Here is a 213,864-nt window from a genome sequence, read left to right on the forward strand (position 1 = left end):
GAGTCAAAGCCTTGGCCTAAAAACACAAATCCTCTGAAAACAACAGCACAGGAGATAACTATTATGACTGAGGTAAGATATTTGTAGTTATATCCCGCTTATTTTCGTAGAGTAAGAGCTTTTGGGAGTATCTGGGTATGTTATCAGATGGGACCTTTCAGTAAGTGTAAGAAAAACATTAGTATTCTGTTTGATAGGAAACTGTTTACCTCAAGATCAGCAGAGAAGGTTAAACTGTGTATACTATGATCATGGGGAAGTTATAAGTATTGCGGTATATTACTATACATGACCTTTAAGGTCATGTAAGAAAGATATGAGCGTTATAGCATGAAATTATATTTTGTGGGTGACCATCTTGACTTGTGGTGTAGTCAGTTTCCGGCTGTTGTTCTGATTAGGCCACTGTGTGTTTGCATGTGTGAAGCAGAATGGAACACTTTTTAACACCAAGAAGGGGCAAAATAAAATCCAGTAAGTTAACTTTAAATATGTTAAACATTTCTATTTAGACAAATATGCATTATACAAACCAACAAATCATCAGTAGCATATACAATATTATTTAAGTCCTGTATTCAGTCCACACACAATTACAGTTCAATCCTAGAGACCATGACCCCTGACAGGACTGATATAACACACAGGTTTGTGCTGAAGACACACAAGGAGAAAACATGTTTTTAAAAGGTTTAATAAGAACTGACGAGCTGATTAGCCTGATGAGCTGATTAGTCAGGGGGTTCCGCAGAGGAGCGAGCCCAGCAGGTCACGGGGAACAGGGACCACCAGGGTGGAGGTGTGGTCTGTGACCGCAGACGTGAGAGACTGCAGGTAGCGCAGCTCCAGGGCAACCGGAGAGGACGACATCAATAACCCCGCCTCCATCAGGAAGCGAGACGCCTCCACCTCTCCTTCAGCCAAGATCAGCTGACACACACACACACAGTGACCCCCACACACACACAGTGACCCACACACACACAGTGACCCACACACACACACAGGGTTTAGTGAGCTATCAATGAGCTACAATTATTAATACTACGCCCATGCTTATACCACGCACCCGCACCGTGCAACCACGTTGCATGACCTGCTAGTATATAAAGTACGGCTGTACACGTCACGTCTTCATGTAGCAGATGCTTCATCCTAAGCAAAGTACAGGTAGGGGATTTGAACCGGCGACCCGTTGATCTGTGGGGGACGCCTCTAACCCTGAGCTAAAGCCCTCCCCAACATGGCTAGAGAGGGAGACGTGGGTGGATGAGCCAGACACCTGAAGGAAATCTCTTAGGGCGGTTGTGTGGTGGGCACAGTGCTCCGCTCAGACGCCACGACACAAACATGCAAGCTACAAGGCTGATAGGACCGAAGCTGACATCACGTGACGGAATGCACAGTCTCGACAAGGACGGTGTGTGTGTGTACCTTAGCACGTGCCTCCCTCACAGCCTCCGCCTCGGCTGCCATGCTCCTCTGCAGACCAGGGGGGAGGGTCACGTCTCTCAGCTCCACCCTCTCCACCTGCACCCCCCACCTCTCAGACGCGGCGGAGAGCAGCTCCTGGATCAGGAACGCTCGTTTACACAAGAGACACAAGCCTACGGCTCCGCTGGGAAATAATGCTGAGAGGTCACCAACTCGTGGACGACACTCCTAAACACACACACACATACACACATACACTGAAATACACTTACTTCTATTTTATGTGAGAGCTTCCCTCGCTGTGTGACTGCGTCTGTCAGTGTGTGTGTGCCCAGAGTAACCCTGAGTGTGGCCTGTGCCAGGGTGTGTGTGGCCAAGTTGGCATCTGCCACCTGTGTCACCCACAGAGCAGGCTCAACCACATGGTAAAACATCACAGCGTCCACTTTTAACGGCACCCAATCAGCGGTCAGCACCTGGAGAGGGGCGGGACATGGTCACGGACAGACCTATCAGAGATGGGATGTGAGTGTGGGAGAGGGACAGAGGCCTCAGTGTGTCAGCATAATACAAACCTCTTGTGGTGGGATGTTGAACGAAACAGTTCTCAGGTCTACTTTCTGGATGGTGTCCAACCAGGGAATGATCCAGAAGAGTCCTGCACAGGAGAGAGATCCGTGTCATTTGCCGTTAGACTCCTTAATGTGCAGGCGCTGTGCTCTGAACACCCAGGATTTGTTAAGGAAAAATGGGAAACGGCACCTGGTCCTTTGGCCTGTCCCTTAATGACACGTCCCAAACGGAACACGACAGCTCTTTCATACTCCTGGACCACCTGGAGAAGAGAGAATCCTAACTTCAAACACACAAACAGATATAGGTATGCCCACGCTAATATACTGTAGGCTACAGCGTTTATTGTTCTGACCTGACCTTCACACAGCTCCAAATGGACACGGGGAAGGTAGCGAGGATGAGGAGGAGCGAGAGCAAAGTCAGGATTGTCCTGCAAATGTGCAAACCGCCATCGCGAAGCCTTTCGGCTATTGAGAGTGGACAAGCATACGTTAGCATTATATTGTACGCCCAAATTATGAATATCAAACAGTTAACCGTGCACTTACCTGGCTCCGAATCAAGGTGGCGGGATCTTGTTCCATCCTGCACATCAACTCCTACCCTGTTTCTGTCTGGCATCACTCGCCTCTTGAATTAGTTCGTATTCACCACTTATTGCGGATAATTCAACCGGTGGCCTGTTTAGCCTACTGACTAAACTAGTGTGCCCGTTTTCCATGACAAAGCGCGTGACTCATGGCCCATGAGTCATGGGAACCAATTACTCTGGCCTACTCACTTTACGTATCCAATACAATGGGCTTTAGCGAAGAATTCGTCAAGTCTCTTTTCATGCTGTGATATCGCCTAATTCGCCTTACGCCGGGTACGGTTTGTTGCAAAGTCGATTATTTGTTTGCAAGAATAACTGAAGAGTAAATGCAGAAAAAATGCAATAGATAGTTTAGTGACACTTGTAACACAACACTCGTTACTCACTCGTGGGTGACGTCCTTCAAGCGTCACGGGTATCATTGTAAAATGCATGTTCACACTGCGGGGGCGCACACACAGACACACACACACAGTTTCCTGTGTCAGAACTGTGGCCGGAGTCGGTGGCACTTTTGTTTAGCATGTAGTGTTAAGTGTTGTCTTAGTCTCATTCGCTCGTGCTCTGAGTTGTCTACGTATATTCTCAGAGTAATGATTAAAGCGGAAAAAAATCTAATTTAGTAGGCCTACTGATCATCTAGGGTTGACGAAGACGGCTGTATTTGACAGAACAATTAATGATGAGAACTTGAAAGCAACCGCGGCATCAGGACAGAGATCACAGCAAAAAAGGAGGAGAGGGGCTGAGAAGGAAACGGAAGCTATAGGCTATTCGTGGGAAACTGAGAACAACTGTGTTACAGCAGTTGGGTCTACTGGCTGAAGGCATAAGTGTGATAGCCCTGTTGGGTTGATACCATGGCAGCATCCTTGCTGGCGTACCACGGGGCAATTAGCAAGCTGGAAGGTGAGAATCTGCTGAGTAGAAAGGGCAAGGAAGGAGCCTACCTCATCAGAGACAGTGAGACCATACAGGGAGCCATGTGTCTCTGTGTGTAGTAAGTATTGACCTCCGCCTTCCCCAGTCTGTATATCCGTATTTATATATCTTGTCTGAGGTTAAAAAAGAGATACATAAGTCTTTTTAATAAAATAAAAAAACATTAATATTGTGTTTGTTTCAGCACTAGTCATGCATCTTTCCTTGTTATTGAATTATATCATATTCGTATGTTATGTACTTAGTTTTAGTTTTGTACACCCAGATGCCTCCAAACGTATCAATCATTTAAAAATAGCAGAATACCCTGAAACAACCTGGAACTTCACAGAAGATTTTTTATGTCAAAGATATCTAATGTTGTATCATGCAAAAATTGCAGTATGAGTATGTCGCTGTCTAAAGACATAAAGAACCACTGTGACACTGTATTATGTCTCTCTCCCTTTTCCATGTTGTTTATTTGCCTTGTTTGTTATTTCAGCAAACAGAAGGTGGTGTATACCTACAGACTACTTCAGACACACAATGGTTACTTCACTCTTCAGGTACACACACACACGCATGCACACACACACACGCACACACACACACACACACACACACACACACACACCCATGCAGTTGATGCATGAAGTGATTTGCTGGCATGCACTGTCATACCAAGCCAACTACCACACTGACCAAGTTCCCCTCCCTGAAGGCTGCAGCTGGAGTGGAGGAGAAGTTCTTTAAGACCATGAAAGATTTAATCAGTCATTACAAAAGGAGGGACCAGGGCCTGGCTGTTCATCTTCGTCACTCAGTCAAGAGGAAGACTCTGCTTCATCTTCCGGCTCCCGAAGTACCAGACGAAGACAATGATTATGAGAGTACGTAAACGACACACTGGGGCAAACACGTTTCGAGGTTGTTCGTTATTTGCGTGAAGTTAAAAGGTACACTCGAATCTGAATCAGAAAGGGTTTTACAGTTGTTCACGATTGCTAAAACACCTAAACCCCATTCTCTGAATCAAATGTTCAGTGAACTAAACCAATGTGTCAAATCAGACACTCTTTTAGCAAAACATTCTCATTCACTCAACACATTTTGCACTGTGATGCACTTGCGCTGCAAAATGGTCAACACAGTTGTCATCTGTAAAACACAATGACTCAAAATTGTTCATACTTGTTTCTAATGCTGGTTTGGGACAATATCAGCTTTCAACATGATGTCAAGAATAGTTCAACATCAACCAGAATTTTTTACTTTAAATGTTTACCTTCCACCATACAACCCTTTTCTCAACCCAATTGAAAAGTTGTTCTCTGTGTGGCGGTGAAAGTTCTATGACCGAAACTCATATACCAGGGTAAAAGTCCTACAGGCAATGGAATTGGCCTGTGGTGACATAGGTGTGGAGTGTTTTCAAGGCTGGATCCAGCACACCAGAGGGTTTTTACCCCATTTTACTTTGTTCTTTGTTGACAGTACTAAGTTGTGATGGTTACTGTAATATTTTCAAACCAAATCAAATGCACAGTATTTGTATAGCCCTTTTTACAAGCAATGTCACAGAGGGCTTCACATACGCCGATAGAACTGCCCCTCAGCCAACCTAAACCCTCAAGGAAGACAGGGAAAAACTCCCAGAAAAACTCACTAGAGGAGAAAAAATTGAAGAAACCTTGGGAGGAGCAATTCAGTGAGGGATCCCCTTCACCAGAGACGGTTGGCAAAAGAGAGGTGCAGTACACAGGCTAAACATAGTCATACATCAGGAAAGTGTTAATGGGTGTTGAAACACCAAAATCCAGTGTTTCAAAATCCAAAATTCATTTTCTGTACTGCTACATAAATGCATTTACTGTGTATACATAAACAAAGTTGTCTTTACATGGAACTACATGGCCTGGATGTTGTGTTCTCCATGTATTTGTGTTGTGTCTAATGATTGCTCCATAGTGTTTATATTGATTTGCTGTGTTCATAATCTGACAGCATTGTTTGATTTTTAGCACAGGTTACATGGTTTAGTGTTTGATTTTGCCAGAAGAGTCAGAGGATTTGGAAATTGAGTTTGAATATTTTGTTTTGTGTTTACAGTTTTGAGAAAACTGTAAACACTTGACTGTGTCAAGAAATTTGTTTTAGCAATCGTGAAAAACTGTAATCGCCATAAACGTTTGCACAGACATGGAATTTACTTTGGTAGGAAGGTGCATACATTCAACATATAGAAATATGGTTTTAAATAAGTGGTGTAAGTTCAAACAAGTCTAACTAAAGGTTCAAGTCTAACTAACTAATCCTAAGGGGAAAGGTATGTAAAATAAAATATAAAGTATAAAATAGCTATAATATACAATCTAAAAATACAGAAATACAAATATGGAACAGTGCAAATATGGCAAGGTGTCATTGTGCAGATAAAGTGTTAAAGTCTGTGTGAGCCCTTGGCCTTGTCACGTGTGCACCAACACACACACACACACACACATCAAATGAATCAATCACAAACAAGTCACTCAAAGGTCATACAAAACCAATCTGGGATTTCTAAGAAACAACAGTGTACAACCTGTAAATATAGCCCAGTCTTGTGTGTCTTGAACCTGCCACAGTGTCGTTGAAAATTGCTCAACACTTCTTATTTGGTTCTTGTTCTCACTGTCCTTTCCTTTATTGTGAAGATATCCCTTCAGAAGACTATGTCGATGTCCTGCCTTCCTGACCAGCCCACCTGGAAGATCTGTTTGAAGAAACCCAACTTCTGGTTTGGTGTCCTTAATGGAGCTACTGACCATACCCAACTGACCAAATGCCAAGAGAGTATGAGTATCACAGTGTTTGTGCTGAAACCGTATTGTCTTTGTGACTTTGACAGTTTTGTTTGTTTCTTGCTTATATTCAGAGGATTGCAGATAGTTTCATTTAAATGTTTATAGACCTGTAAAAATACATTTTCAAAATGTAACCTAGGGAGGTTACAAATGTAGCCCCCCCCCCCCCCGTTTATGTTCAAAACACTTTGTCACCATGTTTTCACACCTTTACATTCATGCAGGCCAGTTTGCTTTTAGTTCGCTCTTCAAATATGATTACTGTAAGTAGCCTATGGCTCAAGTTGGTTCATTTTCATTATCTACAGTGTAGGAGTCTCTTAGTAATGTGGATTAGGGAGCTGCCTACACCTTATAAAAAACAGAGCTGTGTGTATCTTGCCATAGTTAATACCACATTTTCCATGATGTACAGGGTGTAATGACGGAGGAAGTGAGCCTGTAGTTGCTTTCAGTCAAATCACAGATGTTCTTGCAAATTGCAATTTGTCCCCTTTAGTTCAAACGGTAAACTGATTCAAGTGTTAATTTTTAAATGATCAACCTTGTTGTTTGGAAACATAATTATGTTATTTTTCTGTGGTTTAATGCATATTGCCTAACAGCGCCCTCTGCTGACGGATTTAGTAGGCATGTTGATTGCCCAACACATATTTTTACTTGTCCTCTTAAAAAAAAACTTAACACACAAATCCAACAACTGCACACACAAAATGCAAAATGCCTCGCTCCTCTGGCAAAATGAAGCACTGCATTCAAAATATCACAAACACGTCTCAAAAGCAAACATTTGTCTTATGTTGCAAACACTTTTGCCATTATATTACATTTTTGGATATCATATACACAGTTATTCAAAACCTAAAGATCTTCTTTCATGAGCTCCTTTGTACATTTCTGTACAAGATTGAAAGTAAATGGCAGAGATTATGAAAAATTCATAGACAAGATTGAAACCAAACTTATTTTTTTATTGTAAGCATTTGTGGTTGTGAATACAGATTTACACAGTATGAAAGAAAGAGTGTAGTAGGACAGAAACCAAACCTGATTTTGAAAAAGATGATTACAGAATGCTGTCTGTGTGTGTGTGCCATGAACTGTAGCATACAGTAGTATATACTATTTTCTACAATATTGTCAGAATGTCTTGTTACAGTCACTGTACTGTTGCACAGTATGATACAGTAATCCACCAGACTGTGACCAATCATGCAGTGCACTGCAGTCAATGGATGCATGGGTGCTAAAATATATGTTTGTGTTGTATACCGTGTGTTGTGCTGAAATAGCTATTATGTAGATTGCACATTACAGTAGATTGTTACATACCTGTTATCATTTCTACAGTAAAGGTTCAAATTATACCCACCACTGTAAATCGACTCAAATTAGGCTATTTATAGGCCTATTCTAAAGCCATAATTGGTTGGCGTTGAGTAAAGCAATGAGTGTTTGCACATGTGAGTAGTTAGTGTTCGGCACTGATGAATTAGTGTGGCATTTTGATTGGTAGTGTTTGAAAAAGGAAATCAAGATGCTTCCTGTTAAAATTTTGTGTGTTACGTGGAGAATTGTGTGTTGTGCTTTGCAAAAAGTGTTTTATGAAATTGAAAACTGAGTCAAAGGCCCAAAATGTGCGTATGGTTTTGCAGATTTGAGGTGTGGCTCTGGTGTTTGAGTGTCAGGTTTCAGAAATTGGGTGAAAAGTAAGGAATTTGTGTGTAAGCATTTGAAAAAAACTGTAAGAGTTTGGTAAAAACGGCTCTGTACAATGCTTTGAACATGTGATAGTCTGTTATACAAGTAATGTTTCGAGTTTTGTATCTAGAGTTTTGAAAAAGGACATCAAGGTTCAGAAGTTTTTGTTAAATTGATTGTAAAAAACTAATGATTGTACAAACAACTACATGGTGAAAGTATGGGTATCTTGTGTGTGGATGATCTAAGTGAATGTTCCTATGGTATTTCATGATAAATTTGTATTCAAACTAATGATTCTGCATGCCCACGGTGTCTTTAAAGATATGAACAAACAATCCTATGCTTTGAACATGTGACAGTCTGTGTTACAAGTAATGACTGTTTCGAGTTTTGTAGAGTTTTGAAAAAGGACATCATGGTTCTGAAAATTGTGTCAAAGTGTTTGTAAAAAACTGTAATAAAGCAAGGTATCCTGACAGGAAGACTATAAGATGTGATGCTATTGATTAAATGAATTAGCCTGATGCCATTGAAAACTGGCATTTATATCAAGTTCTGACCAGTATGAATCTGAATGGAACAGTAACCTAAGACCTCTACATTCTCACTCACAGATATGCAGGCTGAATCTATCACTCTGCCTGGATTTCAGCGCTTCTTCACATTCTCCCCCCAGTCACCAACGTGCAAACTCTCTTCCTCCTTCTTGTCCTCCTCTCACTCTTACCCCTCTCCTTCTCTGGTTGTCGATCTCTTCAAAGTTCTCCATTGTTCACCAAACAAAACAGAGGCTCAAGGCACTTTTATGCTGCAGTCTTGATTGCAAATGGCTCAACCGACCTGAATGTTTAGAGATTTGAATATTTCTGTGTTGTAGGTTAAGCTTTGAGATTTTACTTGAGAAGTGTGTGCAACAACTGAACATTGTGTGTCGTGTTTTGGTGATGTGTAATTCAAATTGAAAACACATAGTTCTCAAGGAGAAGTACATTTTTATGTAATCTCAAAACTAATTTCATATTTATCCGTCATTGTCTTTTGATGAACGAAAATATGTTCTATCATAGTAGCCCAACATTTATCAGAAATTACTACTCTGCTTTGCTCTTTGCAATTGTTCTTTCTCCTCCTTGTACCCCAATACAGTACTATACTGGCATTGCATAGTTTGTCACCAAAGGGCACTCTACAACATCCCTGTTGGCAACACGAGTGGGGCAGAATGTTAGGGAAATCTGTTTGTTTAGTTACACGGTTCTGGATTTTTTATTTCATTAATTTTCTATATTGGCCGATATATCGGAGTACTATACCCTGCATCTCACTACCCACAACTCACTCTTGTTCTTTGTTGATATGAACCTGCAACCAGTCTAAATCTATTGAGCATTCAGTACTGTTACTGTAACAAATGGAAAGTACAATGTTCAGGGCTATACCATTTGTTCATTGTACAGTATAGAGCCTACAATGCACTGTACTACAGTATACAATACTATAGACTAAAAGGGACAAAAATCTAAGGAGTAAACATGTGATCAATGTGCTTCTTCTTGTCTTTGGGCTGGGTCAGGGTCATTGACATCACAAAGAATATTTTCCCACCTTCAACAACCTGCTTGCTCTCTGAACTGGCTTATATTGGTTGTGTCACATCATTTGAAACAAGTGAAATCAATTTTGAGTGGTTATGTTTAGTCAATGACATGTTTTTTCTATTTGTATTTGATTGTTGCCATTTGTGTTTACCAGTATGGATGACATGTGCATTAGAGTGCAGAATGTTTGCTCAGCCAATGGGTTTTAGTGTTTTAGCAATTCAGAAAAACTGTAACAGGCGTCGACATCTGCCCCGAATGGGCTCCAAAATGTGGCTCCGCCTCTTCTTGTCCTGAGTCAGGCTGCTGGACCCTCCGCTCGTTGGGATGGGAGGTTGGGAGGGTGGGAACATTTCTATTTGGCCTTCTAACTCCCTTCTGGTGTTCAGCTCTCAGTGAGCCAGCAGAGAGGACGGAGACTGGCATATTCAAAGACACATTGACCTCGGTTTTCACAGAGCTTTTTAAGCTCACACAGGACTTACCTCTTGAAGAGCAGGATGGCAACGATGATGATGAGCACCACGACCATCACTGGTCCCAAGACCCACAGCATCTCTGGCTGCTCCACACCGTGAGCCACCCCAGGGGCCACCTGGATAGTGTCCGATAGGGGTTGGCTGAGAATGTCCTCTAAAGGTGCACCATAGAGAGCATACTGACTGGTTGCATCACAGTGTGGTATGGGAGCTGCACAGACAGGGACCGCAAGGTCCTATGTAGTGTGTGGTCAGATCTGCTGAGTTCATCGTCAGGAAGCTCCCAGCCCTACAAGACACCTATCACACACACTTGCTCAGGATAGCTGGCAGGATTCTAAGAGACTGTTACCACCCATCCTTCAGTCTCTACCCCGTTGCCTTCTGGCAGGCGCTAACGAAGCATTCGGTCTCGCACAAGCAGACTGGACACTATTTTCTATCCAAGGGCCATCAGGCTTCTGAATGGACATTGATATGGACATTGATACATTTCTCACTAGCCACTTACATTGATACATTGGTCACTAGTTACTTTCAAATAATAATGTTTCATTATCTACAGTGTAGGAGTTGTCTCTTAGTAATGTGGATTGGTGAGCTGCCTACACCTAATAAAAAAAACAGAGCCGTGTAAAAATGATTATGAGGCAGTGAGACTGTAGCGAGTTGCTTTCAGTCAAATCACAGATGTTCTTGATTTGGTTTGATCAGATGTTAGTTCAAACGGTAAACTGATTCAAGCGTGAATTTTTAAATAATCAACCCTGTTGTTTGGAAACATAATTATGACGTGACATTTAACTTAAAAAATGTTGAAAAGTATTTTTCAGGGGACAAGCACACAAGCGTACGTTTTTGGTTTGTGTTTTCTGTGGTTTACTGTAATGCATATCGCCTAAGAGCGCCCTCTGCTGACGTTTTAGTAGGCATGTTGTCGGATTACCCAACAAATGCGATTTAGAGGGGTGAATTAGCTTTATTTGATATGTCAACATGGAAAATATTTTTGTTTTCTTGTAACATATGTAAAAAACCTATAATAAAACACGAAACACATGCACTTCAAACACACACACAGTCAAACGAGTCTACAAAATATGTTTCGTTGCAGAAAGAAGTATTGGAATTCCTTTCTTAAGAAGATAGAGCGGTCCGCTTTACGAAAATCTAAGCGGGAGGAAGTAGAACGAGTTGTTGTGTCTGTGTCTGTACCCAACGGGCTCTGAAAATAATAGCAAGTATGTCCCAGGACAGTGAAATATGTATCTCAGAACATGAAAATTTAGCAGCATATAAGGCTTCATTCTGTATGTTAAGTGCTGTAAGGTCAATTCGTTGTTAGTTAGCAACATGCTTGGTTTCAATTGAGGTTAGATTGCTAAAAGTTGGCTAGCCCCGTGCTAGCAACCCACACAAGCAGCCAGCTGTCCTTTAGCTGGATGCTTATTAACAATTAAATTATGTAGTGCTAGGCTTGGGGCCAGATAAGACCAGCTATCTAGCCATAAAGACGGCATATTATTGTCTAACTCAAAGTACATGGGGTAACTTCTGTGTCCTGTCCTTGCAGAATGGATTTGACAACATGTCTGAAGTCACTCCTTCTAGCTATCCAACAGTACGGGGACAATAGATCTGCTCAAAATACATCCCAACTTCAAAAACAAGTGGAGGTAAGTCTAACTGATTGAAGAGAGTTTTGGGACCAGATTTATATCAGTCAAGTAATTGTGTGTGTGTGTGTGTGTGTGTGTGTAGGTGGTCTTAGGGCAGAGATGCGATCGTCTGCTGTCATCGGGTCAGGTGTTGCCCAGTGAGTGTGTGAGTGGGCTGGTGGAGCTGGCTGGGGACCCAAACACCAACCCTGCTCTTACAGGAAGCATCATCTCTTTGCTGGCTCAGTTTGGTAGGCTCACCTGTCTCTCTCTTCCCCCCCCCCCCCTCTCTCTCTCTCTCTCTGGGTCAAAACAACTGGAGGGCAGGGCCATGTCTGTCTACATAGAACCCCCCTGTACGTCACTTTGGGAAAAAAAGCCTCTGCTAAATGAGCACAATAGAATTTATATTACAGGAAGTGTTGGAGATATTTACTTGTGTGTATGTGTGTATGTGTGTGTGTATGTGTGTGTGTGTGTGTGTATGTATAACTGTCCCAGCATGTGATGAAGAGAGCAGGGAGGTGCTCCACAGCAGCTATAACCTGACCAGCACTCTGGCCTCTATTATCCACTACAACAGCGCCACCCCTCAGGATCCACTGGTACTGCAGGTAGGTACACCAGGCAGACCTACATGGATGTATTACTAGTGTGTCCAGTGTATGGGGCTGGTGAAATCTTGGGTTGTATAACGTGTGTGTGTGTGTTTGTCTCAGTGTCTGCAGCTGCTTCAGAAGCTGACGTATAACGCACGGATATTCCACTGTAGCAACTACATTCATGAGCTTATAGCATTCCTCATGACCAACATGTAAGATTCTGTCCTTTCTCTCTCTGTACGGATGCTAACCTTCACCGTTAAGATGCAGCTTGTCACGTTCTCCTTTGCCTCTCCCTCTCAGCCAGTCTCATAATGATGACATCACCATGCCGTGCCTGGGTCTGATGGCTAACCTGTGTCACAACAACCAGTCTGTTCAGAGTCACATCAAAGCTCTTGTGAGTCTATGCTGTTTGTCTTTAAAGTTCGGTATGAATCCATAAAACAGCCTACTCTTATGTTCTTAAATGATGTGTGTGTGTGTGTTCGTGTTTGTTTGCATGTCCGTATGTGTGATTGTGTCCATGTCTGTGTGTGTGTGCCCCTATGTGTGTGTGTGTGTGTGTGTGTGTCCTTGCAGAGCAATGTGAAGCCCTTCTACCGTACGTTGATCAACTTCCTGGCCCACAACAGTCTGACGGTGGTGGTGTTTGCCCTCTCTCTCCTGGCCAGCCTCACCCTGGGGGAGAGGGTGGGAGACAAGGTGAGGCTAGCCGGTGGGAGACAAGGTGAGGCTAGCCTGGGGGAGACAAGGTGAGGCTAGCCTGGGGGAGACAAGGTGAGGCTAGCCTGGGGGACAAGGTGAGGCTAGCCGGGGGGAGACAAGGTGAGGCTAGCCTGGGGGACAAGATGAGGCGAGCCTGGGACAGAGTGTGGGAGACAAGGTGAGAATAGCCCGGGGGAGATCCCAACGATGCTGACCCAGACCAAGACAAAGAGCTTTTTAACCTGGTGTCCTGGCTGCCTGGTGGAGCTGTTAGATCAGCTTTGACTGGAGGTATCTGTTGCTCTGTGTGTCTCTCAGCTGTTTGATGCCAAGAACATCCACCAGACCTTCCAGCTCATCTTCAACATCATCGTCAACGGTGATGGAACTCTGACCCGGAAGTATTCCGTTGACCTTCTGATTGACCTGATCCGGAACCCCAAGATATCTGACTACCTCACCAGGTATTCACTCAGATGAAAGACTTTATTGCTGCGTCTTTACATTGTTGTTTTTCACACTGAAAGTGTTTTATGCTTGTTGTTTTAATCTCTTTCTGTTTATCTCACACACACTCTCTCTCTCTGTTTATCTCTCTCTCTCTCTCTCTCTCTCTCTCTCTCTCTCTCTCTGTTTATTTGAATCTCTCCTGCACATGTCCTCTTCTGGGTGTGTGTCTGGAGGTATGAGCACTTCTCCGCCTGTGTGTCCCAGGTGCTGGGCCTGCTGCATGGGAGGGACCCAGACTCTGCTGCCAAGGTGAGGGGACTGTCCTCCCTTAGAACTGCTCCTCTTCACATCAGCCTTCCACCCCCATCACAAGCCTGTCTCTCTCTCTCTCTCTCTCTCTCTCTCTCTCTCTCTCTCTCTCTCTCTCTCTCTCTCTCTCTCTCTCTCTCTCTCTCTCTCTCTCTCTCTCTCTCTCTCTCTCTCTCTCTCTCTCTCTCTCTCTCTCTCTGTGTCTTTGTCTCTCTCTGTCTCTCTCTGTCTCTCTCTGTCTTTCTCTGTCTCTCTCTGTCTCTATCTGTTTCTCTCTCTCTCTCTCTCTCTCTCTCTCTCTCTCTCTCTCTCTGTGTAGGTGTTGGAGTTACTCCTGGCTCTCTGCAGTGTGTCAGGGCTTCGCTCCCTGCTGTGTGACGTGGTTTTCCGCCCGGCTGGGCCGCGGCTCCGGGCAGCAGGCCGTAAGCAGGGGGCAGGACTGGACCTGGGGAAGAAGGCGGAACCAGGTTTGGCCCTCGTCCAATGGCTGACATCGTCAGTGGAGGGGGCGGGGCCATGCTGTCTGCAGGCCCTACAGCTGCTCACTGAGCTGCTGGAGGTACGGGGGCCTCACTGGGACACACTGCGACTCACTGAAACTCAAACTGGGAAATCTTTAACGCGGTGCTCTTAAAGTTCCTCATGGAAGTATTCACTGTTCCGGAAATGTCTGGGTGTTTCTAGTATGATGGTATCTGTGGTGTTTCTCCCTGCCTCTGCAGGAGGCGCTGGGGGCGGAGAGTGTGCTGGGCTTTGTGGCCATGCTGGTGCCTGTGGTGTTGGGGCTCCTGAAGACACCAGGCACGCTGACAGGAGACGCTCAGCTCAGAGCCTACTGCCTACGGAGCACACACACCACGGGGCTGCTGCAGGATATCCTTGTGGGTGTGTTTCTGTGTGTGGGTGTTGTTGAGCTCAACCCCCCCCCCCCCCCCTCTGTGTGATGAGAACTCCTCTAGGTGTGTGTGCGTGTGTTAATCCTTAACCCCTTCACTCCTGTGTGATGAGAACTCCTCTAGGTGTGTGTGCGTGTGTTAATCCTTAACCCCTTCACTCCTGTGTGGTGAGGACTCCTCCAGGTGTGTGTTGGCCAGCCAGCTGAGCCCTCAGCTCTGCCTGTCTCATGTAGAACACCTCCTGTCCTGTTGCCATAGCAACGGGCCCCTCACCAGCCCCGACTGTGACCTCAGGTGAGTGACCTCATCACACAGGTTACACACACACACACACATACACACACACATGGCAGACACAGTCTTACTGTGTGTGTGTGTGTGTGTGTTCCAGTCAGGTGTGTGCAGAGGCAGTCCTGAAGACCGTAGAGATGATGAGTAAGTTAAGACAACAGGTGAAGGGCATGGAGACCAACTTCTACATGATCCTCCAGGTATACACTCACACACACACACACTTCCTTACTGTCTTGGTTGAAGGACAATTGTCTGCTGATAGGTATGTTTCCATGACAGTATAAACCTCTCCCCCACGCTCTCTCTGTCTCCCTCACGCTCTCTCTCTCTCCTCTCTCTGTTCATAGGACCCAAGGATGGTCACTCCCCTCTCCCTGGCCATGACGTCCAATCAGAGAGAGCGCGTGCAGACGGGGCTCAGTTTGCTGATAGAAGCCACTCCCCTTCCAGACTTCCCTACTCTAGTGTGAGTCTCTGACCACAGTCACACGTCCAGCTGTCCATTCAGTCATGCATCAATCCATCCAACCAGCTATTCATCCATCCATCCATCCATTCCTCCTTCATCCATTCATTCATTCCTCCATCCAGCACAGTGGAGCGTGTGTTTGTGTCATTATTGATCGTCTCAGATTGGGCGAGAGCATCGCTGCCAACAACGCCTACCGCCAGAGGGAGGCTGAGCTGTCCGTCAAGCGTGTTGCCGTGTCAGACATCCCGCCCCCCCTCAGCAACACCCTATCAGGACCCTGCCCATCCAGTCCCTCTAATCAGGGCATCCACAACTTGATAGAGAAGCTCCAGAACAGCATGGAGGTGTGTGTGTGTGTGTGTGTGTGAGAGAGAGCTTGTTTGTGAGAAAGAGTGTGTGACATCATGTGTGAGCCTAATCTGCATCCCTGTGGTGTGTGTGTGTGTGCGCGCGCTACAGTTACAGGAACAGGTGAAAGACGTGCGCGTGTCAGAGATCATGGATGTTTACGAGCAGAAGCTGTCTGCTCTGGCGGTGTGTACCAACATCACATCTCTCCAGGAGAACACACACACACAAGCAACCCTACGTGTTTTAGTAAGGAACCCTCTCGTCCTGTGTGCCTGCGTGTGTGTCACTTACCGTGTGTGTGTGTGCCTGTGTGTGTGTCAGTCTAAGGAGAGCCGTCTGCAGGACCTGCTCCAGGCCAAGGCTCTGGCTCTCTCCCAGGCTGACCGGCTCATCTCACAGTACCGCTGTCAACGGGCCCAGGCCGAGGCCGAGGTAACACACACACACACACACTGTCATAGGTACACACACGCTCATACACGCATACTGGAACAGTGCACACGCAGACACAACCCTCCTCGAACACACTCTCACCCCTACACACACCCCTACACAGACACACCACACAGACTGTTATCTCTGTCTACCGTTTGTGTGTGTGTGCAGGCGCGGAAGCTGGCGTCCCTGCTGAAGGAGGCGGAGCGCGGGCGGGAGGCGCTGCAGGGCGAGGTGGCGTCCAGGACCCTGGAGGCCGGCAGCGCCGAGGCCGACATGAGGGAGATCCTGCAGCACAACGCCCGCCTGCAGGCTGACTCCCAGGAACACGAGGCCCTCAAGGGCTCCTACAACCAGCTGCTCTGCAGGTCTCACACACACACACACACACACACACACACACACACACGAGAGACACACACTCACAGTGAGATCGAGAGACACGGTAAGTGGGAGAGACACACAGTCGATAAGACACTCCCATACACACAGGGAGAAACGCACACACTTACTGAGACCTACACACCCACAGTAAGAAACGCCCACACTGGCACGTGTGACCGGGTTGTGGTGTGTGTGTTTGGTGTGTGTGTGCAGGCTGAAGGAGAGCGAGCGTGTGTTGAAGGAGCTGCAGGGGGCGCACGTCGCCCTCACCAAGCAGAGCGACGCTCTGAGGAGGACCCACGATGCCCTGCGGCTGCAGCACGACAAGTAACACACACACTTCAGGGCCCTCTCTCCTCTATGTTCTAGATGTTTCCCTGCTCCAACACACCTGGTTCAAACGAATGGGTTCCTATGAAGCGGGCCTCATTCGAAGAGGGAAACACCTAGAACTTTAATGCATGAACACATAACACACCCTCGTAACCAAACGTGTCTCTCACACAGGCTCGCCTCTGAGCTGCACGAGCGGGAGGAGCTTATCAGCAGCCTCCAATCAGATCTTCAGAAGAGAGACAGTGACATCACAGGTCGGTCTTCCACTGTGAACAGCAGCCTTCTACAAGTGACTCTGAAATGCCTCTGTCTCTCTCCTAACTCTGCCCACGCCTTCTACTTGATTGGTGGGGGATGTTTTCTGTTTGTTACTGGGATCAACTGCAGCATGGAGTCCGAGACTCATTTCCCACTGGGGATCACAAGGTTTATCTATCTTAACCGCCACCAACTAAAAGGACTTTCTCTCAGGTCTGCAGGCCGAGTTAAGAGAGCAGGAGGAGAGGGGGAGCGCGAGAGAGAAGGAGAAGAAGGAGCTGGAGGACACTGTGGACGCTCTGAGGAAGGATCTCCACAAAATGGAGATGGCCAGAAAGGAGGCCAGCATCCGGGTGAGAGAACCCACGCACCCGCCTGAACCTCCAGAGAAAATCTCATTCAACCCGCTAGGCCCACACTAAGCCTGGGTGTTTCCTTCCTGCTCTCCCCCTCTCCCGGCAGGCCTCTTCTCTGGAGGTCCAGAAGGGCCAGGTGGAGGCCAAGCTCCAGAAGAGGGAGGACGAACTGAACAAGAACGCCGCCATGATCGCCATGATCCACAGTCTGAGCGGAGGCAAGCTGACCAAGGATGTGAACCTGTCGCTGTGACCCGACGCGTGACTCCACGCCCACGGACACGCTTTGAGCCTCCGTCAGAGACACGAGAAAATGATTCTCAAGAATGGAAACCATTCGTTTTTTTAAATAATGTATCTAATGAGCCTGTTTGGGTGTTGTTTGTCGCAGTCCCGTGTATTGAGCTTTTTGTCAGTCGTGCTTTTGCTTGTCTTCAAAACTTTGATCCTTTTAACTCTCTGTTTTCGTCCCTTATTCTGTTGTCAAATAAATGATTTATCAGCTCTGGTCATCCATCACAATTGCGTGTGCGTGTGCTTATTGTGTGAGTGAGATGTAAGGACAAACACTTGAGCCGTGTAGGCGTCAGGACGGGTTCTAAGCATGTGCTGTGCTCGACTACATTTACTCCACAACCACCGAGGATCGGATGTCTATTTCTTGTCGGGGCGAAAGCCCACCTGTTCCTGCCACTTAGGCAGCGAGACCTAGAGGCTTTTAGCTGCAGACCGCAGAAGCGGCTGAGAAAGCATTCGGTGGCCGACAAACATGAATGTCTGTTCTCTGGGATCGGGAGCTGTGTTTCTGTTCTCGCTCCTTCTAACAGGTAAGTACTAAGGACCCTCGTCAGTAGACGAGGTCAGCTTCACTGATTGACCTGTCAATGATGTCCGAGTTCAAGTGTTTGTTTATCGCCTTTGCCACTCCTCACATTGTCGACGTTGATTTAGGAAAATCTGGATTGGATTTCAAGATGTAATACTTCCATGGTCGGCGTTAAGATCTCAGAGTTCATAGGCCTATTTAATATTCATTTATTCGACTGTATAATGAATGATTTGAGCCTGTGAAACCCCATGGCTGAATGCAGACACAAACTGTTGTGTGTGTGTCAGAGTGCTGGGGCAGGAATGAGGAGGAGCGCCTGATCCACCACCTGTTTAAAGAACAAGCCTACAACAAGGAGCTGCGGCCGGTGGAGAAACAGGGCGACGCGGTGGACGTCTACCTCGCTCTCACACTCTCCAACCTCATCTCTCTGGTGTGTGTGTGTGGAGCGTAGAGCCAAGCTTATTTTAATAGCGTGCTCGTGCCTTGCTATGGATATGTAACTGTTGTTTTATGTCTGGTGTGTGTTCAACGGGGAGTCCACCCCCTTTTTCTGTGTGTTTGCAAGTCTGTGTGTGTGAGTGTGTGTGTGAGGGCTAATAATACCCCAGTCTGATCCTCAGGCATGTAGAGGACAACAGAAGGGTTCAGACCAGTAGTGAGGTCTGGTAAGACAGCACATAGATAGTACCGGAACACAAACAGCTTTTCTCATCTTCAGTCCTGTAGTTTGGATTTAGTTTCTCATGACCTTCTCTTCTCATTATGATCCGTCCAGTTAACAAATCTTTCTCTTTTTCTGTCTCTTCTCTGTTTCTATGTCTGCTTCTCTCTACCTTTTTTCTCTCTGCTTATCTCTATCTGTCTTTCTCTCTTTTTTACTTTTCTCTTTCACTCTTTCTGTCTTCCCCTCTCTCTGTATCCATCCATGCTTTTGCTTCCCTCCCTCCCTCCACAGAAAGAGGTGGATGAAACGCTGCTCACCAACGTGTGGATGGAACACGTGAGTGAACCGCTGTGTTCCGTCCATGATATCATATCATGTAAACGGTATCATTTCACAGGATGTCATCGTCTTCTGTGATTCCTACGGAGAGGTTATCCCAGGTGTGTGCAGTTGTGTGTACTGAGCCTGGGCGTGCATGTGTGTGTGTGTGTGTGTGTGTGCAGACCTGGGCGGACAGCAGGCTAGCCTGGAACACGTCAGCGTTCGACGACATCGACGTTCTGCGTCTCCCACCCAGCATGGTGTGGCTGCCTGAGATCGTCCTGGAGAACAAGTGAGGCCTTCCCTCTCCACTGTGTCTGAGTGTCTGTGGAGGTATGTGTGGAGGTGTGGAGGTATGTACAGGTGTGTGTGGAGGTATGTATAGGTGTGTGTGGAGATATGTATACGTGTGTGGTATGTTGGGTGTACAGTGTGTTAAAGAGACTCATGAAGTCACAATATCTGTGTGATTGTGTAGGTGTGTGTGTGTGTGTATGTAACACATGCTCTCCCCCCTCAGTAATGACGCCCAGTTCCAAGTGGCCTACTACTGTAACGTGCTTGTGTATCCAGACGGGAGTGTGTACTGGCTCCCTCCCGCCATCTTCCGCTCCTCCTGCTCCATCAACGTCAACTACTTCCCCTTTGACTGGCAGAACTGCACTCTGAAATTCACGTAAGGCCGGGATTAAACCAGACTAGACTAGGTCTACACGAAGCTAGATTACATGAGACTAAATGACCTAAAACTAGGACTACATGAGGCTAGATCACATGAGACGAAATGATTCACACAGTGTGTCAGTGGCAGCATGACGTTTGCACTGCAAGTCCCATGAATAAACACCAACCCTGTGGTTGTGCTGCAAACTCCATTTCCCATGTTGCTGTGCAGGTCTTTGACCTACAATGCCAAGGAGATCACTATGCACCTGAGGGTGGATAGCGATGAAGAGAATCCTAATAAATCCTACAAGGTGGAGTGGATCATTATCGACCCTGCCGGATTCACAGGTACACACACACACACACACACCCCTCTCTCTCTCTCTCTCTCTCTCTCTCTCTCTCTCTCTCTCTCTCTCTCTCTCTCTCTCTCTCTCTCTCTCTCTCTCTCTCTCTCTCTCTCTCTCTCTCTCTCTCTCTCTCTCTCTCTCTCTCTCTCTCTCTCTCTCTCTCTCTCACTATCTGTCTGTCTTTGCGTAGAGAACGGAGAGTGGGAGATCATCCACAAGCCGGCCAGGAGGAACATCTACAAGAACATTCCCATGGAGAGCAACAAGCACCAGGACATCACCTTCTACCTCATCATCAAGCGCAAACCTCTGTTCTACATCGTCAACATCATCATCCCCTGCGTGCTCATCTCCTTCATGGCCTCGCTGGTCTACTACCTCCCAGCCGACAGTGAGGCCCTTCAGCTGCTGTCTGCTCTCTCAGAGGACCACAACACACTCACAACGCTAACGTCCTCTGTGTGTCTGTGTGTGTCTGTGTGTGTGTGTGTCTGTGTGTGTAGGCGGTGAGAAGATGACTCTGTCCATCTCAGTGCTGTTGGCCCAGTCTGTGTTCCTGCTGCTGATCTCACAGAGGCTTCCGGAGACTTCTATGGCTATACCGCTCATTGTCAAGTAGGACACACACTGATATATACGCACACGCACATTCACTCACGCATACACACACACACTCCTTGTTCTCCAGGGCTTTGTGTGGTTGTCTCATGGTGGTGTGGTTGTGTTGTGGTCAGGTACCTGATGTTCATCATGGTTCTGGTCACCATCGTGGTGTTGAACTGTGTGGTCGTCCTCAACCTGCACTTCAGGACCCCCAGCACTCACGTCATGACCTCCTGGACCAAAGAGGTACACACACACACACACACACATAGACAGACAGACAGACGCAGGCACATACACGCACAGACATAACCACATGCACACACACAGATGCACACACACACACATACACACTCAGACACACCCACACACAGTGCTGTTCTCCTGCTTCAGTGTGAGTGACGGCTGTGTCTGCTGTTCTCCTGCTTCAGTGTGAGTGACGGCTGTGTCTGCTGTTCTCCTGCTTCAGTGTGTGTGACGGCTGTGTCTGCTGTTCTCCTGCTTCAGTGTGTGTGACGGCTGTGTCTGCTGTTCTCCTGCTTCAGTGTGAGTGACGGCTGTGTCTGCTGTTCTCCTGCTTCAGTGTGAGTGACGGCTGTGTCCGCTGTTGCAGTTCTTCCTGGAGAGGTTGCCCCGCATCCTCCGCATGTCGCGGCCGGCGGATGCAGAGCCCACCTGGGAGGGGGCGTTACCACGGCGATCCAGCTCTGTGGGCTACATCGCCAAGGCGGAGGAGTACTACAGCGTGAAGTCTCGCAGCGAGCTGATGTTTGAGAAACAGTCAGAGAGACATGGGCTGACCGCACGGACCACACCTGCTGCAGGTGTACCATACACACACACACAAACACATACACACACACATACATTTCTACACATTCTAACCAACACATTCTTACCTCTGTTGAGTGTGTTAACATGCGTGTGCGTGTGCGTGCGTGTTTGTGTGTGCGTGTGTGCAGTGGAGAAGCCGCAGACGGATGGCGAGGTGACGGAGCAGCTGTACTCTGAGATGAAGCCAGCTGTGGACGGAGCCAACTACATCGTTAAACACATGCATGACAAGAATGACTACAACGAGGTGAGGGAGGGAGGGACGAGTGGAGAGAGGGGCGGGAGAGGAAGGAATGGAGAGAGATGGATCGAGAGAAGAAGAAGTTCACCCTCCTTTACTGTTTCCTTGGCTGACTCCTTCTTGCCCCCCCTCTCCCCTCCTCCCCCCTTCCCTCTACCCTCCTCCAGGAGAAGGATAACTGGAGCGGGATCGCCCGCACCGTCGACCGTCTGTGTCTGTTCCTGGTCACACCGGTGATGACGGCAGGCACCATCGTCATCTTCCTCATGGGCATCTACAACCACCCCCCTCCCCTGCCCTTCGAAGGAGACCCCTATGACTACAAGGAGACCAACCCTCGCTACTGACATACCCGGCGCTCACACACTCACGCTGTATACACACACACACACATTCTGTATACACACACACATGCTGTATACACCTGCACACACTGTACATACATTTACCTTACACATACAGACATTCACCAGTAATCTCTTTCTTGTTTGTGTGATTTAATCATGTTTATTTCATTTAAGATAGTATGGACATTTTGTGTTCTTTTGTGTGCCAAAGGTGGCAGTGTTTTGGACCTTACATCACTGGCTTATACTCAGTCAAATGTGAATTTGCATTAAATATCTACACCCAACACATCCCTTTTCAAGTACTTTCAAGTGAGTGTTGTTTACATTTACATTTAGTCATAGAGCACACGCTCTTATCCAAAGCGCCTCACAGTAAGTACAGGGACATTCTCCCTGAGACAAGTAACCTGAAGTACCTTGCCCAAGGACACAATGTCATTTGGCACGGCCAGGAATCGAACCAACAACCTTCTGATTAATAGCCCGACTCCCTAACCGCTCAGCCATCTGACCCCCCATGTTTAAGCATTGTCAGTCTAGTACAAGGAGATAAAGAATCGATCCAGACTGTAACCTGTAGGTGGCAGTGTTGTTCTGCCTGACCCTCAGTGGTGACCCTTGACCCAGACCAGTCTCAGAGCTGCTGATAATGACCTCTCCCAGAGGTGGGTTCTCATGGTGTCTGAAAGATCTGCTGATTTCACAAGTCTTAAAAGTCTGCTGTTTCACTTCTCCAAGGCCGGTTTCCAAGTAGGTTTCTCTTATGGGTGTTTTTATAATGGCTGGAATGTTGCATCTGTAACAGATCCAAACTGTTTGTGTTTGTAAACATGACAGGCTGTCCAAGGTATCAAACCCTGAATGCTGACCAGAGGAACAGTCTGTGGAGAGGACCCAGCAACACAGATATCCAGCCTAACTGGGTTTCCTGTCTGGACCGTGGAAGGATGAAGCTTGACAGCTGATTGGTCTGTTTTAATGAGGACAGCTGTTTGTGTTTGTTCTGTTTTGGTGATGAGGAAACGGCCGCATAGTGACCCAGGTGGAGCTGAATGTCACCTGACTCACTGCTTCAATATGGCCAGTTCAGATGATCTAATGAAAGCACAGTCAATGTGGCCAGTTCAGATGAGATAACCACACACAGACCCTCTAAATACTAAACATTTGCATTCAAATAAAACAAAAGATAAAATATGCACATCTAGTTTTTCTGTGTCTGTCATAATTGTTCAATCAATTATTGATTCCTATACAAACTGCATTCATGTCATGTGTTTCAGTCTTCATTACCTGTGTTATCGACACCTCCACTTCTTCTTCCTAATTAGAGAAATGATAAACTATTAGACTTTCAGGCAGGGTTGAGAGGTTATGTGCCCCCCCTGCTGCCCATTTCTGAACACCACCAGCCTTACCTTAGATATACCAGAATGCACACAATGACGACGAGCGTCAGTACAACCACCAGACAAATCCACCAAGCCGGATCTTCTTTTGTACCTAGTAGTTCACAGAAAAACACTAAAATGAGCCACAATCCTACCACACTCCTGGTAATCAAAAGCTGTTTTCCAGGGGTTAGTCAGGAAAATATGGTCAAATCAAATAAGTGTTTGTGAGCCAGGTTTACTCGAGTTTATAAGTGTTTGTGTCACCTTCAGGTAAAATCTGCAGGTCTGTGACAGACACGTATCTGTTTCCTGCAGACCTGAGGTCACAGGTGTAAGTCCCCTGGTGAGACAGTGTTAGCTTGTGGAGCTGAAGCCTGGCAGGCTCAGGGGTACTCTCAACCTGGTTCTTCCACGCCCCCTGGACCTGCGGCTCAGCTGTCTCACTGCTGAGGGTGAGGATGAGCTCTGAGTGGTTGAACCTCCACTCGAGGTCAAAGGTCAGGGGGTCAGAGTGAGACTTAGGGAGGCTGCAGGAGATTGACACACTGCTGCTAGGAGAACCTTCAACTGGAGCTGCAGTAAGACATGAACAATCTGTCAGGACAGTCTGCTTGAAGCAGAGAATGGACCGAGGAGATGGGAGGACTAAATGATTCAGAGATGAACTGACAGTACCTTGCTTCCTCAGAGTGGCTGTTCTCGTCTGAGTGTTGGATGACACAGAGCAGACATAGTCAACATCAGAGTTATTTCCCATGATCCTTAGAGAGCTGCTGATGTAGTAGAGTCCTCGGGCGTCTGTCTCAGAACTTAGGGGGGGTTGGCTGACCAGGGGGGGGCTGGTGGACCAGGTGAGTTTAGGGAGGGGGTAGATGGCTCTGGAACTGCAGGTCAACACGTCATCTGACAGCTTTATGTCTACAGAACGTACTGAAGCTGGAGAAGGAAGGTTGAATAGCACACATACAGGCTTAGAAAGGAGCAGAAGGTAGCAAAAAGACAGCGCCACTAAGTGACATTCTAGGTCAATTTGTGATTAGCTGTTGTACCTTCTACGGTCAGTTTAATGAAGTGCTCCTGTTTTCCACTGATGACGCTGGTGTAGCACTTGTAGCGTCCCTGGTCCTGAACCTTTACCTCTGTCAGTCGGAGGGATGCGTTGCCATGGGACAACTGATCATCAAACAGGGACGTCCTGTTTTGAAACCACGGGTCTTGGAGGGCGAGCTGGTTGCTATTACTGTAGTATGTGTGAGCAGTTTGAGTTGGATCTCCACCTGGGCTGAACATCCAGTGGAGAACCAAGTCCTCGCCTGCTTGGAAGGAGCAGGGAAGAACACAGGTCTCGGAGAACTCACACACCACAGGGACGTCTGAAACACATTTACAGGAAATACACTTGTTTCCAGTCCTTCAACATACTGTGTGTGTGTCTGGTATTTATGCATTTACAACATGCGCTTTTCTCATTGTCAAGCTACTTAGGATCTGGAATGTCGTTTTTCAGGTTGTCAGGCTTTTTCCAGGTTTGAAAGTAATACTAAAGACTAAAAACATCAAAATTGTTTCCTTTAATATTCATTATTACATGACTTTGCCTCGGTTAGCACAGGAAAATATGGACCTTGTACTTTCTAAACTGATGAGATAGTAACCAGAAAGTAACCTTTAGAAGTCCAAGTTAACTCTAGAAATTCCAATCTCGTTTTGTTTCACTTTGACAAATAATTCTTTACATAATTCTTTATATTTTTACATTCTTTACAAGTTTCCATTTCCGTACATCAAATTATTGACAATTAAAAATATATATTTAAAATAAAACTAATTTCTGCTAAATTGAAGTTTCAGTCAGCTTTAGAGTACTTTGTGATAGTAGGCTATTTGATGATGCTTAACAGATCTGAAAAAAATATTGACAGTTGAAAGACTAACCTGCTCCCTTGACCGTCTGGCTTCTCATCACCATGGACACCATACTGTAGGTCATGACCACCATGATCGATGCCATATTCCAGGCCATTGCAGTCTTCACTTACAATGTCTCTCCTTGTTACACACTCTCACAAAGCTGTACCCATACACTGCAATCTGAAAAAAACAGGTAAGTTGGTAACAAGTATGTTCGGCATGTCAATTGAAAGCAAATGACTCAAGATATGCTCTGAAGTTGTCAAATAGAAACCATTCAAATGATTTTCCAGTGGTTCCTGGTGTTAAAGGTCCTTCTGATTAATTTGTCTCCAATCCGTTTCCTAGTGGCGGCAAGAGATTTAACAGGAAGAACCCAAGTTGTACAGGTAACCTATTACATGGTCTCACTACTTATGTTGTTAATACCTTTATTACAATCAGTTTCAGCAATCCTTTTTAGTTTCCATTGGTGTCAGAGCGTGAGGGAATGAGGACCCAAACACAGGGAGAGGCAGGCTGGATACCAAAAACCAAAACATTTATTTTACAAATCTGGGAACAAGCAGGTACTCACTTGAAACATGACAACAAAGTGACAAGGATTGTCATAGCGAGCAGGAATATTCAGGGCAGTGTAATCACACATGCACAACAGCTGGGCGATTGGAACGAGACAGGGGTGAGGTGGTGCAGGGAGCCAGGAGAGAGAGACAAGACCAGGACTGGACACACCCAGGAAGACAGACAGGGAACACCAGGGCAGGTTAACTCAGGCTGGGGCCAGGACAACAGGATTTTAGTTTCAGGATTAAGTGCTGCGTATGCTACTTAGAGGACCACAAGTAAAATCAAATCAGTGTATCAGTGTACACAGTCGTTATTCTTCACCCACATAAACCACAGAGCTACTCTGTTATATGCAAGTTGGAATAAATCGTTTGGAAAATCATTGAATATATTATAAATTAAATATTTTGAGTAGTGTACAGATTGGGTTTCTATATACAGAAACCAATATTTGGCATTAAAATAAAATATATATACACAAAACATAAAAATACAGAAACGTCCTTAATCTAAAACAACATCAAGAGGACTACTCAATTTTCAGAATGATTTAATAAAAAAAAAAGTTAAAAACTAACAACAAAAACCAGCAGTGTAAACATTATTCTTCACATACATGAACTACTGTGTGTGTATTGTTAGTAGCATAATGAGACCCATAGTTCAGCTAGAAGTGTCTCTGTGGAGTGAATTTCCTTCATTTCCCAAAGTCATGTGTTGCTCCATGTGATGGCTATCCTGTCTCATGAGAGGGTGTGCTGATGTCACAGGACTTGATTAGCATGTGTCAGTCCTGCCATGATATCATGTCCATCCACCAACCCTTCCATTAGACATGGGCAACAGTCCTCCTTCAGTAGTCTGAATGTTTAGGGACCAGAAGAGTCTGACTTCCCCTGTGGTGTGAGGGGTTGAGCTGTCAACAGCTGCCTGGTTGGACCCGGGTGCAAGTGGACATCGGTCTCCTTTAACGGACAACAGCGAGTTCCTGTTCTCCCTTCCCATCCGGTCCATCTACCTGGCTGTCCTGTGATGCTGGTCCATCTACCTGGCTGTCCTGTGATGCTGGTCCATCTACCTGGCTGTCCTGTGATGCTGGTCCATCTACCTGGCTGTCCTGTGATGCTGTGCCGATCACACGCCCCCTGCCCTGTGGCTAACACTGCTTAAACGGACATTTGACAACTCTGACCCCAGTTGAACATTGGATTGCTGTATTTCAACACCGATTGGCATTTTACCCGTCGACCATCTGTGTCTGTTCCTGGTCACTCCGGTGATGATGGCAGGCACCATCGCCATCTTCCTCATGGGCATCTACAACCGCCCCCCTCCCCTGCCCCTTCGAAGGAGACCCTGAGAGCTTGTGTTGGGACCGGGCACTCTTGAGCGGTGGGACCACCAGACGGTTGTCAGAAGAAGACCGTAGGTGGCGGGTGGGGGTGTAGAGGCTGGAGCAGAGACTTGAAGTCGTCGGGTGCATTCCCGTTCACTGCTCGGAAGGTCAGCACCAGAGTCTTGAATCTGATAAGGGCCATGATGGGAAGCCAGTGGAGGGAGATGAGGAGCGGGGTAACATGGGAGCGTCTGGGTAGATTGAAGACCAGACGGGCTGCCGTGTTCTGAATCCTCTGGAGAAGGCGGGTTGCGCATGTTGCAAGTCCTGCAAGCAGCGAGTTGCATTTGTCCAACTTTGAGAGGACAAGTGCTTGGACTAGCAGCTGGGTGGAATGCTCAGACAGGTATCTCCTGATCTTCCGGATGTTGTAGAGGGTGAATCTACACAACCGGGAGACCGCAGCAATGTGGGCTGTGAGGGAGAGCTCGTCATCCATGGTCACCCCGAGGTTCCTGGCAGAGGATGAAGGGGTCACCGTCGCTAATGCTAGTGCTCACACACTCACACGCTCAATACACATTCACATGCTGTATACACATGCACACACTGTACATACATTTACCTTACACATACACACAGACACACATTCACCTGTAATCTCTTTCTTTCTCCTTTGTGTGATTTAATCATGTTTATTTCATTTAAGATAGCTTTGGCCTTTTGTGTTCTATTGTGTCCCAAAGGCGGCAGTGTTTTGGACCTTACATTACTGGCTTAAACTCAAATGTGTCTAATGTGAACTGGTATTAACTATCTACACCCTACACACCCCTTTTCAAGTACCTCCAAGAGAGTCATGTTTAAGCATCGTCAGTCTGGTCAAGGATATAAAGAATCGATCCAGGCTGTGACCTGTAGGTGGCAGTGTTGTCCTGTCTGACCCTCAGTGGTGACCCTTGACCCAGACCAGTCTCAGAGCTGCTGATAACGACCTCTCCCAGAGGTGGGTTCTCATGGTGTCTGAAAGATCTGCTGATTTCACAAGTCTTAAAAGTCTGCTGTTTCACTTCTCCAAGGCCGGTTTCCAAGTAGGTTTCTCCTCTGGTTGTTTTTATAATGGCTGGCACGTTGCATCTGGAACAGATCCAAACTGTTTGTGTTTGTAAACATGACAAGCTGTCCAGGGTATCCAACCCTAAATGCTGACCAGAGGAACAGTCTGTGGAGAGGACCCAGCAACACAGATATCCAGCCTAACTGGGTTTCCTGTCTGGACCGGCGTCGTGGAGGGATGAAGCTTGACAGCTGATTGGTCTGTTTTAATGAGGACAGCTGTGTGTCTTGTGTTTGTTCTGTTTTGGTGATGAGGAAACGGCCGCATAGTGACCCAGGTGGAGCTGAACGTCACCAGGCTCACTGCTTCAATGTGGCCAGTTCAGATGAGATAACCACACACACACTCTCTGACATTATAAATACTAAACGTTGGCATTCAAATAAAACTAATGATCAAATATAATTCAAAATATCTAGTTTTTCAAAATATGATGTATATTTGGTCTCCATATGCAACTGGAGTAATCTTTTTAGTATCGTTTTTATAATATCTCGTACTTACTTTGTAAATTGATATATACTTTTGTCCACTTTGCTGCTGCAATGCCTAAATTTCCACATTGTGGGACGAATGAAGGTATATCTTATCTTATTCTATTCTAAGGACTACATTTTCTTACAAAAATAATATAAAAATCTGCTTTCAGTTGGAAGTCTCTTGTGTTAGTTGGTGAATTTCCTTCATTACACTAATTCATGTGTTGTTCCATGTGATAGCTGTCCTGTGTCATGTGTGTGCTGTTCACATCCGTTCACCGGCATCTCAGCCCTTCCATTAGACATGTTTTCCTCCAGTGGTTTGAGTGTTAAGGAATCAGAGGAGTCTCCTGGTTGTAAACAGGCCTGTTCCTCTGGCTTCAGCGTTGGTTGTAGACTCTCTCCGTTCTCGTCAGGTGTGTCTACAAGGAGGATTAAATTTGTTTAGACACAGTTAGCAGCAAAAACACAATGTCTGACAAAGTTATAATTGATACATTATTGATTACTATGTAAACTGCATTCATTTTTTATGTTTTCAGTCTTTATTACCTGTTTTATTGAAACATGCCACTCCTTTTCCTAAGTAGAGAAATTATAAACTATAAGACTTTTAGGCAGGGGTTAGAGGTTAGGTGTCAGTGGATGAAGTGAAAGATAAAACGCCCCCCTGCTTCCTCTATCTGAACATTACAGTCTTACCTTTGATTTTCAGATATCCCACAATGCCTACGAGAGCAATGGCCAGCAATGCTATCACCAGGACCGCAATCCACCAATGGGGTTCCCCAGCCGGATCTTCTTTTGTACATAGTAGTACACAGAAAAACACTCAAATAAGCCCCAATCCTACCACATTTGCCAGGGAGTAAGTCAGGAAAATATGGTAAAATCAAGTAAGTGTTTGTGAGCCAGGTTTACTCAAGTTGGGAGAGTTTGTAAGTGTTTCTTTCACCTTCAGGTAAAATCTGCAGGTCTGTGACAGACACGTATCTGTTTCCTGCAGACCTGAGGTCACAGGTGTAAGTCCCCTGGTGAGACAGTGTTATCTTGTGGAGCTGAAGCCTGCCAGGCTCAGGGGTACTCTCAACCTGGTCCTTCCACGCCCCCTGGACCTGCGGCTCAGCTGTCTCACTGCTGAGGGTGAGGATGAGCTCTGAGTGGTTGAACCTCCACTCGAGGTCAAAGGTCAGGGGGTCAGAGTGAGACTTAGGGAGGCTGCAGAAGATTGACACACTGCTGCTAGGAGAACCTTCAACTGGAGCTGCAGTAAGACATGAACAATCTGTCAGGACAGTCTGCTTGAAGCAGAGAATGGACCGAGGAGATGGGAGGACTAAATGATTCAGAGATGAACTGACAGTACCTTGCTTCCTCAGAGTGGCTGTTCTCGTCTGAGTGTTGGATGACACAGAGCAGACATAGTCAACATCAGAGTTATTTCCCATGATCCTTAGAGAGCTGTTGATGTAGTAGAGTCCTCGGGCGTCTGTCTCAGAATTTAGGGGGGGTTGGCTGACCAGGGGGGGGCTGGTGGACCAGGTGAGTTTAGGGAGGGGGTAGATGGCTCTGGAACTGCAGGTCAACACGTCATCTGACAGCTTTATGTCTACAGAACGTACTGAAGCTGGAGAAGGAAGGTTGAATAGCACACATACAGGCTTAGAAAGGAGCAGAAGGTAGCAAAAAGACAGCGCCACTAAGTGACATTCTAGGTCAATTTGTGATTAGCTGTTGTACCTTCTACGGTCAGTTTAATGAAGTGCTCCTGTTTTCCACTGATGACGCTGGTGTAGCACTTGTAGCGTCCCTGGTCCTGAACCTTTACCTCTGTCAGTCGGAGGGATGCGTTGCCATGGGACAACTGATCATCAAACAGGGACGTCCTTTTTTTAAACCACAGGTCTTGGAGGGCGAGCTGGTTGCTATTACTGTAGTATGTGTGAGCAGTTTGATTTGGATTTCCACCTGGGCTGAACATCCAGTGGAGAACCAATTCCTCGCCTGCTTGGAAGGAGCAGGGAAGAACACAGGTCTCGGAGAACTCACACACCACAGGGACGTCTGAAACACATTTACAGGAAATACACTTGTTTCCAGTCCTTCAACATACTGTGTGTGTGTCTGGTATTTATGCATTTACAACATGCGCTTTTCTCATTGTCAAGCTACTTAGGATCTGGAATGTCGTTTTTCAGGTTGTCAGGCTTTTTCCAGGTTTGAAAGTAATACTAAAGACTAAAAACATCAAAATTGTTTCCTTTAATATTCATTAATACATGACTTTGCCTCGGTTAGCACAGGAAAATATGGACCTTGTACTTTCTAAACTGATGAGATAGTAACCAGAAAGTAACCTTTAGAAGTCCAAGTTAACTCTAGAAATTCCAATCTCGTTTTGTTTCACTTTGACAAATAATTCTTTACATAATTCTTTATATTTTTACATTCTTTACAAGTTTCCATTTCCGTACATCAAATTATTGATAATTAAAAATATATATTTAAAATAAAACTAATTTCTGCTAAATTGAAGTTTCAGTCAGCTTTAGAGTACTTTGTGATAGTAGGCTATTTGATGATGCTTAACAGATCTGAAAAAAATATTGACAGTTGAAAGACTAACCTGCTCCCTTGACCGTCTGGCTTCTCATCACCATGGACACCATACTGTAGGTCACGACCACCATGATCGATGCCATATTCCAGGCCATTGCAGTCTTCACTTACAATGTCTCTCCTTGTTACACACTCACAAAGTTGCACCCATACACTGCAATCTGAACAAACCAGGAAAGTTGGTTAACAAGTATGTTCGGCATGTCGATTGACAGCAAATGACGTGTGCATATGCTCTGAAGTTGTCAAATAGAAACCATTCAAATGATTTTCCAGTGGTTCCTGGTGTTAAAGGTCCTTCTGATTAATTTGTAATCCGTTTCCTAGTTACGGCAAGAGATTTAACTGGAAGAACCCAAGTTTTACAAGTAACCTATGACATGGTCTCACTACTTATGTTGTTAAACATTACCTTTATTACAATTAGTTTCAATTTCCATTGGTGTCAGAGCGTGAGGGAAGGAGGACCCAAACACAGGGAGAGGCAGGCTGGATACCTATTACACCTACTCGGAGATCCGGGCCTTGACGCTCCCTCTCTCCTGAATATCAGGGATACGTATAGACGCGCACCTGTGTACCCGTTTGTCCTCGGCTGTAGCCAATGATGTTTATGTATATAAGGAGTGAGTTTGTGTTTGTCATTTGTCGGTTATTGTCACGTTTTATGTTCAGAGAGCATGTTAGTCTTCTCTTGAGAGCTCTGCTGGATGTGAGCGTTAATTTTAGTTGGTTTGTATGACGAATAGGCTACCTGAGTTAAGTGCTGCAGCACTGTTCCATTAAACTACAACCTCCCGCATCATACACCTCCTGTTTTTTTCGTTCGACTCAACTACACGGTGACAATACCAAAAACCAAAACATTTATCAGGGTAGGGCTCGGCTATAGCCTGGACAACATTATTTTAGTTTCAGGATTAAATGCTGCGTATGGTACTTAGAGGACCACAAGTAAATGTAAACATAAATATATGGGAAAGTTACTTTCATTCCAGCTCCTCACTCAAGCTTGCAATGCACAGGGTTTAGCTATCTGTCGTCGAGACACACAAGTCGGGTCAGAACAGCTGATGTATCTGTTGTCATGGTCTGATACGGCATGTGGCGGTCAGACATTACTCAAGGACAAACTATAACTCACCTCTGGTCATTTCCCAAACTCTCCTTAAACGTAAAAAATGTAATCCACCACAGAAACTCCTGCTGTCGTCGGAGCAAAAACTCACAACACTAGAGCTCAAGGTCTATTTTTATTGGTGTATCATGTGGCTGTCATGAGGCAAGATTAGGCACGGAGGGCTTCCCATGATTTCTCAAACACATACCAGACGTGTTATCCAACAATAACACAACTTTCTAAGGATTTCCAATCAAATGCGATAATTGTTTACAATAATAAAGTAAGACAAAAGTTCTGCTCTTCATGGGTCTGCCCCATCGTGTAGTTCATATTTGCCCAGACAGGTCAGAGTTAGCTGTGTCTGTTGGTTTCATCTGCTGTCAAGGCACTGTCCTCGCCTGGTTCAGCGTTGACTGGGTCTCCTGTTAAATCAGAGGGGGAGAATACAAGGTCATTGTCATGATACGAGAAGAATGCCAACTAGTTCAATATGCTATTTTCTCACACCCTCCACTTTCACACACTCTCCCCTTGCTCCCTCCAGTGTTCGTTGTGAGTACTTGACGTCATTAAATCACATCTTAAGACCCACTTATGCTCCAAACCTAGCATGTGATACTGCGTAAGCACAGCAATGTCATCCTATCATGTATATAAATGCATGTCCTACGTCCGTGTGATAAATGTTCATTATTTGAGTGTTTGGTTTTGCCTGGTTGGCTGCTAACCAGTTGTTTTGTGCTTGAGGAATACATGTCTTGACTTGGTGGTGGTGAGGTGAGCCTGTGTTTACCTCTGACAGGATGCATCTCAGAGGCCTCCTCCACCATCTTGCTGGGTTTAGGCTGGCCACCTGGCCAGGGGGGCAGAGCTGTCAGTCCATGAAGTGAAAGATAAAACGCCCCCCTGCTGCCCCTCTCTGAACACCACCAGCCTTACCTCTGATTTTCAGATATCCCAGAATGCCCACGAGAGCAAGGGCCAGCAATGCGATCACCAGACCCACGATCCACCAATTGGATTCCTTAGCCAGATACTTCTCTCCTGCACATAGTAGTACATAGTAGTACACAGTAGTACACAGTAGTACACAGAAAAACCTTCAAACAAGCCACAATCCCACCGCACTCTTGATAAAACAAGAGCTTGCCAGATTTCGCATGAATCACCTTTCTCCTCATAAAGATCCTTATAAGTCATTCACACCGTATCTCATACCATGACTCACATCCTGTCGCAAAGTACGTTTTTTTCTTTGTTCAAACACAAACTTCCTGGTGAGTAACAGCATTCCGTTCTCCCACGGTGCTTTGCTTGAATGTGTGCATCCTCACCTGAGTCAGAAGTCATGGTCACACGCGTGACGACGGTGTGCGTGGTTCTGAGAGACGCGTAAACACACGTGTAAACGCCACTGTGCTCCAGGCGGTCTGGCTTCACCAGCCACAGAGAGCCGTCGCCGGACGCCACTCTGGCCGGGTCCAACACCACACGTTCCTTCCACAGTGTCGAAACTGAGCTTTGCTGCGCTTGGCTGTCGTATGTGAGGATGATGGCCGGCTTGTTGTGATCGGTGAAGCTCCAGGAGAGGGAGGGGTTACGGAGGTGAGGAGGGGCGTGGCAGGGGATGGTGAGATTCCTTCTCTCCGTCCAGTTGATTGCTGATCTCAGGAAGAGACAGGGGAGTGATGAGATAAACAGAATGAACTGATTGAAACAATGCGCCGTGTGTTTGACTGTGTTTGAGTGCGTAAGTCGCTTTGGATAAAAGCGTCTGCTAAATGAATACATGTAAATGTAGATGTGCGTGCGTGCATGTGTGTTTGTGTTTATGTGTGTGTGCACGTGTGTGTGTGCATGTATGTGTTTGTCTGTGTGGACCGTACCTCTCTCTGTGAGCGAGGCCGTCCACACTTGTGTCCCATAGGAGGAGTTGACTCGACAGATGTACGTGAGCTGTGATTGGTCCTTCAGCTTCCTGAGGCGGCTCTCCACGTTGTACTGCCCCTGCTCGTCAGCCAGCATACGTGTGTTTGGTCGCAGGCCCCCAGCGGTGGGGGGGTCCGTTGCCCAGGCGATTTGAGGGGCAGGGTAGACATCACGAGTGGCACACTTCAAGTCCTCGTAGCCATCGAGTCTGGACAGCTCCAACGACAGGGACAGGGACCGGACAGGTGCTACACACACACACACACACACACACATAGAGCCATAAGACTAAAGATAACCTTGCTCCCCCTGCTGACAGGGTGCCAGCTTGCATGGTCCCAGTCCAACAGACTGCAGGTTCAGTGTCCTGCCAGCATGGAGCTGTGGGAGCCCCGTGTTTAGGAGTCCCTGGCAGACGATGGGAGTACAGGACTCACCCTCCACCCTGACGATGACCTGGGCCTCGTGCAGTCCTGCTGTGGAGTTCACCTGACACCTGTACCTGCCCCTGTCTCTGGGGCCGCATCGCGTCAGACGCAGCGAGGCGTTGCCATGGGAGACCAGGTTTGGGAAGAGGGAGGCGCGTCCGTTGTACTGTTCGTGCTCGGACTGGTCTTCCTCGACGTCCTTGTCGCCCTTGTCGTCCTCGTCGTCCTCGCCGTCCCTTAGCCGAAGGGTGTAGATGACCACTTCCTGTCGCAGCCATCGGATGACCTGGTCGCTGGAGGGCTGGAAGCTGCAAGGCAGGACGCAGTCCTCGGAAAACACGCAGGTGACGTGGACGTCTGAAACCCATCAGGCACACGCCCGTCACTGGCCAGGCACTCCCACCCCCGAAGGACGCCCCCTTTTCTGGTTGGTGTGTTTGGATGTATGAGACAGAGAGAAAGAAAGAGAGAGGGAGGGAGGGAGGGAGGGAGGGAGAGAGAGAGAGAGAGAGAGAGAGAGAGAGAGAGAGAGAGAGAGATAGAGAGAGAGATAGAGAGAAAAGAGAAAAGAGAAAAGAGAAAAGAGAAAAGAGAAAAGAGAAAAGAGAAAAGAGAAAAGAGAAAAGAGAAAAGAGAATAAAAAAGAGAGAAAAAGAGAGAGACAGTGGGAGGAGGTGGGCTGAGTCTGTGCACGTTGGTGTCAGCATGTGCTTGGATCCACACTCGCCTAAACAGGGTGTGTCCACAGCTGTGTCACAGATGTACGGGCCACACATGGTTTGAGTGGTTTGGAGAGCAACAGTGATTCTGTGGTGAGTGTCTTGTGTGGACAGAGACCACGTTTGGATAGAGATGTTTGTTTACGCTGTCGTGACCAGGAGTCAAATAAGAAGTATATCACCTGCTGCTCACACGCCTTCCATAGCTCCCTCCCTCCCTACCTATCTTCTTCTCTCTCCTTCTATCACTCTCTCGCTCACTCTCTCACTCTCTCCCGACCTCACTCTCTGCCTTCTTCCCTCCCCCAGCTGTGACTCAGCCTGTCTCAACCTGGTTTATTTACCTGCCACAATCCATCATTCAGCTTATCTGTCATCTCCATGCCGAACGCTTTCTGTCTTTTAAATTCGATCCTAACGATTGCGACAGCTCCAGGTAGCACAGGCACCTTGCTCCAGCTCCAGACAGAGTTCCCAACGACCCAACCAATGGGTGAGAGTCTCACCTGGGGTTTTGTCCTGTTTTGAGATCCTGAACCAGAGCAGGAGAAAGGCCCATGTCCGCAGAGCTGCCATGTCTCTCTCTCTTTCCACATGAAGAACCCAGCAGAGACGCAGTGAACTCCTGGCGTAAACACTACCTCATCCTCCTGTGTCCAGGACGAGTCTTAGCTGGCAGGACACACGTGTTCTCAACGAGACATCTTCCTTGGGTCCTGGCTCTGCTTTGCGGAGACACACACGCACACACAAGCTAATAAGAAACACATTCGAAATCACGTGCAACGGTGGGCTAGGGGTGGGGGTGGGGAGGGGTGATTCATGTGACTGCACTTCTTGAGAAATCAGTGTTTTAAAGTGTTGAGGATGTGGTTCTCTCGTGTGAAAGACACACTTCGCCTGGGCGCCTGGACCCTCTTTACTCACTCTTCGTCATTTCTCACCTTTTTTAAATCTCTTCTTTGGCTACATTTCATGTTTCTTTATTCTTTATCGGAATCAGAATCTCACGCTTTACATCTTTTCTATCTCTCTATCTCCCCCTGGCTCTTTTCAACAACACCAGAGCTGTTGTGGGTCGAGGTGCCTGACGCGTGACGCAGAGGAAGAGATGCCTACATCTGTTCTTCATTCAGCTGTGAATATCCTAATCCAATCTTGTAGCAGCAAACATTCCCCTAGAGTCCGACATCAGAGAGGACTCACACAGCGGTACTCACACAGCACACAGAGAAGGAAATTCCACGAGCCAAAGTTCAGATATCATAGTAAAAATCAGTCAATGATTAGCAAACTATTAATCCCTTCAATCCCAGTTCTGTGTTCTGTTTGAGGCTAGATCACAGCAGTGAACCTGGAAATGGAAACGATGATAATTCGATTTAGTTGCCGATCTCTTTGAATACGGAGTACAAAAAACAGACTTACGAAAGGTATCCCGGTCTTTCCACGACCAGCGGGGAGAAAGAATGAAAGGAGGAGTGAACGAGAGAGACGAGCCTCTTCTCCTTTCTTGGGAGAGTGAGGAGTTCGACTGGACCGACAGGTTATTTAGAGAATGAAATGCATACACACTCAGCACAAGTGCACACACAAACACTCACACCTAGACACACACACACTTACACACACACACACTTACACCCATGTCTCTATGCCCTGAAGCAGAATCCTGGAGGTAATTACAGTCCACCCTCACACTCTCCAAGTGGCTCATTTCTAGGAAGGACATAGCCAGACATGCTCTCATCTCCCAATCACACAGTCCCACAGAAACATATCTGTGCGCGTCATTCCCAACACAGAAACTGATATGGTGCACCAAGGAATACACCGAGCTTCACACACAAGCACACACCAAATATTTGACATTTCCATTTGCTTTGAACTGCTTTGAAATGGCATCTCGTTGCCAAAGCGACATCACTTTACAACCGTTTGTTTATGGGCTTTGAATAATGTGAGTGTAACCTTAACCTTAGCGTGTGCGTGCATGTGTGTGTGTGTTTGTCTGCTCAGATGGAGCTTGTGTTGTTCTCTGGAGATGTTAGTTGAGAGGAAAAGTATACAGTTTGGATTGTATTAGGGAACAGTTTGTTCTAAATCACAGCAGGGCAGATTACATTCTGCTTCCACTGAGTGGTTGTATTCTCTGACATACACAAAAAGCAATCTTTCCCTAACCTACACAAACAGAGTGGACGTACACACACCGTCACACACACACACAAACAAACAAACACACACAACACAGACACGCACACACACAACATACAGTAAGTAAAATGGGGACTTATATGCACTAAGTGTTTGTACACCCACCCACACACACAAAACACACACACGTCAATCTTTCCGTAACCTACACAAAGAGAATAGATACACATACACACACCATCACACACAGATGCCAAGATAGGTACAATGGGGACCTGTATTTGTGTTCATTCTCCTGCTCGAAAAATCCAGATTATTGACACGTGTGTGTGTGTGTGTGTGTGTTTGAATGTGTGTGTCCAACCCTCTGTTTGTAGGTTAGGGAAAGATTGCTGTGGCTGTAGATAAGAGGATTTCACAGGAATTAGTGTCATTCTTCTATCACTGGAGGAATAGATTTATATCGATTTTAATCAGTGAGAGGCAAGATCCAGTGAAGCAGAGACAGATCGAGGGAGAGGCAGCCGCAGAGACGGACATGGAAGCACAGAGATGCAGGGACAGAGAGAGGGACCCTATCCATGGAGAAATGGACAAGGCAACACACTGATGCTTGATGACGTGAACTGACACCAGGAGGACTCTTGGCTCAGCAACAATAGATCTGGCACATCTGGGCTGACACTCTTAAGAGAAGTACAGCTGCCTGCTCCACACACACACACACACACATACTAAAGCCTGATTCCGGAGCATTTTGGCAAGGGAAGATCAACTGCAAACAGACTCCTGTATGCTTGATCCGTCAACGACCGCTTCCTGACTCTTGACCACGGAGCCTTCTGGAATGTGGTCCTGCTTCTGTCCCACCGAGAGGCGGTCATCCTGGACTCTCGACCGTCGACCCTGACTGGAACATGAATGTGGTTCTGTTGAGCGTGCGGTCCATATGCTTGGTCTGGGCGTTGTCTTGGCCCGTCGCCACGGTGACCGGGACCCATACCACCGGACGCAAGAAACACAAAGATGTTTACCTGGGAGAAAACAGCAAAAACAAATATGGAGGGTAAGACACACACATGCATATACATATACACAAACACACACACACCAACACACTGCAGGGCACATGCATGCACACACATACATATGCACAGGTACACACACACACACACGCCACTAAAACACTGACGTGCCACAACCTGATACCTAGTGCTGTGTAAGCGCCTGACGCCACTCGTTTGTGGGGCTCGGCTCTGCTCACCCAGACATTATGGCCTGTCTGTCGTCACGGCAATGTCTCTGTGCAGGTCTGCGGAAGTATGGATGGTTCTGTGCATGGTGTGTAATTGCTGGATGAGTGGGGCAGAGACTGATTTGTAGTGTTCACATGTGGCTTTGTGTGGGAGGAAATACCCCCTGCATGGACTTGACTTTAGCCTCCCTGCTTGTGTGTGCGGAGGGCATGTGCGTTATCAGTGATCTGGGTCTAGGACAACTAAACGGGAAAAGGGGCCAAGCCGTCTCTGTGAAACGTACTCCAGATAGCACACCTGCGCAGGTGTGTGTGTGTGTGTGTTCAATCAGTAATTACCTGTCACACACCCACCCATACTTCAGAGCAAAGCAGGGTTCATCGCTGGAAAAAAAGTTCTTTTTTCTTTCCCGTCAAACGATTGCCCCTCCTATGCCTCACCTTAAACCTGGCTAGACTAGCCAGGTGTTGTGAGGTTAGTGAGATGAAACTGTTGTTATGCACCTCTTCCTGACCTTACTCTGATATCCCCTCTGCTTCCACAGGCAGGCTATATCAGTCCTTCTTATCCCTCACACGCTCTTAGGACCGGCCCTGGAACTTTCCAACACGTTATTCAATGTGTGTGTGTGTCTGTGCGCGTGTGTGTTTTGAAGCAATGCCAAGGAGTGGTTAATGTTTCTGGGTTTGGCAGGATAAGAGGTGTAGAAACGAGAAGGGCAGATTTACAGACCACAAACTGTGTTTCTCGAATCAAACCTTACAGTTAAATCCTTATAAAACCAAGCAGTCACTCACTCCTCCCTGCCAGGGTGGCTGTGTGAAGGCCAGGGCAAGGAGAGAGGAGAACGTGACCGAGCTAGCGTAGGAGACAGGAGAGAGCAGAGAGACAGGAGAGAGCCCTCCAGTAACTCATTTGAGTCTTTTTTGCCCCAATAAACAAAGTTCATTGACGTGCCTGTGTGTGTCTGTGCGTGTATGACTGTGTGTGGGTCTGTGTGTGTGTTACTGTGTGTCTGTCCGTATTTGACTGTGTGTGAGTGTGTCTATGTGTGACTGTGTGTGTGTCTGTGTGTCTGTGTGTGTGTGTTCTCTCCTCTCAGGAGGATTGACTACAAACTGAAGAAGCAGGACAGCACCAAGTCTCTCCTCATAAAGACAGAGCAGCTTCTGAGAATCGAGGAACACGACTTTGCCATCAGACCTGGCTTCGGAAGTAAGACACATCATTTCTTTCTCTGTGTCTGTCTCCCTCTGTCCCTCTCTCTCCCTCTCTCTTTCGGCCTCTTTCTCTCGCAATCTCTGCCTCTCGCTATGCTTGATCCAAAGGTATCTAATCCAATCACTCACGCATCACTAACACCTGAAAGTCACAGGCTGTGCCGTGCTGCTGAGGAGCGCTGATGATGCACGTCGATCTGGATTCCAGCTTCGCTGGGCACTGGGTCACCGCGGCAACCACGCTCAGCCCTCCCAAACCATCACTGACCCAGATTATGTGTGTGGGAGAGTGAGAGAGAGAGAGAGGCAGAGAAGGGGGTTTCAGGGACAGTAATCTGGATTATTTTTATATTCAGGTCTGCTAGAGCAGATGGAAGAGTGGGACACACAACAGTTCAGGCCAGGATGGAGAACTGACCTTTGCACGTTTAGGACGGACACCACATCAAACACACACACACGCACACACACACATACACAAACACAAATGCACACACACGCATACACACACGTGCACACACACAACATGTGGTTCGCATCATATGGCCTTCATGGTGCGGGCTGTCTCCACCATACTGTCTGAGACACAAAAACAGCATTGTCTTCCCCACAGACACTGTGTGGCATTTCAGAGGGCTGTAATTTTATACATGAGATGACTGACAATGATCTATGTTTCTCCTGGTTAAGATAAGCCTGGCTCTGTGTGTGTGTGAGGGTATTTGTGTGTGTGTGTGCGCAGCCTACTCATGTCTGACGTCACACGCGCTAGGTTTAGGACATCTCAATCATACTCGTTCTATTTCTATGACCTATGATCTATTCATCGGCCATTATATCACTGTCCCAGTTTAATTCCAGTGTCCTGAATGTAGTCGTATATGCTGACTCAAGCTAGTTTGAGAAGACAGGCACTTGGTTTCCTACAGAGGCAGAGCTGAGAAGAATTACAGATTCAAATATATATATATATATATATATTTTTTTTTACAGATAAAAAGTGTTATTTTACCTCAAACAAACTAGTCACTGGCAACCGGTAAATTGTTGAAATCTGTAATTGACGTGTGACAAAGAGAATCTGGATGTCTGAGAGCTTTGTGGGTCTGGCTGTGGGATTAACTTCATTAAATTAAGTGTTTATAGAGCTGCATAGCTGCAAACATACACAGAGAATGAACAGGCTTTACACTCACTACAAGACCCGAGAAAGAAAACACACACACTTGCACACAATGACACACACACTTGCACACAATGACACACACACTTGCACACAATGACACACACACTTGCACACAATGACACACACACTTGCACACAATGACACACACAAGTTCAACTTCAAGTCTTTCATTGTCAGATGCACAGAACAACACAGGGTCAGACTGGGCACTGAAATTCTTAGGACAAGACAACGCAAAGCAACCTGGCATAACATAACATTTAAGTACACAGAACATAGATTACGTCTATAATAAGCTCAAATATGGTAAACCTCCTAATATACAAATAATATACAATATTCAATGCAGTATACTAAACCTCTAATACACATAGTAACCTTTACTAAACTCATAAACATATACTAACCTAACCTAAGTGAAGTACAATAGTTCATTATTGCTGATAGTGCAACCAGTAGCTGAAAGTGACAGTGTGTAAAATGACTAGTGAGACGTGCATCAATGTTCATTCAGAAGCCTGATGGCCCTTGGAAAGAAACTGTAGTCCAGTCTGCGTGTGCGAGACCAAATGCTGCTGTATTGCCTGCCAGAAGGCAACGAGCTAAAAAGACTGAAGGATGCACACCCACACATGCACACTGACACACACACACACACACACAGGCACACAACTCAGCTTCCATACAGCAGCCTCAAGTGAACCTCAACATCCCTTAAGTCTAAACAACAGCCAGAGCAACTTCTACAGGACGGCAGCTATCCAGCGACAACCAGGCAGATTTCTATCAATCTCTCTGGTCGTGCGGTATCTGTGTCACTGAGGGAGCGTGTGTGTGCAGTGTTAGCTGTCCACAGACAGCCAACCGACACAAACAGGTGGCACGGATGAAGAAGGGACAAATCAGATCTGCTGAGGGGCTGGGGGGGGGGGGGGTAGGGTGCAGTTGAATTTGTGATTACATTTTTTAGCCACCATGTCATCTTGATAAAAACGCGCGTCTGCCTGCAGTCGGTCTAGTGTGTCCCCAGGATCCCTGTGATCCCACGTGACGAGGTGACACACGGGAGGCACTGGGTGGTCACAGGGGGATGTGGCTCAGGGATGCCAGCCGGCGTTAGCTTGTTTGAAGATCTGTGGGCTGGGTTGGTTTAGACAGGTGGTCTGTGGTTTGGACGAGGAGATGGACGTGGGAGTCGTCTACGAGCACGAGAGGAGGAGGGGGGGAGGAAACCTTGAGTCTTCAGCTGCTTTGGCTCAAGTTCTGTACAAAGTGTGCAAACATCGCCATGCTAATACCGACGTACCACTGCTTTGCTAATGCATGAAAACCTCTTCTGCTTTAACACTGGGTTCTCCTCCTTCGGGGGTATCAGATGCAGCTATCCCCGTGGGCATCGACGTGCAGGTGGAGAGCATTGACAGCATCTCAGAGGTCAACATGGTACGAGGTCACTTCCTCTTACATCACTTCCTCTGACATCCCTTCCTCTGACATCACTTCCTCCTGTCTCCATCCCCCCGCAGCTCACTGTCTGTGATGTCTGTGCAGGACTTCACGATGACCCTGTACCTGCGTCACTACTGGAAAGATGAACGTCTGGCTTTTCCTTCCCAAACTAACCTGAGCCGAACGTTCGATGCTCGTCTGGTGAAGAAGATCTGGGTTCCTGACGTATTCTTCGTCCATTCCAAACGTTCCTTCATCCACGACACCACCATGGAAAACATTATGCTTCGGGTCTATCCCGATGGAAACATCCTGTACAGTGTCAGGTAACAGTGTGTGCCTGAGTGAGAGAGGAAGAGAGAGAGAGAGAGAGAGAGAGAGAGAGAGAGAGAGAGAGAGAGAGAGAGAGAGAGAGACTGAGTGAGTGAGTGAGAAAGAGATGGTGAAAAAGAGAGAGAAAAGTGACACATTTCAGATTTCCGAGAGACAGAAAGCCAGAAAGCTGACACTATCATAACACATAGCACAGTTGTATAAAGCTTCATTTCTGCAGCATGACTTTTGATGAATTCCATAATAGAGTCTTATTGGTGTTTTTTTGTTAAGGATAACTGTGACTGCTCTCTGTGCTATGGACTTCAGCAGCTTTCCTCTGGACACACAAAACTGCTCTTTAGAACTGGAGAGCTGTGAGTTTCAGACACACCACACCTCCCCACACACACACCACCTGATAATATTGATATTATACACGGATGCACTACCCACACAAGTGCATGAACAAACACACTCAAATGTGTTTACTCGACTTTCATGATAATATACAAAAACCTTTTATTTCTCCTTCCTATCTTCTCCCTGGGTCGTGTCCTCTCTCTCTCTCTTTCTCTCTCTCTCTCTCTCTCTCTCTTTCTCTCTCTCCACCCCCTCGGGCCTAGATGCCTACAATGAGAATGACCTCATGCTCTACTGGAAGAACGGCAATGACTCTCTGCGGACAGATGAGATCGTTCTCTCTCAGTTCTTCATCGAGGAGTTCAACCCCTCCAATGGCCTGGCCTTCTACAGCAGCACAGGTGTGTTTGTGAGCGTGCGCTTGTGTGTGGGTGTGTGTCTGCGTGTGCGTGCGTGGGTGTGTGTATGTGTGTCTTGCTTTGCCCAACCCCTCTCCTCCTCTCACCCTGCTCTCCTCACCCCTTCCCCTCCCAGGCTGGTACAACAGGCTGTACATCAACTTCATCCTGAGGAGGCACATCTTCTTCTTCATGCTGCAGACCTACTTCCCCACCATGCTGATGGTTGTCCTCTCCTGGGTCTCCTTCTGGATCGACAGGAGAGCTGTACCCGCCAGAGTATCACTGGGTACTGTACACCCCCCCCCACACACACACACACCATGCACACCACACACGTGCACACATGTACACGTACACGCCACACACACGCACCGTCACCACACACAAAGCACAAGTTTCCACTGAATAAGTCTGTCAGGTTTTACAATCCAATAAAAGACTTGAACTTGAACAACACATTGGAGTACTTCCTGTTTATGAAGACACACCAAACAGTCCCTTCTTCTCTGCTGCAGGAATAACCACAGTTCTGACCATGTCCACTATTATCACCGGGGTCTCCTCATCCATGCCCCAGGTCAGCTGTGTGTGTGTGTGTGTGTACATGCATATTTAGGATTTCATTTACATTATATTTTATGTGTAAGTTATGTGTTCTATTTATTATGCGTGTGTGGTGTGGATGTATTTGTGTGTGGTGTGTGTGTGTGTGTTCGTGGAGCGGATGTGTGTGTGTTTGTGACTGGTGTGTGCGTATGGTGTGTGTTTTATTAACTCCTCACTCATGTGCGTCCCACAGGTGTCATATGTGAAGGCGGTGGATATCTACCTGTGGACCAGCTTCCTGTTTGTCTTCCTGTCTGTGATTGAGTATGCTGCTGTCAACTACTGCACCACTGTGGAGGAGATGAGGAAACTGAAGAAGGGAAAGGTCAGGGGTCAAATCAAATCCAACTTTATTTATGAAGCCATTTTTACAAGCAATGTCACAGGGGATTTCAAATATACCCATAGAACTGCACCTAAACCAACCTAAACCCTTAAGGAAGACAAGTAAAAACTCCCAGGAAAACTCAAAGAGAAAAAATGTAAGAAACCTTGGGAGGAGCAATTCAGTGAGGGATCCCCTCTTAAAAGACGGTTTGTGGAGGTGCAGACCACAGGCTAAACATAGCCATGCATCAAGAGTAGAGATTAAAAATAAACATTTGCAATTGGATGTTGAAACACAGATATCCAGAGGTCCTAACCATTGCTCTGAGTTGGTGCATGTCAGTATAGACAGTGGTAGCCACAGGGGGTAAGAGGTCAGTGGTCAGGGCACATGTTTAACGAGAGATTTCATCAGAACAAAACAGTCCTTTCAGAATAATGGATTTAGATAGTCCATCAATATTCCTGACGTTTGATAGTTGAACACTGGAATGTTCTCTGAACAACAGCTCACTCCTCTGGTCAAATAAAGTCATTGCATCGAAACACTGACGAAACAAACTGACGAAACACGCACTATAAATCCAATAATCTGGATAATACTCTCAGATTGTTTCATGTCAGTTGTTTTAAGATGTTATTGTTTGCTTAGACCATGAGCGGTCAAATTGTAACAATGGTATTATCTGTGTCTGTCTCTCTGGTTTGCCCTTCAGATCCCAACAACCTACAACGCCAGCCAGGCCATGGCCTTCGATGGCTGCTTTCATGACAACGACATTGAGCTGACCCCGTTCCCAAGCCTGGGCCCGGCCTTGACCCCTAACCCCCTCGAAACCTCCACTCAGGATTCGGGGGATGCTCCGGCCACGGAAGGGACGCGTCTACGAAGACAGCGTTCTATTCGTGAAAACTTGGATTTGCTGCTTCGTCACAGCTACATGATTGACTCATACTCCCGTGTGGCTTTCCCTCTCTCCTACCTACTTTTCAACATCATTTACTGGAGCTTGTACTCCTGAGGGCGCTGTGAGCGAGTCTGTCGTCATGAAGGAGAGAGAGTGTCCACATCTTCTGGGGGAAACTATTGTAACTGACTTGTGATTCAACAGAACTGGTATTTTTACTCCTGAGGGACTGCCTTTTGTTAAATTGTTCAACTGCCTATTTAGAAAAATATTTAAGTTTCAACTAAGAGAGACAGTCTTCTATTTTGAGGATCAACTGGACACTAATGTAGCAATGCCTACTGTTGTGAGTGCTTGGTTTATACTAACAACATGATCCCCAATTGAGTATTAATATCTGTAGAATTTGAAGGCCCTGGTAAAGTTTCCCAGGTGGTTCAAATGCATTTGTCAAAAACAAATGGCTATTTAATAGTGAAGAAATTACACAAAACCATGTTTAATGTGTGTATATCACTGTGTGTAGGCCTACTTAACAACATTTATTTTGTTTGTATTTCAGTGAATAGATATTAGAATTTTTATACATTTTAGAAATATAAATTTATTATGTAGCCTAATGTTACCTAGGCTATTGCCTATTGCAACAATATGTCAAGGATATTTTTCAGTATTCGTTTGTTTTACTAATTTTGAAAATAAACATGAAGGTCTAATATTTAGCCACGGTTTAAATCAACCAATTTCGCTGTTATTCAGTTGCAATGGTGCCCATGGTTACTCCAAAGTTTTGTTTACATACATGTGGAAGCATTGCACGACAGCCCCGCTGAGGAAGCAACACACACGCACGTCGTAGCTGCTAGCTAGCTAGTCAACAAGCATCAGAGGAAAGTTGCCAGGTAAGTTTTTCTTGTTGCTGCAAGCTAATATGCGATTTCACTGTAAAAATAATATTAGACGTTAGTAGCTACAGTAATACATATTGCAAAGTGTCTCACAAGTGGTTGGGTGGTGACGTTATCTAAGTTACTATCACCAACTGGCCAACGTTTATTTTCTTTGACATTTTTAGCTAGTGCTAGGTAGACGACTAGCCCGCTAGTAGCATTGTGGCTAACGTACAGTACTGTTGCACAGTGCAACTTACACTAAATGTTTATTCCTTTATTTAACGAGTAGCTAACGTCAATAATTACTTGAAAATAACTTGCCATTCGTCTTAAACATTTTGCTACTGTATCCGCCATTTCCTCTTGCCAAATATTCTTTGATTCCCCCCAATCCCCAAACTAGTTGACTTGTTGAATTGCCATTATGTATTTCCTGTGCTCTGATCAAATTTTCTGAAAAGTGATGAGAAACGTGTACATTGTATGCTATCGTGCGGTGCGCGCCCACATAAATAGCTATCTATTCTGTATCTGTAAAATAGATCAGTAATAGTAAAGGTGACGCTACAGTACTGGGCTGTGCTGTAGTTACTACTGTATATTATTAGTCGGAATGTGTACTTTACAATTTCGATGTTTAACAGGTGGTCACTTGTCTCATACTCCGCTTACAATGACACTGACAGTTGACAGCTCATTGAGTAATCTGAGCTGTCTATCTTAATAAGGTCTTTTAAGATAGGAATTAGGAAGACTTTATTTTGACCATGTTCTGATATTACTCTTCTTCCACCTTCCACTTTGCCAGTTTCCCTGGTGAGGAGTCCCTGACAGCAGCCGATACGCCGACGTCACATGACGTCAGACCAGGAGCTAGTAAGTCCAGTAGAGCCAGAGGTGCAGCTATCTCAGGGAGCCCTGGAAACGGGACGCTACCACCTGGTACAGTACATTTATTGCCATACCTTGCTTTTACTGTTCCATAATTGTCGCAGTGCTTTGTTTGCAGCTGACGCATGACATATTTCAAGGTAGCCTACTGAAGTATCTCTAGATCCTCCAAAGGATCTTACAGCTGTTACAATTTATGTGTATTACCAGACATATGCTGTCCTAAAGGAATTCCATTGAGTGTGTTTTTTTTTTTTTCTTCGCAAGAAGACATTGGTAATCTGAGATGCAGCTGTCCTGTTTATTACCACGTCTCCAGACACACACACACGCACACACATTCTCCTCTGAACAATTAACTATTTCCTCTGTTGGCCAGTGGGTGTTGTAGCCATCGAGTCACAGTGAAAGAATGTTACAGTGGACTGAGGCAGAGAGGGGAAGTGAACGGGAAAAAAAACGAAACATAGGAAGGTTTGAACAAGAATGACAGTGGTGTTTGTTTGGCCCTGTGCTACAGAGAAGACTACTCCTAGCTAAAAACTACACACGAGGGTAAACTAAAGGGTACATTCCTCAAATACGCACACACCACCTACAAGTGCACACACACACACCCACACCCACGCACACCCAAGTGGTCCAGATATTTCCTTTGAGTGGCAGGGCCATGTGGACTGTTTCACATGTGCTATTCTGAGCACGGTCGGGTAGGGGGGGAACTCAGAGAGATGAGAGAGGGGATAGTGTGGTGGAGTCGGGGGTATTTTCTCTTTCTCTGCGAGGCGTGCGAGTGAGAGCAGCAGGTTGCGTTCGTCCCGTAGGTTCGACTGCTGCGGGGGTTTGCTGTTTTAGTGCCTTTCTGGCCCGAAGATGGGGTGCTGTTTTAGCAAGGAGCTAAGCCATGGCAGGCTGAGCGAGAGGACCAGTCTACTACAGACCTCCATCCCTGATGGCCTGGCTGTGAGACACCAGGACAGACGGCACGCCGCCTCAGCGGTTCAGCGCGTCTGTGCGATGGCCGAGGAAACTCGCCTTGCCGCTCGGTCGGCTCAACCGAAGCCTCCAGAAGAGGGGGGAGAGAAGGCGTCGACGGGTCGGGAAGACGTGCCGACAGGCCCCGCGGTGAAGACCGGCAGCGACGGCAGCACGCGAAGCAAAGGGGGTCTCAAACCGGAGCACACGCACGAGGAGGGGTCTATTATTACCGCCTCCGGCACAGACACGCTTCAAGGCACACGCGGGAGCGCATGCGTGCCGTACACACTCGCTGCCAAGGCCCTGGACAGCTGTGAGACTGCTCCCTACATGGACAAGCCATGCGAGAGCCCGGTGAAACAAAGGATAGCAGCAAATGCCACGCTGAGGGCTACCTGGTTCAGCCAGCCAGCCACAGTCTATGACCAGGGGGGCCCAGGGGGCTGGAGGTCAGCCGCAGGGAGGACACCCGCTAACGGCTGCCTAGGTGATAGCAGCGCTGTTGCGGTGTCCGGTGGCCTGGTCCTGCCAGTTCAACTGTGTGAGGGAGGTCAGCGGGATTCCCTCAGAGCCCAGCTGGAGGAGGAGGAGGAGGAAGAGTGCGTCATCATGGCAGCGCTAGGCAAGGGTTTCAGAGCCAGGGCCCAGAGCTTCTACAGCCTCTGTTCCATAGACGCAGATGACCTTGACCCTGACCCGTCAGGCACAGCTGAAGCCGAAACAGGTGTGCTGCCCCCCACGACCCTGCCCACAGCCTCTGACCAACTACAGGAAGAGGAATCCACAGCCTTTGACCAATCAAATGAAGTGGAATCTGTATTCACTCTCAAATCACATTCAACGGAATCCACAACCTTTGATCAACCACACGCCACGGAATCTACGACCACTGTCCAGTCCCTCACGACGGAACACACGGCCTCTGTTGGAGCGGACACACCAGAACCTAAAACCTCGGCGGAGCCTCCCCAGATAACCTCCTCAGACCCCCTCCCGGACCTCCTCCCTCCTTCCAGCAGCTGGAGGAGCTGTGAGGACCCTAGACCCTCTTCTCCGGGCAGCCCCGCTACCCCTGAGGACGCGTCCCGGCTTTCCCCGGCCGTGGATGAGTCCACCCCTGATATACTCGGGGCGTCTCACCAGGAAGCACATGCAGGGGAGGAGGCTGCTCCCGTGGAGGAGGACGTGGTGATGGACCTGGAAGGCGTCGTCTTCACGCCCTCTGAGACAGGAGTGGAAACCAGACAGGAGGTCGAAGACTCTGAAAAGGACGAGAGCGTTCGTGCGGGAGCTTCCAGCTGTGCTGCGTTAGACTGCCTTCCCTTTCAATCTGCCGCTACAGAGGAGCAGCTAACCCCAGACATTCCCCCCTCCTGCATGGAAGCTCAAATCCTCGGCCCTAGCCCCAGCCCAAGCCCCAGCCCCAGCCCCGTTCCTAACAACCCTAGCCCAAACCCCAGTCCCAGGACAGTGGATCAAGCCTTGGGTGGAGAGGGTTTGGAGGGGATGGGGGACCAGGGAGGCTGTCAGGTTGTCCATGGGAGCGTACGCATTGAAGGAGGTAGTGGAGAAACTGAAGAGGAGCACGCGGCTCTCGTCAACACAGGGCCGACAGTCACAGGTGGATCCTCAATCCACACCATATCTGTATGGTCACCAACAGAGTTCCCTTACTGCTCGTTCACGACAGATATGGCGCCAGTTAAGGCGGAACAGCTGCCACCTGACCATGACACAGCAATATCAGACCAATCAGATATGAGCTTGACTCAATGTGAAACGACCGTCGATATTAGAACTGAACCGGATGAACAACAAACACAGGTCGACCAGCGAGTAGATCGCTGGGATCTCAAACCAGATGTTCGGGTTATGGAGCCTGTTGACAAGGACGGGACCTCTTTGAGCGAGCCCGTCCAGGAAGAGGTTGCTAGTCTGGAGGAGGTTTTGCATCAGTCTGATGATGCAGAAGAAGAACCAGAAGCGAATCTGCTACAGAAGCTTGAAGAGAGGTCCGACACTGAGACAGGTTCCCTCGGTGGAGACGGTGTGAGGAGCATACCTTTCTCACCAGAGAGCGTCCATCTTCTCCACGCCAGTGAAGATGTAGAGCGTGGCTCTCCAGACCCTGGTACCGGGGACGTACTTACGGTCAACGAAGGAGCACCATATGAAAACAATGTTGAGATTGTCGACGCACAAAGCACAGGTTCAAACCCTGACGAGAATATGGAGCGAGATCACACCGTAGTTGAAGAAACTTCCCTTGTTATGAGCTTGGGCTCCCTCTCGGAAGGTTCTGAGGTTAGCGATAGATCTCTCTTTTACAACAGCGTGTGCGAAACCCAAGGATCTCTCGAGGCTGCCACCACATTGAGTGACCACGGCGATTGCATCTATGCTGAGGGTAACCTGGGCAGTGGAGACATGGGTTACCATGGGGACAGTGCATCGGTGGGGTCGTGTCCGATATCGGAGGTGCTGGAGGTGGATCCTGATCAGGTCGATGTCTTTGCCTCCACACCTTCCTATCAGATCCACTTCCTGGATCAAAGACCGCTTCCTGTTGCCAATGAAACAGCTGTTGGGGTTGGAGGTCAAGGCGACCATGGGGAGGGGGGAATGAGAGAGATGGTGTTGGAGCTACTGGGTGAGGAAGGACAGTCTTCTCTCTCTGGCCTTTACCCCAACCCCTGGCCAAGGCTGGATGAGGGCTGTGGAGCATGGGCCCAGACTCTGTCTGAGACCACGCCCAGCCAGGGTGAGAGCGAGGTGGGTAGTCATGCAGAGCAGCTGCCTGCCTGTGCTCCAGAGCTCCAGAGCTCCATGGCTCTGCTGGGAGTGTACCCCTACAACACCCTGCTACCCCAGGGGTCGTGTTTGTGGGGCTGGAGCCCAGAGTACGCACAGCCTGTGAGTAAGTGTGTGTGTGTGTGTGAGAAGTAGAGAGAGAGAGAGAGACTAGTAGTTGTTCAATAGTGGTCTGCTGGAGACGAGAGTAACTGAGTGTCCCAAACCTTTGTGGGACGTGAGTGTTGGACAGCTGTACCATGTGATGAAGGGAGACACTCTGGAGTAACTGTTTTAGAGCATGTGTCAGGACCTCTGACATTGGCACATTAGCAAACAGTTAGCCTAGCTAGCACCAACATATCAATACTGATGTATAAAAACAGTACTATGCTGCTGCTTAAAGTCAGGACTTTTGAGTCTGACGCCAGTGTGGTTTTGTGTTTGCCTTTGAATGTGTGTATGTGCACGCGCGTGTGTGTGTGTGCATGACCGTGTGTGTGGACGTTTCACTGCAGGATTCCACCACGGTCTCAGCACTCAATCCCAATGCACAGGTATGGGCCAATCACACGGCTAGCCTGGACGTCTGTAGCCCCGCCTTCACGGAGGCTGTCCACTCATGGCTGGATGTCCCAAGTGACCTCGCCAGCCAAGAGGGTACGTGTTGGTGGTTTGGGTTCTCCTTTTATGTTATATATAGATATAAAATCTCCCATACACCTAACTTGTTGCCTCAGGTGCCATGAAATCAGAACTTCCATGTTGTGATGATGTGGTCTCAACTTTGATATGTGATCCATCTAGTTTCTGACCAGGCTTTTCCACAGTAGTAATTTCTGCTCTGTGATTGGTCCACAGGGTATGAGCCAGAGTACGACCTAGAAAACGTAGGCATGGCTTGGACGGAACCCAGCATTCTAGAGTGTCCCGACATCTCCCAGGACCCGCCTCCCACAGGTGCCACGCTGCTACAAAGCTGTTTTTATAACTGACAAAACTTCAGCAACGAAAGTCTTATTTGTGTTGTCACTTCCCCTTCCAGTAGGGCTGAGGGAGCAGCTGAGCGCCACCCTGACTTCCTGTCTGTCCAGGTACACCTAGACTATTCTAAACCCTGCGCCGTTGTGCCAACCAGCAGGCTCCTTTCTGATTGGCTGCTGTGTCCGTAGGGAGAACCTAGCCAGCGACCTGTACCTGGTCTCTCAGATGGATGGCGACCAGTATGTTCCCATAGCAACCCTGGCCAATTTGGAACACATCAAGAAGCTCAGCACAGACGTGGAACTGATCTCAGACATCCTCAAGTGTGAGTGGTGTGTGTGTGTGTGTGTGTGTGTGTGTGTGTGTGTGTGTGTGAGGTTGTGCGCTGTATGGGATGATCCAGGCATGTTTGATGGTTTGATCTTGATAGCTCCTGTCTTCTGACCTTCGTGCAGCTCTGCCATTGGTCCAGGTAGCGGAGTGCGGCCAGAAGGTCAGGCCCAATCAGAGTCGTTGTATTGTCATCCTCCGAGAGGTTCCCGAAGACACGCCCCTAGAGGCAAGAACACACTATCTGCTTCCTGTCTCATTTCCTTCCTGTCTCATTTCTTTCTCGTTTCTCACTTCCTGTACGGCTTCCTACATTTCAAATTCCTGTGTTGTGGTCCTCTGCCCAGAGTGATGAGGTTTCTAAAGGCTGTGTGTGTGTGTGTGTAGGAGGTGCAGGCTCTGTTCCAGGGGGACAACGTTCCCAGGTTCCAGAGCTGTGAGACATCCACCAACGACAACTGGTTCATCACCTTCCCAACAGAAGCTGATGCCCAAAAGGTGACCCAGACAGAAAGACAGACAGACAGGGCTGATGGAGTCATGCAGCCAGTCAGGTTTATCTATAACCGTGTGTGTGTGTGTGTGTGTGTGTGTGTGTGTGTGTGTGTGTGTGTGTGTGTGTGTGTGTGTGTGTTCAGGCTTACCAGTACCTGCGAGAGGAGGTGAAGGTGTTTAAAGGGAAGCCTATAAGGGTGAGTGCATCCTCACTCACAGAACACTCTCTGGAACCTGGACCCATTCTCTCTGTGCAAAGAGAACTGTTTGAATTGACACATTCCAGAGAGATATTTAGAGGTCCAAGAGCACATTGTGGGCTTACACCCCATATAAAGTGCCACCCTAAGGATTGCTTATTGGATTGAGTGACTTGAGTGTTTTCTGATTGGTTCTCTCCAGGCAAGGATCAAGGCCAAGTCCATGGCCGTCACGTCCTTTGCTCCCAAAAATGGCTTCAGGCCGAGCCCCCTGGACCCGGTCACCAATCAGCAAGCCTACGGCCCTTACTATGCGCCGCCCACCTTCCAGCAGCCTCTCCCACAGCTTTACGACCTGACCAATGAGGCATGGGGTGCCATGACCACATACCCGGACCCTGCGATGGTGAGAGCATGAAGCAGAGAGTCTTGAAACAGAAACCCCACCAGTTTCCTCCAAGTATGAGTCGACCGATTGCTGTTGTTATTTTGCAGGTGGCCCATTTCCCAGGGTTCCTCAATGGCTATCCATCGAGTCAGCCAGGCTTCAAACCGTCCAACAGACACAGGTACTGACCCACTCTCTCCGGGTCACACGCATGCGCTGGTTGCAGCGCCGTTCAGTTATGCTGACGTCTATGGTCTGTTTGTTATGCTGAAGTCGAGGGTCACGGCGAAGGTCCGGAGACGGAGGTCGCAGCCCCCTGGCCGACTCCTCCTTCCACTCGGAGCGCGGACCAATGGGACGAGGCTCGGGCCCGCCCAGGCAAGGACGCCCTCGCTTCCCAGGCAGCGGCCGACGGGACAGCAGGGAGTGCAGGGAGGAGCCCAGCAGAGGAGACTCCTCCCCCAGCGCAGACCGAGGGAGGTAAGCACCTTCAGCCTGGCCGTCTTTCACCCTCACACCCAGCCAGATACGGTCACCTCGGCCCAGTCCAGGCCTGTCTGTGTGTGTATGTTCCCTGGCCACGGGCCAGCTCATTAAAGGTCTCTCTCTTCCGAAGGCGAGGGGCCTACGGCGGCAGGAGGAGGAGAGAAGATAAGACAGCTGTAAGTATCGACTGTATTTGAGTCGGCGCCACACGATTCATGTATGCGTAATGGGAATGGTCAAAGCGCTAACGTGTGTGCCCGTGCGGATGTGTATGCGGCGTTTGCGCGCGTGTTTGTGTGTGTGTAGAGAGCTCCAACCCAGTCAGAGTCGCGTTCCTCGACCCCCGGTCTAGAGCTGGGGCCCACCAGCTTCCCCCCCCTCCCTCCTGCCACAGCTGTCAGCACGGTGGCCTTCACGCCTAGCGCCAACGACAAGGTAGAGAGAACCACACACACACACACATACACACTGAAGCAGGCACCTTGTATGTGACTGCAAACACTGTGACCACACACAGTGTGTTAGGAGGTTGCCGTGTGTGGGTGTGTTCCAAGGTACTGCCTCTAACGGCAGCTGTGTGTGCGTGTGTGTGTTGCAGGGTGTGTCCACCAGCAGACCGGGGTCTGAGACCAGCTGGGGGTCTCAGAACGGCACAGCTCCGCCCCTGGAGACCCCCCTCCCACCGGACCCACCCAACATGTGAGTCTGGTAGCATTTAGGTGCTGAGGCCACACATCTTACACACTGTCCATCCATCCAGCCATCCATCCATCCATATATCCAACTACCCAACCTGGCCATCCAGCCATCCATCCATCTATCCTGCATCCACCCTTCCACACATCCATCCATCCAGTCCTCCTGTGTCTTTTTGCTGTGTCTGACATGGCGAGTTACTGTAGAGGTCGTCACGGCTGGTCTAACTCTCCTGGCTAGTGTTGGACTTTCCTGTGGTCAGCCATGTTTGTTACTGTCTGCCAGGAAGCAGAAGGAGACTGTGGAGAATGCAGTCATGACCACAGCTCCTCCGACCGTGAAGGAAGCTCCTCTGGAGAATGGACCAGCCACGGTGAGAAGTCAATGTTTCATAACCTTCAAACTTCCAGGACAGAACATGGTCATATAGAATGGGGAAATCTCAATAGTCTGCATTTTTTTACACTTGGGATTATACTACAGAGTTAATAGTATGCTATACTGTTGAAAGTATACTAAATTGTTGATGAACCTCCTAGTGTGCTAGACAGATGAAGCATGCTACTCATCAACTATGTGTTCTGATTGGCCAGGAATCCAAGAAGCTAAGCTACGCTGAGATCTGCCAGAGGGCACAAGCCAATAAGAAGCTCCCATCTACTGACCACACCTCCTCAGGGGCGGAGCCTGTCCCAGCATATCCAGCCCAGCACTCTGATCCTGCCCAGTTGCCACGGTGACCACTAAGCGGGAGGAGGGATAAAAAAAAGTTTCTCGGCACCTTTCAACCGCTTGTTGGTTTGGGTCAGGGTAGGGTTTACTGTCAGGACACTGGGCTAGGTTAGTTTAAGGGTTAAAGGTCATGTTACGGGTTGAAGCAGTGAGGTTGGTATCTGGGTTTGTTGATGGGGTGTCCAGGTTTGTCCTGTGGGTCTCGACTGTTTTGTTGAAATGAAAGTTATACACGTGCAAGCTTTTGATTGCTAAAAATTGACACCACTAGTTAGTAAAAGGTTTGGGTGAGGTTATAGGTCATGCTCAAGATATGAAGAGATTGACCTCTATTTTTATTTATAAGGAATTCTTTTTCCCCGGTCTGTTGACTGTGGGGAGTCTGAGTTCTGCGGTTTAGAGGCCAGGGACTTATAACCACCAAAAATGAAGAAGCCAAACAAATCTGAGCCCTGGAGAGGAAGTTGGAAAAATCCTGTAAAGTTGAATTGATTTAGTTATTTAATGTCCAGGTTTAGTTTGAAGGGTTTCTGGAGTCGGCTCCTGGTTTCTGTTGACTGCTGTGCTGGGTCTGGTGTTTCTCCTGTACAGAGTGTTCTGTGCTGACTGGATTTGAGACTACCCTGTGTGTATTCCATTATACCCGGCCTCGTTCAGGTCTGGGCCCAGGTCGAGCTGGCCTAATGCTGCTTGTCTGGCCTCACCAACTGTTATTTTTTGAACAGGAACCAAAGGTTTAAATGAACGCATGGGTCACATATTGCAAAATTGTGCCGCACACACCACCACGCTGTTTGTCACAGTCATTGCGGAGTCTGTACAGCGGAATGCTAGCTCTAAACGCTGGAACACAGCTTGGCCAATGCTTTAGCATCCTATTCTTGTGGAACAGTTAAGACCAGTGCGGATGGCAATGCTCAGATTTTAACTGTAGATAGGATCAGATGTGGAGGCAGGTCAGAGCCCTGGACTGGAATAGTTCCTCTCATCCCTGGAATCTGTTGAACTTTATCGAGACTCCCAAGTGCCAAAAATGACCACAATCACTGTATAATATGAACCCTTTTTTCTTTTCCTGCATGATTTTAGGACTTTAATTTATTCCGTAATTTTTTTATGTTAGACAGAGTGACTCTCGTTTGTGTTGTTGATTTGGGGAGGAGCTACACTCTGATTGGGTGAGAGTGTGAGGTCACAACCTGCATTCTGTAGGGCAAAAGTCCTGCTGGCTTGTTTACTTCCTGGTTCTGACTTTGAATGTTGCCAACTGGTGATGCTATTGGACAGGTACTACTGACTTCCACACCTGGTGCAGTTTGACTGTAGATCTGTCGATCTGTTCAGCAAGCAGGAGAGAAGCCCATGGAGGTGTGTTTACTGGGTTAAGGGGTTGAGTTTGAGTATGGGGGGGGGGGGGGGGGGCGGGGAGTTCTCTAGGGAAAGGTGTATGTAGGCCTGAAACATTGTTTGATTGATATAGTTTAAGAGCTTGAATTTGATTTATATTTTGAGGGTGGGGTGGGTGGGTGGGTGGTTTATCGAAGGGAGAGTCCGTTTTTTTCCGTTCACTTTATCTGAGTTATACATTCATTTTGTAAACGTGGGTAGTTACCGAATAAGAATGAAAGGCACAGTTTCGCTGAATGTTGTTTTCTGTACAGTTGTAAATAATTTTGAAGAAAAAATAATAAAGTGCCTTGTAAATGAACACTTGTGTTGTATCTTTTCTTGTGTGTAGGGATGATACGTGTCGGCTGAAATATAATTCCTTTCTAGTCGGTGGTGTCACTCTCTCGCCAACAGGGGGCAGTTGAAGCACATGCAATCACACTTAAATCACGGAGACCTATTTGACGTCAGTCTAGCGTTAACAGCTCTGAACTTTGAAATGAATTAATCAATAAGGGAGATTGCAATTGGGTCCCCTTCTCCCTATTTAGTTGTATTCATTTTCCTTCGAAGCTTTGCGAGGGCCCACTCTCCATCGGGGATCATGGGTAGTCGGTCCCACTTCACCCCGACTTCAACACCCCTGCTTGCATCAATGGAATGTTACAATCCTGAGATTTATGCTGAAAATTAGTCACGTAATCACATTTACCTCCACATCTGCCATAAGATGGACACTTTTCATCCATTCATCTTACTGTTCAGTTGGCAAGTTGGAAATTTGATTGCACTTCCGTACTTGCCAGAAAACTGTCCACAGTAAGTAGGCTAAGTTTGTTTTATCTCTGGCTCCTTCTTGGCTCAAAGCGTAAATGGTAATTAAGATTAGTACAATTTCATTAGTATGAGAGAGAGACTGGATAGGGGGGGGGGGGGGGGGGGGGTAGGAGGCGGGGGGACAGGGTGGCGGGGCTGAAGGTGTGGCCCAGCCACCCTTTCCTTCATTCTTCCTTCACGGCGCCCCCATCAGGTCCAGAGCGGTACGGCACCTTTCTAAGCCACCTCCATGCATCACGTGACACCAGCAGCAGCAAGAGCTGCAAACAGCGCTGGGGCTGCGCGAGGCTCATCATCACCACCACCACCGCACAAACAGCCTTGAGACCCACCGAACGAGCTACTCTGATTTAAACAATTCGTACGGAGAGCAGCTACTCGGGGCCATGGCGGGCCCCCGATAATCGGAGAAACCTATTTATTCTCTTTGTTTGCCTCGACGCATCGTACGCGCCGCTCGCCTCCGCCGAGGAGGGGCCGCCGAGAAGCTCTCTTGCGCGGAGGAGGACGGTAGGCTGAGGCAGCAGCAGCATTGAACCGGGGGGTGTTTTCTACCGTAGAATCGAATGGCGGACCGCGAGGCGTCGCCGATACCGTTGGAGGTGCGAGCACGGTTGGCTGAGCTGGAGCTCGAGCTGTCAGAGGGTAAGAATAAACTGTGCGCTCCCTTTATTCCGTTATCTCATCATCCACATCGGAGGTAACGGAATCTACATGGTGATTGCTCATTCCCGCGCCTCCCCCTCTCCCCTGACCCCCCTCCCCCCGCTCCTCCCATCCAGATGTTTGTCAGCCAGGGACCGGCCTGGACAGCCTAACATAGCCGGGAGAGGATGAGCGGAGAGCGCCACTCTCCAGAGCGGGAACTCACTGCGGGATTCACCCGCTTCTCTTTGTCCTCGCAGTGGTGTCACACAAACACACGGCCAGCCCAGCCCGGTTCACAGTTCGGATCGGGAAACGCATTATTTGACCTTGAGATGTAGAGACACAAAGTGCGTTTTATCTTTGCGTCTACGTAGCCTACCTGTGCGTTACGCTCAAGTTGACGGGTTTAATAATAGCATTGCGATGCAACACTGCGTGACAGGAGAGGGATTGTGTTGGCTTTTAATGTGTCCGTGTTCACAGTGCCGCAAGAGCAGGCTGGAGCTCGGTATTTTGTCCTGGAGAGCCGCTGAGGATGCTTAGATTTTTTTTCTCTCCTTATCGCGATTTAACGGATCATCACAACACATGAAATCCCAACAATCTACTCTTTGGCGCGGGGCAACGCGGCGTTTTTATTCAATTAATCTCAGCTCAGTCGAATGGTTGCGTTGTTATATAATGAAAACATATTTTATTCATATCATTGTGTAGCTTACTTGTCAGCTTAGGTTATACAGCGGCGTCGCGACCGTCTGTGTTAGCGGTTTGGCACAAATGACCACAAATGACCATGATGGTATAGGCCTACAGCGCTGTGTTGATGTGACGTTTTCGTTCTTTTGCACCATACTGCAGTCAGTGATATATTCCTGGTGGTGGACAATAAAGGCCTGTTGAAACTTCCAACCCACCTGTACTTTCCTACGCAGTCCATGTACTCCCGAGCGGAACTTGACAGAGATTGATGATTAAGGCCTAGGGAGCAGGAATGAGGGGCATCATTGGCATGTCTTAACAGCAGGTGTGTGTGTGTGTGTGTGTGTGTGAGAGACAGGGCCGTGAAGATCCTGGGGGGTTGGCGAGAGGTGGTAACAGGGGCCTGCTGGGGGTCTGATCGTGTGTGTCTGAGGCTGATTGTGTGTGTGTGTGAGTGAGCCTGTATGAGGCTGAATGTGTGTGTCTGTGTGTATCCATGTGTATCCATGTGGCTGTGCCCCCGTGTGGGCATGTCCGTGTGTGTGTGTGTGTATCCATGTGTGTGCAGTGCACCCTCTGGCCCTTCTCTGGACACACGTGTGTGTGTAGACTCCCAGACCACACGGCTCGTTTGCGCGTGAGTGTGACAGCCCCAAGGTCGCCAAGTGTGACGCACTTTGTGGTGCCAGTGGATCAGGGAGTTTGAGTCATTGTGTGTGTGTGTGTGTGTGTGTGTGTGTGTGAGAGAGAGAGACAGAGAGAGAGAGAAGCTGCCGGGGATGGATTTGGTTTCCATGGTGGCCTTGTGGGTGGAACTGATATGTTTATGATCACGTGATTTTGTTATGGGATTCGGAAGAGCTACGCTGGTGAAAGTGATAGATCCATTAAGAGAGAGAAAGATGAATCATATCAAGGATGAAAAACAGAGAGATGGAGTTTCTCATTGGCTGACTGATGTGTCTTGGCCAGTTGTCAGTGGTTCACAATGACCCACTGTGAAATGCAGGTCTGCACTCGCTTGGGTTATAATTCCTACTGAGTGTGTGTGTGTGTGTGTCCTTTTGTCTATGTGTATGTGTGTGGGTCTGTATGTGTGTGGCTTACATGCATGTCGCTCGATTGGGAAGGAGTTCACACAGGAAACACACCCAGTTGGCTAAGTGAGAGAGAAATTGCTCAGAAACCCAGCGAGATACTCAACTAAATATGTGTGCGACGAGACAGATTATTGATTGGACTTGATTGGGAGTTTGTTATCCCCGAAGCCTCTGGCCTTAATGTGTGTATATAGAGGGACCTGGTCAGCACCTCAGCTGGGAGTCTGGCGTCAAACACAACGGAAACAAAAGATACGAAAAGAAAAGTGAAATAAACAGATGACAGCTATTAATACACACTGGTACTTTACACATTCCCCCCCTATCTCTCTTTCTCTCTCACACACACACAAGCGCACACACAGGCAGGTATCATTAGCCCACTTCTCACATCTGACGCTAGAAATCCAAGATGGCCGTCTAGGCCTTCTCCTGGAGAATGGTTGCTAGGCAACTCCCTCCCTGCTCTGCTGTGCCGAGAGTGGAAGATGGCGTCTCCCTATGGACCGTGAATGTGTGTGTGAGCAGAACTAGGAATGCTGTCATGCTGTGGCTGATCTGCAGAAAGGCCTCACTGGGATAAAATACACTCATGCACCCAGCCCCCGCCACACACACTATAGCGCACACACTATAGCGCACACACTATAGCGCACACACACACTCATGCAGAGTGAATATTCTAGCCCAGTACAGATGAGCAGATTGGACCCAGATGTTCTGGCCTCCCTACATGGTCAGATTGGGAAATATACTCTCTCTCTCTCTCTCTCTCTCTCTCTCTCTCTCTCTCTCTCTCTCTCTCGCTCTCGCTCTCTCTCTCTCTCTCTCTCTCTCTCTCTCTCTCGCTCTCTCTCTCTCTCTCTCTCTCTCTCTCTCTCTCTCTCTCTCTCTCTCTCTCTCTCTCTCTCTCTCTCTCTCTCTCTCTCTCTCTCTCTCTCTCTCTCTCTCTCTCTCTCTCTCTCTCTCTCTCTCTCTCTCTCATCTTCCTCTCTCTCCCTCTTTCTCTCTCTCCTTTTCACTCTCTCACTCCCCCTTTATCCTCAACACACACAGGCTCACTGACCCACAGAACTGGGTGGGTGAGTTCTTATATCACAACAGGAGAGCTAAAACTTCCACTAAAAACCACCTCTCCTTTAAGACCTTCCCCCTATATCCTGTCTCTCCCTCTCTCTCCATCTATCCGTCTCTTCCACTATCTCGGTCTCTCTTCCTCTCAATCTCCCAGGAAAATCTCACATCTTACACTCCTACAATGGGCCTCTCTAGACCTCCCGGGGTGTATGTGTGTGTGACTGTTGGAGTAGAACAGTTGACCCACCCTTCTCCTGGAACAATGTGCCAACTTGTTGGATGTTCTGTGTGTTCCTGCAGGAGCACCACAGTGGTTAGCTGAACATGTAAAGCAGCGTCACAGCTGTACAGTTATCAGCCCGGCTTCCAGCCCACCAGCCTAGCTACCACCAGAGACTGTTTACATAACACGTTTGAAATGTTTCTGGTTGGCGTGGGTCTTGTCCGTAGGGGATCGATACAGACCAATTCAATTCCATGGTGTTTGATTCAATTTGTTGTGGACCAGTGAAGTTGTTAGCCTGTATTAGGCCCCATTAAACTCCAGCTGGGTGTTGATTGACATGTAGAGGTTGACCTATCAGAGACGGCACATCCCTTCCTCCCCCTTTTTCTGAGAGGGAAACCTTAATTAGCTCCCCCACCGCTCGCAGGACCCTGACCCTTTCACTTCACTCCACACATCCCTCTCTCTTTTCTCTCGCTCCGTCTCGCCCTTTCTCTCTCTGTCGCTCTCTTTCCTCTCTCATTTTCTCACTCTGTCTCTCCTCTGTGTATCTCTCTCCTCTCTCTATCCCTGTCTCTGTCTCTCTCTCTGTTGGTCAGTCTCTCTGTATCTCTATCTCTGTCTGTCTCTCTATCCCTCTGTCGGTCACTCTCTCTATTTCTACCACTCACTCAATCACTCTCTCTCATTCTCGCAGGTGACATCACTCAGAAGGGTTATGAGAAGAAGAGGTCTAAGCTGATCAGGGCCTACATTCCGCATCCTGGAGGTAAATTTGCAGGCTCTGCCCAGGTCCAACCTCTCTGTGCTCATGTTGTAACCCGGCCTGGAGGCTCGGTTCAGGCTTGCTCCTCTGTCTGTCTGCAGCTATCTGCTTCTGTAGTGGAATGTTCTTACAGGACATTCAAATACCCATTCATTCACTCCATTCTCACACTCATTCATTCATTCATTCATAAACACCAGTTTCAAAACAATGTCGCTTGATTTGAATATGGATGTCCATAAGTCGGCGGGAAGACGCAATCCTCACAACGTTTGAAGCATCGCAGTCGCTTGCTAATTATCTCTGTCTGTTTTTCTGTTTGTCTGTCTGTCTTTTTGTCTGTCTCCATGTCTGCATGCATGTTTCCTTGCCTGTTTGTCTACCTGTCTGTGTCCCTGTCTACCGGTCTGTCTACCTGTCTGTCTGTGTCCCTGTCTGTCTGTCTGTCTGCCGGTCTGTCTGTCTGTCTGTCTAGGTATGGAGGGGCCCATGTGTCACCGGCCCCCCCTCGGCCCACCATCTGCCGCTCGCTTCCACCGGCGGCGCACCTCCGGCACGCGCGACGAGCGCTACCGATCAGGTACGACACCGTCCACCCCGCCCTCACTTCCTGTCTGACCCCTGACCCCCCCCCCCCTGCTCTACACACACCCTGTAGAGCATCTGTCCACATACCAGCAGTACCTGAGCGCACTCCTGAACTGTTACCTTTCCTCCACTCCTCCCCCTCTCTCTTTCCTTCTCTCCTCATCTCTCTCTCTCTCTCTCTCATCATCTCCCTTTCCCCCTTCACCCCTCCCCCCCCATCCTACATGTATCTCCCCAGACGTCCACAGTGAGGCGGTCCAGGCTGTGTTGGCCAGGCATGTGGAGAGGAAGGTGGCGGTGCCCATGCCCTCCAAACGACGCTCGCTCGTCGTGCAGACCTCCATGGACGCCTATACCCCCCCTGGTGAGACACACACACGCACACACACACACACACACACTCACACACACGCTGAACGTTACTGACCCTCCCTAGGCCTGTCCCCCCTGTGCTCAGACTCGTCGTCGGGCTCGGAGGAGGAGGCGGGGCCAGGAGAGGAACACTGGATGAGCCGCCCCACCCCGCTAGGCCCCACCCACCTGGGCTCCACCTCCTCGTCGTCCTCGTCCACTCAGAGCGGAGGGAGTGGCAACGCGGGGCGCCTGGCGGACTCGCTGGCCCACACACACCTCTCCCACTCCCACCTGGCACACGCACACTTGGCCCACGCACACCTGAGCCAGGGCCACCATATGCAGGGCCACCACGGTACGCACACACACACACACCACGGTACGCTGCTACTCAGGGGAATGTCCCTGTACTTACTGTAAGTCGCTCTGGATAAGAGTGTCTGCCAAAAAAATGACTAAATGTACTCCTTCACTGAGGTGAGTGTATATGTGAAAAGCATGTCTTTTGAGTTTACAGAAATGTGTGTGTGTGTGTTTCTTTGTTGGGTGTGTGTGTGTGTGTCCAGGTATAGGCCACCTGTCCCTAAAGAGGAAGGCTGCTCTGGGCGTGTCAGAGAACGGAGGCTCTCTCAGACGCTCCTGTGAGTTTGGCTCCGACATGCTGTGGCCCCCACCTCTGGAGTCTGATGGTCAGTTCCCACTCACACTTTCCCACTTTCCCACTTTCACTGACTCACACACTCACACAGGAACCTTGTCTCTTACTCTCTCCCCCTCTCTCCCCCTCTCTCTCTCTCTCTCTCTCTCTCTCTCTCTCTCTCTCTCTCTCTCTCTCTCTCTCTCTCTCTCCCCTCTCTCTCTCTCTCTCTCCCCTCTCTCTCTCTCTCTCCCCCTCTCTCTCTCTCTCTCTCTCTCTCTCTCTCTCTCTCTCTCTCTCTCTCTCTCAGAGAATCACTCTACCCCTCCTGATGTGACTGGCTACTCGTCTGACTCCTCCCACCACACAGAGCGTCCAATGAGCAACATGGGCACCATCGCCAGGAACACTCAGAAGTACGGCAACGCGGAGCGCATGGAGACAGGAGACGGTGAGGTCAAGGGTCAGCACAGGGTCATCTGGGCCGGTGTGACGTGTGTGCCTTCCTCTCAAATATGCTTCTAATCCTGTGTGCGTGTCTTTCCCGTGTGTGTGTGTGTGTGTGTGCAGGAGTTCCAGTCAGCAGCCGTGTGTCTGCTAAGATCCAGCAGCTGGTGACCACGCTGAAGCAGCCTCGCAGACCTCCTCTCAGAGAGTTCTTCGTCGACGACTTTGAGGAACTGCTGGAAGGTCTGGAGACCCACCTGTCTCTGTCCTGCTGTCTGCTCTCTCTGTCTCTCTGTCTCTCTGTCTCTCTCTCTCTCTCTCTCTCTCTCTCTCTCTCTCTCTCTCTCTCTCTCTCTCTCTCTCTCTCTCTCTCTCTCTCTCTCTCTCTCTCTCACTCTCTCTCTTTCTCTCTCTCTCTCTCTCTCTCTCTCTCTCTCTCTCTCTCTCTCTCTCTCTCTCTCTCTCTCTCTCTCTCTCTCTCTCTCTCTCTCTCTCTCTCTCTCTCTCTCTCTCTCTCTCTCTCTCTCTCTCTCTCTCTCTCTCTTCCAATGCTGTTTAGCCATCATGATAACATTTCTGTGTTTTTGTCTCTAGTCCAGCAGCCGGACCCCAAGCAGCCCCGTCCGGAGGGGGCTGAGATGCTGGCGGTGCGTGGGGAGCCCCTGGGGGTGGTCACCAACTGGCCCCCCTCCCTGGAGGCGGCCCTGCAGCGCTGGGGCACCATCTCCCCCAAGGCCCCCTGTCTGACCAGCCTGGACACGGCCGGGAAACCCCTCTACGTGCTCACATACGGTCAGCACGCGTTCACACACACACACACACACGTGTACACATTCACACACACACTACTCACACACACACACACAGGCAGTCATGAGGTTTGTGTTTTCCACAGGTAAGCTGTGGTCTCGGAGCATCAAGCTAGCCTTCAACATCCTCCATAAGCTGGGTAGCAAGCAGGAGCCCATGGTCCGCCCGGGGGACAGGGTACGCACACCTCCTCCTCCCTCTCCTCCTCCTCTACCTCTACTGTCGTCTCCCCCCCTCCCCTCCTCCCCCTGGGTCTGTGCTAGGACAGGGTGTCCTCTGTCTCCTGCTAGTTCTGCTGCTGGGTGTGTAACCCTGCAGTGTGCCTCCCCTCCTGCAGGTGGCGCTGGTGTTCCCCAACAACGACCCGGTGGCCTTCATGGTGGCCTTCTACGGCTGCCTGCTAGCTGAGGTGGTGCCTGTCCCCATCGAGGTCCCTCTCACACGCAAGGTGTGTGTGAGTGCATGTGTGTGTGTGCTTGGTTTCAAGGTTATTTATAATGACCAGTTACGTGCAGTTTTGAACTCTGATTTGATTGGCTGTGGCACCTCCTGATCTCTGCCTATAGGATGCTGGCAGCCAGCAGATCGGCTTCTTATTGGGCAGCTGTGGCGTTACCGTGGCGCTGACCAGTGATGCTTGTCACAAGGGTCTCCCCAAGAGCGCCACTGGAGAGATACCACAGTTCAGAGGTGTGTGTGTGTGTGTTACAGTTCAGAGGTGTGTGTCTGTGTGTGCTACAGTTCAGAGAGGTGTGAGTGTGTTTGTGCTACAGTTCAGAGAGGTGTGTGTGTGTGTTTGTGCTACAGTTCAGAGAGGTGTGAGTGTGTTTGTGCTACAGTTCAGAGGTGTGGGTTCATAATTTGCTCCTTCCCCTCTCCCCCCCTCCCCCCACCTGTCCCTCTCCGATGTCAGGCTGGCCCAAGCTGCTGTGGTTTGTCACAGAGTCCAAGCACCTGTCCAAGCCTCCCAGAGACTGGTTCCCCCATATCAAGGATGCAAACAATGACACAGCGTACATAGAGGTAACACACACACACACACACATGATGCGAACACGCACACTGAGATACTCACGGATGATGTTATTTAACAATGACAAGTGAACCATTGACACCCTCCCTCTCTCTCCCTCTGCCTCTCCCTCTCTTTTTTCTGTCTCTGTCCCCTTCTCTCTCTCTCTTTCGGCCTCTCGCATTTCTTTGTCTCCCTCTCGTTCTCTCTCTTTCTGCCTCTTCCTCTCTCTTTCCCTCTCTCCCCCCTCCCTCTCTCTCGCGCCCCCCTCTCTCAGTATAAGACGTGTAAGGATGGTAGTGTTCTGGGTGTGACTGTTATGAGGATTGCTCTGCTCACGCATTGCCAATCGCTCACCCAATCCTGCTGCTACACCGAAGGTAGGCTCCACGCACACATAGTGTACACACACACACACACACACTCTCACATGACCACATATACACACACACTCTCTCATACATACATCCATGCACACACACCCCTGCTCACCCACACCAACACAAACACACACACACTTTTACACCACCAATAACCAGTCCCCCTGCCTGTCTGCAGCGGAGACCATAGTGAATGTCCTGGACTTCAAGAAGGATGTGGGCCTATGGCATGGCATCCTCACCGTAAGTCCCGCCCCTCAGAGGTCAGTCTGAGCTGTCCGTCTGTGTGTGTGGGGGTGAAAAGTGAACGCTGGTGTACTGTGCCCCCTCCCTGCAGAGTGTGATGAACATGATGCATGTGATCAGCGTGCCCTACTCCCTGATGAAGGTCAACCCCCTGTCCTGGATCCAGAAGGTCTGCCAGTTCAAAGGTCAGACACGCCTCCTGTCAATCAATCACCCGCTGGCCAATCATCATGGCAGCCGGTCGCTGTTTGGAAAATGTGTCTGAATTTTTGTTTACTGGACTGTGTGTGTGTGTGTGTGTATGTATGTGTGTGTGTGTGTGTGCCTGGTATGTGTGTGTCCTGCAGCCAAGGTAGCGTGTGTGAAGTCCAGAGATATGCACTGGGCGCTGGTGGCACATAAAGACCAGAAGGACATCAACCTGAGCTCCCTGAGAATGCTGCTGGTCGCTGATGGCTCCAACCCCTGTAAGTCAGCACGCTGTCAGCGGCCATCTTTAATCCCTCCACCCATCAGCTGTCTGTCTGTCTGTCTCTGTATTGATCACTCGCTCATCTCCCTACTTCTCTCCTCCTCGTCTTCTCTCTCCTCCTCCTCCTCTCCTCTCAGGGTCTATCTCGTCCTGTGATGCCTTCCTGAACGTGTTCCAGAGTAAGGGCCTGAGGTCAGAGGTCATCTGTCCCTGCGCCAGCTCCCCGGAGGCCCTGACCGTGGCCATCAGGAGGTACACACACACACACAATCACACTCACATCACCACACACACTCGCTCACTCAAACACGCGCAGTACATCATTATTCTCATCAATGAACTCATATCTGATCTACTGTCTGTCTGCCTGTCTGTCTCTCTGTGTGTGTCTGGGTTGTGTGTGTGTCTGTGTGTGTCTGTGTGTGCTCCCCTCCAGGCCCGTGGAGGACAGCAGCCAGCCCCCTGGTCGAGGGGTCCTGTCCATGCAGGGGCTAAGCTACGGGGTGGTGCGGGTGGACACGGAGGAGCGGCTGTCTGTGCTCACTGTGCAGGACGTGGGGACAGTCATGCCAGGAGGTGGGGGCATGGGGGGGCTTCACTCACTAAAGGGGCTTTTGTTCACGTGTTGATGTTCCTTTAAGGGGGGGGGGGGCTTCCTTTGTTTGGGGTGGGTCTTCATCCAGCCCAGATTCACCAGGGTTTGGGTTTCCTGCCAGGGTCAGGGGTCAGTTACTGTCCTGCATGTCCCTAAAGACTGGAAACGTGTTTGTGGACAGTGTCTGAAGTCTGTGTGTGTGTGTGTTTCCAGCCCTGGTGTGTGTGGTGAAGCCGGAGGGGGTTCCCCTGCTGTGTCGGACAGACGAGATTGGGGAGCTGTGTGTGTGTTCCATCGCCAGTGGAACCTCCTACTACGGACTCACAGGCATGACCAAGAACACCTTTGAGGTGAGGTGATGTGTGTGTGTGTCTCCTCTCACAGTAAACTCATTGTACACAAACATACCTTTTCTTTGAATATGTGTGTTTGTGTGCAACGTGTGTGTGCATTCTGTGTATATATGTTTATGTTTTGTGTGTGTTCTGTGTGTGTGTGTTCTGTGTGTGTGTGTAGGTGTACCCCGTGTGCTCTGGCGGGGGTCTGGTCAGTGAGTATGCGTTCGTGCGTACGGGGCTGTTGGGCTTCGTCGGGCCCGGCGGTCTGGTCTTCATCTCCGGCAAGATGGACGGCCTCATCATGGTGAGCGGGCGGAGACACAACGCCGACGACATCGTCGCCACGGCGCTGGCGGTGGAGCCAATGAAGTTTGTCTACCGGGGCAGGTGAGTGGAAGGGGGAGGGGTCTCACATGTATGGTCCGACTGGCTCAGGTAGAACAGGCTAGAATGTTCTAGAACAGCCTTCCTCAACCCTGGTCCTCTGGACCCCCCCTGTCCTGTATGTTCTAGATGTTTCCCTGCTCTAACACACTCGACTCGCTTACAAGCTCTGCAGAAGCCTGATAACGAGGTCGTCATTAGAATTGGTCGTGTTGGAGCAGGGAAACATCGAGAACATGCACCCCGAGGGCCAGTGTTGAGAGGTCGTAGTTGACAGCAGACGCGTGTTGAGCGCGTGGTGACGGCGGTTGCGGTCTCGCAGGATAGCGGTGTTCTCCGTGAACGTGCTGCGGGACGAGAGGATGGTGGTGGTGGCGGAGCAGCGACCAGACTCCACCGAGGAGGACAGCTTCCAGTGGATGAGCCGTGTGCTGCAGGTAACCACGACCAGCCAGCGCGACCACAGCCTCGACGCAACCCCAACCACGCACACATGCCCGCACTCACACACACACACACACACACACACAGAGATCTCAGCCTCGATAATCACTACTCTGCGTGTGATCAGGCCATAGACAGCATCCACGGGGTGGGCGTGTTCTGCCTGGCCCTAGTGCCCGCCAACACGCTGCCCAAGACCCCGCTGGGGGGCATCCACCTGTCGGAGACCAAGCAGCTGTACCTGGAGGGGGCGCTGCACCCCTGCAACGTCCTCATGTGCCCCCACACCTGCGTCACCAACCTGCCCAAGCCCCGCCAGAAGCAGCCAGGTAGGGATGGCCCGGCGCGTGGATCATACTGTGTGTGTGCACGCATGGTGTGTGTTGATCATACTTTTGTGCGTGTGTGTGTAGAGATCGGGCCGGCCTCTGTGATGGTGGGTAATCTGGTGTCGGGGAAGAGGATCGCTCAGGCCAGCGGCCGTGACGTGGGGCAGACAGACGACAACGACCAGGTAACACACACACACAAGCATGCACGCGCGCACGCACGCACAAACGTAAAGCTCTCAAAGCGTGAGTACCACGGTGATGACGTCATATCTGGTTGCAGTTCCTGTTCCTGTCGGAGGTGTTGCAGTGGAGAGCTCAGACCACCCCAGATCACATCCTCTACACCCTGCTCAGCTCCCGGGTACACACACACACACACAGGCCAATACAGCCATAATCGATACATAGATACGTATAAATGTTTGTACACAAAGACATAGACCCTCTCTCTCTCTGTCTCCCTCCCGCCCTGTCCTCCTCCCTCCTGCAGGGGGCAGTGTCCAGCTCTCTGACGTGTCTGCAGCTGCATAAGAGGGCAGAGAGGGTGGCCGCTCTGCTGCTGGAGAGGGGGGGCCTGCAGGAGGGGGACCATGTGGCTCTGGTCTACCCCCCAGGTAAGGCCTGTCCTCTCTCTTTCTCTCTCTCTCAACACCCTGACACACTCACTCACTCGCAGACAGCTCAGTGTTCAGTGTTCCACACACTCAGTCGTCTCCCCCCTCCCCTGGTGAGCAGGTATCGACCTGATCGCAGCGTTCTACGGGGCCCTCTACGCCGGCTGTGTTCCCATCACGGTCCGACCGCCCCACCCCCAGAACATCTCCACCACCCTGCCCACGGTCAAGATGATCGTCGAGGTGAGAGGTCAACCACGGGCTCCAACCAGGATCCATGTCTGCAGAGAGCTGGCCCAGCTCATCTCTGTCTCTCTCTCTCCCCCTCTCTCTCTCTCTCTCTCTCTCTCTCTCTCTCCCTCTCTCTCTCTCCCTCTCTCCAGGTCAGTCGCTCTGCGTGTGTGATGACCACAGCGGTCATCTGTAAGCTCCTGCGGTCCAAGGAGGCGGTCGCTACGGTCGACATCAGAAACTGGCCTCCCGTCCTGGACACGGGTACAGTGACCTCACCACGACCTCACCGGGACCTCAACTTGACCTCACGTCATGCAATCATTTACCTGTGTGTCTGTCTGTGTGTATGTGTGTGTGTTCCAGATGACCTGCCCAAGAAGAAGCCCCCAGCCTTGTTCAAACCCTGCAACCCAGACGGGCTGGCCTACCTGGACTTCAGTGTGTCCACTACAGGCATGCTGGCTGGAGTTCAGGTACACCCCCCACACACACACACACACACACACACACACCAAGTACACACTGCGTGTGTGTATATGTATATGTGTGTATACTGTGTGCTTTAACCTTAGGGGTGTGTGTGTGTGTACAGATGTCCCATAATGCAGTGGGGGCCTTCTGCCGGTCTGTGAAGCTGCAGTGTGAGCTGTACCCGTCCAGGGAGGTAGCCATCTGTCTGGACCCCTACTGTGGCCTGGGCTTCGTGCTGTGGTGCCTCTGCAGGTAGCTCTTACTCTCTCTCACACACACACACCGCACACACACACACACACCACACCAACCCATTTCATCTGTCTGTTATCTTATCTGTCCAACTTCTGACTCAAATATTCTCGCCCTTTATCTCTGTCTTCATCCCCCCCCCCCTCCCTCTCTCTTCCCTCTCTCCCTCTCCCCCCCCCCCCTCTCCCTCCAGTGTGTACTCGGGGCACCAGTCCATCCTCATCCCACCAGTGGAGCTGGAGTCTAACCCCGCCCTGTGGCTCCTGGCCGTCAGCCAGCTTCGGGTCCGAGACACCTTCTGTTCCTACAGCGTCATGGAGCTGTGCACCAAGGGCCTGGGCCTGCAGACAGAGGCCCTGAAGGTGAGCGCTCACACACACACACACACACACACGCACACTCACATATGCCTCACACACACATACCTCACACCCACACACACACACACAGAGACTACACACTGCTCCACTAACACACCTGCTCAGCTGACACTGCCTGAGGGGGCGTTTTATTGGTTCCCTACGCGCTGTGGTGATTGGTCAGTGATGGACAGACTGAGTTTATTTTAAGTGGTGTTCTTTCTGCAGATCTCCATGGAGACTGGCCCCAGAATCAGTTGGAAAAATACTGACGCACGCACGCGCACACACGCACACACGCATACCACACATGGACTCACTGACATCTTTCAGGATGATGACACATCGGAGTGTTTATGTAATGAAATCAGAAGCAACACTCTCAATGTCCTGGCTTTTCTTCATCCACCGTGTTTTTCCTCCCCCCCCCCCCCCTCTCTGCCCCTCCCCCAGGCCCGGGGGCTGGACCTGTCCCGGGTGCGTGCATGTGTGGTGGTGGCGGAGGAGCGTCCCAGGATGTCTCTGACCCACTCCTTCTCCAAGCTCTTCAAGGACCTGGGGCTCCACCCTCGCTCCGTCAGCACCGCCTTCGGATGCAGGGTCAACCTGGCCATCTGCCTGCAGGTGTGTGTGTGGGTGTGTGTCCCCCGTGTGTGTGTGTGTCTGGATGAGTGTCGTGTGCTTGTACGTGTGTGTATGCATGTGTCTGGATGTATGTGTGCGCTCGTGTGCTCCAGATTCCGTTGGTGTGTGTAAAACAGTAGACTCAGTGGTCACATGCTCTATCTGTGCGTGGTGATTGGCTGCAGGGAACCTCAGGACCCGACCCCACTACTGTGTATGTGGACATGAGAGCCCTGCGACATGATCGGTACGTCTGCCTGTCAATCACATCAACAGCCAATCAGCTGTCCCCCTATGCTTCAGTCGAGATAGGAAATGCTTATATGTATACTGGATACGTGAGTGTAACTGTGTGCCTCTCTCTCCCAGGGTGCGTCTGGTGGAGAGGGGATCTCCTCACAGCTTACCCCTCATGGAGTCAGGAAAGGTGGGTCTTGTCTGGGTGGTCAAATGTAATCTAGGATTAGCCGACTCTGTCTTCCAGAGGTGCTAAACCCTAACTGTTCCTGCATGGTGTGTCCATACACAGACACACAGCAGAGCACAGCTCAGTACAGTACAACAGAGCACAGGTCAGTACAGTACAGCAGAGAACAGCACAGCAGAGCACAGCTCAGTACAGTACAGCAGAGCACAGGTCAGTACAGTACAGCAGAGCACAGGTCAGTACAGCACAGTACAGCTCAGTACAGTACAGCAAAGCACAGGTCAGTACAGCACAGTACAGCTCAGTACAGCACAGCAGAGAACAGGATCCGTGTATTTACAGCACAGAGACATGTTGTAATGAGGAGGCCGTAACCATTGTGACCGTTTCAGATCTTACCTGGAGTCCGCATCATCATCGCCAACCCTGAGACCAAGGGGCCGCTGGGAGACTCCCACCTGGGAGAGGTCAGCGCCCACACACACTCTCACACACCTTCATACACACACACACACATCCATACACACACTCACACACACACAACTAGATAGTTTCATTACTACCAGGAGATATCTCTCTCCTTAATCTCTGTCTGTCCAAACCCCTCCCTTACTCCAACTCCCCTTCTCATTCTGTCCCTCCCACCTCCTTCACCCCACCTCCCTCCCTCCCACCTCCTTCACCCCACCTCCCTCCCTCCCACCTCCTTCCCCCCACCTCCCTCCCTCCCTCCAGATCTGGGTGCACAGTGCTCATAACGGTTCAGGCTACTACAGTGGCTATGGGGAGGAGGTTCTCCAGTCAGATCACTTCTCCTCCCGGCTCAGCTTCGGGGACACCCAGACAGTCTGGGCCCGCACCGGGTACCTGGGCTTCCTGCGACGCACGGAGCTCACCGACGCCAGCGGAGGTATGCACACACACACATATACAAACACACACACACACAGAGAAACACACAGTGTAAACCCCCCCACCACACAGAAATGTACACATTTTCACTCAAACAGAATCTCCAGATACTGTATGCACACATTGACACGCACAAAACATGCAAGTTTATAATTGATACCAGGAGCTAATTCTGCCCCCCCCGCCCCCCAGAGAGGCATGATGCCCTGTACGTGGTGGGGGCTCTGGAGGAGGCCATGGAGCTGAGAGGGATGAGGTACCACCCCATCGACATCGAGACCTCCGTCATCCGCACCCACAAGAGCATCATAGAGTGGTAAGAAACACACACACACACTCTCACACACACTTCTCACACACCCCTAGTTTGCTTATATGTCCAGTTTGTCCATTGAATTAGAACACAACGCTGAACTACCTGGAAGTAGTCGATTCAGCTGCCTGTGTGTGTGTTTGTGTGTGTGTGTTAGCGCTGTGTTCCCCTGGACCAACCTCCTGGTGGTCGTCGTGGAGCTCGAGGGTTCCGAGCAGGAAGCGCTGGATCTGGTTCCCATGGTGACGAAGGCGGTGCTGGAGGAGCATTATCTCATCGTGGGGGTTGTCGTGGTGACGGACATCGGGGTGATCCCCATTAACTCCCGTGGGGAGAAGCAACGCATGCACCTGCGAGACGGCTTCCTCCAGGACCAGCTAGATCCCATCTACGTGGCCTACAACATGTAGCCTGTGTGTGTGTGTGTGTGTGTGTGTGAGAGAGAGTGTGTGTGTGAGAGAGAGTGTGTGTGTGAGAGAGAGTGTGTGTGTGAGAGAGAGTGTGTGTGTGTTGCGTGAGGGAGTGTGTGAGCATGCGTGTGGATGCCTACATGCGTGTATATCGTTGTTGTTGTTCATTTCAAATCGAGATGTACTGTATTTTTGAATCTGCATATGGTGTGGTCCCAGTTATCCGTGTCTTTAGAGTTGTGATGTGGTGGAGGTATGGCTGTTTTTGCACCCCCGAAAATTCCTGAGCAGGGCAAGAGGAGTCACTGTACAAAGCCTTAGGGAACACTGTGTACCAAGGAACGGAACAAGTTACTACACTTTGTTGTTTTCATTAGAGGATGAGGGACAGGGAATATATCCGTCATCAAGCTTTCCTGGTAAAATAGAGTAACTAAGATTAAAAGATTATGTTATGTATAACCTGAATAGAACAGGGGCACCCAGATTATTGTACAAAACTATAAATATTGTATATAAACATAATAATCTATATGAAGAGAAATCTGAATCTTACAGAGGAGTCGCTCTGGCCACCGGTCTCTGTACCCACACCCCTGTGTGTGTGTGTGTGTGTGTGTGTGTGTGCCAGTCTGTGTGTTTGTGTCTGTGTACAGCATGAGTTTGCTTGAGTGAAGGGATGGTTGAACAAGCTGGAACCCTGACGGTAGTCCAGACACAGTCCCAGCATCCACACCCGCTTAGTCAACAAGCGTAAACTTGTCTTCTCTGCCGAGGAGAAGACGCCGGAGAGGAGAAGGGGATTGAGAGATGTTTACGTTGAAGCTCGGACCGGTGTTTCATCTTGGAGGGGGGGGGGGCGTGGGGGTGGAGAAGGAATCATAGGGCCTTGGAAGTTGTTTACATGAAGCTCATATCAGCTATGATCACAAATAGGTTTGATTTTTATTTTTACACCTTTTTTTCTACCTTATCGTTTACTTATTGTTTACCTCTAAGCATCTCTTGAGCTTTAATTGCAGATTTAAACCAAGTTTCGTTTCAGAGATGAGTATTGCCATAACTCTATTTACGGCGTGTGTTGATTTGCTTTTTATATTTGAGCTCGTGGTTCTACAGTGGAGAGTTTGTCCCGGACAGAGTATGTAGAGACAGGGAGACAGCTGGTCGCTCTGCTTTCGTTCCAATGAGAAAAACCTTCTGATATGATCCAGAAACCGTTTCTAGGAGTGACCTGTCTGTGTGCATGTGTGGTCCTGAGACACATTGCATTATGTGTGCGTGCGCATGTGTGTGTGTGTGTGTGCGCGCGCGTGTGTGTGCAAGAGCAGGAGAATGCAAAGCGGTGTGTACGTGTGTGTAAGTGTAAATTGTTTGTAAATAGTGTTGATTTTGTACGGTACAAGTGTGTGTGACTTGTTTTGTACACATGATAAAAAGATGAAATGACACTTTTATAAGAGCCTGCCATTGGCTCACCGTCACACTATACAGTGCAATAAAGTGCTTTGATTGGCTAAAGGGGAGCATGGTGTTTTTTGTATTGGTTGTGACGGTCACTAGCACGTCTGCGTCAGGTTCCCACATCCAGCCAGTGAGGAGAAGGGATAGACATGTCTGGTCATCTCTTCGGTTGCTTTGTGAACCTTTTCATCGAGTTAGTCCAAGGTCAACTCCCCAAAGAATGTGCCCTTCTAGAGGCACAACCAAGGGAGTGAAAGCTAATTACAAAATCGTTACTCTCAAAACACGTCAACGGCAGCAGGGAAGCTGCGTGTTGTGTTTGTTTATAGTTCTCTCCCTCAAACATGGCGTATCTGTCTGCATCTCAAACACAGACACAAAGAATAACTCATTTATTCAAACGCTACAGTAACCTCACACAGTTGGAAGCTTAGACAAACACACACACACACCTACACACATACACACACTCGGGACTGAGGAGGTCTTAGTTGTCGCGGTTTTCAGTCCAAATAAGGCTGAAGTTCTCACCATCCCTTCTTAGCTTCCTCTGTCAAATAGGGGGAGAGAGAGAGGAGGCAGTGAGAGAGGGGGATGGAGAGAGAGAGAGAGGGCGACAGAGGGATGGTATAAGAGAGGGACGGAGAGAGAGGGAGACGGGGAGAGTCGGAGAAAGAGAGAAAAGAAGGGGAAAAAAAGCGTGAAATAATGAGACGTCGGATCAGATCTCATTTGAATCAATCAATCCATTTGAAAGGTCCCACATCTCTCTTCTCTCCCCCCTCTCCACATCCCCATCCCTCGCTTTCATCTTCTGATTCTCTCCATGAGGGGGGAACATTCTTCACATCTACATCTATCTATATCTTCGATAGTTCATCTCCCTTTGATGGCTCTGCCAGGCACCCTGTCTCTAAGACGGTGAGGTCATCCAGTCTGCGCTGGGCTGCCTGTCTGAGGCAGGAGCCGGTGAACCAGACCCGAGACCTGAGAGACGGGACGTGTTTGCTCCTAACCCCAGCTCCTTCTTCCTCCCCCCTGCTCCTCTCCTCCTGCTCTCGTCCAGTCTGACCTCACCTACAATCCCCCCCCCCCTCTTTCTCTCTCTCTCTCTCTCTCTCTCTCTCTGTCTCTCTCTCTCCCTCTTCTCTGTCTCTCTCCCTCTCCCTCTCTCTCTCTCTCTCTCTCTCTCTCTTTCTTTCTCTCTCTCCCCCCCTCTCTCTTTCTCTTTCTCTCTGGCTCTTTGTCTCTCTCCCTCCTTTCTGTCTCTGCGTCTCTATCGCTGTCTCTCGCCCTCCCTCTGGCTCTCCTCTCTTCCATCACTCTCTCTGTCTTCCAGAGCCATGTCACTGTGGCTAAGGAATAAAAGCATCGCATCAACTTTATTTATCTTTTGCATTCGTGGAGGACTGGATGATCTGCGAGGCTGTCGGAACACAGATGGTTTGAGTCGGATCTGGAATGTTCTCTCTCTCTTTCTCTCTCATCCCACTGTTTCCCCCTCATCCTTCCCATCACTCCTCTCTGCTCACTCTCTGATTATGTTCCGCCGTGATACCCCTTCACATCGTGGTGAGCCGCTGCTAATCCCATCCTGCTGGATCGCACACACACACCTGGGCTCACACAGACATCGCACACATACGCACCACGCACACACACACACTCACATGCACGCACACATTATGCTCACGCACACACCACGCAGGTATACACATACTATGTGTACACAATCACTGTACACACACATATACCATAGACACTCACACACATGCACACACACACCTATGATTACACACACGCTCACAGGAAAGCATTGAGGCACTGCTGAGAGCACATAAGCCTATCTATTTTACATGAGCTTTTACATTAACAGTTGGTGTTCCAAAAACTCCATCAAGTCTGCATTGATTACAGGTCGAAGACAAAAGTCTACGGTAATTAAGTCTGGACTGAAAGCTTTCAGACCGTTCTATGATGGTCGTGCCCGCTAGAGGCCACTGTTGTTCTTTAAGATGCACTTGAGATGTTCTGGGAAGTAATTAATTATTTAGCTCCCAGGCCAACTTATAATGATTTCTTTTTGCCTGTGTCTATCTGTCTTTATTAATTTGACTTTCTCTACCTCTCTCTCTTTCTCTCTCGGACACGCATGCACTCTTCTACTCACCTCAACAGACAAAGGCACACAAGTGCGCATAATTTCCATCTTTTCTGGCCTGAGTTTATTAAAATGGACCTCAGTATGGGACACGGGAGCGCGCAGACGGCTGAAGAAAAGGGCTGTCGGGAGCGCGTCTTACCGTAAAGTTATCGGGAGTGCCACTACAGCTGTCAAACCAACCGATGCTTCTCTGCGTCCTGTCAGACGACCTGAAATGAATGCAATGCCCCCTTCCTTCCACATGATAAGGATTTGCTATTTACTGTTTTAGTCAAATAGGTTGGGATCCATCTACCCGCACTCACCTGGCTGGACCTTTCATGAGTTCGAGTGGGTCGGAACTGGAGAGGTCCTCGCGCGCCGGCCATGACGCACTGGATCGGTGTTTTCCTCGCGCTCGGAATCCTGGAACGGGTGAGTGGTTTTCCTCGTGCGCACCGCCATTGACATGTAAAAACAGTAGATGGTGTTTTATAAACATACCGTGAAGGCTATGGTACGTCTAAGTCAAATGGTAAATCGATTCAAATGAACATGGTGCAAAATACCATTTAACAAATTCATGCTCTGCAGTTTATTAAAAACACTGACCTAGAGAGCCAAGTACCTTTCCCCAGGCTTTTCTGGGTTTTGATAATTAGACAACAAGTTTGACCTGAGTCTCTGCCAGTCAATGCACAGTAGAAGATGCAGTTGCGTGCTTGGGCGCCACATGAGGTTGTTTTTTGAAAGGAGCCCTTTTGTTGAGATGGTTGGTAGATTATGCGTGCGAACTTCTTGGCAGATTCTGGATATGAGTGGATCTGATTGTAGCTCTAATGTAGTCCATATCTGATCTATTGAGCAGGCAACCTCACATCTCAAATAGAGTAATATATGTAGTGATACTTTTGACAGACGTCTTAGTTTGCATCTCTGTTTTCTACGGTACTGTTGGGCAGTATTTTTGGAAGCCTCTGCCTCTTTGAATTTCTGAGAAAGTAAATCAGACCCACCCTGTATATATATTAGCATAATGTCACTTTGGCAAGAAATGGGTCAGTTGTGAATCTGTGTGAATGTGTGTGTGAGTGTGTGTGTGTGAATGTGGACCTGAGTGTTTGTGAACGTGTGTGTGTGTTTGTGTGTGAGTGCGTGTGTTTGTGTGAATGTGTGCCTGAGTGTGTGTGTGTGTACCCAAGTGTGTGTGTGTGTACCTGAGTGTGTGTGTGTGAAAGTGTGCCTATGTGTGTGTGTGTGTGTGTGACTTTCAGGTGTTTTGCTGGAGGGCTTCTGTGCTCTCTAGCTCAGGTCCCTGCAATGACAGAAGTAGAACTGGTGATCACGAGAAATCAACCACCTCTGGACACACACGTCTACCCACTCACGAACACACACACACACACGCATGCATACACACGCACACCTATGGATACACACAGATGCATGCAGACATTCTCATGCACACCTATTGACACACACACACTCACACATTTCATTTCTGTGTATTTGTCTCAGCCACATTGTGCATATCTCTGTCTTCCTCTGTATCTGTCCCTCCCTCCCTCCCTCCCTCCCTCCCTCCCTCCCTCCCTCCCTCCCTCCCTCCCTCCCTCCCTCCCTCCCTCCCTCCCTCCCTCCCTCCCTCCCTCCCTCCCTCCCTCCCTCCCTCCCTCCCTCCCTCCCTCCCTCCCTCCCTCCCTCCCTCCCTCCCTCCCTTTCTCTCTCGCTACCTCCCTCCTTCTCTCTGTCCGTCTCTGTCTCTCTGTCTGCTCCATGAGAGCGATGCTCTTTAGAGATATTGGGAACATTCCATCTAATCTAGCCATATGAAGCAGAGGTTGTGTCTGGGGTGGAGAGGAGGAGGAGAGAGGGGGGAAGGGTAGGAGGTGAGAGAAAAGGAGAGAGAAGGGAAGGGAATGGGAGAGGAGGAGAGAGGAGAGAAGGGTAGGAGGAGAGAGAAGGAGAGAGGAGGGAAGGGGATGGGAGAGAGAGAGGGAGAGAGGACGATGGAGAGGAGAGAAGAAGAGAGGAAGAGATTTGGAGAAAGGAGATGAGAGCGGAGGTGAGAGAGAGGAGAAGACGAGAGAGATGGAATACGTCTGAATGTTGTGGGGTTGAGGGTTACGGGAGGTAACTTGATGCCATCTGGGTGTCTGGATTAGCAGCACAGAAATAGCCATGTCTGGTTAATCCAGGACATTTTACTGCAATTTTGTATTCCTCGTCTATTACATTTAGTCATTTAGCAGACGCCCTTACCCAGAGCGACTTACAGTAAGTACAGGGACATTCCCAACGAGGCAAGTAGGGTGAAGTGCCTTGCTCAAGGACACATCATTTTTCAAGGCCGGGAATTGAACCGGGAACTTTCTGATTAACAGCCCGATTCCCTAACCGCTCAGCCATCTGACCCCCCCTATTACAGTTTTTCACATTTACTCAAAAACTAAACTCCATTCTCTGAATCAAATGTTCAGTGAACTAAACCAATTTGTCAAATCAGACACTCTTTTGGCAAAACTGTAAACACATTCTCATTCCCTAAACACATTTTGCACTGTGCTGTAAAATGGTAAACACAGGTGGCAAACAGTAAACACAACTACAACACAGTTGTCATCTGTAAAACACAATGACTCAAAATTGTTCACACTTGTTTCTAATGGTGGTTTGGGACAATGCCATCAAATGTTCATCAACCAGCATTTGTTACTGTAAATGTTTGCCTTCCACCATACAGCCCTTTTCTCAACCCAGTTGAAGATTTTTTTCTCTGCAATGCGGTGAAAGGTCTATGACTAAAACTCATATACCAGGGTAAATGTCCTACAGGCAATGGAATTGGCCTGTGGTGACATAGGTGTGGAGTGTTTTCAAGGCTGGATCCAGCACACCAGAGGGTTTTTACCCTGTTTTTCTTTGCTCTTTGTTGACAGTACTACAGTTTTTTTTTTTTACAGTCGCTAGGATACATTCAAAATGCACTAAAACTACCAAATCACTTCATACATGTCTCAAATCAACTCAACATTAACAAAGGTTGGCAGCCAACACACATGCTTTGTCACCCACAAAACAATTACCTAAAAATCACTTACAACAGGTAGCATTATACAATGTTTTCTTATGTAAAACAGGGACACTTTGAATTCACTGCAATATATGTTACTGGAATCAGACATCATGCAGTATGCTTCAATATGTTGTGTATATATGTACATTTGTTTTCACTAATTCAAGAATACAAGAATTTGTATACACACCATCCACTGATATAGATACAATAGGAATGCTAATCTTCTGCATTTGGCCACAGGTTCTCATCCACATCACATCTTATGTCATCTAGGGAAATACATAGGAAAGAATCTTCTGGCATGCCTGATCCATCCCTGGCAATGTCCAGGCATCCAGCATTCATTGCGTCCAGGAAGGACATTTGATCATGTGGATGGTGGTCATACAGTACATTTTCCACCTCCATGAGGAAAATAATGATTCTATGGGGTTGAGGAATGGAGAGTAGGGTGGGAAGAAAAGTGACACCATTCTGGAATGGGCTGCAAACCACTCGGTACTGCACAGGAGTGGTGAAATGCCACATTGTCACATACAAATGTTGGCTGGTTTCTTCTCTCTGCATCCCTTTCCTCACCTAGCACAACCCTTCCGTAGAAATCATTTTATAGCATTTCATTTTTAGTTTTGGCAGTTGTTGTGTTGAAGTGAGAAAAGAATGAATGTAATTTGAAAGATGTAGTCATTGAATGCATTTTGGGCCAAAGCAATGATAAATGATCCACAGGTTAACATGTACTTTTGTTGTGCTCACTGGGTTTGTTGTGCTCACTGTGTGAATAGTTTTGAAAACGTGACTTAAGTATTGAGAAATGTGTCCTAGCGACTGTAGAAAAGCGTAAGTTGTGATGATTACTGTAATATTATCAAATCAAATGTACAGTATTTGTATAGCCCTTTTACAAGCAATGTCACAGCGGGCTTCATATATGCCCATAGAACTGCTGCTCAGCCAACCTCAACCCGCAAGGAAGGCGGGAAAAAACTCACAGAAAAACCCACTAGAGGAGACAAAAATGGAAGAAACCTTGGGAGGAGCAATTCAGTGAGGGATCCCCTCCTCCAGAGACGGTTGGCAAAAGAGAGGTGCAGAACACAGGCTAAACATAGTCATACATCAGGAAAGTGTTAATGGGTGTTGAAACACCAAAATCCAGTGTTTCAAAATCCGAAATCCATTTTCTTTATTGCTATGTAAATGTATTTACTGTGTATACATAAACAAAGTTGTCTTTACATGTAACTACATGGCCTGGATGTTGTATTCTCCATGTGTTAATGTTGTGCCTAATGATTGCTCCATAGGGTTTTTATATTGATTTGCTGTGTTTATGTTCTGGAGGCGTTGTTTGATTTTGAGCACAAGGATATAAGATAACCTTTTATTTGTCCCGCAGTGGGGAAATTGCAGTTTGCAACAGCAGCAAGGTACAGAACAGCACTCAGAGTACAATTAAATATGAAAATATTAAATATACAAGATACAGGGAGTCATATAAAATAGAAGATAAGAATCTAAGGGTATAAAAAGTACAATCATATATAAAGTAAGTGAGAGTTAAGTGTGAGTTACTGTAAGTTAAGTGTGGTGGCTGCCACTATGAATAAGTAATTTGTGATATACAGCCAAGTTATTGCACGTAAGAAAAAATATTGCACGTAATATTATTGCACGTAATTGCATAAATAAATATTGCACATAGAAAAGGTTATGGACATGGTTCAGTAGCAGTGTCAGCAGAGATTGTTGAACAATCTGACGCCAGCAATCTGGTACATGGTTTCGGGGCGAGTGTTTGATTTTTCCAGTCAGAGGTTTTGGAAATTGAGTTTGAATATTTGGTTTTGTGTTTACAGTTTTGAGAAAATGGTTGACTGTTTCAAGAAATGTGTTTTAGCAATCGTGAAAAACTGTAATGGACAAGTGCTCATGTATCATGTGTTAGTGTCTATTTGTGTGTGTGTGTGTGTGTGTGTGTGTGTGTGTGGGGGGGGGGGGGGGGGATTTTGTTCTGGTGTTTGTTTGTTGGTCAACCAACAGCATCTAAAAATAGAAAATTAGGTTTTCCTTGTCTTTCACTAAGAGTATCTGGGTTTGTTTGGTCTGTGAGATAAAGAGGATGCAATGGGTGATTGGTTCCCAGTGAAGAGGTGACATGTGATTGGTTGTTTGAAAGAAACTGACATCTTATTTAACACATCATTCTAAGAGGAATTGTGTGTGTGTGCGCGTGTTTGTGTGTTTGTGTGTGTGTGTTTGTGTGTGTCCACTTTTATGATAAACACAGACAATTTTGAACTGTTGCCGAGAGGCAGTTACTCCTAATATAAACAGACCTCCCAGACATTCTTGCACACACACATACACAGACACACACACACACACACACACACACACAAGCACTCCTAATAATGCAAGCACAGCAGCACAGAGTTATGTAGTGCAGGACATTATCTGTGGGTGAATAAACCTCAGGAACCCTGGCTTGTTTGTTAGGATGTTGCCACTGGTCACCTTGTGGCATTGTTTACAGATCCCTCACCCATTTGCACACACAGAGAGATCTGTCTTGGATAAGAAAACAACATCCATGTCTTTCTCAGACCTCCCTTCGTTCTGGTCAGATAGTAAAACGGCAGGCCTATCGCCCTGTGTGGCACCAAGCAGAATATCTAATGGCCTTTGGACTGTAGCCTGTTGAGCTGAAGCCCATTGTTACTGAACCCATTAGCTTCCCCCTTCCTACTTCCTGTTTGTCCAGGCCAATGGGAGGCATCCCACGTGCCACTTCTACTCTGAGGTGAAGGGGGCGGAGCTGGAGTGTCAGGACCAGCTGGAGCGACACACCCTCGAGACTGCAGGTACACACACACTCACACACACAAAAACACACATGCAAACTCACATGCATATACAGATACATACACACGCACACACATATACAGCCATGAAACTGTGAGTACTTTCCCATGGTGTGTTTCTTGAGTGTGTATACTGTACGTGTGTATATGTGTCTCCAGGCTGCCAGGGGGAGTGGAGCAGCATACTGTGTTGGGAGTCTGTTCCAGTAGGAGAGGTGGTCACCCTCTTCTGTCCTGCAGCGGTGGTTCATCTGTTTGGACTGAACGGTAAAACCCCCTCCATCTGTTTCTCCCTCCTTCCCCCCTAACCTTCCCATCTCTCTCCCTCCCTCCCCCATGTCTCTTTCTCTCTCCCTCCCTTCCAGCCCTCCCATTCCCACTAGCTCCCTCTCATCCTTCTTTCCTCCTCCTCGTAATATCTCTCCACTCGCTATCCGTCTGTCCTCATTTCGCTGTGCCCGAGCTTATTTCCTCCATGGTCATATCCCCTCCCCCTATCTCTCTCTACTCCCTCCTTCCCTCCGTCCTTGCCCTCTATCCCTCTCAACTCCCTCCTTCTTTCCAACCCTCTCCCTCCCTCCCTCCCTCCCTCCCTCCCTCCCTCCCTCCCTCCCTCCCTCCCTCCCTCCCTCCCTCCCTCCCTCCCTCCCTCCCTCCCTCCCTAAACAGCCCTCTGCTGTGCTCACAGTTGCAGTGTTAATGAGCCAAATTATCTATCAGCAGCTGGGTACATCTGGAGCAGCTACCGTTACAAATGATCTCTCTGAACGAGCATCTGTTCTTACATCGCCCTCTCTCAGACCTGATCCAGCACTAGGAAGGCCTCATCTGGGATAGATCATGTTAGGGTTAGTGAATGGGAGGGTTAGGGTTATTGAATGGGAGGGTTAAGGTTAGTGAATGGGAGGGTTAGGGTTAGTGAATGGGAGGGTTAAGGTTAGTGAATGGGAGGGTTAAGGTTAGTGAATGGGAGGGTTAAGGTTAGTGAATGGGAGGGTTAGGAAATGGAATGTTGGTCTGTGTCCCACACTCGCAGTAGTGAAACTGAAACTGTGTCTCTCCCTCCCTCCCTCCCTCCCTCCCTCCCTCCCTCCCTCCCTCCCTCCCTCCCTCCCTCCCTCCCTCCCTCCCTCCCTCCCTCCCTCCCTCCCTCCCTCCCTCCCTCCCTCCCTCCCTCCCTCCCTCCCTCCCTCCCTCCCTCCCTCCCTCCCTCCTTACCCCCCTCCCTCCCTCCCTCCCTCCTTCAGGAACCCTCAGTAGGAACTGTACGGAGGCCGGCTGGTCGGGCATCTACCCCAGCATGACCACCGTCTGCATGTCCAACGACTCCAAACCTGACAAGGTGTGTGTTTGAGGAGAGAGAGAGAGAGAGAGAGAGAGAGAGAGAGAGAGAGAGAGAGAGAGAGAGAGAGAGAGAGAGAGAGAGAGAGAGAGAGAGAGAGAGAGAGAGAGAGAGAGAGAGAGAGAGAGAGAGAGAGAGAGAGAGAGAGAGAGAGAGAGAGAGAGAGAGAGAGAGAGAGAGAGAGAGAGAGAGAGAGAGAGAGAGAATGTGTGAACTTCCTGTCTCCGTTTGGTGATGCCTGAGATGAAGTCATGAGAGAGAGAGAGAGAGAGAGAGAGAGAGAGAGAGAGAGAGAGAGAGAGAGAAAGATAGGGAGAGGCATTACCTGTGCACCCCCCTCCTTTTTCTTTGTGTGTGTGTGGTTGCATGTGTGTGTGCACAAGTGTGTGGTTGCATTTGCCTACCTGTTTGTGGTTGTGCCTGCCTTTGTGTGTGTGTATGTGTGTGTGTGTGTGTGCCCTCGTGTGCGTGTCTGTGTGTGCCGGAGGGCAGTGTTGGCAGTGTTGTTTTCCCTGACAGCTCCATGACCACTGGAGAGAATGAAATGACCCCCATGTGACCCGGAACACACACACAGACACACACTCTGAGCACTCCAGAGAACCGCCCTTGACGCTCCATGTGAGCCACACTCTAAAAACTAGATTTACTGAAGAACGTCAAGTCAAGGGATTATGCACAGCTGTGTTTGAAAAGGGTCCGGTTTAAAAGACACCAAGCATTTAAATTGATGTCTGTTTCCAAGTGAATCCCAGGTTTCCTTTTATTTGTGACAAACCACAGAAAAATATAAACCAAGACCACTGCCGTGTTTTGTATACAGTATGTACTGTATATATAGATTGTAAACGCTTGATATTTATATAAAGTAGAGAGTAACTCTATTTGAAATCAAAAGAGGCTGGGTTGGGTTTTTGCAGTATAATCCAAAAGGGCACAAGCATCAGCGTCAAATGTATTCCAAAATGTCATAGTTCTACAGGTCATGATGTTAATTTCATTTAACATCCTGAACGAAACAAACTGTTACACTGTGGTGTGAGCACCTGCCTCCCTTACCACCTTCCTCGCCTCAGACTCTGTCACCCTTGGAACATGTCTGTGTGTTTGCGTGTTTGCCTGTGTGCGTGTGCGTGTGTGTGTGTGGTTGGCTTGAACTTAGTGGGCAAGCAAACTGAGAGACGGAGAGAGAGAGAGAGATAGAGAGAGATAGAGAGAGAGAGAGAGAGAGAGAGAGAGAGAGAGAGAGAGAGAGAGAGAGAGAGAGAGAGAGAGAGAGAGAGAGAATGTGTGAACTTCCTGTCTCCGTTTGGTGATGCCTGAGATGAAGTCATTCAGAGAGCTTCCTGGGATCTGCCAGGTTATTGCTCAGATGTCAGACAGCATTCCTGAGCTCTTGGTTTATACTGAACGTTAAACAGCCATATAACAACTGGATTTAAAGAATATCCGGAGAAAAAAATGTCATGTTTGTTCTGACAGGACGGATGCGACTGACTTGTTCCCAAACTATGAATCTGTTTCTCCTCTCCGCTGGGCTCTCTGGGTTTTGATATCACCAGGTGCTTTCTCTCCGTCTTGCTCTCGTTTTCATGTTTATCTCTCTCTTTCCTCCTTGCTCTCTATTTTTCTTGCCATCTCTCTCTCTCATTTCTCACACTCCACTCTCTTCTTGCTATTTTGCTTCACTCACTCTCTTTCCTGTTTATCCCCCTCCCTTCTCTCTCTCTCTCTCTCTCGCTGTCTGTCTGTCTGTCTGTCTGTCTCTCTCTCTCTCTCTCTCTCTCTCCTCCCTCTCTCTCTCTCTCTCTCTCTCTCTCTCTCTCTCTCTCTCTCTCTCTCTCTCTCTCTCTCTCTCTCTCTCTCTCTCTCTCTCTCTCTCTCTCTCTCTCTGTCTCTCTCTCTGTCTGTCTCTCTCTCTCTCTGCTCCCTCCTGTGTGGTTCCCATCAGCCTCCTGCCTTGTAGTTTGAGACTGTCCAGGATCTCCCAGGTGTGTTCCCAGCCTACAGGCCCGGTCTAAAGACAAGGCTGTCCATCTGTCCTACCTCCCTCAGCCCCGGTCTAAAGACAAGGCTGTCCATCTGTCCTACCTCCCTCAGGCCCGGTCTAAAGACAAGGCTGTCCATCTGTCCTACCTCCCTCAGCCCCGGTCTAAAGACAAGGCTGTCCATCTGTCCTACCTCCCTCAGCCCCGGTCTAAAGACAAGGCTGTCCATCTGTCCTACCTCCCTCAGCCCCGGTCTAAAGACAAGGCTGTCCATCTGTCCTACCTCCCTCAGCCCCGGTCTAAAGACAAGGCTGTCCATCTGTCCTACCTCCCTCAGCCCCGGTCTAAAGACAAGGCTGTCCATCTGTCCTACCTCCCTCAGCCCCGGTCTAAAGACAAGGCTGTCCATCTGTCCTACCTCCCTCAGCCCCGGTCTAAAGACAAGGCTGTCCATCTGTCCTACCTCCCTCAGCCCCGGTCTAAAGACAAGGCTGTCCATCTGTCCTACCTCCCTCAGCCCCGGTCTAAAGACAAGGCTGTCCATCTGTCCTACCTCCCTCAGCCCCGGTCTAAAGACAAGGCTGTCCATCTGTCCTACCTCCCTCAGCCCCGGTCTAAAGACAAGGCTGTCCATCTGTCCTACCTCCCTCTGCCCCGGTCTAAAGACAAGGCTGTCCATCTGTCCTACCTCCCTCAGCCCCGGTCTAAAGACAAGGCTGTCCATCTGTCCTACCTCCCTCTGCCCCGGTCTAAAGACAAGGCTGTCCATCTGTCCTACCTCCCTCAGCCCCGGTCTAAAGACAAGGCTGTCCATCTGTCCTACCTCCCTCAGGCCCGGTCTAAAGACAAGGCTGTCCTCCTTACCTCCTTCTCTCCCTGGACTAATGGTGTGGATCTGTACCAAACACGCCCTCATACCAACAATCCAGTCTGCCTACTTCATCACAGAGGACTTGAGAAAGGACACTGAGGTTGTTCCAGGAGCCTCCCCCTTCCTGGTTTGAAGCCCAGGTTGAGAGTTCAGAGGTCGTTGTTGTGACCCCCTAATTGGGGTCGGTGTTATCTTTGGAGATGAAACAGAGCAATGTGAGGTCTGACTTTGTGTGTGTATGTGTGTGTGTGTGTGTGTGTGTGTGTGTGTGTGCAGTCCAGATGGCGTCTCAGGCATGGAGAATGCTGTTTATAGATGGTGAGAGTGTGTGTCAAGGGAGAATGATGAACACCAGATTGAGACATGTATGGCAAAAAAATAGCTTAACTGTCAAAACAGACTGCATTTATAGGTCAGACGTTATTTCTAAACATTCCAATTTATGAAATTTCTGTGGGGAAGGAAAACAAATGGGGTTTTTACTAAGTATCCAGCCCAAACCCAAACTGTATTCTTCACATTCCAAACTTGTTTAGAGACAAGCACTGATCTTTAAAGTGGTGTCTGAGTAATTGTGCAGTCTGCTTTGGCAATCACTTTGGCAATCTCTCTCTGTTTCTGGCCATCGCACCAAACAGACAATAATAGGTTGACTGGATTAGATGAAACGTCAATACAAAGCGTGTGTGTGCGTGTGTGTGTGGGCATGTGTGTGTGCGTGCAGCTGGTGTTCTACATGGTAGTGAAGACTCTGTACACCCTGGGCCACAGTCTCTCCCTCATCGCTCTCATCACCAGCACCACCATCCTCTGTGTCTTCAGGTAACACACACACACACTAAAGCGTCACCATTTCAAAAAACATGCGTTTGTGTTGCTATGTGTGAAGATGTTGTGCCAGTTATTACAGTTGGTGAAATGTCCTTCAGACGGGATACTGGCTCACTGCCTCTCTTATGTTGGTTCTTTCCTGGCCACTGAAGAGGCCTATTGTTCCACATTTATTCACGCATCCCATCATTTTCTGTGTTTATGTCTTGACAATATTTATATACAATCTCATCCTAGGCCTTTGTCTTGGCACACGCATGTATTTATTTGCGTGTGTATGCGTGTTTAGGAGACTCCACTGCACCAGGAACTACATCCACCTCAATCTGTTTGTGTCGTTCATCTTGAGAGCCGTGGCCGTGCTGATCAAAGATGCGATCCTCTTCTCTCCCAGCGAGCACACAGACTGCAGCCTGCAGCCGTCGCTGGTGAGAGCACGTACACACATGCACACATCCGCTCGCACATACGCACAGACGCACATTGGCTCGCACACACACACACACACACACATCGCATATCTGCTCACACACGTCCTCATTTACTCACATACACACACACACACACACACACACTCTCACACAACATCCACCCACACAGTCAGAGAGTAGACCAGTTGTTCTTTGTGTTGTAGTTGGGCTGCAAGATCAGTGTGGTGTTTTTTAACTACTTTGTCATGGCCAACTTCTTCTGGCTCCTGGTGGAGGGTCTGTACCTTCACACCCTGCTCCTGGTCATCTCCCGCAACACCCCCCTCACCGGGTACATGCTCATAGGCTGGGGTAGGTTGTGCACCCAGACATCCACACACGGGCACATCATACAAATAATACCACACCCACTAGTGTGTATTTCCAACTCTGCTGATTACTCTGAGGCATGTCGACACAGCCCCTTTCAAATGCTTTCATGTGGCTGGTCTCAGGTCCCTGTCTAACACACACACATACACACACATTTCAGTCTGTTAGTAATCTGTTATCTGTCGTTTGTGAGTGCCCTGTGAATAGATTGTGTGTTTTGATGCCAGAGTTCTTTCTGTCTCCTTCTCTGTCACATGTTTGACTTCACCCACCAGCGTAGAACAAACGAGCCTGCATCATTTATTATCTTTGTATACCTGTTCTCCATGCTGTTTAGTCCCTACTGTGTGTGTGCAATGTGCATGGGTGTGTGCGTGTGTATGTGTGTGTGTGTGTCTGTGTTTGTGTGTCTGTGCATGTTTCCACTCTTATGTGACTTCTATGTCTAATTTCATCGACAACACCTCATTAAAACTCTCCCCTTGAATCCAGACTCTAAACAGAACCCACATAAACGCCCCCCCCCTCTCTCTCTCTCTGTCTCTCTCTCTCTCTCTCTCTCTCTCTATCTTTCCTTCTCCATCTCTGTTTCTTTATCTATATCTCTCTGTGTGTGTGTGTCTCTCTCTCTCCCACAACCAGGGTTGCCATTAGTTTTTGTGGCAGTGTGGATAATCTGTAGGGTCTATCTGGAGGATACTGGGTGAGTTTGGTCGTCAGCACTGACATCATCAAACCGAGACAGAGCTATACACCTCTGTCAAGCAAGCTTTTCTGAACTCAATCTTTGTGGTTTCGGACAGGTGCTGGGAGAGAAATGAATCCCTCATTCCCAATAGACTCCTTAACTGGCCGATTATGGCTTCTGTCATAGTGAGTATAATCCAAAGGACTCTCTTTACAGTGAGTGGTACCCAAACCAAAATGGCTCCTGTTTTTGGTGGTTGTCATTGGAGCCAAAATGGCAACCAAAGAAGTGCTGTTTGATTTCTGTTTACACTGGTTTCTCCTTGTCCACCAGCTGAACTTCTTCCTGTTCATCAGTGTGATCCGTATCCTCATCCAGAAACTCAACAGCTCAGATGTGGGAGGAAACAACCAACCACAATCACAATACAGGTGTCCCCTCTACAGCCAATCACAATACAGGTGTCCCATCTACAGCCAATCACAATACAGGTGTCCCCTCTACAGCCAATCACAATACAGGTGTCCCCTCTACAGCCAATCACAATACAGGTGTCCCCTCTACAGCCCACCACAATACAGGTGTCCCCTCTACAGCCAATCACAATCAATGCCATATAAACAACGAATCACAATACATGGGCCCAGTCTACCACCAATCCCAACACAGGTGTCCCCTCTACAACTTATCAAAGCTCTACATTATAATATTGGTGTGTGTGTGTGGTGTGTGGTGTGTGTGTGTGTTCCAGGCGCCTGGTGAAGTCGACCCTGTTGTTGATTCCCCTGTTTGGGGTGAACTATGTGGTGTTTGTGTATCTGGTGGAGGTGGACGATGCCAGCATGGAGGATTATAAGATCCTGTTTGACCTGGGACCTGGCTCCTTCCTGGTGGATATGACATCGGACCCTCACTCATTCACACACTCACTCACTCTATCTCTCTGTCTCGCTCACTCACACACACACACACACACACACACTTCTTACAGGGTCTTGTGTGTTTTTTTCAGGGTCTTGTTGTAGCTGTTCTTTACTGCTTCCTCAACACTGAGGTGAGTGAGAAGTGTCATCCATTCTAGAATCTTCCTCCAGTGGTTTCTGGTGAAACTTAGCTGAAAGCACTGCTACCCCCGCGCGTATGTGTGTGTGTGCGTGTGTGTGTGAGGCAGGTCCAGGGGGAGCTGAGGAGGACGTGGAGGAGTGTGTCTCTAAAGCGCTACGTGGGGAGGGAGTACCGGCTACACGCCCCTTCTACCACCCTCAACGGGACCGACGGCCCCGCCCACTTTCCCCGCAACGCCAGAGCCCAGTCCATCCTGCAGACGGAGACCACCATGCTGTGATTGGACGCTCGGTGATCGGGGATGTCACATGGCGTACCCCGGCACCAGGAACTGCTGCGTTCATGAGCAACTTCCTGAGGAGTCTGGAGATATCGCGGGTCGAGCTTCTTCTTCGTTTAATCCGGTGACCCATGTGACTACAGGAAGAGACAGAGTCTTCATGTCTGAGACGGCCGAGAGGGAGTTCCGAGGACGTTTCGGCCTCATTTCAAATGGGCTGTCATGTGGGTTCAACAAGACTGGATTTCTAGCCTTCCATACACCCAGTGTACACATTTACAATTAGTCATTTAGCAGACGCTCTTATCCAGAGCGACTTACAGTAAGTACAGGGACATTCCCCCAAGGCAAGTAGGGTGAAGTGCCTTGCCCAAGGACACCATGTCATTTGGCAACCTTCTGATTATTAGCCCGATTACCTAACCGCTCAGCCACCTGACTCCCAGTGCCTGGACCGCCATGACACATTGTCATGGACCAGGTGCCATGATCACACACGTTTAGATCCCGTGCTGTTGCCATGTTCTGTGTTGTGTTCTGTGGTCCATGCTGTTCGTGTTGGGGTCCAGCTCATCGTCATGGAGGGCCAAAGGCTCAGCTCTTACCAGTAAAGCCCTGTGGGGTCCAACTGGTGTGGTACTGGTGGAGAGGGGTTGACTGGGTTACTGCTATGCTTGTAAATGCTGCTTTTGGTGTGTACTGTGGTGTAGCCTTTAGGGGTTTGGGGTGAAGGTGGGTGGGTTAGGTTGGGGGTTACAGTTGGGTAGAGGTAGGGGTTGGTGGGGGTAGAGGTGAGGGTGCGTGGGTGCGTGGGTGGGGTTGGTGTTTGTTGTATCAGTTGGAGTAAGATTGCCAATAAAACTTTCACAGAAGTGGAACCACTGAGGCATAATCCACCAAACTCACACACACACACACAGACTCAAACACGCACGCACAAGTGGACCTGCGGCAGATAAGATACTCGTGGATCATCGAGACTCGGTGTTGAGGACAAAATGACATCACACACCTACTCTGTCCATCACACACTCTGAGACAAGAGCTGGAGGTATGCCAGTGGAAGAACAGAAATATAGAACAGAGTTTGTTCGGTGTGTGTGTGTATGTTCTTGTTGAACTGCACACCCATAACTTTGAATGCTTTACTCAGGGGTTATAAGATGTTTTAGGGTTAGGGGGTAGTGGGTAGTGGTTAGAGATGCCACCATTTGGAATGGGAGTGAATGGTCAAGCCCCAGTAGGATAGAAAAACAAACCTGTGTGTTTGTTTGTGGTCAGAACTAATCTCTCAAACAATGTAAATAGAACAGCACTAAGCTCATTCGCTAATTCCGTGCTGGAAACAATAAGATTTATGCTCAACAAAAATTGGGTTGGTGTTCTAGGTACACACACACATACACACACACACATACACACACACACACAGCAGAAACACACCTGGTGCTCCTTTTGTTCTGCCTCAGTGACTCAGATGAAGTTATATCCCCCAACTTGCTATCTCAATGTACAACCCCTACACACACACCCGTACACACACACACACACACGCAGATGGACAAACACACACACACACACACAGGTGTGCACTAACTAACTCTTATTTTAGAGTGTACCTTGTGGGACTCTGCCATCTGCTTATCACGCCTCTCCAGCCCTGATTGACCCTCACACACACACACACACACACACTCAACCTTCTCTGCCAAAACATGTTGCTCTGTTCACTTCCTTCCTGTCCTGTAAGTAGAAACTTTTGTCCAACCACAGGCTACAATGTTTGACCTATTTGAAAAGAACGCACACACACACACACACACACACACACACACACACACACGTGCCTCTATGTACCTCATTCACCAGTGTATCTGGCCTAGCCCTCAGAGATAACCAGACCTGTCTCTGCAGCTCTCTGTTCCTGACTTCTTTCACTCCTTCCTTGTCATCAGTTCTCCTCCACTCCTCCTTCACCTTCCACTCCACAATTAACCCCCAACTCAGCCTCCATCTGCTCCTCTCTCCTTCCTCCCTCTCTCCCGCCCTCCCTTCCTCCATCACTCCCTCCCCAACACCCCTCTCTCTCTCTCTCTCTCTCTCTCTCTCACACTACCTCCCTACACCCTCCCTCCCTTTAAAAACCCATCAATTACCCCAATAGTATTCCCTCTCTTTTCCTTCTCGTTTCTCTCTCCCTCCCCCTCTCTCTTTCCTTGTCCCTCTTTTTCGAGTCTCTCACACACCCTCAAGGTGTCATCACATCAGACCATGTGACCCCCTTCTCTTCCTCACACATCTCTCTCTTTATTTCTCTCCCTTCTCTCACCCACTTTTATCCCATGTTCTATCTCTCTCTCCATCTAGTTGGTCTTAGTTTGCTTTTAGAGTGGTGTGAATTATGCATCATCTGCAGCAGGACCCAAACTCACAAGTAGTCGTATGAATAAAACACTGTGTAACCCACAACAGATCCACTGTTCTCTCTCCAACCATCTCACAACGAGTGTGCGTGTGTGTAGGTGTGTGTGATGGTGTGTGTGTGTGTGTGGTTAGGTGGAGGTGAGTACAACCTTCACTTGACATGCAGAAGGGGACATGTCACAGCAGGGTTCAGAGTCTGTGGAAATGACAGTTCCACTGCTGAGCACTACTTCTGCTCAGTGCCCCTCTCTCACTCCCTTTCTCTCTTACACACACACACACACACACATACGCACACAGTTAAACTCCGGCTGTCTGTTTGTGATGTATGTTGTGACAGTTGATGGCTCCATGGGTTTGTTCTGGGTTGATACATCACGGGCCATTTCTTAGTTGATGTAAACAGTATTTTTTTTATTTCTAGCGGTGGTTCTGACGGTAAACACAAATCCAAAGAATCCAGAGCACGAATGTAAATACCAACCCTACACCACCACTCAAATACACTTCTACTTTATTTACCTCTTGCATTCTCGAGTGTATGTGTAAGACCAATAAAGCTTTCTTCTGTAACAACTTTTTAGTTTCTACCTCAGTTTATGTCAGACTGTAGTTCCAACAGCACCCACTAGGAGGAGCTGAGTCAATCCACAACAGCTTGTTCACTATTCCATGAACCAAAACAAGAAAGGACATACTCACTGGAATGTGTCATATCATATGTAACTGTCTTTAATAACATTTTGAAGTTATTACACATGTAATATAACATTACTTAACTATTTTCAAACTTGGCAAAGCTTCAAGATATACTGCACACTATAAAAATAGGTATTCAAAAGTTTTATAAGATGGTACTTAAAGGTGCTGTAAAGCAAATTCCATGATTTGCTTCTCAGAACATTATAAACGTGTGAAATGAGTTGCTGAAAGCATGTGCAAAGCTCGAAAACGTTGTTGCACTGAAATGTGGAGTTAAACCGTTGAACAGTTTCTCACCCGCACAACCCAACCTATCTACGTCACAGCCACCTATCTACGTCAGATCACAGATGGTTTATATAACTCAGCTGGTACGATGCAAAGACAAAGTATTTAAGTGTATACGTAATTAATACGTAAGTGTGGCGTTCTCTTGTGTGTGTGTGTATGGTGGCGCCTAGTGCGTTTGAGCATGCACGCATGTAAGCAGGTTTTAACGATAGAGTAGATTACAGATTTAACAGTGTTAGATTTGAATACAATAGAACACAGTAGCATGTGTTGTTAGGATGTAAAGGATGGCTCGATGTTTCTTCAGAAGAGATCACAAGACGAATGAAGAACCCAGTCCTCTACAGCCACAGCAAAGCACGGCCTGGGGAGACACACACTGGATGAAGAAACAACGCGTGTGTGTGCATGAGTATGAGCGTGTGTGTGTGAGTATGAGAGTGAGTGTGTGTGTGAGTGTCTGAAAGTGCTTGTGGGTGTGTGAGTGTGTGAGTAGGTGTGTGAGACAGTGTGTGTTGGAGCATGCTTGCGTGTGAAAGGGAACCAGAGAACAATAACTTTCACCTTTCTTCTTATCCAAGGCTTCCATCATCTTCTTTACCCAGGGTGCCTTGGGGTCACTGCAGACACGGCCCTTCTTAGTCTTGAACCTGAAAGACACCAGATAAAGCAGCCAGACAAATAACACCCTGTGGAAATTATCTCTGTGTGTATGTCTTGGGGGGGGGGGGGGACTTTGTAATTTTCATACAATAAATATGTTTTACTGTGATGTACTGGTCTACACCACACTTTGTAATGTTCTGCAAACAGTATAAGGGCGGTAGAATGCTTAAGTGTATGGAACTATTAAATGACTGCTGATACTGAGTGGTAGCCTACACAACCACTCTGCTTATATAGCTGTCTCATTCCTTACATTTGTGATATGTATTGTGAATCAGGTGGGGGGTTATGTGTGAGTTTGGGGGGGAGTTCAGGGACTTACATGACAGCTTCCAAGCAGGGAGGGGCAGCCTTTACTCTGTGGTATTCACTGACATTTTTGAGAGTATGATCGTTCACACTCATACAACAAAAGGTTGGCTTGAACTTAGTGGGCAAGCGAACTGAGAGAGAAAGAGAGAGAGAGAGAGAGAGAGAGAGAGAGAGAGAGAGAGAGACACACCAAAAGTGACACATTCAATTACTTAACAATGCACACGCTTCTTTCAAGAGTTGAATAATAAATAGTCAAGTCATTTCACTGTCCTGAGCTTCAGAAGGTGAGAATTCAAACAGGAAGTTAAACAAGAGGTGTGAAGTTAACTTCTCATGCGGGTGTTTAGAATCCAGCACTGCATCTGCATCTTAATGCAAGCATATAATACCGAACTGTTTTTACCCGGGGGGTTTTCCACTATGACAATTTTTTCAATACTTTTAACAAGTTTCCCAAACTCTTAATGCACCAACACACCTACAACACACAATTGGCAAAACATTTAATTTCATGCTCAAATTCACACATTGTAAACTAAACTCAAACAGTAATTTTCACAAAACTCCTAAACACAAAAACACACTAAACACACATCATGTCTACCAAAATGCTAGCACATATTCTGTTTCAACAGAAACATTTAGTTAATAGTGGCACAATGTCATAAATTATTTGTGTTTTGGCTACTCACAATGTTTTTGGGGCTATCTTGTTGTTATTATCATTGACCTGCACTTTGTAAAGCTCTCTCTTGGAAGTCGCTTTGGATAAAAGTGTCTGCTAAATGAATAAATGTAAATAAAAACACCTGCACTATCAGACACTATCAGATGGAATTACAGAAACTGCATTATTTTATATGTCAGGTCTCACAGTATATGGATCATGGATTGTGTTTTGCAATGCAGTTTCTTTTGAAGCCTCTCAACATTTTTGTTTTGTTGGGTTTAGTAAATGCATGCATTTAGTTTCTTTTGCTGCAGAAATTCAAAACAAAAAATGAATGACCCATTTCAGAGTAGCTTTATAGAATGTACTGTTACTGTATTGAAAGAAAAAAAAAGAAACATAATTGTTAGAGGTAAGCTTAGGCTTCATTTGCGACAGGACATTACTGCAATAAATATGCAATATAGCTGCCGTTGACAGTATTTCATCAGTTACCCTAGCTCTGGCCCTCAGGCATTACATATTCTTACTTTCTTCTTGTTGCGCAAAAAAAAAAAAAAAAATCCACACAAGATCAGCCCAAAGCGGTCCTCTTTATACCAAATGGTCATGCGATTGAAAGAAACTCAACACCTGAGTGTTTCCTAGTTGGGAATCAGCTGTGATTTACAGTATTTGCATAACTTCAACCAGCTATTTCTCAGTAGCAATGGAATAAAATACAGGGGATATATTTGTGTTTCAATTCAAAATATGAACAGCTGTTCACTTTGACTTTAGCCAATAAGTTAGGTTTGAACATGATGTAATCTGTTCTGACATACAGTGTGAAAGAATTGGTAAATTGGGCAGTACAATCGATTGTTTTAGTCTTGGTTGAGCTTAAATGTAAAATAAGTTCAAACATTTTCCATTTGTGTTTGCACTATGCATTTTGTGTCAAAACCAATTGTCATAGCGATTGTAAAATACTGTAGTGTCATTTTGAACAGATGATTATACTTTCAAAGAACAAATGATATAAGGTGTATATGTATTGTATCCAAGCAATGGAAAATCGTGTTAACATTAATCAATTGTTTTTAACGCTAATTAGCGTTTAAAAAAATTGCATTTTGATCATCGGTTGTGAGTTTCGTGTCTAGAGTTTAAAAAAAAAGAACATGAAGGTTCTGAAATTAGTGTCGAAGTGATTGTGAAAAACGATAATAACTAAATTAACTCTAAATAAACTTCAGGGTCTTTTCAACTTTGAAGCTTCCTTTAGAATTGGCTCTTTGCCAATCACAATGCATGACCAAACTACTAGGAGATGAGAATGTTTGTCACTTGTTTTAGAAAAACAAAAAACTAACTACAGTGTTGTCAGAGTCTTACATGTAAAACTAAGAAGTATACTAAGAAGAAGTACTCAAAGAGTACTAAGTATTAACTAGAAGGAGACTCACACAGTAAAAAAAAAAGTATATTAACTTGTATACATATTAACTTATGGAGGACTATAAAACTAAGTATTAGCGAACAGTACACTCAGGGAATACTATGACATTTAAAAGTATTAACTAGATGACTTACAGTTGCCAGAGGCTGTGTTGAGGCAAGCACACACAACGATCAAGAGGACCAGAGAGAGACCGTTCAGAGCAGACATATTGACTGACAGACGCGTTGGGCAGACTGGTGGACAGATACACAGACAGCCAGGGCAATGAGGTTTCAAATGTTACATTAGCGATGTACACTCTTTGTGTGTCTGTGTGTGCGTGTGTGTGTGTGAGGGGGGTGTGATTTACACATCCAATACCATTTCCTCTCCCCATTCTATGTTTGCCAACCAACAACATGATGTGGATTGTGGTCAGCATCAATGTTTCCCACTTCAGTGGAACACACAGAGGTTATTACTGTCAGCTCCATCAGAATGGGTTCAAGTTTTTCTGCAGACACAACATCCTTTAGTGTAAACCATCCTCCCGAAAACATTTAGCCTCTTTGCAGTAGAAAGACCATGTACCCTAGTCTATAAACACTATATACCCTTTTGACACATTTCTCCGGTACATTCACATTTCTTTGCAAATGTCTAAGCACAGCTCTTGTTTTGAGACACAATTGTCACAGGGTCATTTAGAAAACACCACCTTTCAATCAGTAAACTCAAATCAGCGCAATTCAAGTACCCTTAACAACCAATTGTCAATACTAAAGTTAGTACTACTCACAATGTGTAAGTACTAATAACCAAAATTACTAGCATTCAGGAGATTGGAATGAATAAAAAGGGCAAACGGGTAAGCTCAGCTGTGCTTCAGAATCATGAAGTCAAACATCAGAGGCAGAGGAATGGTGAGAATGAGAGGGGGTGAACAAGCACAGCTTGTGAGGTTGATGAAAATCTCTGGCCTGACCCTGGCGGGTGAAAGGATGCTGACCCAGAATGAGCTGTTACTGTATTGCAATTCAAGACGTGTGTCAGCGATTGAGAAAAACTGTAATGTTACGTCATCTTTTATACGTAAACTGTACAAACATAGGTTCAAACATAAAAAATTAAGTTCATATCATTGTTTCAATCTTGTCAGTTTTTTTTGTCTATTGAGTAGACGTTTTAAAATCGAATCAACTTGTATTTGTACAACCCTTTTTACATGCAATGTCATGGAGGGCTTCACATATTCCCATATATCTGCACCTAAACTGAAACCAACCTAAACCCTCAAGGATGTTATGTCAATATGTTGCATTCACTATGAATTGTTCATTTTTGCCATGATCTCTTTTTAAATACTTTGTTTAGAATTCACGTGAAATGTAAAGCAAGTCTCAGTGGTGGAAAACAAGCAGGAAACCCTCCGTTGACTCCTACATCACTTCCTGTGACAAGCCACACACAGTGAACCAGGGGTCAACAGTGAATAAGAATCATACCATGACAACGATGAGTGCAAAGGCAAACACATAGCAAGCAAATGCTTCAAAGGAAAACGACCTGTGAAAATCAACACTCGCTTCATACTGTGGTATTTACTGTCTGATGGTGACAGTCATAATGCAGTCACAGTTCTTGTCATCAGAAACATGACAAGCTACTGACGGATAGCTTGATTTAGTTTGTTTAATTCTTACATTAAAATTGCTGTTGGTTGAGACCTCAAGACCTAAATTCCTGTGGTTGTTGTTGATTACTACAGCATGTTTCTATGTGATGTATTATATACATGTGCCATCTTTACAACATGTAAGCATAATTGCTTTAATCTCCACTCACACCACTCGCCCCACACTTCCTAAAACACAAAGCTGAGACCGAACCAAAGAAGAACACTCGTGATAACATGACATTTCTTTTGTTTGGTTTATTCCATTCAAGTCAGTTAACATGCTGTATAAGTTATCAATGTTGCAGACTTACCATTTCATATTAATAAATTATTAGCCACATTATAAATTATTCCATGTTGAATGTTTCTTAAATAACCATGAATTACTGTAAACAGACTCAATAAATTGTCGTCATTAAAGTCTGATGAGAAAATCATAAATACTTTTACATAATAAGACATAGATCCAAAATGTATCAACAGCTCTTGTAAACTATGATTAAATAAGTAGTGTGTATTCTTTTTATCTGTTTCCATAAACTAACTTTTAACTTGTGACTATGATGATGGTAATCAACAAAGACACCCGCAGTTTAAAATAAAATAATTATCAGTATCAACATCAAAATCAATGCTGACGTCCATAAAAAAAGTTACATAATTTTTGGTCTTCTGAACAATGTCAAACAATGTGTGATCCTATTGTTTGTTACTGCGCTGAAGTTGAAGCTTTCATGGTGGAGTCTGTTGAGGATGAGGTAGAGAAGCTGGGAGAAGAAGTTCTAGAAGGGGTAGCAGAGGAAGGATAGAGAAGAGAGAGAAGAGAGGGAGAGGGGGAAGGGGAGGAGGGAGGAGGAGGAGAAGAGGTGCGAGAAGGAGACCTGGTACTCATGCGGGCCCTTCTGAAAAGAGAAGATCGTTTTGCCGTCATTATCCGCTGTCATTAGCTGTCATTATCTTATCTGTTTTCTCTGTGTGGTGTTCATGAGTGGGTTTGTGTGTCACAGACGAAGAAGAAAGACTTACCTGAACTCTACGATCTTCCGGCGTACCCAAGGGGCGTTCAGGTGACTGCACATCAGCCCTTTCTCAGTCCGGAAGCTACATGAGAGGAGAGACAGAAACGTCTTAGAGATGAAACTGACACGTCATGCTGGCATTCACCACCACTGTTACTGAATGTGATTGCTGCATGTTTCAAGTGTTTTTTGTTGTTGTATTTGTATTTGTTGTCGAGGAAACAAGTGAAATAAAAGCTGTGGTTCTTACATGACTGCCTTAACACAGGGAGCGTTCCCTTGCTGGACCCAGTATCCTGTGATGGACTCCGGGAACTCTGTCCTGGACACTGTTTTACAGCAGGAGGAGGGCTTCTCATCTGGGGGGAGAGGAAGAGAGGGGAGGTGAGAGGGAGCGCAAGAGAGAGGGAGATGGAGGGAGAGTGAGTGAGAGGGAGAGAGGGGGAGATGTAGAGAGCGATAGGCGGAAAGAGAGAGAAGGGTACGAGAAATGGTCTCACCTGCTCCTGTGCCGGGGAACGCAGCGAGGACCAGCAGCGCCACCAAGCTCTTCAGCATGTTTCCCGAGGTCAGCATCTTCCAAACTGCAGATTCCGATTTTCACTCAGACCAAACGTATTCAAACAAAGGTTCCTGGAAATAAAGGCTCCGACAAAGGTTCCTTTGAAAGGTTCAAATCGATTAAGGAGCAGGATGGACAGGATCTGGGTCTTCGCTTCTCGTCAGTGCAGTGGTCTACCAGGGCGACACTGGACGTTTATATGAGGGACAAAAGCAGAAGTGGTGCCTCCGGTGTCGTCACCCCTCCTTTTCTTCACCGTCCTCTAGTTTTGACTGAAGGGTTTTCTTCTGAGTCATCCACACTCCTTCACCAAAAGGAAATACTTTCATCAGCTTTCCGGACCTCGATGTTTCCATTCCGGCTCATTAGACTAGAAGAAAATCAATACTTTACAGTAACTTTTACAGCAACTTTTGGAGCAACTTTATGCTAAGTACAGCTTCGATGTCAGACATTGTACTGTGTCAATGACTGTATTCAGAACGTTCGATGAGATCGGTGTAGCGGAAATTAAACCACGCAAGCAAAGCTTCATGGACCAATAGGTTGGGACATCATACAAACCCCCGCACGGTTACAGCAGCTTCACAATCTTAACCTTTGACCACACTCCGCCTCAATGACATCAGCAGATTTCAGCCACCAGCATCAGTGACCAGTTTAATTTAAAAGGCTGATAAACGAATGATAATGATGATTTGAGTTGCGTTAAACTTGTTTACTACTACCATACCAAATGTGCAACCCCTCAAATAACTTGGGTAAAGCAGAACGATACATGTCCTATACAGCCTACTACAAGTAATGGACTATGAATCAATGAATCAATAAATCAACAGATTATTCACAAATAGTTTGCAACATGGTTGTTCAGGTAGGTGAGGCATTCAGTTTGACACCTACTTCTCAGTCTTCAGTCACATTGTGAGTTCCGTTGGTTTGGTGGAGAGATAAAGATATAGTGGCGGGTGGAGAGTCATCCTTGTGTCCGATGTCAAAGGAGAGATAGGTGACAGACAGAGAGCTGATGACTGAGGTGGTTGACAGGTGTGACATGTCTGTGGGTCAAACGGGCGCGAGGTGAAGGGGAGAGAGACATGAAGGTCTGGCGGAGAGGCCGTCCGAGAGCGGAAACGGTCCGAATGAGAATGAGAGTACGTCTGCTTCCTGTCTCGGGTGGTGGTATTTCTGTGGTGGAAGTTTGAAGATCAGAATAGCTCTGTGGCAGTGTCCTAATTTCTTTTCTGCTGGTGTCTTTCAGCGATTGCCTCATTTGGGCACATCCAGAATCCACCCATTATGGAATGGGGGATCACAGCTAATTTGAGCTTGGTGGATACCGGGTTGTTAGTAATGCCCCCAAAAAATGCAATTCAGTCATACAACTGCCATTCAGTAATCTTTTCCACTCGATTCATTTTACAACATTTTATTTTGAAACTCTCTTTGGTTCTTCAGGGGAAAGAGGAAGTAATTGTGGAATTGACTTTCAGTATCCTTCTTTAATCGCCATTCTCAGAACGGCAGATGGTATGGTATGATCCTGATATGGTATTCACATGTACAAGCAGGAAAACAGAGGTCAAAGGAAGCATACAGTGAGCCACCTGGTATGCAGCGTTGACTATAGTCAAGGTATTAATACAGCTCCAGTCTGTCTGCGAGAGGTTTGGTTTCAACATTGATCGGGTCAAAGGTTTTTATCACCTCATATCCTGCCACCACCCCTGCTCTGCTGCTACTTGTCGGTGGGGATGTTTCAGCGGTCTCTTGACACGTCTGGACATGTCCCTGAACCCACACCAGGTCCTCCAGGATGCCAAACTGGGTTCCTGCTATCCTATGAAGACCTGCTGTCCTCTGTTTTTCAGCCAGTGTGTGTGTGTGTGTGTGTGTGAGTGTGTGTGGGGGGAGGGGAGGGTCACATTTGTGCTGTCTGAGACAGAGGCATCCACACCCACCCCCAGATCCTCCTTCGTGTTTTCAGTACAAGTCACCACGAGGAAGGGAAAAACCAAACCGCTCAAAATAAGCTTGAACACATCACCTCCTGAGCAATGACATCGGAGTCACGACGCCCTGCGGAAGGGAGGCGCCAGAGAGCCTCTGTTGCACAGTCCATCAGTGGACCAGGCATGCACACACAGACATTCACACACATACACACATGTGCGCACACACACATTTTCTTTTGATGGACAGATATTTTTGTTTCCTGTATTTCCAGTGGGGATCTTTTTATATCTCTATTGTCACTCACAAATAAGTTGGAGTCACTCGGTAAAATAAATATGTTTTCATTAGTGGTGAAGAGAACTGTCCTTAAACCACTGATCAGTTAACAATAATTAAAGAAAATTATTACTTTGTTACTTTTATATTGTTTGAAAATGCTCTGAATATAATAAACAATATTGGATAATTGGGTATAGATCCTGCTATATTACGTAAGCTCACGAGCACACAACCCTTGGTCATGTCCAGGAGAGAAATATGCCTATGTATTAATTATGTTTCTTGTATCTTTGATAAACTGTCATTATGCTGTTTTCTTATGCCTGCATAGCCATAAGTTAGTTTTTTGTAAGGTGCGACTAGGAAATGCCTGTGACACTAGTGTAGGTCATATTACCAAAGTGTATAATGCTATGCAACTTTGAACAAGGAAAATAGAAGGAACGTCAAGGCCATTTCTCTGAGCCTTATCTAAAGACCTAAGCAAAAGCTATCGAGCATGCAGTGTCTTTTTCTGTGCTTGGGAAGGCTATGCTAATCATCTTGGATCCTCCCATATTGTGATACTATTTCACTCCCTTGATTTCCTGTATTCATGGTCCAGTCTTCTGAGATGCTCAACTTAAGTGTGTCAGACACCTGCACCTTATAGATCTATAATAAATATGTTGATTTGGTCTTGAACTTGTACTTAGCCCTTTAATACGCGTTTTAAAATTACAACATCACTTTTAGCTCTCCAAAAACACATTTGCAAATATAGTTTTTTGTTGAAAGACCACATTTACATAACCAATGGGTCCTACTGTCTTGCCTTCCAATGCAATTGGATAAATGTTGTCTATCAAAAAAAAGAATTTAGCAATTAGAGAGCTAAAAGTGACGTTGTAATTTTACAACCAGGGGTCTTACTGGGTTAGCTGTGGTACAAATTAATTTTTGTACAAAATCCATTTTGCTCACTGATTTACAAAACACCACCCAAATGGATCTTAACAAATATATAATTTATTACAGTAATACAACAAACATAAACCAATAAATAATAGTACATAAGAAAAAAAGACAATGACAGGCAGTCATTTTAAATATGTCAATAAATTAAGATTATAAATTAAATTATTTTTTTTTGCATGATCACTAGCTATACTGCTTAAACAATTGGTATAGCAATGAACATAATGCCCAACTTAAAGATAAACAGATAAATAAAAGTGTTCTGTGCAGGTCACTTGTCCTTTTCTTTGTAAAGACTGAAAGAGATTCCTTTAGTAACGGGCACCCAGTAGTGGAATACACGTTATATTGTCCTGTAAGGGGAGCCAGAGACAATCAGGTAGACAGAGAGAGAGAGAGAGAGAGAGAGAGAGAGAGAGAGAGAGAGAGAGAGAGAGAGAGAGAGAGAGAGAGAGAGAGAGAGAGAGAGAGAGAGAGAGAGAGAGAGAGAGAGAGAGAGAGAGAGAGAGAGAGAGAGAGAGAGAGAGAGAGAGAGAGAGAGAGAGAGAGAGAGAGAGAGAGAGAGAGAGAGAGAGAGAGAGAGAGAGAGAGAGAGAGAGAGAGAGAGAGAGAGAGAGAGAGAGAGAGAGAGACAGAGAGAGAGAGAGAGACAGAGACAGAGACAGAGACAGAGACAGAGACAGAGACAGAGACAGAGACAGATTAGGAAATGTTTACAAAATAAAGGACATTATGCTTTTATTTGTTCTTATGTGTGCATGAGAGCTTGAGGGTTGTGAATCATGTAGACAGAGTTAGGTTTTGACTATTTTAAAGAAGGTATTTAAGACTCACTTTGTCCAGCTTCTTTTCGAGCCAGCTTGCTTTAGGATCGATGCATTTAATGCCGTCTTCTAACTTCAGTCTGAAAAGTCACAGATAGACAGAGAAAGCAAGAGATAAATGTTTTGTGTGTTTGTGTGTGAGCGTGCAGGTGTTTGTGCATGTGTCTGTGTGTTTGTGTGTTCTTACTGAATTGCAGGAATCCGGAATCTCCATCCAAGCTCTTGTTTATAGCAGGCAAGTACCTTTTTCGTTACTTCTTCCTCATCATACCATTGACAAAAGTTAATAGGGAACCCTAAACATTGACCTTGGTCTGAAACACAAAACAACAGAACCAACATTATAAACATGCACCATAGTACATACATATATACATACCATACATAGTAATGAAGATCCAGTTGTATATGTATTTTTTCTTATCAAAAACGAATACATTAATTGTATTAATCCTAAAGGAAATTCAAGTAACCCTTACCCAGAATAATAATAATAATTGAAAAATGAAAACCTGAGGTAAACACCTTCAAATAGACCAACAGCAGCAATGAACATCAAAGAAGCAGCTGACTGCTTTGGAACGCAACCATAGTTTTGTTACATTTAGCAGACACGCTTATCCAGAGCGACTTACAGTACTTACAGGGACTGTATTTCCCTGTTTCCTCAGATTCCCCTGAGGCAAGTAGGGTGAAGTGCCTTGTCCAAGGGCCCAGGACACAACATACCCGGCACGGCCGGGTATCGAACTGGCGACCTTCAGATTACTAGCCCGATTCCCTAACCGCTCAGCCACGTGACTCCCTATTGTTACATATTTTGTCAATGCACACCCAATACACAGAATACAATCCCGATGGCAGCTTATATCTGTGAACTTACAAATAGACAGCCCACACCATACATACATACACACTCACCTGTGAAAGACAGGATCACCATGGACAGAGTAAAAAAACAAAGCATGTGGCGCACAAAGATAGACACATGCATGTTCACCGTTTGATCTACTACTCTGAGCCCAAAACACACTTCCTCTTTCCAAAGATTTGTTGGTTGCTCTTAACTCGACTGACACTTAAAGGTGGCGATGCTCAGTGTTGACTGTTGCAGTCGCTTTAGATGTGCTGATGTGCTGAGGGATGAGGGGCTGTCTCTTATAGGTCCTCAGGGAGAGGAAGTCACATCACACTTGGTCACCAAAACGCCAGTTCACAGCAGTGGAAACATTGTTAATCATCCTTCATCAGAAGAAGAATGAAGAATACTTTGTTAGTCATGCGAGATGGACACATGCACACATATGCTTGTTTGGGATCTTTTGGGAACCCTCTATTGAGAGTATATTCCAGAAGGAAAAGGAACGATGACATACCTGAATAAAAAGACCACAAAAACATTGGTAGTCACATGGTAGTCATGAATGACCCTGTTTGTATGGATTATTTTATTTTATTGGATTGCTAACCAGGGTGGAGGGATCTGATGTGAGACTGGATAACAGTTTCAACCGACTGACTGATTATTTCTGGCTGACCACAAAGATATTTATAGAAGATGGAATTACAATAATAGCTACAACCGGACACTCCTCTACACCCACCTAAAAACACTAAGCAGGAATGAGTCAGACACGGACATACAAGAAGAGACGGCAGTCTCCAAGACAACACATGGGTGTCACACACACACACACACTGTCAGCATTACTGAGCTGTTTTCGACCATTTATGGAAAGATTTTAATGTATATTTATAGACTTCTCCACTCATACACTAGCCTCCACTTGAGTAACAATAACTCAACAGACACTGGTATCTTATATAAAGTAATGTACGGCACTAGGGGGATTTGAACCTGCAACTTCAAATCGAATACATTTTGTATAGCCTGTTTTACAAGCGATGTCACAGAGGGCTTTACATATGTCCATAGAACTGCCCTTCAACCAACCTAAACCCTCATGGTAGACAAGGAAAACTCTCAGTAAAATTAATTGAGAGAAAATGTAAGAAACCTTGGGAGGAAGAATTTGATGAGGGATCCCCTCTTCTGAAGACAGTTGGTGACGGAGAAGTGCAGGTCATAGGCTAAACATAGTCTTGCATCAAGAGGAGGGAATACAAATTTGCAAATGGTTGTTGAAACACAGATATCCAGATATTCCAACTCAGTGCTCTGAGTTTGAACAGTTGAGGCAGTGGTGGGAGTGTGGGATCTGCATAGCATCATAGGATCGGACAGTCAGATAGATGGACAGGAAGGAACTGAATCTGACGTCAAATGATCTATCACTGACTAAAAACCTCCCTACTCAGCCACAGTAAATGTGCTGTATTTACATAATATTCTTAATGTGGTATTTGCATAAATAATCTGCTAAATGAATGCTAAATGAATAGATGTAAAGTAAATGTAATTGCACTTGTTTTATTTTATAATAAAACATATTACTAACAATTATGAGGACTGTAAATTGTTGTTAACCTTGCTCTTTTTTACAGAGTGAATTTGTGTTCATTCTGATGTAATTTCAGCTGTTAGTGGCATATGACAAAAATTGAATTTTAACAATCTCTCTCTCTCTCTCTCTCTCTCTCTCTCTCTCTCTCTCTCTCTCTGACACACAGACAGACACAAAACCAACTTTGACTAATAAATGGAAGCTTCCTTTTTTTGAAGAATGTTTCTGTCCATGCCATGACCAACTGTTCTAAACTGGTAATTTTCCAATCTAGCCTGTACCTTTACAGAACATGGACAGCTCTGTCTTGCTTATGCAACAAAGGATCTTGTTCTTATATAACCTCTAAATGTCTATACGAAAATATGTATGATTATTTACTCAAATATAGTCCCTCTATTCCTTCTTAACATATTTGTTATTTGTTCACCTAATCCTAATAAAACTAGTATGGAAGGTCAAAATACATAAAAGTCTAGTATCGTCATTAAACATATTTTTCATAAAATTTTACATAAAGGGGTCAGGTAACTAACTTCATAAGACAGACTTTGATCAATAACGTTGGTAATATTACTGTCATTATAAAATCATAAATGGGCGAATCTTCAAAGTCCATATCTTCTAAAGTAGCCTACTTCACATGCATTTGGATTTAATGTCGTGAAACATTCCTCGATAGAGGAAAAAACGTATAACCAAGGGAACCGTCCCTAGTTCTCGCGAGAGATTAATCATAGCGCCCCCTGGTGGTCTGACTGCGGAGAAGGAAAAGGGAGGAGATACCTCACAGCTAACGATAGCAGGCTACACAAACAAGAAATATTTCAGTATAATTTCGATCATTCAGTGACGAACGGAATATTTTTTTATGGTGACAGAGGACTTTATTTTTCACTACGCAAAATGTTTTGCTATAAAAGAACCCCACTGAAGGACCTGTAAAAACAAGAGACTAGCTAATACCAAAAGGAGGAAAAGAGGCCTATTTGTGTTCCTGGTGTCCTGGTGCATCTCGCGCAGCCGGTGTAGCAAATATACTCCGCTGCTCTCAGGGGCTCTTATTTACTACTCTGATTAACAGATTTGATTCTGAGTTTTGACTTTGTTCAACCGTTCATTGGCTTTACCAGGCGACCAGTTATCGCAACCCGAAGCTCTCGCACAGTGGACTTAACTTGAAAAGATTTTTGGAGCCAAATCGGCCTGTTTTGTTTTTTTTTTTCTCCAGCGGAGCCGCCATGAATCGCCTCGGACAATAACACAATTTGAGCGTGCTTATCTGTTCCACTGCCTACGTGCTCCAAATGCGTGGGGATTGAATAATGTGAGATGTAAAGCGGACAGATTTGAATCAGCTAAATATTTTATGGACATTTTAGTAAATAAATTAATACCAGGCTAAATAAAAATACGTTTTGACAAGCAATAACGAAGCCAGATTGAATGTAAGTAGCAAGCTACGATCTAGCATAGGTAATTAGAAAGCTAGTGTTGGTAGCTAACTCAGCGGCTGAGGAAAGAGCGCCACCAATGTATTGTTGAATCATAACTCCACGCCAAGACTGCCAGGTGTGATTACATGGGAAATAAGTAACTTGACTTTTGGAAATGTAATTCCATAAATTCTTTTTTTATTTTTCCATATTCTAATGCACTTAAGTAGATTGACAGTTTTTGTTGTCATGCCATGATGCTAATTTGGGCCTACTTCGTTCCGTGGAAGAGGGGGAAACGCTGAAATGGATTGGTAATGAAGACCTTAGCTAGCCACAAGTTTAATTATAATTACGCCGAACACAGACCTAATGTTTGTGCATAGCATGTGCGGTTTGTAGCTGGCTGGCTACTAAGCAAGTGATAAAAGTTTGATCCCATATCATATATATTATTACACAATCTGGATCCACAGAAGCCAGCAACCATCCTTTTGAGTCGTACATCCATGGTCCCTGCAAGGCAGGAACGCTCTCCCCTTCCCTGGACAATACTACGGACACTACGGGAGTAGTAAGAACCTCCATTAAACGACGACTTTGAAATATAGTCGTCCGTTGAACCGGGTTGTGCTTGTGTGTCTCGATTTTCATTTTTATCTCCCGGATTGGACGACTGGCGCGAGGCTGCTGAGATGAACCCGGTGAATGCGACCTCTCTCTACGTGTCCGCGTGTCGTTCGGTGCTGCAGTGCGACCCTCGCGACCCCCGGGCCCTCGCGGAGCTCTACAAGCTGCTCCCGTTCTTTCGCCAGTCTCTGTCTTGCCTCGTGTGTGGTGAGTAAATACGAATCGAGGTGGCTTGTAGATGTGTAGGCATCTGCCAGCTCTCAATGTCTAGCTGGCTGACATTAGCTAGCTTTAGCTGGTTTTACCATGACACACCCCCTTTTGAAGAAGAAATGTTATGTTAGCATTAGCACGCAACCTAATGCATGTATAACGTTGCAAGCCTTTATTCTACACTTGAATAGATATATGAACATTGATTTGTTGTCGATGCTAGTTTTTGGTTCACTGGGATATTCGTTCCGGCTGAGTCTCCACGTAGTGCAAAAAGGAGTGTGCGTGAGATGTACAGAGTCTGTACATGGGTCCCGTTTGTTTTGGGAAAATGCAAAGGTTTGCTTACACTTAAAGATAGACCTCCTTTAGAAATTATTCACGGGCATGAAAGGGTTGCGTTAAATATAGAATTTCTCGACTCCCGAGTCACGCAATATTTACTAAGGTGCATTCACTTGCCTTCATTTTTTATATATTTTTGTAACAGACACTGCAGTTAATTGACCGTATCGCTGCGTGCTTTTATATAACGGCCTTGGACGAGAATCGGTTTCTCGAGTCTGGGTTTTGAGTGTGTTTTACCCTGCATGACAATCATGCTGTGGCTGTGTGTGAAGGGGAGGAGCTAGTGTCTAAGGCTTATTTGTTGTGGTTCATAATGGTCCTCCCCCACCTGCACTCTGCGCCTTCAGCTGCTGGCCCTGCCAACCACAGTTGCCAAGGAATCCCATCAAAGCGCAGTTGTGATCTTGCCTGGCACATTTTTGTTTTCTCTTGATACATTTAACGAACCAAAGGAATGCATGATGTGATGGAGATGGCATGGTTTAGTCAAGTTATTTTGTTGCATTGGTGTGCTCATCCTTTAATATTTTTTTTTTCTTTTTTAACATATAAATATTGAATAAACCAATTCATTATTTATCTGTGTGTCCCTTCAGGTAATCTTCTGCAGGACCCCATAGCTCCCACCAACTCGACGTGTCAGCACTATGTTTGTCTGGGCTGTAAGGGCCGGAGGATGCTGCTTAAGCCCTCTTGTAGCTGGTGCAAGGACTACTCTTGCTTTGAGGAGAACAGACAGCTATCACTGCTGGTCCACTGCTACAAGAAGCTGTGTCTCTACATTGCCCAGTCTCCGCTCGCCTCACACATAGCCAGCGCGGCCAGCGATTCGCCCGACCTCCAGGCCATCCTCAACGAGGGCCTCTCATTGGTGGAGAATGAGCAGGAAGGGGAGGACACTTCGGATTCGGCAAATCAGTCGCCGGCACCTTCCACGTCGGACCTCCGGCGGGACGAAGCTCCTGCCAACGAAAGGAGGCAGGACAAGGGAGCCGTGAACGGTCTGCACGGCTGCAACGGCCTGGCCAGTTCGGACACGCTGTCATCCGTCACCATAGCGACGGGGCTAGGGGTTTTGAAGCATGAGGGATTCGGGGAGGAGTTGCCGGTTTGCGTCGCTGGGGAGGCGGGGCTGTGCGACATCAGCACGTTTGGGGAGGAGCTCAAACACGGAGGAGGGCCGCTGTTGTTGAGTGTGGAGGAGGTTCTAAGGACCCTGGAGCCCGACCCCGAGCCGTCCCTCCAGTCCGACTGCCCTCTGTCCAGGCCCTTGTCCAGCCTCAACGGGCCTTACTACCCCTCCATCCCCGAGGCCTCCCGCCTGACCTCCTCCCTCCCGTCGGAACCCAAGCCTCGCCTCCCCCCTCCTCACCCCCAGCCCTCCCCTGCCGTCCCCGCCTCCCCCCTCGTTGCCACCGCAAGCGCTCTCGCTCCGAGAGTGACAGTGAGAAGGTCCTGCCCCTTCCCATCGCCAGCATCCTGCAGGGCCCTTCCCTGGGCGCCACCAACCCCCCACACCACCCCAACCCCCCCACCGCCAGCGCCGCCGCCAACAAACGAGAGCCCAAGCATCCCTCCGCCATTGCCCCCCCTCACCTGGCCCCTGTGCCCAACGGAGGGCCTCCGAAAGTAGGCAAGACTGTGCTGGTGCCCAGCAAAGGGCTGAAGAACCACGGAGGGCCCAAAAAGGCCTACACCAAGGCCAGGCAGGGGGCCCCCAAACCCCGCGCTCAACCCCGCGACCGCCTCCCCACCCACCCCCACTCTCACCCCCACTCTCACCCCCCCAGCCCCTCCAAGCCCCTCTACAAGAAGCCTGTGGAGAAGAAAGGCTGCAAGTGTGGAAGGGCCACCCAGAACCCCTCTGTGTTGACCTGCAGGGGGCAGCGTTGTCCCTGCTACTCCAACCGCAAGGTAAGAACCCCTCTGGCTGTGTCCCGGTCCTGAACCCCTAAACCCCCCCCCCCCCCCCCTTCTACAAGCAACACTGCAACAAGCAACAGCCCTGCAGGACATTAGCATTACTGCTACTAGGCTGTTCTGTTACAAGATGTACTGCAACAGGACATTAGCATTACTGCTACTAGGCTGTTCTGTTACAAGATGTACTGCAACAGGACATTAGCCCAGTGTTGGTAATATCAGGTTGCTTCATTGCTTGTAACAGTATTGCCAATGTGTTGTTGCTGTATTGCTGGTAACAGTAGCAGTATTGCTGGTAACAGTAGCAGTATTGCTGAAGTGTAGCAGTCCTCGTCCTCTACTCACGTGACCCCCCCCCCTCCCCTCCCAGGCGTGTCTGGACTGCATCTGCCGGGGCTGCCAGAACTCCTACATGGCCAACGGAGAGAAGAAGCTGGAGGCGTTTGCCGTGCCGGAGAAGGCCCTGGAGCAGACGCGTCTCACGCTCGGCATCAACCTCACCAGCATCACCGCCGCCGCCCTGCGGAACCCGGCGACCAGCTCCCCGGGCAACGCCCTCATCAACGTCACCACGGCAACCGGGGCCCCGGTCACGGCGGCCTTCCTGACGGGGGCGGGGCCCGACGACAGGGGCTTCGACGACTCGCTGGACATGAGATTTGACTGTTGAAGTCCCGTCTGCTCGTTGTTGCACCTTCCCCCCCCCCCCCCTCGGACAGTGACTGACCAATGGGGTGGTGCAGAGGGACCTGGAGGGGGGCGGAGCTAGAATAAGGCAGCTACAGCGAAGGGCGGGAGGGAGCGTTCGGATGAGATCCCCCCCCTCGGACGAGAACCCCTCGATCGCCCTGAAACTGAAACATTCTTTCAGTCTTACGTACTGATGCAGTGTGGACAGGAGAGTGGGGGGAGAGGGAGGTCCTAACGTTACTGTATGTTCAGAGATTTCATTTCTGGGGCTGAGCAGGAGTTTTGTTTTCTACTATCAGTGATGTGTACTAGAGCATGATGATTTGCTGAGTCAGGGAGTTGACTGGGCCGTGTCTGTGCTCTCTGCTCCTTGGATGTGCAAGACGGATGGTTTGGGGGGCAAAGCTCGTTGGGCAAGAATGGAGCCCGAGACCTCATTAGTGACTGGCTGTAATTTATGAAAACGTTTTTTTGTTTGTTTTTTTTGTACACAGACTTACCAAAATTCCATTTAAGAGGACATTTTATTATATATTTTTTAAGTTACATTAACAAAATTTGCAGTATTTATTGGATGTCGCCTAACATAGGTAGCATTGGGTGTCAACGGATTGCCAGGATCCTGCCCACTCCAGCTCTTAGCCTATCAAGATCCAGTCTGGACGATTTCTGTCTAAATTATGTTGCTGTCCTGTTACTGCTAGTTTCTGCTGTCTCAAACTGTTTTTGTTTTCCCTTTGGGCATTTAAAAACCTGTAATATAACTGTAACATATTTCCACAAAAAAGAAAATCAAACCTATACTGCTGTTGTTTTGTGTCATGTGACTCTTCTACCTCAGCAACCCTTGTCTTCATCCCTCCCTGCAGTCTGCAGTCTTATCTGGTTCCTGTTTATGCACTTCTTGGTCTATCCACAAGGGGGCAGTAACACTCAGGCCTACAGTCACCTGGTATCAGTCCAGCAGATGTCAACTTGATGTTGATAGTTGGTTCGCTGTTCAAAGTCTGCTGACCAGTGTCACTGTAGGACGGAGCTGAAGTCTGCGTGCTTGTAGTGTCCCACATTCACCAGCAGGGGGGAGGCCGTGGCCCTTCCCCCTGCTTAACGGACTTCCAGAGCGAATGAGCATCCAGGATCATCTGGAGGGGCGTTCACAATGTCTTTATTTCATACAAATTTACAGACTTGGTCCATTTTATATTTACATTCACATTCAATTGTACTTTACTGGATGCTCTTCAAAGGCTCATAAACATCTCCTTCCCCTCGTTTTAAAAACATCCTCATGGTTTTATGGCTACAATGTTTGGTAGGGGTCAATATAAACCTTGAGAAGGAGTGAGGATAGTTTGATGAGAACACCATGCTCACTAACCCCTCCCCCGCCTCCCCTTGACACACACACATACTGTTTGGCTCTACACAAGTTATGAATCAACAATTGGCAGTGTCGTTGCAGAACAAGCTGACTCCCTCGCCCCTAAACTGAGTAACTGTGATACACAAGTCTACACACAGCGTCAATAAACCGACAGTTGACACCAAAAGCAGTGAACCGTGGAAGGTGCCAAGGTAAATCACTTGCAGTGCTCTTCTCATTGGGTTATGTCATCGTTGGCTGTGATGGGCTACAATTGTGAAAGGAAAAACAAGCATTTTTCTGTACAAATTGGAACATCAGAAACCACACAGTACCCGTATTTACAGGTATCCCATGTCCCAGGACAGGATGAGTTCCTGTATAAGGAAAGAAGTCACTCGTGTTTGGATGGAGAGTTCTGGAAGGAAGCAATCCACAACAATCCTCTTAAGAAAAACCCAGATGTTTCAACCGATCCTTTTGTCTTCACCTTTTAGTTCATTTAGTCATTTAGCAGACGCTCTTATCCAGAGCGATAGTAGTTTGATATATAGTTTGAGAGCTTGACAGACATTGATGTTTGTATTTGGCTTGCCATTTAGATGCATCAGTTTGGCTGGAACTATCTCCCTCTCTTGTCCACACACACAGAACAGAGACAGGCACCGACGGCTACATTCCATGTGACAGTCCCATTCACATTACTGCAGTCTCACGCCCCGAGCTCAACCCCCCCAGCCACCCCCCTCAACTGTGGCTCCCGTCTTTGGCCTTCGACCCTCCACCTAGCTGAGCAGGAAGGCCCCGAAGAAGCTGCTTCTCTCGTCCATGTCGACGGCGGAGGCATTGCTCACGGTGACGAAGAGGCGGTCGCCGGCGGCGAGGGGGAAGAGCCCCCCCTGGTGGGCGGAGTGGAGGGAGAACTGGGAGACACGCGACCAGCAGGGGGTACGGCTGGTCTTCATCAGCAGGATGGGAACCGCGTAGGAGGTGACCTGGGGGGGGTGTGGAAGAGGAGGAGGGGGGGGGGGGTAGGATGAGGGTGTAGTGTGATGGGGGGGGGGGAGGAGGGGGGGGGTAAGATGAGGGTGTAGTGTGATGGGGGGGGGAGAGGGGGGGAGGAGAGGAGGGGGGGGGGTAGGATGAGGGTGTAGTGTGATGGGGGCGGGGAGAGGGGGGGGAGGAGAGGAGGAGGGGGGGGTAGGATGAGGGTGTAGTGTGATGGGGGGGGGGAGAAGAGGAGGTGGGGGGGTAGGATGAGGGTGTAGTGTGATGGGGGGGGGGGAGCAGGAGGATGAGGGGTGGGCCAAGTTTGACTTTAGATCATTCTAAACATAGAGTTAGCATAGACGGGAGTGAACAACTGTCTGGAATGGAACAATGTGTGGAACGAAGAGAGGAAGGAGGATAGGATACAACCCCATTGGTGTGTGGATGAGAACACGGGGCAGTCCAGGGCATTCTCACCTTCTTGTACACGTATTGGAGCATGGGCCTCCCTCTGTCCTCCTCCTCCCCCTCCTCCTCCTGGGAATGGCTGTGTCGGAAGTAGGTCTGGGCATAGACATAGTACAGGCCGGGGCGTGGCACCACCAGCTCCCCGTCAACCAATCGGATGTCTCGCAGGAAGGCGAGGCCCTTTTGCCCCTCCCACCACGTAATCTTCTGCCCCTGGATGCGACGGATGGTTGAAACTGCAGCTACGCACACACACACACACACGCCTTGAGCTGGGTTTGATTCACACACAACACACGCAGGTGTCGTAAACCTCCCTAAAACAATAGCTGAATGCATACCACAGAGCAGGCACGCTTAGTCCAACGAAGCAGGATGAAAACTCACCTCCCTCCTCCATCTCCACTGTGGACACGTAGCTTCCTGTGACGTGGGCGGCCACTTTGGGGCGGGGTGAAGCAATGTCTTCCATTACAAGTGAGGGCAACACCCGTGACACCTCATCTGCCAGAGAAAAAACAATTATTGGTGACCAACATGCACTCCATTTAGCACTTTTCAGCACTCTCTGTGTATTCCGGTGGCCAACAGTGTGGGTTTCTCTGTAGAGCAACGTCACCCACCTTTGACCGCTGTGGAGATCTCCGACTGGTATCTCTGGGACAAGGACTGAGGGGAGAGACCAGTAGAAGTTCAGGATTTATTGCCAACACTTAGAAGACAAAATTTTCATTTGAACTAAAGAGCACAGCATTGCAATTTGTGGTTATGTGTGTGTGTATGTGTGTGTGTTTTTTGACCTACTAGCCAGGTGAGTGCATTCCTGTGCTCATTAAACCACATACACCGGATCCCATCTCTGAGAGAGCTATGAAGGAGCCCATTGTGTGTCTGTCTGGACCCAAATCTTAGTAGGAAGTGGCTCCAAAACATTGAGTCAAATTCAGTTCCTCAACTAAGCCTTAGGTTAGACTTCTGGGACAGTGGTTCATAGTCAATTTTACTTTTCTAAGATCTCTTAAAGGCAGAAACAACCCATGTGAGAATGTACCTGTGTGTGTTTTGTGTGTTTGTGCGCGTGTGTCCATTTTTACCTTTTCAATGAGACTGTGCAACTGCTGCGTGACTTGCCAACACGGGTCCCCGCGGCCCTCTTCGGCCGCGCGTAGGTAGGCACCCCGCAGATTGGCGCGTGTGAGGCACGAGACGCTGCCCCTGGCGAACGTCTCCTTCATCTGCACAGCAAACAGAACGTAGCTGCTTTGTCTTTTCTACTTTGTGTATATATTTCTTTATTTTCTGTTTATTATAGATACATTTCATTTCGCAATTCCTTTTTTGTTTGTTTCCTTATTTTGTCTTACAATTAATCAAAATCGGTCATATTTCCTTATCGACCATCTGTTTCACTTCTGTGGTCAGTTTCGGGTTTCTATCTTATCGTTGGGAACGAAAGCAAATGATTGATAGACTCGCAATCATGCCTAGCCAGAGGGGAGTGGAGAGCCAGTTGTTGCTCAAGCTTTATAGTGGGTATTCCGGTTATAGACCATACGCTTGCAAGAAATCAAGACAGATATTGCCTACAGGCAGACCATGCAGCCAAGTTAGTGAAGGTAATATAGTACAACACAATAAAAGTTAGATTTCTTCCTTGTTCGCTCAACGAAGCAATACACGACTAGCAACTATCCTGTATGAGTTCAACTTGCAGATTTATTTCTGCAAACCAAGTTCTACAGTGCATACAATAATACAAGCAATAGCTACGACTTTCTCTTTACGCGCACTGGCACTGCGCAGTATTGAGCACTCTAAAAAACCTATTTGAGTCCTTACCGAATTAAGAACATTGGTGAAGTATAGCACGGTGACGGTGACGGCCACTGTCTGCAGCAGGACAGCAACGAGAAGCAGAATCCCAAGGCACGGAACGCCGCTCGAGCCCGTCATACCGACAGACTGCCGCGCGTCCCGTTCCGCTCCAGATCCAGAACAATAGAGGAGGAGAGTTCTGACTTGTGTCCCCCCCTGGAGCGCAGTCCGCTCACGAGCCAGAACGGAGAGGGAGGAGAAGGCGGGGCCACCTTGGGGAACAAGAACCTTTCTCTCATTTGAAGGAGCTGTGTTTCGTTTTGCCCTGAGACAACACTGATACGCTGTAAATGTCGCTGCAGCTCACAAGGCCTGTCAAAGGTTAGAGTCACGGTTTCTTTGCATGTAAATACGTAAAGGTTTCTTATCCTATTGTTCTCTTCAACCAAATGGCTGTTCTACAGCGGTTTGAAAGGGATACTAGTTCTATAGTCTATTCTGTATCTGAAACATCTGGCCTCAATCTGGGCTCTCTGCGCGCGTGGGCCCTAGGGACCCTCGCGCTTATTAGGTTTCAGTCCAGCATTCTATGCGGAGTGTGTGGGTGTGTGTGTGGGTATGTGTGTGTGAGGGAAGTAGGCCTATTACTAAAATGGTTTTAACTTAACTTCAGTTAGTTGATGGCCTAGGATGTGTGTGTTTGTGTGTGTGTGAGAGAAATCAGGGGACAATGTCTTCTCCAGGTTGATGAAGTCATCATCAGTACCCCTGAACAGCAGGGTTGACACACACACTCACACACACATGACCTGTTCAGTTGTGATGGGAACTGTTCTCCTCCCCCACAAATTGGACTCCCTCACTCCCTTTCCAAATGGTTGTTTTTTTTCATTCCACTTCCTTGTCTTTCTCTATTTCTCCCCCACACAACCCTGCTCAGTCTCCTTGGTTCTGTGTAGGCTGTGTTGACATAACCTCCTCAGAACGCCTGCCCAGTTTTACTACACCACTAGTACCCAATTACACACACGCTTACAGACACGCATCCAAGCACACACACACACATGTACACACATGTAAACACGTACAGATACACACACATAAATACTCATAAACAATTCAACCATCGACAAAGGATGAGCATTAAATCTGGCATGCGTACATCTCTTGAGAGAGGTGAAGGGTGGTGTGTGGGGAGGGGGGGTGAAGGGGACCAATGGACACACTGCAAAGCTAAGAGGCAACCAATGGCCAATCAGGAAACTTGGGATTTTCCAGAGTTCCTTTTTTGGCAGAAACTCTTTGTTTTTGCTGACGCCAGGAAAAGCTCAAACAGAAAGACACATTCTCAGCTTTTTGTGATCCACCAACTAATACACTAATATATATATATATATATATATATATATATATATATATATATATATATATATATATATATATATATATATATATATATATATATATATATATATATATATATATATACACACACACACACATTTATGTGTGTGTGTGTGAGACAAGAAGTGTGTGTGTGTTGAGTGTTATGGTGTTTGCTGACTTAGCAGTTCATTTTGTTCCAAGTCCAAGTCAACTGAACTGTCCCAAACTCCATATAGAGACCTGAGAAATACAACTCCCCAAAAAATGTGGTGAACATTTGTCATAAGTTGTGTGTCTGTGTGTGTGACAGTCTGAGTGAGTCAGTGTCTGGAATATGTCTGTGTTCACACACAACGATATCTGTTGATAAAAGACCAGTGTTTTACTCCCTTACAGAACAAAAACTTCTCTTTTCCTGTCTATCCTCCTATTCTTTCTCTCTCGATCTGTCCCTCCCTCTTTCTGTCTGTCAGGAAGAAGGGAACAATGTGACCTTTAGTCTAAGTTACTGCCACGATAACATTCTCCTCTCACATTCCCCGACCAGCGACTCCAGGCTTCCCTTTCACGATCTCACCGTTTTGTTTTTCGTACAGGTCGTGTTTTCTTTTGAAATAATCGCTCAGGCCCCGAGTGATTAACGAGAAACTCCCGAAGGAGTCACGGTCGCACGGGGTCAGAACGAAACACGCACGAGCGAGTGCGCACAGCCTACCTTTCCTCTACTGTACACGCCCCCCCCCCCCCCCCCCCCCCCGAATAAAATCCCCTGTGTTCCAGCGCTGGGACCGTCACCTGAACAGGCCGTCATAGTGAACCCGGTATATCGAACCCCATGAGGAGTTGAAGGAAGAATGTCCCCTGCTCACTTTTTGAAATGAGCACAGACTTCCTGTTTTCAGCATTGCTCGGGCACGCACATACAAATATGTGAGAGACATGTTCTTGCCCATATTCTTCTCACTGTATCTGTGTCATTAACCTTGACATTCCTTGACAGACAGCGAGCGAGAGAGAGAACTGGTTTTCAACCACTAATAGAAAATACTGCAAAACGGAAAGAGTTCACTCCCTGCCAAACACATGACATAAGAGAAACCTGGATTTGGACAAGAACAACATAATTCATCATGAACCAGATTCATCTGTATTTGGATAACCAAACCTATAAAATGTGTTTACTCACAATGAAATAACATACATCAAAATGCTATCATCAAAGACCACATAAATAAAGTAATGTCACATTAAATAAGATATAAATATATTTCGTATACATACATTTATATGGATATATGAATATGCTCTGTATCACATAATAATTAATCAGCAAGGAGCAGCAGAAATCAAGGTGTCTCCATATTGGACTAGTTTGCTGTTGAAGGAACAGTGTCACCCTCTGTCCAAAAGTGGTATTACACACTACAAAACTTTGAAAGTCCATCTGTTCACATTTAGTCATTTTACATCTTCAACCTAAATTAGGACTCCTTATGTCTTCTGAGGAAGATGTTGAGATCTGAGATTTAAAAATACATTAGCTGAGTAGATCTACCAATGATAGGTCATTCACAAACCCTCACCACAAAACATCGTAATCACCAGTATAGATTATTTATCTCTTATTTTGTAAAAACAATAATAACGAATTAACCATGACCCTGGAACAATGAAAAAATGTAATCACTATTTTCAATGTTCAATTAAAATACCAATATAAGACCCAAGATTCAAACTTTTTGGACCCATTAGACACTTTTCAGCAGATTAACTTCAAGTAATGGGAACTCTCAGTGCTGTGCCATGATCCACACTCTACACATCACTGGTCTAATGCCAAACTAACACCTAGGACATTTACTTACAGTCTATGCCATAGAGTCCAGAAAGATAGAAGTGATCACATTTCATTCTGATGAAGCCCTCCCCTCTCTCCTGGATAGCTTAGCATTAATATGTTTTGCTCTCAGCAATCCTTTTCAGTGATTCTACCCTGGAACAGTTTTGATAGTTTGAGAATCATAACCCTAACTTTTGAATGACAGGGATGTTTATTTCCGTATATAATATATAATTTCCTTCTTTTTTTTTTTTAAGATTACAGTATTGCACAACCCGGTAATTCCACAGCTGCTGTTTCTAACAGCTGACACTGTACTGCCTTGTGCACAAAGCTATGGATAATCCTTAAAATTGTGTGTGGGCACCAGTGTGTAACTGCCTTACTTGACAGTACACCAGGATATGATGAAGCTTCACAATATTCTAGAGACAGTTCAAAGTGCCTGTGCTTGCATTTTTTTCAAATGGAAAATTAAAACGTCCAAAAAACTGTTAGGTAGTCAGAAGAGAAGTTGATTGTCGATTGTGTTGTCGATTGTGTTTGAGTTTCAGCCAGTGTTTCCACTAGCTGACTAAGTATCACCTCTCTGAACCCTTTAAATTCTTACAGTGTGTTGCAGAGGCTTTGGTTTTCAGGCATCCTGAACATTCTAACCTGTCACAGACTTGAACTATAGAATTCTAGTCCAACAGGAAGTGGTTTCATTGGTTCTATCTCTATGGGTCGAGTACCTTGAGGTTCTGGAAGTTCCAGGTTTTACAGGTTTTGGTCCAGCCAGTGTATGTAGTTCTCCAAGCTTCTCTGTCCAACTGTCGACTGCACCGGCCAGAACGCAAAAACCATGCAACCGTGGAAACCATCCTCGTAGTGATCGCTCGTCACGGCGACGCCCGCCTCCTCCAGGCGCCTGGCGTACATCAGCCCGTCATCTCTCAGCACGTCAAACTCACACGTCATCACATATGCTCGCGGCGTCCTACCCAGAATCCCTCGCTCCGACAGCAGCGGCGCCGCCCGGACATCCACCAGCCCCGGAACCTTCTCCACCACCTCCCGCGAGCCCGTCACCTTGACCATCGGCCTGTAGTGCTTCCTGCGTGCGTCTGGGAGCAGGGAGGTCCAGTTGAGCTTGGAGCGGGTGTGTGGAGTGATGCTGGGCTGGTCCAGAGAGCTGTGGTTGTTGGCCAGGAGAAGGGGGGACAGGGAGGGGTCAGCCCCCAGGTACTGGAGCCAGAAGCGGGCCATGAGGTGCCGGTAGAGGATGGGTACGTTGTGGTTCTGCTGATAGGACGGCGTGTGGAAGTCCAGGGACTGGAGCACGGGGTAGATCAACGCCTGAGCCTTAAACTTCACACTCGCACTCTTATCTGAGCCGATCTGTGGAGAGGGGCGTCGGCTCGTGAGGGTGTGTCATACGTGTGTGTGTGTGTGAGCGCGTGTGTGTGTGTGTGTGACCGTGAAGGTGGGCACATTTGTGAGTGCGCGTCAGTCAGTGTGGGTTTGTGTGCTCGTGTGAGTCGGTGTTTCTGTGTGAGCATGTGGCTGTGTGTGAGAGTACGTGTGGAGGTGTGGCCGTACCTCCTGGGCTACGGCGGCGGCCAGGTTCCCCCCAGCACTGTCTCCAGACACGCACAGCCTGCGTGGGTCCAGACTGTAGCGCTGCAGCACGGCCGCCGACAGGACGGCCCGCGACGCCGCCAGAGCATCCTGGTACTGACCCGGGAACACCACCTCTGGAGCCAGCCGGTAACTACGGAAACAACGACCAATTATTTAAATTTAGTCATTTAGGCGCTCTTATCCAGAGAGACTGTACAGTAAGTATAGGGACATTCCCCCCCCGAGGCAAGTAGGGTGAAATCCATTGCCCTAGGACACAAGGTCATTTTGCGCAGCCGGGAATCGAACCAGTAACCTTCTGAATAATAGCCCGATTCCCTAACCGCTTTGCCATGCCACGCGGCGTCCGTGCATTTTCCGACGACATTGTTGATTTCGTACAATCCGATGGGCGGCTGCTCGTACTTACTCCACTGACATGATGACGGCATCCAGATCCTCGGCCATCTTCCTGCACAGTAGATCGTAGGATCGCATGCCTGTACACACACACACACACACAGAACCACACGTACAAACACACACATGCACACAGCACACAGGTTAGCTTTAAGAGACCCCTAAATAACCCAAACCCCCACATTATCGTGTTCTTCCGAGAGACGTTCAACACTCACGTCCGCTCCCCAGAGCCCAGCCTCCGCCGTGGAAGTAAACCACGCCCCTCTTCAGCGTCCCCCCTCCGATTGGCTGGAACACCCGCGCGGCCACGCCCCCGAGGGTGGAGTCGGTGACGTGTACGGTGGGGCTGGAGCGAGGCTCGACGACCTCCACGCTGGAGACCAGCGTGTTCAGCATGTGCACGCTGTGACACACACCGAGGGCCTCAGCCATGTCACACTACAGGGAACACACACAGGGTTCTGGGATTTAGACGTATTAGCAATCTGCGGATTGGACCGAGAGTTTAACAAGCACCTCGACCTAAAACAACCAGTTCACACACAGCGGTACGAGCAAAGTCTCTCTGCGGCATGGAGGTCAGAGGACCATCTTTTTGTAGGGCACGAGCATGTCAATACAGATAGTGCCAGTCAGGCAGTAATGGTATTACACCAGCCACTGAAAGGATTCACAGCTGCCAGTCCATGACCCTTCTCAGGGCAGAGAGAGATCCTAGTCTCTCCCGTAGTTATCAAAAGGGAAGTTTACCCAGTACTTTCTCCTGACCCTTGACATCAGCCTGACAAATAGACACTATCAACTCTTGTCAACAGTAAACACACATGAGAATATGCTATCTAGTATCCAATGGCTAGTTCTATTGATTAAAGAATAACAGAAGTACATAGGAATCCAATTTCTTCCACATCTCCTTGCACACAAACTCTAGGCTGTCGACAATCGAGATTTTGTGTGCCGACGTTTGGACTCAGTTAGAACCGGAGCTCTCTAGGACCAAGAGCCGCCCAACTGCTCTGTGAGCGATCAACAGAAGTAGGGCAGATGCAGGTTACCAAGACGGCTAGTACGCAGGTCTATGGTCTGAGAGCTCCACACTGCGTTGGGGTAAAGATCAGGGAAAGGATGGCTGACTCACACAGCATATGTGTACTTAAAATAAATACTGCGCGTTGAAGCGAGTGTTGGTAACTGGAGGAAGGGCTTGTTGAATGAGTGGACTGGTGTGACAGGTTTTGAGGGGTGATTGACAGGAAAGGGCAGAAAAGCTTCGCAGATACTGTTAGGTGGACCTGTCTGTCTGACACGCGGAGCCGCAGCCCTGTCCAATCTAGAGCTAGTCAGCTCGGCGCTTCTCAGCCTTTAACGAGGTGTCGCGGCGGAGCGTAAGTTTAAATGACAGCGAGGCGAGCGCGACAGTCATCACAGGTGTAAACAGAAAGATAAGGCGTAAAGGTGGCAAATGAGCAGACCTCCACGACAGACGACCACACGCGGTGCGATGTCACTACTGCTCCACTGGTCTAAGCACGATCAATAATGGATCTTCTTATCAGTTACGTCACCAACGCCTGTTATTTTCTTACCACATGTATAAACCCACGAAAGAGCGCATCCAGCAGCATAAGTTTCCAAGGGTCGCCCACCGCTCTTGGTAACGGGAGATAGATATAGTAAGCAGCAGCCACTGACAGCAGCACGGTACTGATCCAACGGAGCCTCATCGCTCTGGACCGCGGGCACAAGTCGCCCAGTGGCAGTTGTTATTCACGGGACAGTTCTCCAGTCCAGTGGTGACCGTGCGGTTTGATCGAAGGGGATGAACCAGAAACATATAAGAGAATCAGGAGTTGTAGTAATGTCAGAATAAAAGTGCCAGAACAGAGTCCAATGTGGGATAAAGGATCCCACGGACCTTTGGGACTTTTGTTTTGAAATGCTAGCATTGCCTTTTGTATTCGGATGCGTGCCGAAGCATCAAGTATTACGCAAGAATTAGCATTGTGGGACTTGTAGTTCTCTTTTTCAACAACGCTGTCACGTTTGCACGTTTTTTGCCCCCCAAAAGAGTTGGCCAATAATCCGATTTTCTTAGAATTCATAATAATCTTGTGTTTAATCTGAACTATTAAACATTTCCGTGAAAACTGCAGTATTTACACAGCTGGTCCCACATACCCCTAATAAAAAATCTTGATCGCCAGTAGGCTAATACAATTTCTTCAGTTGAGAAACAAACACTAACAAGCTTTCCAACACTGCTTGGCAAGCTTCTCGCCCCTCATTTGCACACTAAGATAGGTTGGACCAGGTCGGGCTATTCACCCATAACAGGTTTGGCTGGAACTGGTTGTAGCAGAACCAGATGATCAAAACACAAATCCGGTTGATCCATTTGGGCTAAACAAGTCGCAGTGTCATTCCTTCGATCAAACCCCACCTCCCACCCGTTCTGATGTGATGTACAGAGCAGAGGAATACGAGGCTTCTCTTGAATGCACGGAGCTCTTCCGCTGCGAGTGGGTTAAGCGGTGACCCCCGTAATCAATCTAGCTGTTCTCAGGAACTGAGAGTTTAAACCGCACACCAGCGAGAGATACAAATAAAAATAATCGTTCCTTGTCAACAACAGGTCGTGAAAGATGGAGAGAGAGAGAAAGGTAGGGAGAGAAGAGAGAGAGGTGGGCGCGCACTTCTTGTATTGGAAATAAACATACAACTGACAGGTTTATGGCACCTGCAGGATTTCTTCATAAAAGCCATCAGTAGAGCGAGAGAAAGAGAGGGGTGAGTTTGTGTGCGTGTGTGTGTGTGCGTGTGTGTGTACATGTGTGTGCGTGTCGGTGTGTGTACGTGCGTGTGTGTGTGTGTGTGTGTGAGCGCGCGGCATGTCTGTGCGTGTCTGTAGAGGCGTGGTTGGAGTGAGGAAGTGAATGCGTCTCCCTAGGGTTGGTGAAACGTCACTCGTTCACATTCAGTGTAGTTGCCAACCTGTCACTGGACTGGACACACACGGATTTAACCTTCTACTTCTACTTAAACAGGTACTGTTATTTTTTAAATTTCTCCAAATCACTGCTAGTTTAATTGCATTACAATTATAAATTTATTTTAGTGCGTTTGCCAAAGTGCCAAAGTTTCCGAACAGGTGAAACATCGCTTAACGACAGTCTTTGTGGTCTGAATGTAGTTTTCATTATTGGTTTCTAAATGCATATACTACAACCTTAACTACTGATAGTACGCTGGAGACATCGCAGTCGGCTGCAGAGGTGGCCCACTGCAGTAAATGACTGGCGCCAGCAGTAGGCTACATATACTTCAGCCAGCGCATCTTGATAACCGACCATATAGTTAACCATGAAGTGCTATAGCACGATTGATCTACTTGGTGTGACACTAGGATTTTACGCAATACTGGCCTTTACGGGTGGTTTAAAAAGCTTAACATAAACGTGTTCTTGTTCAGGGAAAATTGACAGGCGGTATGCCACGTGAAGATAGACGAGCAAACACTTAATGTTTGCTTAAAATGAACATTTGAAAACCTTTATGTCCTAGCTCAGGGAAACGTCATGTCGCCGCAGTCTATTGAACCACATATTTCACTCACATTGTTCTTAATACTGGTTTTATAGAAACAGTGAGATAGGTAGTTTAGTGGAAAATACTAATATGTCTATGAAATGACGGTCGTTCACATGGAATTTGGTCGTTAACTCATCGTTGCACAGAGGGTGGTATGTGGCCATTTGTATTGCAAACTGCTATGTTGAAAGACAGACATGTCCCCCAAGTGTTTCATGGAGTGGAATTGGACACTAACTGACTGTTTACCTGTATATTCCAGAACGCCTTTAAGCCACGATTAAACATGCAAGATCTACTTCAGTGTGTATTGATTTGGAATGGTTATATTGCCTTTCAGTGAAGCATTAAATAGGAGTGCCTGATTGACTTTGTAGGTGTGTACAGAGGGAGGGAGAGGGTAGATAGAGGGAGATGGATAAGAGAAAGAGGTATAGATGGAGCGAGGGAGAAAGAGGAATGGAAAGAGAGAATGAGAGGGTAGATAGAGGGAGATGGAGAAGAGAAAGAGGGATGGATGGAGGGAGAGAGAGGAATAGAAATAGAGAGAGAGGGAAGGAAAGAGAGGGAGGGAGAGAGAGAGAAATACACAGATCAAGGGGCAGTGGGTGTGGTGGGAGGGGTTCAACTCTAGAACCCTATTAGCACTGACTGTAATCTCTCTTTGAACACTATCTTTCACACACAAACACACACACGCACACACGCACACACGCACACACATAGATGGTGCCATGAATAAGGGTGTGGTAGCTGCCTTAATCTTGGAATATGTGAGAGCCGGTCACAAGATAGACATAAGGGGACTGTTAAGAGCAACAAGAACTGGCTTGTTTTTCAACCACAGGATCATCCCATCTTAGATAACAAAGATAAATGCTCTACCGATAACGATATGGTATCAAGAGAAGAGACAGGCTATTGGTTGCTGTTTCACAGTATTGGCGGAGATGAGTGCAATTTTGAGAAGCCTTTTTTGAGTGACACAATGGGTGACATGCCTGGCAGAATGAGGAAGTGGATGATACAACGGACGCTTCTCTCTCTGCTGATCTGTGTGTGTGTGTGTGTGATGGCCTGCTGCAGAGACACAGTAGACCAGGATTCCCCGTCCCCCTACTAAAGATGTGTCACCATGATGTCCAGATACATACAGTAACACTTTACACCAGAAATACAAAAATGATTATATCTTATCAATAGATACTTATTCTTAGGGTTTGTGTGTCTTTCCCTGTGTGCAAAAGCTTGTATCTTGTGAATCCTGTTGTGAAAGTTTGTAGTGTGCAGTGAGCTTGGTTGACCTGTAAGGGGCAGTATTGTGTCAGAAACATGCTGTAATCTTACTGCAGCCGCATGCCTGCTTCTCTGGTTTACTGTCCAGAACTTTACCTAACCCAGCTGGGAGTCCTTCCACAAAGAGGACCCGCTACACAGCTGGGTCCCAACATTTACAACTGAGCAATTCAAACCGTTTGTTTTGTTCGGCCTCCGAAATCTATGTACGTGAAAACGCAGTGAAAGGAAATGATTGCTTATGGATTCTATTGCTCCCTAGAATTCCTCAAAGCCACTCCTCTGTTACAGTTGCTCCTCCAGTAGTGCTGATCTTCTCAGTAGGAAAGAGGAGGTTCTCTGAGGAAACCTTTCTGACGGTAGCAGCATCGACCCTTCCACCCCCATGTACCATACCACATTGAAATCTATTGAGTTAGGGTGCAATCCTAATCTTTGTTCCTGTCTCCATGCTATCCTCTGCTCTGAGAGAGCCGGTCAGGAACAAGGGGGAATGAATCGTCCTAGACTGTTGAGATGCGCCCATGGTTGTCAGAGAGCCCCCCAGGCTGAGTCCTTAATCAGGGCCTTTCACTTTAATTAAAGATGTTAAGGAGGAAGTCAGAGTTTTGTGTCACCGACACCGACAGGGTACAGCCATGCCCTCCCAGTTAGTTTCTCCAGTGGCGTGTGGGTGTGAATAAGAATGTTGGGACCGTTCTTTGGAATGTCAACAATGAGTCACATGACCCTACCTGGGATTTAGTGTGTGCTACTGAACACATTTCAAACCAGTGCTCTTGTTCAGTGTTCGGTCATTATCTCAATGAAATGCTCTTTTTAACAGACATTCTCTGTCTGTATGTCTCTTGTGTCTATCCCACAGGAACACGCACATGTGAATGCATGCACACAGATAAGAGCGTCTGCAAAATGACTAAATGTAAAAATACATCGTCAGGTGAATGCAGAAAGACTCTCTCTCTCTCTCTCTCTCTCTCTCTCTCTCTCTCTCTCTCTCTCTCTCTCTCTCTCTCTCTCTCTCTGTCTCTGTGTCTCTCTCTGTCTCTGTGTCTCTCTGTCTGTCTCTCTCTTTCTCTCTTTACACACACACAAACACAGATAGTTCACAGACAAACAGATACTCCGGGAGGTGACCCCACATACCTTCATGTATGTGTGACTGGGACAGACGGCTGTGACAAAGAAAGTCCCACCCCTATTTCCCATTGGTCATCTAGTAGTTATGGACATCCCTCTGGCAAATGAGGCCAGACTTTCTGTGTTCCCCTGCACTTGTAGTGCCTGGCCCTCCTCCTTTCTTTCTCTCTCCTCCCTCCTTTCTCTCTCCCCCCTTCTTACCTCCTCCTCCCTACTCTTTTGCACCTTCATTCTTTCTCACGCTCACAGACTCTCACTGTGTAGCAACACACACACACACGCTCCTTTTCAGGAAAAGGAAGAGAGCAAACCTTCGGAACTTGTGAGAGGACATGATGGCTGTCCCTAAAACAGGGAGGGGACAGGTCAGTGGAAGCTCTCTGTAGTAGCTGAATAAGTATCTTATTGTCCTGCTCACAGCGCATGTGTGTCCAGGTGGGGGTGGGTGTACCTCTCTAGATACGGTGTGTACAGTACACTTGGAACTGTGTGTGTGTGGTCCAGGAGATGGATTGTGCTGGTATTGTTCTGTAATCTCAGACTGGCTGTGCAGCAGTGGGTTTCTGTCAGGGTGAGGGCTGATTGGAGTCATTAACCAATGCTAGTATTAGCAAAGACTAATACTGTGTGTAGAAGTAAGCTTCTTTGACTTACCATCGTGTGTGTGCGTGTCTGTCTGTCTGTCTGTCTGTCTGAGATAGCCCTGCATTTGAGTGTGTATGTGTGTACATGTGTGTCTACAAACTATCCACCTGTGTGTGTGTGTGTCGGTGCATGGACTCACCACTCTGCCACCTGGCTGGTGAGAGATCCAGTTGGTTAGGTTGGTGGGGGGTCAATCATTCTCGTTGTACCCAATTAGGGTGAGTGCTGGTGGGGTTGAGCTGGCACACTGGCCCCCTGAGGGAGCAGACCTCCAGGGAGAACAGCACACAGGGTTTATCCCAGGGCACAGACTGTGGGCATGGCTGAGAAACACAATTCGGGTTGGACCAGGGAGAGGGTTTAGGGGTTTGGAGGTTAAAGTTGTTGTCAGGGCTGGGTTTAATGTTACTGGTCTGCCTCACACTCAAATATGCTAACTGTATTCTGTGGCTGTCTCACAAGGCCTGGCCTTAGTCGAGGACTGTAACTCTAGCCCTCATCTCTTGTATGAGGGTATGAAAGATAAAGAAAAGAAAAGCTGGGATCCTACTTCTGTGAAATGGTTTTCCAGCACGCTTTGTGCAGTCTATTCATCTCAGAAACCTTTTCAGTGTTTCCTTTTTAGACCCTTTCTCTCCCTTTTTGATCTACCCGCCCTGCCTCCTTTCTGTAATCCCTCTCCTCCTCCTGCCTAACCCTTCACCCTCTCTCTGTTCCTCCCTGCCCTACCTCTCCTCCTTCCTTACTCCCTATCCTCCACCCTCCCTCTCCTCTTTCACCCTCTCTCCTCCTCCACCCTCTCCGTCTTGCTTTTTTTTTATTACTGTGTTTGTATATGTGTGTGTGTTTCACCTGGGGCTGACAGTAGTTTCAGGTTTGCGAAACACACATCATTTGCATTACTGAGTTGTATTTCCATACTGAGAGAGGGAGGATGACGGAGCGAGAGGGGACAGCTTGATGGAGTGAGGAAGGAGGAATATTAAAATGAAAAAACAACAGTAAACCACACTGTCTGTGGTTTTCAATACTTGCGAACTCTTCCTCATTCATGTCCAGTTTCCTGGAGTTTTGGAAGTGGTCTCGAGAGATTAAAGTGACTGGAGTTATTGTGAAATGAAGGAGTGGAGAGCAGGCCGAGGTGGGGAAGGGAGAGGCTCTTTCTGCTGTGAAGAAAACTTTCCGGAAAAAGCTGCCAGACCTGCTGTGCATGAAATCACAGAACCCGGGACTGCATTGACATATGTTACAATGGTGACTCGCTTTACCCAAACAGGAGGAGGCCAAAAGGGAAGTTTCTGTGTTTCACAGAATAATAAAAAGAACACACACACATGTACCCATGCTTCTTGAACATGAGACAGCTTTGTCTCACTTTTCTGGTGTGTGTGTGTTTGTGTTTGACCACATGCCTGTACCTGTTTTCACCTAATGTATGTGTACCTTGGTGAGTTTTCAACTCTCACACACACACACACTGTGTGGCCTATAAACATAAACAGTTTATGGCCTATATCTGACTCTGTCCAAAACAGTTTTTTATCCTACCTCACCAGGAGAACTGAGTATGCTGCCTTGGGAGAGGCAAGATCCCTGACACACAACGTCACCTGTGGTGTCCCTCAAGTCTTGGTGCCTGGCCCTCAGTGCTTGTCCCTGTTCATTCTCCACATGCTCTCCCTTGGCCATGTCATCGTCCGGCATGGAATTTCATTTCACTGCTACGCTGATGACACTCAACTGTACCTTAGGACAAACCAAACCTCCTCTGCAGCCTTGCTATCATCCACCCTGACCACCTGCCTGGAGGAGATGAAGGCATGGATGAAGCAAAACGTCCTGCAATTAAACAGCTCCAAGACTGAAGCCATTTTAGTCGGCACCCCACATTGGGTCCGGTCGTCCGTCATCACCAGCATCACTTTGTTTGGCCAGGATATTCCACTCTCACCATCAGCCACCAACCTGGGTGTTTAAATGGACTCTCGTCTGACCTTTGAGGCTCACATCCAACATCTGTATAAAACCTCCTTTTTTCACCTCAAATACATTGCCGAACTCTGTCTCCGCTCACTTTGGTAGATACAGAAAAGCTTCTCCACGCCTTCGTCTCCTCCAGGCTGGAATATTGCAATGCACTCCTCATCGGGATCCCTGGCAAAAGCCTCCAGAAACTGCAATATATCCAGAACAGTGCTGCTAGGATCCTGATGAGGGTGCGCAAGCATGACCACATCACCCCCATCCTCAGGTCACTCCACTGGCTTTCTGTTTCATTCAGGATCAAGTACAAGGTCCCTCCTCACCCATCAGTGTCTCCACAGGAATGCCCCCCCCCCCCCCCAACTCAAAGAACTTCTCACCCCACAAACCTCCACACGGACCCTCTGATCTGCTGAAAAACATTTACTGAAACCGGCAAGGACTAAGCTGCGTACCATGGGGGTTTGGACTTTCTGCTCCGCTGCTCCTAGTCTGTGGAATGCTTTCCCTGATCACCTGAGGACACCACAGACTGTGGATGCTTTTAAACGTGGCCTAAAAACCCACCTTTTTAACAGAGCCTTTGGTTGACTCTTTTTTTCTGTTTTCTTTTCTTCTTGGTCGACATGATTGTTTTGAACCTGTAGCACTTTGAGATTTTAGTTAATATAAAGTGTATTATAAATATTATTATTATTATAAACAAACACATCCGAGCGTGCATTCTCTACTTATTGGCCTGTTTTCACGGTCACATTCTAGCAATCATACACACAAGAATCTGGAATTATGACAGATTTGGCATTTCCTGCAGGTCCCCTCACTGGAATCCTGTTGATGGATTAGTCTGCAATCTGTGTGTAACCAGAGAGATAGATAGAGGGAGGGAATAGAAAGAGAGAGAGAACGATATGGAGGGATTGAGAGATTGTAAAAGGAGAGAGGGATGGGGAGACAGCAGAACACTGCATCTGCAGCATTCAGCTGAGATAAGAGAGCAGGTTTTGGCGACAGCGATGCCTAGCGATTCTCCTGCACCCGTGCTTCATGGCCACCCTGTTGCTTAGCAGTAGATAATGGCAGTATTATCTTAGCAGCAATGAGGCCTGAGGAGGTTTGAGGGCAGAACATGGATGTTCCTGACAGCACAGGGCATGTAGAAGTTTCAATGCACCCCATCAGAACTTCAGACTGATATCAATTGTAGGCTACCGCCTAGCCTAGTCTAGCCTAGTTCAGTTCAGCCTAGCCTAGCCTAGCCTAGCCTAGCCTAGCCTAGCCTAGCCTAGCCTAGCCTAGCCTAGCCTAGCCTAGCCTAGCCTAGCCTAGAGTCTTTGAATGAACATGTTAGCACTGCTCGTACTTTCATTCATGCGTGATTTGGCAAGAAATATCTGTGACGCGTGAGCACCCAGCCCCAAGCCCCCCTGACACTGTGCCTTCACTACCTGTCCTCCAGGTGAGCCCGGGGCTCCTGGCGGACTGTTAGCCATGCTGCGCCCCACTGAGCAAACCACCAGCACGCTGCAACTGGTCGCCACGGATATGAGTGACATCATGGAGAACCTGGACACTCGTGAGCTTCACCTGGAGGACGGGCAGTACGACACCCCAGACACCAATCACACTGGTAGGGGAGTGTGAGAGTGTGTGTGCGTGTGTGTGAAATATGCGATGTGTGTGGTGTTGTTGTACAAATAAAAGGCTTTACTAAAGCTGGATTGAGTGATTGTGTGTGTGAAATGTGTGATGCGGGTGTGTTGAAGGTGTGCAAATACATACTTTTCTGATGCTGGATTCAACGATTGTGCATGTGCAGAGGCGCGTAAGGGCTTCTCCGCGGTGTACGACACCGTGGCCTTCAAGGAGTCTGAGGGCCGCGTGTTCCTGTCCGCTCCCGTCACCGCCAAGATCCTGGAGGTGGAGAGGTTCACCTCAGCCCAGGATCGCTTCGACATCACTGCCCAGAGGAGTGTCAACAAGGTGGACACGCTCGCACGATGACACACACAAACACGCCCGCTCAGAGAAACACACTCATGTGCACTCAGCAAACATGACACATCAAACATGACACTTCACCTACTCAGACATGTCCGTCCCCCCGTCCCCCGTCCCCCCCCCGCCCCCCTGCAGTCCCTGCCGGCGGTGTTTAAGATCGAGCTGCGTCACGGAGAGTTCTCCTGGGTGGTGAAGAGGAAGGAGAAGCACTTCATGGAGCTGCACAGAGAGCTGCTCCGCTACAAGACCTTCATGAAGATCCCTCTGCCTTCACGCAGGTACACACACACACACACACTCTGCCCTGACACAGGTACACACACATTCTGCCCTCACGCAGGAACACACACACACTCTGCCCTCACGCAGGTACACACACACACACACTCTTCCCTCACGCAGGTACACACACACACACTATGTCCTCACGCAGGTACACACGCACACACACACACACTCTGCCCTGACACAGGTACACGCACACACACACACTCTGCCCTGACACAGTTACACGCACACACACACACACTCTGCCCTGACACAGGTACACACACACACACACACACACTCTGCCCTCAGTCAGGTACACACGCACACACCCTCTGTATGGACTGCAGCTGAAGGCGTGGTTGTTTCCTCCCCCCAGCCACACGGTGAGGAGGCACACAGTGAAGAGGACGGAGGCCAGACAGATCCCCACGCTGCCCCGGGGGGGCGGGGACGAGCTGGCCCGCGAGGAGCAGGTGTCCAGCAGGAGGGTATGCCACTCCCCAAATCTGATGACAACGTCAACAGGCCCTGACTTTTGTGAGTGGGTGTCCTAATGTGTGTTTGTGTGTGTCTGTGTGTGTCTGCATGTGTGTGTTTGTGTGTGTAACAGAAACAACTCGAAGACTACTTGAACAAGCTGCTGCAGATGTCCTTGTACAGAAACTATCATGCCACGGTGAGACTCAATAAAGCAAGCTCATAATGACATCTAATGATGGAGGTGGTTACAGATGGAACGGATGGCAAATATTGAAGAATGTTGACTCAAGGAGTAGCATGACGTTTACTCTCTCTTCCCCACTCTCTTTCCCTCCCTCCTTCTCTCTCTTTCTTCCCCTCCCTCTCTCTCTCTCTCTCTCTCTTTTTTTCTCCTCTCTCTCAGATGGAGTTTATAGATGTCAGCCAGCTGTCCTTCATCCATGATCTGGGACCTAAAGGCTTGTAAGGAACTCTTTTATGAAACGTCATTGTATTATTTTGTTATAGAATAGAGATCTGGTTGGAAGGTTTTCCCTCCCTCGTTCCCTCTTTCCCTTGGCCTCTTTGCACTGGCTTCCTGTCCAGTATAGAATACATTTTAAAATGTTATTGTTTGTTTTTAATGCTCTAAATGGGCAGGCCCCTTTGTATATCTCAGACCTCATAAAATGTACTCCCTTCCTCCCTGCCTCCCTCCTCTAACCCTCCACCTCCTTCAGGGAGGGGATGATCCAAAAGAGGTCAGGAGGTCATCGTATCCCTGGTCTCAACTGCTGCGGTCACAGCAAGATGTGCTATCGCTGGTCCAAACGGTCAGTTGATCAGTGTGGGGTGTCCACGCCCTGCCCTGCCTCGGTTTACTACTGTAAAACACCCAGGACACTGAGAGGGCCTCAGCAAAGATAACACTGTCTCTCTAGCTCTCTCTATCTCATACATATGTACCAAGAAGTATCCATTATTCAAGAGGTATGACTAGGTGAATGTGGATGATAATGCAAGTATAGAAACGTGTGTGTGTGTGTGTGCACAGCTGGCTGGTGGTGAAGGACTCCTTCCTGCTCTACATGAAGACAGACTCGGGGGCCATCTCCTTCGTCCTGCTGGTGGACAAGGAGTTCAACATCAAGATGGACTCCAAAGACACGGAGACCAAACATGGAGTACGCATAGACAGCCTCTCAAGGTGTGTGTGTGTGTGTGTGTGGGGGGGAGGGGGAGACCATGGAGGAATCCTGGTGTGTGTGTGTGTGTTTGCATGGTTGTGCAGGTTGGAGGTGCCTACTTAAGGCAAGGTTGTTCTGAGTCTGACATGTCTGGGTCGAGTTAGTCGGTGTCTTTTCATTTTCAAAGTGTGTGTGTGTGTGTGCAGGAACCTGGTCATCAAGTGCAGCAGCTACAGACATGCCCGCTGGTGGGGTCAGGCCATCGAGCAGTTCGTCCAGAAACACGGCGCCGCCTTCCTGACCGATCACCGCTTTGGCTCCTTCGCCCGCCAAAACGACAACGTCCCTGCCAAATGGTAACCGTGGCCACCCCTCCACCGCGGTCGTTCCACCTGGATTGTGTATATATGTTTTGAAATGTATTTTTGGTCAGCCTCGGTCGAATTCAAACCCAGGTTTGGCCCTGTTAAGGACAGGTTTAGCCTTGTAGAGACATGTTTAGCCCTTTAGGGACAGCTGTAACCCTGTTAGGGACAGGGTTAGCCCTGCTCAGGACAGGGTTAGCCCTGCTCAGGACAGGGTTAGCCCTGTTAGGGACAGGGTTAGCCCTGCTCAGAACAGGGTTAGCCCTGTTAAGGACAGGGTTAGCCCTGTTAGGGACAGGGTTAGCCCTGCTCAGGACAGGGTTAGCCCTGTTAAGGACAGGGTTAGCCCTGTTAGGGACAGGGTTAGCCCTGTTAAGGACAGGGTTAGCCCTGTTAGGGACAGGGTTAGCCCTGCTCAGGACAGCTTGGGCCCAGGTGCAGGCTGGGTGCTACAGGCACAAGGCCAGTTTGGCCCAGAGTGTGTCTCGCTGGAGTAACCGGACACAAAGAGAAGGAAAGTGACTCCCCCCTGCTCATCACCTGTTCCCTGCCAGGGCAACACTACACCTGTGGTGTGTGTGTGTGTGGTGGGTTGTGATAGAAAGTGACTAAAAGGATAGAATGGTGCACAATGCAAAAACAAGCTAATGAAGGCATTCTAAATTCCATCTAATTGGCTATTTGAAAGAAGCAGTGAAAGAGGTGTGTGATTGGGGGATTATGTCTGTGCAGTGTCTAATGTGTGTGTGTGTGTGTGTTCCGGGGTAGGTATGTGAATGGGAAGACGTACATGGCAGATTTAGCAGATGCTCTGGAGGAAGCTAAAGAAGAGATTTTCATTACAGACTGGTGGTGAGTATGTGTGTGTGTGTGTGTGTTTATGGAGGGCACCAGGCGGTCACCTCCAAGTTCTCTTGGTCAAAAAGATATGTTACTGTCTGGGACAGAGGTACAGTTACACACACCTCACATGACCGTGTGTGTGTGTGTGTGTGTGTGTGTAGTAAAGCAGGGTATCTGAGTACAGTAGATGTGTGTGTGTGTCTTCAACATGTGCTTGTTTACAGGCTGAGCCCTGAGATCTTTATGAAGAGGCCTGTCGTCGAGGGCAACCGGTGGCGTCTTGACCACATCCTGAAGCGCAAAGCGGTAAACGGCAAAAGCTTCTCCTATTGGTCCATTCATTGTCCATGCTCATTGTCATTTGTGCACCCAAGATGCATATAACTGATATAACAGGCTCCTGTTTGCTGTTGGTCTTATTATTGCCGCAATAGAGTTTGTTTACTAAAGGATAATATCTTGGTTTTCTCTGATAATGAGCATTGGTTGTTCTTGATCTCCGTAGCAACAGGGCGTGCACGTGTTTGTGATGCTGTATAAGGAGGTGGAGCTAGCGATCGGCATCAACAGTGAATACAGCAAGAGAACTCTCATGCATCTGCACCCCAACATCAAGGTAGGGGTGTGTGTGGATGTGTGTGTGTTCATGGCCATGTGTTTGTGTGCGTGTACGTGTGTTTAAAGTGTGTCTCTGCGTATGTCCGTCTCCCAGGTGATGCGTCACCCGGACCACGTCTCCTCGTCCGTCTACCTCTGGGCACACCACGAGAAGATCATCGTCATCGACCAATCAGTGGCGTTCGTGGGCGGGATCGACCTGGCGTACGGTCGCTGGGACGACCGGGAACATCGTCTCACGGACGTAGGGAGTGTGTCCCGCTCCGTCGCTCTGGAGGTCTGACACACACACACGGCACATACACACACAAACTCATTCACACACACACACACACGGCACATACACACACAAACTCATTCACACACACATAGCACACACACACACACACAAACTCACACACACGTGGCACATACACACACAAACTCATTCACACACACACACAAACTCATTCTTACACCCACACACACAGACTAACACAAGGAGTGTCACTTGATCAGACAGGTCTGTGTGATCAACACCAGCAACCTCTACCTCCCTCTCTCTGTTCTCTTCTCCTCCTTCGCTCTCTTCTCTTCTCTCTTATCTCTCTGCTTTCTCCTCTCCAACACTGCATTTCCATTTGAAGACACATTATTTCCATTTTAGAAATACCACTTTAAAGCAGGAACAAGTGAAGTAATAAATATGGCAATATCTTAAAACTGAAGACTCTCATAAATGTTGTTTACGTGTACACAGACAGACAGCGACCCCTCTAACATGGTAGCTCCCAGCAATGGTGCTGGGGCTCAGAGCCAGGCTGCCGTGGTAATGGACTCTGAGGACCAGCCTAAGTTGAAGGGGCAGGGGAGGCTCCGGAAGACCCGGTTCAGTCTGAGGAGACACCTGCAGAAACACGGGTTAGCCCACGCTGACAGCGTTAGCAGTGTGGAGAGCACAGACGAGAGTGAGTACACACACACACCTGTACACACACACCTGTACACACCTAGACACGCACATGGATACACGTTTATGCATCCACACACCAACCTGTACGCACACCTTGACACACACCCCTAGACATACACCCCTACACACACACACACACACACACTTGTAGACATACACACTTATACAAACCCACACCTATGCACACGCACAATGAAGATCAAGGATCAGAAAGGCATAGTTCTAACTGGTCAGGAGTCAAGGAATGGTCTATTCTGCCAGGCACAGTGCTAAAACGATAACATTTCAGTATATATTGTTGTTTATAGTCTTTGTAGTGTGACAGAGTTGAAACACTCTGTTCAGGTTGGTCAAACAGCGTCACCAGTCAGCACAATCTGATACCCAATAGACTGGCAGAGTTGATAATGGCCCCTCCCACCGGGCAGTCTCAGGCCGGTGAGTCAGTCAGCTGATTGGACGATGAGCTCTAGGGGCGGGGCTTTAACAGCCTCACTGCTGAACTCCATCTTCCAGTGTGCTTTGCAGTGGTCTTTTTCCCAGCGGTCTGCACTTTTTAGTGTGGAGACTTCAGATGTCTCGTGAGTGTGTCTGTGAGTGTGTGAGTGTGTGTGACAGTACATCTCTCTCAGAGCTGTGCAGAGAACGGTATTACTGTACATCTGGAGTTTCTCGTCATGAGCTGAATATCCTGTTTCAGCCACTGAGGAGAAACAGAAGTGCACATCCCTCCTTTCCCCCTCAAGCCAGAGCTACAGACGCTGGCCGCCCGTCAGGCTCTAGAAATATCCGTTTCTACAGGGCTATAATATTTGGCCACACAGCAGGTTCTGATTAGATCCAGGAATGTTCAAGAAGCCATGATGTGGTGCCAGCTCCCCAAGCCTCAATCTAACCCTCATCCCTGCCCTTATCCCTCCCTCCTGCCCTCAACCCAGCCCTGTGGGGATAATACCCTCATGTTATGTAGCATATTGCTGTTAAAGCTTCGCCGTTTCATCTGTTTCCTCCCCATCGGTTAGTGTTGGCTCAGTTTTCTGAAGTAGAAGTCACTCAGATGTAATCTTTTCACCGAACTTGTTCTTTCTTAAATTCATTTTTTCCTTCGACCTGTGTTCAACTCTCTGCTGCCCCCTGCCCCCTAATGGATGCTATAGGAAGCACAAGTACTGTAGAGGAAGTGTGATTTTTCATTTTAATAAATGTTTTGTTTGTGTGTGTGTGTGTGTGTGTGTGTCAGAGAGCAACTCTGTGCCTAGTCTAGACACAGGTATGGGAGAGCTGGTTGGAGACACACGTTTCTGGCATGGGAAAGACTACTGCAACTTTGTACACAAGGACTGGGTTCAACTGGACAAACCCTTCGATGGTACGCAAGTTCTCCTCTCTCTCTCTCTCTCTCTCTCTCTCTCTCTCTCTCTCTCTCTCTCTCTCTCTCTCTCTCTCTCTCTCTCTCTCTCTCTCTCTCTCTCTCTCTCTCTCTCTCTCTCTCTCTCTCTCTCTCTCTCTCTCTCTCTCTCTCTCTCTCTCTCTCTCTCTCTCTCTCTCTCTCTCTCTCTCTCTCTCTCTCTCTCTCTCTCTCTCTCTCTCTCTCTCTCTCTCTCTCTCTCTCTCTCTCTCTCTCTCTCTCTCTTTCTCTCTCTCTTTCTCTCTCTCTTTCTCTCTCTCTTTCTCTCTCTCTTTCTCTCTCTCTTTCTCTCTCTCTTTCTCTCTCTCTTTCTCTCTCTCTTTCTCTCTCTCTCTCTCTCTCTCTCTCTCTCTCTCTCTCTCCCCTCCCTCTTCCTTTCTTTGTATCTCTTTCTCTCCCCCTTTGAGTGTGTCCTGATGTTCCCCTCTGCTGTCTCAGACTTTATTGATAGGCATACAACTCCCAGAATGCCTTGGCACGACATCTCCTCAGTGGTTCACGGGAAGGCAGCTCGGGACGTGGCCAGACACTTCATCCAGCGATGGAACTTCACTAAGGTCAGAGGTCACATGAACACCGTCGACAGCTTCATCCATAGCAACACAGTCGAGGGCCTCATCCGCAGACAAACGTGTCTCTGTCACCGTTTAGTGACGTTGCCGTTGTCGATCTCTTTCACACTCTTTCTTCCTTATTCTCTCTCTCTCTCTCTCTCTCTGCCAGATCATGAAGCCTAAGTATCGCTCTCTTTCCTACCCATACCTCCTGCCCAAGTCCTACACCACTGCCCATGAACTCCGATACCAGGTCCCCAACTGTGTCCCTGCAAAAGTACAGGTAACACACACACATCCTCACACACACACACACACCCACACACTCTTGTACACACAGCCTTACACAGACTCCTACACACACATCCTTACCCACACACTCTTCTTCGCCCACACACTGTCCTACACACACACACACACACTTAACTGTGTTTCTACTGTCTCAGATCCTGCGGTCGGCATGTGATTGGTCGGCAGGTATCAAGTACCACGAAGAGTCCATCCACAAGGCCTACGAACACGTCATCCAGAACAGCCAACACTACATCTATATAGAGGTAAATGCACCGGAAGTGACATGAGGCCACATTAGCACAACATGAACATGACATAGCACAACATGAACATGACATAGCATGACATGAACATGACATAGCATGACATGAACACGACATAGCATGACATGAACATGACATAGCATGACATGAACACGACATAGCATGACATGAACATGACATAGCATGACATGAACACGACATAGCACTGCATAAACCCTCTCAGGTGTGAACTGGTGGTGTGTTCTCCCCCAGAACCAGTTCTTCATCAGCTGTGCGGACAACAAACACGTCTTCAACAAGATAGGAGACGCCATTGCTGAACGCATCATCAGGGCCTACAGGTTGACCCCCCCCCCCCCTCACACACACACACACACACACATGCTTCAGTTGTTGGTGCCCGGAGGACGCGCTTGCACATGCACATGCGCACTCACATCAAACCCTGTGTGTTTTCAGCAGAACTTCCATTACAGACTGGAAACGCACTCTCCAGCCTGTGTGGCTGTTGGCTCAGTTGAGATTTCACGGGAATATATAACCATCTGAGGTGTTCACTCTCAGCAGCCGCACCGAGTTCATTTAGAGCTGGTGCCTGATTTGGAGATATGACGTTGTTCTTGACCCCCCATCCCATCATCAGAACTATGTCGCACCATATTTGAGATGATGTTATTGCTGCACTGTGTCTGAAAAAGACCCAGACCATGGCTGAAACGGAACCGATCTTCTGGTCATGTCGTCATCGGCTGTGGGTGAAAGCGTTGGCGGACTGACTGACCTGTGAACGTGTCTCTCAGGGAGGGGAAGAGGTTCCGCGTGTACGTGGTCACGCCCCTGTTGCCTGGCTTCGAGGGCGACATCAACACTGGAGGGGGCAGCGCAATCCAGGCGGTCATGCACTTCAACTACAGGTGTGTGCGTGTGAGAGAGCGTTTGCATATCTGTCCCTCTTGATTTCCCTTCCCGGGTGGACTGAATGGATCATTAACTTTCATTCCGTTGCAGCATAACGACCTTGAAATTCGACCAGGACCCTCTATCTCAGTGTCCTTGGATGTACCGGACCTTAGACAGGCTTGGTCTGGCAAACGGCTTGGACGTTTCTGTCGCTGTCGTTTGTTCAGTAGACAGTAGACACACATGTAGTCCACAGCGACGCCACTGGCGTCAGACTGCCCCCTTGATTTAGACAGGAGGAGACTCGATCTTGGGAGAAAAAAATCGGATTTTCAACGCGCTCTCGGATGTCAGGGACATGCCGGCGCTGACTAAGCGGTCTGTGTCTGGACTGTAGAGAGACGTGAAGGTCCTCCACTGTTCATCCGTCTTTCCAGGTCCACGTTCATCTGTTTCTCTCTCACCTTCCAGGACGATGATCCGGGGAGACTGCTCCATCATATCCCAGCTGAAGAAAGAGAGTAAGTGTGTGCAGGCATGTGTTCACCTCGGCGGTTACGGGCTATGACCTCCTATTTCTCTCTCTCCTTTTATCTCTCTTTATTTCGGTCTCTCTACCCATCGATCGATCTCTCTGTCTCTCGCTCACTTCCTCCCTCTGACATCCTCGTTATATGTTATATCTTACTATCTGTCCGTCCCTATCTCTCTACCCCTCCCTCTCCTGATATCTCTCTAATCGTCCCACCCTCCCCTCTCCCAGTGGATGACCAGTGGATGAACTACATCTCTCTGGCTGGGCTGAGGACCCACGCCGAACTGCAGGGGCGCCTAGTCAGCGAGCTCATCTACGTCCACAGCAAGATGCTCATCGCCGACGACAACACAGTCATCATCGGTAAGGAAGGCCGCAGTCTGCCATCTTCGTTTCCCCTCTGAGGGGTTGACTGTCAAAGCTTCATCCGTAGTGGTCTCGGTACTGCGTGTGAAATGTGGCTGTGCTGCAGGTTCGGCCAACATCAACGACCGGAGTATGCTGGGTAAACGGGACAGCGAGGTGGCGGTGATCGTCGAGGACTCGGAGACGGTTACCGCGGTGATGGATGGGCAGGAGTACCAGGCTGGTCGCTATGCCCTGCAGCTACGGCTCGAGTGTTTCAAGTAGGCTGTGTGTGTGTGTGTGTACATGTGAATGCACAGGTGGATATGGCACACACCTACCCTACAAACAGCATCTCTCTCTCTTGCTTGTGCATCCTCCTTTCTCCCTCTCTCCCTCCCTCCCTCTCTTTCGCCCTCTCTCTCTCTCCCCCTCTAGGTTGATTCTGGGCGCCAACTATGACTCCTCCATTGACGTGTCTGACCCAATCAGTGACCACTTCTACAAGGAGGTGTGGATGACTACCTGCGCTCGCAACGCCACCATCTACCAGAAGGTCTCCCCAAAACACACACTCTCTGTCTCACTCTCAGTCTCACTCTCCCCAACACACACTCTCAGAGTCTAACTCTCACCAACCTTGCAGAGCACAAACACCCCACGGTACTGAATCACGCCTAACACACACCAGAAGATGTCTCAATCTATACACACACACACTCTCTTTCTCTCTCTCGCACACTCTGTCTCTCTCTCTTGCACACACACACACACTCTCATTCACCCACTCTCTGACACATACACACCTTACACACACACACACACACACTCACTCTCACACACCCACACTCGTACCAACCATCCTCAACCTGTTCCACCATCCCTGGCTCTCCCTTCCTCCATCCCCCTCCCCTCCTCCTCTTTTTCTCCCTGTCTCCTCCCTGTCTCCTTCCCTCCTTCCTGTCTCCTTCCCTCCTCCCTGTCTCCTTCCATGTCTGTCTGCAGGTGTTTCGCTGCCTGCCATCCAGTGATGTGAGGAACATTCTGGAGCTGGAGGGCTACCTAGCCAAGCCTGTTCTGGCGAAGGAGGACCCTGCACGCGCCCACGAGGAGCTCAAGAAGATCCGTGGCTTCCTGGTTCAGTTTCCCCTCGACTTCCTGTCTGAGGAGAACCTACTTCCTCCTATTGGCTCCAAGGAAGCCATGGTCCCCATGGAGATGTGGACCTGAGGAGCATGTGTGTATACACACATGTACACACACACACACACGTGTAGACACATGCACAAACATACGTGTATACACACACACATATAAACGCACACAGATATATATACGCACTTACGTATACACACACACACACACACACACACACACATGTATATAGACAACCGCCACTTAAACAGCTGGCATCACTACAGGCGCCACACGTGCTGCGAGTGTCTAAACCAGCATCAGGGAGCCCCAGACTCTTGAGCGTGTGTCTGGGAGAACAGAAGAAAGAAGAGGAAAAAAACTCTGTCCATGTTTACAAAGATGAGGAGGAACGCTGGTAAAGAGAAGTGCTCCAGCTGGACACAGGCCTCCAGGAGAGGGCCTGTGGCCTGGACGGCTTGCTAACACGATGCAACCACCAGGGCTGGTGAACGCAGCTTAGACTCCTCCTGTGGAAGAAGTTGGAAGGCTTTCACAGAGAGAGGACAAGGGTCACTGCGTTTTTAGCCATTTTTCTAACTTGACTGTTCCCTGCCATAAATGTGTTTATAGCTACTGTGGGCATTATAAACTTAACACCAGTGGTTACACCTATATTGGTGACTAACAGACGAAACTACCCAAGAAGTGCCAATGAAAGCCTACTGTTAATGTATTAAACCTTCACTTACATTCCCGATATTCTGTATGTACAGTTTTTTAGCCTTGATCAACCTCTTTTTACATAGTAAAACCTTTATCGGTCAGCTTCCTAGATCAAGGACTACATTACCCACAATCCCTGTGTGCAGACCCCTTCTTAATGGCTCACACCTCCAAAGTGTCTTCCATGTTCTTCTGTGCAAAAATACATGATATGATATGCATGTATAGTAGGCTTTAGCATGTTGACTGTTAGCATGTTAGCTGGAACAGTCCTGGCTGGTGCAATGAAGATTCCATCCCCAGGCATGAAGCTGTCAGAATGTTGTTTCTCAAGCTGTGAGTGTTAAAACTGTCCAGCGGGGCCAAATCACTCAAAGCTGTCTGATAACATGATGTATCTATGGCAACAGCGGGGACCATAACTGTTCTCTGCTCTTCTTTCAATCTCTCTCTCTCCTTTCCTCTCCTTTTCCCTTCTCCCAGTCTCTCTGTTTCTCTCAATGTTGTATTCCTGATCATCATGGCTGACATGAATTGCACTTTTTGCACAAGTTATTTGTGATGTCAGAATGCCCCTCTCTCCCCCTCTCAAAGGACCTACAGAACTGTGTCATGTATTGCATCATGCATCAATAGAATGGACTATTAAACATATCTGATTCACATCAACTGCCGGAGCCTGTTCTCTTATCATCTGCCAGACAGTCGTGTGTGTGTGTGTGACTCTGTGTGACTGTGTGTGTGTGTGTGTGCGTGTGCGGGGGGGAGTGGTGCTCATGTCCCTTGGGGATCGATTTGTTAAAGTATTCCTGTCCTTATAATAACGCCATCTCTCTTCTCACTCTTCCTTTCGCTCTTGCTCTCTCTCCCTCCCTCCCTCTGTCACTCCCTCTCTCCTCTTCTCACTAACTCTCTAACTCACACTCACTCTTCCTGTCCCTCCTCTCCCTCTCTCTGACTCTCGCAGTCTCTGACTCCTACAGAATCTCTCTCACACTCTCTCTCTCTCTTCCATCTCCAAGTGCTCTCCCTCTGGTCTTCTTGGCCCACTTCGACAGATGAATCATTACTTCCTGAATTAATGCACATGCTTGCATAACGCTGACAGTTCAGAGTCCTAGAACAGCCGCAGAGACCCACCAGCATGCACCCTGTAAATAGCTGTCAGACGCGTATGTGAGGTACCGCACAGTGTGGCGTAATGAGTTGACCAACAGGTGAACTGTGACCTCTGACCTTCAGTATCTGAGACACAACGTGTCTGACCTCGCCACAGAATAACACCTACCTGTGTGAAAAGGAATGTTTGTCATGTGACACTTATACTCAACTTTGTGTGTGTGTTCGAGAGAGAGAGAGAGAGAGAGAGAGAGAGAGAGAGAGAGAGAGAGAGAGAGAGAGAGAGAGAGAGAGAGAGGGTGGCAAGATTCAGTATAGGTGTGTGAGGCAGCAGCCAGGTTCTCAATTTAGCCAACTCTGCGCACACACACACACACACACACACATACAATATTTCCTCAAGCCAGGGGGAATCTATGTGTGACCGTCTCTCAGCATCTCCACAACTCTTCTAGAATATGACAAGACTCTCCTCTTATCCTTGTGTAAACTCAACCCTAGGCTGGTGAGTGAGTGTGTGTGTGTATGTGTGTGTGTGTGTGTGTGTGTGTGTGTAAACACAGAAATACACGCATGTTTAAAACCACTTCAGTCTGAATCGTGACTCCTGGATCATGTTCCTGTTATTTAGTTCTTATTTTTCAACGCACCTCTTGTGTATACCTCTTTACTTCTCTCTCTTTCCTTCTCACCCACCCCCCTCCACACACAAACACACACACATACTTCCACTCCGTGAGTCCACTAGGTGGCACCAGTGTAAACGTGTGAGCATGCACTGCCTGTCAGTGTGAATGTACCACACACTGACTTCTCTCTGAAGAAATTCAACTTCAACAGAAAAGGACACTTTCCTACATGACTAGTACATGTATTGCACAAAAACTCTCTCACACGCACAAACATAGAAGTGTGTGATTGGGACATTGTGGGCGTCACTATCTCCACGAGACCCGCCCGCTCTGGCAGACCACTCCCGGGGAGCGCATGAGATTGACACTGTTCCGGGGCGCTGTGCTGTGCTGTGCCCCTGCTGTGCGCGCGTGTGTGTGAGTGCGTCCGCGGGTTTGTGTTTTCTTGCATTGAGAGTGTGTGTGTGTGTTTGTGTGTTTTTTGGTCGTTCGCCCGTGCAGTGGGGCCCGTACCACGGCATACAGCAGCATGTAGCACCTGGATCAGTGCGCGCGACGGTTCCCTTGGTCTCTCGAGCTGCATTTTCTCCGGATTGGACGGAATTGACTGATTGTGTACTGTGGGAGCATCCTTCCGTGTTTCCAATGGAAATTTAACGGGGGCCTGTTTATAAGGGATTGAGGATTCTTCTCTCGGTAGATGGTCGTTGAGGAAGCTTCCATTTTGAGTCCTGTGTTTACCGAGAGTATCATGGCTAGCGACTCCCCGGCCCGGAGTCTGGACGAGATAGACCTGTCTGCACTACGGGTGAGTGTGCGCGTGTGTGTTGCATGAGACCGAGTGTTACGGGGATGAGCACCTGCCCCTTTCCTTGTTAACGGCAGCGGTGCGCAGTGATGTCTTCTCCCTGCATCTAGCTTAACAACCACCGGTGCCCGTGAGCCCGTAACGGCGAGTGGGTTTAAGCGTCATGATGGCATCCACTCATATAAGAAAAACCTCATCTTATACCGACCCGTCGCTGTCTGATTCAGCCATTCGATAGTCAAAGCGATAGGGTGTGTGTGTTTGTGTGGGGGGTGAAGATATGGATAAAACGCTTCGATGCTTTCGTCAGATCTTCTATCCTTCGTTAGTAATAGGCTATAGGTTGGCCTCCCACGCGCCTCAGAACTAAATCTCAGATAGCCTTTTTTCTTAACAATTGGAACGTGATGTAATGAAGCCTAGGGCCTGTGCGTGTGCGCACGCGTGTGTATAGCCTATGTATGTTTGCGTGCGTGCATTTTATTATAGGCCGCCCTGTCTGTATTTGGGGCAGATGTTAAGCTGGCAATCGTGCGGCCTCGCACAGCCCCTGTCAAACACACACGCTCTCTCTCTCTCTCTCTCTCTCTCTCTCTCTCTCTCTCTCTCTCTCTCTCTCTCTATCTATCTATCTATCTATCTATCTATCTATCTCTCTCTGTCTCTCTCTCTCTCTCTCTCTCTCTCTCTCTCTGTCTCTCTCTCCTTCCTCTTTCTCTCTCTCTCACACACACACTCACACACACAACCGTAACACGGTTGAACAGTATCAGTTGAAGCGGATTCCGCCATTTCGTGATGTTTTTTATTCGGGATAGCTCTTTTAAAGAGTGACTGTGGCTGCTTTGTGTGGCATGCGTGCGCTCATCAGTGCATCGGTTTGAAGGTGGAAGGATGTTGCACGAGACATAACTGGTGCAGTACCGAGACCAGCCAAACGAACGTAAGAGCGGCTCGCGGTCTTAGACCGAACACAGTACACGGTTCATCCATTTCAAATCCACTTATCACATAACCATGGTCCCTGGCACGAGAGGAAACCACAGCCATGGTATGAGATGACGGACAGTTCTCAGAACAGTTTTCCGTTCGGCTGGGTGTGTTGACACTGACAGATTCTAGCCTCGCGCTGTCAGGATGAAAGAGAGTTGCGCTCATTAGCGTAGTTATGCAACGTGATCTTACCTGCAGCTAGGAGATCAAGCCCGAACATGATGGGCCATGGGCGGTGAGCCGAGGTGTGTGTGAGATGGAGAGAGAAAGACAAGGTAGAACGAGACATTGGAAGGTAGGACGGAGGTGGAGAATGTAATGTGTTCTCCTAGAGGAACACCGAATGCTACACCGACAAATTATATTCTTTTTCTGGAAGTCTGGCGGCTCTGTATGGTTGACATTGAGTCATTGACTTGGGCTACATACTGTATATAAACACCTCTCAGCCCCCCCTTCTCTCTCTCCCTCTTTCTCTGTCTGTCTCTCTCTCTCTCTTCCCCCCTCCAAACCAGCATGATGTCTGGTTCATGCCCACTCAATCTATTCCTCAGTGTCTGTCTCCCACTTAATCAATCAATCAATCAATCAGTCTCTCTCTCTGTTTCGCTCTCTCTCTCTCTCTCTCTCTCTCTCTCTCTCTCTCTCTCTCTCTCTCTCTCTCTCTCTCTCTGTCTCTCTCTCTCTATGGTGTCTTTATCTGTGCCACTTCTGGAAACGAGGACGCCGAGAAGCATAGTGCTGGGGAAGCATTTCAGTGTTGCGCAGGCTCTCTAACCCTCCATGGAAAGGCATTTCCTCTCCCTGTCTACAGCAGTGCCCCAGAGATACCTGGATACAAACACACACAAGTTAGCATAACACACACACATACAGAACACACACACTAACCGACACACACACACACACACATACACACTAAGCGACATATACACTCACAACGCTGTGTATCTCATACCCCATGCAGGCTGGGTCAGGATCAGACAAAGAATAGATTGTTCACCTTTTCTATCCTGGCTGGCTGATTATCTGATGCATCTCTACCTCCCCACGATAACATTTCAGGAACAGGAAAACATTGAAATGGTTTAGTACAGCCAAATGGGGGTGGTAGTGTGCATGTATGTGTGTTCTGTGTGTGTGTGTGCGTGAGTGTGGGTGGATGTGGTGGATGTGGTGTACTGTAGATGGGTTTCTGGGTCTCTAGAGTAGTATTCCAGGATTAGTTCTGTTTGACCTTGAGTAAAAAGGGACATCAGTTTTTAGCAAATCCCCTTTGGGAGTATGTGACAGATTTCAACTTTCTCAGATATTTCCTGCACACGAACACACACACACACACACATCCACATACTCAAAGTTCTGTGGATATAATTATTTCTTTTATAGATGGTTAGATACTCCTTGATCTGTCTATCTGTGTATGTGACTGCTCTGACAGTGAAATTCAATTCCACAGGTTGTTGCAAGTGTTTGTTCTCCACTTGTTCACTTCCCTCCCTCCCTCCCTCCCTCCCTCCCTCCCTCCCTCCCTCCCTCCCTCCCTCCCTCCCTCCCTCCCTCCCTCCCTCCCTCCCTCCCTCCCTCCCTCCCTCCCTCCCTCCCTCCCTCCCTCCCTCCCTCCCTCCCTCCCTCCCTCCCTCCCTCCCTCCCTCCCTCCCTCCCTCCCTCCCTCTCTATTTTCTCTCCAGGACCCGGCAGGTATATTTGAGCTGGTGGAGCTAGTTGGAAATGGAACCTACGGGCAGGTCTACAAGGTAAGACACTGAACCAGTCAGATAAGAGAATACTAAGTGGCCACACCCATAAGCCCCCTAACTGGCCAATCAAAGACAGGCTTGCAGTGTGCCCTCACCATGACCCTGCAGAGTTGGGTTAGGGACTACCTCTCTCTCTCTCTCCCTCTCTCTCTCCCTGGTGGTGGAGAATGAAATGTGTTCTCCTTAAGGAACACAGGATGCTACACCAACACATTCTATTCTTTTTCTGGAAGTCTGGTAGCTCTGGTTGACATTGAGTCATTGACTTAGGCTACATACTGTATATAAACACCTCTCAGTCCCTCCTTCTCTCTCTCTCTCTCTCTCTCTCTCTCTCTCTCTCTCTCTCTCTCTCTCTCTCTCTCTCTCTCTCTCTCTCTCTCTCTCTCTCTCTCTCTCTCTCTCTCTCTCTCTCTCTCTCTCTCTCTCTCTCTCTCTCTCTCTCTCTCTCTCTCTCTCTCTCTCTCTCTCTCTCTCTCTCTCTCTCTCTCTCTCTCTCTCTCTCTCTCTCTCTCTCTCTCTCTCTCTCTCTCTCTCTCTCTCTCTCTCTCTCTCTGTGTGTGTCTGTCTGTCTGTCTGTTTCTCCCTCTCTGTTTCCCTCTCTACCTTCCTCCCTCTCTTACACGTGAGGGCTTGTCTGCAAAGTTGTTGTCATCTTGCAGTCTTGGAATGCACAAGGTGTGTCTCTGTGTCTTCACATAGATCTCCTGCCTCAGGGTGTCTAAGAAGGATATTCTTCCTCTTTCACCCTGAACACTCTCAAGCTTTAGGCAGCTAGTTCAGACCATGGCAACAGCGGGGGTAAACCAAGAGCCTGTCTGTCAGTCTGTGATGCGGAACTTTGTTTGCCTGAGAAGTGGGTTTGATCAGCATGAACAGCGTTCTATCTGCTCCCAAAGACAAATTACACAGTAGTGTGCTCGGCATAATCGCCCAGGCCTAACCTCGCTCACTTCCTGTGTGTATGTGTGTGTTTATGTGTGTTTGCGTGTGTGTGCATGCGTGTGCTTGCGTTTATGTGTGTTGCCCAGCCTCACTCGGGTTGTGTAACCTTTCTGTGGGTGGCTCAGCTCTTTGGGACTGTCTGCTACAGTACACAACTGGGCTAAGCACTCCCCCCCATCTCTCTCTCTCTCTCTCTCTCTGCCTCGCCCTCTCTCTCTCTCTCTCTCTCTCTCTCTCTCTCTCTCTCTCTCTCTCTCTCTCTCTCTCTCTCTCTCTCTCTCTTTGCCTCGCCCTCTCTCTCTCTTCTCTCTCTCTTCCTCTCTCTGTCTCCCTCTGTCATCCTCTCCATTCTTTGGTCAGAACCAGCGTGGTGATAATTACACTATACAGGGCTCTGGCTGCTCTCTCTTTTGTTCAAGTGGTAGCTTTGGGTCGAGGAGGATGCATGTCTGAGCATGCCTGGCAGAGAGAGAAAGAGAGAAAGAGAGAGGGGGGGGTAGGGGGGGAGACAGAGAGGGGGAGAGGATAGACAGGTAGCGAGAGAGAGAGAGAGAGAGAGAGAGAGAGAGGGGGGGGAGGATAGACAGCGAGAGAGAGAGAGAGAGAGAGAGAGGGGGGGGGGAGACGGAGAGGGGGAGACAGAGAGGGGGAGAGGATAGACAGACAGCGAGAGAGAGAGAGAGAGGGGGGGGGGAGGATAGACAGCGAGAGAGAGGGAGAGAGGGGGGGGGAGGGGGACTGACTTTTTGCCCACTGAGGTAGGTCAGCCTCACTGCTTGTCAGATACACTGGCTGTTTCTGATGCAATAGCAGGAAACCAGATAAACTGTCTTTGTCTGTGTTAGTGTGTATGTGTGTTTGTGTGTGAGTGTGGGAGGTATTAAAGACAGAAAGAAGTATGTGTGTGTGTGTGTATGTGTGTGTGTGTGTGTGGGGGCTAACCTGAGCTCTCATGTCTGCCTGTCTGGACCATGGTGTGAAAATTATGCCCTCCGCTTCCCCCCCCCCCCAGACACCCCCACTGGCCCCTGCCAAAACAACCTGCCAGGGCCTGTTGCTAGGCAACCTTGAGGAAGTGATGTGGGCGTGTGTGAGGTGTGTGTGTGTGTACATGTGTTGCCATTCTTACACTGGCACACACACACATACACACATTGTGAAGCACACAATGTCACCCCACCACATACTATACACGCTGTAGACACAGTCTGACTGAACAGCTCTCAAGTCAGGTAATGCCTCTCGATACTGTACAGTGAAGCTCACATTGTGTGTGTGTGTATGTGTGTGTGTGTGAGAGAACGAATGTGTTAGGCATATCAGACTGTGTGCTGAGTGGCACTGGCTTGGGGACCTGACCACACACACACAACCTCTTCCTCTTTCAGGGCCGCCATGTCAAAACGGGTCAGCTGGCAGCCATCAAGGTTATGGACGTTACAGGCGTAAGTGTCATCAACTCACAGCCCACATACACTCACATATCCACTCTCTCTCTCTCTCTCTCTCTCTCTCTCTCTCTCTCTCTCTCTCTCTCTCTCTCTCTCTCGCACACACACACACACACACACACACATGCTAACTTTCTTGTGTGTGTGTGTGTTGAGGATGAGGAGGAGGAGATCAAGGCGGAGATCAACATGCTGAAAAAGTACAGCCACCACCGCAACATTGCCACGTACTATGGAGCCTTCGTCAAGAAGAACCCTCCTGGCATCGACGACCAGCTCTGGGTACAGGAGAGAGGGAGAGGGGGAGGGAGAGGGGGAGGGAGAGGGGGAGGGAGAGGGGGAGGGAGAGGGGGAGGGAGAGGGGGAGGGAGAGGGGGAGGGGGAGGGAGTGTGCCTTTGTGTGTGTGTGTAGGGGGGTGTTCAAAGAATAGAGACTATATTGAAGTTGTTTATTCTCTCAGTTTTTCTCTCTCATTCTCCATGTGTGTGTCTGTATGTGTGTGTGTGTGTGTGCGTGCGTGCGCGCGCAGCTGGTCATGGAGTTCTGTGGAGCAGGCTCTGTCACAGACCTGATCAAGAACACGAAGGGGAACTCCCTGAAGGAGGAGTGGACGGCCTACATCTGTCGAGAGATCCTCAGGGTAACACTGCTGGGAATACCCCACACTCTCTACCCCACACTGTCTACCCCACACTGTCTACCCCACCCTCTCTACCCCACACTCTCCACCCCACTCTCTCTACCCCACCCTCTCTACCCCAGACTCTCTACCTCACACTCTCTACCTCACACTGTGTACCCCACACTCTCTACCCCACACTCTCTACCCCACACTCTCTACCCCGCACTCTCTACCCCACACTGTGTACCCCACACTGTCTAACCCACACTACCCACGAGCTAGTGATGCCCAGGGTGAATACTGGGATAAAACCCTCCCTTTCTGTGTTGGGTCTCTCCTCAGGGTCTGACCCATCTCCACCAGCACAAGGTCATCCACAGGGACATCAAGGGTCAGAATGTGCTGCTGACAGAGAACGCCGAGGTCAAACTAGGTACACACACAGAAACACGTACACAAACACATCTACACACACAGACAAGGGGGTAGGTTTGGTTTGAACATAGTAAAAGGTTGTGTCCCAATTAATCGCCTGTCTGTCTGTCTGTGTGTGTGTGTGTGTGTGTGCAGTGGACTTTGGCGTCAGCGCCCAGCTGGACCGGACGGTGGGCCGCAGGAACACGTTCATCGGGACGCCGTACTGGATGGCCCCCGAGGTGATCGCCTGCGACGAGAACCCAGACGCCACCTACGACTTCAAGGTAGAAGAGAGGGGGGGGGGGGGGGGGGGGGAGGGAGAGAGAGAGAGGGGGGGGGGAGAGAGGGAAGTTCGTTTTTTTTTTCCATCACAGCTACAGTATTTCTCACCATGTCTTGCACTTCTCTCTCCCTCTCTATTTCCCTGTCTCTCTGACAGAGTGATCTGTGGTCTCTGGGGATCACAGCCATAGAGATGGCCGAGGGAGCGCCTCGTAAGTACCCTGGGAATCTGGAACTGTCTCAGTCTGAATGGGTTAAGCCTCTGTGTGTTTGTGTGTGTGGGGTGGTCTGTAACAGCGAAGGGGTTAACGCTGGGTCTCTCTCCCCCTCCCTCTTTCTCCCCCTCTCTCTTTCTCCCTCTCTCTCTCTCTCTCTCTCTCTCTCTCTCTCTGTCTCTCTCTCTCTCTCTCTCTCCGCAGCACTGTGTGACATGCACCCCATGAGAGCTCTTTTCCTCATCCCTAGAAACCCCGCCCCCAGGCTGAAGTCAAAGAAGTGGTGGGTGTCCAACACACACACACAAACACACACATTCCCACACACACATTCATACACACGCGCTTCACGTGTTATTGTCTCCCATTTGGCCAGGCAGACGCAGGTAACGTGCCGTGAAATCGTGGCAACAATGTCCGCCATCTTGGATGTAGTCCTCAATTGCAAGAAAGTGCGACTGTACATGAGTTCACGTGTCTGTGTGTGTGTTTCTATGTGTGTGCGTGGTGCAGGTCTAAGAAGTTCCAGTCGTTCATCGAGAGCTGCCTGGTGAAGAGCCACGGCCAGCGGCCCAGCACGGAGCAGCTGCTGAAGCACCCCTTCATCAGAGACCTGCCCAACGAGAGGCAGGTCCGCATCCAGCTCAAGGACCACATCGACCGCACCAAGAAGAAGAGGGGGGAGAGGGGTGAGGCGCTTAACCCCCGCACGACCCCAACGCCACCGCACCGCGCCCTAACGCAACCTCACAACACACACACACGCGCGCGCTCACGCACACACGACCCCCACCCGGGTGTAAAGTGAATTGGTGATCCTGCGCCCTGGCCTGAGCGTTGAGCTCATAGATGGTGTTGCTCCCGCAGATGAAACAGAGTATGAATACAGCGGCAGTGAGGAAGAGGAGGAGGAGAGGGACATGGGGGAGCCAAGGTATGGTGTGTGTGCGTGCGTGCGTGCGCGTGTGTTGAAAGAGTAACGGCATCCCCCCGGGCGAAACCCATTCCCGAGCTGATGACCTCATCCCTCCTCCGATGGGTTCCCTCGGCAGCTCCATCATCAACATCCCGGGGGAGTCCACCCTGAGGCGGGACTTCCTGCGCCTGCAGCTGGCCAATAAGGAGCGCTCGGAGGCGCTGCGCCGGCAGCAGCTGGAGCAGCAGCAGAACGAGGAGCACAAGCGCCAGCTGCTGGCGGAGCGGCAGAAACGCATCGAGGAGCAGAAGGAGCAGAGGAGGCGGCTGGAGGAGGTGCACGCGCCGTGACACACACACACACACACACATGCCCACGCACTGTTACACACGCGCACAAACGGTGGAACGCACACTGGCTCACACACGCACTGACATGCAGTGGCACACACGGATACACTGTAGCACACACAATGTTACACCCGCTCCCTCACACAAACTGACACGCTGTGACACACTGGCGCACTGTGCCACCCCCTTTCTCATCTCCTCCTCCCTCTCTCTTCCTCTCCTCCTAACTTGCTGTCCTCCTCCCTCTTCTCCTCTCCTCCTCCTCCCCCCGCTCTCTATCTTCCTCTTCCCTGTCTCTCCCCCTCCTCCTCCCTCCTGCACCCTCCCTCTCTCCTCTCGCAGCAACAGCGGCGTGAGCGCGAGATGAGGAAGCAGCAGGAGCGGGAGCAGAGGCGACGCTACGAGGAGATGGAGCAGCTGCGGAGAGACGAGGAGAGGAGGCACGCGGAGAGAGAGCAGGTACACACACATACACCCACACACACTCTCACATACACACACACACACTCTTACATACACACGCACACATACACTCTCACATACACACTCACATACACCCACACACACTCTCACATACACACACACACGTACACGGAGAGAGGCCAGGCACACGCACTCTGAGAGAGGTACGTCTCCAGTTGTGTGACTTCTCCTCTGCGTGCCGCTGTCAGGTGTTTACTAGTGTAGAAGTTGAGTGACAGCGGACTGAGGCCCTGGGACGCTGCTCCACTAACTCTCCCCAGCACCTCTCTCTCTCTCTCTCTCTCTCTCTCTCTTCACACCCGTCCTCCGCCTCACCGTCAACGGGCCTGATTAGGATGAAAGTGTTTTTCTCTTCCCTTCACACAGTTTGATAAGCTGTCTGTTCGTGGGACTCTTTTCCGATTTTCCCGCTAATCAGTGCTCTCTTTTTCTCTCTCTCTCTCTTTCTTTTTTCCACGTCCTTTTCACGTCCTCTTTGCTTCTGTCGCTCTGCTTCCTTCTCTCTCTCGCCTATTTTTGGTTTAATACCTCCTTTGGTTTTTGTTCCCCATCCCTCCCATCTTTCCTTCCGTCACCCTGCTCTTCTCTTTCTTCCCAAAACTTCCTTTATTAATCCCTCCTTTTTCGACCTTGCTCTCCTTTTCTTTTCTTTTTTCGTTTTCTTTCCTCCTTTTTCCTCTGCCTGGTTGCCGGGTTCTGACTCACTGCGGTTCTATCTGGCTGTGCCGCGATTGGCTGCCCTGTCGTCTGGCGGGGCGCTGTGATTGGGTAGGAGTACATCCGTAGACAGTTGGAGGAGGAGCAGAGACAGCTGGAGATCCTCCAGCAGCAGCTCCTTCAGGAGCAGGCTCTTCTGCTGGTAACACTCTCCTGTAGAGAAGACCTCCATGAGCATCAACCACATGGCTCACATTGAGGACAGATGAGTGGAGAGTTTAACTGTGTGCGTGTGCGTGTTTGTTTCCCCACGTATGTGTGTATCTGCGTGTGTCTCTGTGTCTCTGTGTGTGTGTGTCTCTGTGTGTGTGTGTCTGTGTGTGTCTGTGTGTGTGTGTGTCTCTGTGTGTGTGTGTCTGTGTGTGTCTGTGTGTGTGTGTATGTGTGTGTGTCTCTGTGTGTGTCTGTGTGTGTGTGTGTGTGTGTGTCTCTGTGTGTGTGTCTCTGTGCGTGTGTGTGTGTGTGTGCAGGAGTACAAGCGTAAGCAGATGGAGGAGCAGAGGCAGGCAGAGCGTCTCCAGAGGCAGCTGCAGCAGGAGAGAGCCTACCTGGTGTCGCTCCAGCAACAGCAGCAGGAGCCACGTCCCCAGGACAAGAAGCAGCTGTACCACTACAAGGACCAGGCCCCCAGCGTCGACAAACCAGCCTGGGCACAGGAGGTACGAGACACACACACACACATACACACACTCCTGCAGACACACACTCCTGCAGACACACACAGTCTTGGTCAGATTGGTTTCAGCAGAGTTAGGACCATGGATCTTCCAGAATGTTCCGGCGTGTTCTTCTCTCATGTTTCTGGGTCACGAACAGGCGATGTCCAGTTCCAACGTGCATCCAAGTGAATCATCAGTTGTTGTTCATTACTACTGTAGGTTGATTTATTGGTGAATTCTCCTGACTGTTATCTTCCCCGGCAACAGCCCCAAGGGAGGGGCCTCACTCCCTCCTGATGTCAGAGGAGGACTGTGTGTGTCTGTGTGTTTTGTGTTCAGTATTTGTGTGTGTGTGTGCTGTGTTCAGTATTTGTGTCTGACGTTCTGTGTCACACTGTTGTCCCCAGGTGATGCGTAGAGCCCAGAGTAACTCTCCTCGCATCCCCCCCAAGAAGTATCACTCCTTCACAGGGCCTGGCGACACCAACCTCGCTCAGCTTCTCCAGCTTCCTGGTTACTGCCCCCGGCCCCGCCCCCCCTCCTACCCCGCCCACGTCAGCCCCTCTAGGGAGAGGTCAGAACCCAGCAGTGTGCACGTGCCGCGCATCCGTGTGTCCTGTGCCCCTGAACCCGCCCCCATCCCCTCCTTTAAGCCAATCCTGCGACGCCCCGAGGCTCCTCGGCGGAACCCCGACGAGAGGGGGCGGAGCCCCGGCCCGAGGGTCAGTTGGCGGAGACACGCCCCCCCCTCCCCCCTTTCCCTCTCTTGGTTTGGAGGGTGTCCTCTTCCTTCTCCTCTTCCTCCCGAGCCTCTCTAACCCGACCCGGGGGTGAGGTGGCGTCCCTGGTCCGGTTTCGACCTCGTCACAACCTTGACCCCCCCTGTCTGTCCTCCTTAACTCTAACGGTCCCTGGTCTCCAGAGCGAGGGCCTGGCTGTGGTGGAACGTGCGAGTCTCCCCGTTCGAGCGGAGGGCGGGGAGGCGTGCGCTCGTTCACTGGTGCTGTGGTGTTCAGTCCCAGCCTGGACCCATGTGCTAACTCTGACAAGTTTGCTTTTCAACTTCTTTCAAGCATGTTTCCCGCCTCTTATCTCTGCCTTAATCCCAGAATAACCATGACCTCACTCTCTCTCTCTCTCTCCAAGGCTTATTACGCACACACACACACACACACACACAGGGCTGCAGATCATTCCAGACTGTGTGCTGTTTCTTCTTTAGCTGGTGTGTGACTTCACGTAGTGGGTGTTGTGTGTTTTTGGAGTACTGTATCATACACACTATAAACAGGACATGGTTGAATAGTATGGCAGAATAATGTTTTAAAGTATGGTGGTACGGTATGGGAGTATTAAGGTAGTATAGTATTGCATAGTATGGTTGTATGGTAGTACAGTAAGGTAATATAGTATAGTGTAGTATGGTAGTACAGTAAGGTAATATAGTATAGTTTAGTACAGTAAGGTAATATAGTATGGTGTAGTATGATAGTACAGTAAGGTAATATATTATAGTGTAGTATGGTAGTACAGTAAGGTAATATAGTATGGTGTAGTATGGTGGTATGGTGCAGAGCTGGGCTTGATGTAGGTCATATGGAGGCCTGCCCTCTGGTGGCCACAGTGGAGTAATGTAGGCTAGCTGCAGCTATATCTGACTCTGTCCTCAGGGGTGCTTCTCTTCCTCGGGACTCTCTCTCTCTCTCAAACACACCCTTTCAATCACTCACTCACTCACTCATTCACACACACACACACACACACACACACACACACACACACGCAGACAGATAAACCTGTCTGACTGATGGGGTGAGAAACAAGTCAATTGAATATCCAATGAACTATGTGTGTGTGTGTGTGTGTGTGTCAGGTGGAGGAGCGATCCAAGATGAACAGACAGAGTTCTCCAGCGTTGCAGCACAAGGTCTCCAACCGCATCTCTGACCCGTCTCTGCCGCCGCGCTCAGAGTCGTTCAGCAGCGGCGGCATACAGCAAGCCCGGACCCCGCCCCAGCTCCGCTCCATCGAGCCGCAGGTGTGTGTGTGTGTGTGTGTGTGTAGCATACCTGCATGTGTGTTGACCCAGTGGATATGTTTCTCACCCGAGCATCTCTCCCTCTCCCTCCCTTCGTCCCTTTTCCCCCCTCCTTCCTCTCCTCTCTTCCTACCGTCCACTACCCTGGTCCTGGTCTGGTCTGGTCCTGGTTCTGACCCTGGTCTGGTCCTGGTTCTGACCCTGGTCTGGTCCTGGTCCTGGTTCTGACCCTGGTCTGGTCCTGGTTCTGACCCTGGTCTGACTCTGGTCCTGAAATGGTCCTGGTCTGGTCCTGATATGGTCCTGGTCTGGTCCTGGTCTGACCCTGCTCATGGTCCTGGTCTGGTATCAGATGGCCCATCTGGTCCAGGTGAAGTCCCATGGTCTGTCAGGGTCCCAGTCCCTCCACGACCCCCAGGGTGGGGGGGGCCTGTCTCCCTCCCCTTCGCGCCCCCCCATGCCCCGGCAGAACTCCGACCCCACCTCCGACACCCCAGCCCCGCCCCCCCGCCTCGTCCCTCCCCACGACAAGTTCGACCGCAGCCCCTGGGTCCGCCACGACGACGACCTGCCCCCCAAGGTGTGACAGTCACCCGGTGTCTGTGTGGTGGGAGGGGAGAGAGAGTGTGTGAAAGAGATTTGTTGTTTGTGCGAGAGAAACAGTAAAGGTGTGTGTGAGAACGAGTGTGTGGTTATGTGTGTGTGTGTGCTCCTTCTGAATGGTTCTCTGACCCCGCACGGTTCTGTGTGGTTCTGTCCTTTGTGTCGAGCAGGTTCCCCAGAGAACCACCTCCATCTCCCCAGCCCTGGTGAGGAAAACCTCCCCGGGAAACGGACCTGGGCTGGGGCCCCGGACTGGAGCTCACCTGATACGGGCCAGGTACAAACACACACTCTCACACACACACATATACTCTCTCCCACACGGACACACGGACACACACACACACCCACCCACCCAGGGGAATAGCAGACAGGTTGAAGTGGAGGAACCCTAGCCCTGGAAGCTTGATCTGCTGTCATCAGGGATAGTGATGTGATCAGTGGTGATGTAGGTCATCGAGCAGCGCCTCCGGTCCAGGGATCCTGTAGGGTTCACGCTGTCGTGTGTTTGGTCATGTTGTTGCCGTAGTAACCCGGACCTGCGCAGGACGGACCTGTCCATGGAAACGCCCCTGAAGAGAAGAAGCAGTGGAAGCTCCTCCAGCTCCAGCTCCCAGGAGAGAGGTACACACACACACACTCACGCACACACACTCACACACACACCCATACACTTCTCCTCAACTTTTTCAAAAAGTTAGATTAAGAGTAAGATTTGGTGGGGCCAACCAAAATGTTGCTGTGTACAAAGAACCCCCCCCACCCCCTCGAGACTTTTCAGAGAACACATACCACAGGAAAGAAGGACTGGTTTAAGGCAAGGTCCAGACCTGATTATATTTTATCTTTTGTCAGAGACTTTGTTTAATATGTGAATCCAAACGTTCACTTTTTTTTGTTAATTTATGATTTGCTGTCTGACAAAGTCATTGTGAGCCAAATTAAAGTGCATAGCATCATATTCTTTCGCATCACATCTCTTTGAATTGCACCGTGTCGAATCGCACTGCATCGCAATAGGGGTGAATGTATTGGATCGTTGGCAGTGCATCGAGATGTGTATTACATCGTCCTCAGTGATGGAGATGCACATCCCTAATACAAATACCCCCCTACACACACACAGCCATGCAAACACATAGAGCAGTAGAAAGTGTTTCTGTCGTGACTGCAGGGTCCAGCAAGGCTGAAGGCACCATGGCAGCAACTCAGGAGCCCAAAGAGGAGAGCAGGGAGGTGACACAACCTAGCAGGCCTGCGGTAAGCACACACACACCACACACAAACACACACACACACGGCTCTCATTCATCCATCCCTAACACCTACTCATTCTCGTCTAGACCCTTTCTTAGCATTGCCATTGTCTTCTTTCTTTCTGTGTCTCTTACTTACTCTTTCTCTCTTCCTCCTTTATCTCCTCTTTCTCTTCCTCTCTCCACCTTATTCACTCTCTTTCCGACTCTCTGTCCCTCTCCTCTCTGTCCCTCCCCTCTCTGTCCCTCTCCTCTCTGTCCCTCTCCTCTCTGTCCCTCTCCTCTCTGTCCCTCCCCTCTCTGTCCCTCTCCTCTCTGTCCCTCCCCTCTCTGTCCCTCTCCTCTCTGTCCCTCTCCTCTCTGTCCCTCCCCTCTCTGTCCCTCTCCTCTCTGTCCCTCTCCTCTCTGTCCCTCCCCTCTCTGTCCCTCTCCTCTCTGTCCCTCTCCTCTCTGTCCCTCTCCTGTATCTCCCACAGAGCTATAAGAAAGATGGAGATGAGGTCAGTGGCCTTCTCCTCCTCTCTATCCTCCCTTCTTCCCTTTCTCTTTCCTTTCCCCTTCCCTTTCTCTATCCTCCCCTTCCTCTCTCTCTCTCTCTCTCTCACTCTCACTCTCACTCTCTCTCTTGCTCTTACTACATTGGCAGGGGTTGTGTTGGGGATGAGTGTCTGTCCTTCTCACTGTCTCTCTCCTCCTCCTCTCTCTCCTCCGGCGTCTCTCTCTCTCTTCCTCCTTCCCTCTCTCTATTTGTCCGCCTCTATCCATCCTCAGGAGGAGCTGGTAAGACAGTTCAAGACTAACCCACCCATTCCCCACCTCCCTGTTCCCCAACACACACACACACGTACACCCATGACCGACGCCAGTCACACCCCTCTCTCGGACCTGCCTCTGCTCGGTGTCAGTCGCAGACAGTTCATTGGTTCTCCCTTCCTTTCGAACCCTGACCTTGTTATCCCCTGGCCCATCGCCCTACCCGAGTCCCTAAGTGTTCCTTCTCCTGCCTGCTTCTTCACCCCTGGCAGCACAGATAGCAGACGATAGCCCCCTGGTGCTAAGCAGCATCCTTCACCAGCGTCCAGATGTCAAACCCTTTCTAGAGATGTGAAATACATTGCTGCACCTTGTTGAGACGTTGTGGTGTTGTAAATGCATGTCAGTGTGATAACTCTGAATCATCGAGGGAGGGAGGGGGGAAGGGAGGGGGGAGGGAGGGAGGGAGGGAGGGAGGGAGGGAGGGAGGGAGGGAGGGAGGGAGGGAGGGAGGGAGGGAGGGAGGGAGGGAGGGAGGGAGGGAGGGAGGGAGGGAGGGAGGGAGGGAGGGAAAGGGGAAGGGAGTTCCAAAGAGAAGCAGTAAAGTGCCTGTTATGACTTACGTGTGATTGTGACTTTGTGACCTTTCGATCTCCAGGATTTGACTGCTCTGGCCAAAGAGCTCCGAGAACTCCGGCAGGGGGAGGAGACGAACCGCCCGCCCGTCAAAGTGACGGACTACTCTTCATCCAGTGAGGAGTCTCACAGCAGCGAGGACGAGGAGGGAGAGGGCGGGACCAACGATGGAACTGTGGCCGTCAGCGACATACCACGGATTATGTGAGGGGAGGGGAGGGGAGGGGAGGGGAGGGGAGGGAGAGAGCGAGCGAGCGTGTTCAGCTAAACCAAAACGATTTAAAGTGTCTGTAAAACTTCCTCAGCAGAATACAGATAGTTGTCAGTGAGAACACATCCTGAATGGGACCTGCGTGCTTGTGCTCCAGGCCTGCTGCAGGACCAGGAGGGAACGAGCCCTACGGCATGATGGGAAGCCATAACGACGCCCATGGCGACGCCTATGGCAACAGTGGCCAGGACAGCACTCTGATGATGCGTGAGGTGAGTGCGCTGCCCTCCGACCTCTCACGTGCTGACACTGCACACTGCGCACGCTAAGCCTTCACACAAGCACCCAGGCATCCACCCTGCACGCTTCAGCATTGTGTGCCAACTTCACGCTCCAGCGCGCGGCTGTGTGTGTGTGTGTGTCTGTGTGTGTGTTTATGTCTGTGTGTGTGTGTGTGTGTGCATCCTGCTTGATAAAAGGTTTTGCTGTCTCTGCACCTTCACCTGCTGTCTCTCCCTCGCTGCACCTGCTGGCTAACCCAGCCCCACAGAGTAGGAGCAGCCCCCCACACACTAACCCTGCCCGCCGGCCAATCACAGCCCTGCACACCCTAGAGTGGTCCCTCCCTCTCTCTGTGTTCCAGAAGTTTGGGGACAGGAGGCGGAGCTCCCCTCCCAATGACAGCAATGGTTTCCCCAGCAACGCTAATCTGTTCCCCGGCAACGCCAATCTGCCTGACTTGGTGCAACAAAGCACCCCGCCCCTGGTCTCCCCGGGCGACGGCTCAGGGGCCCAAGTAGGTTCACCACGAGCCCCCTATCCCTCACCCCTCACCCCCCACGCCTGCAAACCTTGTCCCAAACAGTCTGGCCCCCCTCTCTAAACCTACACACACCAGCGTCCTACACCTGGACCTACTTCCTCCCCAGCCTGTTGTACCCAGCCAACACAGCTAACCCCGACTGTTACTGCCTACCCTACTGTCGCCCTACAGTCACCCCCCAAACTCCTCTTCTCCCCTTGACCGCCTGACCTCTGACCTCTGTGAACTCTGGTCTGAAGCTGGAGTTGGGCTGCAGTTGCCTTCCTCCTCCTCCTCCTCCTCTTCAAGCCCATCCTCTCTTTTCCTTTTCCTGCTAATTTGGTCACTTCCTGTCCCTCAGTCAGCATGTCACAGTGTTGTACCTGCATGGCGAGCCGCTGCCCACGGACTGGAACGTCCTGCTGACAGCCGCACACACATCGCCTCCCTTCCTGACTGCTAGCTGGCAGTTTGTCTAACGCTGCCCCTTTCTCTCTCTCTCTCTGCTCTGATTGGTAGTACGGGATAGGAAGTGGGAGTGGCTCCAAGGCCTCCTTCACGCCATTCGTCGATCCGAGGGTGTACGGGACGTCCCCCACCGATGATGACGATGAGAACTCTGCCTCCGGTACGATGCCTTACTTCCTGTTCTGGGAACGTTTGACCAGTAGAAGCCGAGCAGTAGGCTGTCCGACCTATATATGAGATGCCCCCACCACCACATTTCAAAACAATGTCTGTCTTGCTGACTGTCGGCCATCTTTGTTGCAGCCCTGTTTGCAGACGAGCTGATGAGACAGGAGCAGGAACAGGCCCGACTAAACGAGGCCAGAAAGATCTCGGTGGTGAACGTGAACCCCACCAACATCCGGCCCCACAGCGACACGCCCGAGATCCGCAAGTACAAGAAGAGGTTCAACTCTGAGATCCTCTGTGCTGCTCTCTGGGGTGAGACACGGCTGCATGTGAACACACACACACACACTCATATATACTGTATACACACACACACATGTACACACACCCAAGCACACCCACACACACTCATATATACTGTATACACACACACACACACACACAAATGTACACACACCCAAACACACACAAACACTCATATATACTGTATACACACACACACACATGTACACTTACCCCAGCACACACACACACAAACACTCATATATACTGTATACACACACGTGTACACAAACTCACACACATACACACGCACACATGCTCAGGGCACACATGCTGAGTGTTGATGTTGTGGCCAGGTGTGAACCTGCTGGTGGGGACTGAGAACGGCCTGATGTTGTTGGACCGCAGCGGTCAGGGGAAGGTCTACAATCTCATCAACCGCAGACGGTTCCAGCAGATGGACGTTCTGGAGGGACTGAATGTCCTGGTCACCATCTCAGGTGGGTCCGACCGTAACCTGACCACAACTTGGCTACAACCCAACCGCAACCACAACCACAACAGGACCACAACCTACACAAAACGTACCTTTTAGTGCAAAGGAAAAAAAATCTGTCTGAGATTTTAAAGCAGGGATGTTCTGAAAATGTTCTGAAATCAATCAAATCAAATTGTATTTGTACAGCCCTTTTTACAAGCAATGTCACAGAGGGCTTCACATACGCCCATAGAACTGCCCCTAAAACAACCTAAACTCTCAAGGAAGACAAGGAAACTTGCCTGACTGCCTTAATCCTCGCCTCTGTCCTCCCAGGCAAGAAGAACAAGCTGCGTGTGTACTACCTGTCCTGGCTGAGGAACAGGATATTACACAACGACCCGGAAGTAGAGAAGAAGCAGGGTTGGATCACAGTGGGGGAGCTGGAGGGCTGCGTGCACTACAAAGTTGGTAGGTCATGCTGTGTGTGTGTGTGTGTGTGTGAGCGTGGGTTTTTATTTGAGTGTGTGGCCTTTGTGAGAGTGAATTGTTGATTTTGTACCTCTTCTCCTGTCTTGCTTTAGTGAAATATGAGAGGATTAAGTTTCTAGTGATTGCTCTAAAGAATGCAGTGGAGATTTACGCCTGGGCCCCCAAACCTTACCACAAGTTCATGGCCTTTAAGGTGAAACAACCAAACACACACACACAGTGCTACTGCTACGACTCTATAATATATAAAGATCAACTGGTCCCGGCATAGATACATTCTGTCTTTGATTATCAGTTATCCCATAATCACAGGCCGTTTCTCTCCTTCTTTCCTTTCATTTATCCTTCATTTCCCTCCTTCCCAGTCGTTCACTGACCTGCAGCACCGCCCCCAGCTGGTTGACCTGACGGTGGAGGAGGGCCAGAGGTTAAAGGTCATCTATGGCTCCAGCGTTGGCTTCCATGTCATTGATGTGGACTCTGGGAACCCCTATGACATCTACATCCCCTCCCATGTAAGACTGTGTGTGTGTGTCCTGAAGTATCGGTGTGTCTGAGCATTCAATGAAATGGTTATGAATGAATAACCCATTTTAGTCATCAGTCTGGAAAATTGAATGATTCCAAACTGAGCTGGATGAAATGTTTGAGAACTGCATTGGACATGGACAGTGTTGGTGACACAAAAAGAGAGAGAGAGAGAGCGAGAGAGCGAGAGAGCGCGAGAGAGAGAGAGAGAGCGAGAGCGAGAGCGAGAGCGAGAGAGAGAGCGAGAGCGAGAGCGGGGAAAGTGAGATTATCTGTGGGGAAGGAAAGAGTATGTGAGGAGAGAGTGTGTGGTGATAAGAGTAAGAGTGTGTGGTGTTAGGAGTGAGGGTGTGTGGTGTTAGGAGTGAGGGTGTGTGGTGTTAGGAGTGAGGGTGTGTGGTGTTAGGAGTGAGGGTGTGTGGTGTTAAGAGTGAAAGGGTGTGTGTGGGAAGCGAGTCCGAGGCAGATACCCGCACCAGGTAAATCCTGTACCTGAGAACGAAGACCTGCCATTGACTCGCTCGACGACCTTCAACCTCTGACCCCAACACTGACTACAGTCAGAGCTGGGGAGAGAGACGGTAACCAAAGCAACCACCCTCATTGTTTTGGTAACGCTGCCAGCCACCACGATGATGTGATGTTCTTCCGTTGCCATGGTGATTGTGTGGCTGGAGCGGGAGATTCTATTGTTGCAGCAGTTTCTCTCGCAAGGGGGATGGAGAGGGGGGGGGGGCCCTGGCCACGAGAGGAGGTAGGGATGGAGCGACAGAGCAGCCGGAGGGAGGGAGGGAGGGAGAGAGGGAGGGAGTAAGACAAAGAAAAGGGGGCTCCTGCTCTGTGCCCCCACCTCCCCCCAGGCTCATGCCCCCGCCCCCCCACCCCACCCTCAACCCTCCCCCCTCCCCGTATGTCGCCCGGCAGATTCAGAGTCAGGTGACCCCCCACGCCATCGTGGTTCTGCCCAAGACGGACGGCATGGAGATGCTGCTGTGCTACGAGGACGAGGGCGTCTACGTCAACACCTACGGGCGCATCACCAAAGACGTGGTGCTGCAGTGGGGCGAGATGCCCACCTCCGTGGGTACGTCAACAACACGCTTCTAACTCTAACCAGTGGCTAGGACTCCTCCCCCCTCTCCTGTCTCTGACTGCCGCAGGGAAACACTACTTCTCCTGTGTCTACCCCGCCACCGAGAAACACTCCTTCTCCTTCCCCCCCCCCCGCTCGCTCTCACCCCCACCTCCTGGATCTCAAGCACACACACCCCCCCCCCCCCCCTCTCACCCCACCCCCCTCACGACCCCTCCATGTACCCCTTGCCACAATCCGACACCCCTAAATGACAAACACTTGGACAGGGTCGTTTCTTTTAATCAAGGACACTGACACACGTCGAACATTGCATGGTTCCTCCGTACACAACACCCCTACCCCCCGACATACTCGAGCACTCCAAAATAAATAAATAAATAAATAAAACAAGGCCCTCATCTCCTTTAATCCAACTGTTAGCCTGCATCCCTTCGCCCTCCCCCTCCTTCACACCCAGCTGCCCCCTCTCTCCCGATCCCCCCAGCACAGCGAGGTGTGTTTGAGTCTGTGTGTGTTTTTGTTCTTGCTCTTCCATGTCTTGTCTCTGTGCCGAGTGCTTCCACATAAACCATGTGAATGTCTCTGTCTTAACGTCATCCTAAATGGGAGGTTTCTATTTTTGCCAGATCGATAGACAGACAGACATCTGTCCTGTGGTTTGGCTTCACCGTTACCTGTTCCAATTTTGGATAGCTTTGATAGCTTTGGATAGCTTTGAGTTCATCTTATGAAGGACCTTGAAAGTCAATCAGATTACGATCGCACATTGTTTTGCCACTGAAGATGATCTCGATGGATACCCCTCCAAATCTATCCTGCCCTGTAAACATCCATCATGACATTCTGTTCTATGTCCATCGTCTGAGACCAGAGCTTAACTGTCTGTTTGATTGGCTGTTTTTGTTTGGCTGGTCCTCTGTCTTCAACCACTGTGGGGGCTCTGCTGGGCTGTTTCAGGACACTTATCTCTCAACCCTCCAGCGGGGATTTGAGTTAAAAAATGTTTTCCTCACAGCCCCCCCATCCCACTAAAACACAGCACAATATACCCTCAAGTTAGATACCGCCATTAGACACACACACACACACACACTCGCAGACCTCCTGGAAAGTCCTCTCCCTCAGTACTGTACGAGGCGACTCCCATAGAGCTGGAATTCGGGACTGGAAGGTAAATCTACTCAAATCATCTCCAACCATCTACCACTATCACTCACCAGTGGGCCTGTTAGCATCAACAACCATGCCAGGTGGGGAAAGCCCACCCGACCCTACTGACTACTCTACCCAGAATTCCACAGTTGTCAGCCCCTCCAGGGTAGGGAGGTCAGGTGCCTGTCATTCAGAAACTGCTGCAATAATCTCCTCCCAGAGGCGTGGCCTGGCACGGCCGAGGGGTGTGATTGGTCGGTTGTGAGAGTTGGTAGCGAGTGAGTGGTCTCCTGTCCAATCCCCTGTCTGTGTGTGTCCCCCATCCCGCCCCCTGCAGCTTACATCCACTCCAACCAGATCATGGGCTGGGGAGAGAAGGCCATTGAGATCCGCTCCGTGGAGACGGGACACCTCGACGGAGTTTTCATGCACAAGCGAGCTCAGCGACTGAAGTTCCTGTCGGAAAGGAACGACAAGGTTTGTGATTGCACGCGGGCAGTGACATGCACACATTCACACACGGACAGACTCACACACACAGGAATGGACTCACACACAGACTCATACACATGCAAACATATAAGCCGAAGTTTACACAACACTTTCACCTTTTTCTTGTTTTACACTTGCCATCACACACACTGCAGACTGTTGAGACAAGAATTACCGGGAAGCTTAGAAACGATGTGCCAATTACAAACATCTGAGCGCTTCTTTGAGCGACAGATGCAAATTAATAAGTTAATAAGCAGCTGGTCCAAAAGGAAGAGTAGGCAGTGAGTGGCCCATGCTAACCCACCATTCTCTCTATCTTCTCTCTCCTTTTCTTTCTTCCTCTTTCTCTCTCTCTCTCTCTCTCTCTCTCTCTCTCTCTCTCTCTCTCTCTCTCTCTCTCTCTGTCTCTCTCTCTCTCTTTCCATCCCTCCCTCCCTTTATCTCTCCCTATCTCCCTTCCTCTCTACCTCCCTCTCTCACTACCTCTCTCTACCTCCCTCTCTCTCCAACAGGTGTTTTTTGCATCTGTTCGTTCTGGTGGCAGCAGCCAAGTCTTCTTCATGACCCTCAACAGAAGCTCCATGATGAACTGGTAACCCCCTCCTCTCCGGTTCATTCTGTTCATCCCACACCAGAGGAGGGGAGGGAAGGAATGAAGGAAGAACGGAAAAAGATGAGTGAACACATCAGACATTCGAATCAGAAGAAAAAATGCATCAGAGCCGTTGCTCAATTCCAACCTCCACCACCAGGGGTGCCAGAGAGCAACCGCCTCTCTCAAGTCAGCGTCCAGATGTTTGATATTTTACTGTAGTTCACTTACTTTCCTTGGATTACTGGGATTCTTTTTTTCCTTGGGTTAGGGGGACAGTTAACAGGACATGGTAGCATAAAAACCACATTGTTGGGTAGCCTAAACTTTGAACCTCCCATTTAAACCATGTTACTCTTATTTCTGGTAATTTCAGGTACGACCAGAATCCACAAATCCCAAAGGTTTTGTTTGTTCACCAATATTACAACACAAGTGGTGCAGCACTCATCTAAAACGGGATTAGGTCTTAAATACAAAACATGTAATAACTTAACATATTATCAATTTTTTTTTCTTTATTTGCATTTGACATCATTCAGTCTTTCTTTTCGTCAACTGGAGCAAGTTGTTTGCTACACATTGTAAAGGTTGAAAACCGTTGTGGAGATCTTCAGATACATTTTCCGGTAAATATATGGGTTTGGTAATCTCCATGCAACCCTTGACTCAAGTTTACAGGGGACATGATAGCAGTTGTAGAAATATTTACACAAATTCACAATTAAGAAAAATTGGCGTGAATGCCATTGTGTTGCAGATTATTTTGTGCTCCACCCTCCTCACACATTTCTCCCAGCATCTTTTCCTTCTATGTTGCACATCTGTAAATACACACTATTCCGTTTGGAACACACTAACTCTACACGCACGACTGTGACAAGAAGTTTAAGATGGGAGTCCAGCTTCTCCCTGATCTGCCAGTAAATCTCTCCATTCCCCTCTAACTCGCTGGTGTGAGATGCTTCTCCTCAATGGGAATTGGCTCAACCGGGAAGCAGAAGCAGGGTTTGAAGAGTGCCGAAGCAGAAGCAGGGTTTGAGGAGGGCTGAACCAGGAAGTAGGGTTTGAGGAGGGCTGAACCAGGAAGTAGAAGCAGGGCTTGAGGAGGGCTGAACCAGGAAGTAGAAGCAGGGTTTGAGGAGGGCTGAACCAAGAAGTGGAAGCAGGGTTTGAGGAGGGCTGAACCAGGAAGTAGAAGCAGGGTTTGAGGAGGGCTGTGTGGCCAGAGCGTCCTCCTGTCCTGAACTCCATTTGAGGGATCTGCTTCTGTACATTTGCATGGCGACACTCTTACTGACACCGTGGTTAGATCTGATCAGGATACAGCGCTCCTCCAAAACACTCAACTACCATCACCAATTCAAACTAGCTTTAGAGGTGAAACAACCTCTACCACTGTCATCATAAAAAAAAAAAAAAAATCAAGTTTAGTCTAGGGATTGTGTCCAAAGCTGTACTTAATCTGCCAAGAAAGTAAACCTATAGGAGAGCGTAGAGGAGTTTGTTCATGTGTTTAATAATCCAGTTTTGAAGAAAAAAATTAGATTATCTGGAACAATGAAAGTAGAGGGAGACTTCCATACCTCCGACCCCTGTGGCATCAGTTCTCAGAGAGGGGAGAAGGTTGAATAGAGGACATTTTCAATAAGCAAATGAGCCTCGACCTGCAGGATGACCCACACAACCCTTAAAGATCTGAAAACACTGGAAGAAGACGGGGTCAAGGGGACCATGTACCATCTTGTCTCACTAATGTATGAAACCATACAGAAACAGATTCATACTTCATTATGATATTATCTTATTGATTATTTAGAGAAAGACAGGACTTTATGTTCAAATTCTATTATAAAGCGTAGTTGTCTTTCTACAGAATAGAGAAAATTTTAAGAATTTCTAAATATGTTTTTATTGTGGTTTGATTTGTATTTGTATTTCAATTTTGTACGTATCAGACTGTGAACATGTATGAATGTGTGTGTGTGTGTGTGTGAGAGAGAGAGAGAGAGAGACTCGTCTTCCCAGCTAACAGAATCGGATTTTATTCCTCCACTGTTACGACTATAGCGTTTGGTGTGTGTGTGTGTGTGTTTGTGTGCGTGTGTGTCCTCCCAGTCTGAATCCCTGGGATCAATAAAACCCCGCCTCAGACTCATTAAGCACTCTGTCATATTCAGATGTACATGTCCCTTCCTTGTACAGCAACATATTTGATGAAGAAAAATGTCAACATTGTTTGGATGTTTTAAACTTGTAAAACATACAGTGCATTCTACAATGTTGGACAAATTATTCATCCACACATCACCCTGACACATAAACACACATGCGCACACACACACACACACACATATATTCACTGTCCCACCAGTAAAAAAAAAAAGAAGAAAAAAAAAAAAGAAAACATCTAATCTGACCGTCAATTTCTGCTGTCTTGCTCTGTTGAAGGTCCATATAACTTCCATTGAGTGGTAGTAGCCTATGTAATTACATGTTCTTAATAATAAAAAATATCCAAATCACCATCAGTGTGCTTCTGGAGGCAGCTTTGTCACGTTTGACATTTAGTGTAGTTTGCCCAGTTTGGTCAAAATGAACCTGGACATAGAACTGTGTTTGCCCCCAATCAACTCCAAGTAATCATTTGTCATGCCAAATCAGCTATCACATTATTTACAAGCTCTTATCTTCAGATGTTATCTTTAGGGACAGCAACAACGTGTAATATAGGATTGATAGACCATGTGATGATTGCAAATAATTTTCCCTTGTTTGTCTCCATACTCCTAAATAGGACAGTGCTGTTTTTCTAAATAAAAGTACAAGTTTAACACAGGCAACTGCTGACGTATTGCTCCGTAATTTCTTATGCGCACGCATACATCCTTTTTTTAAGAATATGTTTTCACTGTAACTACAACTATGATATATACGCCCTTTTTATGTACCTGATTTTATTACCGCGTTCAATGCATTTAGTGTGTTTTTCTGGAATAAATTAAGTACAAAGAGTATCTCCACAATACTTGATGATACGAGTTACAACTGATTTGGAAAATTATAACATTTAACATAAAAACTGCACATCTTTTGTCAAACTCGATCTTTTTTTACGGAGCATTTGTGCTAGAAATGTATCCTCTGTTAAATAAGCAATCGATCCCATCTCTTTTATTGCATGTCGTGTAACTTGTTTCTATGCTCAACAATAAAGACCATCAGAAAGGACATAACGTCATAGCAAAACGCAGTACATTCACCGCATGTCAAACCGAACACTGTCGACAACCGGAACACTTAAAAGGCCCTCCTCCCTCTACGGATGCCGCAGTAAAATTGGTCGCGCCTGCGCATTTTTGGACCTCTTTTTCTTGCAAGGTAAGTGTAGCATGGCGCGTGTTTCTACCCATGGGCTAAAAGATAGAACTTGAGTCTAGTTTTGCATCAGTCAATTAAACATATGTAATGGGTTGCGTAGTTGGTAGTGATCTAGAATTGCGCCGAAAAGCCGATAAGTAGTTTGTATTGTCCATTTAGGTTCGCAAGGGAGATGGGGTGTGGGTCCATGTTTTACATTCTGCTAGCTAACGCTCCACTAGCTGTCCATCTAGCTAGCCAGAATGAATAACAGGCATGCATGAGGCCTTCCGCACGCTTGTTATTGGAAGTTTTTGTTGCGTCGGCTGTTATTAGCGAAAGGTTGCCCGTTTTGTTGGGTGTATGATTTGTCAGCCAATATTAGTGTGACCAGAAGTTAACATAACCTTATTTAATTCGAATAGTGTTGGTTAAATAAACATTGCTCAATTTCTCGTTAACTGGCCAGTAAGGCAGAAGCTGATCCAGCTGGTAAAGTTCATTCACGGTAACGACTTGGTTTATGTAGCATATCTAGTCAAGTATTTTTTTTAAGCTGACTTGAATATTATTTTTTGGATTGAATAATACATGTTGCGTTTGCAGACCTTTGTGTTGATCCCAGTAATTAGCTACTAGGCATTATACTTTTCCCGTCAGACCTCGCGCTCCAATTTTCATCTATTCCCTACGCAGTGCTGGCTATAAGCTAGCTGGCTACTGTTAGTGGTTAACAATAGTGAGCCGTAACTTGGAAATCAACTACAGCTGGTTAGTAACTGTAAATTACAAGTTCCACATTATAACCAGGGAAAACTGACTTTTTGCGCGGCCCGTTACGGGCAGGACCGATTAAACCAATGACTACGTTCGGTTGGCTCAAGCTAACTAGTTAGCAAATCGTGTTGCTGAGGAGGCCTTAAATTCCAACTTGGACACACTTCTATAAGTTTACCGCACCAAATAGCTTGCTAGCTAACGTGTGGTCTTTTTAAATGTCAACGTTTATTAAGTCAAAATGTATTTATGTTGCTGTTGCCTAAAGGACACGACATAATTCTTAATTTTGGTGGAACTACGGGCCATGCAGCCGTCTGCATTTAGGCTGTTGTCGGCCACGACAAGCTTTCCGAGTTACATGAGCGGTAGCTAGCTATCACCAAGCCATATAGCGTTTAGAGCGGTTAGCACATCTATACTTAGGCTGGATGCAGTTGGTTTGGCTCTCACACTGCCACTGGCCTGTGGCCCTAACGTTAGCCCCAGTGACGATATGTAGCTAAGTGCTAAGTATATCTCAGTGCTGAATAAGGTGTAGCTGGCAGCAATAATGCGACAAGTTTAGCCAGCTAGCTAACCACGTTAGCTACGTATCACGAACGAAACTTTTGGCTGGGCCAAAATCAAGACACGTGGATAGGGCGTAGGATCAGCCAAGCAGACCCGACTCCGTATTGTCGCGCAGGAGATTGTAATTGTTGATAATTTACTTAGAAATGTCAGCTCAGTGGCAATTGTAACCAACATCGTGGCTTTGTATACAAGCGGACTAACTTTGATGTGACTATAGTTGGACATTTTTCCTGTAATGTTAATGTAAAAAATGATCCAAGTATATACATTTTTAATGGGGGTTTTATCCCATTCAGGTCGGTTTGACTCATCTCCTCTCCCTGTGTACAGTGCCCCTAACCCATCGCACCATGGCAGATCCTGATCTTGACTTCTCCACTGCCGAATCCGGCGCCTCCGCCACCTTCCCCCTTCAGTGCTCCAGCTTGCGCAAGAACGGCTTCGTTGTGCTGAAGGGACGTCCCTGCAAGATCGTCGAGATGTCCACCTCCAAGACCGGCAAGCATGGACACGCCAAGGTATCGGAATCGGCCAGGACTACTTGACATGTTTTTAAGCTAGTACTAGCCGTGTTCGCCATATCAACATCGTCGTAGGATGCTGTTTTATTATGGAAGCAAATCAGTGACATCATATTTTGATTTTTAAAAGGCATAGAATACTTAATATTGAAAAAACCAAGACCGAATTTTCAAATTAATATTTCAAAGTAAATGGGTTGCTCTAATTCGATTGAAAACTCGATTGATACCAAGGATAAGTAGAGAAATGGAGCAATACATAGAATAAATAATAACGCGTTAAGGCTCGATTGCTTTATCTGTCCTTGGTATCCCGGATGATACACTCAAATACAGCTCGAATTTTTGGGGCCTCGAATTGGAGCGACCTGAGTTATTTTACATTGAAAGATATTCTTATGCGTATTCGGTCTTGTTCAAATTTCTATATCAAGTATTTAATGCCTTTTTAAAATTCAAAACATTGTCACTGATTTGCGTCCAGAGTTTTCATCTCTACCAAAGAGTATAGAAGCACTCAATATAAGTTCTTTGTCTCTACCCCATAAGTGTCAGTGTTGCCATGGAAGTGTCTATTCTAATGGATGGCAGAGTAAATTGTAGCCGAAGGGGTCCCATTATCGTCCACCTAGCTCCACACGCGTCAGAAAATGTTGATATAATACAAATTAAAAACGTTAAGTCACAGCATTGTACTTTAATATATAGATACACATCTATATTATAACATTCTGGTTTTAAAATCCAATAGGTATGTCAGAAATTATTTCTAATTTTAGCAGTTAGCGAGGGGGTCCCCATTATCGTCTGTCCAATCACTTTCAAGGGAGAAAAGTCAAGTTTGACGCTGCGGAAGGCTCAAATCTCAAATGCTGTAATTTGGTGTACAGCAATATACGATGTGTACAATCGATGAGTTGTTTTCTTTCGTTGCTGCTGCATAGCTTTAAGAAATTAACCGAAGAAAAAGGTCGTGGACGATAATGGGGTCTGGAACATTGGCGTTTGAATGGACGATAATGGGGCCGCTCACTATAGTGGTGAGGCATTTTTCATTCGAGCACAGCTACGTGTGCTGTCCTGCAGATTTGAGCACGTTGGAAACGTCTCGACCATTTGGCTTGTTTGACAAACTACCTGTCGTGTAATGAAACATGGTCCTGTCCATTGGCATGTCATTAGTTGACATGTCCAGGCCCTGTGAAACAATTGTCTTCTCCCCCTCTAGGTGAATCTGGTGGGAATTGACATCTTCACCAATAAGAAGTATGAGGACATGTGCCCCTCCACCCACAACATGGATGTGCCTAACGTCAAGAGGGTTGAGTTATTGGTGAGTGTCATTTAACTTGTTCCCACAAGTGTGATCTTCAGATTACATTTTGTAAATGGTAAAAAATACTTTGAAATCATAGGTCAAAACGTGGGAACCTAGTCTCTATAAAAAGTGGGTCCTGCCACCTTAAAAACATTTGCACAACATGGCTATTTTTTTGGGGCATGTGTTCTGCAGTATTAAGGAAGGGAATGAGATGGACCAGATTGGGGTTTCCTGATGCAAGGGGGTACTGTTAGTAATTGCATACCTGCCAGGGAGATCTTTTTGTTGTTGTGATTATTACTACGTCTAAAGCATTCTGGGCCTTGCAGGCAGACAACAAGGGCCTAATCCCATAATAATAGTCCCAAACCCATATTGAATTAACCTAACAAGTCAGTCAGGACTGAAGCGGTTCATTAAAGGCCCGTTCAAGTTCATGCAATCCGACTAATTCAAGATGGGAGATATTCAAGAAAGAATTGCGGGTGGACCCTATTAAGCAGCCCGACTGGTAAAACAGGGATCATATTAATCCACCACAGCAAAACATAATGTTCTCGACCACGTGACTTCTTTCTGAAAGAACAATCTTTTTAAGCCGCGTACTATGACAGCTCATCCACCATCTCATTGAAATAAAATGACACGCCATGATATGAACGATGGGCTACGTATGTCTTGGTCCTTACTTTATTGATTAAAAAGAGAACACACCCTCTAAACACATCTAAATTGACTTGACATCACACCAGTAAGTCCGTGGTGAATAAGAGTTTTCCCGTTGGGTCAGTGTTACAGGAACGTCTGGTTAAGGAACAACAGGCGCTAACATTTAGTTGCAATAGTAGCTGAGTTTGAGCTACGTTGATGGAACCAAATGAACTGGAAATTAGTCAGACTAACTGCCATAAGCCTGGCTTATTCGGTAAACGCGCTTTGTGGAACAGGGCCCAGTTCTAATGGTTTCAGATGGGATGCTGTTTAATTCAGAGTTGGTGTCAGTTGGCACTGCATGCTCAACATGACGTGTTGAGTTGGTAGGACATGCTCAGGTTTTCTTATTTCCCAATGAGTCGACTGTACGTTGAAGGACCACTTCACTCAATCAAGTGTTGTAGATTTAGTTCATGTTATAACGTTAACATATTTTTTATATATGCAGCACTGACGATTGTCAGCATGCTAGATTTTTTTCCTACTACAATATTGGTGTAATTTCTAAGCAGTGTGTTTTGTAATTGAAGCTAGTTGCATCCTTACAACCAGAGGGCCACTTCCAAATGAGTCAGCTGTTGACTCCAGAGATGTTTTGGTGTTTCCACGCCGGTATTCTGTTCAGAAACACCATGCTGTTCCCTCTCTCACACACAGCTGGTCAACATCACCGAAAAATACATGAGCCTCATGGCCGACAACGGAGACGTGCGGGAGGACCTGCGCATCCCTGAGGGAGATCTGGGCAAGGAGATCGAAGCCAAGTTCAAAGAAGGAGATGAACTCTTGGTGAGTGACGGCAGTATCGGGCGTTAACCACACTACACATGGTTAAAAGGGTCTGTTTTTGTGTGGGTGGGTGTGGCACCTTCTCAACCAGACATGACCACCTGTGAAAGCTCTCATTCCGGAACAATTCACTGCAGATCAAGAAGTCTCCTGAAAATGACGAGGCACAACAGTTAAATTAGTGCATTAAAAGTTGCTATGGTTATTTTCGGATATTATTTGTTTGAATGGGGGATGGGCCGATTAATTATCCATGTAGGCAATCATGTCACCTAGTGTACGTTGATTTTGACCTGGCACAATGCCACAGACATCACTAACCTCTAAGAGCATCTGCTAAATGACTGAATGGAACCAATCTTTTTGTCTGCAGGTTTCCGTGCTGTCTGCCATGGGGGAAGAGTGTGCCGTGGCAGTCAAATCCACCCCTGGCAAATAGGCAGACTCTATTGGCTGCTCAGGCAACAAGCTCCACCCTCAACCAGTCTCTTGCATTCTTATTGGTTCTGTCACCAAAGCGACGGCCTTCACAGACAACCTCAATCATTCTGTGTGATAATTCCCTTGGTTTTGTTTTTGTCTCCAATGCTGTCAGGACTGACCCACTGCAGCTTGCTGCGTGGCATTCTGCCGGATCACTGAGGTTTTGTTTAGTAACAATCTACTTTATAAAAAAACTTAAAATTGATTCTTTCTGACTTCTTCCTCATTCCTCTGTTATTTTTGCCTTCAAAATGTTAGTCTCGCTACTCACATTCCTGAATGTCTAAATAATGGGATCCAGCTTTTTGTATGATTCATTTTTTATATATATTCTTTAAATTGAATATAGCAGGTCTAATGCCTTCAGGGGGAAGGTGGGGATGGGGCTGTGCTGGTTCGTTATGGATGAGGCTAGGGAAAGCCGTCCCTTTCAGTGACACTGAGCTCCGATTAGGTTTTAAGTTTGTCCACCTTTGGCTGCCATACTGCTTCCAACATGGCTGCCACTCTGGCACCCAAGGAATCGGATCAATTTCCTCTTGCCTTCTCCCAAGGGCAGGATTGCAGGTGACTAGCACTTACCCCAACATTTCAATTCTTAAGACTCCATTTTATTTTTTCGAATGGAAAACGGCAACAAACTTCAGTAATTTTCCTCTCAGAGCCAGTCTGTGTAGAAGTCGGATGGGTGCGAGAAGCCCTGTGCGCTTACCTGTTACCATGGCAGCCAGGTCTTGAAACTGCGGCCCTGGTCATCCCAATATAGAATAAAGTGTCTTGAGGCTTGTGTGTAGCGGAGTGGGGCCTCCAGAATGTTCTAGAGGCCAGTTTGCAGTGGGGTGTGTGCGAGAGGCTCGATCAGGGAGGATGGGGGAGGGGAGGGTTGGTGAAGTTGCAAACTATTTTGTTCACACGAGGCCTTTGTCACCTGACTGGAGATGGCAAAAACAAATAAAGTTCAAACTAATGGAAATCTTTTGTGGTGTTTTTGTCCCCGTCACCCCCAGTGTACAGCTGACAGGCGTTTGAATGTTTTGGAAGTTAGTAGTATGTAGCGTCAATAAGACATGGTGGTAAGAAGATTGTATTGGAACTAACAAGTTCTTGTCAGTGTAGAGACCAGTTGCGACCACACCCTGACACGAAAGCGACAAACGCTACATGACACACCTTCTCCAGCGCGCATACCTTTCAACTTACTGTTCTGAAATGCATGCCAACGGGTAATGGGTCTCATTGCATTTTATTTTGACGCGCACCTCGACTTTATTCTTGTCAGTGGGAATGCAGCTGAAAGCATGATACAAAAGGTTTTGGGGGTATTTACGGCCCGTAAGCCATTGTAGTAATTAGTTTGTCCATGCCGCTGTAGTTGCGTGCTTACACAATATGGACATGCTTGTTAATTGTTAGACAAAGCCATAACCAAAGCTGTATTCCCCGATCATACCATTCGGCGACTGTTTCTGCTGATGCTGTCAATTATTGACTAACCGCGTGTTGAACACAGCTGGCCTTGGACTTAAAATAGCTTATGTCGGGGTCTGTCATTTTGAACTGTTGGTATAGTAAAATAAAAGGAAGACCAATAGAGATTTAAAACGCATTTGGACTTCTGATATACCAATGTAATCTAATTTAAATACATCGTGGTCTGATAATTAGGTAGCGTACTGTCTACCTTAATACGCATGTCAATCAAGCTTAACTAGGTAATAACTAAGTTACAGCTTCAATGTATATAGTCGCAATATTATTTGAGTTATATTTCAATAAAGTAGAATTTTAACCCAACGAAAAATAATGTAATGTTTAGTTAAATCTATTAAATGTTACTTTTTCTGTTCAATAGCTCTAATTGGTTCACACTCCAAAATTGTAGGTGGCGGTAATGCACCGTAACGCTGGTTGCCAGCCGCCACTCACAAAACAAGAACACCACCGACGCAATTTCCTTTTTCCGCCATCCGCTCACCATGGCACCGGTAAGTGAAAAGAGTCCTGCTAATACATCGTTTAATCAACATGTACGCGATGTCCTATCGCACAAGATATATGTATTATATGTCATTAAATCAACCTAAAGCCCTGTGTATTGAAATTGAATGATTGAATGTCAAAAATACTAGAATACATTCCTAAACTCTGAATGCTACATGGCTACCCTAGAGAGCTAGCTCTATATACACGTGGTCTATTGGCTCGCCAGAAGAAATGCAAGCTCCATTAGTAATTCAGACAAATACTTTTGGCCTATAGCTGAAACAAAAGAAACAGACCGTCGTCAGGAAAACAAAGAAGGGGGCTTCATGGAAGTTTACCCTGGACCTCACTCACCCGGTGGAGGACGGTATTTTGGACTCGGCCAACTTTGTAAGTCACTGCGCCACAGTAAACCATAGCTCCGATAATAACACAGTCAGTACACTTTTACAATGACGCTTTGTGAACATGTCCAAATCATCAGTACCTCATAATTTGTCCCTAATTATCTGCTCATACCGATGGTGTCCGAACTAAACTGCATCCCTAATGCTGATCTTGGACTAGGGTCACCTTCCCTAGTACAAACCCTAGGGTTCTCTTCCCTAGTGTGTCATTGTGTTCTATCCAACAGGAAACCTTCCTTAAAGAAAGGGTGAAGGTCAACGGCAAAACCGGAAACCTTGGTAATGTAGTTCAGATTGGCCGAATGAAGAACAAGATCAATGTGACATCCGAGAAGCAGTTCTCGAAGAGGTGAGGATCAACCAAATTTTTAAACTATGTCCCCACATGAGTGCATCTAGGAAAGTCGTAAAAAATTTAGATCTGCACTTCTGATCCTTGATCTTCTGCTGCACTATCTTCTATTTGTACATCGCATTGGACAAATCCGTCGACCAAATGGATTTAATGCAGTTACACATGTACGGTCTTCCGATAACATTCTCATTCCACCATTGGCCAACAGGTATCTGAAGTATCTAACCAAGAAGTACCTGAAGAAGAACAACCTTCGTGATTGGCTGAGAGTGGTGGCGTCTGATAAGGAGACTTATGAGCTGCGCTACTTCCAGATCAGCCAGGAGGACGAAGAGTCTGACGCAGACGAATAGAACTCCGCCCACAGTAGAGCTCCTCCCACATTAGGACTCCTCCCATTGGTACGCTGCACACAGCAGTGTCCCGAGTTGGCGAGTTGGGTGCAGAATGACTGTGGCTCTAGAAGTCCAGGTCTGGTGTCTCTAAACTGAAACAAGTTTGCATCGAGAGATGGAGTGAATAAATGAAAATAATTCAACAACCTCTTCTGTCTTTTTTTTGGGTCATGTTTGATTTGTCATGAACTTTTTTTTGTCGTTGATACTTTTGATGTATGGGCCGTCAAGCGTTTTAGGGAAAGGTGGCATTTCCCTGTGGCAGGTTGACTTGTTTATTAGTTGCCCACTAGGTGTCCTCAGAGGATCATCTGTGGTTCAGTCCTGGCTCATGACGGGTACTAACAGTCGTTTTTGACAAACTTAAGGAAAAAGGATCATAAGTTGTCCACTTATATCTGGGAATCTAATATAACATGTCACTCAACCCCTGCACACAGCAGTTCACTAACTAGTATCTTTTTAGTTTGAGTTCTTTGAATCGGGATTGGGACGTCAGTTCTTTCACAGAAGCTCTTGTTGCAATAAGTGCCTCACTTAAGAGAAGACACTGTGACTGCAGCAAAAAGGAAAATGTGCGATGAAACCATTGTGAGAACCACTACTTTGTATGGGCATGCTTTCAACCATGCCTCAGACAGGACTGGCAAGTCTTCTTGATCATTACCATGTTTTTTGTACCATGTTATATTTGGAGTGCCAATAAATGTTTAAGAAGAATTCTTCAAGGACATTTTCCTGGTATTGCTCCCAGTCTTTCATCAGTGTGTGCACCACGATATGTACAGCTCCCTGCCCAGACTGCAGCGGCCAGGTGTGTGTGTGTGTCTGGATGAACTCCCACCATCGCATCTGCACCTGATCAGCTGTATCTCCTCAAGAATGCCCGTTCTCCTCCTCACCCTGAGAGACCCAAGAACTGCCCTCGGTGTATGTGTGTGTGTGTGAGAGAGAGAGAGAGAGAGATGGGATGTCTGCCTTTTCTGTCTCATTCAGACACAGTGTGTCTCCAAGTGGGTGCACTGTTTATCTCCTGTGTGTGGGGATGCTTCTCACCAGTCTTGGCTCATACTCCCTTGACCACCAAATTGGTAATATGAACCACCTATCAGATTACCACCAGATTCCAACAACAATACCCTCATCCCAGTCTACCGTGACTCCAGCCTAACCCAGCGGCTGTGCTGCCGTCCAGCAGAGTGTCGAGGGGGCTGGGAGAAGCCCAGGTGAGCGGGGACATCCTCCTGGTTGGGGGATGCCAGACACAGTGTTTATAAACTGCCTGAGTTCTCTCCTCTGGAGATAAACACCCACGCTGATAACTGGAGTTAGCCAATGACCCTCCCCTGTGTTGACACCCAGCTGTCAAGTTCTCAGGGTGTTGCTGCCGTAGTTTGATCAGGGTTTTACTCTGAGGTCTCGAGAACCTTTCCTCGGTCAACCATATGACTGATGACTGCACACAGACTCAGTCTTTGGGCAATGAATTATATATTTGCCACTGATCACATGGACCTACCCTTGAATAATTAAGCCTGCTCCCGTCAGCCTTCCCCTCTCCCTTTCCTCCTGGTTCAGACCCTGCTCGCTTGTGTGTTCTCCTTAGAGAACATGGAAACCAGCTAATAAGTAAGTGTTGAATATGTCCTGATATATAAATACATATTTGTTTGTTTGCGTGTCAGGAAATAGGTCTTTGACTGTTTTTAAGTGTATGCTTCCTTCTGTGTTCAACTTTTCTACCTTGACTAGAGGGGCCTTGTTTTGCTACCTTTGGATGTCTGAGAGCATACTTATTTCAGTCGTCTTTCTTAGACGTACTTATTCAAATCAAACTACTTGTGTTGTGTTTGCCGGTGTGTAGGTTTGTGCTGTAGAGATTCCGTTGGTGTTCTGCCGTAGTAGGAGTTTTCCGTTGTGAAAGGTGATCTGTGGTGTGTATCAATGTTTTAACGTGGGAGTCTCGCTCCGGCGATGGAGGAGAAAGCACAATGTGTCGACGTATCTGTGTCCGTCGGTCATCACCCGGGTTATTGGGCCACTTCCCTCAACATCGACGTTCAAAAAGCGGCTTCTTGTTGATTCACATTGCTACGACTTTGTTCCCCGTCTGTTTTGCTCCTCCTATTCAGTTTGCAATTTCTTTTTTGTTTAGGAATCACTTGGTGCTGGGACTGTGGACTGTGAAGCAGCCATGGACACCTTCTGACCGAGAGAGAGGGGGAGAGAGAGAGGGAGAGAGAGAGAGAGAGAGAGAGAGAGGGAGAAAGACACCCTCACAGACGGCTCAGCATGAGAGAAGAAGAGTAGCTGACAGAAGTAGATGAACCAAAGGAGCACAAAAGCAGACCAAAAAAAACAAAGTTAGCTGCCAGCGCCCGTTGCTGTGGTGATGGCGGGCTGGTTGGGTCGTGTGTCGTGGGGGGATGCATGGTATGGCCTCTACTCCCGTGTCCTCCGCACCAAGCCCATCGGGGTCATGGGTCAGGGGTCAGATATCACGGAGCTCACGGAGGGGGCAGGGGCGGGGCTGGCCAAGGTCCTGACAACCGTAGACCTGGTGTCGCTAGGCGTGGGGAGCTGTGTTGGCACGGGCATGTACGTGGTTGCTGGATTGGTTGCCAAGGCGATGGCTGGGCCCGGCGTCATCCTGTCCTTTTGTATTGCAGCGTTTGCCTCCATCTTGTCAGGTAAGACACACACAAACACACATGCACGCCTACCCACACACATACTCACACACACACAAAGAACTGCATTACTCAAACATTTGAGTTTGAGTAAATGGTGACTCTCTCCTCCAGGAGTGTGTTATGCAGAGTTTGGGGTGCGTGTGCCCAAGACCACAGGCTCCGCCTACACCTACAGCTATGTGACAGTGGGCGAGTGTGTGGCGTTTTTCATTGGCTGGAACCTGATCCTGGAGTACCTGATTGGTACAGCTGCGGGGGCGTCGGCCCTCAGCAGTATGTTTGACTCTCTGGCCAATCACAGCATCAGCAACTACATGATAGCTCACCTGGGCACGCTCAGAGGACTGGGTGGGTAGCCACTCCCCTAGGGACTGTGTGAGTGTGTGTGTGTAAGCGCGTGTGTGTGGGCGTACGTGCGTGTGCCTGAGTGTGTGTGAGCGTGCGAGCCTGTGTGTCAGTGTGTGTGTGTCGTCTAACCCAGATGTGCCTCTGTCACAGGTAAAGGGGAGGAGTCCTACCCAGACTTGCTGGCCCTGCTGATATCCCTGGTCGTCACGGTGATCATAGTGCTGGGGGTACGTAACACGGTGGGCTTCAACAACGTTCTGAACGTTGTCAACATGGTGGTCTGGGTCTTCATCATCATTGCCGGACTGTTCTTCGTTTCCGCCGGCAACTGGGAAGGAGGCCGGTTCCTTCCTTACGGCTGGTCAGGGGTGAGACTTCCCCTCTTCCTCCTCCCTCTTTTCCTGTGCAGGTGTGCAGGGATTCGTAACCGCGGTAACCACCCCCTGTGCAGGTGATGCAGGGAGCGTATCCGTGGTAACCTCCCCCTGTGCCGGGGATGCAGGGAGCGTAACCATGGTAACCTCCCCCTGTGCAGGTAATGCATGGAGCAGCCACTTGTTTCTACGCCTTCATCGGCTTTGACATCATCGCCACGACGGGTGAGGAGGCCAAGAACCCGAACACGTCCATCCCCTACGCCATCACCGCCTCGCTCATCACCTGCCTCACTGCCTACGTCTCCGTGAGCACCATCGTCTTCTGTTCTGGGGTGGGGAGGGGGGGGGGGTGGGCAGAACGTGTCAGAATGGGCTGCTTGTCATCAGTCTCTCACCCCTCTCTCCTTCCTCCCTTATCATCTCTCGTCCTTCCCTCACTCCCCCTCCCCTTCACCTCTCCGCCCCCCCCCCCCCCCCCACAGGTGAGTGTGATCCTGACTCTGATGGTCCCGTCTGATCTGATCGACGGCTCCGCTCCCCTGATGGAGATGTTTGCGGTCCACGGCTTCCTGGCTGGTAAATACGTGGTGGCGGTGGGCTCCATCGCAGGACTGACCGTGTCTCTGCTGGGCTCCCTCTTCCCCATGCCCAGAGTCATCTACGCCATGGCCAGAGACGGCCTGCTCTTCAGGTCTCAAACACACACACACTAACATACACACACACACTAACATACACACACTAACATACACACACACCAACACACACACACTAACATACACGCACCAACACACACTCACACAGAAACACGTGTGTATGCATCCCAGGTTCTTGGCCCACGTGTCTCCGCTCACACACACGCCGGTGGCGGCGTGTGTGGTGTCTGGTTGCCTGGCAGCAGTGATGTCTCTGCTGGTGAGCCTGAGGGATCTGATAGAGATGATGTCCATTGGCACCCTGCTGGCCTACACCCTGGTGAGCGTCTGCATCCTCCTGCTACGCTACCAGCCCGATACACACATCGACACGCACCACTTCCTGTCCCCGGAGGGCGACGAGGGGCCGACGGAGAAGGAAGGCGTTCTCTCCGACAACACAGACGGAGCCACGCCCACTAACGATGACCAGATGCTGATTGGACCGTCCGGGTCGTCGACCTTCGACCCCGACGGCTCCTCTTATCACGCCGGGGGGGCGGGCGGCGAGGCAGACGGGTCAGACTTCCACAGCGGCCCGTCGTCCCTGCTGAAGAGGATTCTGGGTAATCACTACCACCCCCTGCGTGTGAGGCTGGGGGTCCCTGACGCCTCGGCCCGTCCCACGCCAGCCTCGGGGCGCACGGTGACGCGCTGTACCCTCCTCCTCTTCCTCCTCTCCTTCCTCCTCTGGGCCATCATCATCTTCGGCGTGGAGCGAGGGGTCGGCGCCGGCGCGGCGGTGGCAGGCCTGGTCGCCGCCGCGTTGGCCTGCGCCATGGCGACGTTGCTGGTGATGATCCTGCGACAGCCGCAGAGCGGGCAGATCCTTCCCTACATGGCGCCGTGCGTGCCGTTCGTCCCCGTGGCGGCCATCTTGGTGAACTCGTACCTCATGCTCAAGTTGTCCCCCCTCACCTGGGCCAGGTTCGCTGTCTGGTGCTCTATAGGTCAGTATCAGAACTGGGAGGGAGGGAGGGAGGGAGAAAAGGAGAAAGGGAGGGAGGGAGAAAGGGAGAAAAGGAGAGTGACATTTCCCTCTTTCTTCTGCAGAGCAACAGTTACTATGCAAAGTAACATATTTTGGGCTGTCTCTCCCCAGGTGTGCTGATCTATGGTTGCTATGGGATATGGCACAGCTCTTTGGAACTCAGCGCCAAAGAGGAAGAGGCTCACGCCAGCACCTACCAGCGCTATGACGACCACCTCGACGACAACTTCACCCCCGACGATGACCTGTACCCCAACGACAACCAGGAAGATGGACAGTACCAGGGATGGTCCGCGCCCGAAGAGAGAGGTCACCATTACCAACTTTCAAACCAGAACCAGGGAGCCAATCAATCTGAGAACCAAGATGGAGACCAGTACCAGCACGATTCAGAGTACCAGAACCAGTACGAGGAGGGCTCCGAGCAGGGGTACCAGTCAGGAGCAGCAGGTCAGTACTCATCCGGAAGGTCTGGGGGACGAGCCAATCCCGGCTTCGATCCACAGGAAGGGGAGTACTAACTTCCTGAGACACACACCACTTCCTGTTTACTGAATGCTCTCATACACACCTGGCTGTAGCTGACCTCACTAATTGAACAACCTGACTGTGAGTTAACGAAGCGAAAGACTAAACTATTGTATATGTAAAAAAGTACAATATAATTTATGCATAGTTATTATATGATACAATTACCGAACTCAGTCTAGAACATCATAACTGGTAATGTGCTCTCTGAATGAGATCAAGACCATTTAAAACAGATTAAACATTTTGGGGTTTGTAGTTGACTATGTTTTTGTGATATAAATTATGGCGAGAGAGTACATGAATGTATTATTACAAAAAATTCTGTATTGTCAGACAGTGTGAAATGTGTGATTGCAGAGAGTGAGAGTGATTTGAGTGTTTTGATCTAATAAAAAATATATAGAAACCTTTTATTGTCACATTTCATCAACATGTTAACAACATTTATATTTGATAGTATTTTTCATGCTTTAAGTATGATGACAAAATCAGTCGACTGGCTGAGGATCTGGGATGTCACTATCCAATTTCCTGTTTGTCTGGCAGGAAGTGAGGTCATCGTCAAGTCACGGTCATGCTGAGCAATGTGTTCAAGGATTCAAAAGGATAAAAATCAGGAAACAGGCATTTAAAGATATGCATACAGTATAAACTATAAACTTAGACTTCCGATACAGTATGCACACTGTATACTTTACAAATCAACTTTAGATTTGCACACTGCGTACTATAAAAGTAGATTTCAGATCTGGAGAGACTGTGTACTGTGAAACTCAGAAGAGGCAGACATTGGCTGTGCAGTGGGCGGAGTCACGTCGTCACACGTGTGCGATCTTGGCGTGATTTTCCGTGGCGGAGAGGGGGGTGGATGTGGCGGACGCCCCCTGTCTGGAGTAGTAGAAACTGTTCTCCCTTCGCTGGAGGGTCGAGGAGTCGTCGCCATGACAGCAGAGAATCATGGCTCCGCCGAGGAGACAGAGGGCGGAGCCCACCCAGCCGGCGTAAAGCGACCCGCCGAACGACATCAGGCCTTCATCGTGGTGGACACCAATGGGAAACCAGACGGTCGACACAATCCCACAAACAGCTGGGCGCAGAGGGGAGGGGAGGGGGAAAGGAGGGAGGAGGCAGAGAGAGGAGGGAGGAGCCAGAGAGGGATATAAGTCACGAGGACATGTGATAGCTCTCTGTGTGTGTGAATGTGTCTCTGTCTGTATGTGTGTGTGTGTGCGTTCCACAGCTGCAGCTCTCTCTCTCTCTCTCTCTCTCTCTCTCTCTCTCTCTCTCTCTCTCCCTTTCTCACTCGCTCGCTTTCTCACTCTCTCTCTCTCTCTCTCTCTTTCTCTCTCTCTCTTTCTCTCTCTCTCTCTCTCTCTCTCTCTCTCTCTCTCTCTCTCTCTCTCTCTCTCCCTCTCTCTCTCTCCCTCTCTCTTTCTCTTTCTGGCCGCTGACAGACAAGCACTACCTGTCTTGCCCAACACAGGAAGCATGAGTCCAGAGTGATGAACCCTCACCCTCCTTCCTCTGACTCTCTGCTTGTCAGGAGAACAGACCAGAACTGGCTCCAAACTGGGTTAGGATTATAAAAGTCATACTATATGCTAGGTTCCCTTAAGGGATGAACACAAATGAAGGTGTTTATGTATCCATCATATTTGAACTAACAATAAACAGTATCACCTTTCACTTTCTCCCTCTGTGTGTGTGTGTCTTACCCACCCATGATCAAGATGAGTGCCCCACCAATCATGGCACGGCGATGTTTGACGCGTGGCGTCTCGTTCTCTAACCTCACGCACGGCATCGCCATCATCACCAGCGCGAGGGCAGGAAGCCCCAGCAGACACGCGCAGATCATCAATGCGCGAGCGGTTTGGACATAAGCTGAGAAAGAGGATACAACAGTATGGCGCTCAAAAGGCGCAAAAGGCAGCGCTTTTTTCTAAAAAAAGAAATCAAGTGTGAACGCGGCCTATTACTGTTGATCCAGTCCAACTCTGCCCTTTTTTCTCTCTTTTTTTTTTACAGTCTCACACGGTGTTAGATAGTGAAATGGAGAGAGGGATGGAGAATGAGGTGCTGTAGAAAGACGTTTATCTCACCTGGTAAAGTTAAGATCTGATTGAGAGTCACACAGTGGTAAAGCGCAGGGGAGATGACGCATTCTGCCCAGAGACCCCTCGAGCCCAACTCATCCATGCGCATGCAGGTTGCGACGGAGTAATCACAGGTGCGCACCCAGTCATTGGTTGCAGTGGCGATGATAATACCGACCCAGCCCGCGCAACTCACCGCACTGCCGCTAACTTGACTGAAGAAATGCACCATGGTAGTCCTTTGCGCACAACCAACAAAAATATTGTATGTTTGTTATTTAAGTTAATATCAGTTAAGTAAAAAAAAATGGTGATAATCCGAATCAATTAATAAAGAAGAGTAAAATCTAATTGACTAATTTCAAAAGAAATGTATTGTATTTATTGTATTGTATTTCCCTTGGCGATAACAACAATAATGCAAGCCTATGGAAGAATGTTTTCAAACTGCATTACTGTTCACGTAGAGTGAGTGGCTCGGAGAAAGTGCTCTGAAAGAGATTTATAGTGCGAAGGGAGAAAATCCCCCCTCCCAAAAAGTAATAAGCCAATCAAAGCGACGAGGGGGCATAACTTGAAACAGACAGGAACTATCCCTTTTTGATGACACTCCGCCAAAAATGCACCACCAGCCCTCTCACAAAACTGGTAAAAACAATGGTTTATCGTTGTCATATGGTTGAGCAGGATTACAGGAAAGGAAGTTCCTGATGAACGATCGCCATCTAGTGGTGCGTAATGCTTCATTGGAATATCTTAATGTAAGTCTGAATTCAATCAACTTCATTCATTTTAATGAATATTTCGTTTATTATTTAAATCAGAATAAAATGAAAATGTGACGATTAACGACATTGTTCTCTACCGGCATCCATTGAATAAATGGAAGTGGATTCAAGTAAAATAATATAAATCACTCTATTTTTTTTTCTTCATTTATAATTACGTTATTCCTCAACAGTATTAGAACATTTTGATAGAATATATTTTTCATTTGAACAGTTACACTCTACAAAACATTTTGTTAGGGAAATGTATATATTAAATGATCATAGTCCTTCACGAAATAACATCCTTAAACTGCATTGTAAAATATCCACAAAGATACATTAGAAAAAATCTCTGTGAATAGTGAAGAGTCCAGGACAGGGACTGGCTCTTCTCCTCTTCATCTCTTCACCCCCCCCCCCCCCCCCCCCCCCCGTTTCATCTCCACATCAGATCCTTCACTTTAGGCCACTACTCATAACCTCTCCAATATGTGCAAATCTATTGTCATTGTGTCTCGCAGTCTATCTCTTGTTTCACCTTTGAACTGTTCCTGGCTTCTGTGTTCTCTCAGTTGTGGAGGCTACTTTATTTCTGCTCATCACCCTCACCCTCCCCCTCCCCCTCCCCCTCCCCCCACCCTCCCCCTCCCCCTCCCCCCACCCTCCCCCTCAGGGGTGTTTCAGAGTGTTGATGTGGGCACAGATCTTCAGAGCTGGTCCCAGTTTGATGTTCATGCTGGTCATAAGGTGGTCCTCCGTCAGCAGGAGCAGAGCCTGACCGTCGATCTCCTGCAGCCGGAACGCCTCGGAAACCTCCCCACAACCTTCACCCACCACCCAACAAAGGAAACACAGGTTAACATTACAACAACCTACACACAACCAAGCACTGCACGGTGTGTATGTGTGCATTTGTGTATGCATATTTGACAATTAACACAATCACACACAAAAATTGAAATAAAAATGTATATCGAGAAAATTGACAAGATTACGCTACCCCGAATAGATTTTGTAATTGTTTTTATTGTATATATTTGTAAATAAGATATAACGATAGCCATATGACTGAATCTCTCTAAATTGATCTTAAATATTGAAATGTCTTTGAAGGTAATAGTTCTTAAGTGACTTTTTAATACCATACTGAGTGTTTTGTTGTTTGATGGTATTTGGAAGTGAGTTCCGTTTCCACATTGCTCTATACCTGACTGAACATTGAATTGATTTGGTTTTCACTTTAGGTCAAATAAAACTACCTCCTACTGCATGCCTTGTTGGATAATCATGTATATCATTACTTAATGATAGTTTTGAATAAACAGTAAAAGGTGTTTTGTCTGTTATAACATTGTGTAAAAAAAAACATTACTGAATACCAAAATCAGTTTTTAACTGTAAATCAGGAGAGGCTTTCCTGCATTTGATCCACATTTGATGTAAACCCACATGAGAGAGCCACACGTGCCGCTTCTGTGTATATGTGTGTGTTTACATGTGCACACGTGTATATGCATGTGTGTGTGTCTGTGTATGTATGCGTGTATATGTATGCGTGTCGAGGTGTACATGAAGTGTGTGAGTAGATGTATACAGTATGTGTGTAAGTGTGGATATACAGTATATGTGTGTGTGTGTTGTTTACCTTGCAGAGTGTTGATGAAGTCGCAGACTTGCTCCACGCTCCACTGGGCAGGTCGGAGGAGAGAGGTCACGCAGGGTTCAGAGGTCATCGCTGGCTCGGATGCCCTCCTCTCCCTCCTCCTTCCGGCGCGTCGCCCCAGCCTTGTAGTCATGGAAACCGCAGGATCCTCCTCCTCCTCGTCCTTGTGGTCATGGCGATGGGCACTCCAGAGGTCGCGCGGCTGGTGATGTGACATGAGAGAATGGGACATGCAGACTGATGTTTACACCCCTCTCTCTCTCTCTCTCTCTCTCTCTCTCTCTTACATTTCCTGTCAACTTCCACTGTCTCTGTCTAAAAAGGCCAACAATTTATCAAAAAAATTAATGTAAAAAGTCAACCAAAAGGAGACACTTTGAAGGTCTTTTTCTCTTTTCTCTGTTTTCTAGTGAGTCAGCAGCTTGCGAGGAGTTCTAGGCGAGGGAGGAGGTCCGGATGGGTGACTCACCAGCCTCAGGAGCAGGGGCTTCCCAGGGACAGACATCGCCCTCTTCAGGCCAGAGCTAGAGCTGCGGCTCTCGGCCCGGCTGCCCGCACTCAGTGCCCTCAGACGCTTGGTCAAACCCACATTATACCTGGGGGGTAGGGAGGTAGGGAGGTAGGGAGGTAGGGAGGTAGGGAGGGAGGGAGCGAAAAGAAAGAAAGATTTCTTCTCAATCTTAGCAATTTGCTGAAATTTTCGCCTGGTAGGTGTGTGTGTTGGTGTGTGTTGGGCCTATGCCTTAGCCAGCTTACCCCCGGGCACAGGCAGTGGAACAGAAACGTTTGGAACGCATGAAGTTGTGGGCGTGGCCTCTCTTTGCGCAGAACTGACAGTAAAGGACCGCCTTTTTCTCTCTGGGACCTGCCCCTACTGAAGGTGAGGGAGAGAGAGAGATATGAGAGAGGTGGTGATGACCATGACAGTAGTCAGACCTCGTACAACACAGCTGTGTTTTCTAGTGCAAGGTCAAGCAGGATGGTTCCGAGGGGTCAACTCTCACAGGTCATTGGATCATCCGTGGCCCCGCCCTCTTCGTCGGAATCAGACGAATGAGCGGAGGGGGCGATCGTGTCTGTCAGCGGGACATGCACTGCCCCATTGGCCCCATTACTATTCAGGGTCACGCCCACCTCCTCCTGGACCAATAGGGACGAGCGGTTCACCTGCACACAGAAACACAAGTCACTTGATTGTTGGAACGCAAAGGCTCTCAGTACTCTGTATGTGTGTGTGGTTGTGTTGTTCTCACCGGAAACGGTTGAAGCCCCTCTTGGATCACAAAGCCCTCCACCAGGTGAGTCAGGACCCGCCTTCCTCCCTCTGGCCACACCTTCTGTGCCCAGGGCCCGGGCTGTGATTCGCTGAACGTCTCAGACTGGGCCTGCGATAGGCTGGGAGGGGATGACAGGTGGGTGGAGAGAGCTGGCAGGAGGGGAGGAGGGCTGTCTGGAGGAGGGAGGATGGGGGGAGAGGAGGGGGGAGACTGAGATGAGAGACTGGACAATGCTGGAGAGAAAGAGGATGACAGAGATAAGGGAAGGGGGAGAGGTTTAGGGTTAGCGCAGATCAGACACATGTAGCACACTAGATCATTATGGAGGCAACATCCCTGGAAACACAACCACTCATCCAGATCAGGGTCTGGTACCTGATAGGTTGTCAGATTGAGCTGACAGGCTCTCACAGAGGTTGACTTTGTCTATCGATCGGGTCTTTTTGGCAGGGTCCAACAGGGTCTGGTTCAGAGAGGTGCGGTCCTGGTTCTTGTCTGGTTCTGGATCGACATGGCAGTGTTGCTGTGGCAAACCTGTCGGAGACATGGACAGTGTGTGGGATCGGTCCACATCCATGCGCTGTCCCCCTGGGACTTCTTTACATGTTTCCATCCGATCTTCCGCTCCCTCCATGCTCTCTTCTCCTCCGGCCCCCTCCTTCTTCTGGTCCTCCTTGTCTTCCGCTGTCCTCTCTCTTTCTCCGTCCATCTCCCCCGCTGTCTTCCCTCTCTCGCTGGGGTCTTCCATCTCTCCGACTTGTCTCTCCTCCCCAGAGCGCTCCCTCGCTGCCTCTCTCTCCTCCCTCACGCTGTGGCTCTCTCTCCGTGTCTCTGCTGCCTCCCTCGCTCCCTCGCTCCCCTCCTCCTCTTTCTGCTTTTGACTGGGATTGGGGGGGCTGGTTTGGAGGCAAGGGGCAGGTGGGGACAGCAGAGCGGGGGCTGAGGGCAGGGGGAAGGGGGCTGAGGGCAGGGTGGAGGGGGTTTTGCACACGGGGGCTTTGGGAGGATGAAGGTTGTATTTTTCAGCACTTAAAGTCCTCTGTGATTCGCCAACGAGCTGAGGAGTGTCCTGGACTGAAGGCTGTGATTGGACAGAGGCATGGGCAGGTGCACTATTAGAGGGTTGTGATTGGACAGAGGCATGGGCATGTGCACTGTCAGAAGGCTGTGATTGGACAGAGGCATGGGCATGTGCACTATTAGAGGGTCGTGATTGGACAGAGGCATGGGCATGTGCACTGTCAGAAGGCTGTGATTGGACAGAGGCATGGGCATGTGCACTATTAGAGGGTTGTGATTGGCGGCCGGAGGAGAGGGCTATGATCTGCAGCTGCCTCGCCGCCGATGGAGACCTCTCAAAACAGGAAGTGGAATTTAGCGGATGGGAGCTAGATAGTGAGATGTGCTGAGACTGACTGGGCCTGAGCTGGCTCGAAGATGATGGACAGCTTGCCAGTCCAGTCCACAGTCTTTTCATAGGAGGAGCGTGTTTGGCAGTGGCAGCAACTATTGGTCGAAGGGCGGGGCTCTGTCGTGGGGGCACAGCTCTGTAGCTGCTGGGAGAGTGAAGTCTGGGTCTCAGAGGGACGGAACGCACAGAGGAATAGAGAGCTGGGGAGAGAGAGAGAAAGATAGAAGAGGAGGGAGAGAGAGATAGAGAGAGACAAAGAGAGAAAGAGAGAGAGAGAGAAAGAAAGACAGAGACAAAAAGAAGAAACAGGAAAACAGGAAAATAAATTATCAACTTTTTTTGAGGATGCAATACAAACGTGAAAAACCTGTCCAGTGAATGGAGCTTGTGACTTACTCGGGGGCGGGACTGAGAGGTGCTGGCTTGGTGTAGTCTGGCTGTCTGTTGTCGTGGAAGTGGGGTGTGGGCGAGGCCTGAGAGGGGGAAAGATAGGGGTCCGGGACCGAGGGAGAGGAAGAGGAGGGGGGGCGGAGGAGGGCGGCTTCAGGCGGAGAGAGGAGGGGATGTTCAGGGTACCCGGAGGAGGAGGCCTCAGGGTTAGATTCTGGAGCTGTTTGAAGGAGAGAGAGAGAGAGAGAGAGAGAGAGAGAGAGAAAGAGGGAGAGAGAGAGAGAGAGAGAGAGAGAGAGAGAGAGAGAGAGAGAGAGAGAGAGAGAGAGAGAGAGAGAGAGAGAGAGAGAGAGAGAGAGAGAGAGAGAGAGAGAGAGAGAGAGAGAGAGAAAGAGAAAGAGAGAGGGAGAGCTCAATTAGTTTCAAGTATCTACAAACCCAGTACAGTACCCAGAACACACACATAAAGATGGGTAAACAAACACCCATCTGTATGAGCTCACCTGGGCTGAGGCCGGACGGGGGTAGGAGGAGGAGGAGGAAGAGGAAGGGACAGGTCGCATAGCGGAGGTAAGAATCAGCTGCCAGAGAGGAGGACAGAGGAACAGGAAATGAGAGACAGACCGTAAGAGAGGAGCAGAGCAGTGCAGGATTGCGGAAAGTGGGCATGGCGGAATCTTTTTTATTTCTTTTTTAAACAAAGCCGTTAGCAAACATCTGCTGTCAGCAGGCAGTGGAGGGGTGGGGTTGAATCAGCCAAGAAAAACACAGGGACACGACACTAAAGATAGAACAGGACACTGCTGTTGTGTCTGAGTGGATCTTTGCTCGTTGTTTAAACTCTCTGTGTGTGACAAATGTTTATGTGTGCGTGTGACATGATTTGGTGGGTGTGTGATGTGTTTTAGAGTGTGTGCGTGTGATGTGTTGGTGTGTGTAGTGTGTGTGCGTGCGTGTAGTGTAGTGTTACCATCTCAGCCCTCAGCAGCACCTGATCACGTCTGGAGCTCTGGAGACGTTTCCCCAGGAGCAAGGCCTTCTGGGACACCCTGCTCACAGGCAGAGTGCTCTGATTGGACGGCACAGGCCTGGGAGAGCCCAGGGAACGGGATTCAGACAGCTGGGGGAAAAGAGAGTTAAGATCAAATCCAGAGAAAATCATCCACAATGTTAGGGGTTTTTGGGGCCCTTGTTCAAGCCGTGTCACAGAGGGCTTCACATACGCCCAGAGTTCTGCACCTAAATCCAAATCAAACCCTCAAAGAACACAGGGAAAAACTCCCAGGAGAAAAATAAAGAAGGGCAGCCTTGGTAGGAGCCTTTCACCATAAAAAGTGCATTGATCCAACACATGTTAATGCATTTACACTTATACTGTGTGTGTCAACAGAAGTGAAGCACCACCATCATCTAAAAAGGCAAACTGAAGGTATGACTGTGTTCTGACTGAGCACTACATACAGAACAACATGGCTGACAGCAGGCACAACATAAATAATTGTAGATTGATGGTGATGAAGAGTTGTGATACTGTCGCAACAAAGTCCCTTTCTGGCAGAAAAGGACTTTGTCAACAATAGATGTGTGTTTGTGTGTACCTAGCTGAAAACATCTCAGCTATATCACATGCAAATATGTGTATATATTTATAGACAAGATATATCTGAGGTTGAGAGTGTGAAAGACAGATCAAAGAGAAGAGAGAGGAAACGAGAGGAAACCAAAATACAGAGTAAAATGCAACAAAGTGTAGACCTGTTTGATGTAGACCAGACACCCAGTCACACTACATAAATTGTATCTATGCTTTATTTTTACCTGTCATACTACAGGTCAAAATGAACAGTTGGTGTATGTGTGCATGTGTAAACGTTGCTCATGTAGATAGTAACAATCAGACAGAAATGTAAATTATAGAGTCCAAAGATAACTGCGAAAGTGTGTGCATGCGTGTGTGTATGTGTGTGTGTGTGTGTGGTTGTGAAACAATGGTGCGGTTGCTTACCTGCTTGCCAGTTGGACTGGCTGGGGTGTGAAAAGGTGTGATTGGAGTAGATGTGTGGGGTGTGGGGGAAGGCCTTGTTTTCCCATTGGTCAGGATGGAGGAAGTCTTGGGGGATGAGGAGTTAACGTTGTTATGGGTTACAGTGGAGGGGGGTAGAGAGGTGATAGGAGGTGAAGCGAAGGAGGGTGTGAGAGAGGGGGGAGAAGCAGTCAGGGGGGGAGACGTGGCAGAGGATGAGGGAGGGGTGGTCACCATAACGGAGGTTGGGAGGAGGTGTAGAGTTTGTGTAGGGAGGGGAAGGTTGGGAGTGGGGGTGAGTTTCGGGGGAAAGGGAATGAGTGCTGGAGGGGTAGCTGTTTTCGGGGTGAGAGAGGCTGGGAAGGAGGGAGCAGGGGTGAGGGGAGGAGGAGGGGAGGAGGAGATGGGAGTCAGGGTGGGAGGTTTCAGGGTGGGGTTCGGGGTGAGTCTTGGGGGGATGGGGGTCCCTGTGGCATTGGCTGAGATGCGAGTGGTGATAGAAGTCAGGGGTTGGAAGCTTGTTCCACCGCTGGACTCCTTGCTGGTTCCTCCATGCTCAGGCTGGGTCTGGGAGATGAGGTCTCTCTCCATACTGCAAGGGTTTAGCACACTGTTGGGAAAGACACACAAACCTGACTTGCGTTTCACATAAGCAATTACATATGTGTTTCATAACTTCCGAAATCAGACGCAAACAAAGATGATATGGTTTTTAGTATGCTCGTAACAGTTACAGTAGACCATGCGATAGTTTTGGCCATGCTAGGATCTCATGTTTTCACACAGTTATGGCGACTACACCTGAGCAAGCAGCACTCTATTGTAGCAGAAATGTATGCACCATCCCCGCGCCAGCAGGTGCACCGAACACGCGCGACAGATGCACACATCTGGTTTAGAGTATACGCGTAAACGTTTGGAAAGGTCTGTAAACTTAAAAACAGCCTACTACCGCGTACATGTGTATCAAACAAACCATTAAACCACTTCTGCAATTGTTTTAGTGTCTGAAATGCTTTAATCAAAACCTCAGTCTACGTACCCAAAACCAGATGCGTCGCGGGCTGTTCTCTCTTGTGTAGGCCTACAACATAATATAACATGTTATTCTTCTGTCATTGATGCTGGTCAACGTTAGTCGGGAACGACTGCGAAATAGTGCAAACAAGAACGGTGGCGAAGCCTAAAGAAACCTAACAGGTCTCACTTCCTAGTCTATGAGCGCAAAGGGGTGTAACGAAGACTCGTCTAGCCTATAGCGCGTCACAACATCAGCCCCCTTTAAACGTATTTTTTCATCTTTTTTAACGATTGGAATATAGACTGTAACCATATAGCCATAGTATGTCTAGTGTCTTGTAACTGTTATCATGAAATTTATCATTAAAATAGCGTTTCGCTGATGCAGTAAACCCATATTTAGCGTATAACGCCATTTGTGTACATCAGTGTATGTGAGACTGTAGTAATAAAAACTCCTAAATTCGGTTCCTAATTAGACTATCACCCGTGTCCCCTAGCACCTGCGTACCTGCCGGGTCCGCGTAGGACGCAGCCGCTCGGGGCGACCAGGGTAGAGGCTGTGGGGCCCAGTCGGTCCGCGGGAGAAACGGTATCTTGTGTCGGTCGACTTACACCGCGAGGAGAGACAGCACCACTCAGAGTGCAGGAGGACCGTCTCATCAGTAGTTTTCAGGGCGGATACATTTTATTCAATTGCATTGCCTACCACTATGATTGTGTGCGTGGCTGTGTGTATATGTAGGCCTATGTGTGTGTGTGTGTGTCTACCTTGTCTTATAGACTACAATACATGTGCTAATTTTGAGTTTGTGTGACTATACTTCATATCTCACGTATAGGATACATTTATTGAACTTGATTACAGATTAAACCTACAGATTAAAGACAGATCTCCCAGGACTACATTGTCCAGCATTCTCTGCGCTTTCATGTCAGCATTAATCGGATCGTGGATTGTGCAGTTTAAACTGATTCAACTTGCAGCCCTGACAGGTTGCGCGCGGCACGGAACCCAACTAGCTGTCAACAAATGGTCGTCAAGCGCGTCAGACCTGAAGTTCACTGGCATAATCCTCGCATAGTCCTGATGAAAGAAAATGTGTCTTCATTGTATTAATAACTCGTCCAGGTGAGGCTTTAGCGAGGGTATTTTGAAATTTAAACTTTTTATTTAGACACAATGTCATCAGCAAAGGTAATCAAACAGAAGCCGGTGGACATGCAAACAAATCTCGAAGTAAAAAATAGACCTACGAGAGCCGAAACAAAGCCAGCGTCTCAGTTGAAAGTGACATGTCCGCGTAAAACGAGGGCGTCTAGCTGTCCAAGGAGTATACATAACGGCAGTGAACCCAGCAAGAAACAGAGAATCGTGGGTGAGACCAAGTGTGAGAGGAGGGCGAGGTCAATATCCACAGCACCTAAACCCCGTGTGGGTCACAAAGTCACGGCAACGTCTCCGAAGTCAACTGACATCTCAACGAAATCACCCCTCAAGTCAGAAGAATCTGTTAAAACGCCGGGACAAAAAGAGCGGGCAACGAGGTCATATTGTGGAGTTCAGAGGTGAGAGTAAAATGCCTATGGCCTACCAGGTAAACCTACTCATGTGTTGCATGGCTACACACCACTAGCCTATATTATTATATTTATAGTTTAGACAGAATGTTTACAAGCAAGCAAGGTGGCTTGTATAAGGTCTACCATCTGCCGGTGATCACGTAATCCTACCACCCGCTGGCCTGCTGCTGGTATTGTGACTTTTTTTAGCTAAACCATTAGCCACCGTAGGAGTTACTAATCAGCAAACTGATTTAATGTCAATGTTGGTTTGAATGGCTCCATAGGCTCTTGCATAGTAGTGAATATGTCACAGCAGAGAGCTGGGGTCAAGTTGCGCTATGTTGTTGGACGGATAAAGAAATGTCAGTCTAACTATACTTTCTTTCTCAGCCACAAAGCTTTCACGGTCATCCCCCCGAATCCCAAGAAAAGAAAAGAAATTCAAAAGAGTGAGCACTTGTATTATTTTTTATGATAATAGGTCGCTATTTATGTATCCAACAGCTATGTAGCTCCAACATATAGCTAATGTACTTTATTATGACACTTGATCTTATGTGTTTTCCCTTTGGGTCAGATTACAGTCTAATTGAAGGATCAGATTCTTTCGTAATTAGGCTAGTATTACTTAATATCATCAACTGCTTCTCGTTGGTTGGCTATGTAGAGGCGGAGGCGGAGCTAGCGGCTCTGGAGGACCTGCGGCTGAGCAGAGCGATGGCCTATGTGTCTATCAATCCCAGCAGTGTCGGTGAGGCACGCACACACATGTAAACCAACCAAAGGCTGAGTGTGTCCATATCGCGTCTTTAACTGTTCCCAATGAGCAAAGAGGGTTCGACTTCCTGTAAGCGCTGCACCCAACATGGGTATTTAGCCCTACTTCTTGTGTTGTTGTTGTTGAGCGTTATGACATTTTTGTGCGGCCGCTCCAAGCGCTTCTAGTTTAAGATCTTTTAACTTTTCAGAAAGGTTCTGGTGTCGTCATTGTCACTTTTTTTTCATCTGGGGAGCCACTCAACAGTCGAAAACTCCACTCGAGAGTTGAAAACGTCCGTTAATGAGTATCTGATAACTTAAATTATCCAAGAATATAGCCTACAAAAACAGCTTAGTTTAAGCTACTAGCTAGCGGTCTATAATGACGCACTAAAATGAAGCGCCCTCCTGCGATTTTTTGCTAGAAATAAAAACGCTAAATGGACACACGCACTTACGTGTCCATGACCCACTTCACATCTGATGTAATATCAATAACGGGCACAAGGGGGTAGGCTACCCCTTGCAAAATTATGCCTGCTCCTATTAATCTAACAGAGTTGCCTAATGTCGTTGCAAAATAAGGTGGATTGAAAGTGTGTGTGTGCGTGTGAGCGTGTAGGTGGGTGCCTAAGTCTGGAGGAGGTGCGACTAAAACAACAGCAAGAGATGCAGGCCAGAAGAAGACAGAAACAGGTGACACATACACACACACACACACACACACACACACACACACACACACACACACACACACTTAATACCAACACTTTTAACCTTGCTTGTGGATGTGTTAACTCTGCAGATGAGAAAGTACCTGTTGGAGCCCCACACAAGTGTTGCTATAACGACAGATAAATCTAAGGCATGCTAAAACTAGTCACTGTCAAACTCAACTCGATGCAAAATGGTTCTTGTTTAGATGGATGATTAAACAAGCTTATTCTGTGGTAGCATAGCCTTATTGTTTTAAATGAACACATGTTATTTCGCCCTCTTTCAATGTGACATTGAGATTACAATTTAAAAGGATATTTAAATGCTCTATTTATTTATGTGACTGATTTCTGAAACTCACATGTTTTATGTGATATTGTATTTTTGCTATTATTAGTCAAATGAAAGACACTAGAAGCAAACAAGTTTATTCTATGTATTTATTGACACTGGTAATTCTGCATATTTACGGAGGCAAATGGCATCAACTAAGTGGAAAATTAAGACATTATGACAAATATGAACATCAGACTGTTTTGGACTAAATGTAAACATTCCCTGTCCTGCAAGAAGTGAATTAAATCGCATTCTTTCTTTGCTGGGTATTCAGTAAAGTGACAAGTCATATTTTATTTGGATAGTTTTTTCATCATCATAATAAAACAAAATATACCTTTTTGGCAAGAAATTTGTAGTTTTAGGACAAGGCTAAATCTGATGTCTTGGAACTTTCATAATTTTTTAAAAATACTTTCATTTGAAGTACATTCATATGCGCAATGTGTCACTGGTGTATTGCCAAACTAAATAGAAAATTACAGACAACTTGATTTGGTCACTCATATGGGTCATCCTTATCAAAGGAATAAATATAGATTATTGTATATAAATGCAATATATATCCTATGTATGTACATTTGTACCCATACTGTTAATCAACTTGGCTGATTATGTAATATTCAAGTATCATTTCGCTTCTTAGGAAATTTCTGTGCCCGGCACTAGTGTTGTCCTCACGTTTCTCAATCTTCTTTCCCATCGTCACCGGATGACATGCTTCATACAGTACAGAGGAATACTCATGGGTAAAACTACATATCTAGCATCAGAGAAACATAGGACAAACAACTACAGTTTGTAAATTTAGTGTACAGTGCAATCCCCATGCAGTACCGCATGCACGTCTAGAGGTCGCATGAATATAGTTTACCATGCATATCTGTATTGATGATGTTTACTGGCTATCGCGCGACGCTTCCATTTCTGTACAAGTGTTAAAAACCACAAAAAAAAACATTGTGTTTCTAGTTTTTCAAACCATTCCTTTCTGTCAGTGAGCATTACACATACCAAAGGTGAGGTGACTAGAGGGACTTGGAAAAACGGGATGAGATCGTTTTTTTAATTGATTGAGAATTTTTCGGCACTGTTTTACAGTAGATTTCATTCACACTACCACTGAAAGGACACAGTTCATTAGGCCTACTGTTATTGTACACTGTTGTGTTGTATAAACGTAAAACAACCACTAACCCTTACCCTAACCACGGACATGTAAAGTTAAAAAAAAATGCCTAAAATGACTTTCTAACATGGCATGGAATAAGCCGTAACAAAACATCGGCGTGGAATTCAATGGATTTAAGAAGGCAGCTAAACACAGATTGCTGAACGATTCAAGGACCAATTTTGAGTTCCTCCACACTTGGCATAGCCTAGGTCTACGATCCGGTCTACGAAACACACAATAAGTCTGACAATAAGTCTGAGTTCAAGTAATTTAAAGGGTGCACAGTAAAACATTGAACAGTTCACTGTATGTGCCACAAACGTTAAAATTGCTGTTCACAGAATAAGAGAAAAGGTGTGTATGTGTGTTGGTGTGCGCTAGGCTACTTAGATTAGGCCTACAAAAAAGGCAGACAATTAAAGTAATTATAATGTATGACAATTATGAAACCATGTCAATGTATGCCTATTCAAGTTATACCACAAACACTGCTAATGTGCCAAACATCTTCTGAGAATAAATATGTAGGAATGAGTGTGAAGAGAAGCACATTAATACAACATGGTGCAGGTGCTTCTTAGTTTAAAAATGATCAAAGGCATAGCCTTCACATTGAGTGAAAAAGAAAAATTAACTTAACTTCTTCACATAAATAACAATTATTAAACTGGAAACTGCTGACAGAATTGTTGTAAACAAGATTAATATTGAATTTCATGCCCAGCACGCAAAAAATACTTTAGGTATAACGCAAAAATTGACTAAATAAAACAAAATATGTTCATGTACATTGTAGCCTGTGAACATGAAATTACTGTCATGTTAACGCTTGAGTGTTAGGGACAAAGTCTAATCATAATCTGTGCTAGTAAAATAGTCTGAACAATAGAATCCTTCTTTCAAACAGAACCCTCACACCTCCACCCAGGGCCAGCCCTATGTTTTGGGGGCCTAAACAAAAATAGTGTATGGGGCCCTTTTGATTGGTAAATTAATTTTTTTACAAATGTTTTTTTGAGGGCCCTAAACAAATGTTTGGTTTGTTTATTGGGTTGGGCTGGCCCTGCCTCCACCCTAAATACACAAGCTAGATGTCTGCATTCATGCAGTCTCTCCCCTGGCATTTTATATCTGACTTCACCCGTTACAGACGTGAGACCCTGGCCCTGACTCTCTGAGTCTCTCTCAGTTCCGGATCCGGACGCTTTTGAATAAACGGAAGGAAGGGAGATGAGGGTTTAGCTGGGTTGAATCTATTCAGCTTGCAGGCTCAGGGTGAAATATGGGACTCCCAGAGGGCTCCACTGTGTAAAAAAACACCTCTAAGATTTAGGCAACTGAAATAAAAATAAAAAAGGAATTACATTTATTTTTGGAAGTCCGCTGAATCAATTGGCTTTGTCATTAACTTGATGTGTTTGGAAAAACTGTCATGTTACCAGACACAAAAATTGTTGGCCATGAAAAAAAGTATCGCTTAAGGGCCCTTTTATCTGTCGGAGAGGCGGATCTAGTCTCCTTCCACATCTCATGTGAACTCGAAAACATTTCCCCAAAGAGTCACGGTGTCCTGTTTCAAACACCTCTTCACTGATTGTACTTGGCTTTCGTTTAGGAGTGGGTTGCTTGTGAAACAGACGGTTAGGAACCAGTCGGAGCGCTGGGGAGGGACAGCACAGCTCTGGGTCGTCCGCACGGCAGCATCGCCCCTCTCTCCAAACTCACTCCGCCTTCCCGTTCTCCTGCGTCGCGGCTTTGGGCCGTCGGCCCGAGAGCATGACCCGGTAGCAGCCGCGGGCGATCTTGTGCATCCACATGATGTTCATGACGTCCAGGCAGATGCTGGAGCAGATCCACGCCACGCGGCCGCTGCACGGCAACCGGTAGAAGGCCTCTGTGCCGTACACCGACCACATGCGGCTGTAGTACAGCGGCATGACGGCAATCCGAACCAAGAAGAAGACAGCGGCCATGGCAACCCCGTTGGCGATGTTGGGCTTGGAGGACTTAGGGTAGCCTAACACTTCAAAGAACCAGCTGAAAAACAACAGTGAGTATAAGGGGGGAAAGCGCCAATTAGCGGGGAGTGACGCCACCAGCTAACGCAGGGGTGCTTGGTCCTGCAAAAGTTTCAACAGGTCAAAGTTCACAGATAAGCATACAACAAATCTATGTTAATTGAGGTTTGATCTCATCGGCAGGTTTGTCTTGCCCAGTGTTTGCTACAGCAATTCTGAGTTACTGGTCCAAAGGGCAATGTTCTTGGTGAAGGGTACCTACCGCTGGTTCACACACGGAGTGGAGAACTCCGCAAGAAGACGGAAGTTTGCAAAATAAGGCAACATTCCTTGACCCTGGGAACACAAGAGGATAAACAGAAGGACAATGAAACAGGAAGTGTCCCAACGGAGATACAGAAAGCAAGTGTTTGATCCAATATAACCGTTATAAAAGTAAGGTTTGTGTTGTTTAGGCCCTGTGGTTGCGTTGTTACCCATAGGCCTGTGTTTAAATCAATATCATGTACAGTATGTGTTGACCTAAAATCAATACTGTACGCCTTTAGGATCCAAGTCATTATGCATCTTTTCAAGATGTTCAACTGTTTCACATGTTATTGTATGGAGACAGAGCTAAGATTAAGAGGACATGGTTTTGGTCCAAAATTAGAGCAATCCCTTTCTGAATATAGAACCTTTCATTTTTCAGATGCAACATTGTTCATCTTACCCTCATTTCTTGAGGGTACATTTAATTTGTGATATAACTTAAGAGACATTTGCGTGAACAGACATTTGCAAAGGGAGCTTCTTGCTGGCAGTCCTACGCGACATTATAATTCGCAGCTTCTTCCTCTCATCCCTCACCGCGATTCACTTTCACCTGCTTTCTGACACGAGGAAGAGACAGCAAAGACAGTGTTTGCCAATTTGAGTCAGTTCCACAACATATGGCTGATCCCAGAAGCAGCCATATTGATCTGTGGTGCCACATTTCAGAGTTCAGGAACACAGAGGACTGGTTGGGTCTGTGCTGTGGTATTTGAACCATTAACAACATACACAGCAACAAAAACAATCAATTAGTAATGCTTCGCTCGGCTTACAAAGTTCCAATCAAAGCTCATCATAGCACACAAGGGTTTTCACCACAGACAAACTCAGCCACCTGAAGAATAAACTGTTATTAGTCATGGAGAGCCGAGGGGTCGTACACATTAGTAGCAGTAGATCATTCCTGTTTTTTCCTCTTCAAAATTGCCCACATGATCCTAAAAACGATTTAAATTCAACATTTCAAGACACTCTTTCAGATTGAAATAGCAAACGTAAACAAATGGTGAAAGCTTACCTTGTTGACTGAAAAAAAAAGATCCAATATGGGTAAACATACTTACTCGACATTTGGCAGAGGCAGTGTTATGAACTTTTAGCATTAGCATGCTAGTACCTCTAGGTACAGGTAAGTCCATACTGTTACTGGGCATAATTTCTGCTCAGTGTTGGGCAACAGCAATATCAGCAAACAAGACAGCAAGGGACCCTGTCCTAGGTCTTTCAAGCCTGGTCTTTTTTATTACCCAACTTAACTTGAATTTGGTCGTTTTTAACTTGAATTTGGTAGTTTTTGCATGAAGGGTTCGCTGGTCAGAAATGGGACAAAATAGTTGAAAGTCATATTAGCAGAGGACAGAGAAGGACAGACACACGCAGATTAGTGACACTTTCGGGAGTCTTTCGAGAGTCAGAATTAAGTAGGACATGCATTTAAAGATCACACAGCAATCGGATTCAAGTGTTATTTCGTCATACAAATCTTTCGACAAGGCCGACGTTTCAGATGAACAACTTCTTCCAAAACACTGGACTATCACTTCTTGAAGATGCTGGGGGAGGGGCGGAGGTGCATGCTCACCCCCCAACGAACACCATCCATCTGTGTCCCAAGTCACTCCATACAGATTCACCAGACTAGTCATGACTACAATTGATTACCCATGAGACACTAACGGTCAAAATAAATCCCCAAGTAGTCAGGTCTAAATAGAGGGGTACTCCTGCAACAGGAAGACAAAATCCTTAAAGAACTCATCAGGGCAAAGAAACACAGCTGGTAACAGCATATCCATTTTTCCATGAGTAAATGGTTTAGCTTTTAGATTTTACCTTGATGACAACTAACAGGACTTGACAGCAAACAGCTCAACAGACTAATGAGACAACAACATACAACAGAAAGGGGTTGGATACAAAACCACGAGAAAAAAAAGAAGTGATTTAACATCCAAATGTCAGCCAAAATAGTTACTTCGATAAACAGTTCAAATGGCCATATTAATCATGGTAAAACGTTGTCAAGCTCAAGTATGTATAAGCCTGAATATGCAGCCATGAGGTCCCAGTGACAGTATGGTCTAATTCCCGATAATTGATTATTGCTAGAATATTTTATCAATACATTGTTCCAGATTTCTTTGTCAACATTTTGAAAATACATAAGGGAGACAAGAATCACAGACGTATTCACAGGAATAGAATATATGCCCTGAGTACACCCTTCTTACAACTATGACGAGTCTGGCCATAATGAAGAATCCTAATAACATATGACAGTTGTGAAAGGCCCCTGGGTGAGGGAGGCTCACACAGGTGTAGGTGAAGGGAAAAGTTAGAGCGAGAAGGAGGCCTGAACCCTGGAACACAAGCATGCTAGCAGGCAGATGAAGGCTGACATGCACACAGCTCAGCCCAGTTTAGCACAGGCCAGCCCGGCTTACCCCAGCCCAGCTTAGCCGAGCCCAGCCCAACTTAGCCCATCTCCACACACCACCGAGGGGGCAGTGAGTGGAAGGTTAGGGTAGGGTTAGGGGAAAGGGTGGAGAGGAGAGGGCTAAGAGAAAGGAGCGAAGGGTGAAGGGGAGAGTACGGGAGGGAAAAGAAAGGAAGGAAGGGGGAAGTGTGGGGTGAGGGGGAGGGTGGTGTCTCCGTTACCATCATTTAACATTCCATGCAAAAAATACCACCGTCATTTCCATAACAGTCAGCTACAGAACCCATCAACCTAGAGGGTCACAGACTCAGAACCAAGGGTGAACAGTGGTGGTCTGGAGGCTTGCAGCAGCCCGTAGGAAGGCCTGACTGACGGACTGTTCTGGAGGACTGGATGTCTTCAGCTGTATTAGAGGCTTGTACTAGAAACACTGACTGAGGCACTGCCAACTTAAATGGGGCAAAGCTAAAACTAACTCAAGAAACTAACTCTCTAAGCGTTAACTAGGTGACTTCCATCCGAACAATTAGCTACCACCAAAACAAGGCACCTGCGGCCTAATTTCAAAGACATATTTTCACATGGTAGGTTATTTGAAAACAGGATTTTTTTCCAAGAGTTACCAACATGATACAACTCAAACTGACTATTTCTCAAAGGCACGTCAGTTACACTGCCCTGGAACAAAAAAGGAAGCTACACCTCCAAAATAATCAACCATGGCCCTGCATCTGTGCAAGGACCTTCCATGGTCATCACTTCCCATTAATTAGCATTAATTAATGGGAAGACAGCTAAAAAAATGATAAAAATCCATGTTAAACCAAGGATTAGCATCACAAGCCAGTGCAGCTAGCAGGACAGCGGCACAGAAAGAACTAGCATGTTATCAGCATCCTGACGCTTCATCCGGCACCCCCAGCATCACAGAACACCACTGTTCGCCTTGGTCGTCTCCCCATCTTGCCTGCCCATTCTGCTATTGGACAACAGGGAACTCACCAGTACATAGTAGTAAGCATATAATGCTGCCAGGTGGTGAACTACAAAAAACTTGTCTCCTATCGCCTTCCAATAGTAAAATATCAGCAGCAGATCTGAAAAAGAGGTGAGAAGAACCGAAGAGAGAGATAGGGGGTCAACTGAGGTGTATGGAAAATAACTGAAACACATACAGGTTGAGTGTCGGCTAGTCTGACTGAAAGAGCACCCACCAGATATGAGGTAGCCTGAAGTAATGCCAACATTTATCTTCACAAGGGTGGGATCTCCCCTGATGACACAAAAGCACATGGTTCATCTCATATGACGAGGACAGCAACTATGTAGGTGGAAGAGACTCTCTGAAGTTAAGTAGTGGACTCATCAACATGTAGGGGAGCCAGAGTTCCCATCATGCACTGCGGCTGACAGCCGGGCTCTCACCAGACAGGGTCATCATTGATGGCATCATCGAAGCGTAGGATGTAGAGGCAGAAGAGCCCGACCACCAGAGCATGAAGCGTGGACACGGTCCTGAAAAAGCACACACACACACACACACATTTGTAAAACCCCACACATACCAGCTTTTCAAGCAGCCCAAACGCATTTATGTGCACCGTAACTGATGACCACTATATAAACACAGCAGGCCGAATCAGACTAATTAGAGTGGCAGATTAAACACTGTCCAGGGGTCAGGCAGACAGACACTTATTCCCTCCACCTGTCAGTCAACCTGTATCAGAGCTACCATCCAGACATCCACCATGATTCATTCGTCTTAAACAGGAAGGGCAGTGGCAGGTAGAAATGGATTGCGGTCTACTTTGCCACAATGATCGCAGGAGAAGTGGACCTAATAAACTAAGGAGATGTGTTAGTTAGAGGGTCAAGTCTCCCTACAAACAAAGTATGCCAGGCCTAAAAGTGCTTGATGAATGTCCTAATTATACTTCAGGGTTTTCATGGGATTGCAAATCTGGCAACATTTTTGTTGCTGGCAACAATTCCAAATGTTTAATTAGGAAAAATGTGCACTCTGAAGTAGGCTTCATATTTGGCTCCCCTCAATGTCTTCATAAGATGGTATATCTGCTGATGTATGGCCACAGCGAAGCTATGCCTGATTTTGATTCCATGTTACCCAGGGTGCAGTGGAGTGTTTGAATGCTGCAAAGCTTTATATTCCACAGGCTGGAGAAGAGCCCTTTGGGAAATGATGTTCAGGACTGAGATTAGAGTAACACTGGTTGTAATGATGATCTCCAATATGGAAGAATAAACAACTGAGGGATTACATAAACCCTTACTTACTACTGACGTCTATTAATAACAGGCCTGGACCATTAGTCTATCAAAGCCTGGTGCTTGGTGGTCGAATGAAAGACACTTGTAGGTCACAGACTGACTTATATACAATGGAGGAAAACAGCTTTGATTTGAGTTTCCATAGAATTCCTTCCTTGTAGGGTACAGTATGCTACAGTGTTCCTCTCCTGGCCTTGTATGGAAAACCCTAACAAAGTTATAGCCGGAGGTGCATATATGGAGTTAAGTGACGTCTGAAAGGTAACCTTTGACTTTGGTTGAACAGATGCCAAGTTCAAAGTCATCCTATTACTGGTTAACAGACTAGGTCAATACCACTGTCCTCTACAGAATAGGTAATCCTGATAACAGTTGAGAGCCTATACCTCACAAATATATTTACAGATTCTCAGTGACTCCCAGAGACGTAAAACCAAACTGTCTAAATTCAAATAATAATACTAAATAAAACTGTCAGGGTAAATATTACACATATTTTTCAGTTTAAACTACAGAATATTACAGCTAAATTTAGTATACCAAGTATTTAGTATACCATGCACAACTTTGCTTAACTTAGTGTACTATGCACGACTACAAAACAAACCTAACTGAGGGCAAACGGAAGAGTGTTTTGTAAAAGCCGTCCCTGGGGTAATGGAAGCTGGTACCTTGAGTTCCACTCGACTTTCTGCTTGTCGCTGAGGGCGAGGAAGCCCTGGCTGACCCTGGAGGAGATCCCAGGACTGACCCGGTGAAACAGCCACTGGAAAGTGAAGAAACTGCTGACCGAGATGAGGAGGATCAGCAGGCTGAAGGCTTCCATGACCACCCAACACCACTGAGGGAGCAAGAGGGGGAGGCAGAGGGAGAGGCACAGAGAGAGACACACACAGAGTAAGAAACAGAGTCATAGAGACAGAGAAAGAGAGAGACAGACAAAGATAAAGAGGTGGAGGAGGGGAGACAGCAAAAATCAGCAAGGAGTCTGACGTCGTCAACTACCAACTAAAGAAAGCGAATACCAAAAGCGGATGACAGAGATTCAGCACTCTCACAAGACCATTACCAACTTCTTTACTGTCAGAAATGCTTAATTACAAGAAAGTCACATTCTCAATCCTTACCTAATCAAGAGGGACTGGACTGCCAGGTATTCCTTGTCCATTTGAAAGGCAACAAATATACATTTCCTTTCTGGCACTTCAGTGATACCAGCTCCACTACCACCAACTGTACACATGTCAATGTTTAACAAGCTGAGTCCTTACTCTACTTGGCTGGACTGGAATATCTGTCAACTTCTAGATAGTGATCCACAGAGGAACCACTTCTAATTCCACAGAAGAAGGACAGCAGTCGGCAACAGGAGTTACATATCCTACACTGATACGTCTATGTCCAGCGGTTATATTGAGGTTAGTGCCTAAACTGAGTGCTTCACAGAGGAAATAATGCAAGATATAGTAGACCACTGTATTGGGTAGTAAATATTTGGGCAGTCACACGGGGCAAACACTTCCAGGGATCATAATAGAGGTGTGTAGGTGAAAGTCCTGTGTTTGGGCATTACTGTAACATCCAAGAGAGAGATTGGGCATTGAAAGTGCCTATAAAAACGTTAATACAATTGATGTCCACTGTCCAATGTCTGTTCTTGTGTACAACTTTTGATTTTGCAATTGCCCATGTTACAGACAGCGAAGCCACAGGAACATCAGACCTGGGTTTAAATCTGAAAAACTGCCCTTTGATCTGTTCATTAAATAGTAAGCTTTATTTATATACAAATATTACATTAAGCCTACAGGTTACAGATGCCTACAACCGAAATGAGTTTAAACTCAACACGAGTTTCCCCATCTTGCTTCCATCTTGAATTAGCGTGAAAGCGAGAGTCCTGACTGATGGACTCCTTCTTCGGCAGCAAGATTAGCCCTTCTCTCCTGAAGGACTCATGAGGCACTGATCCATACAGATGAGCCTTTGGCAAAAGCACTACCAAGCACCAGCACAGAACCTGAAGCAAAGCCCCAATGTACTGTCTGTCTCTGGTATCTATGTCAACAGAGGAGATCATCCATTTTGAAATGCTGATTGGAAGAAGCCCTGTTGTCGCTTTCCCTTCCCTTCCTGAATTGGGTTTCTGTTTCAGAGCAACAGGATTCTTCATCATATAAAAATGATCAGGTGGTCATACAAAAAATGTTTCCATGCGACGTTATAGGATTGATGGCATATGATTATTTTTACACTTTAACTTTATAGTTCACTTATAGGCTCAAATATACATTTACAGCGTGAGCCTCCATTGTAGCCGATGCACTGTGAATCCCTCTTAGAACATCCATGAGGAACTTCTGTCAAGTACAAGAAGGCCAAAAATCAAATCAGCAAATCAAATGTTATTTGTACATCCCTTGTCACAAGCTAGGCCACAGAGGGCTTCACACATGCCCACAGAATTGCATCTACACCGACCTAAAACCAAAACAACAAAACAAGCTGGCCCCTCATGCCACTGCAGTGAAGAGCCACTGAAACAGAAGATTACTCTCCCTGACTGGCTGGGCCGGCTCAATCACTGCGGTTTACGATCAAATGGGGGAACAGGAACCACAACTGCTCTAGTCGTGAGGAGCTTTGTGGCTCTGACAGTGAGAAAGAGAGAGAGAGGAGGGAGGGAGATAGAGAGAGGGAAAGGGAAAAGAAAGAGAGATAGAGGGAGGGAGAGAGAGGGAAAAGATGGGGAAGACAGAAAGTGTGAGAGAACAATGGAGAGAGAGAAATAGACAAAAGGGATATACAAAAGCACGAAAGAAAAAGTGAGTAAGAGACAGAAAGAGGGAAAGATATAGAGAAGGGGGGATATAAATAAATACAAAGTATATAGAGAAAGAGACAGTGAGAGAAAGAGAGAGAGGCAGTGTGCATGTGTGCGTGCATGGGTGTATGTAGGAGGAAAGCCTGCTGGCGTAACATAGCTGAAGTCTCTTGACACTCGGCCACTGCTTTACATATCTGTGACAGAAACATAAACGTCTCTTTTGAATTTGTAGAGATAGCTATCCCATTCCTTCATTGATATGTAGGGCAAACTATACCGGAGCAAAATAGGGTGCACTATTGGGAAACAAGCCGATGACACATAACAACTTGTAGGGTTCAAAGCATTGTTGTTGTCATGTTGTACTCATGAGGGATGAGCTCGTATATCCATGCGAGCCGGTCCTAAATTAGCAGCATCCTTATGCGGCGCCAATGACATGCAGTTGCAGCAGCCCACCACTGCAGCCTGTGTGGGAGTCCCAACCTACTCTGCTGCGCGTCGCGAGCCGAGGACAGCCGCAGGGCCTGATCTATCTGCACTGATCACTCCAAGAACCAACATCATCCAGTGGGGCTGTTGGCCTGTGTAGCCCTTCTCTCCCACCAGATGCTCCATCCTCTGACGTCGGTTTAAGCCCCTAGTTTCATGGAATGTCCCTCTTCTTGAGAATCAAGAGGGCTCCAGTCACACGTGTGAACATGCTTGTTTTCAAAACACTTTTCAAGCCACAGGGGTAATAACCTCCATGAAGCTTTAAGGTGGCTCTGTCCTTCAATGTTTGTGGAGAGTGGACTTCACTCAGGTGTCCTAAAACATGGCAACTTGGTAAGATTTGGGAATGTATAAGTAAAACGAATGAAGTATAGAAATAAAATATCTTACATGGCTGAAGAAAACACGTTCCAAATATGGAACTGTGTGTGTATGAAGTAGCTTTAAAAAAAAAATAACACTGATTTTATTTCACACACGTTCGTAAACACGTGCACAACAACACAGACAACTACACTACACAACTACACAGATACAGACAAGTTTAGGTTCTGTGGTGCCAGAGGACAAGGGTAAAGGGCCACACAGGTCAGATATAGAATAACATATGAATAGTAGCTAGAACATTTGTAACCACAACAGTCTCAACAAGAAACCTCTGTTTTGGACTGAGGTTCAAATTAATTTATAATTATCATTAATCACATCCATTCATTGTATAAATCTATATCAGAAAAACCCAACTTCTAATATAGCAGATGTACTATGTCACCACATTGGTTGAATATAAATCAATTATTCAACAGCTATGATGACTGGAAATAGAATATGATACACAATTCCCTACACTGCATGTACAGGCACTGCTGACAACACTGGAACCTTGGAACCCGGGGTTCTGTTCATCCCCAAACGGCTTTATCAAATTTACAGCCAAAGACTTTAGGTTAGTTATATATTCGGAATAATAATAATTAAAAAATGATTTTGAAACTGAGGAATTGATTATCAATGCTGCCAACAATGACTATGTTTGTCTAATGTCTAGTTATCAGGTGTCTATAATGCATATCTGGTTTGAAACAAATAAATATAGGCTGCATATTGTTTTATTATTTAACTGTTTATAGGGCAAGATGGAATTTAAGCATCCTCACTGTAAGTCCTCTACGGGTAAATTAGGCTACTCTACTATGGCAACTTTTGTCATCAAATTACTATACCCTCAACCCACTATACAATACAGTTATCATAACATATTCTTAATGTTAGATACCAAAACACGCATCAATATAAGGCCAGCACGCGCCGCATTGAATGTAAAAAATAGACGCAGTCGCTTTATATTTCAAATAGGAAAACGATAGTGGTTGGGTCGTAATGAGACCAGAAAATGCAAATCCTTGATATATTCTTACCTTGTGTATTTCATTCAGATCTATGTTCCGCACTCAACTGGTTTATGGTACGAAGGTATGGTCAATTCGGTCGAAAGCCATGTTGAATTCATTTTTAAGAAGACAACGTTCTCAACCACAGCAGTCTTATTCTCACGTTATAAATTTAGTGTGACCGTGATTTTCTTATGCATTTACTGTAAATAATTCCTCCCCACAAAACATGCATGTTGGCGGTGGTGAGGGACGCGTAGCGACGCTGATGCT

At 47.8% G+C, this 213,864-nt stretch overlaps 22 protein-coding genes and 4 long non-coding RNA genes across 40 annotated transcripts; 16 read left to right on the plus strand and 10 right to left on the minus strand.

Annotated features, from left to right (window-relative positions):
- Positions 1-470: 470 nt before the first annotated feature.
- Positions 471-2,995, minus strand: LOC146275142 (stomatin). Its single transcript, XM_084703556.1, has 7 exons — positions 2,559-2,995; positions 2,368-2,477; positions 2,197-2,269; positions 2,010-2,092; positions 1,707-1,910; positions 1,435-1,569; positions 471-930 (listed from the first exon to the last, which is right to left on the minus strand). The coding sequence occupies exons 1-7, from the start codon at positions 2,629-2,631 to the stop codon at positions 736-738; spliced, it is 873 nt and encodes a 290-aa protein (XP_084559682.1). The 5' UTR covers positions 2,632-2,995; the 3' UTR covers positions 471-735.
- A 187-nt stretch (positions 2,996-3,182) lies between these two features.
- On the plus strand, positions 3,183-8,548 carry LOC146275143 (SH2 domain-containing protein 1A). The gene is made up of 4 exons (XM_084703557.1): positions 3,183-3,605; positions 4,032-4,095; positions 4,251-4,419; positions 6,226-8,548. The coding sequence occupies exons 1-4, from the start codon at positions 3,466-3,468 to the stop codon at positions 6,264-6,266; spliced, it is 414 nt and encodes a 137-aa protein (XP_084559683.1). The 5' UTR covers positions 3,183-3,465; the 3' UTR covers positions 6,267-8,548.
- A 2,730-nt stretch (positions 8,549-11,278) lies between these two features.
- On the plus strand, positions 11,279-18,187 carry cip2a (cellular inhibitor of PP2A). The gene is made up of 22 exons (XM_084703191.1): positions 11,279-11,397; positions 11,730-11,832; positions 11,918-12,065; positions 12,316-12,428; positions 12,534-12,628; positions 12,720-12,816; positions 12,999-13,121; positions 13,443-13,588; positions 13,808-13,883; positions 14,203-14,442; positions 14,606-14,756; positions 14,938-15,073; positions 15,171-15,270; positions 15,421-15,539; positions 15,706-15,889; positions 16,005-16,079; positions 16,218-16,328; positions 16,503-16,699; positions 16,929-17,042; positions 17,223-17,305; positions 17,523-17,662; positions 17,772-18,187. The coding sequence occupies exons 2-22, from the start codon at positions 11,731-11,733 to the stop codon at positions 17,916-17,918; spliced, it is 2,697 nt and encodes an 898-aa protein (XP_084559317.1). The 5' UTR covers positions 11,279-11,397; position 11,730; the 3' UTR covers positions 17,919-18,187.
- A 166-nt stretch (positions 18,188-18,353) lies between these two features.
- Positions 18,354-22,810, plus strand: chrnd (cholinergic receptor, nicotinic, delta (muscle)). The gene is made up of 12 exons (XM_084703192.1): positions 18,354-18,492; positions 18,782-18,927; positions 19,453-19,497; positions 19,665-19,774; positions 20,003-20,158; positions 20,378-20,496; positions 20,689-20,889; positions 21,002-21,113; positions 21,233-21,347; positions 21,715-21,925; positions 22,064-22,182; positions 22,344-22,810. Exons 1-12 carry the CDS (start codon positions 18,435-18,437, stop codon positions 22,521-22,523), a joined length of 1,572 nt encoding a protein of 523 aa, XP_084559318.1. The 5' UTR covers positions 18,354-18,434; the 3' UTR covers positions 22,524-22,810.
- Positions 22,811-22,961: 151 nt separating this feature from the next.
- Positions 22,962-38,655, minus strand: LOC146275146 (uncharacterized). The gene is made up of 21 exons (XM_084703700.1): positions 37,580-38,655; positions 36,658-36,873; positions 35,442-35,789; positions 34,962-35,252; positions 34,410-34,736; positions 34,015-34,119; positions 33,869-33,928; positions 31,960-32,058; positions 31,074-31,397; positions 30,700-30,960; positions 30,289-30,597; positions 30,036-30,134; positions 29,886-29,915; positions 29,545-29,755; positions 25,856-25,956; positions 24,970-25,293; positions 24,596-24,856; positions 24,185-24,493; positions 23,945-24,029; positions 23,820-23,849; positions 22,962-23,621 (listed from the first exon to the last, which is right to left on the minus strand). The coding sequence occupies exons 2-20, from the start codon at positions 36,725-36,727 to the stop codon at positions 23,825-23,827; spliced, it is 3,639 nt and encodes a 1,212-aa protein (XP_084559826.1). The 5' UTR covers positions 36,728-36,873; positions 37,580-38,655; the 3' UTR covers positions 22,962-23,621; positions 23,820-23,824.
- A 570-nt stretch (positions 38,656-39,225) lies between these two features.
- LOC146275147 (gamma-aminobutyric acid receptor subunit rho-3-like) lies at positions 39,226-48,066 on the plus strand. Its single transcript, XM_084703193.1, has 12 exons — positions 39,226-39,374; positions 40,667-40,779; positions 43,346-43,413; positions 43,522-43,745; positions 44,026-44,108; positions 44,358-44,495; positions 44,629-44,781; positions 45,011-45,072; positions 45,295-45,426; positions 46,145-46,682; positions 47,148-47,238; positions 48,038-48,066. The coding sequence occupies exons 1-10, from the start codon at positions 39,226-39,228 to the stop codon at positions 46,448-46,450; spliced, it is 1,428 nt and encodes a 475-aa protein (XP_084559319.1). The 3' UTR covers positions 46,451-46,682; positions 47,148-47,238; positions 48,038-48,066.
- Positions 48,067-48,859: 793 nt separating this feature from the next.
- On the plus strand, positions 48,860-57,626 carry LOC146275148 (uncharacterized). Of its 2 annotated transcripts, none has more exons than XM_084703190.1 (16): positions 48,860-52,011; positions 52,446-52,548; positions 52,750-52,848; positions 52,934-52,982; positions 53,061-53,197; positions 53,328-53,431; positions 53,590-53,700; positions 53,841-53,894; positions 54,100-54,303; positions 54,393-54,466; positions 54,559-54,765; positions 54,902-54,947; positions 55,078-55,206; positions 55,370-55,470; positions 55,753-55,840; positions 56,061-57,626. In XM_084703190.1, exons 1-16 carry the CDS (start codon positions 48,994-48,996, stop codon positions 56,205-56,207), a joined length of 4,671 nt encoding a protein of 1,556 aa, XP_084559316.1. In that variant the 5' UTR covers positions 48,860-48,993; the 3' UTR covers positions 56,208-57,626. The 2 variants fall into 2 exon arrangements, with proteins under 2 accessions (XP_084559316.1, XP_084559315.1); XM_084703189.1 differs by having other exon boundaries at positions 48,861-52,011; positions 52,407-52,548.
- A 1,072-nt stretch (positions 57,627-58,698) lies between these two features.
- Positions 58,699-76,117, plus strand: LOC146275149 (disco-interacting protein 2 homolog C-like). Of its 4 annotated transcripts, none has more exons than XM_084702926.1 (38): positions 58,699-59,070; positions 62,873-62,944; positions 63,417-63,521; positions 63,768-63,893; positions 63,966-64,238; positions 64,450-64,572; positions 64,831-64,971; positions 65,091-65,210; positions 65,562-65,759; positions 65,863-65,954; positions 66,115-66,225; positions 66,344-66,467; positions 66,691-66,800; positions 67,067-67,169; positions 67,348-67,412; positions 67,507-67,600; positions 67,763-67,882; positions 68,025-68,139; positions 68,324-68,463; positions 68,696-68,832; positions 68,999-69,207; positions 69,527-69,641; positions 69,776-69,977; positions 70,062-70,162; positions 70,261-70,341; positions 70,471-70,594; positions 70,716-70,837; positions 70,978-71,089; positions 71,192-71,301; positions 71,421-71,551; positions 71,745-71,913; positions 72,364-72,534; positions 72,720-72,781; positions 72,904-72,961; positions 73,354-73,428; positions 73,697-73,871; positions 74,066-74,189; positions 74,344-76,117. In XM_084702926.1, the coding sequence occupies exons 1-38, from the start codon at positions 58,992-58,994 to the stop codon at positions 74,594-74,596; spliced, it is 4,842 nt and encodes a 1,613-aa protein (XP_084559052.1). In that variant the 5' UTR covers positions 58,699-58,991; the 3' UTR covers positions 74,597-76,117. The 4 variants fall into 4 exon arrangements, 3 of the variants coding, with proteins under 3 accessions (XP_084559052.1, XP_084559053.1, XP_084559054.1); XM_084702927.1 differs by having other exon boundaries at positions 64,891-64,971; XM_084702928.1 differs by lacking the exons at positions 74,066-74,189; positions 74,344-76,117 and adding an exon at positions 73,064-73,106 and having other exon boundaries at positions 73,697-73,833.
- Positions 76,118-76,455: 338 nt separating this feature from the next.
- On the minus strand, positions 76,456-78,616 carry LOC146275150 (uncharacterized). Its single transcript, XR_014766317.1, has 3 exons — positions 78,530-78,616; positions 78,364-78,458; positions 76,456-76,610 (listed from the first exon to the last, which is right to left on the minus strand). It is a non-coding gene; the product is annotated as an uncharacterized LOC146275150 (long non-coding RNA).
- On the plus strand, positions 78,371-92,735 carry LOC146275151 (vasoactive intestinal polypeptide receptor 2-like). The gene is made up of 13 exons (XM_084703058.1): positions 78,371-78,638; positions 84,047-84,146; positions 84,306-84,413; positions 85,394-85,488; positions 89,072-89,169; positions 89,468-89,606; positions 89,813-89,960; positions 90,624-90,684; positions 90,785-90,854; positions 91,003-91,100; positions 91,421-91,559; positions 91,682-91,723; positions 91,841-92,735. Exons 1-13 carry the CDS (start codon positions 78,591-78,593, stop codon positions 92,012-92,014), a joined length of 1,320 nt encoding a protein of 439 aa, XP_084559184.1. The 5' UTR covers positions 78,371-78,590; the 3' UTR covers positions 92,015-92,735.
- Positions 92,736-95,240: 2,505 nt separating this feature from the next.
- Positions 95,241-98,796, minus strand: LOC146275152 (uncharacterized). Its single transcript, XR_014766390.1, has 4 exons — positions 98,658-98,796; positions 96,420-96,540; positions 95,996-96,081; positions 95,241-95,795 (listed from the first exon to the last, which is right to left on the minus strand). It is a non-coding gene; the product is annotated as an uncharacterized LOC146275152 (long non-coding RNA).
- Positions 98,797-100,446: 1,650 nt separating this feature from the next.
- LOC146275153 (uncharacterized) lies at positions 100,447-101,914 on the minus strand. The gene is made up of 4 exons (XM_084703559.1): positions 101,703-101,914; positions 101,453-101,561; positions 101,210-101,284; positions 100,447-101,085 (listed from the first exon to the last, which is right to left on the minus strand). The coding sequence occupies exons 1-4, from the start codon at positions 101,776-101,778 to the stop codon at positions 100,893-100,895; spliced, it is 453 nt and encodes a 150-aa protein (XP_084559685.1). The 5' UTR covers positions 101,779-101,914; the 3' UTR covers positions 100,447-100,892.
- A 7,088-nt stretch (positions 101,915-109,002) lies between these two features.
- On the plus strand, positions 109,003-114,286 carry LOC146275154 (E3 ubiquitin-protein ligase MSL2-like). The gene is given in 6 exon segments (XM_084703071.1): positions 109,003-109,693; positions 110,158-110,255; positions 110,368-110,518; positions 111,469-112,260; positions 112,263-112,786; positions 113,166-114,286. Coding segments are annotated over 4 exon segments (1,758 nt in total). The 5' UTR covers positions 109,003-109,693; positions 110,158-110,255; positions 110,368-110,376; the 3' UTR covers positions 113,466-114,286.
- Positions 114,287-114,633: 347 nt separating this feature from the next.
- Positions 114,634-118,689, minus strand: tnfsf10 (TNF superfamily member 10). The gene is made up of 6 exons (XM_084703072.1): positions 118,146-118,689; positions 117,401-117,541; positions 116,930-116,975; positions 116,694-116,810; positions 116,316-116,548; positions 114,634-115,843 (listed from the first exon to the last, which is right to left on the minus strand). Exons 1-6 carry the CDS (start codon positions 118,257-118,259, stop codon positions 115,634-115,636), a joined length of 861 nt encoding a protein of 286 aa, XP_084559198.1. The 5' UTR covers positions 118,260-118,689; the 3' UTR covers positions 114,634-115,633.
- Positions 118,690-120,638: 1,949 nt separating this feature from the next.
- On the minus strand, positions 120,639-125,745 carry LOC146275156 (neutral cholesterol ester hydrolase 1-like). Its single transcript, XM_084702924.1, has 5 exons — positions 124,959-125,745; positions 123,588-123,810; positions 123,380-123,449; positions 122,929-123,100; positions 120,639-122,727 (listed from the first exon to the last, which is right to left on the minus strand). Exons 1-5 carry the CDS (start codon positions 125,094-125,096, stop codon positions 122,107-122,109), a joined length of 1,224 nt encoding a protein of 407 aa, XP_084559050.1. The 5' UTR covers positions 125,097-125,745; the 3' UTR covers positions 120,639-122,106.
- A 467-nt stretch (positions 125,746-126,212) lies between these two features.
- Positions 126,213-145,547, plus strand: pld1b (phospholipase D1b). The gene is made up of 26 exons (XM_084702923.1): positions 126,213-126,416; positions 133,484-133,654; positions 133,844-134,007; positions 134,161-134,303; positions 134,672-134,783; positions 134,906-134,971; positions 135,179-135,237; positions 135,495-135,587; positions 135,809-135,961; positions 136,148-136,297; positions 137,075-137,158; positions 137,374-137,455; positions 137,655-137,765; positions 137,862-138,044; positions 138,507-138,714; positions 139,960-140,088; positions 140,566-140,684; positions 140,851-140,964; positions 141,128-141,238; positions 141,491-141,579; positions 142,039-142,152; positions 142,610-142,659; positions 142,902-143,036; positions 143,146-143,299; positions 143,457-143,574; positions 144,024-145,547. Exons 2-26 carry the CDS (start codon positions 133,516-133,518, stop codon positions 144,246-144,248), a joined length of 3,105 nt encoding a protein of 1,034 aa, XP_084559049.1. The 5' UTR covers positions 126,213-126,416; positions 133,484-133,515; the 3' UTR covers positions 144,249-145,547.
- A 1,440-nt stretch (positions 145,548-146,987) lies between these two features.
- Positions 146,988-171,705, plus strand: tnikb (TRAF2 and NCK interacting kinase b). 5 transcript variants are annotated; one of them, XM_084702952.1, is made up of 33 exons: positions 146,988-147,437; positions 150,122-150,187; positions 152,524-152,580; positions 152,743-152,868; positions 153,117-153,227; positions 153,552-153,642; positions 153,780-153,910; positions 154,066-154,120; positions 154,328-154,406; positions 154,637-154,812; positions 154,991-155,057; positions 155,176-155,374; positions 155,732-155,848; positions 156,645-156,731; positions 157,060-157,248; positions 157,656-157,970; positions 159,170-159,286; positions 159,639-159,866; positions 160,060-160,166; positions 160,419-160,513; positions 161,064-161,149; positions 162,557-162,738; positions 162,903-163,017; positions 163,389-163,541; positions 164,067-164,175; positions 164,319-164,495; positions 164,822-164,965; positions 165,280-165,414; positions 165,528-165,628; positions 165,801-165,950; positions 166,888-167,047; positions 168,549-168,688; positions 169,219-171,705. In XM_084702952.1, the coding sequence occupies exons 1-33, from the start codon at positions 147,330-147,332 to the stop codon at positions 169,300-169,302; spliced, it is 4,257 nt and encodes a 1,418-aa protein (XP_084559078.1). In that variant the 5' UTR covers positions 146,988-147,329; the 3' UTR covers positions 169,303-171,705. The 5 variants fall into 5 exon arrangements, with proteins under 5 accessions (XP_084559078.1, XP_084559079.1, XP_084559075.1 ...); XM_084702953.1 differs by lacking the exon at positions 163,389-163,541 and having other exon boundaries at positions 159,122-159,286; XM_084702949.1 differs by lacking the exons at positions 156,645-156,731; positions 157,656-157,970 and having other exon boundaries at positions 159,122-159,286.
- Positions 171,706-172,538: 833 nt separating this feature from the next.
- On the plus strand, positions 172,539-178,044 carry eif5a (eukaryotic translation initiation factor 5A). Of its 3 annotated transcripts, none has more exons than XM_084702678.1 (5): positions 172,539-172,679; positions 174,342-174,529; positions 175,761-175,865; positions 177,225-177,356; positions 177,730-178,044. In XM_084702678.1, exons 1-5 carry the CDS (start codon positions 172,565-172,567, stop codon positions 177,793-177,795), a joined length of 606 nt encoding a protein of 201 aa, XP_084558804.1. In that variant the 5' UTR covers positions 172,539-172,564; the 3' UTR covers positions 177,796-178,044. The 3 variants fall into 3 exon arrangements, with proteins under 3 accessions (XP_084558804.1, XP_084558805.1, XP_084558806.1); XM_084702679.1 differs by lacking the exon at positions 172,539-172,679 and adding an exon at positions 173,015-173,166; XM_084702680.1 differs by lacking the exon at positions 172,539-172,679 and adding an exon at positions 173,310-173,429.
- A 1,663-nt stretch (positions 178,045-179,707) lies between these two features.
- rpl22l1 (ribosomal protein L22-like 1) lies at positions 179,708-181,125 on the plus strand. The gene is made up of 4 exons (XM_084702681.1): positions 179,708-179,824; positions 180,099-180,212; positions 180,457-180,578; positions 180,793-181,125. The coding sequence occupies exons 1-4, from the start codon at positions 179,816-179,818 to the stop codon at positions 180,935-180,937; spliced, it is 390 nt and encodes a 129-aa protein (XP_084558807.1). The 5' UTR covers positions 179,708-179,815; the 3' UTR covers positions 180,938-181,125.
- Positions 181,126-183,371: 2,246 nt separating this feature from the next.
- slc7a14b (solute carrier family 7 member 14b) lies at positions 183,372-186,794 on the plus strand. The gene is made up of 7 exons (XM_084703516.1): positions 183,372-183,669; positions 183,784-184,020; positions 184,171-184,388; positions 184,556-184,702; positions 184,880-185,088; positions 185,225-186,042; positions 186,195-186,794. Exons 1-7 carry the CDS (start codon positions 183,372-183,374, stop codon positions 186,602-186,604), a joined length of 2,337 nt encoding a protein of 778 aa, XP_084559642.1. The 3' UTR covers positions 186,605-186,794.
- A 198-nt stretch (positions 186,795-186,992) lies between these two features.
- On the minus strand, positions 186,993-189,389 carry cldn11b (claudin 11b). Its single transcript, XM_084703283.1, has 3 exons — positions 188,717-189,389; positions 188,334-188,498; positions 186,993-187,701 (listed from the first exon to the last, which is right to left on the minus strand). Exons 1-3 carry the CDS (start codon positions 188,940-188,942, stop codon positions 187,433-187,435), a joined length of 660 nt encoding a protein of 219 aa, XP_084559409.1. The 5' UTR covers positions 188,943-189,389; the 3' UTR covers positions 186,993-187,432.
- A 760-nt stretch (positions 189,390-190,149) lies between these two features.
- phc3b (polyhomeotic homolog 3b) lies at positions 190,150-197,874 on the minus strand. 5 transcript variants are annotated; one of them, XM_084703510.1, is made up of 13 exons: positions 197,776-197,862; positions 197,287-197,328; positions 196,227-196,854; positions 195,192-195,341; positions 194,725-194,802; positions 194,228-194,441; positions 192,796-194,031; positions 192,397-192,653; positions 192,148-192,310; positions 191,900-192,017; positions 191,613-191,739; positions 191,126-191,345; positions 190,150-190,304 (listed from the first exon to the last, which is right to left on the minus strand). In XM_084703510.1, the coding sequence occupies exons 3-13, from the start codon at positions 196,833-196,835 to the stop codon at positions 190,150-190,152; spliced, it is 3,327 nt and encodes a 1,108-aa protein (XP_084559636.1). In that variant the 5' UTR covers positions 196,836-196,854; positions 197,287-197,328; positions 197,776-197,862. The 5 variants fall into 5 exon arrangements, with proteins under 5 accessions (XP_084559636.1, XP_084559639.1, XP_084559637.1 ...); XM_084703513.1 differs by having other exon boundaries at positions 196,227-196,836; positions 197,776-197,858; XM_084703511.1 differs by lacking the exon at positions 197,287-197,328 and having other exon boundaries at positions 197,776-197,874.
- A 382-nt stretch (positions 197,875-198,256) lies between these two features.
- LOC146275164 (uncharacterized) lies at positions 198,257-200,983 on the plus strand. Its single transcript, XM_084703365.1, has 5 exons — positions 198,257-198,833; positions 199,221-199,279; positions 199,498-199,581; positions 200,212-200,285; positions 200,395-200,983. Exons 1-5 carry the CDS (start codon positions 198,448-198,450, stop codon positions 200,461-200,463), a joined length of 672 nt encoding a protein of 223 aa, XP_084559491.1. The 5' UTR covers positions 198,257-198,447; the 3' UTR covers positions 200,464-200,983.
- Positions 200,984-201,687: 704 nt separating this feature from the next.
- LOC146275165 (TLC domain-containing protein 4-B-like) lies at positions 201,688-210,107 on the minus strand. Its single transcript, XM_084703364.1, has 7 exons — positions 210,006-210,107; positions 209,550-209,719; positions 208,012-208,101; positions 207,801-207,859; positions 207,589-207,683; positions 204,097-204,170; positions 201,688-203,853 (listed from the first exon to the last, which is right to left on the minus strand). Exons 2-7 carry the CDS (start codon positions 209,702-209,704, stop codon positions 203,538-203,540), a joined length of 789 nt encoding a protein of 262 aa, XP_084559490.1. The 5' UTR covers positions 209,705-209,719; positions 210,006-210,107; the 3' UTR covers positions 201,688-203,537.
- LOC146275166 (uncharacterized) lies at positions 203,412-204,273 on the plus strand. Its single transcript, XR_014766340.1, has 2 exons — positions 203,412-203,866; positions 204,018-204,273. It is a non-coding gene; the product is annotated as an uncharacterized LOC146275166 (long non-coding RNA).
- Positions 209,474-211,136, plus strand: LOC146275167 (uncharacterized). The gene is made up of 3 exons (XR_014766339.1): positions 209,474-210,296; positions 210,576-210,647; positions 210,763-211,136. It is a non-coding gene; the product is annotated as an uncharacterized LOC146275167 (long non-coding RNA).
- The last annotated feature ends 2,728 nt before the right edge of the window (positions 211,137-213,864 follow it).

This window comes from Hypomesus nipponensis, chromosome 8, assembly GCF_054491055.1.
Source record: "Hypomesus nipponensis isolate SF chromosome 8, ASM5449105v1, whole genome shotgun sequence".
In the NCBI taxonomy this organism is placed as follows: Eukaryota; Metazoa; Chordata; class Actinopteri; order Osmeriformes; family Osmeridae; genus Hypomesus; species Hypomesus nipponensis.

Bases quoted from the DNA above. Each gene is read 5' to 3' on its own strand.
- LOC146275149 (XM_084702926.1), top strand. From the start codon at position 58,992: ATGGCGGACCGCGAGGCGTCGCCGATACCGTTGGAGGTGCGAGCACGG. The intron at 66,226-66,343 runs GTGTGTGTGAGT...CTCTGCCTATAG, and splicing joins AGGTCCCTCTCACACGCAAG to GATGCTGGCAGCCAGCAGAT. The intron at 74,190-74,343 runs GTAAGAAACACA...TGTGTGTGTTAG, and splicing joins CACAAGAGCATCATAGAGTG to CGCTGTGTTCCCCTGGACCA.
- phc3b (XM_084703511.1), bottom strand. From the start codon at position 196,835: ATGGAGAGAGACCTCATCTCCCAGACCCAGCCTGAGCATGGAGGAACC. The intron at 192,311-192,396 runs GTGAGAACAACA...TTCTGTGTGCAG, and splicing joins AGGGGCTTCAACCGTTTCCG to GTGAACCGCTCGTCCCTATT. The intron at 192,018-192,147 runs GTGAGAGTTGAC...CCTCACCTTCAG, and splicing joins CACGGATGATCCAATGACCT to TAGGGGCAGGTCCCAGAGAG.
- cldn11b (XM_084703283.1), bottom strand. From the start codon at position 188,942: ATGGTGCATTTCTTCAGTCAAGTTAGCGGCAGTGCGGTGAGTTGCGCG. The intron at 188,499-188,716 runs GTGAGATAAACG...CCTCTTTCTCAG, and splicing joins TCAGATCTTAACTTTACCAG to CTTATGTCCAAACCGCTCGC. The intron at 187,702-188,333 runs GTGGGTAAGACA...CTCTGCGCCCAG, and splicing joins GGCACTCATCTTGATCATGG to CTGTTTGTGGGATTGTGTCG.
- chrnd (XM_084703192.1), top strand. From the start codon at position 18,435: ATGAATGTCTGTTCTCTGGGATCGGGAGCTGTGTTTCTGTTCTCGCTC. The intron at 20,159-20,377 runs GTAAGGCCGGGA...GTTGCTGTGCAG, and splicing joins AACTGCACTCTGAAATTCAC to GTCTTTGACCTACAATGCCA. The intron at 21,114-21,232 runs GTAGGACACACA...TGTTGTGGTCAG, and splicing joins GCTATACCGCTCATTGTCAA to GTACCTGATGTTCATCATGG.
- LOC146275153 (XM_084703559.1), bottom strand. From the start codon at position 101,778: ATGCTGACCTCGGGAAACATGCTGAAGAGCTTGGTGGCGCTGCTGGTC. The intron at 101,562-101,702 runs GTGAGACCATTT...CTCTCCCCCCAG, and splicing joins GTTCCCCGGCACAGGAGCAG to ATGAGAAGCCCTCCTCCTGC. The intron at 101,285-101,452 runs GTAAGAACCACA...CCTCTCATGTAG, and splicing joins CCCTGTGTTAAGGCAGTCAT to CTTCCGGACTGAGAAAGGGC.
- LOC146275148 (XM_084703189.1), top strand. From the start codon at position 48,994: ATGGGGTGCTGTTTTAGCAAGGAGCTAAGCCATGGCAGGCTGAGCGAG. The intron at 53,895-54,099 runs GTGAGTGCATCC...GGTTCTCTCCAG, and splicing joins TTAAAGGGAAGCCTATAAGG to GCAAGGATCAAGGCCAAGTC. The intron at 55,471-55,752 runs GTGAGTCTGGTA...ACTGTCTGCCAG, and splicing joins CCACCGGACCCACCCAACAT to GAAGCAGAAGGAGACTGTGG.
- tnfsf10 (XM_084703072.1), bottom strand. From the start codon at position 118,259: ATGACGGGCTCGAGCGGCGTTCCGTGCCTTGGGATTCTGCTTCTCGTT. The intron at 116,976-117,400 runs GTAAAAATGGAC...CTCTCCCCTCAG, and splicing joins TGCACAGTCTCATTGAAAAG to TCCTTGTCCCAGAGATACCA. The intron at 115,844-116,315 runs GTGAGAATGCCC...CACCCCCCCCAG, and splicing joins TCCAATACGTGTACAAGAAG to GTCACCTCCTACGCGGTTCC.
- eif5a (XM_084702678.1), top strand. From the start codon at position 172,565: ATGTCAAACCGAACACTGTCGACAACCGGAACACTTAAAAGGCCCTCC. The intron at 172,680-174,341 runs GTAAGTGTAGCA...CCCTGTGTACAG, and splicing joins GGACCTCTTTTTCTTGCAAG to TGCCCCTAACCCATCGCACC. The intron at 174,530-175,760 runs GTATCGGAATCG...CTCCCCCTCTAG, and splicing joins GCAAGCATGGACACGCCAAG to GTGAATCTGGTGGGAATTGA.
- LOC146275156 (XM_084702924.1), bottom strand. From the start codon at position 125,096: ATGAGGCTCCGTTGGATCAGTACCGTGCTGCTGTCAGTGGCTGCTGCT. The intron at 123,450-123,587 runs GTGAGTGTTGAA...GTGTGTGTACAG, and splicing joins CTGGGCTCTGGGGAGCGGAC to GCATGCGATCCTACGATCTA. The intron at 122,728-122,928 runs GTACGGCCACAC...CCCTCTCCACAG, and splicing joins CCGCCGCCGTAGCCCAGGAG to ATCGGCTCAGATAAGAGTGC.
- cip2a (XM_084703191.1), top strand. From the start codon at position 11,731: ATGGATTTGACAACATGTCTGAAGTCACTCCTTCTAGCTATCCAACAG. The intron at 12,629-12,719 runs GTAAGATTCTGT...TCTCCCTCTCAG, and splicing joins GCATTCCTCATGACCAACAT to CCAGTCTCATAATGATGACA. The intron at 14,443-14,605 runs GTACGGGGGCCT...CTGCCTCTGCAG, and splicing joins TGCTCACTGAGCTGCTGGAG to GAGGCGCTGGGGGCGGAGAG.
- LOC146275147 (XM_084703193.1), top strand. From the start codon at position 39,226: ATGAATGTGGTTCTGTTGAGCGTGCGGTCCATATGCTTGGTCTGGGCG. The intron at 44,109-44,357 runs GTGAGTTTCAGA...CCTCGGGCCTAG, and splicing joins CTCTTTAGAACTGGAGAGCT to ATGCCTACAATGAGAATGAC. The intron at 45,073-45,294 runs GTCAGCTGTGTG...TGCGTCCCACAG, and splicing joins TCTCCTCATCCATGCCCCAG to GTGTCATATGTGAAGGCGGT.
- slc7a14b (XM_084703516.1), top strand. From the start codon at position 183,372: ATGGCGGGCTGGTTGGGTCGTGTGTCGTGGGGGGATGCATGGTATGGC. The intron at 183,670-183,783 runs GTAAGACACACA...TCTCTCCTCCAG, and splicing joins GTTTGCCTCCATCTTGTCAG to GAGTGTGTTATGCAGAGTTT. The intron at 184,703-184,879 runs GTGAGCACCATC...CCCCCCCCACAG, and splicing joins GCCTCACTGCCTACGTCTCC to GTGAGTGTGATCCTGACTCT.
- rpl22l1 (XM_084702681.1), top strand. The intron at 180,213-180,456 runs GTAAGTCACTGC...TCTATCCAACAG, and splicing joins TTTTGGACTCGGCCAACTTT to GAAACCTTCCTTAAAGAAAG. The intron at 180,579-180,792 runs GTGAGGATCAAC...ATTGGCCAACAG, and splicing joins GAGAAGCAGTTCTCGAAGAG to GTATCTGAAGTATCTAACCA.
- pld1b (XM_084702923.1), top strand. From the start codon at position 133,516: ATGCTGCGCCCCACTGAGCAAACCACCAGCACGCTGCAACTGGTCGCC. The intron at 137,159-137,373 runs GTGAGTATGTGT...GCTTGTTTACAG, and splicing joins ATTTTCATTACAGACTGGTG to GCTGAGCCCTGAGATCTTTA. The intron at 137,456-137,654 runs GTAAACGGCAAA...TGATCTCCGTAG, and splicing joins ACATCCTGAAGCGCAAAGCG to CAACAGGGCGTGCACGTGTT.
- tnikb (XM_084702952.1), top strand. From the start codon at position 147,330: ATGGTCGTTGAGGAAGCTTCCATTTTGAGTCCTGTGTTTACCGAGAGT. The intron at 159,287-159,638 runs GTGTGTGTGTGT...GTCTGGTATCAG, and splicing joins TCCGCTCCATCGAGCCGCAG to ATGGCCCATCTGGTCCAGGT. The intron at 168,689-169,218 runs GTTTGTGATTGC...TCTCTCCAACAG, and splicing joins TGTCGGAAAGGAACGACAAG to GTGTTTTTTGCATCTGTTCG.
- LOC146275142 (XM_084703556.1), bottom strand. From the start codon at position 2,631: ATGCCAGACAGAAACAGGGTAGGAGTTGATGTGCAGGATGGAACAAGA. The intron at 2,270-2,367 runs GTCAGGTCAGAA...TCTCTTCTCCAG, and splicing joins CCATTTGGAGCTGTGTGAAG to GTGGTCCAGGAGTATGAAAG. The intron at 1,911-2,009 runs GTTTGTATTATG...GCCCCTCTCCAG, and splicing joins TCAACATCCCACCACAAGAG to GTGCTGACCGCTGATTGGGT.
- LOC146275164 (XM_084703365.1), top strand. From the start codon at position 198,448: ATGTCATCAGCAAAGGTAATCAAACAGAAGCCGGTGGACATGCAAACA. The intron at 198,834-199,220 runs GTGAGAGTAAAA...TTTCTTTCTCAG, and splicing joins TCATATTGTGGAGTTCAGAG to CCACAAAGCTTTCACGGTCA. The intron at 199,280-199,497 runs GTGAGCACTTGT...TTGGCTATGTAG, and splicing joins AAGAAAAGAAATTCAAAAGA to AGGCGGAGGCGGAGCTAGCG.
- LOC146275151 (XM_084703058.1), top strand. From the start codon at position 78,591: ATGACGCACTGGATCGGTGTTTTCCTCGCGCTCGGAATCCTGGAACGG. The intron at 84,147-84,305 runs GTACACACACAC...ATGTGTCTCCAG, and splicing joins ACACACCCTCGAGACTGCAG to GCTGCCAGGGGGAGTGGAGC. The intron at 90,855-91,002 runs GTGAGTATAATC...CTTGTCCACCAG, and splicing joins CGATTATGGCTTCTGTCATA to CTGAACTTCTTCCTGTTCAT.
- LOC146275165 (XM_084703364.1), bottom strand. From the start codon at position 209,704: ATGGAAGCCTTCAGCCTGCTGATCCTCCTCATCTCGGTCAGCAGTTTC. The intron at 207,860-208,011 runs GTGAGAGCCCGG...TTGTGTCATCAG, and splicing joins ATCAATGATGACCCTGTCTG to GGGAGATCCCACCCTTGTGA. The intron at 204,171-207,588 runs GTGAGTTCCCTG...TTGTGTTCCCAG, and splicing joins ATGCTTACTACTATGTACTG to GGTCAAGGAATGTTGCCTTA.
- LOC146275146 (XM_084703700.1), bottom strand. From the start codon at position 36,727: ATGGCAGCTCTGCGGACATGGGCCTTTCTCCTGCTCTGGTTCAGGATC. The intron at 30,135-30,288 runs GTGAAAGAAACA...TATGTACAAAAG, and splicing joins CCTGCAGATTTTACCTGAAG to AAGATCCGGCTGGGGAACCC. The intron at 23,850-23,944 runs GTAAGGCTGGTG...TTCTCTAATTAG, and splicing joins TGCATTCTGGTATATCTAAG to GAAGAAGAAGTGGAGGTGTC.
- LOC146275143 (XM_084703557.1), top strand. From the start codon at position 3,466: ATGGCAGCATCCTTGCTGGCGTACCACGGGGCAATTAGCAAGCTGGAA. The intron at 3,606-4,031 runs GTAAGTATTGAC...TTGTTATTTCAG, and splicing joins GCCATGTGTCTCTGTGTGTA to CAAACAGAAGGTGGTGTATA. The intron at 4,096-4,250 runs GTACACACACAC...CCCTCCCTGAAG, and splicing joins ATGGTTACTTCACTCTTCAG to GCTGCAGCTGGAGTGGAGGA.